This window comes from Mytilus galloprovincialis, chromosome 11, assembly GCF_965363235.1.
Source record: "Mytilus galloprovincialis chromosome 11, xbMytGall1.hap1.1, whole genome shotgun sequence".
Lineage (NCBI taxonomy): Eukaryota > Metazoa > Mollusca > Bivalvia > Mytilida > Mytilidae > Mytilus > Mytilus galloprovincialis.
Window position 1 is genome coordinate 63,491,791 of NC_134848.1, and position 284,045 is coordinate 63,775,835.

The 284,045-nt window shown below is 33.4% G+C and overlaps 1 protein-coding gene, 3 long non-coding RNA genes and 147 other non-coding genes across 151 annotated transcripts; 52 read left to right on the forward strand and 99 right to left on the reverse strand.

The window, feature by feature from the left end:
- The first annotated feature begins 11,367 nt into the window (after nt 1-11,367).
- LOC143051302 (uncharacterized) lies at nt 11,368-13,173 on the forward strand. The gene is made up of 2 exons (XR_012970693.1): nt 11,368-12,218; nt 12,703-13,173. It is a non-coding gene; the product is annotated as an uncharacterized LOC143051302 (long non-coding RNA).
- A 4,586-nt stretch (nt 13,174-17,759) lies between these two features.
- On the forward strand, nt 17,760-20,032 carry LOC143052599 (uncharacterized). The gene is made up of 2 exons (XR_012971166.1): nt 17,760-18,165; nt 19,535-20,032. It is a non-coding gene; the product is annotated as an uncharacterized LOC143052599 (long non-coding RNA).
- Nucleotides 20,033-52,746: 32,714 nt separating this feature from the next.
- Nucleotides 52,747-62,592, reverse strand: LOC143051303 (uncharacterized). Its single transcript, XM_076224252.1, has 8 exons — nt 62,485-62,592; nt 62,171-62,244; nt 60,578-60,637; nt 58,500-58,569; nt 57,761-57,838; nt 55,778-55,882; nt 54,922-55,063; nt 52,747-52,955 (listed from the first exon to the last, which is right to left on the reverse strand). The coding sequence occupies exons 1-8, from the start codon at nt 62,534-62,536 to the stop codon at nt 52,769-52,771; spliced, it is 768 nt and encodes a 255-aa protein (XP_076080367.1). The 5' UTR covers nt 62,537-62,592; the 3' UTR covers nt 52,747-52,768.
- Nucleotides 62,593-66,972: 4,380 nt separating this feature from the next.
- Nucleotides 66,973-67,044, forward strand: Trnad-guc (transfer RNA aspartic acid (anticodon GUC)). The gene has a single exon. It is a non-coding gene; the product is annotated as a tRNA-Asp (tRNA).
- A 520-nt stretch (nt 67,045-67,564) lies between these two features.
- Nucleotides 67,565-67,637, reverse strand: Trnaa-agc (transfer RNA alanine (anticodon AGC)). The gene has a single exon. It is a non-coding gene; the product is annotated as a tRNA-Ala (tRNA).
- Nucleotides 67,638-67,934: 297 nt separating this feature from the next.
- On the reverse strand, nt 67,935-68,026 carry Trnay-gua (transfer RNA tyrosine (anticodon GUA)). Its single transcript is given in 2 exon segments — nt 67,935-67,970; nt 67,990-68,026. It is a non-coding gene; the product is annotated as a tRNA-Tyr (tRNA).
- A 306-nt stretch (nt 68,027-68,332) lies between these two features.
- Nucleotides 68,333-68,404, forward strand: Trnad-guc (transfer RNA aspartic acid (anticodon GUC)). Its single transcript has one exon. It is a non-coding gene; the product is annotated as a tRNA-Asp (tRNA).
- A 520-nt stretch (nt 68,405-68,924) lies between these two features.
- Trnaa-agc (transfer RNA alanine (anticodon AGC)) lies at nt 68,925-68,997 on the reverse strand. The gene has a single exon. It is a non-coding gene; the product is annotated as a tRNA-Ala (tRNA).
- A 297-nt stretch (nt 68,998-69,294) lies between these two features.
- On the reverse strand, nt 69,295-69,386 carry Trnay-gua (transfer RNA tyrosine (anticodon GUA)). Its single transcript is given in 2 exon segments — nt 69,295-69,330; nt 69,350-69,386. It is a non-coding gene; the product is annotated as a tRNA-Tyr (tRNA).
- Nucleotides 69,387-69,692: 306 nt separating this feature from the next.
- Trnad-guc (transfer RNA aspartic acid (anticodon GUC)) lies at nt 69,693-69,764 on the forward strand. Its single transcript has one exon. It is a non-coding gene; the product is annotated as a tRNA-Asp (tRNA).
- A 520-nt stretch (nt 69,765-70,284) lies between these two features.
- Nucleotides 70,285-70,357, reverse strand: Trnaa-agc (transfer RNA alanine (anticodon AGC)). Its single transcript has one exon. It is a non-coding gene; the product is annotated as a tRNA-Ala (tRNA).
- A 297-nt stretch (nt 70,358-70,654) lies between these two features.
- On the reverse strand, nt 70,655-70,746 carry Trnay-gua (transfer RNA tyrosine (anticodon GUA)). Its single transcript is given in 2 exon segments — nt 70,655-70,690; nt 70,710-70,746. It is a non-coding gene; the product is annotated as a tRNA-Tyr (tRNA).
- Nucleotides 70,747-71,052: 306 nt separating this feature from the next.
- Nucleotides 71,053-71,124, forward strand: Trnad-guc (transfer RNA aspartic acid (anticodon GUC)). Its single transcript has one exon. It is a non-coding gene; the product is annotated as a tRNA-Asp (tRNA).
- Nucleotides 71,125-71,644: 520 nt separating this feature from the next.
- Nucleotides 71,645-71,717, reverse strand: Trnaa-agc (transfer RNA alanine (anticodon AGC)). Its single transcript has one exon. It is a non-coding gene; the product is annotated as a tRNA-Ala (tRNA).
- Nucleotides 71,718-72,014: 297 nt separating this feature from the next.
- Nucleotides 72,015-72,106, reverse strand: Trnay-gua (transfer RNA tyrosine (anticodon GUA)). The gene is given in 2 exon segments: nt 72,015-72,050; nt 72,070-72,106. It is a non-coding gene; the product is annotated as a tRNA-Tyr (tRNA).
- A 306-nt stretch (nt 72,107-72,412) lies between these two features.
- Nucleotides 72,413-72,484, forward strand: Trnad-guc (transfer RNA aspartic acid (anticodon GUC)). Its single transcript has one exon. It is a non-coding gene; the product is annotated as a tRNA-Asp (tRNA).
- A 520-nt stretch (nt 72,485-73,004) lies between these two features.
- Nucleotides 73,005-73,077, reverse strand: Trnaa-agc (transfer RNA alanine (anticodon AGC)). The gene has a single exon. It is a non-coding gene; the product is annotated as a tRNA-Ala (tRNA).
- Nucleotides 73,078-73,374: 297 nt separating this feature from the next.
- Nucleotides 73,375-73,466, reverse strand: Trnay-gua (transfer RNA tyrosine (anticodon GUA)). The gene is given in 2 exon segments: nt 73,375-73,410; nt 73,430-73,466. It is a non-coding gene; the product is annotated as a tRNA-Tyr (tRNA).
- Nucleotides 73,467-73,772: 306 nt separating this feature from the next.
- Trnad-guc (transfer RNA aspartic acid (anticodon GUC)) lies at nt 73,773-73,844 on the forward strand. Its single transcript has one exon. It is a non-coding gene; the product is annotated as a tRNA-Asp (tRNA).
- A 520-nt stretch (nt 73,845-74,364) lies between these two features.
- Trnaa-agc (transfer RNA alanine (anticodon AGC)) lies at nt 74,365-74,437 on the reverse strand. The gene has a single exon. It is a non-coding gene; the product is annotated as a tRNA-Ala (tRNA).
- Nucleotides 74,438-74,734: 297 nt separating this feature from the next.
- Trnay-gua (transfer RNA tyrosine (anticodon GUA)) lies at nt 74,735-74,826 on the reverse strand. The gene is given in 2 exon segments: nt 74,735-74,770; nt 74,790-74,826. It is a non-coding gene; the product is annotated as a tRNA-Tyr (tRNA).
- A 306-nt stretch (nt 74,827-75,132) lies between these two features.
- On the forward strand, nt 75,133-75,204 carry Trnad-guc (transfer RNA aspartic acid (anticodon GUC)). The gene has a single exon. It is a non-coding gene; the product is annotated as a tRNA-Asp (tRNA).
- Nucleotides 75,205-75,724: 520 nt separating this feature from the next.
- On the reverse strand, nt 75,725-75,797 carry Trnaa-agc (transfer RNA alanine (anticodon AGC)). The gene has a single exon. It is a non-coding gene; the product is annotated as a tRNA-Ala (tRNA).
- A 297-nt stretch (nt 75,798-76,094) lies between these two features.
- Nucleotides 76,095-76,186, reverse strand: Trnay-gua (transfer RNA tyrosine (anticodon GUA)). The gene is given in 2 exon segments: nt 76,095-76,130; nt 76,150-76,186. It is a non-coding gene; the product is annotated as a tRNA-Tyr (tRNA).
- Nucleotides 76,187-76,492: 306 nt separating this feature from the next.
- Nucleotides 76,493-76,564, forward strand: Trnad-guc (transfer RNA aspartic acid (anticodon GUC)). The gene has a single exon. It is a non-coding gene; the product is annotated as a tRNA-Asp (tRNA).
- A 520-nt stretch (nt 76,565-77,084) lies between these two features.
- Trnaa-agc (transfer RNA alanine (anticodon AGC)) lies at nt 77,085-77,157 on the reverse strand. The gene has a single exon. It is a non-coding gene; the product is annotated as a tRNA-Ala (tRNA).
- A 297-nt stretch (nt 77,158-77,454) lies between these two features.
- On the reverse strand, nt 77,455-77,546 carry Trnay-gua (transfer RNA tyrosine (anticodon GUA)). The gene is given in 2 exon segments: nt 77,455-77,490; nt 77,510-77,546. It is a non-coding gene; the product is annotated as a tRNA-Tyr (tRNA).
- A 306-nt stretch (nt 77,547-77,852) lies between these two features.
- On the forward strand, nt 77,853-77,924 carry Trnad-guc (transfer RNA aspartic acid (anticodon GUC)). Its single transcript has one exon. It is a non-coding gene; the product is annotated as a tRNA-Asp (tRNA).
- A 520-nt stretch (nt 77,925-78,444) lies between these two features.
- Trnaa-agc (transfer RNA alanine (anticodon AGC)) lies at nt 78,445-78,517 on the reverse strand. The gene has a single exon. It is a non-coding gene; the product is annotated as a tRNA-Ala (tRNA).
- A 297-nt stretch (nt 78,518-78,814) lies between these two features.
- On the reverse strand, nt 78,815-78,906 carry Trnay-gua (transfer RNA tyrosine (anticodon GUA)). The gene is given in 2 exon segments: nt 78,815-78,850; nt 78,870-78,906. It is a non-coding gene; the product is annotated as a tRNA-Tyr (tRNA).
- Nucleotides 78,907-79,212: 306 nt separating this feature from the next.
- Trnad-guc (transfer RNA aspartic acid (anticodon GUC)) lies at nt 79,213-79,284 on the forward strand. The gene has a single exon. It is a non-coding gene; the product is annotated as a tRNA-Asp (tRNA).
- A 520-nt stretch (nt 79,285-79,804) lies between these two features.
- Trnaa-agc (transfer RNA alanine (anticodon AGC)) lies at nt 79,805-79,877 on the reverse strand. The gene has a single exon. It is a non-coding gene; the product is annotated as a tRNA-Ala (tRNA).
- A 297-nt stretch (nt 79,878-80,174) lies between these two features.
- On the reverse strand, nt 80,175-80,266 carry Trnay-gua (transfer RNA tyrosine (anticodon GUA)). Its single transcript is given in 2 exon segments — nt 80,175-80,210; nt 80,230-80,266. It is a non-coding gene; the product is annotated as a tRNA-Tyr (tRNA).
- A 306-nt stretch (nt 80,267-80,572) lies between these two features.
- Trnad-guc (transfer RNA aspartic acid (anticodon GUC)) lies at nt 80,573-80,644 on the forward strand. Its single transcript has one exon. It is a non-coding gene; the product is annotated as a tRNA-Asp (tRNA).
- Nucleotides 80,645-81,164: 520 nt separating this feature from the next.
- On the reverse strand, nt 81,165-81,237 carry Trnaa-agc (transfer RNA alanine (anticodon AGC)). The gene has a single exon. It is a non-coding gene; the product is annotated as a tRNA-Ala (tRNA).
- A 297-nt stretch (nt 81,238-81,534) lies between these two features.
- Trnay-gua (transfer RNA tyrosine (anticodon GUA)) lies at nt 81,535-81,626 on the reverse strand. Its single transcript is given in 2 exon segments — nt 81,535-81,570; nt 81,590-81,626. It is a non-coding gene; the product is annotated as a tRNA-Tyr (tRNA).
- A 306-nt stretch (nt 81,627-81,932) lies between these two features.
- Trnad-guc (transfer RNA aspartic acid (anticodon GUC)) lies at nt 81,933-82,004 on the forward strand. Its single transcript has one exon. It is a non-coding gene; the product is annotated as a tRNA-Asp (tRNA).
- A 520-nt stretch (nt 82,005-82,524) lies between these two features.
- Nucleotides 82,525-82,597, reverse strand: Trnaa-agc (transfer RNA alanine (anticodon AGC)). Its single transcript has one exon. It is a non-coding gene; the product is annotated as a tRNA-Ala (tRNA).
- Nucleotides 82,598-82,894: 297 nt separating this feature from the next.
- On the reverse strand, nt 82,895-82,986 carry Trnay-gua (transfer RNA tyrosine (anticodon GUA)). Its single transcript is given in 2 exon segments — nt 82,895-82,930; nt 82,950-82,986. It is a non-coding gene; the product is annotated as a tRNA-Tyr (tRNA).
- A 306-nt stretch (nt 82,987-83,292) lies between these two features.
- Nucleotides 83,293-83,364, forward strand: Trnad-guc (transfer RNA aspartic acid (anticodon GUC)). The gene has a single exon. It is a non-coding gene; the product is annotated as a tRNA-Asp (tRNA).
- A 520-nt stretch (nt 83,365-83,884) lies between these two features.
- On the reverse strand, nt 83,885-83,957 carry Trnaa-agc (transfer RNA alanine (anticodon AGC)). The gene has a single exon. It is a non-coding gene; the product is annotated as a tRNA-Ala (tRNA).
- Nucleotides 83,958-84,254: 297 nt separating this feature from the next.
- Trnay-gua (transfer RNA tyrosine (anticodon GUA)) lies at nt 84,255-84,346 on the reverse strand. Its single transcript is given in 2 exon segments — nt 84,255-84,290; nt 84,310-84,346. It is a non-coding gene; the product is annotated as a tRNA-Tyr (tRNA).
- Nucleotides 84,347-84,652: 306 nt separating this feature from the next.
- On the forward strand, nt 84,653-84,724 carry Trnad-guc (transfer RNA aspartic acid (anticodon GUC)). Its single transcript has one exon. It is a non-coding gene; the product is annotated as a tRNA-Asp (tRNA).
- Nucleotides 84,725-85,244: 520 nt separating this feature from the next.
- On the reverse strand, nt 85,245-85,317 carry Trnaa-agc (transfer RNA alanine (anticodon AGC)). Its single transcript has one exon. It is a non-coding gene; the product is annotated as a tRNA-Ala (tRNA).
- A 297-nt stretch (nt 85,318-85,614) lies between these two features.
- Trnay-gua (transfer RNA tyrosine (anticodon GUA)) lies at nt 85,615-85,706 on the reverse strand. Its single transcript is given in 2 exon segments — nt 85,615-85,650; nt 85,670-85,706. It is a non-coding gene; the product is annotated as a tRNA-Tyr (tRNA).
- A 306-nt stretch (nt 85,707-86,012) lies between these two features.
- Nucleotides 86,013-86,084, forward strand: Trnad-guc (transfer RNA aspartic acid (anticodon GUC)). Its single transcript has one exon. It is a non-coding gene; the product is annotated as a tRNA-Asp (tRNA).
- A 520-nt stretch (nt 86,085-86,604) lies between these two features.
- Nucleotides 86,605-86,677, reverse strand: Trnaa-agc (transfer RNA alanine (anticodon AGC)). Its single transcript has one exon. It is a non-coding gene; the product is annotated as a tRNA-Ala (tRNA).
- Nucleotides 86,678-86,974: 297 nt separating this feature from the next.
- Nucleotides 86,975-87,066, reverse strand: Trnay-gua (transfer RNA tyrosine (anticodon GUA)). Its single transcript is given in 2 exon segments — nt 86,975-87,010; nt 87,030-87,066. It is a non-coding gene; the product is annotated as a tRNA-Tyr (tRNA).
- Nucleotides 87,067-87,372: 306 nt separating this feature from the next.
- On the forward strand, nt 87,373-87,444 carry Trnad-guc (transfer RNA aspartic acid (anticodon GUC)). Its single transcript has one exon. It is a non-coding gene; the product is annotated as a tRNA-Asp (tRNA).
- A 520-nt stretch (nt 87,445-87,964) lies between these two features.
- Trnaa-agc (transfer RNA alanine (anticodon AGC)) lies at nt 87,965-88,037 on the reverse strand. The gene has a single exon. It is a non-coding gene; the product is annotated as a tRNA-Ala (tRNA).
- A 297-nt stretch (nt 88,038-88,334) lies between these two features.
- Nucleotides 88,335-88,426, reverse strand: Trnay-gua (transfer RNA tyrosine (anticodon GUA)). The gene is given in 2 exon segments: nt 88,335-88,370; nt 88,390-88,426. It is a non-coding gene; the product is annotated as a tRNA-Tyr (tRNA).
- A 306-nt stretch (nt 88,427-88,732) lies between these two features.
- Trnad-guc (transfer RNA aspartic acid (anticodon GUC)) lies at nt 88,733-88,804 on the forward strand. Its single transcript has one exon. It is a non-coding gene; the product is annotated as a tRNA-Asp (tRNA).
- Nucleotides 88,805-89,324: 520 nt separating this feature from the next.
- On the reverse strand, nt 89,325-89,397 carry Trnaa-agc (transfer RNA alanine (anticodon AGC)). The gene has a single exon. It is a non-coding gene; the product is annotated as a tRNA-Ala (tRNA).
- Nucleotides 89,398-89,694: 297 nt separating this feature from the next.
- Trnay-gua (transfer RNA tyrosine (anticodon GUA)) lies at nt 89,695-89,786 on the reverse strand. Its single transcript is given in 2 exon segments — nt 89,695-89,730; nt 89,750-89,786. It is a non-coding gene; the product is annotated as a tRNA-Tyr (tRNA).
- Nucleotides 89,787-90,092: 306 nt separating this feature from the next.
- On the forward strand, nt 90,093-90,164 carry Trnad-guc (transfer RNA aspartic acid (anticodon GUC)). Its single transcript has one exon. It is a non-coding gene; the product is annotated as a tRNA-Asp (tRNA).
- Nucleotides 90,165-90,684: 520 nt separating this feature from the next.
- Trnaa-agc (transfer RNA alanine (anticodon AGC)) lies at nt 90,685-90,757 on the reverse strand. The gene has a single exon. It is a non-coding gene; the product is annotated as a tRNA-Ala (tRNA).
- Nucleotides 90,758-91,054: 297 nt separating this feature from the next.
- Nucleotides 91,055-91,146, reverse strand: Trnay-gua (transfer RNA tyrosine (anticodon GUA)). Its single transcript is given in 2 exon segments — nt 91,055-91,090; nt 91,110-91,146. It is a non-coding gene; the product is annotated as a tRNA-Tyr (tRNA).
- A 306-nt stretch (nt 91,147-91,452) lies between these two features.
- On the forward strand, nt 91,453-91,524 carry Trnad-guc (transfer RNA aspartic acid (anticodon GUC)). Its single transcript has one exon. It is a non-coding gene; the product is annotated as a tRNA-Asp (tRNA).
- A 520-nt stretch (nt 91,525-92,044) lies between these two features.
- On the reverse strand, nt 92,045-92,117 carry Trnaa-agc (transfer RNA alanine (anticodon AGC)). Its single transcript has one exon. It is a non-coding gene; the product is annotated as a tRNA-Ala (tRNA).
- Nucleotides 92,118-92,414: 297 nt separating this feature from the next.
- Trnay-gua (transfer RNA tyrosine (anticodon GUA)) lies at nt 92,415-92,506 on the reverse strand. Its single transcript is given in 2 exon segments — nt 92,415-92,450; nt 92,470-92,506. It is a non-coding gene; the product is annotated as a tRNA-Tyr (tRNA).
- A 306-nt stretch (nt 92,507-92,812) lies between these two features.
- On the forward strand, nt 92,813-92,884 carry Trnad-guc (transfer RNA aspartic acid (anticodon GUC)). The gene has a single exon. It is a non-coding gene; the product is annotated as a tRNA-Asp (tRNA).
- Nucleotides 92,885-93,404: 520 nt separating this feature from the next.
- Nucleotides 93,405-93,477, reverse strand: Trnaa-agc (transfer RNA alanine (anticodon AGC)). Its single transcript has one exon. It is a non-coding gene; the product is annotated as a tRNA-Ala (tRNA).
- A 297-nt stretch (nt 93,478-93,774) lies between these two features.
- On the reverse strand, nt 93,775-93,866 carry Trnay-gua (transfer RNA tyrosine (anticodon GUA)). Its single transcript is given in 2 exon segments — nt 93,775-93,810; nt 93,830-93,866. It is a non-coding gene; the product is annotated as a tRNA-Tyr (tRNA).
- A 306-nt stretch (nt 93,867-94,172) lies between these two features.
- Nucleotides 94,173-94,244, forward strand: Trnad-guc (transfer RNA aspartic acid (anticodon GUC)). The gene has a single exon. It is a non-coding gene; the product is annotated as a tRNA-Asp (tRNA).
- Nucleotides 94,245-94,764: 520 nt separating this feature from the next.
- Nucleotides 94,765-94,837, reverse strand: Trnaa-agc (transfer RNA alanine (anticodon AGC)). The gene has a single exon. It is a non-coding gene; the product is annotated as a tRNA-Ala (tRNA).
- Nucleotides 94,838-95,134: 297 nt separating this feature from the next.
- Trnay-gua (transfer RNA tyrosine (anticodon GUA)) lies at nt 95,135-95,226 on the reverse strand. Its single transcript is given in 2 exon segments — nt 95,135-95,170; nt 95,190-95,226. It is a non-coding gene; the product is annotated as a tRNA-Tyr (tRNA).
- Nucleotides 95,227-95,532: 306 nt separating this feature from the next.
- Nucleotides 95,533-95,604, forward strand: Trnad-guc (transfer RNA aspartic acid (anticodon GUC)). Its single transcript has one exon. It is a non-coding gene; the product is annotated as a tRNA-Asp (tRNA).
- Nucleotides 95,605-96,124: 520 nt separating this feature from the next.
- Trnaa-agc (transfer RNA alanine (anticodon AGC)) lies at nt 96,125-96,197 on the reverse strand. The gene has a single exon. It is a non-coding gene; the product is annotated as a tRNA-Ala (tRNA).
- A 297-nt stretch (nt 96,198-96,494) lies between these two features.
- Trnay-gua (transfer RNA tyrosine (anticodon GUA)) lies at nt 96,495-96,586 on the reverse strand. The gene is given in 2 exon segments: nt 96,495-96,530; nt 96,550-96,586. It is a non-coding gene; the product is annotated as a tRNA-Tyr (tRNA).
- Nucleotides 96,587-96,892: 306 nt separating this feature from the next.
- On the forward strand, nt 96,893-96,964 carry Trnad-guc (transfer RNA aspartic acid (anticodon GUC)). Its single transcript has one exon. It is a non-coding gene; the product is annotated as a tRNA-Asp (tRNA).
- A 520-nt stretch (nt 96,965-97,484) lies between these two features.
- Trnaa-agc (transfer RNA alanine (anticodon AGC)) lies at nt 97,485-97,557 on the reverse strand. The gene has a single exon. It is a non-coding gene; the product is annotated as a tRNA-Ala (tRNA).
- Nucleotides 97,558-97,854: 297 nt separating this feature from the next.
- On the reverse strand, nt 97,855-97,946 carry Trnay-gua (transfer RNA tyrosine (anticodon GUA)). The gene is given in 2 exon segments: nt 97,855-97,890; nt 97,910-97,946. It is a non-coding gene; the product is annotated as a tRNA-Tyr (tRNA).
- Nucleotides 97,947-98,252: 306 nt separating this feature from the next.
- On the forward strand, nt 98,253-98,324 carry Trnad-guc (transfer RNA aspartic acid (anticodon GUC)). Its single transcript has one exon. It is a non-coding gene; the product is annotated as a tRNA-Asp (tRNA).
- A 520-nt stretch (nt 98,325-98,844) lies between these two features.
- On the reverse strand, nt 98,845-98,917 carry Trnaa-agc (transfer RNA alanine (anticodon AGC)). The gene has a single exon. It is a non-coding gene; the product is annotated as a tRNA-Ala (tRNA).
- Nucleotides 98,918-99,214: 297 nt separating this feature from the next.
- Nucleotides 99,215-99,306, reverse strand: Trnay-gua (transfer RNA tyrosine (anticodon GUA)). Its single transcript is given in 2 exon segments — nt 99,215-99,250; nt 99,270-99,306. It is a non-coding gene; the product is annotated as a tRNA-Tyr (tRNA).
- A 306-nt stretch (nt 99,307-99,612) lies between these two features.
- Trnad-guc (transfer RNA aspartic acid (anticodon GUC)) lies at nt 99,613-99,684 on the forward strand. Its single transcript has one exon. It is a non-coding gene; the product is annotated as a tRNA-Asp (tRNA).
- Nucleotides 99,685-100,204: 520 nt separating this feature from the next.
- Nucleotides 100,205-100,277, reverse strand: Trnaa-agc (transfer RNA alanine (anticodon AGC)). Its single transcript has one exon. It is a non-coding gene; the product is annotated as a tRNA-Ala (tRNA).
- Nucleotides 100,278-100,574: 297 nt separating this feature from the next.
- Nucleotides 100,575-100,666, reverse strand: Trnay-gua (transfer RNA tyrosine (anticodon GUA)). The gene is given in 2 exon segments: nt 100,575-100,610; nt 100,630-100,666. It is a non-coding gene; the product is annotated as a tRNA-Tyr (tRNA).
- Nucleotides 100,667-100,972: 306 nt separating this feature from the next.
- Nucleotides 100,973-101,044, forward strand: Trnad-guc (transfer RNA aspartic acid (anticodon GUC)). The gene has a single exon. It is a non-coding gene; the product is annotated as a tRNA-Asp (tRNA).
- A 520-nt stretch (nt 101,045-101,564) lies between these two features.
- Nucleotides 101,565-101,637, reverse strand: Trnaa-agc (transfer RNA alanine (anticodon AGC)). The gene has a single exon. It is a non-coding gene; the product is annotated as a tRNA-Ala (tRNA).
- Nucleotides 101,638-101,934: 297 nt separating this feature from the next.
- Nucleotides 101,935-102,026, reverse strand: Trnay-gua (transfer RNA tyrosine (anticodon GUA)). Its single transcript is given in 2 exon segments — nt 101,935-101,970; nt 101,990-102,026. It is a non-coding gene; the product is annotated as a tRNA-Tyr (tRNA).
- A 306-nt stretch (nt 102,027-102,332) lies between these two features.
- Nucleotides 102,333-102,404, forward strand: Trnad-guc (transfer RNA aspartic acid (anticodon GUC)). The gene has a single exon. It is a non-coding gene; the product is annotated as a tRNA-Asp (tRNA).
- Nucleotides 102,405-102,924: 520 nt separating this feature from the next.
- Trnaa-agc (transfer RNA alanine (anticodon AGC)) lies at nt 102,925-102,997 on the reverse strand. The gene has a single exon. It is a non-coding gene; the product is annotated as a tRNA-Ala (tRNA).
- A 297-nt stretch (nt 102,998-103,294) lies between these two features.
- Nucleotides 103,295-103,386, reverse strand: Trnay-gua (transfer RNA tyrosine (anticodon GUA)). Its single transcript is given in 2 exon segments — nt 103,295-103,330; nt 103,350-103,386. It is a non-coding gene; the product is annotated as a tRNA-Tyr (tRNA).
- Nucleotides 103,387-103,692: 306 nt separating this feature from the next.
- On the forward strand, nt 103,693-103,764 carry Trnad-guc (transfer RNA aspartic acid (anticodon GUC)). Its single transcript has one exon. It is a non-coding gene; the product is annotated as a tRNA-Asp (tRNA).
- A 520-nt stretch (nt 103,765-104,284) lies between these two features.
- On the reverse strand, nt 104,285-104,357 carry Trnaa-agc (transfer RNA alanine (anticodon AGC)). The gene has a single exon. It is a non-coding gene; the product is annotated as a tRNA-Ala (tRNA).
- A 297-nt stretch (nt 104,358-104,654) lies between these two features.
- On the reverse strand, nt 104,655-104,746 carry Trnay-gua (transfer RNA tyrosine (anticodon GUA)). The gene is given in 2 exon segments: nt 104,655-104,690; nt 104,710-104,746. It is a non-coding gene; the product is annotated as a tRNA-Tyr (tRNA).
- A 306-nt stretch (nt 104,747-105,052) lies between these two features.
- Nucleotides 105,053-105,124, forward strand: Trnad-guc (transfer RNA aspartic acid (anticodon GUC)). The gene has a single exon. It is a non-coding gene; the product is annotated as a tRNA-Asp (tRNA).
- Nucleotides 105,125-105,644: 520 nt separating this feature from the next.
- Trnaa-agc (transfer RNA alanine (anticodon AGC)) lies at nt 105,645-105,717 on the reverse strand. Its single transcript has one exon. It is a non-coding gene; the product is annotated as a tRNA-Ala (tRNA).
- Nucleotides 105,718-106,014: 297 nt separating this feature from the next.
- Nucleotides 106,015-106,106, reverse strand: Trnay-gua (transfer RNA tyrosine (anticodon GUA)). Its single transcript is given in 2 exon segments — nt 106,015-106,050; nt 106,070-106,106. It is a non-coding gene; the product is annotated as a tRNA-Tyr (tRNA).
- A 306-nt stretch (nt 106,107-106,412) lies between these two features.
- Nucleotides 106,413-106,484, forward strand: Trnad-guc (transfer RNA aspartic acid (anticodon GUC)). Its single transcript has one exon. It is a non-coding gene; the product is annotated as a tRNA-Asp (tRNA).
- A 520-nt stretch (nt 106,485-107,004) lies between these two features.
- Nucleotides 107,005-107,077, reverse strand: Trnaa-agc (transfer RNA alanine (anticodon AGC)). Its single transcript has one exon. It is a non-coding gene; the product is annotated as a tRNA-Ala (tRNA).
- Nucleotides 107,078-107,374: 297 nt separating this feature from the next.
- On the reverse strand, nt 107,375-107,466 carry Trnay-gua (transfer RNA tyrosine (anticodon GUA)). The gene is given in 2 exon segments: nt 107,375-107,410; nt 107,430-107,466. It is a non-coding gene; the product is annotated as a tRNA-Tyr (tRNA).
- Nucleotides 107,467-107,772: 306 nt separating this feature from the next.
- On the forward strand, nt 107,773-107,844 carry Trnad-guc (transfer RNA aspartic acid (anticodon GUC)). The gene has a single exon. It is a non-coding gene; the product is annotated as a tRNA-Asp (tRNA).
- Nucleotides 107,845-108,364: 520 nt separating this feature from the next.
- On the reverse strand, nt 108,365-108,437 carry Trnaa-agc (transfer RNA alanine (anticodon AGC)). Its single transcript has one exon. It is a non-coding gene; the product is annotated as a tRNA-Ala (tRNA).
- A 297-nt stretch (nt 108,438-108,734) lies between these two features.
- On the reverse strand, nt 108,735-108,826 carry Trnay-gua (transfer RNA tyrosine (anticodon GUA)). Its single transcript is given in 2 exon segments — nt 108,735-108,770; nt 108,790-108,826. It is a non-coding gene; the product is annotated as a tRNA-Tyr (tRNA).
- Nucleotides 108,827-109,132: 306 nt separating this feature from the next.
- Trnad-guc (transfer RNA aspartic acid (anticodon GUC)) lies at nt 109,133-109,204 on the forward strand. Its single transcript has one exon. It is a non-coding gene; the product is annotated as a tRNA-Asp (tRNA).
- Nucleotides 109,205-109,724: 520 nt separating this feature from the next.
- On the reverse strand, nt 109,725-109,797 carry Trnaa-agc (transfer RNA alanine (anticodon AGC)). Its single transcript has one exon. It is a non-coding gene; the product is annotated as a tRNA-Ala (tRNA).
- Nucleotides 109,798-110,094: 297 nt separating this feature from the next.
- Nucleotides 110,095-110,186, reverse strand: Trnay-gua (transfer RNA tyrosine (anticodon GUA)). The gene is given in 2 exon segments: nt 110,095-110,130; nt 110,150-110,186. It is a non-coding gene; the product is annotated as a tRNA-Tyr (tRNA).
- A 306-nt stretch (nt 110,187-110,492) lies between these two features.
- Trnad-guc (transfer RNA aspartic acid (anticodon GUC)) lies at nt 110,493-110,564 on the forward strand. Its single transcript has one exon. It is a non-coding gene; the product is annotated as a tRNA-Asp (tRNA).
- Nucleotides 110,565-111,084: 520 nt separating this feature from the next.
- Nucleotides 111,085-111,157, reverse strand: Trnaa-agc (transfer RNA alanine (anticodon AGC)). The gene has a single exon. It is a non-coding gene; the product is annotated as a tRNA-Ala (tRNA).
- A 297-nt stretch (nt 111,158-111,454) lies between these two features.
- Nucleotides 111,455-111,546, reverse strand: Trnay-gua (transfer RNA tyrosine (anticodon GUA)). Its single transcript is given in 2 exon segments — nt 111,455-111,490; nt 111,510-111,546. It is a non-coding gene; the product is annotated as a tRNA-Tyr (tRNA).
- Nucleotides 111,547-111,852: 306 nt separating this feature from the next.
- On the forward strand, nt 111,853-111,924 carry Trnad-guc (transfer RNA aspartic acid (anticodon GUC)). Its single transcript has one exon. It is a non-coding gene; the product is annotated as a tRNA-Asp (tRNA).
- A 520-nt stretch (nt 111,925-112,444) lies between these two features.
- Trnaa-agc (transfer RNA alanine (anticodon AGC)) lies at nt 112,445-112,517 on the reverse strand. Its single transcript has one exon. It is a non-coding gene; the product is annotated as a tRNA-Ala (tRNA).
- A 297-nt stretch (nt 112,518-112,814) lies between these two features.
- Trnay-gua (transfer RNA tyrosine (anticodon GUA)) lies at nt 112,815-112,906 on the reverse strand. Its single transcript is given in 2 exon segments — nt 112,815-112,850; nt 112,870-112,906. It is a non-coding gene; the product is annotated as a tRNA-Tyr (tRNA).
- A 306-nt stretch (nt 112,907-113,212) lies between these two features.
- On the forward strand, nt 113,213-113,284 carry Trnad-guc (transfer RNA aspartic acid (anticodon GUC)). The gene has a single exon. It is a non-coding gene; the product is annotated as a tRNA-Asp (tRNA).
- A 520-nt stretch (nt 113,285-113,804) lies between these two features.
- On the reverse strand, nt 113,805-113,877 carry Trnaa-agc (transfer RNA alanine (anticodon AGC)). Its single transcript has one exon. It is a non-coding gene; the product is annotated as a tRNA-Ala (tRNA).
- A 297-nt stretch (nt 113,878-114,174) lies between these two features.
- Trnay-gua (transfer RNA tyrosine (anticodon GUA)) lies at nt 114,175-114,266 on the reverse strand. The gene is given in 2 exon segments: nt 114,175-114,210; nt 114,230-114,266. It is a non-coding gene; the product is annotated as a tRNA-Tyr (tRNA).
- A 306-nt stretch (nt 114,267-114,572) lies between these two features.
- On the forward strand, nt 114,573-114,644 carry Trnad-guc (transfer RNA aspartic acid (anticodon GUC)). Its single transcript has one exon. It is a non-coding gene; the product is annotated as a tRNA-Asp (tRNA).
- A 520-nt stretch (nt 114,645-115,164) lies between these two features.
- Trnaa-agc (transfer RNA alanine (anticodon AGC)) lies at nt 115,165-115,237 on the reverse strand. The gene has a single exon. It is a non-coding gene; the product is annotated as a tRNA-Ala (tRNA).
- Nucleotides 115,238-115,534: 297 nt separating this feature from the next.
- Trnay-gua (transfer RNA tyrosine (anticodon GUA)) lies at nt 115,535-115,626 on the reverse strand. Its single transcript is given in 2 exon segments — nt 115,535-115,570; nt 115,590-115,626. It is a non-coding gene; the product is annotated as a tRNA-Tyr (tRNA).
- A 306-nt stretch (nt 115,627-115,932) lies between these two features.
- Nucleotides 115,933-116,004, forward strand: Trnad-guc (transfer RNA aspartic acid (anticodon GUC)). The gene has a single exon. It is a non-coding gene; the product is annotated as a tRNA-Asp (tRNA).
- Nucleotides 116,005-116,894: 890 nt separating this feature from the next.
- Nucleotides 116,895-116,986, reverse strand: Trnay-gua (transfer RNA tyrosine (anticodon GUA)). Its single transcript is given in 2 exon segments — nt 116,895-116,930; nt 116,950-116,986. It is a non-coding gene; the product is annotated as a tRNA-Tyr (tRNA).
- A 306-nt stretch (nt 116,987-117,292) lies between these two features.
- On the forward strand, nt 117,293-117,364 carry Trnad-guc (transfer RNA aspartic acid (anticodon GUC)). The gene has a single exon. It is a non-coding gene; the product is annotated as a tRNA-Asp (tRNA).
- Nucleotides 117,365-117,884: 520 nt separating this feature from the next.
- Trnaa-agc (transfer RNA alanine (anticodon AGC)) lies at nt 117,885-117,957 on the reverse strand. The gene has a single exon. It is a non-coding gene; the product is annotated as a tRNA-Ala (tRNA).
- Nucleotides 117,958-118,254: 297 nt separating this feature from the next.
- Trnay-gua (transfer RNA tyrosine (anticodon GUA)) lies at nt 118,255-118,346 on the reverse strand. Its single transcript is given in 2 exon segments — nt 118,255-118,290; nt 118,310-118,346. It is a non-coding gene; the product is annotated as a tRNA-Tyr (tRNA).
- A 306-nt stretch (nt 118,347-118,652) lies between these two features.
- Nucleotides 118,653-118,724, forward strand: Trnad-guc (transfer RNA aspartic acid (anticodon GUC)). The gene has a single exon. It is a non-coding gene; the product is annotated as a tRNA-Asp (tRNA).
- Nucleotides 118,725-119,244: 520 nt separating this feature from the next.
- On the reverse strand, nt 119,245-119,317 carry Trnaa-agc (transfer RNA alanine (anticodon AGC)). The gene has a single exon. It is a non-coding gene; the product is annotated as a tRNA-Ala (tRNA).
- A 264-nt stretch (nt 119,318-119,581) lies between these two features.
- On the forward strand, nt 119,582-119,653 carry Trnad-guc (transfer RNA aspartic acid (anticodon GUC)). Its single transcript has one exon. It is a non-coding gene; the product is annotated as a tRNA-Asp (tRNA).
- A 520-nt stretch (nt 119,654-120,173) lies between these two features.
- Trnaa-agc (transfer RNA alanine (anticodon AGC)) lies at nt 120,174-120,246 on the reverse strand. The gene has a single exon. It is a non-coding gene; the product is annotated as a tRNA-Ala (tRNA).
- Nucleotides 120,247-120,506: 260 nt separating this feature from the next.
- On the forward strand, nt 120,507-120,578 carry Trnad-guc (transfer RNA aspartic acid (anticodon GUC)). Its single transcript has one exon. It is a non-coding gene; the product is annotated as a tRNA-Asp (tRNA).
- Nucleotides 120,579-121,098: 520 nt separating this feature from the next.
- Trnaa-agc (transfer RNA alanine (anticodon AGC)) lies at nt 121,099-121,171 on the reverse strand. Its single transcript has one exon. It is a non-coding gene; the product is annotated as a tRNA-Ala (tRNA).
- A 293-nt stretch (nt 121,172-121,464) lies between these two features.
- On the reverse strand, nt 121,465-121,556 carry Trnay-gua (transfer RNA tyrosine (anticodon GUA)). Its single transcript is given in 2 exon segments — nt 121,465-121,500; nt 121,520-121,556. It is a non-coding gene; the product is annotated as a tRNA-Tyr (tRNA).
- A 306-nt stretch (nt 121,557-121,862) lies between these two features.
- Nucleotides 121,863-121,934, forward strand: Trnad-guc (transfer RNA aspartic acid (anticodon GUC)). Its single transcript has one exon. It is a non-coding gene; the product is annotated as a tRNA-Asp (tRNA).
- A 520-nt stretch (nt 121,935-122,454) lies between these two features.
- On the reverse strand, nt 122,455-122,527 carry Trnaa-agc (transfer RNA alanine (anticodon AGC)). Its single transcript has one exon. It is a non-coding gene; the product is annotated as a tRNA-Ala (tRNA).
- Nucleotides 122,528-122,820: 293 nt separating this feature from the next.
- On the reverse strand, nt 122,821-122,912 carry Trnay-gua (transfer RNA tyrosine (anticodon GUA)). The gene is given in 2 exon segments: nt 122,821-122,856; nt 122,876-122,912. It is a non-coding gene; the product is annotated as a tRNA-Tyr (tRNA).
- A 306-nt stretch (nt 122,913-123,218) lies between these two features.
- Nucleotides 123,219-123,290, forward strand: Trnad-guc (transfer RNA aspartic acid (anticodon GUC)). The gene has a single exon. It is a non-coding gene; the product is annotated as a tRNA-Asp (tRNA).
- Nucleotides 123,291-123,810: 520 nt separating this feature from the next.
- Trnaa-agc (transfer RNA alanine (anticodon AGC)) lies at nt 123,811-123,883 on the reverse strand. Its single transcript has one exon. It is a non-coding gene; the product is annotated as a tRNA-Ala (tRNA).
- A 293-nt stretch (nt 123,884-124,176) lies between these two features.
- On the reverse strand, nt 124,177-124,268 carry Trnay-gua (transfer RNA tyrosine (anticodon GUA)). The gene is given in 2 exon segments: nt 124,177-124,212; nt 124,232-124,268. It is a non-coding gene; the product is annotated as a tRNA-Tyr (tRNA).
- Nucleotides 124,269-124,574: 306 nt separating this feature from the next.
- Nucleotides 124,575-124,646, forward strand: Trnad-guc (transfer RNA aspartic acid (anticodon GUC)). The gene has a single exon. It is a non-coding gene; the product is annotated as a tRNA-Asp (tRNA).
- A 2,332-nt stretch (nt 124,647-126,978) lies between these two features.
- Trnaa-agc (transfer RNA alanine (anticodon AGC)) lies at nt 126,979-127,051 on the reverse strand. The gene has a single exon. It is a non-coding gene; the product is annotated as a tRNA-Ala (tRNA).
- A 293-nt stretch (nt 127,052-127,344) lies between these two features.
- Trnay-gua (transfer RNA tyrosine (anticodon GUA)) lies at nt 127,345-127,436 on the reverse strand. Its single transcript is given in 2 exon segments — nt 127,345-127,380; nt 127,400-127,436. It is a non-coding gene; the product is annotated as a tRNA-Tyr (tRNA).
- Nucleotides 127,437-127,742: 306 nt separating this feature from the next.
- Trnad-guc (transfer RNA aspartic acid (anticodon GUC)) lies at nt 127,743-127,814 on the forward strand. The gene has a single exon. It is a non-coding gene; the product is annotated as a tRNA-Asp (tRNA).
- Nucleotides 127,815-128,334: 520 nt separating this feature from the next.
- Trnaa-agc (transfer RNA alanine (anticodon AGC)) lies at nt 128,335-128,407 on the reverse strand. The gene has a single exon. It is a non-coding gene; the product is annotated as a tRNA-Ala (tRNA).
- Nucleotides 128,408-128,700: 293 nt separating this feature from the next.
- Nucleotides 128,701-128,792, reverse strand: Trnay-gua (transfer RNA tyrosine (anticodon GUA)). The gene is given in 2 exon segments: nt 128,701-128,736; nt 128,756-128,792. It is a non-coding gene; the product is annotated as a tRNA-Tyr (tRNA).
- Nucleotides 128,793-129,098: 306 nt separating this feature from the next.
- Trnad-guc (transfer RNA aspartic acid (anticodon GUC)) lies at nt 129,099-129,170 on the forward strand. Its single transcript has one exon. It is a non-coding gene; the product is annotated as a tRNA-Asp (tRNA).
- Nucleotides 129,171-129,690: 520 nt separating this feature from the next.
- On the reverse strand, nt 129,691-129,763 carry Trnaa-agc (transfer RNA alanine (anticodon AGC)). The gene has a single exon. It is a non-coding gene; the product is annotated as a tRNA-Ala (tRNA).
- Nucleotides 129,764-130,060: 297 nt separating this feature from the next.
- Trnay-gua (transfer RNA tyrosine (anticodon GUA)) lies at nt 130,061-130,152 on the reverse strand. The gene is given in 2 exon segments: nt 130,061-130,096; nt 130,116-130,152. It is a non-coding gene; the product is annotated as a tRNA-Tyr (tRNA).
- A 306-nt stretch (nt 130,153-130,458) lies between these two features.
- Nucleotides 130,459-130,530, forward strand: Trnad-guc (transfer RNA aspartic acid (anticodon GUC)). The gene has a single exon. It is a non-coding gene; the product is annotated as a tRNA-Asp (tRNA).
- Nucleotides 130,531-131,050: 520 nt separating this feature from the next.
- On the reverse strand, nt 131,051-131,123 carry Trnaa-agc (transfer RNA alanine (anticodon AGC)). Its single transcript has one exon. It is a non-coding gene; the product is annotated as a tRNA-Ala (tRNA).
- A 293-nt stretch (nt 131,124-131,416) lies between these two features.
- Nucleotides 131,417-131,508, reverse strand: Trnay-gua (transfer RNA tyrosine (anticodon GUA)). The gene is given in 2 exon segments: nt 131,417-131,452; nt 131,472-131,508. It is a non-coding gene; the product is annotated as a tRNA-Tyr (tRNA).
- A 306-nt stretch (nt 131,509-131,814) lies between these two features.
- On the forward strand, nt 131,815-131,886 carry Trnad-guc (transfer RNA aspartic acid (anticodon GUC)). The gene has a single exon. It is a non-coding gene; the product is annotated as a tRNA-Asp (tRNA).
- Nucleotides 131,887-132,406: 520 nt separating this feature from the next.
- Trnaa-agc (transfer RNA alanine (anticodon AGC)) lies at nt 132,407-132,479 on the reverse strand. The gene has a single exon. It is a non-coding gene; the product is annotated as a tRNA-Ala (tRNA).
- Nucleotides 132,480-132,772: 293 nt separating this feature from the next.
- On the reverse strand, nt 132,773-132,864 carry Trnay-gua (transfer RNA tyrosine (anticodon GUA)). The gene is given in 2 exon segments: nt 132,773-132,808; nt 132,828-132,864. It is a non-coding gene; the product is annotated as a tRNA-Tyr (tRNA).
- An 898-nt stretch (nt 132,865-133,762) lies between these two features.
- Trnaa-agc (transfer RNA alanine (anticodon AGC)) lies at nt 133,763-133,835 on the reverse strand. The gene has a single exon. It is a non-coding gene; the product is annotated as a tRNA-Ala (tRNA).
- A 293-nt stretch (nt 133,836-134,128) lies between these two features.
- On the reverse strand, nt 134,129-134,220 carry Trnay-gua (transfer RNA tyrosine (anticodon GUA)). The gene is given in 2 exon segments: nt 134,129-134,164; nt 134,184-134,220. It is a non-coding gene; the product is annotated as a tRNA-Tyr (tRNA).
- A 306-nt stretch (nt 134,221-134,526) lies between these two features.
- Nucleotides 134,527-134,598, forward strand: Trnad-guc (transfer RNA aspartic acid (anticodon GUC)). Its single transcript has one exon. It is a non-coding gene; the product is annotated as a tRNA-Asp (tRNA).
- A 520-nt stretch (nt 134,599-135,118) lies between these two features.
- Nucleotides 135,119-135,191, reverse strand: Trnaa-agc (transfer RNA alanine (anticodon AGC)). The gene has a single exon. It is a non-coding gene; the product is annotated as a tRNA-Ala (tRNA).
- Nucleotides 135,192-135,451: 260 nt separating this feature from the next.
- Trnad-guc (transfer RNA aspartic acid (anticodon GUC)) lies at nt 135,452-135,523 on the forward strand. The gene has a single exon. It is a non-coding gene; the product is annotated as a tRNA-Asp (tRNA).
- Nucleotides 135,524-136,043: 520 nt separating this feature from the next.
- Trnaa-agc (transfer RNA alanine (anticodon AGC)) lies at nt 136,044-136,116 on the reverse strand. Its single transcript has one exon. It is a non-coding gene; the product is annotated as a tRNA-Ala (tRNA).
- Nucleotides 136,117-230,770: 94,654 nt separating this feature from the next.
- On the reverse strand, nt 230,771-235,364 carry LOC143052600 (uncharacterized). Its single transcript, XR_012971167.1, has 5 exons — nt 234,831-235,364; nt 233,526-233,589; nt 232,961-233,045; nt 232,086-232,220; nt 230,771-231,346 (listed from the first exon to the last, which is right to left on the reverse strand). It is a non-coding gene; the product is annotated as an uncharacterized LOC143052600 (long non-coding RNA).
- Nucleotides 235,365-284,045: the final 48,681 nt, after the last annotated feature.

Below are 284,045 nucleotides of genomic sequence, written 5' to 3' on the forward strand. Positions count from 1 at the left end.
AATGAAGAAATAAATGTTTTTTTTACTTTACATAAGTTCTTTAATAATTCAAAAGTATGTTCAGAGCCAACATATTCTAATAAACACATTTCAATAAAGGTTTTTTAATTTCAGAAGGTGTGTCCCTCACAAAATGTCCACTATGAAACGAAGTCATTAAAATTTGCCAATAAACAGTTTTATAAAATCAATGTAATTTTTGTTTGCAAGAGATATATACATTAGGGTCTTACAAAAGAAGTGATGCTTTTATAACGGCAATTAAATTGTTGGTAAGAAAAATTGAGCACATCAAATGGACTAGAGTGATACCTTATTTTTGATAATGTCCCCTACGAAACGGGTCAAATATCCTTCAGTATCTGGTTTTAAAATTATGAAAAAAATATCAGTGTACAGCTTGATAAATGCTTTGATGAATACAATCAGTCTTGTTAATATTGCAATATAGGGATTGTGGGGAAAAAATAAAACATGCGAATACGTCCCTTACGAAACGGTCCCCTACGAAACAAGTATGGGAGAAAAACGTTTCATAGTGGACACTACCACTACCATGGAGTCTTTTTTTAATCTTTTTTCAATTATATTCGTGCAAAAAAAATAACAAGGGTTAGTTTCATGTAATTTTTATTATGTTTTTATTAACATATAATAGGGTTGATGTCTACTACGAAACTTTTTGTCCACTACGAAACGGTTTTGTCCACTACGAAACGGTTTTGTCCACTACGAAACGCATCAAAATGTCCACTACGTAACGTGAGTTGAACCTTCATATGTGAAGTACTGTCTAATCTTTATCGATAAAAATGGTTTTCCAATTCAGAAAAAAAATGATATTTTCTAGTATTTAAAGTAAACAAACTGGAATGTCTATAGGAAACATTTAAAATTGCAAAAAATATGTGTGTTTAGAAGAAATTTCGTAGGGGACAAAAGTCCCCTACGAAACAGTACACAAATTATGAAAATAATATCATTTTAAAGAATATTTAAGATTGCACTTTTTGTTTACAAACAGGTCTATTATAGAAGTATTCAAAATAACTCTTGAAATTAAATTTTAGACAAGTTGATTTTCCATTTTTTTTAGGTCTGAAATTTACGCTTTTATTGAAAAACGCCCTTATATGTTAGAAGGTGAAAGACCTGGATGCTTCATACTTTGTATATAGATGCCTCATGTAACGAAGTTTCTGTCAGTCACATGTCCAATGTCCTTGACCTCATTTTCATGGTTCAGTGACCACTTGCAATGACTTGAAAAAAAAAGTTCAGAATTTTTGTAATGTTAAATTCTCTCTTATTATAAGTAATAGGATAACTATATTTGGTATGTGCGTACCTTGCAAGGTCCTCATGCCCGTCTGACAGTTTTCACTTGACCTCGACCTCATTTCATGGATCAGTGAACAAGGTTAAGTTTTGGTGGTCAAGTCCATATCTCAGATACTATAAGCAATAGGGCTAGTATATTTGGTGTATGGAAGGACTGTAAGGTGTACATGTCCAACTGGCAGGTGTCATCTGACCTTGACCTCATTTTAATGGTTCAGTTAACATTGTTATAGTTAATTTTTGTGTTTTGGTCTGTTTTTCTCATACTTTATGCACTAAGTCTACTATATTTGTTGTATGGAATGATTGTAAGGTGTACATGTCTAGCGGGCAGATGTCAACTGACCTTGACCTCATTTTCATGGTTCATTGGTCAAAGTTAAGTTTTTAAGTTTTGGTCTTTTTATCTAATATTATATGCCAAAGGTCAACTATATTTTGTGTATGGAAATATATTATGATCTATATGTCAGTCCCGCAGGTTTTATTTGAACATGACCTCAATTTCACGGTTCATTGCACAGTGTTAAGTTTTTGTGTTTTGGTCTATTTTTCTTAAACTATAAGTAATAGGTCAACTATATTTGTTGTATGGAAGCATTGTTAGCTGTACATGTCTGCCTGGCATGGTTCATCTGACCTTGACCTCATTTTCATGGTTCATTGGTCTTTGTTTAGCTATCTTGGTTAATGTTAAGTTGATGTGACAGTTGTAAAAAATTAATAAAGCTTTATACTTAGGACTATCAACATAATATCAATGATTAGTAAAGAAGGCGAGACATTTCAGTGTGTGCACTCTTGTTACAAATAAATCCCTGAAATCATGCTATTTTGGTCGGCAATATCTTTGTTGTGAATATTGATAAAAGGTGAAGTGGAGTATATGTATGAAACAGCCAAGAAACAGCATAAATAAGTAGACGACATGTAGAGGTCAACATAAGGTCATCAAATGTAAAAAGAACATGCTCTAGTTGTTACTGCATTAAATCATAAAGATTAACCATCAATGCAAAAATATCTTAAAGAACAAAGACAGACTGTAAATTAATAAAATATTGAATGCATTTATTATTGCTTTATTTGAGAAAGGGACAAAAATGTGAGAACATTTATTTTGATTTAAGGAAAATCTGCATACAGATATATGTATCAGATATCAGACTGCAAGTTCTTATAATTGTGATACTCACCCAGTTATTTGCATTAGTAAAAACTTCCAATAACTTTTGCATTTACAGTATATTTAGATATACTGTAAGTTCAGACATTTGGGTGTGCATTTATTTTAGCCATTGATTATGTTAATTCAATTTAAAATTTCTGGACATGCTCCATGCAAATAATGATATCAAAATTTGAAATGCAAGCTTATATTTTATGCATAAGTTTTATTTATTGAAGGAATAAATGATCACAAATATATTTGAATTAACAAACAACTGAAGAGGTCACTTTTTATGGATGGAAAAATATTTCAGTTTGAGGCTTCTAAATGCAATCATGATATTTTGAATGGTTACTTAAAAAAATATGGAATGTTTTGCTAATTCTGCATTTTATTGATGAATAGGTTTTTTTTTGGCATCATTTCATTCCAATTCAGAAAAAAATTGAGCAGAAATCCCAAGATTCAGGCTACTTGAGTTCTGGATTTTGAATCTTTGTGTACTATTTAATGGGGAAAATTGACATCAGTGAACCTAATCCATCAGTGGTGGATCCAGGGGAGGATATGGGGTTGGAATCCTCCCCCATTTTTTTATATGATCAATGCTTGTCAATGGGGACATATAGTTGTTATCCCCTTTTAAAAATGACTGGAATCGCCCCTGACCATGCTTTTAATATGCAGTGTCAGACATTGAACTGATCATGAAAAGCATGATATGATGACTAGTGCTTAGGTTTGTTTGCTGAAAAGTAGTTGAGACTTTATTTTTATTCTAAACAATACATGTTGATGTAACAAAAGTTCAATATCATGCATAAATTGTTATGAAGCTATTACATTATTGTTTTGTTGGAAACAGTGAGTTGTATATAAAAAAAGACTTGTTAAATTATGTAGATGTAAAACTCTTGTTTCTGTTTTATGTTAATGACAGAATTAAATTATTTAAATCACTTTTTTTGTAGCTTCTGTTCATGAAATTGTGTTGTCTGCCTTAATGTCAATTCTCTTCAGTGTTCCAAAATATAATTATGAAAAAGTCTTTATCTATTACATCAAAGATGCAGAATAAAAATTTCTATTGATTGGTACACCAATTCCAAGATATGATAGTTAATTGAATCTTCCATGTGACATAATGTAGGCATCATTACTATCAACACATGTGAAGGGAACAGGTGAAATAGTTTGATGTTAAACTATCACAGGAAATAAAAACTTAATTATATGGTCACTCTCGCTTTTACTCATACACAAATTGAGATCATGTACTTACGAAACATAGATGATTTCTAGCCTACCCTACATACTATTAATGATGATCCCGAAAATGCTTCAGAGTTTTATAGTTCAACCCACCATTTTTTTCTTTTAAAAAAATGTTCTGTACCTAGTCAAGAATATGGTCATTGTTAAATTATAGTTCGTTTCTGTGTGTTACATTTTAACGTTGTTTTTCCTTTGTGTCGTTTGTTTCCTCTTATATTTGAGTGTGAATTCACATTATTTTAAGACGTGTCACGGTACTTTTCTATCCCGAATTCATGTATTTAGTTTTGATGTTATATTTGTTATTCTTATCGGATTTTGTCTAATGCTTAGTTCGTTTCAGTGTGTGTTACATTTTAATGTTGTGTCGTCATTCTCCTCAGTTATATTTAATGCGTTTCCCTCGGTTTTGGTTTGTGACCCGGATTTGTTTTTTTCTTTCAATTTATGAGTTTTGAACATCGGTATACTACTGTTGCCTTTATTTATAGTGCATGGATATAGGCACGCCTTTATCTTTTAAATGACAAAATTAGGGCATGAAAAATTGGAGGTCTTTTTGGTGAAGGTAGATTCTAGAAATAGTCGATTGATTTATTTTCAATGCAATTTTCAGCACCATGCATGGTCTATATCGTATCAGTTAGTATTTATTTGGTGTAGGACGCAACAGTGAAGGTAGAGTGAACCACTTACTTTAGGCATGAAAACAAGCAATCTTAGTCAATTAAGATCGGAGTCCGAAACCATCTACCTCTTGTGGAGTTCAAACTCATTATTTCTGTGTTGACAGACTTAAGATAGCTGTATATGAACTACTTGCACCACTCAGCAAACAAGGATCACTAGATTTTTGAAAGATGTCTACCAACTATGATGCATACCTGCCAACTTTTCAAAATGTCCATAGGGATTTTACGTGCAAGATGGATCTTATAGTCCTACAAAACCTTCAAGGGGGCCTTCAAATATATTTTAATGTTGTTTTTTGTCTTCTTTGTACTTTTACAAGCCTATAGCCATTGTAAAATTAATTGTTTTGTTAAAATGGTGGACAAAATTGCCCTTTCAAAATTTCCATTTGCGAGCCTCCATTGGGGAAAGCATCCGCAATTAGTGAGAGTTGGCAAGTATGATGACGTCAAATATATCTTGGTATATTAAACATAACGCTATTACATAACTTTCTACTATAGACAATAGGATGAATATGTCAATAACTGCAGTTCATTTTATGATCTTCACAAATAAATGAAATTATTGTATAGTAACTGAAATATGATAACCAATCACAACCACTAGACTACAGGTGTCTGACCTCAGACATTCTCATTAAAAAAAGAGACAGGAATAACCTAAGGAACACACCATTATTAGAAATTACAAGTAGTAGTAAAAATCATTAGGCAGGTACTAGGCACAAACACAGTACCAATCAAATAGTGGCAGTTTATGAAAAGTATTTCAAGGCTCTATTTCAATCTATAAATATTTTTTTTACCCAGACTGCGGTGTGTTTGACTTCAGTCTAAAATTTAAATTTTTTTTACGAAAGGTCAGTTTTTTCTGGCTTCTACAAATCAAAACTGTCCACCAAGATATAACATCGTCCTAAGAGTTTTTAATACCAACATTCGATCAATACTCAAATATCAATCATTACACCTGTAATAATAAAAAATAAAAATAAAATAAAAATAATAAATTTTGTGTAGACACAGTTGCCATGCAAAGTACATTCCTACCAGACTGTGTGTAAATAAAACAAAAAAGGAATATCTATAGAATATCAAAATTTTAGGTTATTAATTATTTCAATTAAAGAAAAAGAGCATGAATGTTCATTAGGGTTGCCTCTTACCCATTATTTCTTACAATTAAGGCTTTTACAAGAAGTAATTGGCACAACTGAATCTGATCACGGGACGCAGTGGCTGATTTTCTAAATAGTCAAACTAAATATTTATTCTTGTATGGGACAATAAAACAAATCAAATGAAAGTTTGGGGGAACCCCACCGTCACCCCACCTCCTGTTTGAGAAATTAAAAATGGTCAAGATCCCCACCCCTAAACAATATATTCATATGGGAAAATATAACGAATCAAATGAAATATAGGGGGAGTCCCTGGGGGTCATTTACATTTACTATGGGCAGGTCAGTTAGACCTCACCTTTGATACCTGTAGTAGTAAACATTTGTAACATTTTTGTCTCATAACTTTTGTACTGTAGAACCCAAACTCATTGTTCCTTCCAAGGAAGCAAGTCCATTCATAATTTGCCTTAATAATCAATTCATTAAATAAACACAAATGAACAATATACGAATGTTTTATGTGTGTTCTTTCAAATCTTAAAAAAAAAATTGAAGCAACACTGCCATAGTTTTCATAATTACGTTTGCCTTGGTGTTTGGTTAACTGCCTACAGCGCTTACAGTGCTTTGATTTTTAAGATGAAACAGACTGTACGTTGACCTATAATGTTTTACTTTTACAAATTGTGACTCGGATGGATAGTTGTCTCATTGGCACGCATACCGCATCTTATATATCTATAAAGAATAGGCAAAAATATAATTAAGAATGATAAAATAGAAATAGATAATGATGTACGTGGTGCTCAAATTTAGAAAATTGAAAAAAATGACTTTATAAATTTGATTAACCTGTATTATCCCATTTGCATATTTAACAAAATACAATATGTTTCGACTAAATTGAAAAAATATTCTTAGCAACATGTCCCTTTGTTGATTGGTTCCAAGAAAAATTTACAAAAATGTTAAATGAGTTGTTTTTACTTATTTTATCTAAACCACTGAATAGTGTTACGGTTATCAGTTATAAATATAAAATGATATATAAAAATTTGATTATTTCAAAAGCAAATAAAACCAGTTTATGTCATTGCATTGGATTGTATTCATTAGTGGTAGATTCCATTGTTTCCTTTCTTATTGAAATCTGAAATGGATGGTATTCTTTTGGAAACAAATACTCAGGGTAACAAGGCTGTTGGAAATAACCACTATCTGACATTATCGTTTTTTGTGCATTATTCCTTTGATCTTTTTTTGTGATAATTTTTCATATCATGCTACTCGCTTGAGATGGAAAATTATCGCTAGAAACTAAGGAGGTTCTTGGCGTTGCTAATGTAATTGACATGAAATTGAAAACGTCGTCATTGGTAAAATAGCGACACACAGATTATCATTGGTCATCTCAACTCGATTGCTTTTCTCGCTTTCGCCGTACCGGCTCAAGCGAGAAAATCAATCTCGTTGAGATGATCAACGATAATATAAAATTATCTGAATTCTATGAAGCGAAAAAAAATTATCCTCTCACTGACCTCCAACATCAGTTGGAACAGATGCAACTGGCTTCAGATAAAACATTCTGTATTACTGAAAATCCAGGCCAAGCAGAAATTTCCCGCTTTTGAGAACATCCCTTCATGCGTAGTAATCAGTACTTCGGTGTTGACATGAATATCATTTATCTGGTCATTTTTATAAATTTCCTGTTTACAAAACTTACAATTTTTCGAAAAACGAAGGATTTTCTTCTCCAAGGCATTAATTATCTTAGCCGCATTTGGTACGACTTTTTGTAATTTTGGATCCTCAATGCTCTTCAACTTTGCACTTGTTTGGCTTTATAACTATTTTGATCTGAACGTCACTGATGAGTCTTATGTAGAAAAAACGCGCGTCTGGGGTATTAAATTGTAATCTTGGTAACTTTGATAAATATTAATGGATAAAGGGTAAAATAGACACAAAAGAAATTGAACTACTGCAGGAATAGTACCACGAAGAAGAAAACAAAATAATACAAAACTGGTAGAAAATTTGGATAACTTACAAATGGACGAGCCATAAAATCAGGTTTAACGTACCTTTTATTTTACAATGTCCTGTACCAAGTCAAAATGTGGAAGTTGTTGTCAGATAGTCTGTTTCTATGTATGATGGCGTTTGTTTTGGTAGCGGTGTTGCTGTTTCTGTTGTTCCGTTGTTTTCCACTTATAGTTGATGCTTTCCCTCGGTTTGGGTTTGTGACTCGGATTTGTTTTCGCTTAATCGATTTATGACTATTGAACAGCGGTATACTATTGGTGCCTTTGATTACAAGAAAAGTACAAACAGTTATAGCTGGGAATCGAAACTCGCAAACGTTGAAATGCTAGCTCAACTCAAAGTTGTTCAAAAATTTAAGGATATAAGTGCATTGCAACTGGAACTATACAAGCTAGATAATCTTTTCAGTATTTCCTTTGTCAACGACAATAATTGATCTTACAGTCACAGTTTGAGTCAAACGAAGTGACAATTAAAACAAATTCATGCTGCCGAGTATGAAAATACATATTAATAGTGGTTAAATCTACATATTACATTATAATGTACTTATAAATGCGGATGTACGCCAAATATATGTTTAGATAAACAGAAACTTCCCCACTCTTTCTAGCAATGTGATATACCAGATTTGTGATTTCCATCATTGACTGACATTTGTACTTTTGAGTCTTGTTATAAAGAAACAACAGCACTGTCAACCGTTCAACATATTACTGCAGTTTACAAAAAGGACACTGGATGTGATTTCCAAATTTACAGCTATCTACCAGATATCAAATGACGTACAAGTAGGAAAACATGAGTCTTCCGCGCGATCATCAATATGTATCAAAAGCTATATAGGTCCGACATGACAAATGAACAGTAAATCAAACGAGGCCTGATTTATGTACAAAACGAGAAGGTGTAATATTAGCCTTATTAGCCTTTGTTAAATGGTGCAGAATTTATCTGTATTTAAAAATAAATAAATACTTGGCATGATTTAAGTTTTACAAATACAATACAACACAAACAGACAGTATAAAGGTAAATAGAAAAAAACTACGAAAACATTAAAAAAGACAAACAAAATTTTTCAAAATACTATACTTCACAAAAACAACGATTTAGTAAAAAGAATACTGAACAAGATAACTCTTGCATAGCTTGGTCATTAGTGCCATTCCTTGAACATGTGGCTATCAAATGATGCATTTACTGAAATAAGTGCAAATGATCGGCATGATAGGATAATATCTTTAGTGGATTCAAGATTTAGTTATTGCATACACGAGCAAATAAGTTTAACTGCCATATATAAAAGTGTTTCAACTATGCATAACAAATTAACAGGTGGGTTAATCTAAAAATACTGTTTGATAATCTTAATGATAAACTTCATTTTTGATATTACTGATATGGTATATAATTTTTTTAAGTATGGAAAATTGTATGTATAATACTAACAAAAACTAACAGCTGTCTAAATATCACTACAAACCATTAAAGTCTGAAATGGCCTATATTTGTTCTCGACTGTACTGATTTTTACTCGACCAGTCTGAATTGGTCTGACTTTTACTTGACATTACTCGACCCCAGTCTGAACCGTACTTGACTGTACTGAATCGTACTTGACCCTTATATTTGCCGTTGAAAATAGTCTGAACTATTACTCGACCAGTCTGAAACAGTCTGAACCCATTCTCGACATGTACTCGACCTATTTTTCCAGTCTAAACCATACTTAACCAAAGGTCTGAACAATACTCGACCAGTCTGAACCATACTAGACCAAAAAAACTCTACTTTTTTAACTGTTAAAATAAATTACTTTTTAACTGACATATATAACAACAGCCAACAAAATTTATAAAAAATTTAACCTTATAAAAGAAATATATCTCGAATTATATTTAGGATAAAAAAAAATATTATATATAAGTTTTATCAAAAAGGGATAAAATTAAATAAATAAATAAAATTGTTTTTCTGATTAGTGGTGAAATATAAAGTATAACCTCTGCTTGGGGGCAAACTCATAAATAAGATCACACCTGGTCAGAGGTATTATATTCTAAATAACATTGATTCAAAATTGCAACATCCTGTTTAAATTAAATAACAAGGCCTTTCGAATATGCATGTATGTACTAGATAAGTAATACACGAATTTAAGAAAATAGGGCTTTCTTTTTACCTGTAAAACACACATGTACTGAGGTAATTAGAATATATTAAAGTGCTTTATGTATGCCATGTTAATTTGACAAAAAAATACTTAAATTAATTGAAATTTTTTTTACTGTTACTTTGGAAAACATTTCCTTTTTTAAAAAGGTTATCAAGGATTGCTATGGAAATTATATTATCATGATTATATTAAATTATTGGTTTAATAAAACAAAACAATTAAGCTCTCATTTTTTTTAAATTTATTAAGTTGTTTTATATACTATTTTATATATATCTTAATATAAAAAACATTCACTGCATTATTACCTGAACTCAACTGACACCATAAATCTATACTAGGCTTAAGTTAATGGTGAAAATAATCCATAAAATACTTATGAAATATTCATAACATTTTGAATAATATTGAAAATATGAGTCACAATTAATTTTTTTAGATTATTTGATCAGCTTGTTTTATTTATATTTTAAAAGTTGATATATATTATTATGTAAGTGTTGATTAATATTGAGTTGAAGTTATATTATGATTGATTATTGTGAAATTTTAATTTCAATACTGTATTGAATACATTTTTAATTTCAAGTTGTTCAAATTTCATTTTTATTAAAAAAAATCCTAAATTGATAAAATTCAGTTGATAGATACAAAGAATAGGTCTAGGTTGATTAAGACTTGGTCGAGTATGGTTCAGACTGGGTCGAGTACGGTTCAGACTCGTATAAAATGGTTAAGTACTGGTCAAGTACACATTCAGACTGTTAAGTATGGTTCAGACTACAGTCGAGTATTATCAAGTAAATCTCAGACGAATTAAGACTGGTCGAGTAAAAATCAGTACGGTCGAGTACAGATATAGGCCATTTCAGACTTTTAATGGTTTGTAGTGTATGTTATTTATGTTAACGAGGCCGGGATAAGGTACCGGTACTTAATGTTTTTCAACTAACAAATGTACAGATTTCAATAAAATATGATAAAATAAAAAAAAAAAAAGAAAATACTGATGCCTAAAATACATTAACAAACATTACTTACATAAAAACACTGCACATAAAGGTAAATGATTTTTTTGCAGACATATTTATAAATTTAGAATGTATTTGTCAAGATACAAAACATAACTTTAGTAAATATGCTATATATTCAAACGGCATGGAGAATGTTTAACACATAACTTGTACTTGAAAATACAGTAGGTATGGCTAACGAGTAATAAAAGTGTAATTCAGGTGTCACTCCGGGTATTTAATTTGACAGCTGAATCACTAAATGTCTTCGTCTTCTGGTCAGGGAGTGTGCAAGAATTAAACAAAATAAAATGTAAATTATAACAAAATGTTGTCAGACAAGATAAAATTCCTTTGTAGGTTAAATAATTAAATGATTTTGGTATTTTCGTCCCGGGTAAGATCTTTTTATTTACCTTATAGATATTATTTGTTAGCAACAAGTAACAAATAATGATTTGTGTTTGTTAAAGACAAATACATTTTATTCTAAAAAGAAAACACTGCGCAAAATTGAACTAATTTTATCGTGGTAAATAAAATAGAGATTTTGATTCAGGTATTTTTTGCTTGCTATGTAAGGTCAGGAAGGATAATTATTTATTTTTATTGAACACTATGTTCAGAGTGTTGCTATATGTAAGTATTTGTCTGAGCCTCGGTAATGGGTTCCTATTGGAAACTAATACACAAAAAGCCGACAATCTTACTGGATCGAATAAACAATATGTGACGCTAAATGAATTTTATGAAGAAAAAAAGGAACAAAAGTACGATCTAAATGTTCTCAGCCACAAAATGGAACGAATGAAATCCGACTCGGAAAAGACATTGACACTACTGACGTCACAGATACAGCAAAAGTTATTGTCAATGGAAAATTCTTTTAAAGTAAATGGACAAAAGAATGAGACAGATGAACTGCAGCAATTACACCAGATAAACAGAGAACTTCAAAGCAGATTTACAAAACTACAACAAAATATAAAGTAATTGAGAACGAACTTATCCAGTCACGAAATACCACATTGAAATTGAGTGCCGAATTTCAAACCATACAACAACTGAAAACTGTTCAGCAACTTCAAGATTTAAATGGACTTAAGATAGAGGTGCAAAGTATTAGTACAAACACGCATTCAATGGCCGTTAACCAGCAGGCCAGGGACCAGGACTTTCTAGCCTTATATAACCAGACAATTAAAAACAAGAATCAACAAGATTTTTTTATAAACCAAACATTGGCGTCCCTTCAAACTATAAAGCGTAACCAAAATATATCAACGTCGGATTTAAATGGCAAAATAGATCAAATCGTAAGGACTATCAACAGAACAAATGCCCTTGTTAATAACGCCAACGACAGAGGTAGGAAAAAGTTTACGAAATCCTGTACTTGAATCAATTAGATAATTAGATAGTTACTGAGAATTTTACAGACCTGTGTGTGAAGTGGTGAATCGAAAACTATAGCAAAATGTGTTTTTATTGTCCGTAGTTTGTTTACGACGACAACCAACAGAACAGACATAATATCTAATCCAAAATCAAATAAAATATCATAAAAACAGTATTTGTTAAAGTACTAGTATACAAGAAAATCCATATTGTCTTTTTTATTATTTGTCAAGAGAAACGCATAAAAAAGAGCACCCACTTTATTCAGAGTACTTAAAGGCATTGAATGTTAAAAAAAAACCAAGTCACATGATACTATTTTTTTTTAGTTACAAAATTGTCATGAACAGAGCATAACATGAAAATCATCAAAACCTTCTGGAAACGATTTGCCATATGTGTAAATTTGATGTTGATACTTTTGTTTTCATATAGAATAATGTCTCTTTTTCAGTTGCCTTGACGTCTTGTGTTAGATCAGATCACACTTTATCGGCTGGAGAAGCTATACTGTTTAACGGTGTGAAAACTCAAGTAGGAATTGACAACTTGTCTACGTTTACATCAACTGGAAAGTTTACCTGCACCAAACCTGGACTTTATTTGGTTTCCATTTGGGTGCTTACTCCAGGTCAAAACAAGCATGGACATATCAATATATTAAGGAATGACAACATCTTAGTACAAACATACATAGATAACGCTGCTCACTATGACACTGGTACTGCTACAGCAGTTGTAGAACTACAATTAAGTGACAAAGTGTGGGTACGATATGATAACGGTAGAGTAGACTATTTTGGAACTTGCATGACAATTGTAAAACTCATGTAGTACAATTTTTGTTAAATATAAACAGATGTAGAGAATACTATAGATATACTTTATGTTTTTATGGGTTTTTTTAATAAACAGATTATTCTTTTTCTTTAGTTTCTTTAAAAAAAATAACATTTACTTCTTTAATCAGGCATTTTGTCATTTTGCAGCTGACTCTGTGGAACATTTAGTCTTTTCCTTATACAAGTTTAAATCAAATATAAACCATGCAATAGAATTTAGCAGATTTTTAGAAAACGACTGGAAACAAACTTTAATCTGTTTTTATTCTGTCAAACATTTTATTTCAAACTCTGTCCTTATTAGTTTTGTATCAACATGTCCAACGAAGTCGTGGAGGCGAGAACAATGCTTACTGATACTGCAGCGTCCACAATATGTTAATGTTTGGGATTTTGATTCAAGGAAACCACTTATAAAGGTTTTTGATATTTGGAATGAGAATGTTTAAGCAAATGTTGTATTTCTGAGAATTATTTCATCGCATCCAATTAGTCATGGTTTACTAAATTTTAGATATTTAAAATTGAGAATGGAAATGGGGAATATGTCAAAGAGACAACAACTCGACCATAGAAAAAACAACAGAAGAAGGTCACCAACAGGTCTTCAATGTAGCGAGAAATTCCCGCACCCGGAGGCGTCCTTCCGCTGGCCCCTAAACAAATATATACTAGTTCAGTGATAATGAACGCCATACTAATTTCCAAATTGTACACAAGAAACTAAAATTAAAATACTACAAGACTAACAAAGGCCAGAGGATCCTGACTTGGAACAGGCACAAAAAATGCGGCGGGGTTAAACATGTTTATGAGATATCAAACCTCCCCCTATACCTGTAGCCAATGTAGAAAAGTAATGCATACTTTTCATGCTTAAACTTATGATCAGTGTAATGGGATCCAAAAATGAAAAGTCAATGAAAAATTGGATGCATTGTTAAAGACTCCTTCATTTCAAATTCCATAGAGATAATTTTTAACACCATCTCATCAGTCATGATTTATAGACTTTGAAATTTTTGAATGATTTACATCGTAATGTTTGTAATTAAAGATTATTCATGTTTTAGTGGGACCACTTATCGCTAATCGGAGAGATATCGTATGCATTTGTATAAGCATCGACATGTCTTATATCTACAAGGAGTATTCATTGACTTTGAGTATTGGCATATTTAAACGTGCTGTCATCTCAATTGAATATAACATGCATTCGTGAAAAATCTGTTTATTTAAATGTTTTTGGTTGCACTGGATACCGTACTTTGACCTTTAATGGTTTTCTTTTAAAAAATGTGATTTAGATGGCGAGTTGTCTCATTTGCACTTATATCACATCTCCTTATATCTATGACTCATTTTGTCGTTTAACTAAAAGTTAATTTCGTAAGGTTGTATGATCCTATATTTTATTTCGTCTCTTTTGTGTGCTAAATACAATTTTTTTTCTACGATAAAAAGTTATGAAAGGTACCAAAACTATAATTTAATACGTCAGACACGCGTTTCGTCTACCTAAGACTCACCAGTGACGCTCAGATCAGAATAGTTATAACGCCAAAACAAGTACAAAGTTGAAGAGCATTGAGGACCCATAATTTCAAAAAGTTGTGCCAAATACGTCTTAGGTCATTTATTCATGGGATAAGAACATCCTTAGTTTTTCGAAAAAATTAAAAGTTTTGTAAACAGGGAATTTATAAAAATGACCATATAATTAATATTCATGTCAACACCGAAGTGCTGACTTCTGAGCTTGTGATACACACGGGGACGAAACGTCCACCAGCAGTGGCATCGGTAACATTTTCGTAAGTGATAGATTATAGCGACAGTATTTTACCGATGTTCAAATCTGGTAAACTGATTAGAGAATAATAAGATAAATCAAAACCCGAAGGAATCGCATAGAAACTAAAAACTAGCGAGAAAGACCGTCTTTTCGGCAGGATATAACAAAGTCACTCTATAATACTGCTTACTTTGATGTCTGACTATTCATGTGTACATTTACTTTTCATATAAAAGAATAAGCTTTAGATAAACAAAACCGTCTTACGTGAATGTACAGACAATTCTGGCATGACACATGCGGGATTTTACCTTTTACAATTGTGCTCTCCAATAAAAATTAGAATCTTATACATAATGGCCATATATAAAATACTATCACTGTACGCTAGAATTTCAAAATCATCGCTCTTCATATTAACTGTAACATTCTTATACATTCACAGGATCTACAACTTATAGCGCCCTACAATTTGCTGTCAACATGCGTGTGTACATTTTTGTTAACGTGCATGTGTACATGTTTGTCAATATGTATGTGTACATGTTAGACCGTGTGATGCTTTTGAAATGTCATCAATTTCTATAGTTGACAGTTTCAAGTTTTTTTCAATATCTGATATATTTTTTCGTCGATTAGATGTTCAAAGTTTCTTTAGCGACATTTTCAAAAATAAAAGAATAACAAAATCCATCTGTAAAACACCTGTAAGATAACAGTTATCTTAATGTTTATTTTTATTTTTATGCTATTTCATTGATTAATTGTCAGTTTATTTATTTTTTATTTTAACCATTAAACACTAAAAATTAAAATAAACACTTTTTTGTAGTATCCAGGTGACAAACAAAATAGCTGACAATTATAATTAAATAGCAGATGCATGAACACAAATAAGGTCAACGGTCAAAAAGTAAATTAAGAATGGAATGCACATTATATTCTTGTATACTAGTTTAAGTTTTTTGGTGATAGGATATAAAATAGGAGTATTGTAATACCTGTGTGACAACAGTTGTCGTTAGTTTCCCAATCAGCTGACTAGGTTTCGACATAGAATTATGATAACGCAACAGACTTTACAAATCTATCTATATTTTGAGCAGTTTTGCACTTCTTTTATAAAACAGTATTTTGTCCTGAACCGTCGTATTTCAGATGTAGTAGATTGTTAGATTTCCTTATTAAAGTCATATGAAATGAGTTTCTTTAAATTTTAATGTAAACGAAATTATTGAATCAATAAATGCATATATACCAAAGTAATTCTTGCAAGCACGTGTTCTTTTTAATTCATTACACATTTTTAACGTGTCATTTATTTATTATTAACGAAAAATAATAATTAAGTCAATGGTTGATGATTGAAAGCTAATTGACTTCTGAGTTTGTTTCCGAAGTTTACCTTATCGTGACAATGATAAATAACGAAAACAAAGAACGTGGAAAACGTGACAGATAAGTAAATTAAAAGAAATATGAAATTTGTTTCTATATTTTCAATAAGTCTCCATTTGTAAATTAAAATATTCCTATACAGTTGTATCTTGATTTGTTGTATCAATTTTTTTGCTTAAGAATCTTTTATTTTTATTTTCCTTCAAGGACACATGAAAATTATGTTTTCATTCTGTCGTTACGGTTTTTCCCTTGTACTTTATTAAAGTTATCACGAGATGTTTCATAGTTAATTTTACTGCGTACGGGAATCTATCGGCGAATTAGTATCTGGGAAGTCAATAATTCCCTATCAAAACGTTTATCGAGATTTGATAATATAAAGAATTTTCTTTAAAAAAAATTAGCGTTGACTTCTTTTAGAGTAAAATCTAGCCGTTCCATTTATTAAAACATGTTCCACATTTTTTTTTATAAATTCGAAACAAACAGTTATATATGGTGTGTATGAAAAGTCATCTAAGGTACCTGTGTTACAATTTGGTACACCAGACGCACGTTTTGTTAACATAAGCATAACAAGTGCCACTCGAGTGAAAACAGCTGGAAAGCCAATCAAATAAAGTGTTAGTTTATATAAATGATAACATACCTTTGTATTTAAAATACACATCTGATTATATGGTATTTTTCTCCCGAGAAGGATTTTTTTTTTATCGATTTTTTGGACAATTTGTCTAAGCAACAAGTAACACATAATGAATTTTGTTTGCCAAAGACAAAAACATTTTTATTTCACCAAGACGATAGTTGAATTGCAATGTATGTTTTATCTGGATAAATAGAATATAGAATTTGTTACAGAAATGTGTTTCAGGTGAGTTGTATTATTTAATGTGTATGCTGTTGTACGATTGTTTTTCATTCTAAAGAAGAATATTACACAATTATTGTATTATAGGATTTATACCATAGTAATCTGCCGTTGTTATCAAATTAGATTAGAAATAAGACAGTTGTTTACCATAAAAGACCATGCTCAGGGTTCTGCTATCTGTCTATCTGTGTCTTGGTGTAAGTGATGAATTCCTTTTGGAAACCAATACACAAAGTGCCGTCAATCTAACTAGGAATAAACAATATTTGACGATTTCTGAATTTTACGAAGCGAAAAATGAACAGCTGTATGAACATAATGTTCTTCGGCACCAGATAGAAAAAATGAAAGCAGACTCAGATAAAACACTAGCTCTACTAACGTCACAAATACAACAAAAACTTCTTTCGATAGAAAATACACAACAAATTAGTGGAAGAACGAATGACACAAATGAACTTAAACAATTAAAACAGATAATTAGCGAACTGAAAGTCAACAATACAAATGAACTGAAACAATTGAAACAGATACTAAGTAAACTGGAGGATAAAAACACACAACTTCAACAAAATTTGACAAAAACGCTAATGAAATGTACAGTCATGACAAACGAACTTCAGGAGTTGCGAAATACGACAGCGAAGCTAGGAAAAGAAGTTAAAACTTTACAGCAACTGAAAAATGTTCAACAACTTCAGGATTTAAATGGACTGACTCAAGAATTACGAAGTATTAGTTCACGAACGCATGCATTAGACGTTAACCAGCAGGCAAGGAACCAGGACTTCCTAGCTTTATATAACCAGACTATTATAAACCAGAATAAACTTAATTCTCTAGGACAACAACATGAAGCTGGCAAAAATGAAACCATGACATTCTTACATAATATGAAGACCGATCAAAATATATCTAGAGCTGTCCTATATGAGAAAATAGATATAATTGACGAAAATATGAATAAAACATATACAGAATTGATTGAAAAAGCTAACGAAAAAGGTAAGCACCTTCATATGTGAAACAAAATAAAAATTATTCCTTATTCTTTATTTTCATTTTCTTTTCACAATATGGTCCTTATTACTAAACACCGACGTTTTGTCTTCAATTGTTAAGACATAAATCATCTTTAGAAATTTCCACAAGAACTTGAGATCTTATTCTAAAATATGACAGGTTATTGTCAACTAAAGAATATTCAATATGCAATGGTCGTCGTGAACATTCAAATAGAATCATAAAGCAACTTGTGTTTATATACTCTGTTAAATATTAATTTATTTTGCATACAAACGTCCGTGATTTAACTATAGAACGATAAAATAAAGAATTTGAAAGTTTTTATTTAAGCAGATCAAGTTATTAACTGGTAAAAAAATTATTTTTCACATTTTTTAGACATTTGCAATTGCAAGAACTATAACTGTAATTGCGTTTAACGGTCATTTACACATTTTTTAAAGAGAGAAAGAATATACCAAAATGAAATTCAAACTCGTAAGTCGAAACCAAACTGAAAGTGCCATGGCAAAAAAAAAAAAAAAAACACAGAAAAAAGCAAACAACATACAAAAACACAGCATAAAAAACTCAAGACTTAGCAAATGTGATTGTGACTCCGCTTACTAATGTCAACTAACGGTGGATAGTAATTTGTGATATGAGATAAATCTGAAAAAGCTATATATACTCCATTGCCTTTTGAAAAATAAACACATTTCAAACTAATAATTATGAGCGTATGAATAATATGTTCTCACCTCACCATCACCTATCCTCTTCATGCCGGCCGGCATTTAAGGCCCTGGTGCATTTTTTTTCATTTTACACGTTCTTTAGCTGCTGTTCTTGCTGTTGCCCAGCTGTTCCATCCAAGTGATGTTCTTTCAGTCTCTACAGTCCGTCTCCAGGTGGTTTTGGGACGTCCAACTTTCATCTTTCCCTCAGGTTTCCATTGAGTCAAAACAATGGGTGAAGATATGGTAGCATCTTCTTTATTAAGATATTATGGCGTATTCTTCACGATCAACAATTATAACTCATCAAATGTATTTTAATCATATGGATATGATATATTAGAACATTAACTTGATTGAGCATACATATTTGGCAAAATTGAAACATACATATGTTCATTGTTTAAGGCTGTACGGTGACATTTGGTTATAAGCTACTATATCATTTGGTGTCTGGTTGAAAGATGTATCGTTTACAATCATTTGTAATTTGTTACCCGGAATTCTTTCCTCTCAATCGATTTATGACTTTAGTACAGCGGTAAACTACTGTTGCCTTAATATACCACATCGTTGTTTATATAGAAATAAAACCAAATTATTTATAAAGTTATATGTTACTTTCTTTACAGTTGGGTTTACCTCATGTGCCATCTCTAATCGGGAATACCTCCAGGGCAGCGTTATACAATTTGAGAATGTTTTGTACTACGTTGGAATTAGCAATATGACAACGTTTACATTAACCGGTAAATTCAGATGCACAACAGAAGGATTATTTCAGATTTCCGTGTCAATTCTATCAAGGACAAACGATCAAAGGTTTGGTATTTACATGAATGGACATCTGGTTTCAAAGGGATATATATCTGGTACCGACGATTATGAATCTGGTACGGGAATAGCTGTTGTGGCCTTAGACGTGAAAGATGAAGTATGGGTTCAGCCAGTCGATACAAAATTACAAGTCCATAGCTTTGCATCGTGCATCACTGTTGTGAAAATAAAGTAAATTGGACTGTTAAGAGAGATCAGATGTATACGTCGAAATGAAATATAAAAAAGGGAAGAACATTATTCAACAATAAAACAATTCAGGTGTGCTTAGATAATAAAATAAAATATCAACACCATGTGTTTATTACTGAAACATCGACAGAAGAGGTTCGACTTTTCAAAAGTGATTAAAATGCAGCAACAAAATACTTTTAATTTCATTACCCTTATAATTTAAGTGTATTGCTTGTCGAAAAGCCTCCGTTTTCACTGGTCGAAGCCACACCTCAGGCCTGTTTTCTCGATCATTACATCAAAAAGTTGTTCATACAATGCGTAGCGCAATATGTTTTGCTAATGAACAATGAACTGTTAACACGTATTGAGAACATCGACTCATGTATTTTAAATAGGCTCGTGTTGCCTAATATTTTATTGTATGCGCATTGTTTTGTGGAACGCTGTTGGTCTTTTCGTCGTTTATCTTTTCTAAGTTGCGTTACCTTTTTTTATTCGACGAATGGTTTGTAGCCAGGTTATACAATTTGACTTCTGTTTAAACTGACTGTTACTGCAAATGTGATTGTTTACTACAGTAGTTAAGATGTCTTTATAAAAGTTTGTTAATAGTGTGCACTTAAGATTATTAGTTTTTATTTTAATTCGTTCAAAATAGTTCTCAAAGGTACCTTGCTTATAATTTTATACGCCAGACTTATCAGTGACGCTAAGATCGAAATAGTTAGATAGTCAAAGGAATACAAAGTTGACGAGTACTTAGGACCAAAAATTCTCAGATATTATACCATATGGCAAGGGTAATCTATGCCTTTGATACGAAAAACTTTCTTATTTCGAAAAATTTATACTTTTGCAGTAAATGTATAGAAATGACAATCTTATTGAAATTCATGTCGTGTTGACGATTGTGCTGGTGATACCATCGTGGACGAAACGTCCACCAGCAGTGGCATAACTTATTTTTCAAATTTACCATTTTGGTTTGAAATATATGTAAATATTGGAAATCATGACAGGTGTAAAGTATCCTTTTTCGGCTAACTTAATGTCAAATAATTACTGTATGATAAACAAACAACATGTTTGTGATAATGATTTGCAAAAATTGACTTATCACGTAGTCTTATCACCTCATTTGCGATATCATTGTTTTCTCAAATACACACAAATTTCAATGCAATTAAACATTTGATTACCCTTCCACACTATGATATCACAAATGAAATAAAGACTAAAATCAAACCAAATTAAATAAGTTTTTCTATTGTTTCGTTGTTTACCTCTTAAAAGAGAAAAGAAAGATACCATGAGGGATAGTCAAACTCATAAATCGAAAATAAACTGACAACGCCATGGCTTAAAACGAAAAAGACAAACAGACAAACAATAGTACACATGACAAAACATAGAAAACTTTCTTGTATGAGCTTCCTATCTAAGGAACACCCCTACTGGGTAATCAGGAGTATTTACAGGAGAACTTTTAAAAACAATATCAGACAATAGATAGTACAAATTCCGTAATTACGTAATATGAGGAAACTGTAAAAAAAAAACAAATTGTCAAAATCAATGTATTTATATATTATTACTGTATAACTAATCATATTTGATATATAATAATTTTACTGTATAATCTCCCTGGTTAAACAGTAACTAATTTACAGGGATACCCGACTGAATGCTGTGAGTCGAATAAGTTGTAAACAGCAGAGAATTGTGCAATAAAGGATCTATTTTATTAAAAAAAAAACATAGAAAACTAAAGAATAAGCTATACGAACACCACTAAAAACTATGGGTGATCTCAGGTGCTCCGGAAGCAGATCCTGCTCCACATGTGGCATCCGTCATGTTGCTTATGTGATAAAAAAAAAAAATCCGGTAAATAGTCTAATTCGGTAGGTCACATTCATGAAAGGGAAGGGGATGGAAGTCACGACGTAAGGAGCATATCCGATATCATTTGTGAAACGGTTATTCCATAACGGTCAACCAACTCGTGATGACGTCCGTAAAATTTACGAAGGGATGATTTCAACTTCACCATTTGGAACTCTTTGTTTAATAGCTTCCTTGTGAGCAGCAACCCTCTATCGAGAAAATCATGATAGGAAAGGCAAGCAAGGAAAAATCGTATCAATTGGGACATATATACCACGTATGCTGGTGCTGCTGGAATGTTGCTACTTAGAAATGGAAAGTACACAATTGGAAAAATGAAATCATCTCTTTAAAGTTGATGTGTTTCCCTCGGTTTTAGTTTGTAATCCAGATTTGTTTTGCTCTCAATCGATTTATGACTTTTGAACAGCGGTATACTACTGTTGCCTTTATTTATGTACAACAGGTTTAACATTTAATTAATAGTCAATATCAAAAATGTGTGTGACCGATTTCAGTATCAAACTCTTGTTTTATTCAGACTTTGATACACATTTGAACTTGTTTATTTGAGTTTATTTGGGAACTACTTATTTTAAAAAGAATTAACAAGTGTTTACTTGCAGTTTTCATATATTTCGATTTTTGACATCTTGTTAAGGAACCTTTTTCTCCTTGAATATTGGAAAATGTGCAAGCTCTGGTTGAAAGAATCTTAAAATTAATGCTTATTCTTTTAAATGAGTAATTTCAATCAGCCTTTTCATTTTTAATGATTTTTATTAAAATTAAAATAAGTTCATTTGGCAGTAAAATTATAACAACGATGTATCCCATTTCACGACATTGTTTCGTCTTTTGACCAAATTGTCAACACGATTGTGCGCATGGCTTCAGTGAATGGGATTTTATATAAGGATGTTTGGGAATCAATAAAATATAAGTATTTAATTTCCATTGACGGAACCATACCACTTCAGTAATCTTGAAGCTTGAACACATTGTTAATCTGTCAGTGCTACCAATTTTTTGTAACTGCATTATACTACTATTATCAATTCAGGAAATTACACACCATTTTAAATTTACTAAAGAAACAGTTAGTTATATATAAAGATAAAAACCAATACAGCTTTATTTATATGAATCGGGTTTTTCTCATGTTTGAACATACGTTAAAGGTAGCTATGCAACGGTCAGGACTCGACAAATGTTGACTGTCCAAATCATTGCATGTTGTGTGAGTTTGATTTGGAAATGGAAGAAAATAACAAATAAGAGCTAGTTTTCTTTCAAAAGGATAAACGGCTAAGATTTTTTATAAAACCTTACATGTTTGTTAAATGGTGTCAAGGACTGAACGTTACTCGTAGTTGTTACTTAAATAACTACCTTTACTGTCATCATCTGAAAATTAATTGTGCTTGTGACAGATTACAATGGGAATAATATATCCAGAAAGCTCAGCGACATGTCAAATAATGAAAAACCTGCAAATGTTGTTGGATTTGATCAACAAAGTATCTTGGATTCTCTTATAATACCTTTTATTTTAAAATACATATATCCCTTATGGTATCGTTTGTCCAGGAAAGCTGACAAAAGACATATATTAAGGTCAAATATAAAGGTCGTTCTGCTACAGTTATTTATACGGTATTGACATTTCATGAAATATATTACCTTTAACAAATTATGTGCTAATACGACACCCAACTTATCCGAAAGTAAAGCATTGATAAATACATACACTTTTATCATCTATTTAATCGGTAAATCATTTTGGAAATTGTATTTTTCTCTAGATAAAAATAATATTATTATTGGGATGACCTTTAAGAGAAATGGCAACAGCCCTCATATTTACAACTCATTTTTTCAAAAAGGACATAATTTTGATGTATCCAGTAAGCTATACGCCTGCCATGAGGTATTACCGTAATTTAGATGTCTAAAATAGTATATAACCAAACACTAGAATGTAATTTAATATGCAATTTCACGGATAAATTAAACATCTAGGAGTTTCTTATATACTCGTATGTTAAAAATGAAGAAAAAAATGAAACATATCGGACAGTAGGTTGAACAGTCAAGATAAAAAGTGTTGCTACTAGACGGCCATAACGTTAAGCAAACGAAAAACAACCATAAAATTCTTCGAAAGGATCGAGCATACGAATGTAAGAAGCATCCGGTACTGACATCACTAGAATATAAAATGATAGTACCATTTTTATGATTTTTGATCGCCCAACACGCTTTCCTCGTGTTAATTGACAAAGGTTCTTAGAATACAGACCATGATGATGGTTGAACTATATAAAATACTATAATCTAGCAGCACAGCAGTCCCTTTATTCTTACAACCTCCTTCCCCTACGCTAAAACTCCAGCTACCACCATCACTTTACCCCGCTTTTACATTAAGCTTCTTCTCACCAGGAATCCTTTTCCTTTCTCCATCTCGTCATGTATCCCCCCTCTTCATACCGTTTCCTTCTCTTCATGTCTTCTGCCCTTATCACACTTTTCATTTTCTCATACGTTTTCCTGCTTCTCCTCCAAACCTATCCACTTCCATCTCATTCTTACCATGGTTATTTCGATTGTCTTATACCTTAACTACTTATCACACTTTTGCTCTTTCTCTACTCTTTATAATACCTCTCGTATTCCCATTCATACAGTTTCCCCCTCTTCCCATCATTTCACTTTGGTTGCTCATTCATTTCACTTATTGATGATGTTTCAGGAGGTTGATGTTGGGGTGTTAATACAGGAGAAGACAGATGTGGCCGTAGTTGAGGGAAGCGACCGTTGATGTAACTCGTGTATAATGATTAGCATGTGCTGCTTAGGGAAGGCTTTTTAGTATGGTTTAACGAACTTGATCTTATATAGAAATACAAGTTTGGTTTATTTGATTATTTTCATTTTCTTTTAGTCAGTACAATTATGGGTAAATTGTTCCGTTTTACTTAGTAAGGCGTCATAGTTATGGGGACAGCAAACTATTAAACAACATGTATCGATATTTAAGACAATTTAAATGAAAAAAATTTACAATATATTTGTGTTTTATTTCTTTATTAAATATTTCGATGAAATCCGAAGAAACTTATCATTGAACACAATATCATTGAATTTTGACTGATAAGTGTGATGTTTCGAGTAGCATTTTTTATCCTTCGTTAACTTTGCCTTGGTTGATTGTATTTGTCTATACTTGTAAAGACTATATTCAAAAACTGTTTTTTTCTTTTTAATTTGCATCGGATTATTTAACAGATTCTACGTGTTTTGTTTTTGTACTGCAAGAGATGCAATATATTCAAAGCACTTACTGCAATCTTTATGCTACATTAACATTTCATTACATCAACAATCAGTCTGACAAGCATCATTACTTATCAGAAGCCTGTCGTTTCGAACATACTAAGATGATATTAAGTTGCTGTATTTTTTTTAACTTATTATGATATATATGCTTAGTGGTAAATACAGGTAAACTGTTCTTGTAATACAACCAACCATCCGTAATGATATCTATATCAGTTATGGTTGCAAAGGATTTATGAAACCTCTTAACTCTATGAAGTCACGTCATCGATATCAACCATTGGTGTAAACGAACCTTGTATTAGTTTGTATACCATTATCAAACGTAACAAAACATCTACCTGATAAATTTTTTTTAATGCATATAAAAAAAAAACAAAATACTCGGGGTTTGAATCTATGACACTAAATCAGTACGTGCACAACATGAAAAAACCCACAAAAAGCAAAGGAACAGTACTTTTATTGCAGTTCATCATTTCAAAGTCACAATGAGGCCTTCAACACGTAGCAAATATAATCATCTCAACTCACTGCAAATTCAAGACTGCCACTTGTCCTGGCTTGAGGAGATTCTTTGCAAAAATAAAATGACTGTATAACAGCACATAATCTGGCCCGGTCAACGAATGAACATACAGGAAAGTAATATATGAGGATATAATATGTGTAATCTGCATCGGCATATCTTACAAACGCTACATGTGTTCACTTTTCTTCAAGATATACATACAAAGTTATCATTTCTACAAAAGATCTCTTTATATATAAATTAAAAGTAATAATAAATAGGTTTTTTTGTACTTCTAAAATACCAGTTTTTGAAAATCGGTTTACAAAATGTTGTTAAAACATATCAGTTGATATTTTTTGTTTTAACGATATAAAACTTTAGGAGGTCTACAAGTTTATTTTTTGTTGCCTTTATTATTATTATCAGATAATGACCAACTGATTTCCAATAAAAACAAATCAGTGACCTTTTTTGACGTTGATACAATAAAACGTTTATAGTAGTAGCATATAATTTTACAACCCATTTTCGAGAAATTGCAATTTGATGAGAAAAAATGTTTTCCACCCGTTTCTGACCTTTTACCACATATATTCCTTGATATTTTCCACATTTTTTTTTACTGATGCTATCTCTTTAAGTATACTATTTACATACATATTTGTCTAGCATTATCAAGCGCGGTCCCCGAACCCGATGTTGGCCACAGAAAACGTAGATAACAACAATCCTGAGATAATGTAGCCTTGATATTATATTTCATGGTCATGCATAATCGGCTAACTAACGGCCATTTACTAAAATAACCGTATAATTTGATAATTTGGACAGAAAATTTATATAGTGGTGAGTTGTGTCATTTGCAATCATACCACAACTTCTTTATGTTATATGTAAGTCTTTAAAAATCTAAATTATTGGTATTGTAAAAATGAAAAATATCGTAACAGTCGAGAATATTTGAGAAGAAAACCACTAGAAATTAATGTTGATTTTTATAAACAGTTGCAATGCAACGGGATATAATTCATGTTTCTAATACATGTGTAATATAATGTCTCCTATAAATTCTAATAAATAACTAATAAATCATTTTTGAACATTATATAATTCGTTCTTGTGTTTTTGTGAATTTAAAGCATAATTAATTATTCATCTCTATTATCAAAAGAAAAACGACACGACTATCATTTCCCCGTTTGCATAAATAAAACAAAATCGGTAAGCAATTCATTTTTTTATATTGTAACGAAGCTGTAGTATACAGGTATGTCTAGTTTCATACAATCAACACTACAATATTGTGCAGTTCAACAAGTATAATTACTTTGAAACTGTAATATAAGAAGACAAAGGGGTTGACGAGTGAACATCTGTTATTGTCAGATATTCAAGTATTGTATTTTACATATTCGATCAAAATATAGACATGTTTCTTTATATTCGAGAATTTGTCAACTTCTTACAAGCGTGCATATCTAATAATTCAACCAATGAAACGAACGGAAAACAACTGTCATACAATTGACTTGGTATGGTAATTTTTCAAAGAAAATAGTTGATTAAAGCTGAATTTATAGCTATCTGGCTCAAAGCGTTTATCTAACAGAAGACTTCATACTTAGAAACAAAATTTCAAATTCCTAATCAAAGACTTGTTGGCTAGACATTAAGTATTTTTACTTTTTATCAAATCAAGGTTAAAGCATGTTGCATATTCTCCATAATAACTGCTAGTTAATGCATACTATATCCCAATTGATACGATATTTCCGTGCTTGCATTTCCTATCATGATTTTCTTGATAGAGGGTTGCTGCTCACAAGGAAGCTATTAAACCAAGAGTTCCAAATGGTGAAGTTGAAATCATCCCTTCGTAAATTTTACGGACGCCATCACGACTTGGTTGACCGTTATGGAATAACCGTTTTACAAATGATATCGGATATGTTCCTTATGTCGTAACTACAATCCCCTTCCCTTTCATGAATGTGACCTACCGAATTAGACTATTTACCGGATTTGTTATCACATAAGCAACACGACAGGCGCCACATGTGGAGCAGGATCTGCTTACCCTTCCGGAGCACCTGAGATCACCCCTAGTTTTTGGTGGGGTTCGTGTTGTTTAATCTTTAGTTTTCTATGTTGTGTCATGTGTACTATTGTTTGTTTGTCTTTTTCATTTTTAGCCATGGCGTTGTCATTTTATTTTCGATTTATGAGTTTCACTGTACCTCTGGTATCTTTCGTCCCTCTTCTATAGAATATTCAAGGAAGATTTACGTGTTTTACGTATTTTATCTCTACTTGAACTTATCTGTCATGTTTGACCTAATAATTTTTTCTTCTGCCAAGCTGTAATCGAATATAATAACAAAAAATTTTAATAGCAATATGATGCCATGTGTTTTTGAAACATAAGGTGTTTGATAGATTTATCTATTAGATAAATTATTTCAAAATTCGACTTAAGGAATAAGTAGCAATTTGTATGCTACATTAACGATATTTAGGACAGGATAATTAATTACCCGATGTGAGTGATGTGAACACGACGTGATAACGATAAACTATGTAAATACATTATACATAAATAGTTAAATATCAACATTAAAAGAATATATTTTAATAATACTTGATGTAAATGTTTTGGTTCAGTTAAAAAATTAAAATATATTAGTTCGTCTGGTTAAATATAACTAGGAATGTCAAAACCAGTTTTAATGTGATTTTTTTATCAAAAGATCCTTGTACGTTCATATTTAGTATTCATTATAATGTGCAATACAACAAAATAAGACCAACAGAGAATGAATGAAAACAATTGTAAATATATATATAGAATTTGACGAAATCGAAGTTCTGTCGAACAATGAATTTATAGGATTGGCACTTTCTCAATTAGGGAAAATCAATGTAGAGCATGTCCGTAGTATACATGATTATCATATTCTTTTCTTACATTTAAAAATGCCTATAAATGATTTACAGCTGCCTTTTAATATTAACAAGAAAAAATTAAATATCACGAGAGAAATATATCAGAGGAAATTCTGATTAATTCATTATAGTACATCTAGCCTTTATCTTTAACACGAAGGTACCCAAACTGCACCCATATCGACTGATTTGTCCCCTACGTTTATTTATCATCTAGCCACAAGCTTCCATTCTATGTTTATTTTGCAGATGTATCATTATTTACCATATGGGCCCCAAATTTAATTTTAAATCCATATTGAATCATCGAAAAATTGGTTTGAACAGACCTTCAATGATTCTGTAATGAGGAGTACCTTAATTGCATTCATGGTTAATTTCACATCCTTAAAAGTTGAATAACCGGTCTTTTGTTTTATTTCTTCAAATATTTAAAACAATTTGACATTAGTTCATGCTTACTATTCATTTTTGAAAAAAAAAAATTAATGCATTAAACATATTTTCTTTGCCATTTTTTTTAGAAATGACTTTTTGTGGACGTCGAATGTTGACGTTTCCATTTTACCATTTCAGTGAACACTTCATCTGTGTATTTAGTTACTTATTTTGGAAGATGTGCATAGTAACAAACCATAAAAATACAAATGGTTAAGTCTCTAGGGAAACTTGTAAGATTACGTCTGCTATGTTTGCTAAATAGGTGCAATTTGGGTACTCGGTGCAATTCAGGTAAGCACGTTTGTCAAAACTACCTATTATACATCTGCAGTTGATTAGAGTAGCCATTTCAGTTATGATGATACAATCAAAAGAAACATTTCTATAAATGAATTACATCTGCCCCGCGGTAAACTTACCTATTAAATTCATTATATAAAGTCGGTTATTTCTTGTCATTTTGTTTTGTTTGAACATCCATTTCATGTGTAAAAAATGTGTGGACTGAAAAGAAAATTCAATCCAGATCATAAAATTCATTGATTCAAAACATAAATAAACAAATTGACAGTTTCTCAATTAAGGATTACATGATTTACATTGAATTTTGTGCTCACAAGTAGGAAATGCATTCATCTCGCAGTTTCATCGTACTGTTGTTTCATATTATGTAAACACTAACAATTTTGTCGAGATTCGCAAATCATAAGAGATCCGTACATCATCAATACTAATCCATAGATTAAATGCCTACAAAAGTCATGTTTTCTCTAAAAATTGCACGTATCATGCAACCAACTACTGGTTAAAACTGACCAATAAGTTTTTTGACGGATAGACAATTTTGTATGCCCTAAACATTTTACAGAACCATGCGTACTGAATATTATAACATTAAGGAGCAGATTGATATAAAAACTCATATTTATCTTTCAATATTTGATGGAAATCCTGAGGTAAGCCTGAATTATTTCAGTTTGCAAAGGAGTCCACCCAAAACTGCTATAGGAGCCCCTTAAACTTGTAGTGAGGCGAGAGTTTTCTTTGCACAGTGTTAAATGCCTAACCATTAGTTTGAGATGAATCACAGCAAATAAGGCGCTGTTTCTTGGAGTTATTTTTTGTGTTTTTTGTGTGTGAATGTACTGATTTTGTGCCGTGAATGAATACCACATTTGTTGTCTTTTAAAGTGAGATCAGTACTATTTGATTAAAAACTAAATGACCAACAACAGTATACACTCGATAAGAAGTATTGTTCTGAATTTTTTCATTCAACGAGAATCGAACAGGTCCAGTTTTCGAACATTTATGTGAAACAGGTATTCTATAATGGTCCACTAATTCCTGATGGCGTCTGTAAAATTTCTGAAATGATGACTTCTCCTTCCCCTTTTATAACGCTTTCTTTGATATCTCTCTCATAAACAGTAACCATATATCAATGATATCACGTGAGGAAATGCAAGCTCTTGTATCTCTTATCAATTGGTAATTGAATATTCCATATATAACACTTATACGAGGGGTCGAGGTGTTAATGGACCGTTGCAAGGCTTAATTTTGCAGTTTGAAAAAAAAACCTAACAAATATTTCTCAACGTAATGCCATTGAAATAAAAACACAACCCATTTATGTGCACGTCAAGTACCGGTCTGAATTACATTTGATTATGTGTCTTTTTCATCCGTCCTTTGCAGCGCCAGTATCAAGCTGTTGTTGATGTGCAGATTTTCCTTAACATTTAATAGATGTATATCATATCCTCAGTATCATTGAAAGACGGATTTGTACAATTTAAGAAAGTACAAAAATCACAAGGATGACTGTGTCCAAATCTATTTGGGTCAATGGTTGAGGAAATGAAAAGTTTTTTTTTAAATTTTTTAAATTTTAACAAACGGACGCTATGGTGTGGCTTATACGGTTATCACATCAATGATGTAATCCCGCAATGTAAGTCGCCATAGAACGCTATTTAATAGAGGAATACAAACTTCGTAGTCATACTGCAAATAAAACAGATAAACAGGCTAATGGCATTAGTTAATACAGGAGGTGAAGAGGTATGATAAATTCCACCACAGTAGAAAATTCTCCCTGTTTTCATCAATAAAATGTTTTAAGTATCTTTCGCTGTGGTTGCTTTGTTTGCAGCTGTAAGATATACATATAAAATTAACTGACAGTTATAAATGAAGCAGAAACAGCACCTGCCGACTAATTATAAGTTTTGTTCAAAAACGAAAAACACGATATCCTGACATCACTAACAGGATAAAGATTGTTTGGAATAATAGTATAAAGAACCTTCCGATTCCACTGTATCTTTCATTTGGATTTTTTGTAACACAAAGGAGTTACAAGCATGTTTGTCCTTCAATTTATTTGTCTAACCATATCCTTAGTGACGATCTCAGCCAGTTCTCTTGGTTCAGTGTCTGAATCGTTGTTAACCTGTTCAAAATTTCATTTTGAAGAAAAGGTTCTCGAAAAGGTTGTTCGCTTGGAACATAAATTAGAAGTTTATACGGAAAAGATGAAGCTATGGGAAGAGTCTATTTCTTCTAGTTTGGATAAAGTGACCGAAGCAAAGAAACTAACAGATACATTTGTTGAATCAATACGAAACGCACATATACAGGACCAAATGCGGTTTAACGATTCTTTTCTTGAAGCGAAGAAACAGACAGATACATTTGTTGAATCAATGCGAAATGCTCATCTACAGGACCAAATGCGGTTTAACGATTCTTTTCTTGAAGCGAAGAAACAGACAGAAACATTTGTTGAATCCATGCGAAATGCACATATACAGGACCAAATGCGGTTTAAAGATTCTTTTCTTGAAGCGAAGAAACAGACAGAAACATTTGTTGAATCCATGCGAAATGCACATATACAGGACCAAATGCGGTTCAACGATTCTTTTCTTGAAGCGAAGAAACAGACAGAAACATTTGTTGAATCAATACGAAATGCACATATACAGGACCAAATGCAGTTTAACGATTCTTTTCTTGAAGCCGTTTACCATTTCAGGACACAGTCTGAAAATGAAACTTGGATATACGGAAGGCAGATGAATTTATTGTTTGATTCCCTTTCTTCGAAAATGAGAGACTTGGGTGTAGCTGAAAATAAAAGGGAAAGTATCATGAAATCATCTCTTCTCCGACAACAGAGCCGGTTCAATGAATCGTTTGATAAGATTTATGAACACTTCCAAGTTCGCTTCAATAATTCATTGCAAGAAATTGAAATAAAACAGAAGAAAGGTAGGACTCTTTGTTAAAATCAACCTTATGATTGTAAATTTAACAATGTTTCAATTGCTTTTGATTTCATTAAAAAAAAAAAATTAAGATATTTGGCACGAACACTCGTCACCATTTACTCATACAAACTTGTATGCATTTTACGTTTTTCAAATATTCTCTGGTTTGGTCATCTACGATAAATACAGCAGGAAATAAAACGTAAAACAACACTATTTTAATTAAGTTATTAATTTCTTGATTGAGTATTATTTAGCGATGAGGTTTTTGTAAACATATATGTGTCTCTTTTTTACCAAAAACAATTTTGCCTTTTTAGAATGATAAGAGGATAAGTGAGTCAAACAGTTATTAGCTGTACGTAACATAGTTTTAAAAGCAAGATATACCCTTTTTTTTTATTAAATATATGCCTTTTGATAGATGTTTGGGCCATTATATATTATCGTTTTAAACGATAATACAGGTATTGTGTTGTGTTGCATTTAGTACCATTCGAACCTACACCTTTTCTTTTTCTATATTGAAAGTATAAGAATGTTTATAAGTTCTCGTGTCTTTACATAAAGAGTAAACAAAATTAACTTATTAACATTATTATGAATAAATCAAACTAAATTTTAATTTCTTTTTATGTTTCTGCTCTCCTTGAAATCTGCAAACGGATGAATTTACTATGTTTGAATGAGGTTATTCAACGGAAAAAGCACATCTTCTTTGTTACTGTAAACCAAATTATTTTCGCGGATACTTTATTTCGCGTTATACCAATTCTAGTCCATTTCGCGGCTTTTAAAATCCGCGATTTTTTTCATTTAATTGATGTAGTTTAATATAGTTTACTTATTCGCGACGATTTATATTTGCGTTATTATTCTACTCACGAAAGTCGCGAAAATAAATAGCTCGCGAAAATAAGTTAGTTTACAGTAATTGTTGTGACATTATTTCTACAAATGCAAATTGTACTTTAATGTATTGCTTTCCTGTAACCGATACTAAATTAACATAGAAATAATTATTTTCAATGGATATGAAACTAATCTGCGATAGCTTTTTAGTGCGCAAAGGCATCTAAAAAATTGCAGACGACACCTTTTAATGAAAAAAATCTCATACTTGTTAAAGCAAAGATAGATTTTGGAGATAGAAATTGAAAGTTTGATTCGGGGGTAGGGATATCTATATCAAAACAGGAATCTTTAAAAAGGAATCTAAAAAACAAAACTGTAGTTGAATCCTCATCACATATTCAAGTGCCTTTCTAAAGTCAGCAACATTGTTATATATCGTATATTAATATATTTTAGTTTTTGATAAAATTTGAAGTTGACGCCAGACCTCTTATTGTTTCTGTTTGATTCAAACATAGACTAGGGACGATTTAAATTTTAAAAATCGTAACTGCATGAGAGGTATTTTGAATAAATATTGTCCTGCGCATGTTTTAATATTGCATGAACTTGCGTATAAGAATAAGATAGACTATTTATTATATCAATTAAGGGACCTTGATGGGAAGCATGACATGTGTACACAAAAAAACCATACATTGTTATTTGTTACACCTTTATTTTATTCATAAACCTTAAAAAGAAATATCTAAATTTCATATAGATAAAGACATGATAGAGCTACATACATTTCTTCATTTTATATAAATCATGTACATCTAATTTCAGACAGGACCACCATGACATCATTATAATATTCGTCGTCATTAAGTGTATTGATTAACGTTTCGTCTATTAACTAAACATTTAATAATATTATTACCTGAAACATTTAAGAACAGAAAAAATTTAAATGGTAAATAACCAAACAAATTCTGCTTCATTTGAGGGATTCAAAAATACTATATATATCTTTGCTTGATATTTTTTACTGATATTAATACAATTCAAACGTTAGTTAAAACATTTTTGTACCACTTCTGATAATAATTTGAAGTTCTATTAAACTGATAAAATGTCATAGATAGTAGCACACTTTTCGTTATGTTTTGTTGGAAATATTAATCTGCAGTATGATAAAATAAATATTATTGAAGATCGTGTATTTTATTCTAGATATTTTATATCTTTTTTTGTAACTAGATTTCTTTCACATTATATTCATATTTAAAAAAGAAAACACTATATCTATACTATTTAACCCTCTTTTTTTATACATTAAACTAAAAAAATACTGTTATTTAAATTTTATGTGATTTATTTAAAAATTGCATTGATTCCTTAATGAATTAGATATATTCAGCTTATTTTGTCACTGAACGTTCTTGCTATTGCCAAAAGGTAAAATGAACATAAACTGAACTCCGAGGAAATTTCAAAATGGCAAAATTAAAAGCTCAAACACATCAACCGAACTATTTCAGGTAAAAATGGGTTACTAGTTTAATATTTGATACAAGAAAATGAATGAATAAAATATATTTGATGATTCTTTATAAGATGTGTTAAAGTAATGTTATAATGTTATACTGAAAAAACCCAACACCTTTCAATTGTCAGCTTTGCAATTATGTTCAATGTTGATTTTGTTTTTTTCAGTTGGATTCACCTCATGTGCCAGTTCCGGTCAAACCTGCTCTTCAGGTAGCTTTATCAAATTTCCCGATGTGTTATCGAAAATTGGAATAAGTAATATGTCAACGTTTAAATCATCCGGAAAATTTACATGCGAGGTAGAAGGATTGTATCAGATTTCCGTGACAATTCTATCACATACCGGTGATAAAAGGTTCGGTATTTATATGAATAATCATCTTGTCTCAAAAGCATATATATCCAGTACTTCCAATTCTGAATCTGGTACCGCAGTAGCTGTTGTAGTCTTAAAGAGGAATGATAAAGTATCGGTTCAGTCATTGGAGGATAATTTGTATGTCAATAACTACGCTTCGTGCATTACTATTGTAAAACTATAGTAAACTTTGCAGTTAAGAGAAGCTATAAACAATTGTATGGCTATGAATATTCAAATGACAATATGGAAACGCATCTGTAAAGACAAATAATGAAATAACGCACCATTACATGACTCTGGTTCGGTGGTATGAAATATGTTATGTAATACTTGAAATCGATGTACAGGGCTACCTCCACTAATTATTTTAATGCAAGGTTTTAGTCTTGCACGAAATAGATGATTTAATAAATTAGACATGACAGTAATACAAACAAGAAAACCAATGAGTTGTTTTGAATAAACTCAATAAACGATAAACAATATGAAGAACAGTTATGAATAAACTCAATAAACGAAAAACAATATGAAGAACCAATTGATTGCACCTGAGTTTGGTCAGGCACTTTCAAAATTTATCTGGATTAAACATGTTGGCGATTGGCCCTACCTTTCCCTTATATCGTGCAGGGCTGTAACAACACACTATAAGAACTATCTCTAATATCAGTTAGAAAAGGGCTAACCTGATTTAATCGACATAAAGCATAAAAACAACTAACAAAAAGGCAAGAGACATTCACATCCGATCCAAGAGTACTCGTAGCTGTTTAGCTAGTTCAATGACAATCATTTCAAGTTTTCCAGACTAACTTATTTATCTGAACAAAATAAATGAATTCAGTATGAGAACACCATAAACAATCAGAGAAAAACATGACATAGTCCAATGCCAAAATATAAGCATCATCATAATTCAAGACCACAGATGGTCTTAACTATAGTCATACACTTGTTTATAATTTTTTTCATTATTATGGATTATTTAGATTTACAGGCTCTATAACACAAATCTCCGTAAAAGATAGATACAACCAACCTTTCCGATCAAATATTTGTATATATATCAGTATGCGGTGTGATTTCCAATTATGAGAAGAAAAAAAAACATACCATTAAGTCATCAATAGAAAGCCTCGATATAACAAAACAATTTTCGAATAACAAATAAGACGAAGCTGAAGGACGCCTCCGGGTGCGGGAATTTCTCGCTACATTGAAGACCTGTTGGTGACCCTCTGCTGTTGTTTTTTATTTGGTCGGGTTGTTGTCTCTTTGACACATTCCCCATTTCCATTCTCAATTTTATAAACCAACAACAACCACTAAACTACAGGCTCCTGACTCGGTACAGGAAAATATGGAATGTGGCGTCGTTTATTTCGAATAAAGCACCTCTGTCAGTAATCTTATGGTAGAAGATCCGTCTCGAGTGAAAGTGGTCGAAGGTTAACCCTATGTTGGATAAACCCAAAGTGTTTTAAATTTGTACTTGCTGGTTCTCCACTTAGCTTCCAGCGTTAAGTGATAAGAGCTTAGCACAAAATAATCAGCCAAAAGACGGTGATAATACTTCTTCTGGGGTGATACTTTTGTAAAACATAAAAAAGCTGTTCAATGTGATGATCTAGAACAACAAATTACACATTTAGCTATATAAAAATAAGGAGATGAAGTATGATTGCAAATGAGACAACTATCTGCAAAAGTTCAAATTTAAGCAATCATTGACAACCGCACGTCCTTCAACAACGAGAAAACCAATACCGTATAGTCGGCTATAAAAGGCCCTTAAATGAAAAATATGAGTAATTTCAACTCGGAAAACTAGCGGCCTAAGTTGTAACGAAACAATTAACGATAAATATGTATGACAGACATGAACCGACGATAAACACTGAATAAAGGCTACTGACTTGTGACATGCACATATAGAATGTGACGGGATTTAACATGTTTGTTAATACTCTAATATCAGGGAATTTCCTCAAGACAGACACTGGTAATATACACAATATTAGCGTATCAAGTTCTCGGGAAAGCAAGATATATGACTACCGAGTTATAGATATCCTATGGGACAAAGCACCCACAGCAGTGTCATCGATCCAGTGGTTGTAAAAATTCGTCATATATACCAGATACATGATTGTGTACGCCAGATGTGCGTCTTGTTTTCATAAATCTTATAGGTCTCACGAATTGAAACTTTTGGAGGTTAGATGGACTCAAAAGTTGATAGCACATTTGGCATTTTGATTTGTAAGACATTGTTCACGGATTAAATGATACGATATATTGAGATAAATAATAGAAAAAGATATTGTTTGATTTATCTTAAATTTGAGAATGGAAATGGGGAATGCGTCAAAGAGACAACAACCAAACCAAAGAGCAAAACACAACCAAAGGTCACCAATAGGTCTTAAATACAGCAAGAAAATCCCACACTATGAGGCAGACTTCAACTGGTTTTCAACAAAATGTGTACTAGTTCAGTATAAATAGACGTCACACTAATCTCCAAAACATACAAAGAGAATTAAAAAAAAACATCCCATCATTTCATAGCATTTCATTTAGGAAATTCACAGTAGCTTAGTAACCTTTTTTTTTTCATTTACCCCTTTGAACAAACCATGCTGTTTATAGGGTACAATTCAGATAAGAATAAAAGCCTCAGCATTTGAGAGACTTCTGATTGAAAAGGAAGGGGAAATACAAAGACATTGCACTGTTCAGCTTCGTACATTATACTTGTGGAAACGTTATATTCAATTAATCCGTCAGTCAAAACAAGTATATATTTAAACATGTGTTATAATCTATTATGTCAGCAAACATTATCAGATACAAAGTATACAGTTGAGATAGTATCATCCTAAAATATGAATTTTATATCATGTTCGAATAAATATAAAGGAGTGTTACTACAACATTAAATTCATCATATAAAAGAAAATGTTATGAGTCAAATTCTTTCATATTTTCCTTAAGTCAATTAGTATTATCAGACTTCTCTCTTAAATGGCGATTACTATGTACTCTAATCTGTCCGCCCTTTGTTCGTTAGTCCAGACAAAGTGTATCAGGGTAAAGTTTACGGATAAGATTGAATGTCATAGGACGTACAATACCTTTTATGTTTTGATAGACTATATTAACTCATCAGGTCCTGCACTCCATTAATACTTACTGTAAATGAGAAAAAAAAATGATTTCAACCTTCACCCTCAGAATAAAAATAACAAACACGAAACACAAATAGTGTGAAAGGTAATTAAATATATTTCTCTAATTCTTCGTCAATTTATCTCTATCTACACCCATTATATAAAATAAATTTAATTAACGCATTTTTGTTGATTTCTCTTCGCCAGGATCGCATAAACCAAAACGCTTGAAACGGTATGACCAAAATTCATATGTAAAAACCAATCGAGTTATTCAGGATTTTCCTTCATCAGGAACAATAATACACAACACATTGAAAGACCAGGATGTACAAAGGTATGGATAGTTTTTAGCAAAAAGCACACAACAAAAACATTCAAATTGACCTGAAGGCAAGTTATTTGGCATATCAAAAAAAGTAGTAAACAAGACACAACATAGAAACTAAGCCACACGAAACCCATAAACAAACTTGGGGTGATCTCATCAGGGTATGACACAGGTTTTCACCATAGATTATTTGATTAGGATGTCAATGACCGCAGTTCATTTTTCTATCTTACCAAATGTGCATAAATATTGTACAATAGGCTACAAATGATAAACACTAAAATACAGGTTACTGGCTCTTGTCAGGTTCATTAAAAAGGAGACAGGGTTAAACATATTCTTGGTTAAAACCTTAAACACACGTACTACTATTGGAAAGAATATGACAAAAATCACCAGGCAGATACTAGGCATAAACATAGTACCAACTAAAGAGTACTGGTTGTTTTTGAAAAGTATTTCAAAAACAGATTTTATCCATAAATACACTTTTTTTTACTAGACCCGTAATTTGGACTCAGGTCTAAATTCAATAGAATTTTCCAATGTTCAGTTCTTTCTTTCTGGCTACCATAGCTTCCTTTCACAATACAAACTGTACACTCTGACAAAACCATTGTACTAAGGACTTTCAATACCAACAATCAATCAATCAATCAATCAATACTTAAATATACATCAGTACAACTCCCATAGATTTTTTGTAGGCACACAATTACCAAAAAAACACACATTCTTTACGTATTATCTGTGTCTTCAGATTAAGAACGTATGATGTTGTGCAACATCAAAAAATAAGTATAAACAGGATTCTTACAATTGGTTTGTTTAGTTAACTATTGGAAATAAAATAAACGTGAACACCATATACAAAACGGGAACAAATTAAATATCTATATCTTTTTCAGTATATGAGATATTGATAGCATGTTGTACTGTTATACCACTGTCCCAGGTTAGGGGAGGATTTAGATCCCGCCAACTAGTTTAACCCCTCCACATTATGTATGTATGTGCCTGCCCCAAGTCAGGAGCCGCAATTCAGTGGTTGTCGTTTGTTTATATGTTAAATATTTTTTTAAATTTTTAAATAATGCCGTTATTTTCTCGTTTGAATTGTTTTACATTGTCATTTCGGGGCGTTTTATAGCTGACTATAGGGTATAGGCTTTGGTCTTTGTTGAAGGCCATACGGTGACCTATAGTTGTTAATTTCTGTGTCATGTTGGTATCCTGAAGAGAGTTGTCCCATGACCCAAATAAATCAACACGCACACAGAAACGAACTATAAGATAACAACTGTAATTTTTCTGAATTGATACAGGACATTTTAAGAAAAAATGGTGGGTAGAACCTGGTTATCTGGCTAGGAGAGGTTTGATTCGATATTATTTTTATAAATTGACTGATGTATGTAACATGGAATTTCTACTAAGAATAACATGACATAGTGAAAAACATATTGTTCGAACCATCTTAGCATTTCCTAGCATTTTATTCAGGAAATCCATAGTAGCTCAGGTACTTTGGTTTTTTATTCATTTAAAAAGTAAACAAATCATTCTATTAATGGGGTGCAATAAAAAATAAAAGTCAAACCTTCACCTTTTTTTGAGAGATTTCTACCTGAAAACGGAAGTGGAATAAAAAAAAATCACTGTTCAGCTTTATCATAATACTTTGTAGATATGTAAGTTAAAATTAATATGTCAGTCAAAACACGTTTATATTTAAACATATGTTATAATCTGTAATAAGTCAGTGAACATGATTGGATACAAATTATCATAGATGAGATAGTACTATTTTAATATGAATTATTCATCATGTTTGAAATAATATAAAGGCGTGCAACTACAACATTAATATAATCATATCAAATGTGTTGGGTTAAATTCTTTCATATGTCCCTAATGTCAGTTAGTATTACCAGACTGTTCATTTTAATGGCGATAACTATGTTTTCTGGTCTGTTTGGCGTTTGTTAGTTAGTTCTGACAGAGCCTATCAGGTTAATTTGTAAGGATAAGATTTTATATCATAGGACGTAAAAACGTAAAAAATGTTCGATTTACCATAGCATTTCATAGCATTGATTTCACTTAGGAAACATAAAATATATTTAAACTTAACTCCGTCAATTTACAGTAGCTCAGGCACTTTTTTTATTTTATTATTCATTTAAAGTAAACAAATCTTTCTGTTAAGAGGGTGCAATTGCAATGAAATTAAACCTTCAGTTATTGACAGATTGAAAGGGGTAGAGGATAAAAGAGTATTTACTGTTCAGCTTTATACAGTATACTTTGTACACAATTTATGTTAAAATTAAGCTGTCAGTCATAACAAGTATATATTCAAACATATGTTATGATCTATAATGTCAGCAAACATTATCAGATACAAATTTTGATAGTTGAGATAGTACTATCCTTAATAATTATTAATCATGTTCGAAATAATATCAAGGCGTACTACTACAACATTAATATCATCATATAAAAAGACAATGTTATGGTTCAAATTCTTTCATATCTCCCTAATGTCAATTAGTATTATCATGTTTCTCGATTTGATGGCGATTACTATATACTCTGGTCTGTCCTTCATTTGTTCGTTTGTTCTAACGGAGCGTATCAGGAAAAGATTGTTTTTTTATAGGACGTACAGTAACTTCAATGTATTGATAAACTATATCAACTAACTAGGACTTACACTCAACTAATACGTATTATTAAAAAGAACAAAAGTATTGATTCCACTCAAAATGAATATATAACACACACACACGAAAAACTTGTAGTGTAAAAGGTACTTAACATATATATAGCAAAATAAAATGTCATTAACCTGATGAAAATGAGGATAAGTTTATTTTCTTAAATATTAATTTGCTGTTTAGAGAACGGAGAACGGTTATGATTTTTATTAACATATTGCATCTCGTAAATTTATTTTCATCTGGATGACGTAAACTAAAACACATGAAACTGTATGATCAAAAGCAAAACAAAAAGAAACAGTTAAGTTATTCAGGAGTTTCCTTCGCCAGAAACAATTATACACAAAACTTTGAAAGTTAAGAATGTAGAAATGTATTAATACGTATTGGGCGTCATGACTAAAAGAACCAAACATAAAATGCTAAATTAATCTGAAGTCAACGTAGTCTAATTAAGTCTTAACAATAAACGGTGGTGCATGAGGCTTCTTATATTGTATTAATTTAATTTACTGCCTTGAAAGTGACAATTTTATGAAAACTCAGAGTCGAAAGGATAGGGAACCATCAACAAGGTCACAACATACGGGTACGTGTAGTTGTTTAGAATTTATAGTATTTTGCTAGCATAATTATGGGTCCAATTCATTCGACTCGTGTTGACAATACAGTGAGAAAGCAACAATTTGATGACATAAATCTATATTTAACACAATAAAAATTCTTTACAAAACCCAGACATTATACATGTTTGTATTTATATATAATATTTAATCCTCTTTTTGAGGGGTTAAGAGTTTGATATTCATTTCAATATTTTTAAGATTTTATGAAGTTTTGCCAAGTTGCTTCTTGTTATGTCTCTGATTCTATAGATATCGTGTTTAAATAAATATGAAAATAACCTTTAGATCAAGAATTACGAAGTTTCCTGTTGTGTAAAAAGATAACAATAACCTTGATTTACTTACTTTGTTTGTATTTATTCTGACTAAACTTAAAACGATAGATAATTATAATTTATCAAGCACGGGATCGGTGTGTTCGGATTTTTATCGTATAATAGTGTACTTTAAAATTACATCAAGCACTATACAGTGTTTTTATTATTACAGAAAATGTTAAGTGTAGTGCTTTCTCTTATCACATATCTCTGTTTAAGTGAAGGGTTCCTGTTAGAACCCAGTACCAATAATGCCTCGAATAGCACGTTGGGGAATAAGCAGTATGTAACGTTCACTGAATTTTACGAAACGAAAAATGAACAACAAAACGATGTTACTTTTCTTCGTCATCAAATGGACCGCATGAAAACCGATTCGGATAAGACATTAAATCTACTGACGTCTCAAATACAACAAAAGTTAGCATCTCTCGAAATGAATGAGACAATTGAACTGCAACAATTACAGCGGATAATTCGTGAACTTCAAGACAACAACACAAAGCTACAACACAATTTTGACAATTTAAAAGTAAAATATACCGCAATTGAGAGTGAACTGCTCTCATCACAAAAGACAACAGCTAATTTGGTTGCAGATATCCAGTCCTTAGAGCAGCTTAAATCTGTTCAGGATTTAAAGGGACTGAAAGAAGAAGTACAAAGTATAAGATCACAAACGCATTTATTGGCTTTCAACCAACAGGCGAGAAACCAGGACTTCCTAGCGTTATACAACGAGACTATTAATAACCAAAAGAATGTTAATCATCTAGGTCAACAACAAGCAGATTTCAAAAATCAAACACTGGATTCCTTTAGGATGATACTCAGATACTATTTTTCGTTTAAGTCGGATGCTAATAGGAGAATAGATCAAAATGAATTAAGTATACATAGAACAGATGCTCGTGTTGATAAAGCAACTGAAAAAGGTACGAATAATAATTCTACACCCGAGTTGAAACCTCTTTATTGTTTTATTTTATAAATTCAGAAAAAAATGCGTGCATTTATTACAGCTATTTTTAAAGTATAAACAAAAATGCGAAAAGTTAAATCTGAAAACAGATATAAGAATTCTAGTTGTTATTATTGCGATACTCACGCAGTTCGGTCAATATCCTTAATTGATTTACAAAAAGCTTAATGGTAATGTTTCAGTGTACAAATGTATGATGGCTCGTTTCAAAGCTAAGACATTTTCAAATATGTGATCAAATTTTCGGTTTACGAGGTGAGAATCATTTTCTGATGAATTAGCATACCCCGAAAATCCTTTCCTAATGCGGCTCCTCGTGGTAAAAGGAATCCTTTTTTTTAACTCAATTAGTTTTTTGAAAATTGAATACGTTAAACACATTTAATAGCTCCATAGTTTGAACACATTTAGTTATGTCCTGTTTCTTTTCAAATCAAAAGAAATGGTTTAGTTCAGGCATTTGTAAAATAGAAACATGACCAATATCATTTCACAAAGATTATTTTTACACACATAATTTGAGTTCCTCATTTTGAGACGCATAAGAGATATTGACCCAGTTACATTATTCGCATTAAAAAAAATCTCGCAATAATTTCTGAATTTACAGTATTTCAAAAAATCTATAAATTTCGAAGTAGTTTATGTAGTATAATCAACTACTAATCTCTTTTCAACAGATTATATGCATCGGTTTATCTTCTTATTCTAATATATGTATTCTTATGACACGTATTAACGTTTTATGGTCTGAATAAAACTAAAATCATTTTTTTCAACAATTGAAGTATTTTTCAGCAAGCATGTTTTCAATTAATTTTTTGTAGGACTTTTGAATGGCATAGGTGGAACATTTATCAATTAACAGAACAAATTATAGATATATAAATATCTTAGGAAATATAATCATGAGAAAAGATAAATAAAAGCAATAAATTTTAATAAACATCTATGACAATCTCCACCCAATGACCATGCTAAGTACACAAATAATGATAAACTCGAGTTGATATCAATTGACAACTCAAAGATGATATGCCAAGGCAATAGTTGTATAGTGCACTACGATTGTAACACAATATTGACGGTAGTACCCCTATAAATCACATTTTATATATAATGACTGTTTGTTTTGTTCACATATTGTTGTCAACATAATGGTAATTTAAGGATGTTTGCTTGTCATGTTTTGCAATTTTTGTCAGATTTTTTAAATCCTCTGGTTTTATCCATTTGAATGCCTTAAAAAATTTACACATTGACCCCAATTTTCTTTTTATAAATCTTTTACATGTATGAATATAAGCCATTTGTAAAAGTTTTACAAAATCTTATATATTTTTAATAGTTTTTGAGAACTTTAACTGTTCAATGATAAAGCTATGAAAAATCAAGAGAGACAATTTTCCCGCCAAAATTTCAATGGCTAGTATCTCGAAAACAAGCACATTGACTCCTATATTTTTTTTGGCATTTTTGATTCCTCAATTAAGTTCCAAACAATACATACTAGTGTTATGTAAAGCTATTTATTTTGAAACTGAGCAGCGAACTTTTTTAAACGAATTTTGTACAAGTGAGAGGTTAAACTAGCTTTAAACCCAGGTTAAAGCTACCATTTTCTACATGAAGAAAAGCCTGAATATGTTTTCAAATCGTTTGATGTGTTTTAGCTTTTGATTTCGCCATTTGGTAAGAGACATTCCGTTTTGAATATTTCTTGGAGTTCGCTGTTTTTGTTATTTTAAGTTTTTCACAGTGCAATATATTTGAATTTTCAGTTGCAATGACATCCTGTGTTAGTGCTGATAAAGTTTTGTCAGTTGGAGAGACTATTAAGTTTAATGATGTGCACAACCAAGTAGGAATTGACAACCTTTCTTTGTTTAAAACCACTGGAAAATTCAACTGCACCAAAGATGGACTTTATGTGGTTTCCGTGTGGTTACTTGCTCAAACTGCATCCTATGGTGACCGTGTCTATATATATAAGAATACCGAAATTTTAACATACACTTTTATAAAGAATTCTCAACATTATGATACCGGTCCTGCTACGGCAGCTGTGGAGTTGAAGGTGAATGACAAAGTGTACGTCCGATTTGATAAGGGCAAAGTAGACAGTTATGGCTCTTGCATGACAATTATGAAAATCATGTAGTATTATATATTGTTACAAAGAAGTAGGTCCAATCAGAGCCCTTTTTGGTCCAAAACATAGCAGGCTCATTAAAAGGGTCATGTCATGGCCTTCGTTGTTAAAATGACTTTTCCAGTGACATTCTCCTCTAAAGTGTTTGAACACATTCAACAAACATATTTGTATCTTAAATGTGATAACGATCAATATTTCTAAGTTTTTGATTCATTTATGATTTTACCATTGAAATACAATTTATCAAATGAAAGAAGCCGCATTGCCTTTGATGTTTATTATTTGGTGTATTTTTTGTTTTGGGATAATTCTGGAATAGAAATATAGTCACCTGGACGCTGATCTGCGCTAAAAGAAAGCATCTGTAGAACACATTACTTCGCAGATATATATGATGTGTCCTATATTTTGTCTTTGCTACTACTAATAATCGAAGGTCAATGGGTTATATCTGTTATTTATAGCTATGTGTATTAAAACAGACTCTCAATTGTACTTGATTTTGGTGATCGAGGTGAAATACTATGATTAACATGTGTATAAGAAAACAAAATTTTAGCACTGATAATAGAAGAACTAATAAATAAATAATATAACATAATAGATATCAAACCTTGTAATATAAAAAAAAACTACAAATAATGTTTGTATTTGGTGAAAGGTTCTCAAACTAAAAATATTGGACCTATGACTTGATTAACGAATAACATTATGTAATAATATTGCAAACACAGCTATGATTTTTTGTTTGTCAATAAGTCTTGAATATTTATATCACAGTATTAAAATTAATAAAAATAATGCATCTTTTTACAGTTGTGTGAAGTATTGACGCATTTATTCATGACAGATTATTCGGACATGTTGTTGCATTGCATTACTATGTTTACTGTCATTATAATCATTAATATAGACACTGCAATAAAAATAAAAGTATAATAGCAAAGAAATGTATGGTGCCTAAAGTAGACTCTTTTACAAAACAAAAAGTATAAGAACAGTATTTTTCTTAATGTTATTTCCACCGCGTAACTTCAAAGTTGCATGTATGATACCATGTACATTTACTAATAAGAAGATGTGATATGCTTGTCGATAAGAAAATCTATCCACCAAACTTTAAATACAGTGGATATTATTAGTTACATGGTGTGTTAGTGTGATAGTGAAGCTCGAATCCCCATATGGAATTTACTGATCCCATATATATCGTATTAGGTCACTAGCACACCGTGTAACGAATTTATCTTACCGACTATTTTCACATGTGGTATTTTGACTAGCGGCCTATCAAAGTGATCAAGTCTTCAATACTTAGTATTGAGATCCTACTTACATTTGTCTTTACAGAAAACAAATGCCAACAGTAACACATTTTTAGCTTTAAATTTGTTTTATGAATTTTATTCCATCGTTCATTACCTGTATCAATTTCTTCGTCTGTTGAATCCTTTCTGATGTTTCTTGAACACCGTGTTGTTTTTATAAAGGGTTGTGGCATCTTTTTTGTTTTGAAAGAGAAGTAACTTCTTACTAACTCCATATGATTGCTAACCCTATATGGTAACTAACCATGTATTTTTAGAGCACCATATACGTAATATATATAGTCACCACGTTCAGTTCGTTATCCAATCATATCCCCATGAATCTATTGAAGGTAAGATAAAAGCGATTATCCTGATATAGAGTAATTTCTAGCAATTTGATTTGCTGATATTGTCCTAATAAATTTCAGTACAATTTTTTATCACGTCAATTGGAATTATCTCCCTTATTTATTACGTCAATTGAAATTATCTCCCTTATACCACTGACCTAATAAAAAACAAATGAGTCGCTTTAATCATAATATTTTTAATTTTTCACAGTTTAAGATTAAATATCTAAAATATATTTATTGATATTGTCCTAAAATTCAATTTGAATATAATAATATGCCATATAACAAAATCAGGATAAATTCGTTACACAGTGTTCGCCTCACCCGATATGAATTGTATTGACCCGATAAATTCTCGTATTAGGACAATTGCACACTGTGTAACTAATAGTATAGACAACTGTATGGCTTGAACGATGAGAAAACAACTCATATATTCAACAAAAATAAAAACCACCTAGCATGAAAAGAATGAAACAATTCAATTGAGAAAACATACGCCAAGAAAACAATTTACTAAAAACACGTAAAAATGACAACAACTGAATTACAGGCTATTGAATTCAAACAGATACAAACCAAATTTGGCGAGGATAAACATGTGCACATGCACTCAACCATTGCACTTACCTGAGAGAGTGGTTTAAGAGAACAAAGTACCAAAAACAATTGCAAGACCAGCATATTAAATTTACCTGTAAATTGTACACTTTGTTAGTCTTAGGATTCACATGATATAGATATGCATAGTACACAGTTTAGATGCATTTTGGCATACAATATACTACACTCATTTGCTTATATTCACGACTTGTGCCGAAGAAATCTGAATTTGACAGAAGTTTCGTAGGACATGAAGATAGAAAGTTAGTCGATTTACAATTCACTTCTTGTTTCACAGATAGAATCCGCCAAACTTATTGATAGAAGTTATTGCCACAACCAATAACATTTAAACGATATTATTTACTCAAACTGGTATAAAACTAACATGTAAGATCCTTCACATTGATTTGTTGTATAGTTAAAGACCAAATGAAAAGGGGAACATAGAGCCTGAGAAGAGCTTGTTCAGACCAAATTGAAAAATGCATTTATCATCATTAATCACCAACATAGAAAGTTCTAGACCACCGTTGATGATGTCTGTTTATAGAATGTTTAGCACAAACCCTCTTTGCTGTCATAAATTATTTACACTTTATTGATGGTGACCGTGTAATGGTAGAATTAGAAGCGGCATTTGCTCCGATTTTGAAAGTACAAATACAATGGAGTACTTTTTTAAAACACTTATCATAACGGAATACTGATAGATAGTAAATGTTCTTTTAGTAGTCAGTTTGATTCAATTTTGTACAAATAAACTTACAATGTTACTGATACATTCTTGTCTTACAAAACATGAATTCGACCTTTTTTATTTGCACACATGCAAATCAATGATGTTACACGAGCTAGAGATTGATTGAGCATGCGTTTAGCATGTTCCGTTTGATTGGAAAGAATATCAGTTGTAAAAGTTAATCTTTTAATCCTGCTATATCACCATTTTGTTCGAAAAAGAGATACAATGATGATTTGTATTATCAGTTTTTATATGATTTGTAAAAGGGGAAGCTATTCGCCAGCACCGAAACAACAGCAACACGCAGAATTTAAAAGATACAATTTGTAAATTCAAAGGCCATCTTAAGCAAAAGGGATATAAGGAGCATGAGATACTTCTTAACTTTGAATCGGCTCTCAATATTGAACGACCAGAGTTACTCCGTTTTAAAAAAGAATTTGAAAAGCAGATACCACTAGTTTTTGTAACTAAATATCACTTTGCGTTAGGAAATATAAATAAAGCTTTACGAAAACGTTATAAAAAACTATTTCGCAATGCGAAATGTAGGGATTCAATTCCAAAACCACCAATGGTGGCGTATGGTAGACATTTGAACTTAAAAGAAATACTGACTAGATCGGTAGTCAAAGCTTAGTGCAACATGAATGATTGGGTCAGGACCCCTGATGAAGCACCCACCCTTCATATGAGCCACGGAATATTATAGAGTTTGTCCTATCCTGTACTGCAGAAACACGATGTGTTGGGTCCTGGAGAATAGGCAAACGTGGCGGATAGGTACTTCCAGACCTTCAACAAGTAATCAAGAAGAGAATAGCAACATTGCACATGCTTACCGCCAAATTTTGCTCAGTCTAAACATATTTATTTATAGTGGATTGGGAAACAAGATTTTGCAACTTATATTAATCCCTTTCCACTTTGCGGGTGCGAGTGCTGCCTTGTAGCGGCATTAGCCTGCTCTTTTTCGAAATCTACAAGGGTGTCTTTAACGTGCAAGAGATATGGCTCTCTTTTAACACGGGTCAGCCATTTATCGTCCCCTTCCGACGGACTATCATCTTTTCCTCAAGACCATACTCGCAAATGGTGTCAAGGGAGAGCCGAAAATTGAGTTCCTGAAATTTTCATCCCGAACGGGAATCGAACCAGGGACCTTTGTGTTAGTAGTCCGATGCACTAACCACTACACCACGGCTCTCTTATTTTGCTTGTCTATCTATATCCATTTTTATTTCTTTTGTATCGGAATGACACGTACAAAGCAAACCTATAGCTTTCATGCAGACAGTCAACTCATAAGATGGCGTCTTAAAATATACACGAATTGTCGATACTCTATAACAATTGCATGTCTTGTTTATTGTTTCATATGTAACGCTTGTAATTCTTACATTATAGCAATCCGTTTTACAAAGTATTCGAACTTTAGCTAAATTATAATTCTGGTACCTTTGATAACTAATTAGAATATCTCATATGATAAATATATTTATCATATACTTAGACTAAATAACATATAAATTTTACCGTATGATACTAGCACTAAATTGACGTAAATTCCATATTTTTCGAATTGGTGCTTAGCGGGCTGATATGAAAAATTTATCACATGCTTCGATTGTTATCACATGCCTTTCCGTAACGTTATCACATGGCATTCCGGTAATACTCGGCCAATTCCGGAAAATACACCTTAATGTTACGTTTTCAGTGAAAAACATTACAAAGTAGTGAACAAAATAATTTCTTGAATACTGGAAAGTATATTGTTTAAAATAATAATAAAAAAAAAAAAACAAAAAAAAAAAAAAACCAAACAAATTATTTAATAAATGCATTTTTATTAAGTTTTTCTGAAACATAATTTAGAAAGTTTCTTTAAAAAGTTGACTTTTCCAAACAATGATCATTATGTATATTGTTGACTTATTTTTTTGTCGATTCGTCCATATTAATATATATTTTTTTCTTTCTCTCTCTTTGTTGAGGCATATAATAGAAATATTTCAGATTGAATGTATCAAATTTTGGGTCCGACGGCCGTGAACTTATGTTTTTACTCTTTAAACTTCGGGAACCACGTAAAAGGATCAATATATGAATCTGTTATTTTTCTCTACTGTTGAAGCATATGATAAAAAGATCATAACATGTCATTTTTCATATCGCATGTATTATCAGCCCTCGGTCAATATCAGCCCTCGGTCAATATCAGCCCTCGAGCCATGCGGCTCTTGGGCTGATATTGAACCTAGGGCTGATAATACATGCGATATGAAAAATGCCATGTAATAATCTGATAATAGATATGGGGCTAGAATGAAATTTAAAAAAAAAAGAAATAGGCAGGGTGGCGTTTTATGTACAAAAATGCAGAATGAGACACTTAGCAAAATAAATAGGCAGGACGACAATTTAAGTTAAAAAAAAGTCAGGATAAACTACAAAAAAAAAAGGCAGGACCGAACAAAAAAAAAATATGAAAAGGCAGGACAGAGATTAAAACTAAAAGAAAAGGCAGAACAACATTTTTCATCCTAGCCCCTCCCCCCTATAAGAAATAAGATGGTAGCTCCCTTACAGTCTTCTATTACCTTTTTAAAAAGATAAGTATTGTTTGAAGTCAAACTTTGTCTAGGTTGTCCTGTCACAAGTTTATTTAATTAAAAACATAAGTTTGTTAAAGACATTTCTAGTTTGCATTGCTATTTTGCTTTGTTGTATTTGTATGGTAAATACAGGGTTGACTTTGCTGATATGCCACCAACGTTAAAATTGTCTGTAGTACAACATTGTTTTATGCGCATGGTATGTACAGGGTTGACTCGACTAGTATGCCACAACAATTACAATTATCTGTTGTGCATAAGTATATTGAAATTTTAATGTAAAGATAAAATTGATGTCGAATCTTGTACATTTGTCACATATTGTAGTTGATATTTTGACATAGATATCCTGTAACAAGTTTAATTGAATAAAAAAGTAAGTTTGTTGAAGACATTATATTTTCCGTTGTTTTATTTGACAGGTATGTTAAGAGTTGATATAGTTGGCATCACATGAAATAAATTCATAGTGTAATTAAGCAGATATGTACAGGATTGATTTTACTTACCACCGACGTTACAATTATCGTTTTATTTAGCAGATGTGTATAGGGTTGGCTAAGCTGGATTGTCACCAACATTACAATTATCGTTTCATTTAGCGGGTATGTACATGGTTGATTAAGCTGATATGACATCGACGTTACAATTATCGTTTTATTTAGCAGGAATTTACAAGGTTGACTTAACTGGTATGCCACCAACGTTAAAATCATCTGTAGTACAACATTGTTTTATTTATATGGTATGGTATTTATAGGGCCGACTTAGCTGGTATGCCACCAAAATTAAAATTATCTGTTGTGCATAAGTATATTGAAATTTTAATGTAAAGATAAAATTGATGTCGAATCTTGTATATTTTTCACATATTGTAGTTGAAATTTTTACATGGTTATCCTGTCACAAGTTTAATTGAATAAAAACACAAGTTTGTTGAAGACATTATGTCTTTCATTGTTTTGTTTGGCATGTATGTACAGAGTTGATGTAGCTATGCCACCGACGTTACAATTATCGTTTTATTTAGCAGGTGTATAGGGTTGACTTAGCTGGTTTGCCACCAACATTACAATTGTCGTTTTATTTAGCGGGTATGTACAGGGTTGATTAAGCTGATATGCCATCGACGTTACAATTATCTTTTTATTTAGCAGGAATTTACAAGGTTGACTTAGCTGGTATGCCACCAACGTTACAATTATCTGTAGTACAACATTGTTTTATTTATATGGTATGTATAGGATTGACTTAGCTGGTATGCCACCAACTTTACAATTATTTGTAGTACAACATTGTTTTATTTATATGGTATGCATAGGGTTGACTTAGCTGGTATGCCATCAACGTTACAATTATTTGTAGTACAACATTGTTTTATTTATATGGTATGTATAGGGTTAACTTAGCTTGTATGCCACCAACGTTACAATTATTTGTAATACACCATTGTTTTATTTGTATGGTATGTACAGGGTTGACTTAGCTAGTATGCCACCAACGTTACAAGTATCTGTTGTACAACATTGTTTTATTTATATGGTATGTATAGGGTTGAATAAGCTGGTACGCAACCAACGTTACAATTATCGGTTGTACAACATAGTTTTATGTGTATGGTATGTATAGGGCTGACGTAGCTTGTATGCCACCAACGTTAAAATTATCTGTAGTACAACATTGTTTTATTTATATGGTATGTACAGGGTAGACTTAGCTGGTATGCCACCAACGTTACAATTATCTGTAGTACAACATTGTTTTATTTGTATGGTATGTACAGGGTTGACTTAGCTGGTATGCCACCGACGTTACAATTATCTGTTGTACAACAATAAGTACATTGAAATTGTAATGTATAGATAAAATCTATGTCGAAATTTATACATTTGTCATTGTCAGATGATCCTCTCCACCAGTCTCTCCGACATTCTGCTTCTGTTCCACATCTGTGGATTCAAACATATAAAAAGTAAAACTACAAAAATATTGAACTCCGAGGAAAATTCAAAAAAGGAAACCAGGTTAATCCACCTCTTTCTACATTTCAAAAAGGCTGTACTAAGTCAGGATTATGACAGTCCATTCGTTTTTAATGTGTTTTGTAATTTGATTTTGCCATGTGAAAATGGATTTCCGATTTGATTTTCCTCTGAGTTCAGTATTTTTGCGATTGTATGTTTTCCCCAATTAAATGACAAAATCGAAAGTTAAAACACATCAAACGAATGGATAACAACTGTCATATTCCCGACTTGGTACAGACATTTTCTTATGTAGAAAAAGTTGGATTGAACCTAGTTTTATAGCTAGCTAAACCTCTCACTTGTATAATAAAATATCAATACAGTGGATTCATTTTTATTTGTGGGATACCAATTTACGTGCATTACGTGTGTAAAGGTAAACCATTAATATAAATTTTAACGAACAATACATTTTCTTTATTCTTATCATGTTTAAAGATTTTGTATATGTCTGTTCCAATCAGGGTCCTGTTACTCAGTGGTTGTCATATATTCCTGTATGTACATAATGCAGGCTGTTCGTTTTCTCTTTTCCATTTGTCAAATCGGGGCCTTTAAGAGCTTATTATGCGGTATGTGTTTTGCTCATTGTTGAAGAGCATGCGATGACCTATCCAATCGTTGTTAACTTCTATGATATTTGTTCTTTGGTGGAGAGTCGTCTCAGTGCTAATCATACTACATCATACATTTTTATGTTGTATGCAGACATAGGAAAAACCAAGAAATCAACGTCAATTCACTTTTTCCACAATTCACGAAAATTGATATCCACGAAAAGAAAAGAAGGAATCCATATAATAATAACAACCATAAAGATAGAGCCACAGAAAAACAATATCAACAGCAATAATAATTTAATGATCATAACAAAAGCAACGTTAGAATGATAAATACGAGTACTTATATTAAATTTCCTTTCAATATTCAGTGAAAATAAAAACTATAATAATACCGCATCTGTTTCTAGTCAAATACCACAAAGAAACATGCCATGTACTAATTACTCAAAGCGTTAAATTGATAGGAGAACTGTGCTTAGAAAGTAAATAGTTGATCGTATGATATCACAATTATGACCAAAAACATCGCCTTTATATAAAAAAAAATGAAATAGACCAACTATTTAGTTTCTGAGCTCAGCATCTTCTATCAAATTAATTATTTTAGTAGTTAGTATATGGGATGTTTCTATGTGGTATGTTTACTTCTGTTTTAAATCTTAGTTAATATGACTTAATGTATGGGATTTAAAAAAAAACACGCCAATAGTTTGACAGTTATATTAACTATCTTAACACTTGACGTCATATAGCATGAATGACTATTCATATGAGTTGTCGTTACTTTTTGGTCGGATTGTTGTCAATTTTGACAAATTTTCTATTCCCATTCTCAATTTTATGATCTAAAGAGAAATTCACACTCGGAGCAACTTAAAATAAACGGACATGTCAATTTGAGTTGAAAAACTTCGACTATCACTAGAACGTTGATACCAAACAAGTCAGTTTTTGTATTGTAGTTAAATGATTGCTCGAATCGGGTAGCTTATTTGACACTAAATTCACATTCGGAACAGCTTTTTGTAAAAATAAATCGGTTAATTTCGTGCTGCCAACCTCTCAACATATCAAATGCATCTCATTATGTTCTGTTCAAAGTGTATTTCAACTGAGAACACACCTAGTTTTTGGTGGGATTCATGTTGCCCATTCGTTAGTTTTCTATGTTATGTCATGTGTTCTATTGTATGTCTGTTTGTCTTTTTTCAATTTTAGCCATGACGTTGTCAGTTTATTTTCGATTTGTGAGTTTGACTGTCCCTCTGGTATCTTTCGTCCCTCTTTAGACAGCTGAATATTATCTTATTTCAATGTCTACATACCTTCTAATAACAGTCCTTGAACCATCTTGTTGATTTGCAACTTCAGTTAGGCATAGAGGTTTATTAGGGTCTAAGCAGAGTTCTGGGTTATATAGCTTTTCACATATAACAGGAGGACCAGTACAAACCATACATGATATTCCTATAATGTTAAAGTAAAACAGTTACAGATACGTAATCAGACGGAGCGCATGCGCCCTTTAAAAAACAGAAGACAATTAATTTCTAGGTAAAATTACATCCATTCTTCTTCAAAATATGGTCCTTTGCCTCCTAATTCAAAATAGCGCCCCATCCCTTTTAAACATCAAATTTTGGATCCACACAGTTAAAATTGTAATTTGTTTTGATTTTTTGTGAATACATTTTAATGAGTAGCTATAGCTAACGATTTTCACTTTTGAAGCAGGAACGTTATCCTTCCAAAGCACCAATACTGATTCCTGAATTTTGATTTGGTTATTTTTGCTCAATCGTTAATTTTCTGTTCTCTGTGTGTGGGCATATTTTCTTTCAATGCGCTGTCTGTTTTTGGACAAAAGACAAAAATGCCAATCTAACCGTATTCACAGTAACTGAAAGCTAATTAAAGCTAATAAAGATTAGCAAATAAATCATGGTCTTTCAGTTAAAATTATTTATTAGAAACACACGACTTGTGCAATACAAAAATAAAAGTGCTAGTCCACGATACTCAGTTACTAAAATTAATCAAAAATATGCATCCTGAAATCTTTCATCTCAGTCGAATACACTTAGAAATCTATATAAAGTGCCTGTTTTCGCATTGCTTTTATATTCAGAAGCCGAGTGTAAACACTATAATTAAACCAAATTAGTACATCATTATCCTTACGTTTATTGATTGTGGGTTTTGTTGTTGACGTCATCACATTAGTTGTCGTTGATATCCGTGGGATGGTATTCGTATTATTCATCATAGTTGTTTTACCACTTGTTGCTATAGAGACAATTAAAAAGAATAGTACACTGCTAAAGTTAATTAATTGTGTAGCTTGTTTCCTTAAAATATTCTTGATTTTTCAAAAATGTATTCTTGATTTTATTATGCTTAACACTTTACAATTATTTTTTTTATTTTCTATGTATGCATATGGCTGTAAAAATATTTTAATTGTTTTTTAAGAAGAAAGTTTCCACACTTCTTTATTATTTATACGGTAAAGATTTGCGTTCAGAATACTATAATATATAGCTTTATGTAAATAAACTCATCATAGATACCAGAACTAAATTTTGTATATACGCCAGACGCGCGTTTCGTCTACAAAAGACTCATCACTGACGCTCGAATCCAAAAAAGTTAAAAAGGCCAAATAAAGTACGAAGTTGGAGAGCATTGAGGACCAAAATTCCTAAACGTTTTGCCAAATACAGCTAAGGTAATCTGTTTTTTAAATTTGTTATATGTTTGACACTTTTATATCAAAATTCACGTAGGTTTCGTCAATCTGTTTTCTGTTTTCTATTTTTGACCTTGTTGGTAGACCAAATGATGACTAGAGTAAAATACAGTCTGATACGAATGAAAAAACAAATTAAAAGTTGTACGCCTTTGATATCCTGCTTTCAGAACAAACGTTTCTTGAATAATTATCATCTACTAACAAAACAAAATATTTGAAGATAAATCCATATTTGGTTGCGAAAGTATTTGATGATTTTTTAATCAACGTTTCAGGGGAGAAAAATCAAATGGTCTTCAAAGAACAAAAACTATAATCGTATCAGTCCACTTTTGCCTTTGAGACATGTAACTTTAGTTTTATTTCAATAACATATTTATTGTCCTCAAATAATGATTCGCTAGTTGGTGATGACCCTGATAAATTCATCATAGTTTGTACTAAATGAATCTGTTCTATATATGACTGACCATGAAATTGCAAAAGACTAAGAATTAAAATCACAAAAATACTGCACTGTGAGGAAAATTCAAAATGGAAAGTCAGTAATGAAACGTAACAATTTGTTAATCCGTTTATCTAACTTTTTACATTTCTTTGGTTAAATTAATTCCATTGTTAAGTTTATGTTTGTCGTAATGGAAACCACCTTGACGATAAAAAGTTAATCCGTTGGACACTAATCCTTTTCTATGGATAATGTGTTTTGTATATACTTTTGTATGTTATTTTGAAGTCAATTTAGGTCTTAGGTCTGGCCTTGTGGTCATAAACCTTTCAAGTCAGTTTTTTGTCCTCATACTCCAAAATCAATCAATCAAAATGCTGGATTTCATGTTTCGAGCATAAATTTTGTGCTCCGAGCACTGAGCAAAGTTTTATGACTTCAACCCCTTGTACTGTCCGGACCTTGCTATTAAAGTTTAAAGTACCGGCATTCTGTCTTTGAATTACTATAACACGGACATCTCCCGGTAATATATTGTGTCCATTACGACTAAGATATACTTAACAAATGTATCCTACTATAATTTAATTTTGTATGTAACGGGTCTTCTGATTGGCTGACGTTATTTTGTTATGAGCCTATAGACATAATTTAGTCATGTGATCGTGACGTCATCAACGTTTTTCATGGTTTTCTACGGTTTAAAATGGAATTTAGAATTAAATTATAAGAAATGACTGTAATATTTTTTCTGTCTATTCGAAATAACATAAAAAATGTGGTGCACACTGTTAAATAACCTGCTACGCGCGTTATTCAGTGTGCACCAATTGTTTTATGTTATTTTTTCATAGACAGAAAAAATATTACAGTCATTCCTTAAATAATGTCATGATTTTTAAAGTTATACGCATACATCCGATGGAAACATTTAAGCTCTTGCAAATTATATATGTTTACCTACGTTTTAATGTTGATGTATATTGCTCAGAAGCTGATGTTGTCATTCTGGTTGATTCGATTTGCGTATCAAACAACTTTTCTGTAAAAATTAAAATTAAATTTGTATCTATATACTTTGTTAATCATGTATGTGTTTTTTTCTAATTTTGATTCATTTAAACATCATGATGTTTCGGAATTTGGTGTGACGTCAATTATCACTGAGCTAGTACATATTTTTGTTGATGGGCCACCAGAAGCCCGACTCCAAGTGCGGTTTTTTCTAAGTGTGTTTAAGACCCATTGGTGACCTTGTGCTGTTTTCTGCTCTTCGGTCGGGTTCGTGTCTCTCAATGTTATTATCTTGAAATTTACTACCGTCACTGGAAGCTTAGCTGTTTAAATCCGAAGCATGCTGTTTTGTTTTACACAGAATTTTTTAATTACTTAAAACGCGGATCACAAAGAGGACCTAACTTCAATTGTTTTGAAAAAAGAAATATTCAAAACATGAAAGTTGTATAACTACAGACTTTAACTGTACAAGTACAAATAAGGAAAAACAGAATAAAACACATGATCGCTCGTAGTCCTCGATAACTGGATATCACAAACGTTGTAGTAAAATATAAACACTAAAAAAGATCATATCTGATGTCAAGCGAACGTTATTTTTGAAGGACGTCAAAATAGTCAGGACATGTATAGCAGATTCCAAAATAGCGATTTGGTATATAAGATGTGTAAAAATAATGTCTTACTGTTACAGTAATTAGTACTGCAGCAACCAGCCGTCAGTTCTCTCTTTCCAACTATAAACTGGTCACAAATCTTGAACATATCAAAGATCAGAAAACATTTCACATTATGCCTTTTTCTTTAATTATGCATGTTTAAATGTAATCAATGAGTTGTAGGTATACATATTTGGATTTTGTGAAAAATGTGTCTGTAGTAAAAATAAATTGGGGACTATAATGTAAAGATCACAAGAGCACCAATGATAGGCCACGATCAGGCGACGCTGGTGGTACATCTGTTGTATTTATGGTGTTCGTACGCGTGTTGCTTTTCTTCTGTTTTCTGTAAAATATTTGGTTTATCGTAGTTTTTATTCATCCTACTTTTACTATGGCGTTGTCGGTATTTAGTTTTTTCTTTGATCTTTTTTTTTACTGATGAGTTTGCATTACTTATGATATCTTCTCTAATTCGCCGTTTCAGAATCTAATGCATTCTAGGTAATGTTTTCAAAAGTGTACACCAAAGCGTCGTGATTGGTTAAAAATGTCAGAAACAATGAAAATTCAACCAATGACGTGACGTTATTTTCATTTTGGGGTAAGAACAAAGAACAATGTAATTACCCATGATTCCTTAGATTCTGAAACGGCCAATTTGTCCAGTCACCTTTTACAAGTTTGAATAACTAGAACTAATTTCATCAAAAGTATGTCACTATCTACTATTATGTCACAGACTCTATGTAGCGATAATCTCAACTAGAACAAAACTAAATAAATGGGGGTATGGATAGCGGATTGTGTTTTGTTTTTGTATTCTTAGTTTATTTATTTCAATTTCTGATGTTCTTCACATTATTCTCTGTTCTTTATATTTTAGTACACCATTGTGCGCTATTCTTTATATAATAGTCAACAAAAGAAACAATACACGACTTTTTTTAAAATTCAAAATGAAGTTTTTATTATATACGACCAATATTGAAGATTGTTATACCGAATGACCACGGAACTATAAATCCATTTACAAAAAAACCTTTTTTTTGCTTCCATGACGTAATTGGGGGAAATAATTTGTTTTGACAAAATTTACAAAAAACGACAATTTTAAAAACAGTAGTTCCAACTAATGATGCCAACCTCTCATTTAAAGATAGAGACAATGTTTGCCATCAATTTGTTTTAAAAATCAAACAGTTTCTTTGTGTATCTGTAAAGCGAAATTCGGCCCCAGAACAATTCGGTAAAATGAATACCATATCCTTTCATTACCATATGCAGTATATGTAAAGTGAAATTCAAATACACGGTATCAAACTTAAAATCTACAGTATGTTGTTTTATGCAATGTCGTACAAAGTGAGAGGTTTAGCGCTATAAAACCAGATTTAATCCACCATTTTCTACATTTGAAAATGCCTGTACCAAGTCAGGAATATGATAGTTGTTGTCCATTCGTTTTTGATGTATTTTGTCATTTGATTTGGCCATGATTAGGGACTTTCCGATTTGATTTTCCTCTGAGTTCAGTGTTTTTGTAATTTTACTTTTTTTCTCATATCTAAAGCATTGATTGGAGACGTAAACATTTGGTTTTTTTTGAGATTTCAAAAAAAACACTTTTTTTCAAAACAAAACAATATTTCAACCAATAATTTACATACCCTTATTAGCAAATTGCATATTTGTAAACAAATTTTTGTAACTACTTTGAAAATAGTGTGTCGATTTTAATCCAATTTTCCGCAAAATTTATTTGAATCCTGTGATCTTTTGTGCGGAATTTAGTTTCTTACCAATATGTTTTGATTTTCATAATCATATGCACATACATGGAAAATGAAGAGTTTTTAAAATAGTGCATCTCATTTTGTTTTATATTAAACACTTTTAGATCAATTTGATTCAAAAGTCGTGTATCGTTTCTTTTGTTGACTACTAGTAGTATAATTATATAGTACCCTATTATACCCTATTTATTCTGAAAGTTTTGAGTCTATTTTTAGTAAATTTGGACCATTATTCTTTATTCTGTAACCCCATCCAAAAGTTATAACATCTATCCACACAATAACTGATTTGAAAAAATTACTTACGGTTTTTGGTATGCAATCAAGTGTATACCTACTGATGTTACTTCTGTGTCCATGACAAATCTTGAAAAAAATAGATATTATCAAATCTATTTGATACTTCTGTATTTCACATTTAATTACCTATATTTCTATTTTTATGTCAACCAAATCAGTCTGAAATCGAAATGATTTGTGTGGCAACTGTGAAGATCTCATGATTGTTTTCCCAATATAATAGCTACTCTTTCACCAAAATAGAAATGCATATTGTAGATAAAGTCTAATGATAATACATTCTCAAGTGGCGCAAATAAGTTATAGAATGGCAAAATTAAGAAATAATTCCTTCATGTCCTGCTCTATGCTCATTTTAACATGGGTAAGCATTATATTTGTCGATATTTTACACTGAGCGTTAGCGAGGTGTAAAATGTGGTCAAATATAATGCCAACCCATGTTAAAATGAGCATAGAGCAGGACATGATGGAATTATTTCGATTCTAATAGGAGAAATACAGTATTGATATAGGTCGAAGCGTACGAAATTACAGTAAAAATGTTTGGATGTTCCCGTTTCCTCCTCGAGGAGTCTGTGCATTGCATTTCATATTTGATAAGTTTAAAAACTACGAGCAGGGTAAATATATGTTGTTTCATAAAAAAATATAATAAAAGTTTATGTTAGCTGCTTAAATATATATATTTTAAAGGATACCGATGGAAATAACGTTAATATAAACAGTAAGTTCGTGCGCATGTGTCAAACATATTTTGTGCTCATTAGAACACGGCTTTGTTTACAAAGCATTATAAGGACGTCATATTAGAATCATTCGTATAGTTATACTCAAGAAATAATTTATATAAAAAAGAAGATGTGGTATGATTGCCGATGAGACAACTATCCACAAAATACCAAAATGACACAGACATTAACAACTATAGGTCACCGTACGGCCTTCAACAATGAGCAAAGCCCATACCGCATAGTCAGCTATAAAAGGCCCCGACAAGACAATGTAAAACAATTCAAACGAGAAAACTAACGGCCTTATTTATTTTTAAAAAATGAACGAAAAACAAATATGTAACACATAAACAAACGACAACCACTGAATTAGAGGCTCCTGACTTGGGACAGACAGACACATACATACATAATGTGGCGGGGTTAAACATGTTAGCGGGATCTCAACCCTCCCCCTAACCTGGGACATGCATGTGTCGTAAATGTCCACATGGTCTGAGCCGTTATATTCGAATTTTATAACTAACATTATCAACCTTGTGAAAATTATAACACATGTATGACTTGTATATATTTTCGAAATCAGGAAATGCCTGAACCAAGTCAGGAATATAACATTTACTTTCGTTTCGTTTGATGTGTTTAAGTTTTGCCATTTGATTATAATAAACTACTTCCCGTTTCGATTTTCCTTGGAGTTCGTTGTTTGTTTGTTTGTTTGTTTGTTTGTTTGTTTGTTTGTTTGTTTGTTTGTTTGTTATTTTACATTATATTTAGAGACCAAGATGAACATGTATATATTGTTTAGACATGTGCATGGTTATACTTATACAGTTACTGATTTCAGTATCCTGGATGAACTCACCTCGTTAGAGCGACATTCAACAATAGAATTACAAGTGGATAAATCGGAGTCTTGGCATTTGTAACATACTACACCTACAAGTATATAGAAGATACAAACATTACCAATTGGTATGTCTAATAATTATGAAGGTCCAACATCTGATTTGAGATTGTACGTCCTTCCATGAATTCTTTGCTTGGCAATTGATGGAGAGTAATGGCCGTTATTTATAGAATAAAAATGTATAAAAATTAATGTTTGAATGAGATAAGGTTAATGTATAAGCAAGCACATTTTTTTGTCATATTTTAATTTAAAACATTATAGCTTACCTTTTACAGATGAAAACAGAGAAGCAAAAACAAACAAATCGAATATAAACATTCTATTTAGATGTGTGTGATTTGAAATTTAAATTGTTGATAAGCAACTTCGTTCAATTTCTTATCTTATACTTATCATAAGGGAAATTAATCTTATTGTCGTTTGGTAAGTTTATTCGTATACGTTATCAATGTCAGTTTTATATCTATATAAATGTAGAAATATGTGTCAACCAGATGGCAACAAAACATCACAATAATATACAACGACATACCTAGATCGAAATATAGTCTGCAATAGCAGTCTGGTCTTCTCTCTATTTTGCATAATAACCACTTGTTTCCATAGTCAATAGAGGGCTGTTATCTGTATCTTCTATAAAAACCAGTTGTCGCACATCATAGACAAAAGATGCCACATATTTTTACACATCTTCGTAGAGTAAAGGGAGACTACTGATTCGCTGAGTAGGAATTGATACAATATATGTTTTCAATGACTAAATCAAGGGTATATGTATTATATCTATACCTTCCTGTAGCTAGACATATTTTTTTCAACTCTGCTTCTCGACTTTCAAAACTTACCCTTAAAAATATGTAATTCTTGTGTTTGGTAACCGTTTTTCCAATAAAGTTATTAAAGATACCAGGATTGAAATTCTATATTTACGCCAGACGCTCGTATCGTCTAAAAAATACTCATCAGTGACTCTCGAACCACACCCACATTCAAACTTACATTTATCAAACAGCTATCATACCAAATTCTACTGATATGTTTGATTTACAACACTTGTTGCAGATTATTGATATCGATGAAATAATGTCTGTATCTCCTAATTGCACTTATGCCAGTTTCTGATTCGTTTTGTTCAATCTTTAAATGTCTATGTTATGTTTGTATACTATTATTTGTCTTTGTCTGGTTCTTGCTATGGAGTATTTAGTTTACTACTGATCACTACTGGCCATGTGGTATTACTTAGTACCTGTGACCTGAAAATATCCTGTGCTTAAATCCATCAACCAGAAACATTACTTCAACATACTGTTAAAACGATGAAATCGGTCAAACCTTATACAAAGTAATGACTACTGATCTAATTAGTTATCAATAGTTATCAAAGGTTCCAGGATTACATTTTAATACGCCAGACGCACGATTCGACTCATTGGTGACGCTCAGATCAAAATAGTTATAAAGCCAAACAAGTACAAAATTGAAGAGCATTTAGGACCCAAAATTCCAAAAAAATGTGCCAAATACGGCTAAGGTAATCTTCTCCTGGGATAAGAAAATCCTTAGTTTTTTTCGAGAAAATCAAAGTTTTGTAACAGGAAATTTAGAAAATGACCATATAATTGATATTTATGTCAACACCGAAGTTCTGACTACTTGGCTGGTGATACCCTCGGGGACGAAACGTCCACTAGCAGTGGCATCGGCTAAGTGTGAATAGTTATCAAAAGGTACCAGGATTGTAGAGTAATACGCCAGACGTGCGTTTCGTCTACACAAGACTCATCAGTTACGCTCAGATCAAAATAAGTCTAAACGCGAAAAAGAACACGTAGATACCTTTTTCGGCTTATGTTCAGGCTGTGGTGTCCTTGATACAAATTATAATGTGAAGATTGAATGTGTCTATGATTACAAATACTTTACTTTATCGATTTTTGAAGGCCCAAATGTTTCTAAGAACCTGCCCTACCTCGGGGACAAATGTGTTGTTGTTACTGCATATAAAATCCCAAACAGCATCGTTATTGTGTGAACTTTTCATAACATAAACTGATCTATAAAGGAATTAGGTATTGATAATTCACTTGGAAACTAAACATAAACCTCAACGACCCTTACCAAGTTGGATTTTTTTAATAGTAATAGGTCAGTTTATGCGACTCTCATACAAGTCAGAGGTTAATCAAGCTATAACACCAGGTTTAATCCACCATTTTCTACATAAGAAAAAGCCTGTACCAAGTCAGGAATATGACAGTTGTTATCCATTCGTTTGATGTGTCTGAGCTTTTGAGTTTGCCATTTTTGATTAGGGACTTTTCGTTTTGAATTTTCCTCGGAGTTCAGTACTTTTGTGATTTTACTTTTTCTATGTGTCATTTGAAGAACATGTACTTCCTCTACTGTATAAAATACCAAAATTACATACAGTCGGTGAAAACAACGTTAAACGTATTGGTATTCAAAGTATTTAAAGTAACCTCTTTCTTAATTATACTGTTGTAGCTACGGGGCGCCGAATGGGACTCTTGTGGTTTTGTACAAAATTCAATTCTGTCATAACAAAATCATTTTTGTCTTACAAAACTATGTGATACAGACTTGTTTTATGAGAACTTCAATTTTGTGATGACAAAATTCAGTTTTGTAGACAAAATTCATTTATGTAGACAAAATTCATTTTTGTCATGACAAAAGTAACTTTTGTCCACTGAAAGATAATTTTGTATGACAAAATTTTAAATTTGTAGTATGCTACACATTTTGTTAAACTGAACTCATTTTTGTTGAACAAAACTCACTGTTGTCCGTACAAAATTGAATTTCGAGTACAAAATCACAAGAGTCCCATTCGGCGCTCTGTAGTAGCAAGCCAGGCTTGTGAAACTTTATCATTTAAAGCGCAAATCAGATGAGGATACTAAAAAGCTAACATGCAATCTCTGTCTCTTTTCTTATGTAACAGTATATAAACATTTGACTGTTTTATCCTTTAAACAGGCATTCACTATTCAGAAAAATAAAAGACAAATTGTTCGGAATAAAATTGGTCCTGCTTTCTTTCATAAAAAGAGAATGGACACACTAATCTTGTTAAGGGAGGGATAAATCAGATTTTGCAAAACCATCCCTCTGATTCAAACAAAATATTCTTTGAAACTAAAACTATCAGCTGGACTTCATTATTGATCAAAATTTATTTGTCAGTTACGTTTCGAGAACGTATTTTTCAGTAATTATTGGCATTTTTAAAATTATACGTCGCCGATTTCTTCATTTATTAAAATATTCAAATGTTGCTTAACTTGAATATGCACCTCTTGAGAAGAACGAAAATAAGCTCATTATCTTCCAACTTCATATTGGCGCTATATCAATGATGTCCGTTCGTTAAATAAGTCAAAGTTTAGTGAACGCATCTATTCCATCGAAATTGCTTGACAACTATAAACTGACATGAGCACCTGCAACCCACTGCCCTCCCTCTGTTTTCTTTCTTGGGATCGATGCTGCTCAATCTTTAGTTTGATATGTTGAGTTGTGTGTACTGTTGATAGTCGGGTTTTGATTTTATAGATTTTTTGCCATTAAAAGTGGGGTTTTTCTTAACTTATGACTTACCTTGAAAATCCCTTTCGTGTCTTTCGCCTCTTTTTGAAATGTACAGTTCTTTTTAAATTCTGCGTTTGGGAAGAAAGGAGTAGGTTCAGTAAGACCACTTTTTGGCCCCAAAATATAGCAGTTTTACAAAATTGTTGAAATGTAAACCTTTAGTTATTTATTGGACAGTAGAATGCTTCTGCTACATAAATATGGGCTGTTTTTGACAATACAATGCACATATATCCGGTACTAGCACCATTAAGTCATGCTAAATTACTGAAATCCTTATAATTCGAGCATTTTAGTTAAATTTTAGACGGTTTTCGTGTAAAACGAAAGTGGCCGCATTCGTGTTCATCCTTAATATTGAAATGTAAGTTGTATTTTATGATAATACATAACATATATAAAGGTTGAGGATGAACACGGATGCGGCCACTTTCATTTTTACCAAAAACCATCTGAAAAGTGACATTTTTCGGCATATTAGGTAGATTTTTCATATTTGAGCTTGAATCGGATCGTTTTTAATGACTAAATCTGTTAAAATATTTCACATAAACTAACTAATTCAAAAAAATAGACACTTAAGTGTTTAAAAAGTGGTCAAAATCTTTCGTCAGATGAACCTGAATTTTGAGGCCAAAATCGGTCCTTACCGGACCTACTCCTTTGAAACTTCTGTGTCCACACATCCTTTTGAATCAATTCGGTATAAAAGAAAGATGATGTAGCGTGGCCCGTAAACCAGAAATAAATCTATAGTTAAGGAATGATCGCGTTTGACTACAGTACAAACGGCATACTCTATAGATAATTGACACAGCCGTGTCCGTAATTAAATCACCGAGTGGCAGTCTTGACTCTAAAATTATAATTTTATATGCATTAATTATTGCGCAATCATACCGGGAATAAATTTACCCCAAGATGGTGATACGGTAAAAAAGTTATAATCCATCTGATTGGATTATATTTATCGTTTCAAAATTAACCAGAAATGCGTAGAGGGAATAACAATTTGAAAAAAATTGGCCTAATCTTTTATAAAAAAAACCTCCTCAATACTATGAATTTGCGGATGCGTTCAATATATTAACAAGATAGCAGTGAGCGTTAAGTACCTAAAAATGATGGTCGTTACTAAGTCCTCGGTAGTATAGTGGTTAGTATCCCCGCCTGTCACGCGGGAGACCGGGGTTCGATTCCCCGCCGGGGAGGACATTATTTTTTACTTGGCTTTGGATTTTCATTCTTTAATTGTCAATTTGACCGCTATAGTAACACCGGATAATAACTGTGTAAGGGTTTGAAACCAATCCAACTGTCGTATTGTTTATGCCGTAGCATCTCCAGTTCATGTCATCAGAAGACGACCAGTTAAGTTTTGAACACGTTCCCAACCTTTAAATGTGTCTACTTTTTAGCATTCATGAGCATATTTTTGAGAAAAAAAACGCAAAGATAAACTAAACCTGACTATCACTGCATCATTAATCCTTTATGACAGATTATTTACTCATTATTATACTACATCCCGAATGTGGTGAACGAGTCGAACTAATCACATTAAAATAAACATGAGAGTGTCAATGAATGAAGGATTCTTGTAACATGTGTAAGGGCAGGACATACACTCGAATCGACACAATTTCCTTATTTCGTTCATATCAGACTCTATTCATTTTCAATGCTGAAAGACTACCGAAAAATTGAGTATTGGCGACATTCAAAAATTTATGGAGGACCCGGGCATCGATCCCGGTACCTCTCGCATGCTAAGCGAGCGCTCTACCATGTGAGCTAGTCCCCCTCTTGGGTAATATGTCATTAAATAACGCCTTTATAAATGCGTACAGATGTCATTCAGTCACTTTATCGGTTCTAACTACAGTTCAAAGTAGTCTCGAGAGCTACATTTGTACATAATGAAGATTTATTTATATTTAGCACAATTACGTGATATGCCTACAACTGCTTTGGCGGTCGGTCGTTAAAACAAAATGAATAAGGTTGAAACGTGGTACATGCATAACAACCCGCTAATGTGCATTCGCTAAAATTCCTCGAACAATGGTAATATTTGAGAGTGAAATGGGACCAAAAAATATCCCGTGAGGCGGAGTCGAACCACCGACCTAGAGATGTCAGATTTTCTTATTCCACTACAGTCTCCCGCTCTACCAACTGAGCTATCACGGGGTCTGTATACAAATGGTTAAATTGATGATTTATACGTATTTGGATGTATTGTACATTTAGTAATAAAAACAAAAAAGCGCCATCAATTGAATCTGAAACGTATATTAGGGGAAGGAGGGGCGATAATTCATTAAGATATTTCAATTGGCAAGAGTAGCAGAGAAAACAAGTAAGTAGAATGACGGATCGGTTGCGCTTAACATATATCGCCTACAGCAATCAATACTATGAATTTGCGGATGCGTTCAATATATTAACAAGATAGCAGTGAGCGTTAAGTACCTAAAAATGATGGTCGTTACTAAGTCCTCGGTAGTATAGTGGTTAGTATCCCCGCCTGTCACGCGGGAGACCGGGGTTCGATTCCCCGCCGGGGAGGACATTATTTTTTACTTGGCTTTGGATTTTCATTCTTTAATTGTCAATTTGACCGCTATAGTAACACCGGATAATAACTGTGTAAGGGTTTGAAACCAATCCAACTGTCGTATTGTTTATGCCGTAGCATCTCCAGTTCATGTCATCAGAAGACGACCAGTTAAGTTTTGAACACGTTCCCAACCTTTAAATGTGTCTACTTTTTAGCATTCATGAGCATATTTTTGAGAAAAAAAACGCAAAGATAAACTAAACCTGACTATCACTGCATCATTAATCCTTTATGACAGATTATTTACTCATTATTATACTACATCCCGAATGTGGTGAACGAGTCGAACTAATCACATTAAAATAAACATGAGAGTGTCAATGAATGAAGGATTCTTGTAACATGTGTAAGGGCAGGACATACACTCGAATCGACACAATTTCCTTATTTCGTTCATATCAGACTCTATTCATTTTCAATGCTGAAAGACTACCGAAAAATTGAGTATTGGCGACATTCAAAAATTTATGGAGGACCCGGGCATCGATCCCGGTACCTCTCGCATGCTAAGCGAGCGCTCTACCATGTGAGCTAGTCCCCCTCTTGGGTAATATGTCATTAAATAACGCCTTTATAAATGCGTACAGATGTCATTCAGTCACTTTATCGGTTCTAACTACAGTTCAAAGTAGTCTCGAGAGCTACATTTGTACATAATGAAGATTTATTTATATTTAGCACAATTACGTGATATGCCTACAACTGCTTTGGCGGTCGGTCGTTAAAACAAAATGAATAAGGTTGAAACGTGGTACATGCATAACAACCCGCTAATGTGCATTCGCTAAAATTCCTCGAACAATGGTAATATTTGAGAGTGAAATGGGACCAAAAAATATCCCGTGAGGCGGAGTCGAACCACCGACCTAGAGATGTCAGATTTTCTTATTCCACTACAGTCTCCCGCTCTACCAACTGAGCTATCACGGGGTCTGTATACAAATGGTTAAATTGATGATTTATACGTATTTGGATGTATTGTACATTTAGTAATAAAAACAAAAAAGCGCCATCAATTGAATCTGAAACGTATATTAGGGGAAGGAGGGGCGATAATTCATTAAGATATTTCAATTGGCAAGAGTAGCAGAGAAAACAAGTAAGTAGAATGACGGATCGGTTGCGCTTAACATATATCGCCTACAGCAATCAATACTATGAATTTGCGGATGCGTTCAATATATTAACAAGATAGCAGTGAGCGTTAAGTACCTAAAAATGATGGTCGTTACTAAGTCCTCGGTAGTATAGTGGTTAGTATCCCCGCCTGTCACGCGGGAGACCGGGGTTCGATTCCCCGCCGGGGAGGACATTATTTTTTACTTGGCTTTGGATTTTCATTCTTTAATTGTCAATTTGACCGCTATAGTAACACCGGATAATAACTGTGTAAGGGTTTGAAACCAATCCAACTGTCGTATTGTTTATGCCGTAGCATCTCCAGTTCATGTCATCAGAAGACGACCAGTTAAGTTTTGAACACGTTCCCAACCTTTAAATGTGTCTACTTTTTAGCATTCATGAGCATATTTTTGAGAAAAAAAACGCAAAGATAAACTAAACCTGACTATCACTGCATCATTAATCCTTTATGACAGATTATTTACTCATTATTATACTACATCCCGAATGTGGTGAACGAGTCGAACTAATCACATTAAAATAAACATGAGAGTGTCAATGAATGAAGGATTCTTGTAACATGTGTAAGGGCAGGACATACACTCGAATCGACACAATTTCCTTATTTCGTTCATATCAGACTCTATTCATTTTCAATGCTGAAAGACTACCGAAAAATTGAGTATTGGCGACATTCAAAAATTTATGGAGGACCCGGGCATCGATCCCGGTACCTCTCGCATGCTAAGCGAGCGCTCTACCATGTGAGCTAGTCCCCCTCTTGGGTAATATGTCATTAAATAACGCCTTTATAAATGCGTACAGATGTCATTCAGTCACTTTATCGGTTCTAACTACAGTTCAAAGTAGTCTCGAGAGCTACATTTGTACATAATGAAGATTTATTTATATTTAGCACAATTACGTGATATGCCTACAACTGCTTTGGCGGTCGGTCGTTAAAACAAAATGAATAAGGTTGAAACGTGGTACATGCATAACAACCCGCTAATGTGCATTCGCTAAAATTCCTCGAACAATGGTAATATTTGAGAGTGAAATGGGACCAAAAAATATCCCGTGAGGCGGAGTCGAACCACCGACCTAGAGATGTCAGATTTTCTTATTCCACTACAGTCTCCCGCTCTACCAACTGAGCTATCACGGGGTCTGTATACAAATGGTTAAATTGATGATTTATACGTATTTGGATGTATTGTACATTTAGTAATAAAAACAAAAAAGCGCCATCAATTGAATCTGAAACGTATATTAGGGGAAGGAGGGGCGATAATTCATTAAGATATTTCAATTGGCAAGAGTAGCAGAGAAAACAAGTAAGTAGAATGACGGATCGGTTGCGCTTAACATATATCGCCTACAGCAATCAATACTATGAATTTGCGGATGCGTTCAATATATTAACAAGATAGCAGTGAGCGTTAAGTACCTAAAAATGATGGTCGTTACTAAGTCCTCGGTAGTATAGTGGTTAGTATCCCCGCCTGTCACGCGGGAGACCGGGGTTCGATTCCCCGCCGGGGAGGACATTATTTTTTACTTGGCTTTGGATTTTCATTCTTTAATTGTCAATTTGACCGCTATAGTAACACCGGATAATAACTGTGTAAGGGTTTGAAACCAATCCAACTGTCGTATTGTTTATGCCGTAGCATCTCCAGTTCATGTCATCAGAAGACGACCAGTTAAGTTTTGAACACGTTCCCAACCTTTAAATGTGTCTACTTTTTAGCATTCATGAGCATATTTTTGAGAAAAAAAACGCAAAGATAAACTAAACCTGACTATCACTGCATCATTAATCCTTTATGACAGATTATTTACTCATTATTATACTACATCCCGAATGTGGTGAACGAGTCGAACTAATCACATTAAAATAAACATGAGAGTGTCAATGAATGAAGGATTCTTGTAACATGTGTAAGGGCAGGACATACACTCGAATCGACACAATTTCCTTATTTCGTTCATATCAGACTCTATTCATTTTCAATGCTGAAAGACTACCGAAAAATTGAGTATTGGCGACATTCAAAAATTTATGGAGGACCCGGGCATCGATCCCGGTACCTCTCGCATGCTAAGCGAGCGCTCTACCATGTGAGCTAGTCCCCCTCTTGGGTAATATGTCATTAAATAACGCCTTTATAAATGCGTACAGATGTCATTCAGTCACTTTATCGGTTCTAACTACAGTTCAAAGTAGTCTCGAGAGCTACATTTGTACATAATGAAGATTTATTTATATTTAGCACAATTACGTGATATGCCTACAACTGCTTTGGCGGTCGGTCGTTAAAACAAAATGAATAAGGTTGAAACGTGGTACATGCATAACAACCCGCTAATGTGCATTCGCTAAAATTCCTCGAACAATGGTAATATTTGAGAGTGAAATGGGACCAAAAAATATCCCGTGAGGCGGAGTCGAACCACCGACCTAGAGATGTCAGATTTTCTTATTCCACTACAGTCTCCCGCTCTACCAACTGAGCTATCACGGGGTCTGTATACAAATGGTTAAATTGATGATTTATACGTATTTGGATGTATTGTACATTTAGTAATAAAAACAAAAAAGCGCCATCAATTGAATCTGAAACGTATATTAGGGGAAGGAGGGGCGATAATTCATTAAGATATTTCAATTGGCAAGAGTAGCAGAGAAAACAAGTAAGTAGAATGACGGATCGGTTGCGCTTAACATATATCGCCTACAGCAATCAATACTATGAATTTGCGGATGCGTTCAATATATTAACAAGATAGCAGTGAGCGTTAAGTACCTAAAAATGATGGTCGTTACTAAGTCCTCGGTAGTATAGTGGTTAGTATCCCCGCCTGTCACGCGGGAGACCGGGGTTCGATTCCCCGCCGGGGAGGACATTATTTTTTACTTGGCTTTGGATTTTCATTCTTTAATTGTCAATTTGACCGCTATAGTAACACCGGATAATAACTGTGTAAGGGTTTGAAACCAATCCAACTGTCGTATTGTTTATGCCGTAGCATCTCCAGTTCATGTCATCAGAAGACGACCAGTTAAGTTTTGAACACGTTCCCAACCTTTAAATGTGTCTACTTTTTAGCATTCATGAGCATATTTTTGAGAAAAAAAACGCAAAGATAAACTAAACCTGACTATCACTGCATCATTAATCCTTTATGACAGATTATTTACTCATTATTATACTACATCCCGAATGTGGTGAACGAGTCGAACTAATCACATTAAAATAAACATGAGAGTGTCAATGAATGAAGGATTCTTGTAACATGTGTAAGGGCAGGACATACACTCGAATCGACACAATTTCCTTATTTCGTTCATATCAGACTCTATTCATTTTCAATGCTGAAAGACTACCGAAAAATTGAGTATTGGCGACATTCAAAAATTTATGGAGGACCCGGGCATCGATCCCGGTACCTCTCGCATGCTAAGCGAGCGCTCTACCATGTGAGCTAGTCCCCCTCTTGGGTAATATGTCATTAAATAACGCCTTTATAAATGCGTACAGATGTCATTCAGTCACTTTATCGGTTCTAACTACAGTTCAAAGTAGTCTCGAGAGCTACATTTGTACATAATGAAGATTTATTTATATTTAGCACAATTACGTGATATGCCTACAACTGCTTTGGCGGTCGGTCGTTAAAACAAAATGAATAAGGTTGAAACGTGGTACATGCATAACAACCCGCTAATGTGCATTCGCTAAAATTCCTCGAACAATGGTAATATTTGAGAGTGAAATGGGACCAAAAAATATCCCGTGAGGCGGAGTCGAACCACCGACCTAGAGATGTCAGATTTTCTTATTCCACTACAGTCTCCCGCTCTACCAACTGAGCTATCACGGGGTCTGTATACAAATGGTTAAATTGATGATTTATACGTATTTGGATGTATTGTACATTTAGTAATAAAAACAAAAAAGCGCCATCAATTGAATCTGAAACGTATATTAGGGGAAGGAGGGGCGATAATTCATTAAGATATTTCAATTGGCAAGAGTAGCAGAGAAAACAAGTAAGTAGAATGACGGATCGGTTGCGCTTAACATATATCGCCTACAGCAATCAATACTATGAATTTGCGGATGCGTTCAATATATTAACAAGATAGCAGTGAGCGTTAAGTACCTAAAAATGATGGTCGTTACTAAGTCCTCGGTAGTATAGTGGTTAGTATCCCCGCCTGTCACGCGGGAGACCGGGGTTCGATTCCCCGCCGGGGAGGACATTATTTTTTACTTGGCTTTGGATTTTCATTCTTTAATTGTCAATTTGACCGCTATAGTAACACCGGATAATAACTGTGTAAGGGTTTGAAACCAATCCAACTGTCGTATTGTTTATGCCGTAGCATCTCCAGTTCATGTCATCAGAAGACGACCAGTTAAGTTTTGAACACGTTCCCAACCTTTAAATGTGTCTACTTTTTAGCATTCATGAGCATATTTTTGAGAAAAAAAACGCAAAGATAAACTAAACCTGACTATCACTGCATCATTAATCCTTTATGACAGATTATTTACTCATTATTATACTACATCCCGAATGTGGTGAACGAGTCGAACTAATCACATTAAAATAAACATGAGAGTGTCAATGAATGAAGGATTCTTGTAACATGTGTAAGGGCAGGACATACACTCGAATCGACACAATTTCCTTATTTCGTTCATATCAGACTCTATTCATTTTCAATGCTGAAAGACTACCGAAAAATTGAGTATTGGCGACATTCAAAAATTTATGGAGGACCCGGGCATCGATCCCGGTACCTCTCGCATGCTAAGCGAGCGCTCTACCATGTGAGCTAGTCCCCCTCTTGGGTAATATGTCATTAAATAACGCCTTTATAAATGCGTACAGATGTCATTCAGTCACTTTATCGGTTCTAACTACAGTTCAAAGTAGTCTCGAGAGCTACATTTGTACATAATGAAGATTTATTTATATTTAGCACAATTACGTGATATGCCTACAACTGCTTTGGCGGTCGGTCGTTAAAACAAAATGAATAAGGTTGAAACGTGGTACATGCATAACAACCCGCTAATGTGCATTCGCTAAAATTCCTCGAACAATGGTAATATTTGAGAGTGAAATGGGACCAAAAAATATCCCGTGAGGCGGAGTCGAACCACCGACCTAGAGATGTCAGATTTTCTTATTCCACTACAGTCTCCCGCTCTACCAACTGAGCTATCACGGGGTCTGTATACAAATGGTTAAATTGATGATTTATACGTATTTGGATGTATTGTACATTTAGTAATAAAAACAAAAAAGCGCCATCAATTGAATCTGAAACGTATATTAGGGGAAGGAGGGGCGATAATTCATTAAGATATTTCAATTGGCAAGAGTAGCAGAGAAAACAAGTAAGTAGAATGACGGATCGGTTGCGCTTAACATATATCGCCTACAGCAATCAATACTATGAATTTGCGGATGCGTTCAATATATTAACAAGATAGCAGTGAGCGTTAAGTACCTAAAAATGATGGTCGTTACTAAGTCCTCGGTAGTATAGTGGTTAGTATCCCCGCCTGTCACGCGGGAGACCGGGGTTCGATTCCCCGCCGGGGAGGACATTATTTTTTACTTGGCTTTGGATTTTCATTCTTTAATTGTCAATTTGACCGCTATAGTAACACCGGATAATAACTGTGTAAGGGTTTGAAACCAATCCAACTGTCGTATTGTTTATGCCGTAGCATCTCCAGTTCATGTCATCAGAAGACGACCAGTTAAGTTTTGAACACGTTCCCAACCTTTAAATGTGTCTACTTTTTAGCATTCATGAGCATATTTTTGAGAAAAAAAACGCAAAGATAAACTAAACCTGACTATCACTGCATCATTAATCCTTTATGACAGATTATTTACTCATTATTATACTACATCCCGAATGTGGTGAACGAGTCGAACTAATCACATTAAAATAAACATGAGAGTGTCAATGAATGAAGGATTCTTGTAACATGTGTAAGGGCAGGACATACACTCGAATCGACACAATTTCCTTATTTCGTTCATATCAGACTCTATTCATTTTCAATGCTGAAAGACTACCGAAAAATTGAGTATTGGCGACATTCAAAAATTTATGGAGGACCCGGGCATCGATCCCGGTACCTCTCGCATGCTAAGCGAGCGCTCTACCATGTGAGCTAGTCCCCCTCTTGGGTAATATGTCATTAAATAACGCCTTTATAAATGCGTACAGATGTCATTCAGTCACTTTATCGGTTCTAACTACAGTTCAAAGTAGTCTCGAGAGCTACATTTGTACATAATGAAGATTTATTTATATTTAGCACAATTACGTGATATGCCTACAACTGCTTTGGCGGTCGGTCGTTAAAACAAAATGAATAAGGTTGAAACGTGGTACATGCATAACAACCCGCTAATGTGCATTCGCTAAAATTCCTCGAACAATGGTAATATTTGAGAGTGAAATGGGACCAAAAAATATCCCGTGAGGCGGAGTCGAACCACCGACCTAGAGATGTCAGATTTTCTTATTCCACTACAGTCTCCCGCTCTACCAACTGAGCTATCACGGGGTCTGTATACAAATGGTTAAATTGATGATTTATACGTATTTGGATGTATTGTACATTTAGTAATAAAAACAAAAAAGCGCCATCAATTGAATCTGAAACGTATATTAGGGGAAGGAGGGGCGATAATTCATTAAGATATTTCAATTGGCAAGAGTAGCAGAGAAAACAAGTAAGTAGAATGACGGATCGGTTGCGCTTAACATATATCGCCTACAGCAATCAATACTATGAATTTGCGGATGCGTTCAATATATTAACAAGATAGCAGTGAGCGTTAAGTACCTAAAAATGATGGTCGTTACTAAGTCCTCGGTAGTATAGTGGTTAGTATCCCCGCCTGTCACGCGGGAGACCGGGGTTCGATTCCCCGCCGGGGAGGACATTATTTTTTACTTGGCTTTGGATTTTCATTCTTTAATTGTCAATTTGACCGCTATAGTAACACCGGATAATAACTGTGTAAGGGTTTGAAACCAATCCAACTGTCGTATTGTTTATGCCGTAGCATCTCCAGTTCATGTCATCAGAAGACGACCAGTTAAGTTTTGAACACGTTCCCAACCTTTAAATGTGTCTACTTTTTAGCATTCATGAGCATATTTTTGAGAAAAAAAACGCAAAGATAAACTAAACCTGACTATCACTGCATCATTAATCCTTTATGACAGATTATTTACTCATTATTATACTACATCCCGAATGTGGTGAACGAGTCGAACTAATCACATTAAAATAAACATGAGAGTGTCAATGAATGAAGGATTCTTGTAACATGTGTAAGGGCAGGACATACACTCGAATCGACACAATTTCCTTATTTCGTTCATATCAGACTCTATTCATTTTCAATGCTGAAAGACTACCGAAAAATTGAGTATTGGCGACATTCAAAAATTTATGGAGGACCCGGGCATCGATCCCGGTACCTCTCGCATGCTAAGCGAGCGCTCTACCATGTGAGCTAGTCCCCCTCTTGGGTAATATGTCATTAAATAACGCCTTTATAAATGCGTACAGATGTCATTCAGTCACTTTATCGGTTCTAACTACAGTTCAAAGTAGTCTCGAGAGCTACATTTGTACATAATGAAGATTTATTTATATTTAGCACAATTACGTGATATGCCTACAACTGCTTTGGCGGTCGGTCGTTAAAACAAAATGAATAAGGTTGAAACGTGGTACATGCATAACAACCCGCTAATGTGCATTCGCTAAAATTCCTCGAACAATGGTAATATTTGAGAGTGAAATGGGACCAAAAAATATCCCGTGAGGCGGAGTCGAACCACCGACCTAGAGATGTCAGATTTTCTTATTCCACTACAGTCTCCCGCTCTACCAACTGAGCTATCACGGGGTCTGTATACAAATGGTTAAATTGATGATTTATACGTATTTGGATGTATTGTACATTTAGTAATAAAAACAAAAAAGCGCCATCAATTGAATCTGAAACGTATATTAGGGGAAGGAGGGGCGATAATTCATTAAGATATTTCAATTGGCAAGAGTAGCAGAGAAAACAAGTAAGTAGAATGACGGATCGGTTGCGCTTAACATATATCGCCTACAGCAATCAATACTATGAATTTGCGGATGCGTTCAATATATTAACAAGATAGCAGTGAGCGTTAAGTACCTAAAAATGATGGTCGTTACTAAGTCCTCGGTAGTATAGTGGTTAGTATCCCCGCCTGTCACGCGGGAGACCGGGGTTCGATTCCCCGCCGGGGAGGACATTATTTTTTACTTGGCTTTGGATTTTCATTCTTTAATTGTCAATTTGACCGCTATAGTAACACCGGATAATAACTGTGTAAGGGTTTGAAACCAATCCAACTGTCGTATTGTTTATGCCGTAGCATCTCCAGTTCATGTCATCAGAAGACGACCAGTTAAGTTTTGAACACGTTCCCAACCTTTAAATGTGTCTACTTTTTAGCATTCATGAGCATATTTTTGAGAAAAAAAACGCAAAGATAAACTAAACCTGACTATCACTGCATCATTAATCCTTTATGACAGATTATTTACTCATTATTATACTACATCCCGAATGTGGTGAACGAGTCGAACTAATCACATTAAAATAAACATGAGAGTGTCAATGAATGAAGGATTCTTGTAACATGTGTAAGGGCAGGACATACACTCGAATCGACACAATTTCCTTATTTCGTTCATATCAGACTCTATTCATTTTCAATGCTGAAAGACTACCGAAAAATTGAGTATTGGCGACATTCAAAAATTTATGGAGGACCCGGGCATCGATCCCGGTACCTCTCGCATGCTAAGCGAGCGCTCTACCATGTGAGCTAGTCCCCCTCTTGGGTAATATGTCATTAAATAACGCCTTTATAAATGCGTACAGATGTCATTCAGTCACTTTATCGGTTCTAACTACAGTTCAAAGTAGTCTCGAGAGCTACATTTGTACATAATGAAGATTTATTTATATTTAGCACAATTACGTGATATGCCTACAACTGCTTTGGCGGTCGGTCGTTAAAACAAAATGAATAAGGTTGAAACGTGGTACATGCATAACAACCCGCTAATGTGCATTCGCTAAAATTCCTCGAACAATGGTAATATTTGAGAGTGAAATGGGACCAAAAAATATCCCGTGAGGCGGAGTCGAACCACCGACCTAGAGATGTCAGATTTTCTTATTCCACTACAGTCTCCCGCTCTACCAACTGAGCTATCACGGGGTCTGTATACAAATGGTTAAATTGATGATTTATACGTATTTGGATGTATTGTACATTTAGTAATAAAAACAAAAAAGCGCCATCAATTGAATCTGAAACGTATATTAGGGGAAGGAGGGGCGATAATTCATTAAGATATTTCAATTGGCAAGAGTAGCAGAGAAAACAAGTAAGTAGAATGACGGATCGGTTGCGCTTAACATATATCGCCTACAGCAATCAATACTATGAATTTGCGGATGCGTTCAATATATTAACAAGATAGCAGTGAGCGTTAAGTACCTAAAAATGATGGTCGTTACTAAGTCCTCGGTAGTATAGTGGTTAGTATCCCCGCCTGTCACGCGGGAGACCGGGGTTCGATTCCCCGCCGGGGAGGACATTATTTTTTACTTGGCTTTGGATTTTCATTCTTTAATTGTCAATTTGACCGCTATAGTAACACCGGATAATAACTGTGTAAGGGTTTGAAACCAATCCAACTGTCGTATTGTTTATGCCGTAGCATCTCCAGTTCATGTCATCAGAAGACGACCAGTTAAGTTTTGAACACGTTCCCAACCTTTAAATGTGTCTACTTTTTAGCATTCATGAGCATATTTTTGAGAAAAAAAACGCAAAGATAAACTAAACCTGACTATCACTGCATCATTAATCCTTTATGACAGATTATTTACTCATTATTATACTACATCCCGAATGTGGTGAACGAGTCGAACTAATCACATTAAAATAAACATGAGAGTGTCAATGAATGAAGGATTCTTGTAACATGTGTAAGGGCAGGACATACACTCGAATCGACACAATTTCCTTATTTCGTTCATATCAGACTCTATTCATTTTCAATGCTGAAAGACTACCGAAAAATTGAGTATTGGCGACATTCAAAAATTTATGGAGGACCCGGGCATCGATCCCGGTACCTCTCGCATGCTAAGCGAGCGCTCTACCATGTGAGCTAGTCCCCCTCTTGGGTAATATGTCATTAAATAACGCCTTTATAAATGCGTACAGATGTCATTCAGTCACTTTATCGGTTCTAACTACAGTTCAAAGTAGTCTCGAGAGCTACATTTGTACATAATGAAGATTTATTTATATTTAGCACAATTACGTGATATGCCTACAACTGCTTTGGCGGTCGGTCGTTAAAACAAAATGAATAAGGTTGAAACGTGGTACATGCATAACAACCCGCTAATGTGCATTCGCTAAAATTCCTCGAACAATGGTAATATTTGAGAGTGAAATGGGACCAAAAAATATCCCGTGAGGCGGAGTCGAACCACCGACCTAGAGATGTCAGATTTTCTTATTCCACTACAGTCTCCCGCTCTACCAACTGAGCTATCACGGGGTCTGTATACAAATGGTTAAATTGATGATTTATACGTATTTGGATGTATTGTACATTTAGTAATAAAAACAAAAAAGCGCCATCAATTGAATCTGAAACGTATATTAGGGGAAGGAGGGGCGATAATTCATTAAGATATTTCAATTGGCAAGAGTAGCAGAGAAAACAAGTAAGTAGAATGACGGATCGGTTGCGCTTAACATATATCGCCTACAGCAATCAATACTATGAATTTGCGGATGCGTTCAATATATTAACAAGATAGCAGTGAGCGTTAAGTACCTAAAAATGATGGTCGTTACTAAGTCCTCGGTAGTATAGTGGTTAGTATCCCCGCCTGTCACGCGGGAGACCGGGGTTCGATTCCCCGCCGGGGAGGACATTATTTTTTACTTGGCTTTGGATTTTCATTCTTTAATTGTCAATTTGACCGCTATAGTAACACCGGATAATAACTGTGTAAGGGTTTGAAACCAATCCAACTGTCGTATTGTTTATGCCGTAGCATCTCCAGTTCATGTCATCAGAAGACGACCAGTTAAGTTTTGAACACGTTCCCAACCTTTAAATGTGTCTACTTTTTAGCATTCATGAGCATATTTTTGAGAAAAAAAACGCAAAGATAAACTAAACCTGACTATCACTGCATCATTAATCCTTTATGACAGATTATTTACTCATTATTATACTACATCCCGAATGTGGTGAACGAGTCGAACTAATCACATTAAAATAAACATGAGAGTGTCAATGAATGAAGGATTCTTGTAACATGTGTAAGGGCAGGACATACACTCGAATCGACACAATTTCCTTATTTCGTTCATATCAGACTCTATTCATTTTCAATGCTGAAAGACTACCGAAAAATTGAGTATTGGCGACATTCAAAAATTTATGGAGGACCCGGGCATCGATCCCGGTACCTCTCGCATGCTAAGCGAGCGCTCTACCATGTGAGCTAGTCCCCCTCTTGGGTAATATGTCATTAAATAACGCCTTTATAAATGCGTACAGATGTCATTCAGTCACTTTATCGGTTCTAACTACAGTTCAAAGTAGTCTCGAGAGCTACATTTGTACATAATGAAGATTTATTTATATTTAGCACAATTACGTGATATGCCTACAACTGCTTTGGCGGTCGGTCGTTAAAACAAAATGAATAAGGTTGAAACGTGGTACATGCATAACAACCCGCTAATGTGCATTCGCTAAAATTCCTCGAACAATGGTAATATTTGAGAGTGAAATGGGACCAAAAAATATCCCGTGAGGCGGAGTCGAACCACCGACCTAGAGATGTCAGATTTTCTTATTCCACTACAGTCTCCCGCTCTACCAACTGAGCTATCACGGGGTCTGTATACAAATGGTTAAATTGATGATTTATACGTATTTGGATGTATTGTACATTTAGTAATAAAAACAAAAAAGCGCCATCAATTGAATCTGAAACGTATATTAGGGGAAGGAGGGGCGATAATTCATTAAGATATTTCAATTGGCAAGAGTAGCAGAGAAAACAAGTAAGTAGAATGACGGATCGGTTGCGCTTAACATATATCGCCTACAGCAATCAATACTATGAATTTGCGGATGCGTTCAATATATTAACAAGATAGCAGTGAGCGTTAAGTACCTAAAAATGATGGTCGTTACTAAGTCCTCGGTAGTATAGTGGTTAGTATCCCCGCCTGTCACGCGGGAGACCGGGGTTCGATTCCCCGCCGGGGAGGACATTATTTTTTACTTGGCTTTGGATTTTCATTCTTTAATTGTCAATTTGACCGCTATAGTAACACCGGATAATAACTGTGTAAGGGTTTGAAACCAATCCAACTGTCGTATTGTTTATGCCGTAGCATCTCCAGTTCATGTCATCAGAAGACGACCAGTTAAGTTTTGAACACGTTCCCAACCTTTAAATGTGTCTACTTTTTAGCATTCATGAGCATATTTTTGAGAAAAAAAACGCAAAGATAAACTAAACCTGACTATCACTGCATCATTAATCCTTTATGACAGATTATTTACTCATTATTATACTACATCCCGAATGTGGTGAACGAGTCGAACTAATCACATTAAAATAAACATGAGAGTGTCAATGAATGAAGGATTCTTGTAACATGTGTAAGGGCAGGACATACACTCGAATCGACACAATTTCCTTATTTCGTTCATATCAGACTCTATTCATTTTCAATGCTGAAAGACTACCGAAAAATTGAGTATTGGCGACATTCAAAAATTTATGGAGGACCCGGGCATCGATCCCGGTACCTCTCGCATGCTAAGCGAGCGCTCTACCATGTGAGCTAGTCCCCCTCTTGGGTAATATGTCATTAAATAACGCCTTTATAAATGCGTACAGATGTCATTCAGTCACTTTATCGGTTCTAACTACAGTTCAAAGTAGTCTCGAGAGCTACATTTGTACATAATGAAGATTTATTTATATTTAGCACAATTACGTGATATGCCTACAACTGCTTTGGCGGTCGGTCGTTAAAACAAAATGAATAAGGTTGAAACGTGGTACATGCATAACAACCCGCTAATGTGCATTCGCTAAAATTCCTCGAACAATGGTAATATTTGAGAGTGAAATGGGACCAAAAAATATCCCGTGAGGCGGAGTCGAACCACCGACCTAGAGATGTCAGATTTTCTTATTCCACTACAGTCTCCCGCTCTACCAACTGAGCTATCACGGGGTCTGTATACAAATGGTTAAATTGATGATTTATACGTATTTGGATGTATTGTACATTTAGTAATAAAAACAAAAAAGCGCCATCAATTGAATCTGAAACGTATATTAGGGGAAGGAGGGGCGATAATTCATTAAGATATTTCAATTGGCAAGAGTAGCAGAGAAAACAAGTAAGTAGAATGACGGATCGGTTGCGCTTAACATATATCGCCTACAGCAATCAATACTATGAATTTGCGGATGCGTTCAATATATTAACAAGATAGCAGTGAGCGTTAAGTACCTAAAAATGATGGTCGTTACTAAGTCCTCGGTAGTATAGTGGTTAGTATCCCCGCCTGTCACGCGGGAGACCGGGGTTCGATTCCCCGCCGGGGAGGACATTATTTTTTACTTGGCTTTGGATTTTCATTCTTTAATTGTCAATTTGACCGCTATAGTAACACCGGATAATAACTGTGTAAGGGTTTGAAACCAATCCAACTGTCGTATTGTTTATGCCGTAGCATCTCCAGTTCATGTCATCAGAAGACGACCAGTTAAGTTTTGAACACGTTCCCAACCTTTAAATGTGTCTACTTTTTAGCATTCATGAGCATATTTTTGAGAAAAAAAACGCAAAGATAAACTAAACCTGACTATCACTGCATCATTAATCCTTTATGACAGATTATTTACTCATTATTATACTACATCCCGAATGTGGTGAACGAGTCGAACTAATCACATTAAAATAAACATGAGAGTGTCAATGAATGAAGGATTCTTGTAACATGTGTAAGGGCAGGACATACACTCGAATCGACACAATTTCCTTATTTCGTTCATATCAGACTCTATTCATTTTCAATGCTGAAAGACTACCGAAAAATTGAGTATTGGCGACATTCAAAAATTTATGGAGGACCCGGGCATCGATCCCGGTACCTCTCGCATGCTAAGCGAGCGCTCTACCATGTGAGCTAGTCCCCCTCTTGGGTAATATGTCATTAAATAACGCCTTTATAAATGCGTACAGATGTCATTCAGTCACTTTATCGGTTCTAACTACAGTTCAAAGTAGTCTCGAGAGCTACATTTGTACATAATGAAGATTTATTTATATTTAGCACAATTACGTGATATGCCTACAACTGCTTTGGCGGTCGGTCGTTAAAACAAAATGAATAAGGTTGAAACGTGGTACATGCATAACAACCCGCTAATGTGCATTCGCTAAAATTCCTCGAACAATGGTAATATTTGAGAGTGAAATGGGACCAAAAAATATCCCGTGAGGCGGAGTCGAACCACCGACCTAGAGATGTCAGATTTTCTTATTCCACTACAGTCTCCCGCTCTACCAACTGAGCTATCACGGGGTCTGTATACAAATGGTTAAATTGATGATTTATACGTATTTGGATGTATTGTACATTTAGTAATAAAAACAAAAAAGCGCCATCAATTGAATCTGAAACGTATATTAGGGGAAGGAGGGGCGATAATTCATTAAGATATTTCAATTGGCAAGAGTAGCAGAGAAAACAAGTAAGTAGAATGACGGATCGGTTGCGCTTAACATATATCGCCTACAGCAATCAATACTATGAATTTGCGGATGCGTTCAATATATTAACAAGATAGCAGTGAGCGTTAAGTACCTAAAAATGATGGTCGTTACTAAGTCCTCGGTAGTATAGTGGTTAGTATCCCCGCCTGTCACGCGGGAGACCGGGGTTCGATTCCCCGCCGGGGAGGACATTATTTTTTACTTGGCTTTGGATTTTCATTCTTTAATTGTCAATTTGACCGCTATAGTAACACCGGATAATAACTGTGTAAGGGTTTGAAACCAATCCAACTGTCGTATTGTTTATGCCGTAGCATCTCCAGTTCATGTCATCAGAAGACGACCAGTTAAGTTTTGAACACGTTCCCAACCTTTAAATGTGTCTACTTTTTAGCATTCATGAGCATATTTTTGAGAAAAAAAACGCAAAGATAAACTAAACCTGACTATCACTGCATCATTAATCCTTTATGACAGATTATTTACTCATTATTATACTACATCCCGAATGTGGTGAACGAGTCGAACTAATCACATTAAAATAAACATGAGAGTGTCAATGAATGAAGGATTCTTGTAACATGTGTAAGGGCAGGACATACACTCGAATCGACACAATTTCCTTATTTCGTTCATATCAGACTCTATTCATTTTCAATGCTGAAAGACTACCGAAAAATTGAGTATTGGCGACATTCAAAAATTTATGGAGGACCCGGGCATCGATCCCGGTACCTCTCGCATGCTAAGCGAGCGCTCTACCATGTGAGCTAGTCCCCCTCTTGGGTAATATGTCATTAAATAACGCCTTTATAAATGCGTACAGATGTCATTCAGTCACTTTATCGGTTCTAACTACAGTTCAAAGTAGTCTCGAGAGCTACATTTGTACATAATGAAGATTTATTTATATTTAGCACAATTACGTGATATGCCTACAACTGCTTTGGCGGTCGGTCGTTAAAACAAAATGAATAAGGTTGAAACGTGGTACATGCATAACAACCCGCTAATGTGCATTCGCTAAAATTCCTCGAACAATGGTAATATTTGAGAGTGAAATGGGACCAAAAAATATCCCGTGAGGCGGAGTCGAACCACCGACCTAGAGATGTCAGATTTTCTTATTCCACTACAGTCTCCCGCTCTACCAACTGAGCTATCACGGGGTCTGTATACAAATGGTTAAATTGATGATTTATACGTATTTGGATGTATTGTACATTTAGTAATAAAAACAAAAAAGCGCCATCAATTGAATCTGAAACGTATATTAGGGGAAGGAGGGGCGATAATTCATTAAGATATTTCAATTGGCAAGAGTAGCAGAGAAAACAAGTAAGTAGAATGACGGATCGGTTGCGCTTAACATATATCGCCTACAGCAATCAATACTATGAATTTGCGGATGCGTTCAATATATTAACAAGATAGCAGTGAGCGTTAAGTACCTAAAAATGATGGTCGTTACTAAGTCCTCGGTAGTATAGTGGTTAGTATCCCCGCCTGTCACGCGGGAGACCGGGGTTCGATTCCCCGCCGGGGAGGACATTATTTTTTACTTGGCTTTGGATTTTCATTCTTTAATTGTCAATTTGACCGCTATAGTAACACCGGATAATAACTGTGTAAGGGTTTGAAACCAATCCAACTGTCGTATTGTTTATGCCGTAGCATCTCCAGTTCATGTCATCAGAAGACGACCAGTTAAGTTTTGAACACGTTCCCAACCTTTAAATGTGTCTACTTTTTAGCATTCATGAGCATATTTTTGAGAAAAAAAACGCAAAGATAAACTAAACCTGACTATCACTGCATCATTAATCCTTTATGACAGATTATTTACTCATTATTATACTACATCCCGAATGTGGTGAACGAGTCGAACTAATCACATTAAAATAAACATGAGAGTGTCAATGAATGAAGGATTCTTGTAACATGTGTAAGGGCAGGACATACACTCGAATCGACACAATTTCCTTATTTCGTTCATATCAGACTCTATTCATTTTCAATGCTGAAAGACTACCGAAAAATTGAGTATTGGCGACATTCAAAAATTTATGGAGGACCCGGGCATCGATCCCGGTACCTCTCGCATGCTAAGCGAGCGCTCTACCATGTGAGCTAGTCCCCCTCTTGGGTAATATGTCATTAAATAACGCCTTTATAAATGCGTACAGATGTCATTCAGTCACTTTATCGGTTCTAACTACAGTTCAAAGTAGTCTCGAGAGCTACATTTGTACATAATGAAGATTTATTTATATTTAGCACAATTACGTGATATGCCTACAACTGCTTTGGCGGTCGGTCGTTAAAACAAAATGAATAAGGTTGAAACGTGGTACATGCATAACAACCCGCTAATGTGCATTCGCTAAAATTCCTCGAACAATGGTAATATTTGAGAGTGAAATGGGACCAAAAAATATCCCGTGAGGCGGAGTCGAACCACCGACCTAGAGATGTCAGATTTTCTTATTCCACTACAGTCTCCCGCTCTACCAACTGAGCTATCACGGGGTCTGTATACAAATGGTTAAATTGATGATTTATACGTATTTGGATGTATTGTACATTTAGTAATAAAAACAAAAAAGCGCCATCAATTGAATCTGAAACGTATATTAGGGGAAGGAGGGGCGATAATTCATTAAGATATTTCAATTGGCAAGAGTAGCAGAGAAAACAAGTAAGTAGAATGACGGATCGGTTGCGCTTAACATATATCGCCTACAGCAATCAATACTATGAATTTGCGGATGCGTTCAATATATTAACAAGATAGCAGTGAGCGTTAAGTACCTAAAAATGATGGTCGTTACTAAGTCCTCGGTAGTATAGTGGTTAGTATCCCCGCCTGTCACGCGGGAGACCGGGGTTCGATTCCCCGCCGGGGAGGACATTATTTTTTACTTGGCTTTGGATTTTCATTCTTTAATTGTCAATTTGACCGCTATAGTAACACCGGATAATAACTGTGTAAGGGTTTGAAACCAATCCAACTGTCGTATTGTTTATGCCGTAGCATCTCCAGTTCATGTCATCAGAAGACGACCAGTTAAGTTTTGAACACGTTCCCAACCTTTAAATGTGTCTACTTTTTAGCATTCATGAGCATATTTTTGAGAAAAAAAACGCAAAGATAAACTAAACCTGACTATCACTGCATCATTAATCCTTTATGACAGATTATTTACTCATTATTATACTACATCCCGAATGTGGTGAACGAGTCGAACTAATCACATTAAAATAAACATGAGAGTGTCAATGAATGAAGGATTCTTGTAACATGTGTAAGGGCAGGACATACACTCGAATCGACACAATTTCCTTATTTCGTTCATATCAGACTCTATTCATTTTCAATGCTGAAAGACTACCGAAAAATTGAGTATTGGCGACATTCAAAAATTTATGGAGGACCCGGGCATCGATCCCGGTACCTCTCGCATGCTAAGCGAGCGCTCTACCATGTGAGCTAGTCCCCCTCTTGGGTAATATGTCATTAAATAACGCCTTTATAAATGCGTACAGATGTCATTCAGTCACTTTATCGGTTCTAACTACAGTTCAAAGTAGTCTCGAGAGCTACATTTGTACATAATGAAGATTTATTTATATTTAGCACAATTACGTGATATGCCTACAACTGCTTTGGCGGTCGGTCGTTAAAACAAAATGAATAAGGTTGAAACGTGGTACATGCATAACAACCCGCTAATGTGCATTCGCTAAAATTCCTCGAACAATGGTAATATTTGAGAGTGAAATGGGACCAAAAAATATCCCGTGAGGCGGAGTCGAACCACCGACCTAGAGATGTCAGATTTTCTTATTCCACTACAGTCTCCCGCTCTACCAACTGAGCTATCACGGGGTCTGTATACAAATGGTTAAATTGATGATTTATACGTATTTGGATGTATTGTACATTTAGTAATAAAAACAAAAAAGCGCCATCAATTGAATCTGAAACGTATATTAGGGGAAGGAGGGGCGATAATTCATTAAGATATTTCAATTGGCAAGAGTAGCAGAGAAAACAAGTAAGTAGAATGACGGATCGGTTGCGCTTAACATATATCGCCTACAGCAATCAATACTATGAATTTGCGGATGCGTTCAATATATTAACAAGATAGCAGTGAGCGTTAAGTACCTAAAAATGATGGTCGTTACTAAGTCCTCGGTAGTATAGTGGTTAGTATCCCCGCCTGTCACGCGGGAGACCGGGGTTCGATTCCCCGCCGGGGAGGACATTATTTTTTACTTGGCTTTGGATTTTCATTCTTTAATTGTCAATTTGACCGCTATAGTAACACCGGATAATAACTGTGTAAGGGTTTGAAACCAATCCAACTGTCGTATTGTTTATGCCGTAGCATCTCCAGTTCATGTCATCAGAAGACGACCAGTTAAGTTTTGAACACGTTCCCAACCTTTAAATGTGTCTACTTTTTAGCATTCATGAGCATATTTTTGAGAAAAAAAACGCAAAGATAAACTAAACCTGACTATCACTGCATCATTAATCCTTTATGACAGATTATTTACTCATTATTATACTACATCCCGAATGTGGTGAACGAGTCGAACTAATCACATTAAAATAAACATGAGAGTGTCAATGAATGAAGGATTCTTGTAACATGTGTAAGGGCAGGACATACACTCGAATCGACACAATTTCCTTATTTCGTTCATATCAGACTCTATTCATTTTCAATGCTGAAAGACTACCGAAAAATTGAGTATTGGCGACATTCAAAAATTTATGGAGGACCCGGGCATCGATCCCGGTACCTCTCGCATGCTAAGCGAGCGCTCTACCATGTGAGCTAGTCCCCCTCTTGGGTAATATGTCATTAAATAACGCCTTTATAAATGCGTACAGATGTCATTCAGTCACTTTATCGGTTCTAACTACAGTTCAAAGTAGTCTCGAGAGCTACATTTGTACATAATGAAGATTTATTTATATTTAGCACAATTACGTGATATGCCTACAACTGCTTTGGCGGTCGGTCGTTAAAACAAAATGAATAAGGTTGAAACGTGGTACATGCATAACAACCCGCTAATGTGCATTCGCTAAAATTCCTCGAACAATGGTAATATTTGAGAGTGAAATGGGACCAAAAAATATCCCGTGAGGCGGAGTCGAACCACCGACCTAGAGATGTCAGATTTTCTTATTCCACTACAGTCTCCCGCTCTACCAACTGAGCTATCACGGGGTCTGTATACAAATGGTTAAATTGATGATTTATACGTATTTGGATGTATTGTACATTTAGTAATAAAAACAAAAAAGCGCCATCAATTGAATCTGAAACGTATATTAGGGGAAGGAGGGGCGATAATTCATTAAGATATTTCAATTGGCAAGAGTAGCAGAGAAAACAAGTAAGTAGAATGACGGATCGGTTGCGCTTAACATATATCGCCTACAGCAATCAATACTATGAATTTGCGGATGCGTTCAATATATTAACAAGATAGCAGTGAGCGTTAAGTACCTAAAAATGATGGTCGTTACTAAGTCCTCGGTAGTATAGTGGTTAGTATCCCCGCCTGTCACGCGGGAGACCGGGGTTCGATTCCCCGCCGGGGAGGACATTATTTTTTACTTGGCTTTGGATTTTCATTCTTTAATTGTCAATTTGACCGCTATAGTAACACCGGATAATAACTGTGTAAGGGTTTGAAACCAATCCAACTGTCGTATTGTTTATGCCGTAGCATCTCCAGTTCATGTCATCAGAAGACGACCAGTTAAGTTTTGAACACGTTCCCAACCTTTAAATGTGTCTACTTTTTAGCATTCATGAGCATATTTTTGAGAAAAAAAACGCAAAGATAAACTAAACCTGACTATCACTGCATCATTAATCCTTTATGACAGATTATTTACTCATTATTATACTACATCCCGAATGTGGTGAACGAGTCGAACTAATCACATTAAAATAAACATGAGAGTGTCAATGAATGAAGGATTCTTGTAACATGTGTAAGGGCAGGACATACACTCGAATCGACACAATTTCCTTATTTCGTTCATATCAGACTCTATTCATTTTCAATGCTGAAAGACTACCGAAAAATTGAGTATTGGCGACATTCAAAAATTTATGGAGGACCCGGGCATCGATCCCGGTACCTCTCGCATGCTAAGCGAGCGCTCTACCATGTGAGCTAGTCCCCCTCTTGGGTAATATGTCATTAAATAACGCCTTTATAAATGCGTACAGATGTCATTCAGTCACTTTATCGGTTCTAACTACAGTTCAAAGTAGTCTCGAGAGCTACATTTGTACATAATGAAGATTTATTTATATTTAGCACAATTACGTGATATGCCTACAACTGCTTTGGCGGTCGGTCGTTAAAACAAAATGAATAAGGTTGAAACGTGGTACATGCATAACAACCCGCTAATGTGCATTCGCTAAAATTCCTCGAACAATGGTAATATTTGAGAGTGAAATGGGACCAAAAAATATCCCGTGAGGCGGAGTCGAACCACCGACCTAGAGATGTCAGATTTTCTTATTCCACTACAGTCTCCCGCTCTACCAACTGAGCTATCACGGGGTCTGTATACAAATGGTTAAATTGATGATTTATACGTATTTGGATGTATTGTACATTTAGTAATAAAAACAAAAAAGCGCCATCAATTGAATCTGAAACGTATATTAGGGGAAGGAGGGGCGATAATTCATTAAGATATTTCAATTGGCAAGAGTAGCAGAGAAAACAAGTAAGTAGAATGACGGATCGGTTGCGCTTAACATATATCGCCTACAGCAATCAATACTATGAATTTGCGGATGCGTTCAATATATTAACAAGATAGCAGTGAGCGTTAAGTACCTAAAAATGATGGTCGTTACTAAGTCCTCGGTAGTATAGTGGTTAGTATCCCCGCCTGTCACGCGGGAGACCGGGGTTCGATTCCCCGCCGGGGAGGACATTATTTTTTACTTGGCTTTGGATTTTCATTCTTTAATTGTCAATTTGACCGCTATAGTAACACCGGATAATAACTGTGTAAGGGTTTGAAACCAATCCAACTGTCGTATTGTTTATGCCGTAGCATCTCCAGTTCATGTCATCAGAAGACGACCAGTTAAGTTTTGAACACGTTCCCAACCTTTAAATGTGTCTACTTTTTAGCATTCATGAGCATATTTTTGAGAAAAAAAACGCAAAGATAAACTAAACCTGACTATCACTGCATCATTAATCCTTTATGACAGATTATTTACTCATTATTATACTACATCCCGAATGTGGTGAACGAGTCGAACTAATCACATTAAAATAAACATGAGAGTGTCAATGAATGAAGGATTCTTGTAACATGTGTAAGGGCAGGACATACACTCGAATCGACACAATTTCCTTATTTCGTTCATATCAGACTCTATTCATTTTCAATGCTGAAAGACTACCGAAAAATTGAGTATTGGCGACATTCAAAAATTTATGGAGGACCCGGGCATCGATCCCGGTACCTCTCGCATGCTAAGCGAGCGCTCTACCATGTGAGCTAGTCCCCCTCTTGGGTAATATGTCATTAAATAACGCCTTTATAAATGCGTACAGATGTCATTCAGTCACTTTATCGGTTCTAACTACAGTTCAAAGTAGTCTCGAGAGCTACATTTGTACATAATGAAGATTTATTTATATTTAGCACAATTACGTGATATGCCTACAACTGCTTTGGCGGTCGGTCGTTAAAACAAAATGAATAAGGTTGAAACGTGGTACATGCATAACAACCCGCTAATGTGCATTCGCTAAAATTCCTCGAACAATGGTAATATTTGAGAGTGAAATGGGACCAAAAAATATCCCGTGAGGCGGAGTCGAACCACCGACCTAGAGATGTCAGATTTTCTTATTCCACTACAGTCTCCCGCTCTACCAACTGAGCTATCACGGGGTCTGTATACAAATGGTTAAATTGATGATTTATACGTATTTGGATGTATTGTACATTTAGTAATAAAAACAAAAAAGCGCCATCAATTGAATCTGAAACGTATATTAGGGGAAGGAGGGGCGATAATTCATTAAGATATTTCAATTGGCAAGAGTAGCAGAGAAAACAAGTAAGTAGAATGACGGATCGGTTGCGCTTAACATATATCGCCTACAGCAATCAATACTATGAATTTGCGGATGCGTTCAATATATTAACAAGATAGCAGTGAGCGTTAAGTACCTAAAAATGATGGTCGTTACTAAGTCCTCGGTAGTATAGTGGTTAGTATCCCCGCCTGTCACGCGGGAGACCGGGGTTCGATTCCCCGCCGGGGAGGACATTATTTTTTACTTGGCTTTGGATTTTCATTCTTTAATTGTCAATTTGACCGCTATAGTAACACCGGATAATAACTGTGTAAGGGTTTGAAACCAATCCAACTGTCGTATTGTTTATGCCGTAGCATCTCCAGTTCATGTCATCAGAAGACGACCAGTTAAGTTTTGAACACGTTCCCAACCTTTAAATGTGTCTACTTTTTAGCATTCATGAGCATATTTTTGAGAAAAAAAACGCAAAGATAAACTAAACCTGACTATCACTGCATCATTAATCCTTTATGACAGATTATTTACTCATTATTATACTACATCCCGAATGTGGTGAACGAGTCGAACTAATCACATTAAAATAAACATGAGAGTGTCAATGAATGAAGGATTCTTGTAACATGTGTAAGGGCAGGACATACACTCGAATCGACACAATTTCCTTATTTCGTTCATATCAGACTCTATTCATTTTCAATGCTGAAAGACTACCGAAAAATTGAGTATTGGCGACATTCAAAAATTTATGGAGGACCCGGGCATCGATCCCGGTACCTCTCGCATGCTAAGCGAGCGCTCTACCATGTGAGCTAGTCCCCCTCTTGGGTAATATGTCATTAAATAACGCCTTTATAAATGCGTACAGATGTCATTCAGTCACTTTATCGGTTCTAACTACAGTTCAAAGTAGTCTCGAGAGCTACATTTGTACATAATGAAGATTTATTTATATTTAGCACAATTACGTGATATGCCTACAACTGCTTTGGCGGTCGGTCGTTAAAACAAAATGAATAAGGTTGAAACGTGGTACATGCATAACAACCCGCTAATGTGCATTCGCTAAAATTCCTCGAACAATGGTAATATTTGAGAGTGAAATGGGACCAAAAAATATCCCGTGAGGCGGAGTCGAACCACCGACCTAGAGATGTCAGATTTTCTTATTCCACTACAGTCTCCCGCTCTACCAACTGAGCTATCACGGGGTCTGTATACAAATGGTTAAATTGATGATTTATACGTATTTGGATGTATTGTACATTTAGTAATAAAAACAAAAAAGCGCCATCAATTGAATCTGAAACGTATATTAGGGGAAGGAGGGGCGATAATTCATTAAGATATTTCAATTGGCAAGAGTAGCAGAGAAAACAAGTAAGTAGAATGACGGATCGGTTGCGCTTAACATATATCGCCTACAGCAATCAATACTATGAATTTGCGGATGCGTTCAATATATTAACAAGATAGCAGTGAGCGTTAAGTACCTAAAAATGATGGTCGTTACTAAGTCCTCGGTAGTATAGTGGTTAGTATCCCCGCCTGTCACGCGGGAGACCGGGGTTCGATTCCCCGCCGGGGAGGACATTATTTTTTACTTGGCTTTGGATTTTCATTCTTTAATTGTCAATTTGACCGCTATAGTAACACCGGATAATAACTGTGTAAGGGTTTGAAACCAATCCAACTGTCGTATTGTTTATGCCGTAGCATCTCCAGTTCATGTCATCAGAAGACGACCAGTTAAGTTTTGAACACGTTCCCAACCTTTAAATGTGTCTACTTTTTAGCATTCATGAGCATATTTTTGAGAAAAAAAACGCAAAGATAAACTAAACCTGACTATCACTGCATCATTAATCCTTTATGACAGATTATTTACTCATTATTATACTACATCCCGAATGTGGTGAACGAGTCGAACTAATCACATTAAAATAAACATGAGAGTGTCAATGAATGAAGGATTCTTGTAACATGTGTAAGGGCAGGACATACACTCGAATCGACACAATTTCCTTATTTCGTTCATATCAGACTCTATTCATTTTCAATGCTGAAAGACTACCGAAAAATTGAGTATTGGCGACATTCAAAAATTTATGGAGGACCCGGGCATCGATCCCGGTACCTCTCGCATGCTAAGCGAGCGCTCTACCATGTGAGCTAGTCCCCCTCTTGGGTAATATGTCATTAAATAACGCCTTTATAAATGCGTACAGATGTCATTCAGTCACTTTATCGGTTCTAACTACAGTTCAAAGTAGTCTCGAGAGCTACATTTGTACATAATGAAGATTTATTTATATTTAGCACAATTACGTGATATGCCTACAACTGCTTTGGCGGTCGGTCGTTAAAACAAAATGAATAAGGTTGAAACGTGGTACATGCATAACAACCCGCTAATGTGCATTCGCTAAAATTCCTCGAACAATGGTAATATTTGAGAGTGAAATGGGACCAAAAAATATCCCGTGAGGCGGAGTCGAACCACCGACCTAGAGATGTCAGATTTTCTTATTCCACTACAGTCTCCCGCTCTACCAACTGAGCTATCACGGGGTCTGTATACAAATGGTTAAATTGATGATTTATACGTATTTGGATGTATTGTACATTTAGTAATAAAAACAAAAAAGCGCCATCAATTGAATCTGAAACGTATATTAGGGGAAGGAGGGGCGATAATTCATTAAGATATTTCAATTGGCAAGAGTAGCAGAGAAAACAAGTAAGTAGAATGACGGATCGGTTGCGCTTAACATATATCGCCTACAGCAATCAATACTATGAATTTGCGGATGCGTTCAATATATTAACAAGATAGCAGTGAGCGTTAAGTACCTAAAAATGATGGTCGTTACTAAGTCCTCGGTAGTATAGTGGTTAGTATCCCCGCCTGTCACGCGGGAGACCGGGGTTCGATTCCCCGCCGGGGAGGACATTATTTTTTACTTGGCTTTGGATTTTCATTCTTTAATTGTCAATTTGACCGCTATAGTAACACCGGATAATAACTGTGTAAGGGTTTGAAACCAATCCAACTGTCGTATTGTTTATGCCGTAGCATCTCCAGTTCATGTCATCAGAAGACGACCAGTTAAGTTTTGAACACGTTCCCAACCTTTAAATGTGTCTACTTTTTAGCATTCATGAGCATATTTTTGAGAAAAAAAACGCAAAGATAAACTAAACCTGACTATCACTGCATCATTAATCCTTTATGACAGATTATTTACTCATTATTATACTACATCCCGAATGTGGTGAACGAGTCGAACTAATCACATTAAAATAAACATGAGAGTGTCAATGAATGAAGGATTCTTGTAACATGTGTAAGGGCAGGACATACACTCGAATCGACACAATTTCCTTATTTCGTTCATATCAGACTCTATTCATTTTCAATGCTGAAAGACTACCGAAAAATTGAGTATTGGCGACATTCAAAAATTTATGGAGGACCCGGGCATCGATCCCGGTACCTCTCGCATGCTAAGCGAGCGCTCTACCATGTGAGCTAGTCCCCCTCTTGGGTAATATGTCATTAAATAACGCCTTTATAAATGCGTACAGATGTCATTCAGTCACTTTATCGGTTCTAACTACAGTTCAAAGTAGTCTCGAGAGCTACATTTGTACATAATGAAGATTTATTTATATTTAGCACAATTACGTGATATGCCTACAACTGCTTTGGCGGTCGGTCGTTAAAACAAAATGAATAAGGTTGAAACGTGGTACATGCATAACAACCCGCTAATGTGCATTCGCTAAAATTCCTCGAACAATGGTAATATTTGAGAGTGAAATGGGACCAAAAAATATCCCGTGAGGCGGAGTCGAACCACCGACCTAGAGATGTCAGATTTTCTTATTCCACTACAGTCTCCCGCTCTACCAACTGAGCTATCACGGGGTCTGTATACAAATGGTTAAATTGATGATTTATACGTATTTGGATGTATTGTACATTTAGTAATAAAAACAAAAAAGCGCCATCAATTGAATCTGAAACGTATATTAGGGGAAGGAGGGGCGATAATTCATTAAGATATTTCAATTGGCAAGAGTAGCAGAGAAAACAAGTAAGTAGAATGACGGATCGGTTGCGCTTAACATATATCGCCTACAGCAATCAATACTATGAATTTGCGGATGCGTTCAATATATTAACAAGATAGCAGTGAGCGTTAAGTACCTAAAAATGATGGTCGTTACTAAGTCCTCGGTAGTATAGTGGTTAGTATCCCCGCCTGTCACGCGGGAGACCGGGGTTCGATTCCCCGCCGGGGAGGACATTATTTTTTACTTGGCTTTGGATTTTCATTCTTTAATTGTCAATTTGACCGCTATAGTAACACCGGATAATAACTGTGTAAGGGTTTGAAACCAATCCAACTGTCGTATTGTTTATGCCGTAGCATCTCCAGTTCATGTCATCAGAAGACGACCAGTTAAGTTTTGAACACGTTCCCAACCTTTAAATGTGTCTACTTTTTAGCATTCATGAGCATATTTTTGAGAAAAAAAACGCAAAGATAAACTAAACCTGACTATCACTGCATCATTAATCCTTTATGACAGATTATTTACTCATTATTATACTACATCCCGAATGTGGTGAACGAGTCGAACTAATCACATTAAAATAAACATGAGAGTGTCAATGAATGAAGGATTCTTGTAACATGTGTAAGGGCAGGACATACACTCGAATCGACACAATTTCCTTATTTCGTTCATATCAGACTCTATTCATTTTCAATGCTGAAAGACTACCGAAAAATTGAGTATTGGCGACATTCAAAAATTTATGGAGGACCCGGGCATCGATCCCGGTACCTCTCGCATGCTAAGCGAGCGCTCTACCATGTGAGCTAGTCCCCCTCTTGGGTAATATGTCATTAAATAACGCCTTTATAAATGCGTACAGATGTCATTCAGTCACTTTATCGGTTCTAACTACAGTTCAAAGTAGTCTCGAGAGCTACATTTGTACATAATGAAGATTTATTTATATTTAGCACAATTACGTGATATGCCTACAACTGCTTTGGCGGTCGGTCGTTAAAACAAAATGAATAAGGTTGAAACGTGGTACATGCATAACAACCCGCTAATGTGCATTCGCTAAAATTCCTCGAACAATGGTAATATTTGAGAGTGAAATGGGACCAAAAAATATCCCGTGAGGCGGAGTCGAACCACCGACCTAGAGATGTCAGATTTTCTTATTCCACTACAGTCTCCCGCTCTACCAACTGAGCTATCACGGGGTCTGTATACAAATGGTTAAATTGATGATTTATACGTATTTGGATGTATTGTACATTTAGTAATAAAAACAAAAAAGCGCCATCAATTGAATCTGAAACGTATATTAGGGGAAGGAGGGGCGATAATTCATTAAGATATTTCAATTGGCAAGAGTAGCAGAGAAAACAAGTAAGTAGAATGACGGATCGGTTGCGCTTAACATATATCGCCTACAGCAATCAATACTATGAATTTGCGGATGCGTTCAATATATTAACAAGATAGCAGTGAGCGTTAAGTACCTAAAAATGATGGTCGTTACTAAGTCCTCGGTAGTATAGTGGTTAGTATCCCCGCCTGTCACGCGGGAGACCGGGGTTCGATTCCCCGCCGGGGAGGACATTATTTTTTACTTGGCTTTGGATTTTCATTCTTTAATTGTCAATTTGACCGCTATAGTAACACCGGATAATAACTGTGTAAGGGTTTGAAACCAATCCAACTGTCGTATTGTTTATGCCGTAGCATCTCCAGTTCATGTCATCAGAAGACGACCAGTTAAGTTTTGAACACGTTCCCAACCTTTAAATGTGTCTACTTTTTAGCATTCATGAGCATATTTTTGAGAAAAAAAACGCAAAGATAAACTAAACCTGACTATCACTGCATCATTAATCCTTTATGACAGATTATTTACTCATTATTATACTACATCCCGAATGTGGTGAACGAGTCGAACTAATCACATTAAAATAAACATGAGAGTGTCAATGAATGAAGGATTCTTGTAACATGTGTAAGGGCAGGACATACACTCGAATCGACACAATTTCCTTATTTCGTTCATATCAGACTCTATTCATTTTCAATGCTGAAAGACTACCGAAAAATTGAGTATTGGCGACATTCAAAAATTTATGGAGGACCCGGGCATCGATCCCGGTACCTCTCGCATGCTAAGCGAGCGCTCTACCATGTGAGCTAGTCCCCCTCTTGGGTAATATGTCATTAAATAACGCCTTTATAAATGCGTACAGATGTCATTCAGTCACTTTATCGGTTCTAACTACAGTTCAAAGTAGTCTCGAGAGCTACATTTGTACATAATGAAGATTTATTTATATTTAGCACAATTACGTGATATGCCTACAACTGCTTTGGCGGTCGGTCGTTAAAACAAAATGAATAAGGTTGAAACGTGGTACATGCATAACAACCCGCTAATGTGCATTCGCTAAAATTCCTCGAACAATGGTAATATTTGAGAGTGAAATGGGACCAAAAAATATCCCGTGAGGCGGAGTCGAACCACCGACCTAGAGATGTCAGATTTTCTTATTCCACTACAGTCTCCCGCTCTACCAACTGAGCTATCACGGGGTCTGTATACAAATGGTTAAATTGATGATTTATACGTATTTGGATGTATTGTACATTTAGTAATAAAAACAAAAAAGCGCCATCAATTGAATCTGAAACGTATATTAGGGGAAGGAGGGGCGATAATTCATTAAGATATTTCAATTGGCAAGAGTAGCAGAGAAAACAAGTAAGTAGAATGACGGATCGGTTGCGCTTAACATATATCGCCTACAGCAATCAATACTATGAATTTGCGGATGCGTTCAATATATTAACAAGATAGCAGTGAGCGTTAAGTACCTAAAAATGATGGTCGTTACTAAGTCCTCGGTAGTATAGTGGTTAGTATCCCCGCCTGTCACGCGGGAGACCGGGGTTCGATTCCCCGCCGGGGAGGACATTATTTTTTACTTGGCTTTGGATTTTCATTCTTTAATTGTCAATTTGACCGCTATAGTAACACCGGATAATAACTGTGTAAGGGTTTGAAACCAATCCAACTGTCGTATTGTTTATGCCGTAGCATCTCCAGTTCATGTCATCAGAAGACGACCAGTTAAGTTTTGAACACGTTCCCAACCTTTAAATGTGTCTACTTTTTAGCATTCATGAGCATATTTTTGAGAAAAAAAACGCAAAGATAAACTAAACCTGACTATCACTGCATCATTAATCCTTTATGACAGATTATTTACTCATTATTATACTACATCCCGAATGTGGTGAACGAGTCGAACTAATCACATTAAAATAAACATGAGAGTGTCAATGAATGAAGGATTCTTGTAACATGTGTAAGGGCAGGACATACACTCGAATCGACACAATTTCCTTATTTCGTTCATATCAGACTCTATTCATTTTCAATGCTGAAAGACTACCGAAAAATTGAGTATTGGCGACATTCAAAAATTTATGGAGGACCCGGGCATCGATCCCGGTACCTCTCGCATGCTAAGCGAGCGCTCTACCATGTGAGCTAGTCCCCCTCTTGGGTAATATGTCATTAAATAACGCCTTTATAAATGCGTACAGATGTCATTCAGTCACTTTATCGGTTCTAACTACAGTTCAAAGTAGTCTCGAGAGCTACATTTGTACATAATGAAGATTTATTTATATTTAGCACAATTACGTGATATGCCTACAACTGCTTTGGCGGTCGGTCGTTAAAACAAAATGAATAAGGTTGAAACGTGGTACATGCATAACAACCCGCTAATGTGCATTCGCTAAAATTCCTCGAACAATGGTAATATTTGAGAGTGAAATGGGACCAAAAAATATCCCGTGAGGCGGAGTCGAACCACCGACCTAGAGATGTCAGATTTTCTTATTCCACTACAGTCTCCCGCTCTACCAACTGAGCTATCACGGGGTCTGTATACAAATGGTTAAATTGATGATTTATACGTATTTGGATGTATTGTACATTTAGTAATAAAAACAAAAAAGCGCCATCAATTGAATCTGAAACGTATATTAGGGGAAGGAGGGGCGATAATTCATTAAGATATTTCAATTGGCAAGAGTAGCAGAGAAAACAAGTAAGTAGAATGACGGATCGGTTGCGCTTAACATATATCGCCTACAGCAATCAATACTATGAATTTGCGGATGCGTTCAATATATTAACAAGATAGCAGTGAGCGTTAAGTACCTAAAAATGATGGTCGTTACTAAGTCCTCGGTAGTATAGTGGTTAGTATCCCCGCCTGTCACGCGGGAGACCGGGGTTCGATTCCCCGCCGGGGAGGACATTATTTTTTACTTGGCTTTGGATTTTCATTCTTTAATTGTCAATTTGACCGCTATAGTAACACCGGATAATAACTGTGTAAGGGTTTGAAACCAATCCAACTGTCGTATTGTTTATGCCGTAGCATCTCCAGTTCATGTCATCAGAAGACGACCAGTTAAGTTTTGAACACGTTCCCAACCTTTAAATGTGTCTACTTTTTAGCATTCATGAGCATATTTTTGAGAAAAAAAACGCAAAGATAAACTAAACCTGACTATCACTGCATCATTAATCCTTTATGACAGATTATTTACTCATTATTATACTACATCCCGAATGTGGTGAACGAGTCGAACTAATCACATTAAAATAAACATGAGAGTGTCAATGAATGAAGGATTCTTGTAACATGTGTAAGGGCAGGACATACACTCGAATCGACACAATTTCCTTATTTCGTTCATATCAGACTCTATTCATTTTCAATGCTGAAAGACTACCGAAAAATTGAGTATTGGCGACATTCAAAAATTTATGGAGGACCCGGGCATCGATCCCGGTACCTCTCGCATGCTAAGCGAGCGCTCTACCATGTGAGCTAGTCCCCCTCTTGGGTAATATGTCATTAAATAACGCCTTTATAAATGCGTACAGATGTCATTCAGTCACTTTATCGGTTCTAACTACAGTTCAAAGTAGTCTCGAGAGCTACATTTGTACATAATGAAGATTTATTTATATTTAGCACAATTACGTGATATGCCTACAACTGCTTTGGCGGTCGGTCGTTAAAACAAAATGAATAAGGTTGAAACGTGGTACATGCATAACAACCCGCTAATGTGCATTCGCTAAAATTCCTCGAACAATGGTAATATTTGAGAGTGAAATGGGACCAAAAAATATCCCGTGAGGCGGAGTCGAACCACCGACCTAGAGATGTCAGATTTTCTTATTCCACTACAGTCTCCCGCTCTACCAACTGAGCTATCACGGGGTCTGTATACAAATGGTTAAATTGATGATTTATACGTATTTGGATGTATTGTACATTTAGTAATAAAAACAAAAAAGCGCCATCAATTGAATCTGAAACGTATATTAGGGGAAGGAGGGGCGATAATTCATTAAGATATTTCAATTGGCAAGAGTAGCAGAGAAAACAAGTAAGTAGAATGACGGATCGGTTGCGCTTAACATATATCGCCTACAGCAATCAATACTATGAATTTGCGGATGCGTTCAATATATTAACAAGATAGCAGTGAGCGTTAAGTACCTAAAAATGATGGTCGTTACTAAGTCCTCGGTAGTATAGTGGTTAGTATCCCCGCCTGTCACGCGGGAGACCGGGGTTCGATTCCCCGCCGGGGAGGACATTATTTTTTACTTGGCTTTGGATTTTCATTCTTTAATTGTCAATTTGACCGCTATAGTAACACCGGATAATAACTGTGTAAGGGTTTGAAACCAATCCAACTGTCGTATTGTTTATGCCGTAGCATCTCCAGTTCATGTCATCAGAAGACGACCAGTTAAGTTTTGAACACGTTCCCAACCTTTAAATGTGTCTACTTTTTAGCATTCATGAGCATATTTTTGAGAAAAAAAACGCAAAGATAAACTAAACCTGACTATCACTGCATCATTAATCCTTTATGACAGATTATTTACTCATTATTATACTACATCCCGAATGTGGTGAACGAGTCGAACTAATCACATTAAAATAAACATGAGAGTGTCAATGAATGAAGGATTCTTGTAACATGTGTAAGGGCAGGACATACACTCGAATCGACACAATTTCCTTATTTCGTTCATATCAGACTCTATTCATTTTCAATGCTGAAAGACTACCGAAAAATTGAGTATTGGCGACATTCAAAAATTTATGGAGGACCCGGGCATCGATCCCGGTACCTCTCGCATGCTAAGCGAGCGCTCTACCATGTGAGCTAGTCCCCCTCTTGGGTAATATGTCATTAAATAACGCCTTTATAAATGCGTACAGATGTCATTCAGTCACTTTATCGGTTCTAACTACAGTTCAAAGTAGTCTCGAGAGCTACATTTGTACATAATGAAGATTTATTTATATTTAGCACAATTACGTGATATGCCTACAACTGCTTTGGCGGTCGGTCGTTAAAACAAAATGAATAAGGTTGAAACGTGGTACATGCATAACAACCCGCTAATGTGCATTCGCTAAAATTCCTCGAACAATGGTAATATTTGAGAGTGAAATGGGACCAAAAAATATCCCGTGAGGCGGAGTCGAACCACCGACCTAGAGATGTCAGATTTTCTTATTCCACTACAGTCTCCCGCTCTACCAACTGAGCTATCACGGGGTCTGTATACAAATGGTTAAATTGATGATTTATACGTATTTGGATGTATTGTACATTTAGTAATAAAAACAAAAAAGCGCCATCAATTGAATCTGAAACGTATATTAGGGGAAGGAGGGGCGATAATTCATTAAGATATTTCAATTGGCAAGAGTAGCAGAGAAAACAAGTAAGTAGAATGACGGATCGGTTGCGCTTAACATATATCGCCTACAGCAATCAATACTATGAATTTGCGGATGCGTTCAATATATTAACAAGATAGCAGTGAGCGTTAAGTACCTAAAAATGATGGTCGTTACTAAGTCCTCGGTAGTATAGTGGTTAGTATCCCCGCCTGTCACGCGGGAGACCGGGGTTCGATTCCCCGCCGGGGAGGACATTATTTTTTACTTGGCTTTGGATTTTCATTCTTTAATTGTCAATTTGACCGCTATAGTAACACCGGATAATAACTGTGTAAGGGTTTGAAACCAATCCAACTGTCGTATTGTTTATGCCGTAGCATCTCCAGTTCATGTCATCAGAAGACGACCAGTTAAGTTTTGAACACGTTCCCAACCTTTAAATGTGTCTACTTTTTAGCATTCATGAGCATATTTTTGAGAAAAAAAACGCAAAGATAAACTAAACCTGACTATCACTGCATCATTAATCCTTTATGACAGATTATTTACTCATTATTATACTACATCCCGAATGTGGTGAACGAGTCGAACTAATCACATTAAAATAAACATGAGAGTGTCAATGAATGAAGGATTCTTGTAACATGTGTAAGGGCAGGACATACACTCGAATCGACACAATTTCCTTATTTCGTTCATATCAGACTCTATTCATTTTCAATGCTGAAAGACTACCGAAAAATTGAGTATTGGCGACATTCAAAAATTTATGGAGGACCCGGGCATCGATCCCGGTACCTCTCGCATGCTAAGCGAGCGCTCTACCATGTGAGCTAGTCCCCCTCTTGGGTAATATGTCATTAAATAACGCCTTTATAAATGCGTACAGATGTCATTCAGTCACTTTATCGGTTCTAACTACAGTTCAAAGTAGTCTCGAGAGCTACATTTGTACATAATGAAGATTTATTTATATTTAGCACAATTACGTGATATGCCTACAACTGCTTTGGCGGTCGGTCGTTAAAACAAAATGAATAAGGTTGAAACGTGGTACATGCATAACAACCCGCTAATGTGCATTCGCTAAAATTCCTCGAACAATGGTAATATTTGAGAGTGAAATGGGACCAAAAAATATCCCGTGAGGCGGAGTCGAACCACCGACCTAGAGATGTCAGATTTTCTTATTCCACTACAGTCTCCCGCTCTACCAACTGAGCTATCACGGGGTCTGTATACAAATGGTTAAATTGATGATTTATACGTATTTGGATGTATTGTACATTTAGTAATAAAAACAAAAAAGCGCCATCAATTGAATCTGAAACGTATATTAGGGGAAGGAGGGGCGATAATTCATTAAGATATTTCAATTGGCAAGAGTAGCAGAGAAAACAAGTAAGTAGAATGACGGATCGGTTGCGCTTAACATATATCGCCTACAGCAATCAATACTATGAATTTGCGGATGCGTTCAATATATTAACAAGATAGCAGTGAGCGTTAAGTACCTAAAAATGATGGTCGTTACTAAGTCCTCGGTAGTATAGTGGTTAGTATCCCCGCCTGTCACGCGGGAGACCGGGGTTCGATTCCCCGCCGGGGAGGACATTATTTTTTACTTGGCTTTGGATTTTCATTCTTTAATTGTCAATTTGACCGCTATAGTAACACCGGATAATAACTGTGTAAGGGTTTGAAACCAATCCAACTGTCGTATTGTTTATGCCGTAGCATCTCCAGTTCATGTCATCAGAAGACGACCAGTTAAGTTTTGAACACGTTCCCAACCTTTAAATGTGTCTACTTTTTAGCATTCATGAGCATATTTTTGAGAAAAAAAACGCAAAGATAAACTAAACCTGACTATCACTGCATCATTAATCCTTTATGACAGATTATTTACTCATTATTATACTACATCCCGAATGTGGTGAACGAGTCGAACTAATCACATTAAAATAAACATGAGAGTGTCAATGAATGAAGGATTCTTGTAACATGTGTAAGGGCAGGACATACACTCGAATCGACACAATTTCCTTATTTCGTTCATATCAGACTCTATTCATTTTCAATGCTGAAAGACTACCGAAAAATTGAGTATTGGCGACATTCAAAAATTTATGGAGGACCCGGGCATCGATCCCGGTACCTCTCGCATGCTAAGCGAGCGCTCTACCATGTGAGCTAGTCCCCCTCTTGGGTAATATGTCATTAAATAACGCCTTTATAAATGCGTACAGATGTCATTCAGTCACTTTATCGGTTCTAACTACAGTTCAAAGTAGTCTCGAGAGCTACATTTGTACATAATGAAGATTTATTTATATTTAGCACAATTACGTGATATGCCTACAACTGCTTTGGCGGTCGGTCGTTAAAACAAAATGAATAAGGTTGAAACGTGGTACATGCATAACAACCCGCTAATGTGCATTCGCTAAAATTCCTCGAACAATGGTAATATTTGAGAGTGAAATGGGACCAAAAAATATCCCGTGAGGCGGAGTCGAACCACCGACCTAGAGATGTCAGATTTTCTTATTCCACTACAGTCTCCCGCTCTACCAACTGAGCTATCACGGGGTCTGTATACAAATGGTTAAATTGATGATTTATACGTATTTGGATGTATTGTACATTTAGTAATAAAAACAAAAAAGCGCCATCAATTGAATCTGAAACGTATATTAGGGGAAGGAGGGGCGATAATTCATTAAGATATTTCAATTGGCAAGAGTAGCAGAGAAAACAAGTAAGTAGAATGACGGATCGGTTGCGCTTAACATATATCGCCTACAGCAATCAATACTATGAATTTGCGGATGCGTTCAATATATTAACAAGATAGCAGTGAGCGTTAAGTACCTAAAAATGATGGTCGTTACTAAGTCCTCGGTAGTATAGTGGTTAGTATCCCCGCCTGTCACGCGGGAGACCGGGGTTCGATTCCCCGCCGGGGAGGACATTATTTTTTACTTGGCTTTGGATTTTCATTCTTTAATTGTCAATTTGACCGCTATAGTAACACCGGATAATAACTGTGTAAGGGTTTGAAACCAATCCAACTGTCGTATTGTTTATGCCGTAGCATCTCCAGTTCATGTCATCAGAAGACGACCAGTTAAGTTTTGAACACGTTCCCAACCTTTAAATGTGTCTACTTTTTAGCATTCATGAGCATATTTTTGAGAAAAAAAACGCAAAGATAAACTAAACCTGACTATCACTGCATCATTAATCCTTTATGACAGATTATTTACTCATTATTATACTACATCCCGAATGTGGTGAACGAGTCGAACTAATCACATTAAAATAAACATGAGAGTGTCAATGAATGAAGGATTCTTGTAACATGTGTAAGGGCAGGACATACACTCGAATCGACACAATTTCCTTATTTCGTTCATATCAGACTCTATTCATTTTCAATGCTGAAAGACTACCGAAAAATTGAGTATTGGCGACATTCAAAAATTTATGGAGGACCCGGGCATCGATCCCGGTACCTCTCGCATGCTAAGCGAGCGCTCTACCATGTGAGCTAGTCCCCCTCTTGGGTAATATGTCATTAAATAACGCCTTTATAAATGCGTACAGATGTCATTCAGTCACTTTATCGGTTCTAACTACAGTTCAAAGTAGTCTCGAGAGCTACATTTGTACATAATGAAGATTTATTTATATTTAGCACAATTACGTGATATGCCTACAACTGCTTTGGCGGTCGGTCGTTAAAACAAAATGAATAAGGTTGAAACGTGGTACATGCATAACAACCCGCTAATGTGCATTCGCTAAAATTCCTCGAACAATGGTAATATTTGAGAGTGAAATGGGACCAAAAAATATCCCGTGAGGCGGAGTCGAACCACCGACCTAGAGATGTCAGATTTTCTTATTCCACTACAGTCTCCCGCTCTACCAACTGAGCTATCACGGGGTCTGTATACAAATGGTTAAATTGATGATTTATACGTATTTGGATGTATTGTACATTTAGTAATAAAAACAAAAAAGCGCCATCAATTGAATCTGAAACGTATATTAGGGGAAGGAGGGGCGATAATTCATTAAGATATTTCAATTGGCAAGAGTAGCAGAGAAAACAAGTAAGTAGAATGACGGATCGGTTGCGCTTAACATATATCGCCTACAGCAATCAATACTATGAATTTGCGGATGCGTTCAATATATTAACAAGATAGCAGTGAGCGTTAAGTACCTAAAAATGATGGTCGTTACTAAGTCCTCGGTAGTATAGTGGTTAGTATCCCCGCCTGTCACGCGGGAGACCGGGGTTCGATTCCCCGCCGGGGAGGACATTATTTTTTACTTGGCTTTGGATTTTCATTCTTTAATTGTCAATTTGACCGCTATAGTAACACCGGATAATAACTGTGTAAGGGTTTGAAACCAATCCAACTGTCGTATTGTTTATGCCGTAGCATCTCCAGTTCATGTCATCAGAAGACGACCAGTTAAGTTTTGAACACGTTCCCAACCTTTAAATGTGTCTACTTTTTAGCATTCATGAGCATATTTTTGAGAAAAAAAACGCAAAGATAAACTAAACCTGACTATCACTGCATCATTAATCCTTTATGACAGATTATTTACTCATTATTATACTACATCCCGAATGTGGTGAACGAGTCGAACTAATCACATTAAAATAAACATGAGAGTGTCAATGAATGAAGGATTCTTGTAACATGTGTAAGGGCAGGACATACACTCGAATCGACACAATTTCCTTATTTCGTTCATATCAGACTCTATTCATTTTCAATGCTGAAAGACTACCGAAAAATTGAGTATTGGCGACATTCAAAAATTTATGGAGGACCCGGGCATCGATCCCGGTACCTCTCGCATGCTAAGCGAGCGCTCTACCATGTGAGCTAGTCCCCCTCTTGGGTAATATGTCATTAAATAACGCCTTTATAAATGCGTACAGATGTCATTCAGTCACTTTATCGGTTCTAACTACAGTTCAAAGTAGTCTCGAGAGCTACATTTGTACATAATGAAGATTTATTTATATTTAGCACAATTACGTGATATGCCTACAACTGCTTTGGCGGTCGGTCGTTAAAACAAAATGAATAAGGTTGAAACGTGGTACATGCATAACAACCCGCTAATGTGCATTCGCTAAAATTCCTCGAACAATGGTAATATTTGAGAGTGAAATGGGACCAAAAAATATCCCGTGAGGCGGAGTCGAACCACCGACCTAGAGATGTCAGATTTTCTTATTCCACTACAGTCTCCCGCTCTACCAACTGAGCTATCACGGGGTCTGTATACAAATGGTTAAATTGATGATTTATACGTATTTGGATGTATTGTACATTTAGTAATAAAAACAAAAAAGCGCCATCAATTGAATCTGAAACGTATATTAGGGGAAGGAGGGGCGATAATTCATTAAGATATTTCAATTGGCAAGAGTAGCAGAGAAAACAAGTAAGTAGAATGACGGATCGGTTGCGCTTAACATATATCGCCTACAGCAATCAATACTATGAATTTGCGGATGCGTTCAATATATTAACAAGATAGCAGTGAGCGTTAAGTACCTAAAAATGATGGTCGTTACTAAGTCCTCGGTAGTATAGTGGTTAGTATCCCCGCCTGTCACGCGGGAGACCGGGGTTCGATTCCCCGCCGGGGAGGACATTATTTTTTACTTGGCTTTGGATTTTCATTCTTTAATTGTCAATTTGACCGCTATAGTAACACCGGATAATAACTGTGTAAGGGTTTGAAACCAATCCAACTGTCGTATTGTTTATGCCGTAGCATCTCCAGTTCATGTCATCAGAAGACGACCAGTTAAGTTTTGAACACGTTCCCAACCTTTAAATGTGTCTACTTTTTAGCATTCATGAGCATATTTTTGAGAAAAAAAACGCAAAGATAAACTAAACCTGACTATCACTGCATCATTAATCCTTTATGACAGATTATTTACTCATTATTATACTACATCCCGAATGTGGTGAACGAGTCGAACTAATCACATTAAAATAAACATGAGAGTGTCAATGAATGAAGGATTCTTGTAACATGTGTAAGGGCAGGACATACACTCGAATCGACACAATTTCCTTATTTCGTTCATATCAGACTCTATTCATTTTCAATGCTGAAAGACTACCGAAAAATTGAGTATTGGCGACATTCAAAAATTTATGGAGGACCCGGGCATCGATCCCGGTACCTCTCGCATGCTAAGCGAGCGCTCTACCATGTGAGCTAGTCCCCCTCTTGGGTAATATGTCATTAAATAACGCCTTTATAAATGCGTACAGATGTCATTCAGTCACTTTATCGGTTCTAACTACAGTTCAAAGTAGTCTCGAGAGCTACATTTGTACATAATGAAGATTTATTTATATTTAGCACAATTACGTGATATGCCTACAACTGCTTTGGCGGTCGGTCGTTAAAACAAAATGAATAAGGTTGAAACGTGGTACATGCATAACAACCCGCTAATGTGCATTCGCTAAAATTCCTCGAACAATGGTAATATTTGAGAGTGAAATGGGACCAAAAAATATCCCGTGAGGCGGAGTCGAACCACCGACCTAGAGATGTCAGATTTTCTTATTCCACTACAGTCTCCCGCTCTACCAACTGAGCTATCACGGGGTCTGTATACAAATGGTTAAATTGATGATTTATACGTATTTGGATGTATTGTACATTTAGTAATAAAAACAAAAAAGCGCCATCAATTGAATCTGAAACGTATATTAGGGGAAGGAGGGGCGATAATTCATTAAGATATTTCAATTGGCAAGAGTAGCAGAGAAAACAAGTAAGTAGAATGACGGATCGGTTGCGCTTAACATATATCGCCTACAGCAATCAATACTATGAATTTGCGGATGCGTTCAATATATTAACAAGATAGCAGTGAGCGTTAAGTACCTAAAAATGATGGTCGTTACTAAGTCCTCGGTAGTATAGTGGTTAGTATCCCCGCCTGTCACGCGGGAGACCGGGGTTCGATTCCCCGCCGGGGAGGACATTATTTTTTACTTGGCTTTGGATTTTCATTCTTTAATTGTCAATTTGACCGCTATAGTAACACCGGATAATAACTGTGTAAGGGTTTGAAACCAATCCAACTGTCGTATTGTTTATGCCGTAGCATCTCCAGTTCATGTCATCAGAAGACGACCAGTTAAGTTTTGAACACGTTCCCAACCTTTAAATGTGTCTACTTTTTAGCATTCATGAGCATATTTTTGAGAAAAAAAACGCAAAGATAAACTAAACCTGACTATCACTGCATCATTAATCCTTTATGACAGATTATTTACTCATTATTATACTACATCCCGAATGTGGTGAACGAGTCGAACTAATCACATTAAAATAAACATGAGAGTGTCAATGAATGAAGGATTCTTGTAACATGTGTAAGGGCAGGACATACACTCGAATCGACACAATTTCCTTATTTCGTTCATATCAGACTCTATTCATTTTCAATGCTGAAAGACTACCGAAAAATTGAGTATTGGCGACATTCAAAAATTTATGGAGGACCCGGGCATCGATCCCGGTACCTCTCGCATGCTAAGCGAGCGCTCTACCATGTGAGCTAGTCCCCCTCTTGGGTAATATGTCATTAAATAACGCCTTTATAAATGCGTACAGATGTCATTCAGTCACTTTATCGGTTCTAACTACAGTTCAAAGTAGTCTCGAGAGCTACATTTGTACATAATGAAGATTTATTTATATTTAGCACAATTACGTGATATGCCTACAACTGCTTTGGCGGTCGGTCGTTAAAACAAAATGAATAAGGTTGAAACGTGGTACATGCATAACAACCCGCTAATGTGCATTCGCTAAAATTCCTCGAACAATGGTAATATTTGAGAGTGAAATGGGACCAAAAAATATCCCGTGAGGCGGAGTCGAACCACCGACCTAGAGATGTCAGATTTTCTTATTCCACTACAGTCTCCCGCTCTACCAACTGAGCTATCACGGGGTCTGTATACAAATGGTTAAATTGATGATTTATACGTATTTGGATGTATTGTACATTTAGTAATAAAAACAAAAAAGCGCCATCAATTGAATCTGAAACGTATATTAGGGGAAGGAGGGGCGATAATTCATTAAGATATTTCAATTGGCAAGAGTAGCAGAGAAAACAAGTAAGTAGAATGACGGATCGGTTGCGCTTAACATATATCGCCTACAGCAATCAATACTATGAATTTGCGGATGCGTTCAATATATTAACAAGATAGCAGTGAGCGTTAAGTACCTAAAAATGATGGTCGTTACTAAGTCCTCGGTAGTATAGTGGTTAGTATCCCCGCCTGTCACGCGGGAGACCGGGGTTCGATTCCCCGCCGGGGAGGACATTATTTTTTACTTGGCTTTGGATTTTCATTCTTTAATTGTCAATTTGACCGCTATAGTAACACCGGATAATAACTGTGTAAGGGTTTGAAACCAATCCAACTGTCGTATTGTTTATGCCGTAGCATCTCCAGTTCATGTCATCAGAAGACGACCAGTTAAGTTTTGAACACGTTCCCAACCTTTAAATGTGTCTACTTTTTAGCATTCATGAGCATATTTTTGAGAAAAAAAACGCAAAGATAAACTAAACCTGACTATCACTGCATCATTAATCCTTTATGACAGATTATTTACTCATTATTATACTACATCCCGAATGTGGTGAACGAGTCGAACTAATCACATTAAAATAAACATGAGAGTGTCAATGAATGAAGGATTCTTGTAACATGTGTAAGGGCAGGACATACACTCGAATCGACACAATTTCCTTATTTCGTTCATATCAGACTCTATTCATTTTCAATGCTGAAAGACTACCGAAAAATTGAGTATTGGCGACATTCAAAAATTTATGGAGGACCCGGGCATCGATCCCGGTACCTCTCGCATGCTAAGCGAGCGCTCTACCATGTGAGCTAGTCCCCCTCTTGGGTAATATGTCATTAAATAACGCCTTTATAAATGCGTACAGATGTCATTCAGTCACTTTATCGGTTCTAACTACAGTTCAAAGTAGTCTCGAGAGCTACATTTGTACATAATGAAGATTTATTTATATTTAGCACAATTACGTGATATGCCTACAACTGCTTTGGCGGTCGGTCGTTAAAACAAAATGAATAAGGTTGAAACGTGGTACATGCATAACAACCCGCTAATGTGCATTCGCTAAAATTCCTCGAACAATGGTAATATTTGAGAGTGAAATGGGACCAAAAAATATCCCGTGAGGCGGAGTCGAACCACCGACCTAGAGATGTCAGATTTTCTTATTCCACTACAGTCTCCCGCTCTACCAACTGAGCTATCACGGGGTCTGTATACAAATGGTTAAATTGATGATTTATACGTATTTGGATGTATTGTACATTTAGTAATAAAAACAAAAAAGCGCCATCAATTGAATCTGAAACGTATATTAGGGGAAGGAGGGGCGATAATTCATTAAGATATTTCAATTGGCAAGAGTAGCAGAGAAAACAAGTAAGTAGAATGACGGATCGGTTGCGCTTAACATATATCGCCTACAGCAATCAATACTATGAATTTGCGGATGCGTTCAATATATTAACAAGATAGCAGTGAGCGTTAAGTACCTAAAAATGATGGTCGTTACTAAGTCCTCGGTAGTATAGTGGTTAGTATCCCCGCCTGTCACGCGGGAGACCGGGGTTCGATTCCCCGCCGGGGAGGACATTATTTTTTACTTGGCTTTGGATTTTCATTCTTTAATTGTCAATTTGACCGCTATAGTAACACCGGATAATAACTGTGTAAGGGTTTGAAACCAATCCAACTGTCGTATTGTTTATGCCGTAGCATCTCCAGTTCATGTCATCAGAAGACGACCAGTTAAGTTTTGAACACGTTCCCAACCTTTAAATGTGTCTACTTTTTAGCATTCATGAGCATATTTTTGAGAAAAAAAACGCAAAGATAAACTAAACCTGACTATCACTGCATCATTAATCCTTTATGACAGATTATTTACTCATTATTATACTACATCCCGAATGTGGTGAACGAGTCGAACTAATCACATTAAAATAAACATGAGAGTGTCAATGAATGAAGGATTCTTGTAACATGTGTAAGGGCAGGACATACACTCGAATCGACACAATTTCCTTATTTCGTTCATATCAGACTCTATTCATTTTCAATGCTGAAAGACTACCGAAAAATTGAGTATTGGCGACATTCAAAAATTTATGGAGGACCCGGGCATCGATCCCGGTACCTCTCGCATGCTAAGCGAGCGCTCTACCATGTGAGCTAGTCCCCCTCTTGGGTAATATGTCATTAAATAACGCCTTTATAAATGCGTACAGATGTCATTCAGTCACTTTATCGGTTCTAACTACAGTTCAAAGTAGTCTCGAGAGCTACATTTGTACATAATGAAGATTTATTTATATTTAGCACAATTACGTGATATGCCTACAACTGCTTTGGCGGTCGGTCGTTAAAACAAAATGAATAAGGTTGAAACGTGGTACATGCATAACAACCCGCTAATGTGCATTCGCTAAAATTCCTCGAACAATGGTAATATTTGAGAGTGAAATGGGACCAAAAAATATCCCGTGAGGCGGAGTCGAACCACCGACCTAGAGATGTCAGATTTTCTTATTCCACTACAGTCTCCCGCTCTACCAACTGAGCTATCACGGGGTCTGTATACAAATGGTTAAATTGATGATTTATACGTATTTGGATGTATTGTACATTTAGTAATAAAAACAAAAAAGCGCCATCAATTGAATCTGAAACGTATATTAGGGGAAGGAGGGGCGATAATTCATTAAGATATTTCAATTAGCAAGAGTAGCAGAGAAAACAAGTAAGTAGAATGACGGATCGGTTGCGCTTAACATATATCGCCTACAGCAATCAATACTATGAATTTGCGGATGCGTTCAATATATTAACAAGATAGCAGTGAGCGTTAAGTACCTAAAAATGATGGTCGTTACTAAGTCCTCGGTAGTATAGTGGTTAGTATCCCCGCCTGTCACGCGGGAGACCGGGGTTCGATTCCCCGCCGGGGAGGACATTATTTTTTACTTGGCTTTGGATTTTCATTCTTTAATTGTCAATTTGACCGCTATAGTAACACCGGATAATAACTGTGTAAGGGTTTGAAACCAATCCAACTGTCATATTGTTTATGCCGTAGCATCTCCAGTTCATGTCATCAGAAGACGACCAGTTAAGTTTTGAACACGTTCCCAACCTTTAAATGTGTCTACTTTTTAGCATTCATGAGCATATTTTTGAGAAAAAAAACGCAAAGATAAACTAAACCTGACTATCACTGCATCATTAATCCTTTATGACAGATTATTTACTCATTATTATACTACATCCCGAATGTGGTGAACGAGTCGAACTAATCACATTAAAATAAACATGAGAGTGTCAATGAATGAAGGATTCTTGTAACATGTGTAAGGGCAGGACATACACTCGAATCGACACAATTTCCTTATTTCGTTCATATCAGACTCTATTCATTTTCAATGCTGAAAGACTACCGAAAAATTGAGTATTGGCGACATTCAAAAATTTATGGAGGACCCGGGCATCGATCCCGGTACCTCTCGCATGCTAAGCGAGCGCTCTACCATGTGAGCTAGTCCCCCTCTTGGGTAATATGTCATTAAATAACGCCTTTATAAATGCGTACAGATGTCATTCAGTCACTTTATCGGTTCTAACTACAGTTCAAAGTAGTCTCGAGAGCTACATTTGTACATAATGAAGATTTATTTATATTTAGCACAATTACGTGATATGCCTACAACTGCTTTGGCGGTCGGTCGTTAAAACAAAATGAATAAGGTTGAAACGTGGTACATGCATAACAACCCGCTAATGTGCATTCGCTAAAATTCCTCGAACAATGGTAATATTTGAGAGTGAAATGGGACCAAAAAATATCCCGTGAGGCGGAGTCGAACCACCGACCTAGAGATGTCAGATTTTCTTATTCCACTACAGTCTCCCGCTCTACCAACTGAGCTATCACGGGGTCTGTATACAAATGGTTAAATTGATGATTTATACGTATTTGGATGTATTGTACATTTAGTAATAAAAACAAAAAAGCGCCATCAATTGAATCTGAAACGTATATTAGGGGAAGGAGGGGCGATAATTCATTAAGATATTTCAATTAGCAAGAGTAGCAGAGAAAACAAGTAAGTAGAATGACGGATCGGTTGCGCTTAACATATATCGCCTACAGCAATCAATACTATGAATTTGCGGATGCGTTCAATATATTAACAAGATAGCAGTGAGCGTTAAGTACCTAAAAATGATGGTCGTTACTAAGTCCTCGGTAGTATAGTGGTTAGTATCCCCGCCTGTCACGCGGGAGACCGGGGTTCGATTCCCCGCCGGGGAGGACATTATTTTTTACTTGGCTTTGGATTTTCATTCTTTAATTGTCAATTTGACCGCTATAGTAACACCGGATAATAACTGTGTAAGGGTTTGAAACCAATCCAACTGTCATATTGTTTATGCCGTAGCATCTCCAGTTCATGTCATCAGAAGACGACCAGTTAAGTTTTGAACACGTTCCCAACCTTTAAATGTGTCTACTTTTTAGCATTCATGAGCATATTTTTGAGAAAAAAAACGCAAAGATAAACTAAACCTGACTATCACTGCATCATTAATCCTTTATGACAGATTATTTACTCATTATTATACTACATCCCGAATGTGGTGAACGAGTCGAACTAATCACATTAAAATAAACATGAGAGTGTCAATGAATGAAGGATTCTTGTAACATGTGTAAGGGCAGGACATACACTCGAATCGACACAATTTCCTTATTTCGTTCATATCAGACTCTATTCATTTTCAATGCTGAAAGACTACCGAAAAATTGAGTATTGGCGACATTCAAAAATTTATGGAGGACCCGGGCATCGATCCCGGTACCTCTCGCATGCTAAGCGAGCGCTCTACCATGTGAGCTAGTCCCCATCTTGGGTAATATGTCATTAAATAACGCCTTTATAAATGCGTACAGATGTCATTCAGTCACTTTATCGGTTCTAACTACAGTTCAAAGTAGTCTCGAGAGCTACATTTGTACATAATGAAGATTTATTTATATTTAGCACAATTACGTGATATGCCTACAACTGCTTTGGCGGTCGGTCGTTAAAACAAAATGAATAAGGTTGAAACGTGGTACATGCATAACAACCCGCTAATGTGCATTCGCTAAAATTCCTCGAACAATGGTAATATTTGAGAGTGAAATGGGACCAAAAAATATCCCGTGAGGCGGAGTCGAACCACCGACCTAGAGATGTCAGATTTTCTTATTCCACTACAGTCTCCCGCTCTACCAACTGAGCTATCACGGGGTCTGTATACAAATGGTTAAATTGATGATTTATACGTATTTGGATGTATTGTACATTTAGTAATAAAAACAAAAAAGCGCCATCAATTGAATCTGAAACGTATATTAGGGGAAGGAGGGGCGATAATTCATTAAGATATTTCAATTAGCAAGAGTAGCAGAGAAAACAAGTAAGTAGAATGACGGATCGGTTGCGCTTAACATATATCGCCTACAGCAATCAATACTATGAATTTGCGGATGCGTTCAATATATTAACAAGATAGCAGTGAGCGTTAAGTACCTAAAAATGATGGTCGTTACTAAGTCCTCGGTAGTATAGTGGTTAGTATCCCCGCCTGTCACGCGGGAGACCGGGGTTCGATTCCCCGCCGGGGAGGACATTATTTTTTACTTGGCTTTGGATTTTCATTCTTTAATTGTCAATTTGACCGCTATAGTAACACCGGATAATAACTGTGTAAGGGTTTGAAACCAATCCAACTGTCATATTGTTTATGCCGTAGCATCTCCAGTTCATGTCATCAGAAGACGACCAGTTAAGTTTTGAACACGTTCCCAACCTTTAAATGTGTCTACTTTTTAGCATTCATGAGCATATTTTTGAGAAAAAAAACGCAAAGATAAACTAATCCTGACTATCACTGCATCATTAATCCTTTATGACAGATTATTTACTCATTATTATACTACATCCCGAATGTGGTGAACGAGTCGAACTAATCACATTAAAATAAACATGAGAGTGTCAATGAATGAAGGATTCTTGTAACATGTGTAAGGGCAGGACATACACTCGAATCGACACAATTTCCTTATTTCGTTCATATCAGACTCTATTCATTTTCAATGCTGAAAGACTACCGAAAAATTGAGTATTGGCGACATTCAAAAATTTATGGAGGACCCGGGCATCGATCCCGGTACCTCTCGCATGCTAAGCGAGCGCTCTACCATGTGAGCTAGTCCCCCTCTTGGGTAATATGTCATTAAATAACGCCTTTATAAATGCGTACAGATGTCATTCAGTCACTTTATCGGTTCTAACTACAGTTCAAAGTAGTCTCGAGAGCTACATTTGTACATAATGAAGATTTATTTATATTTAGCACAATTACGTGATATGCCTACAACTGCTTTGGCGGTCGGTCGTTAAAACAAAATGAATAAGGTTGAAACGTGGTACATGCATAACAACCCGCTAATGTGCATTCGCTAAAATTCCTCGAACAATGGTAATATTTGAGAGTGAAATGGGACCAAAAAATATCCCGTGAGGCGGAGTCGAACCACCGACCTAGAGATGTCAGATTTTCTTATTCCACTACAGTCTCCCGCTCTACCAACTGAGCTATCACGGGGTCTGTATACAAATGGTTAAATTGATGATTTATACGTATTTGGATGTATTGTACATTTAGTAATAAAAACAAAAAAGCGCCATCAATTGAATCTGAAACGTATATTAGGGGAAGGAGGGGCGATAATTCATTAAGATATTTCAATTAGCAAGAGTAGCAGAGAAAACAAGTAAGTAGAATGACGGATCGGTTGCGCTTAACATATATCGCCTACAGCAATCAATACTATGAATTTGCGGATGCGTTCAATATATTAACAAGATAGCAGTGAGCGTTAAGTACCTAAAAATGATGGTCGTTACTAAGTCCTCGGTAGTATAGTGGTTAGTATCCCCGCCTGTCACGCGGGAGACCGGGGTTCGATTCCCCGCCGGGGAGGACATTATTTTTTACTTGGCTTTGGATTTTCATTCTTTAATTGTCAATTTGACCGCTATAGTAACACCGGATAATAACTGTGTAAGGGTTTGAAACCAATCCAACTGTCATATTGTTTATGCCGTAGCATCTCCAGTTCATGTCATCAGAAGACGACCAGTTAAGTTTTGAACACGTTCCCAACCTTTAAATGTGTCTACTTTTTAGCATTCATGAGCATATTTTTGAGAAAAAAAACGCAAAGATAAACTAAACCTGACTATCACTGCATCATTAATCCTTTATGACAGATTATTTACTCATTATTATACTACATCCCGAATGTGGTGAACGAGTCGAACTAATCACATTAAAATAAACATGAGAGTGTCAATGAATGAAGGATTCTTGTAACATGTGTAAGGGCAGGACATACACTCGAATCGACACAATTTCCTTATTTCGTTCATATCAGACTCTATTCATTTTCAATGCTGAAAGACTACCGAAAAATTGAGTATTGGCGACATTCAAAAATTTATGGAGGACCCGGGCATCGATCCCGGTACCTCTCGCATGCTAAGCGAGCGCTCTACCATGTGAGCTAGTCCCCCTCTTGGGTAATATGTCATTAAATAACGCCTTTATAAATGCGTACAGATGTCATTCAGTCACTTTATCGGTTCTAACTACAGTTCAAAGTAGTCTCGAGAGCTACATTTGTACATAATGAAGATTTATTTATATTTAGCACAATTACGTGATATGCCTACAACTGCTTTGGCGGTCGGTCGTTAAAACAAAATGAATAAGGTTGAAACGTGGTACATGCATAACAACCCGCTAATGTGCATTCGCTAAAATTCCTCGAACAATGATCCTCGGTAGTATAGTGGTTAGTATCCCCGCCTGTCACGCGGGAGACCGGGGTTCGATTCCCCGCCGGGGAGGACATTATTTTTTACTTGGCTTTGGATTTTCATTCTTTAATTGTCAATTTGACCGCTATAGTAACACCGGATAATAACTGTGTAAGGGTTTGAAACCAATCCAACTGTCATATTGTTTATGCCGTAGCATCTCCAGTTCATGTCATCAGAAGACGACCAGTTAAGTTTTGAACACGTTCCCAACCTTTAAATGTGTCTACTTTTTAGCATTCATGAGCATATTTTTGAGAAAAAAAACGCAAAGATAAACTAAACCTGACTATCACTGCATCATTAATCCTTTATGACAGATTATTTACTCATTATTATACTACATCCCGAATGTGGTGAACGAGTCGAACTAATCACATTAAAATAAACATGAGAGTGTCAATGAATGAAGGATTCTTGTAACATGTGTAAGGGCAGGACATACACTCGAATCGACACAATTTCCTTATTTCGTTCATATCAGACTCTATTCATTTTCAATGCTGAAAGACTACCGAAAAATTGAGTATTGGCGACATTCAAAAATTTATGGAGGACCCGGGCATCGATCCCGGTACCTCTCGCATGCTAAGCGAGCGCTCTACCATGTGAGCTAGTCCCCCTCTTGGGTAATATGTCATTAAATAACGCCTTTATGCGTACAGATGTCATTCAGTCACTTTATCGGTTCTAACTACAGTTCAAAGTAGTCTCGAGAGCTACATTTGTACATAATGAAGATTTATTTATATTTAGCACAATTACGTGATATGCCTACAACTGCTTTGGCGGTCGGTCGTTAAAACAAAATGAATAAGGTTGAAACGTGGTACATGCATAACAACCCGCTAATGTGCATTCGCTAAAATTCCTCGAACAATGATCCTCGGTAGTATAGTGGTTAGTATCCCCGCCTGTCACGCGGGAGACCGGGGTTCGATTCCCCGCCGGGGAGGACATTATTTTTTACTTGGCTTTGGATTTTCATTCTTTAATTGTCAATTTGACCGCTATAGTAACACCGGATAATAACTGTGTAAGGGTTTGAAACCAATCCAACTGTCATATTGTTTATGCCGTAGCATCTCCAGTTCATGTCATCAGAAGACGACCAGTTAAGTTTTGAACACGTTCCCAACCTTTAAATGTGTCTACTTTTTAGCATTCATGAGCATATTTTTGAGAAAAAAAACGCAAAGATAAACTAAACCTGACTATCACTGCATCATTAATCCTTTATGACAGATTATTTACTCATTATTATACTACATCCCGAATGTGGTGAACGAGTCGAACTAATCACATTAAAATAAACATGAGAGTGTCAATGAATGAAGGATTCTTGTAACATGTGTAAGGGCAGGACATACACTCGAATCGACACAATTTCCTTATTTCGTTCATATCAGACTCTATTCATTTTCAATGCTGAAAGACTACCGAAAAATTGAGTATTGGCGACATTCAAAAATTTATGGAGGACCCGGGCATCGATCCCGGTACCTCTCGCATGCTAAGCGAGCGCTCTACCATGTGAGCTAGTCCCCCTCTTGGGTAATATGTCATTAAATAACGCCTTTATGCGTACAGATGTCATTCAGTCACTTTATCGGTTCTAACTACAGTTCAAAGTAGTCTCGAGAGCTACATTTGTACATAATGAAGATTTATTTATATTTAGCACAATTACGTGATATGCCTACAACTGCTTTGGCGGTCGGTCGTTAAAACAAAATGAATAAGGTTGAAACGTGGTACATGCATAACAACCCGCTAATGTGCATTCGCTAAAATTCCTCGAACAATGGTAATATTTGAGAGTGAAATGGGACCAAAAAATATCCCGTGAGGCGGAGTCGAACCACCGACCTAGAGATGTCAGATTTTCTTATTCCACTACAGTCTCCCGCTCTACCAACTGAGCTATCACGGGGTCTGTATACAAATGGTTAAATTGATGATTTATACGTATTTGGATGAATTGTACATTTAGTAATAAAAACAAAAAAGCGCCATCAATTGAATCTGAAACGTATATTAGGGGAAGGAGGGGCGATAATTCATTAAGATATTTCAATTAGCAAGAGTAGCAGAGAAAACAAGTAAGTAGAATGTCAGATCGGTTGCGCTTAACATATATCGCCTACAGCAATCAATACTATGAATTTGCCGATGCGTTCAATATATTAACAAGATAGCAGTGAGCGTTAAGTACCTAAAAATGATGGTCGTTACTAAGTCCTCGGTAGTATAGTGGTTAGTATCCCCGCCTGTCACGCGGGAGACCGGGGTTCGATTCCCCGCCGGGGAGGACATTATTTTTTACTTGGCTTTGGATTTTCATTCTTTAATTGTCAATTTGACCGCTATAGTAACACCGGATAATAACTGTGTAAGGGTTTGAAACCAATCCAACTGTCATATTGTTTATGCCGTAGCATCTCCAGTTCATGTCATCAGAAGACGACCAGTTAAGTTTTGAACACGTTCCCAACCTTTAAATGTGTCTACTTTTTAGCATTCATGAGCATATTTTTGAGAAAAAAAACGCAAAGATAAACTAAACCTGACTATCACTGCATCATTAATCCTTTATGACAGATTATTTACTCATTATTATACTACATCCCGAATGTGGTGAACGAGTCGAACTAATCACATTAAAATAAACATGAGAGTGTCAATGAATGAAGGATTCTTGTAACATGTGTAAGGGCAGGACATACACTCGAATCGACACAATTTCCTTATTTCGTTCATATCAGACTCTATTCATTTTCAATGCTGAAAGACTACCGAAAAATTGAGTATTGGCGACATTCAAAAATTTATGGAGGACCCGGGCATCGATCCCGGTACCTCTCGCATGCTAAGCGAGCGCTCTACCATGTGAGCTAGTCCCCCTCTTGGGTAATATGTCATTAAATAACGCCTTTGTGCGTACAGATGTCATTCAGTCACTTTATCGGTTCTAACTACAGTTCAAAGTAGTCTCGAGAGCTACATTTGTACATAATGAAGATTTATTTATATTTAGCACAATTACGTGATATGCCTACAACTGCTTTGGCGGTCGGTCGTTAAAACAAAATGAATAAGGTTGAAACGTGGTACATGCATAACAACCCGCTAATGTGCATTCGCTAAAATTCCTCGAACAATGGTAATATTTGAGAGTGAAATTGGACCAAAAAATATCCCGTGAGGCGGAGTCGAACCACCGACCTAGAGATGTCAGATTTTCTTATTCCACTACAGTCTCCCGCTCTACCAACTGAGCTATCACGGGGTCTGTATACAAATGGTTAAATTGATGATTTATACGTATTTGGATGTATTGTACATTTAGTAATAAAAACAAAAAAGCGCCATCAATTGAATCTGAAACGTATATTAGGGGAAGGAGGGGCGATAATTCATTAAGATATTTCAATTAGCAAGAGTAGCAGAGAAAACAAGTAAGTAGAATGACGGATCGGTTGCGCTTAACATATATCGCCTACAGCAATCAATACTATGAATTTGCGGATGCGTTCAATATATTAACAAGATAGCAGTGAGCGTTAAGTACCTAAAAATGATGGTCGTTACTAAGTCCTCGGTAGTATAGTGGTTAGTATCCCCGCCTGTCACGCGGGAGACCGGGGTTCGATTCCCCGCCGGGGAGGACATTATTTTTTACTTGGCTTTGGATTTTCATTCTTTAATTGTCAATTTGACCGCTATAGTAACACCGGATAATAACTGTGTAAGGGTTTGAAACCAATCCAACTGTCATATTGTTTATGCCGTAGCATCTCCAGTTCATGTCATCAGAAGACGACCAGTTAAGTTTTGAACACGTTCCCAACCTTTAAATGTGTCTACTTTTTAGCATTCATGAGCATATTTTTGAGAAAAAAAACGCAAAGATAAACTAAACCTGACTATCACTGCATCATTAATCCTTTATGACAGATTATTTACTCATTATTATACTACATCCCGAATGTGGTGAACGAGTCGAACTAATCACATTAAAATAAACATGAGAGTGTCAATGAATGAAGGATTCTTGTAACATGTGTAAGGGCAGGACATACACTCGAATCGACACAATTTCCTTATTTCGTTCATATCAGACTCTATTCATTTTCAATGCTGAAAGACTACCGAAAAATTGAGTATTGGCGACATTCAAAAATTTATGGAGGACCCGGGCATCGATCCCGGTACCTCTCGCATGCTAAGCGAGCGCTCTACCATGTGAGCTAGTCCCCCTCTTGGGTAATATGTCATTAAATAACGCCTTTATGCGTACAGATGTCATTCAGTCACTTTATCGGTTCTAACTACAGTTCAAAGTAGTCTCGAGAGCTACATTTGTACATAATGAAGATTTATTTATATTTAGCACAATTACGTGATATGCCTACAACTGCTTTGGCGGTCGGTCGTTAAAACAAAATGAATAAGGTTGATTCGTGGTACATGCATAACAACCCGCTAATGTGCATTCGCTAAAATTCCTCGAACAATGGTAATATTTGAGAGTGAAATGGGACCAAAAAATATCCCGTGAGGCGGAGTCGAACCACCGACCTAGAGATGTCAGATTTTCTTATTCCACTACAGTCTCCCGCTCTACCAACTGAGCTATCACGGGGTCTGTATACAAATGGTTAAATTGATGATTTATACGTATTTGGATGTATTGTACATTTAGTAATAAAAACAAAAAAGCGCCATCAATTGAATCTGAAACGTATATTAGGGGAAGGAGGGGCGATAATTCATTAAGATATTTCAATTAGCAAGAGTAGCAGAGAAAACAAGTAAGTAGAATGACGGATCGGTTGCGCTTAACATATATCGCCTACAGCAATCAATACTATGAATTTGCGGATGCGTTCAATATATTAACAAGATAGCAGTGAGCGTTAAGTACCTAAAAATGATGGTCGTTACTAAGTCCTCGGTAGTATAGTGGTTAGTATCCCCGCCTGTCACGCGGGAGACCGGGGTTCGATTCCCCGCCGGGGAGGACATTATTTTTTACTTGGCTTTGGATTTTCATTCTTTAATTGTCAATTTGACCGCTATAGTAACACCGGATAATAACTGTGTAAGGGTTTGAAACCAATCCAACTGTCATATTGTTTATGCCGTAGCATCTCCAGTTCATGTCATCAGAAGACGACCAGTTAAGTTTTGAACACGTTCCCAACCTTTAAATGTGTCTACTTTTTAGCATTCATGAGCATATTTTTGAGAAAAAAAAAACGCAAAGATAAACTAAACCTGACTATCACTGCATCATTAATCCTTTATGACAGATTATTTACTCATTATTATACTACATCCCGAATGTGGTGAACGAGTCGAACTAATCACATTAAAATAAACATGAGAGTGTCAATGAATGAAGGATTCTTGTAACATGTGTAAGGGCAGGACATACACTCGAATCGACACAATTTCCTTATTTCGTTCATATCAGACTCTATTCATTTTCAATGCTGAAAGACTACCGAAAAATTGAGTATTGGCGACATTCAAAAATTTATGGAGGACCCGGGCATCGATCCCGGTACCTCTCGCATGCTAAGCGAGCGCTCTTTTTTTTTTTATCTTTATTATATTCACAATTCATATATACATATCACAGTTTGAATTACACAAAAATAAAAACATTGCCATTAGTTATAGTCTTTTCTCTTGAATGAATCATATTTGAAACATTAATTATATATTGCGTGAAATATTTGTCACGAACATGATTGTCTGATTATCAACTTTTGTATACTCATATTTATATATATATATATATCAATTTATATATCATAGTCAAACTCTTTCTAATCTAACATTCAGCTCATACATTCAAAATAATAAAAAGCTTACACAGAATACAATGAAAAAATTAAAGAGTTAATTGTTTCTACAGTCTTATTGTCGAATATATTACGAACAATGATACAATCGAAAAAAAAAATCGCAAAGGGCTGGTATCCATTCCACAACGCAAATAAAATCAAAAGTATTAAATATGAAGTCAATTATCAGCAACAATAAGACAAGCAAACAACATCACAATATAATTATCATTATTCAGCAAAAGTATTTTCCCCATTTTCTCACAGAAACATACACAATTCTCACTACAAAAAGAAATTATAAAATACTCAAAAATTAAACTGTTACAGTTTTTTATTTTTCACAAGTTTTTCCATCTCTAATATTCCTTGACGCACTGTATCAGTCATCAGTTTTGTTGTTCTTACATCTTTAAAATCGTCGGTTACCACTTTGTTAAATGTACGATAATCTCGTTCACCGCGAAGGAGAACTTCAAACTCTTTATGGTCCATATGAAATAATACAAGACGTCCTCTTTGCGTTTTTCCAATTAATATGTCCATACCACTTCGGTTTTGTTTTAAAACAATTTTATGAATACATTTACTATCTTGTATGTTTTTATTATGTTCTTTCACTTTATCACATGTTGATGAAGTAGATACAATATCACTGTTATTCGCTTTACTCATTATACATTTTGATAATAAGTTATCTTCATCTACGGCACACTTATTCTTTTCAATTATATCAACAGATACTATTTGTTTACTTTTATTTCCATTGTTTATAATTTTACTCGGTAAACAGGTTGGTGACATAGGCAATTCATTACCTGTATCGATTGACAGTTCTATATTAAGACTTTCTATATTATCAATGTTACCTGTAGAAGCGGAGGCCTCACACGGGTTATCGTCAAAATCCATCACATCGGAGGTATTCGTCGATACCTTTTCACTCGGTAAATGATTATTTTCAGATGAACTACATGTATCTGAACAAATCACATCTGTATGATTCTCAATGTCAGAAATATTTACATTATCATTGTTATATTCTTTCATCCGTTTTTGGTCACGATTAACGGTAGACTTTGATTTCCTTTTAGTTTTATTGTTATCTTGATTCGTAAAAACTATTGATATACGAGCTCTGTCATTTTCACCATGAACAGTAAAAGAAATATTACGAAATTGTTCGCATGCATTTTCTATATTACTCATCAATAAAGATGGAAGTCTCTCCATTGTATATATAATTCAAAACAATAATGAAATTCACCCTCGGGTAGCCTCTTTCAATCCAACAATATTTACAATATTTAAAACAGTTAATAAAGACGGTTTTTCCAATATCAATGAAAAAAACTTACTACTAAAACAAGTAAGAATGTTAATATTCCATATTTCAGCTTGGTAATCCGAGCAATAACTTATTATAGAGCAATATTTTCACTGTACACAAAAACAACGTCTTGTCATGAAAAGGTCCACTCGACTTTTCCCCTAAATTTATGGAGGACCCGGGCATCGATCCCGGTACCTCTCGCATGCTAAGCGAGCGCTCTACCATGTGAGCTAGTCCCCCTCTTGGGTAATATGTCATTAAATAACGCCTTTATGCGTACAGATGTCATTCAGTCACTTTATCGGTTCTAACTACAGTTCAAAGTAGTCTCGAGAGCTACATTTGTACATAATGAAGATTTATTTATATTTAGCACAATTACGTGATATGCCTACAACTGCTTTGGCGGTCGGTCGTTAAAACAAAATGAATAAGGTTGAAACGTGGTACATGCATAACAACCCGCTAATGTGCATTCGCTAAAATTCCTCGAACAATGGTAATATTTGAGAGTGAAATGGGACCAAAAAATATCCCGTGAGGCGGAGTCGAACCACCGACCTAGAGATGTCAGATTTTCTTATTCCACTACAGTCTCCCGCTCTACCAACTGAGCTATCACGGGGTCTGTATACAAATGGTTAAATTGATGATTTATACGTATTTGGATGTATTGTACATTTAGTAATAAAAACAAAAAAGCGCCATCAATTGAATCTGAAACGTATATTAGGGGAAGGAGGGGCGATAATTCATTAAGATATTTCAATTAGCAAGAGTAGCAGAGAAAACAAGTAAGTAGAATGACGGATCGGTTGCGCTTAACATATATCGCCTACAGCAATCAATACTATGAATTTGCGGATGCGTTCAATATATTAACAAGATAGCAGTGAGCGTTAAGTACCTAAAAATGATGGGCGTTTCTAAGTCCTCGGTAGTATAGTGGTTAGTATCCCCGCCTGTCACGCGGGAGACCGGGGTTCGATTCCCCGCCGGGGAGGACATTATTTTTTACTTGGCTTTGGATTTTCATTCTTTAATTGTCAATTTGACCGCTATAGTAACACCGGATAATAACTGTGTAAGGGTTTGAAACCAATCCAACTGTCATATTGTTTATGCCGTAGCATCTCCAGTTCATGTCATCAGAAGACGACCAGTTAAGTTTTGAACACGTTCCCAACCTTTAAATGTGTCTACTTTTTAGCATTCATGAGCATATTTTTGAGAAAAAAAACGCAAAGATAAACTAAACCTGACTATCACTGCATCATTAATCCTTTATGACAGATTATTTACTCATTATTATACTACATCCCGAATGTGGTGAACGAGTCGAACTAATCACATTAGAATAAACATGAGAGTGTCAATGAATGAAGGATTCTTGTAACATGTGTAAGGGCAGGACATACACTCGAATCGACACAATTTCCTTATTTCGTTCATATCAGACTCTATTCATTTTCAATGCTGAAAGACTACCGAAAAATTGAGTATTGGCGACATTCAAAAATTTATGGAGGACCCGGGCATCGATCCCGGTACCTCTCGCATGCTAAGCGAGCGCTCTACCATGTGAGCTAGTCCCCCTCTTGGGTAATATGTCATTAAATAACGCCTTTATGCGTACAGATGTCATTCAGTCACTTTATCGGTTCTAACTACAGTTCAAAGTAGTCTCGAGAGCTACATTTGTACATAATGAAGATTTATTTATATTTAGCACAATTACGTGATATGCCTACAACTGCTTTGGCGGTCGGTCGTTAAAACAAAATGAATAAGGTTGAAACGTGGTACATGCATAACAACCCGCTAATGTGCATTCGCTAAAATTCCTCGAACAATGGTAATATTTGAGAGTGAAATGGGACCAAAAAATATCCCGTGAGGCGGAGTCGAACCACCGACCTAGAGATGTCAGATTTTCTTATTCCACTACAGTCTCCCGCTCTACCAACTGAGCTATCACGGGGTCTGTATACAAATGGTTAAATTGATGATTTATACGTATTTGGATGTATTGTACATTTAGTAATAAAAACAAAAAAGCGCCATCAATTGAATCTGAAACGTATATTAGGGGAAGGAGGGGCGATAATTCATTAAGATATTTCAATTAGCAAGAGTAGCAGAGAAAACAAGTAAGTAGAATGACGGATCGGTTGCGCTTAACATATATCGCCTACAGCAATCAATACTATGAATTTGCGGATGCGTTCAATATATTAACAAGATAGCAGTGAGCGTTAAGTACCTAAAAATGATGGTCGTTACTAAGTCCTCGGTAGTATAGTGGTTAGTATCCCCGCCTGTCACGCGGGAGACCGGGGTTCGATTCCCCGCCGGGGAGGACATTATTTTTTACTTGGCTTTGGATTTTCATTCTTTAATTGTCAATTTGACCGCTATAGTAACACCGGATAATAACTGTGTAAGGGTTTGAAACCAATCCAACTGTCATATTGTTTATGCCGTAGCATCTCCAGTTCATGTCATCAGAAGACGACCAGTTAAGTTTTGAACACGTTCCCAACCTTTAAATGTGTCTACTTTTTAGCATTCATGAGCATATTTTTGAGAAAAAAAACGCAAAGATAAACTAAACCTGACTATCACTGCATCATTAATCCTTTATGACAGATTATTTACTCATTATTATACTACATCCCGAATGTGGTGAACGAGTCGAACTAATCACATTAAAATAAACATGAGAGTGTCAATGAATGAAGGATTCTTGTAACATGTGTAAGGGCAGGACATACACTCGAATCGACACAATTTCCTTATTTCGTTCATATCAGACTCTATTCATTTTCAATGCTGAAAGACTACCGAAAAATTGAGTATTGGCGACATTCAAAAATTTATGGAGGACCCGGGCATCGATCCCGGTACCTCTCGCATGCTAAGCGAGCGCTCTACCATGTGAGCTAGTCCCCCTCTTGGGTAATATGTCATTAAATAACGCCTTTATAAATGCGTACAGATGTCATTCAGTCACTTTATCGGTTCTAACTACAGTTCAAAGTAGTCTCGAGAGCTACATTTGTACATAATGAAGATTTATTTATATTTAGCACAATTACGTGATATGCCTACAACTGCTTTGGCGGTCGGTCGTTAAAACAAAATGAATAAGGTTGAAACGTGGTACATGCATAACAACCCGCTAATGTGCATTCGCTAAAATTCCTCGAACAATGGTAATATTTGAGAGTGAAATGGGACCAAAAAATATCCCGTGAGGCGGAGTCGAACCACCGACCTAGAGATGTCAGATTTTCTTATTCCACTACAGTCTCCCGCTCTACCAACTGAGCTATCACGGGGTCTGTATACAAATGGTTAAATTGATGATTTATACGTATTTGGATGTATTGTACATTTAGTAATAAAAACAAAAAAGCGCCATCAATTGAATCTGAAACGTATATTAGGGGAAGGAGGGGCGATAATTCATTAAGATATTTCAATTAGCAAGAGTAGCAGAGAAAACAAGTAAGTAGAATGACGGATCGGTTGCGCTTAACATATATCGCCTACAGCAATCAATACTATGAATTTGCGGATGCGTTCAATATATTAACAAGATAGCAGTGAGCGTTAAGTACCTAAAAATGATGGTCGTTACTAAGTCCTCGGTAGTATAGTGGTTAGTATCCCCGCCTGTCACGCGGGAGACCGGGGTTCGATTCCCCGCCGGGGAGGACATTATTTTTTACTTGGCTTTGGATTTTCATTCTTTAATTGTCAATTTGACCGCTATAGTAACACCGGATAATAACTGTGTAAGGGTTTGAAACCAATCCAACTGTCATATTGTTTATGCCGTAGCATCTCCAGTTCATGTCATCAGAAGACGACCAGTTAAGTTTTGAACACGTTCCCAACCTTTAAATGTGTCTACTTTTTAGCATTCATGAGCATATTTTTGAGAAAAAAAACGCAAAGATAAACTAAACCTGACTATCACTGCATCATTAATCCTTTATGACAGATTATTTACTCATTATTATACTACATCCCGAATGTGGTGAACGAGTCGAACTAATCACATTAAAATAAACATGAGAGTGTCAATGAATGAAGGATTCTTGTAACATGTGTAAGGGCAGGACATACACTCGAATCGACACAATTTCCTTATTTCGTTCATATCAGACTCTATTCATTTTCAATGCTGAAAGACTACCGAAAAATTGAGTATTGGCGACATTCAAAAATTTATGGAGGACCCGGGCATCGATCCCGGTACCTCTCGCATGCTAAGCGAGCGCTCTACCATGTGAGCTAGTCCCCCTCTTGGGTAATATGTCATTAAATAACGCCTTTATGCGTACAGATGTCATTCAGTCACTTTATCGGTTCTAACTACAGTTCAAAGTAGTCTCGAGAGCTACATTTGTACATAATGAAGATTTATTTATATTTAGCACAATTACGTGATATGCCTACAACTGCTTTGGCGGTCGGTCGTTAAAACAAAATGAATAAGGTTGAAACGTGGTACATGCATAACAACCCGCTAATGTGCATTCGCTAAAATTCCTCGAACAATGGTAATATTTGAGAGTGAAATGGGACCAAAAAATATCCCGTGAGGCGGAGTCGAACCACCGACCTAGAGATGTCAGATTTTCTTATTCCACTACAGTCTCCCGCTCTACCAACTGAGCTATCACGGGGTCTGTATACAAATGGTTAAATTGATGATTTATACGTATTTGGATGTATTGTACATTTAGTAATAAAAACAAAAAAGCGCCATCAATTGAATCTGAAACGTATATTAGGGGAAGGAGGGGCGATAATTCATTAAGATATTTCAATTAGCAAGAGTAGCAGAGAAAACAAGTAAGTAGAATGACGGATCGGTTGCGCTTAACATATATCGCCTACAACAATCAATACTATGAATTTGCGGATGCGTTCAATATATTAACAAGATAGCAGTGAGCGTTAAGTACCTAAAAATGATGGTCGTTACTAAGTCCTCGGTAGTATAGTGGTTAGTATCCCCGCCTGTCACGCGGGAGACCGGGGTTCGATTCCCCGCCGGGGAGGACATTATTTTTTACTTGGCTTTGGATTTTCATTCTTTAATTGTCAATTTGACCGCTATAGTAACACCGGATAATAACTGTGTAAGGGTTTGAAACCAATCCAACTGTCATATTGTTTATGCCGTAGCATCTCCAGTTCATGTCATCAGAAGACGACCAGTTAAGTTTTGAACACGTTCCCAACCTTTAAATGTGTCTACTTTTTAGCATTCATGAGCATATTTTTGAGAAAAAAAACGCAAAGATAAACTAATCCTGACTATCACTGCATCATTAATCCTTTATGACAGATTATTTACTCATTATTATACTACATCCCGAATGTGGTGAACGAGTCGAACTAATCACATTAAAATAAACATGAGAGTGTCAATGAATGAAGGATTCTTGTAACATGTGTAAGGGCAGGACATACACTCGAATCGACACAATTTCCTTATTTCGTTCATATCAGACTCTATTCATTTTCAATGCTGAAAGACTACCGAAAAATTGAGTATTGGCGACATTCAAAAATTTATGGAGGACCCGGGCATCGATCCCGGTACCTCTCGCATGCTAAGCGAGCGCTCTACCATGTGAGCTAGTCCCCCTCTTGGGTAATATGTCATTAAATAACGCCTTTATGCGTACAGATGTCATTCAGTCACTTTATCGGTTCTAACTACAGTTCAAAGTAGTCTCGAGAGCTACATTTGTACATAATGAAGATTTATTTATATTTAGCACAATTACGTGATATGCCTACAACTGCTTTGGCGGTCGGTCGTTAAAACAAAATGAATAAGGTTGAAACGTGGTACATGCATAACAACCCGCTAATGTGCATTCGCTAAAATTCCTCGAACAATGGTAATATTTGAGAGTGAAATGGGACCAAAAAATATCCCGTGAGGCGGAGTCGAACCACCGACCTAGAGATGTCAGATTTTCTTATTCCACTACAGTCTCCCGCTCTACCAACTGAGCTATCACGGGGTCTGTATACAAATGGTTAAATTGATGATTTATACTTATTTGGATGTATTGTACATTTAGTAATAAAAACAAAAAAGCGCCATCAATTGAATCTGAAACGTATATTAGGGGAAGGAGGTGCGATAATTCATTAAGATATTTCAATTAGCAAGAGTAGCAGAGAAAACAAGTAAGTAGAATGACGGATCGGTTGCGCTTAACATATATCGCCTACAGCAATCAATACTATGAATTTGCGGATGCGTTCAATATATTAACAAGATAGCAGTGAGCGTTAAGTACCTAAAAATGATGGTCGTTACTAAGTCCTCGGTAGTATAGTGGTTAGTATCCCCGCCTGTCACGCGGGAGACCGGGGTTCGATTTCCCGCCGGGGAGGACATTATTTTTTACTTGGCTTTGGATTTTCATTCTTTAATTGTCAATTTGACCGCTATAGTAACACCGGATAATAACTGTGTAAGGGTTTGAAACCAATCCAACTGTCATATTGTTTATGCCGTAGCATCTCCAGTTCATGTCATCAGAAGACGACCAGTTAAGTTTTGAACACGTTCCCAACCTTTAAATGTGTCTACTTTTTAGCATTCATGAGCATATTTTTGAGAAAAAAAACGCAAAGATAAACTAATCCTGACTATCACTGCATCATTAATCCTTTATGACAGATTATTTACTCATTATTATACTACATCCCGAATGTGGTGAACGAGTCGAACTAATCACATTAAAATAAACATGAGAGTGTCAATGAATGAAGGATTCTTGTAACATGTGTAAGGGCAGGACATACACTCGAATCGACACAATTTCCTTATTTCGTTCATATCAGACTCTATTCATTTTCAATGCTGAAAGACTACCGAAAAATTGAGTATTGGCGACATTCAAAAATTTATGGAGGACCCGGGCATCGATCCCGGTACCTCTCGCATGCTAAGCGAGCGCTCTACCATGTGAGCTAGTCCCCCTCTTGGGTAATATGTCATTAAATAACGCCTTTATGCGTACAGATGTCATTCAGTCACTTTATCGGTTCTAACTACAGTTCAAAGTAGTCTCGAGAGCTACATTTGTACATAATGAAGATTTATTTATATTTAGCACAATTACGTGATATGCCTACAACTGCTTTGGCGGTCGGTCGTTAAAACAAAATGAATAAGGTTGAAACGTGGTACATGCATAACAACCCGCTAATGTGCATTCGCTAAAATTCCTCGAACAATGGTAATATTTGAGAGTGAAATGGGACCAAAAAATATCCCGTGAGGCGGAGTCGAACCACCGACCTAGAGATGTCAGATTTTCTTATTCCACTACAGTCTCCCGCTCTACCAACTGAGCTATCACGGGGTCTGTATACAAATGGTTAAATTGATGATTTATACGTATTTGGATGTATTGTACATTTAGTAATAAAAACAAAAAAGCGCCATCAATTGAATCTGAAACGTATATTAGGGGAAGGAGGGGCGATAATTCATTAAGATATTTCAATTAGCAAGAGTAGCAGAGAAAACAAGTAAGTAGAATGACGGATCGGTTGCGCTTAACATATATCGCCTACAGCAATCAATACTATGAATTTGCGGATGCGTTCAATATATTAACAAGATAGCAGTGAGCGTTAAGTACCTAAAAATGATGGTCGTTACTAAGTCCTCGGTAGTATAGTGGTTAGTATCCCCGCCTGTCACGCGGGAGACCGGGGTTCGATTCCCCGCCGGGGAGGACATTATTTTTTACTTGGCTTTGGATTTTCATTCTTTAATTGTCAATTTGACCGCTATAGTAACACCGGATAATAACTGTGTAAGGGTTTGAAACCAATCCAACTGTCATATTGTTTATGCCGTAGCATCTCCAGTTCATGTCATCAGAAGACGACCAGTTAAGTTTTGAACACGTTCCCAACCTTTAAATGTGTCTACTTTTTAGCATTCATGAGCATATTTTTGAGAAAAAAAACGCAAAGATAAACTAATCCTGACTATCACTGCATCATTAATCCTTTATGACAGATTATTTACTCATTATTATACTACATCCCGAATGTGGTGAACGAGTCGAACTAATCACATTAAAATAAACATGAGAGTGTCAATGAATGAAGGATTCTTGTAACATGTGTAAGGGCAGGACATACACTCGAATCGACACAATTTCCTTATTTCGTTCATATCAGACTCTATTCATTTTCAATGCTGAAAGACTACCGAAAAATTGAGTATTGGCGACATTCAAAAATTTATGGAGGACCCGGGCATCGATCCCGGTACCTCTCGCATGCTAAGCGAGCGCTCTACCATGTGAGCTAGTCCCCCTCTTGGGTAATATGTCATTAAATAACGCCTTTATGCGTACAGATGTCATTCAGTCACTTTATCGGTTCTAACTACAGTTCAAAGTAGTCTCGAGAGCTACATTTGTACATAATGAAGATTTATTTATATTTAGCACAATTACGTGATATGCCTACAACTGCTTTGGCGGTCGGTCGTTAAAACAAAATGAATAAGGTTGAAACGTGGTACATGCATAACAACCCGCTAATGTGCATTCGCTAAAATTCCTCGAACAATGATCCTCGGTAGTATAGTGGTTAGTATCCCCGCCTGTCACGCGGGAGACCGGGGTTCGATTCCCCGCCGGGGAGGACATTATTTTTTACTTGGCTTTGGATTTTCATTCTTTAATTGTCAATTTGACCGCTATAGTAACACCGGATAATAACTGTGTAAGGGTTTGAAACCAATCCAACTGTCATATTGTTTATGCCGTAGCATCTCCAGTTCATGTCATCAGAAGACGACCAGTTAAGTTTTGAACACGTTCCCAACCTTTAAATGTGTCTACTTTTTAGCATTCATGAGCATATTTTTGAGAAAAAAAACGCAAAGATAAACTAAACCTGACTATCACTGCATCATTAATCCTTTATGACAGATTATTTACTCATTATTATACTACATCCCGAATGTGGTGAACGAGTCGAACTAATCACATTAAAATAAACATGAGAGTGTCAATGAATGAAGGATTCTTGTAACATGTGTAAGGGCAGGACATACACTCGAATCGACACAATTTCCTTATTTCGTTCATATCAGACTCTATTCATTTTCAATGCTGAAAGACTACCGAAAAATTGAGTATTGGCGACATTCAAAAATTTATGGAGGACCCGGGCATCGATCCCGGTACCTCTCGCATGCTAAGCGAGCGCTCTACCATGTGAGCTAGTCCCCCTCTTGGGTAATATGTCATTAAATAACGCCTTTATAAATGCGTACAGATGTCATTCAGTCACTTTATCGGTTCTAACTACAGTTCAAAGTAGTCTCGAGAGCTACATTTGTACATAATGAAGATTTATTTATATTTAGCACAATTACGTGATATGCCTACAACTGCTTTGGCGGTCGGTCGTTAAAACAAAATGAATAAGGTTGAAACGTGGTACATGCATAACAACCCGCTAATGTGCATTCGCTAAAATTCCTCGAACAATGGTAATATTTGAGAGTGAAATGGGACCAAAAAATATCCCGTGAGTCGAACCACCGACCTAGAGATGTCAGATTTTCTTATTCCACTACAGTCTCCCGCTCTACCAACTGAGCTATCACGGGGTCTGTATACAAATGGTTAAATTGATGATTTATACGTATTTGGATGTATTGTACATTTAGTAATAAAAACAAAAAAGCGCCATCAATTGAATCTGAAACGTATATTAGGGGAAGGAGGGGCGATAATTCATTAAGATATTTCAATTAGCAAGAGTAGCAGAGAAAACAAGTAAGTAGAATGACGGATCGGTTGCGCTTAACATATATCGCCTACAGCAATCAATACTATGAATTTGCGGATGCGTTCAATATATTAACAAGATAGCAGTGAGCGTTAAGTACCTAAAAATGATGGTCGTTACTAAGTCCTCGGTAGTATAGTGGTTAGTATCCCCGCCTGTCACGCGGGAGACCGGGGTTCGATTTCCCGCCGGGGAGGACATTATTTTTTACTTGGCTTTGGATTTTCATTCTTTAATTGTCAATTTGACCGCTATAGTAACATCGGATAATAACTGTGTAAGGGTTTGAAACCAATCCAACTGTCATATTGTTTATGCCGTAGCATCTCCAGTTCATGTCATCAGAAGACGACCAGTTAAGTTTTGAACACGTTCCCAACCTTTAAATGTGTCTACTTTTTAGCATTCATGAGCATATTTTTGAGAAAAAAAACGCAAAGATAAACTAATCCTGACTATCACTGCATCATTAATCCTTTATGACAGATTATTTACTCATTATTATACTACATCCCGAATGTGGTGAACGAGTCGAACTAATCACATTAAAATAAAAATGAGAGTGTCAATGAATGAATGATTCTTGTAACATGTGTAAGGGCAGGACATACACTCGAATCGACACAATTTCCTTATTTCGTTCATATCAGACTCTATTCATTTTCAATGCTGAAAGACTACCGAAAAATTGAGTATTGGCGACATTCAAAAATTAATGGAGGACCCGGGCATCGATCCCGGTACCTCTCGCATGCTAAGCGAGCGCTCTTTTTTTTTTTTTTTTTATCTTAATTATAATCAAACTTCGTATTTACATATCACAGTTCAGAATTACACATCAATGAAGAACATTATTATCAATTACTGTCCTTTCTCTGAAAAGAAACATTCAATATTCTACATTTACAATTCAAATGCGTGAAATATTTTTCACGAACACAATTATCTGGTTATATACTCATATATAGATATCATATTATATCCTTATAGAAAAATATTCATATACTTATATTCTAACTCACTCTTATCTACCATTCAGCACATACATTCAAATTGACAAAAAGCTTACACAGAATACAAAGAAAATTTAGAGTGAAAAATGATTATGACGTCTTATTTTCCGACAGAGGACAAAAAATAATACAATAGAAAATATAATTGTTCGCACTGGGCTGGATTCCATTCCACAACGCAATCAAAATTCGAAGTATTAAATATCGAGTCAATCATCAGCTATTTTAAGACATGCAAACAGAGCACAAAAATTTTCAAAATATTTGGAAAAACTTTTTCACAACATACTCACAAACAACATACAAACTATCTCTCTTACAAATCAACATATAGTAAAATAATAAAACATTTAAAGTTTTTTATTTGTCGCAAATTCTATCATCTCATCTAGTCCTTTTTTCACATCATCAGTCATCAATTTCGGTATAGTTCTTACATCACGAAAATCTTCAGTCAACACTTTATTAAATTTATAGAAACCTCGGTCACTGCAATCGAGTATTTCAAATTCTTTCTCATCTATATGATACAATATCAGACGATTCCTCAATGTTTTTCCGATCAACAATTCGTTACGACCTCCTGATTGTTTCAAAACAAATTTTGGAATTAACTTAATATCAGTTGCAATATTTGACGGAAATGTTTGTTTACTTTTGTCATTATTTTCTACCAATTTATCGCGTTGAGATGTAGCAGATAGAATATCCCTGTAATTTACTTTACTAAGCGGCGGAAATTCTGAAAGTTCATCATCTTTTGTATTACATTTATTCCTTTCAATTTTGTCAATGGATAATCTACCTTTGTTTTTATTTACATTTTTTCTATTGACACAATTAACTGATACAGACATCTACATTTGTACATAATGAAGATTTGTTTATATTTAGCACAATTACGTGATATCCATACTAGTAGCTTTTAAGATATTAACCAATCAATGTACGTGGTTTATGAGTGGAACTATGCATACTAGCAGCTTTCAAGATATTAACCAATCAATGTACGTGGTTTATGAGTGGGACTTTCCATACTAGCAGCTTTCAAGATATTAATCAATCAATGATATAAAGATTTGATTTTTAGTGTGTAACGCCACTTTTAAGCACCGCATTTAGGCTATTTCGTGGCGGCCACTTTTTAATTGGTGGAGGAAGCCGGAGTGCCAACGACCTTCGATAAGATTGGATTCGAGTGCAACCTCAGTGATGTCTGGATAGTGATTACAGTAGTAACTACTTAGACCACACGGCCGCCGATATAAAGAGGTTGGGGTATGTTCCTTAGGGGCAAACATAGAGTGAGGTCTAATTTAAGGAATCGTGACTGAAGCATTGTGATGAGCTACACTTTCAAAGCAGCTGTCTTAACTTACACCTATATAGTCAGTCAGTTTGGAATCTGAATCAAATTTTGAGATATTTAAGGATTTAATTAATCATGTCTATCAAGGGAAAACCAATAGTTGCATTGAAAATGTCTTGCCTTATAAGATAGAATACGTGGTTTTTGGGTGGACATATATATGTACCTTGAAGGTCAAATACCAAGACCAGAGTCCAGTGTTGAACTTTAATGATACACTAAACGGCAAGCTAAGGGGATACAGACATGCTCAACATATCAAAAGCCTTTCAAGAATAAAACAGTTATGTTCGGGATTTCCTATGAGACAATCATTCGTAAAGACCAAAACACAGATTTGTGACCAAATCAGCTCAGTGTTCTGCCTTCAGTTAAGTTTCTTGTATATTCCTGCATTAACTGTGTAGCACTTCCCATAGGGTATACGCAACTATATACACCTTAAAGATGTACTTAGGTGGTCTAAGGTAAAAATTAAATAAATTAAGAATTCAATATTAGTACCTTAAGCTGATAGAGTATTAGTTCAGGATCAAAATAAGCGAAAAATATTGATAGTAATTATCAAAGGTACCAGGATTATAATTTAGTACGCCAGACGCGCGTTTCGACATAAGACTAATCAGTGACGCTCATACCAAAATATAACATTTATAAAGTCAAACAAGTATAAAGTTGAAGAGCATTGAGGATCCAAATTTCCAAAAAGTTGTGCCAAATACGGCTTAGACCTGTAATCTATGCCTGGGATAAGAAAATCCTTAGTTTTTTGAAAAATTCAAAGTTTTGTAAACAGGAAATTTATGAAAAATGACTACATTATTGATATTCATGTCAACATCAAAGTGTTGACTACTGGGCTGGTGATACCCTCGGGGATGAAACGTCCACCAGCAGTTGCATCGACCCAGTGGTGTAAATAATTATCAAAGGTACCAGGATTATAATTTAGTACGCCAGACGCGCGTTTCGTCTACATAAGACTCATCAGTGATGGTCATATCAAAATATTTATAAAGCCAAACAAGATAGGTCATGGAACTCCTTTTCGAGATATTTGATTTGTAAAATATGGCGGGAAAAGGCTGACTCGAACTTTTTCCTCATATTTGCATTGGTATTATTTGAGTCTCAAATCAAAAGAATGAAAATCAAGAATCTGCTATTTTTTTTTTCAAATGACCTTTTATGACTTATATTAATAGTCTTATGTTAAAAGATAGATAAGTGTTATGGGGCAACATATTTTACCATGTTTCGTATACAAAAACATCAAGGAGTCCGAACATTTGATACTTATTCTAACATTCACCTAAGCACATACTTTAAACATAAGGAAACATTTAATCATATACAGATGACTGAATTTGGTTATAATAATTACTAAATAATTAATATCATAATTATTTCATAGGATTGTCATCATAAAATTTTAAAAAATAGTAATTTATTATGTGCTGAGGTGTAAAAAAATGTAAAGTAAGAACTGGATATATTTACAAATACGAATATTAAACTTAAGTGGTCTCAAATTAAACTTTCTTATTATTGTTCGTTAAAAGTGCTTATGTTTAAAGATAAGTGTTATGGGGCAAAATATTTTACCTTGCATTCGGAATCTGTACCCGAGGACTCTACCAGTCCGGTAGCCTAACAGCATGAAAACTAGTAGAATGAAACATATTATACTGGATGACACGCCGCCCAGGATAAAAAGGTGTCAATCGGATGTTGTCAAGGACACAACAACAACGATTTTATCAGGTGTCCCCAGGATCATCTTAAATAATGTAATGAAAAATGACATATGTGCAGACTTCTGAATCCTCATTGTACTATAAAAATTGAGACATGTTTGTTTATATTCGGCCCTGTACTGATCAACTTTCAGATATTTTAGATTACAATGGCAACCACCAATATTGCTCTATTTCCAAATGTAACCGTAAAAAATGAAAAACTTGTGATATACTTATATAATATCTGATACTCACTTTTAAAGTAATTTAACCACCAAATGTTACATTACACAAAGTCATGGGGATTTGAATTGCACTGCTTCCAGTATTATGTACGGTATTGAATGTACTCTTTGTGGATTGATCTACGTCGGGGAAACTCGACAAAGACTCAATTTTACAATGAATGATCATCGATCTAATGTATATGATCCTAATAACAACAAATTTCGCTATGAACATTTCAATCAGCCTGACCGTTCTATTGTTTCAGTGACAGTCCGGATTATAGAAAAAATATATCATTCAAAAAATGACCCCATATTGAGTACACCATATCGTTTACAAAGAGAAAACTTTTGGATAAGAGAGTTGGGAACAGCCATTCTCTATGGATAAGCCATAATCACAGAAAATATACACTACTCACTATGCACACCGTGACAATTGATAGTCTGTTAACGTTTGTTGAAAAACCTTAAGGGAATTCATCATATCAGCACTAAATTATACTCCAATCCATTGTCAAAACTTTTTTGACTATTTCAAGAGGCCCAAAATACTTCCGTTACTGATTCTCGTTCTGTTTTGTATAGATTAGTTACAATAATCATTGACATTGCTAACAATAAACTATTGAAACCAGTATTGACTACATACAAAAATGAGGAAAAACGTATTTTTTCTAAGGTAGAATTTGCCAATAAAGGTTTAGGTGCTGTAAATATAAGCAATATTTTCCATCAGAAAGCTATACTTGATTACTTCAAAATTAAACTACACCTTTTATTTCTTATACTTACACCAAGTCTATTGCATACAAGATTTTCAACACCAAGAGGGTTTTAGAGGCCTTTAACCTCAAAGATGTGAAATCCAAGCCTGGTCATGTTATTACTGGTTTACTAAGGACGAAGTTTTACAAAATCTAAAAACCGTCCTACTTTCTTTTGGTATCAACATCAAAGGAAACGGAGAAAATTTACCATCATGATACCAAAACTCTATATAAAGAACGACACATAGCTGAATCATCAAAATACGACTAAACATCTTTTCTGATGTACAGTAGTTGTCGTTTGTTTATGTAATATATACGTGTTTCTCGTTTCTCGTTTTGTGTATATAGATTAGACCGTTGGTTTTCCCGTTTGAATGGTTTTACACTAGTGTAATTGTTATTTGTATGGAGAGTTGTCTCATTGGCACTCACACCACATCTTCCTATATCTATTTCTAAAATACTGACTACTATTCTTTTTTACAGCTAAAAATGGGTTTCAAAAATATTGTGATGAGATATATTCTACCAGTGGTGTTAACCAGATATGGATTCGCAAAATTTCGAAAGATATACTGCTTAATCTTCGATCACAATTTTCACGATTTTGCAGTAAACGTTTGATTTCTCTACGCTTTACACTACTATTCCCCATGCTGAGCTGAAAGATCGACTTCACCATCTCATTAAACCGAGCTTTTTCTATAAAAATGGGAATCGTAGATACAAATTTCTTGTTTTGGGTTATAATATTTCATAATTTTTGAAAAACCACACTGAATCTATCAGAAAATATACTGAAAATGATTTTATCAAAATGCTGGACTTTTTGATCGACAATATATATTTGTTGAGTTTGGAGGATTCATATTTCAACAGACAGTCGGTATTCCAATGGGTACTAATTTTGCACCCCTACCAGCTGATTTGTTTTTGTACTCGTATGAAGCTGAATTCATTCAAAAACTTCTTAAAAAGAAACAGAAAAAGCACCTTGCAAAATACTTTAATTTTACTTTCCGATATATTGATGATGTCCTATCATTGAATAACCTATATTTCAACCAATACTTGCATCTCATATATCCCAGTGAACTTGAAATTAAGGACAATACTGATACTAGAAGGACTGCTTCATACCTTGATCTTTTCTTCAATATTGACACAGATGGAAGATTTCACACGAAAAAATTTGTTTACAGTTTTTGGAGAGAATAAAATTTGATTTTGACCCTAAGAAAAAAATGTTTGATTGACTCTCAGCTGCCACTATATGTAATACTTAAATTGAAAGAATAAAATGTTTTCGACTTGTCCCTACAAAAATAGATTATTTTTTGCCGAAGAAGAAAAAAAAAAACGTTTGTCCGGGGGAAATCAATAGCACGTCCCCCGCCGGACCGAAAATCAAATGGTTTCTGTCTAATCTTCAACTGTGTATTTGTTTTGACTTCCAAGCTGTATTCATCTGAGCGTCGCTGGTTAGTCTTGTGTGGACGTGGCGTGCGTCTGGTGTATTAATGTTTAACCTGGTACCTTTGGTTGGCTATTATTCGTTTGTTTCTCTGTCCTATATTTTCTCCCATTTATTTGTATTGTGGTCCTGTCATGTAATGTTGTCATTTTAATGCTATAATTAACGTTGCCATTGAAGCGGGAGGTTTGGCATATCACAAAACCAGGTGCAACCCACCATTTCTTTTCTTAAAATGCCCTGTACCAAGTCAGGAAAATGGCCGTTGTTATATTATAGTTCGTTTCTGTGTGTGTTACATTTTAATGGTGTGTTTTTGTTGTGTCGTAGTTCTCTTATATTTGATACGTTTCCCTCAGTTTTAGTTTGTAACCCGGATTTGTTTTTTCTCTATCGATTTATGAATTTTGAACAGCGGTATACTTACTACTGTTGCCTTTATTAAGTACTATATCTGTTTTGTTCAGGTTGAAATTATATCAATGTTATAAAGAATATAGGTAATAATATCAGTGGATATTGTTATGCCTAAGGGTAGGAGTTAAGGATGATAGGTTTATATGTATCATGTTTCATTCTTTTCTTGTGTTGCTCAGAGAGTTCATTTCTACTTTCACTTTCATTTTCGTGTTCCGTTACTCTGAGCTGCACTGTTATATTATGAACGGAAGGACTATGCCTATGAACACTTTATATTTCAGGTATCGCGGCCGTATTGTATTGTATTGTATGTATTATATTATTGTTTATGGGAAATATTGATAGGACAGGGTTCGTTCTCACTGTTTGACCAGGGGGGTACTTTGACATGATCCCAGCTTTAGTTTGACCTGTATATCGCTTGTCCCTTTTGCTCACCTGTTTTATTCAATCACGTTAAGGGTCTATATTGTAACCAGGGTACGTTCCCACTAAGGGTTATTCTTGATAAGCCCATATCTCCCCTTTTTCCTCGACAGTTGTGTATTTCTATTTGTTTTTGCGCCATGTTCTATATTATTGCCGTGGGAACTTCCGGTTTTAAGGACCAATCGGAATGGACAGAGATAACCTAGTTTCCAGAACCCGGTATTATGTATATTCAGAATTACAACCAATCGCTACGTTAATTTTACGGACACACTTATCGTTATAGTAACGGACACACTTTCTGTGTCCGCGAACTTCCGGACTATATAAACGGTTGTAGCAGACGATTCAGCACAGCACAGCACACATTACCTTGACCATTTTGATAGATATACCATTATTACCAGAGCCTACCACTTGTGAACCATTACCAGGTTAATGTTAACCCCGATTTTTATGATATTTACGACCTGACAAGTGACCTATATTATTCTACTATAATACTGTAAATAGTAAAACCACTTTCCCATGTATACGCACGACGATTAACATCCAAGGGGGGCTCTGAACCGTTTTTGCTTTGGGATATTTATTTATAACATATATATATTGATTTATGACTGATTAAATAGTCATTGCTAAACTTATAACTGTTTTTGTTATATTTTGTCTTGAAATGAATAAGAAACCAGTGTTTTAGATTACTCAGTCCAGCTACCAAGGTTTGCAAGTTACCATTGCATGTTTCACGATTACCAGTGAAAGTTTATAAAAGGCCTGCTACCAAGGTTCTAGTGTTAAGCAAGTAAACACACACACACATTTAAATATGCGCGACGTAATGCTATACCAGAGGCGTTACATTTGGTGGCAGCGGTGGGATACGTATAAAACCACACCTTTATGAAATTTTTTGACTTACTTGACAAGTTGTACAACAGAGTTTAATTTAAACAATTAACATGAGTAGTTGCGTTAGTCCTTCAGAAAATTTTGTTCCTGACAGTCGTGCATCTACCCCAGTTAGTGAAAAATCTTGTGCATCAAGGCCAGATGATGTAGTAAATACCATGAATAAGAAGGTTGAGGTCTATACAAATATAGTGAACCAGTTCAGTAGAAATTTGAATACCCTAAGGGACCGTTTTAATAGATTTGAAACACAGTTAAAGATAAATAATGAAAAAGTAGAAAAGCTTGAAAATCTTTCTGAATCACTTTTAAGTAGTATATCGAAAATAGAAGACCAGGTGGCAAATTTGTGTATGAGTGTTTTAGATAAAATACCAAAAGTTACCAATGATTGTTCATGTGAGAATACAAGTTCTAATGTTACCAATAAAGTATGCGGGAGTAGTGAATCAAACCAGTTGTCTAACCGAGAACCAGTATACATCGAGACTATTGGGTATACCAAACCATCAATCTATGATGGGACCACTAACTGGCTTGAGTACAAGTTACATTTTGAGGCTGTTGCAAAATTAAATAATTGGTCTGAAGATATAAAAGTTTTAGAGCTTATTACATGTATGAATGGTGCTGCTTTGTCAACTTTAGCTGATATTGAGATAGATAATATCCCAACATATTGTTATTTAGTTAAACTGTTAACCAAAAGGTTTGCTCCTGAAAACCTGTCAGATGTATATATGTCACAAATTGATGCTTGTGTTAGAAAACCAGGTCAACCATTGCAGGAACTGGCGGATAATATAAAAAGGCTAGTCAGAATGGCTTACCCATCCGCGAGTCTCGATACCAGAGACTATTTAACTTATAGGGCATTTAGAAAAGCACTAAATGATCATGATTTAGAATTGGCTATTGTACAAAGCAATGTAGAAACAATTGACGGAGCGTTGTACTGTGCTCTGAAATGTGAAACTTTTAGGGCTAGAGAGAAAAAGTTTAGACAGCAACCAAAATCTGAAACGTCTGTTTGTATAAATGCCAAGGCAAACCAGACCTGTTATTTCTGTAATGAGAAAGGACACACCATTAGAGACTGTCCTAAGAGAACTTAATCGTTAATGTTTGTTACATTCAGATACCATGAATGTTAGCATGTGAACATGTTTTTTATATATATATATTTGTTATGAAAATGAGATTTTTACCAGTAATAGTCATTTTCGATACCTGAAAGTGAGTTTTGTACCAGTAATACTAGTAGTAATTTTTGATACCGGAAAATGAGTTCGTTAAATATTTCAGTATTTTTATAAAGAGTTGCACCTCGTTAAATATTTATTGTTCTATCAGTCGAAACTGCTGAGGTTGTGTTATGTATGCATTCATGTTACCAATGAATAACCTTTTTATAGACCATTGTATGATAAACAGAGTTGTATGGTTGGACCTTTTATTGACTACAGTATTATTTACTAGTATACAGAAATATTCTGATTGACTCATCGACATGTCTGAGTGACGGATGAGATGTCAATGGAATGTATTTATTTGGTATTGTCCTGGTGACTCACCGACGTGTCTAAGTGACGGGTGGAATGTCTGTGGAATACCATGCAGTATTTTGTTATATATTTAGTTTACCAGTGTTCCCGGTGACTCATCGACGTGTCTGTGTGACAGATGGAAGGTCTGTGGAATATTTGTATTTGGTATTGTCCCGGTGACTCACCGACGTGTCTAAGTGACGGGTGGAATGTCTGTGGAATACCATGCAGTTTTTGTTTTACCTATTTTAGTTTACTAGTGTTCCCGGTGACTCATCGACGTGTCTGTGTGACGGATGGAAGGTCTGTGGAATATTTTTATTTGGTATTGTCCCGGTGACTCACCGACGTGTCTAAGTGACGGGTGGAATGTCTGTGGAATATCAAGCAGTATTTATGTTACCAATTTTAGTTTGCCAGTGTTTTAGGTGACTCATTGACGTGTCTGTGTGACGGATGGGATTCATGTGGAATATTTTCATATGGTATTGTTGTGATTCACTGACGTGTTTTTGTGACGGGTGACATGCACAATATAAAGTACCACTGATTTATTTAGCTACTTATTTATTTGAACCAACTGTACCAGGAAGTTTATACCAAGTAGAGCAAGCACTTTACATTGAAACAAGATATATACTAGTATACAGAGTATCTCAATTCCAGAGATACAACGTTATACCATGTTTAACACCATATTATTGACACCAGAATTATAGTACAAATGTTTGATCTCAGTACCAGAGATCGACACTATAGAACTAATGATGATTATTGTGAAAAATTTACCATGTCGACAGAGCCAGCTTTACCATGTCGACAGATCCAGCAACCACACAGAGAAGATCCGGTTTTATTTTTTTAGTAGATTGATAAGTAGGTATTTATTAGGTAGGTGTCCTTATTTTTAGTTCGAGGACGAACCCTTTTTAACCCTGGGTGGGGGGTAGTGTTATGCCTAAGGGTAGGAGTTAAGGATGATAGGTTTATATGTATCATGTTTCATTCTTTTCTTGTGTTGCTCAGAGAGTTCATTTCTACTTTCACTTTCATTTTCGTGTTCCGTTACTCTGAGCTGCACTGTTATATTATGAACGGAAGGACTATGCCTATGAACACTTTATATTTCAGGTATCGCGGCCGTATTGTATTGTATTGTATGTATTATATTATTGTTTATGGGAAATATTGATAGGACAGGGTTCGTTCTCACTGTTTGACCAGGGGGGTACTTTGACATGATCCCAGCTTTAGTTTGACCTGTATATCGCTTGTCCCTTTTGCTCACCTGTTTTATTCAATCACGTTAAGGGTCTATATTGTAACCAGGGTACGTTCCCACTAAGGGTTATTCTTGATAAGCCCATATCTCCCCTTTTTCCTCGACAGTTGTGTATTTCTATTTGTTTTTGCGCCATGTTCTATATTATTGCCGTGGGAACTTCCGGTTTTAAGGACCAATCGGAATGGACAGAGATAACCTAGTTTCCAGAACCCGGTATTATGTATATTCAGAATTACAACCAATCGCTACGTTAATTTTACGGACACACTTATCGTTATAGTAACGGACACACTTTCTGTGTCCGCGAACTTCCGGACTATATAAACGGTTGTAGCAGACGATTCAGCACAGCACAGCACACATTACCTTGACCATTTTGATAGATATACCATTATTACCAGAGCCTACCACTTGTGAACCATTACCAGGTTAATGTTAACCCCGATTTTTATGATATTTACGACCTGACAAGTGACCTATATTATTCTACTATAATACTGTAAATAGTAAAACCACTTTCCCATGTATACGCACGACGATTAACATCCAAGGGGGGCTCTGAACCGTTTTTGCTTTGGGATATTTATTTATAACATATATATATTGATTTATGACTGATTAAATAGTCATTGCTAAACTTATAACTGTTTTTGTTATATTTTGTCTTGAAATGAATAAGAAACCAGTGTTTTAGATTACTCAGTCCAGCTACCAAGGTTTGCAAGTTACCATTGCATGTTTCACGATTACCAGTGAAAGTTTATAAAAGGCCTGCTACCAAGGTTCTAGTGTTAAGCAAGTAAACACACACACACATTTAAATATGCGCGACGTAATGCTATACCAGAGGCGTTACAATATCAACAAAATGTTGCAAAACGATGCAATTATTGAAATAAAAACCTTCAACAGAAAAGATTGCTTTTTTACAATATCTAAATACATATTCGAATCTGTTTGTGTTGTTTCTTCTACTTAGGCCTGCAGTTCTTATGTATACTTGAAAACCTACTGACATTTGAGGCGTCCCTGTTTTAGGTAGCCAATGCTGATACATTTATGTGCTCATTAATAAGCTTATCTTTCATTTTTTTTACATCTATATACATGGAAGAAGATGTGGTATAAGTAATTGCAAATCCAACAACTCTCCACAAGGGATATAATAACACAGAAAGTAACAACTATAGGTCACCGAAATGACAAATATAAAAACTATTCAAACGAGAAAACTAACGGCCTTATTTATGTACAACAAATGAACGAAAAACAAATATGTAACACATATCGGTTTTAAGTGGAGTTCGTGTTGTTTCTTATTTCTTATTTATAATTGTTGATGTAAAAGTCCTTTGGTTTTGTGAGTCTTTGTTTACTCCTTGGTTTTGATTGTTATTATCAACAAAAGACAATCACCGAACTACAGGCTCCTGACTTTGGACAGACACACACAAACATACTGTGGCGGGTTTAAACATGTTACAGGAATCCACGTTATTACCTGGGACAGTGTTGTAACATGACAACATACGAACGAACTATAAAAATCAGTTAAAAAAGACTTTTAAACTCCTCAGATGAATATACATAAAAATACTAAACAGACTAGCTATTATGCTTATTATATATATATGCTTATGATCTATGTTTCCCTTATTCGATGCAGGCATGATTGAATGCAAATTAGTAATAGGTAGGCATGGTAATGCATTCCAAGCAATTTCATATAATGTGTAATGCAGCAGGTGCATTACATGTAATTGTAATTTATTGCACAATCTTAACAAAACATTGTGCAATTTCAGGCATTAATTATACATTATATGGCTTTACTTTTACTATATATCTTTAACAGATTTTTGTAGATAAAGCAGTATTAACGATTTCTGATTTACCAGAAACATAATTATTTTGATATAGATTTTCTTTTTTCTACTATTTTCCATCCTTGAAATAAATCATTAGAGTGAATTTGAAAATAAAGACCCTGGAAAAACTTGAAAATATAGGTATAAATACAAGAATGAGAAAATTACAAGTCTAAATGAATAACACGAATCTGTATATCAAATTTCTTTCTTTATTATTTCATTATATTTCATACATTTTCTTCCATAAAAAGATTTATATTTGAAAAGCATTACTGTATTCCTTTGTTGCAAAAAGATCAATGGATACCTTGTCATGATATAATGATTACTGTCATATAACACAAATTAGTTTGTTTTACAATTAGCCTTTCACTATTTTGACAATCATTTAATAATTAATCTAAATCATTATTGTATAATTAGGAGAGAAATTCTTGGTTAAAATTTTATTGAAATTAAACAACAACAAAAAACACAAATTATATAAACTCATAAAAGAAATGTTAACAGTAAGTCAAAATAAGTATTGAACTTTATCTCATTGATTCTTTTGATAAAACACGGTATACCTTTAAACAGAATGCACACGAAGGATAAAACCTTTGACCCTTATGATGTTTAAATGTTATAGTCATATTGAATAGACTTTTTACCTTTCTACTAAATATCAATACATGGAACGGTTACTGCACCTGCTTTAACCGTTTGTAACTTCATGTTGTTTTTCAAAATGTTTGGTTTTTTTCACTTGATTATGAGATGCAATGTATTATTTTGCATCAGTAATTGTAATTTAATGCATTATTTTGATAAAGGCATGTAATTGTAATTGTAATGTAATGCATGGTTTTGTCAGAGTAATAGTAATATGCATTACATTGTAATGTAATTCACCCAATGCCTGATCTGATGGCAAGACGATTAAAATTTAACAAACGAATTATAATGTTCTACAGCTCCGATTTGATATTCTTTGGATATTCTTTGGATTGCATTATGTTGTTACCGTTGTATCATCATGTATCTTAATTGATGTCACAAAAATAGTCATCACTGATTATAAACAAATAGACACATGTATTGTCTGACAATTAATAAAAAATACTGTCTAGCTGTAAAGATTTCAGTCCGAATCAACTGACGTTTGAACAAGTCCGCCACCATATATTGTATTACTGTGAATTCATTATTATTCGTTAGATACCAATTTTCGAGGGTTTCGTGGGCCCATCGATCCACATATTCATATGTTCAATGAATTACAATATTTTCTATATGGTGTACATGCAATGACTGACAAACCACGAAATCCACTAGCCACGAAAATATAAGTTTTCCTTAATCCACGAGAATTGATACCCACGAAAATAAATGAATATAAAGTAACACGAATTTCTTCACAACAAAGTATCTAATTAAAACTCATTAGAAATATTTACAAGAATCAATCACATCCTGTACATGTTCTATATATGTTATATCGAAAACATTAATTTGAGAGCTTTGATATGTCAAGTAGATACTTGAGTCCACCTGCATTTACTTGTTCCAGTGCCATCATCAATCTATGGATGGTCTTGACTTTTGAACTTTCCTTCCACTTCGTAAGAATTTTTTCCACCAAACCAGGTAAATCCTTCGGAAAACGGAACAAACTCTCCTCAACTTCCTCGAAGCTCAATCCTAATTCTATTCCCAACTGCAACGGACAATTTCCTATGTGAGTTGACAATTCTTGCAAATGCTTGTCTGTAGGAATGCCTTGGAGATTGAGGTCTGCAATTTCTAGAAAAATGAAAATTTAAGTAAAAAATAAAATTTAAACAAAAAAAATAATAACCAGTCTGTCGTGTTAAATATTTTGTTCAAGGAATAAAGTTATCTGAACATATCTGGAGATAATTGAAATTTGTATTGTATTTGAAATCATATAGTATAATAGTACTGATTGCAGATGTAAAACAAAAAGGTATGTATGTTTAAGATAATAGATAATTCCAATGTGAAAAGACGGAAAGAACCAACAATAAAGTAAATAAAGCAACTTTCAACAATAAAATGTTGCATTATTATATCAATACAGGAACTTATCAGTCATGAAACTATTTATTAGCTTATCAATTTTAACTTGAGATCTCCCTAATATCTTCTTACCCAAATATTTCGTCTTTTCTCTGAACACCTAATATGGAAATAAAAAGATATGACAATGTATTTAAAAACAAGCTAGTATGAGCATAACTAAATAAATCAACAAGTATCTGAATACTGCACGCAAACAAACATATATCAATTCATTACCATTTCCAAAAGACATATGTTTTAAATAAAGAAGTAAGTACTTATATCAATTACAATAATAATCAACAATACCATTCTTTATCATATATTTAGTACCAAATACAGGAATTTTGTATATCTATTAAAGTTTTTTTTACAACCTACTCTGTATCGCATACCCCGTATCGATTTTTATATATATAAACAAGAAGACCCAATAAGACATTAAGAAACATCTTAAGTTTTATTGTTTATCTTGTCATAATTGTAGTGAATAAAATAGAGAAAGGAAATGGGGAATGTGTCAAAGGACAACAACCCGACCATAGAGCAGACAACAGCCGAAGGCCACCAATGAGTCTTCAATGTAGCGAGAATTCCCGCACCCGTAGGTGTCCTTCAGCTGGCCCCTAAAAATATGTATACTAGTACAGTGATAATGGACGTCATACTAAACTCCGAATTATACTCAAGAAACTAAAATTAAAAACCATACAAGACGAACAAAGGCCAGAGGATCCTGACTTGGGACAGGCGCAAAATTGCGGCGGGGTTAAACAAGTTTATGAGATCTCAACCCTCCCCCTATACCTCTAGCCAATGTAGAAAAGTAAACGCATAACAATACGCACATTAAAACTCAGTTCAAGAGAAGTCCGAGTCCGATGTCAAAAGATGTAACAAAAGAAAATAAATAAAATGACAATAATACATAAATAACAACAGACTACTAGCAGTTAACTGACATGCCAGCTCCAGAGCTCAATTAAACTGATTGAAAGATTATGTCTTCATCATATGAATATCAGGCACAATCCCTCCCGTTAGTGGTTTAGTATCATACTATTATAAGATATATGAGGAGAAAATTACCCGTGTCATGCCAATAACTGTTTTTTTTTTAATTAAGTTGTTTAGTTCCGATGCAAAGACCCTATAAGTGAATCAATATTAAAGCCGAAATATGCATTTTTTAATGACCTGACAACAGTATCGTAACTATATCCCTCCTTAATAAGTCTGTTTAAAAGGTTTTGTAAGCTTTGAGGTGAATACTGACATTTTTGTGCTTTGTAAAGAATACTACCATAAAAGGTTGGATGTGAAATACCTGAACGTATAAGATGTCTGCATGTTGAGTTATATTTACGAATTATTTCCTTATTCCGGTGATAAAATTTAGTAAATGTTTTGACCAGTTTGTGATATCGAAAACCCTGGTGTAATAATTTTTCAGTAATACATAAATTTCTCTCGCTAAATTCTAATACGTTGTTACATACACGAGCGAATCGTACAAGTTGAGATATATAAACACCATAAGATGGTGACAAGGGAACGTCACCATCTAAAAATGGATAATTAACGATAGGAAATGAAAAATCATCTCTTTTATCATAAATTTTTGTATTAAGCTTCCCATTAATGATATAGATATCAAGATCGAGGAAAGGGCAGTGGTCATTGTTAGTATTAGCTTTATTTAAAGTAAGTTCAACAGGATAAATTTTTTTAGTATACATATTGAAGTCGTCATTATTATTAGCCAATATATCATCCAAATATCTAAAAGTATTGTTAAATATTTGTATCAAATGTTGTTTTGATGGGTCTTTGTTAATTAAATTGTAACTCATAACAATACAAAAACAGGTCCGCAATAAGTGGTGCACAGTTAGTCCCCATTGGAATTCCAATAACTTGACGATATACGGAATCTCCAAAGCGAACAAAAATGTTATCAAGTAAAAATTCAAGCGCATATATAGTATCAAAGCATGTCCAATTGACATAGTTCTTTTGTTTATTTCTACTAAAAAATGACCTAAAATAATTTGAACATATATACTCGAATTCTGACTTTTTAAATGCCCAGTTAATAAGGGATGTGAATTTTTTCTTAATTAGAATATGAGGCAAAGTGGTATAAAGGGTAGAAAAATCTAAACTTTGAACAGATTCAAAATCACCAATATATGCATGCAATTTATAAAGTACTTCCAACGAGTTTTTGACACTCCAAAAGTAATTAATTCCACTATTTTCAAAGGCTTCATTTGAACAATTTATTATCAGGTTTTTTATTGTACCAAGTGTACTAGTAAGTAACACAGACAATTTAGTAGTGGAACAATGGCTTAAAGATAAAATGAATCTATATTTGTAAGGTTTTTGTGTAGCTTCGGAAGCCAGTACATAGTTGGGACTTTCATTGTATTTGGTTCTGCTTGTAAAGAAGTAGCTAAAAGTTTGTGTTTGTTACATATGTCGTTTTCTGAAAATGAAGTCAGTTGGAATGTTGGTGAATTCGTGATTTCCTTTTGCAGAACCTCTATATAAAATTTACTTCTAACAATAATGATATTATTAGCAGCTTTATCAGCCGGGACAAAAACAAATTCCTTGGCTAGTTCTTTTAGTTTATGTTTGATACGCGAAATAGGGTTTTTATGGTTGTTGTTAAGAGTATAATGTTCTTTAAAATGTTGTATTCGAATATCAACTATCTTCATTACTGAATTAAAAAAAGAGTCCAAAGATTTTTGTCAGCTTTTTCCCGTTTAACCCATTTCAAACAGTAGGTATGAAGTGAGTCGTGGATGATATTACGACACTCATTCCAATTAATAATTGACGGGGGACGATATTTAGGTCCTTAACTGAAGAATGATTTTAACTCTCGGTCGCGAACGATGTTAAGGTCTCCTGTTATGACATGGGAAATGGGGCCATAGGTGTATTCGGAATTTCTGCAATTACACGACATAGGTGCATTTTCAATGATATTTATATCTTTACACAATTGGCTATAATTAAACACATATTTCCGGGTAGATTTCTTTTAAATATAACAAATAAGAGGGAGTTCAGTATTATCAAAATATCCAGGAATTTGGTCTTTAACAGAATGGTCGTTAAAAATATCGGCAATATTTACAAAATCAAAACCTTTATTGACATACTTTATTTTAATAAAATGTTTTTTATGATCTTCAGGGCGGTCAATTTTTGGAAACAATTTAGAATAACAATAGGCCATTACAATTTGAACAATTTCATACTTAGGACTGTAATATGAAATTGTGTTGCAATCCTCTAAAATTTTATTTAATTTATTTATAGGTAAAGAATAAAGCCTGGTTAACAGATAATGTCTGCCGTTGTTTTTTGAAATAGAAATTAGGTCCGAAATATTTGTATGGTTGGTTCGAAATTTTCTTTGATTGCGATTTTTTCTGCGTCCATGAGAACGATTTTTACGAACAGTTTTAGAAACTATATCCAAAATGTTAACAGAATCGGTTCTTGATGTATTGCCAATTCCCATGATATTATCATTAAGACCGAGAGGGTAGACTGTCTGTAATTAATCCAATTTAGTTCAATTATTTTCCGTGATCGTACAAACTTTGAATGAGATTCACCAGGCTGCTTATTTACTACTTCTAAACGTTGAAGTTTGTTTTTATTACCTGATGGATTAAACAATAATGCAAATTTTTAACGATTTTTCTTTGGTTAGGATAGATAGCAACCTTTTCAAGAAATATTTTCCTTGATGTTCATTTCTTTTTATTGCCAAATAAACAATGAAACTTTAAACATTTCTACATCTTATGTGATTTATTTTATAAATATTAATTTTATTTGAAATAATAAGACAGTATCGTTAGTGGACACATTTTTAAAATAGTCTTTAGCGTACATTGAGAATGTAAAAAGATTATAGGGGACATTACGATGTGGCTTTTAAGCAAAAAAAGAAATTTTATACCAAAATAAATCATCATGAAAAATATAGTGAAATCATAATGTTCTGTTCTAGGTTATAATTTCGGACTATTTAAAAAACACTGGATAACCCATGAATCTGATTCTATTTAAATGTATGATAAACAGAATAATACATTGCAAAATCCGAATTGCATGCTGTATCACCACTCCACCAATATCAGTTCTCGGCACCTTCCGCCCATGGGACAGATATTGGTTTCTCGTGGGGAAACAGCATGGGATGAGGATTTTGCAAAGTATAATTCTATATGCATCACATAATGGTTATTGAATGCAAACTCAATGTGGTTATCCCGACCAAGGAATATAATGAAATCATACTTGTTTATCTTTTGCTATCGGAAAATCAATTTCAGATAGATGATCCAATGAAGACATGTCATAAATATTGATTTTGTGCATTTAAAATATACTTATTTCTTATGTGAATAATTGTGATGCATTATTTTATCTTTAACACTATTATAAATGTTTAAATGAATGATAGTATTCAAATAAATAATACCAGATTTGTTATGATAATAAAACTATCCACAAAACACCATATATCTAACCATGAGTCTTTTCGTATGACCTTCTATGATATAAGAAGAACAAACATCGTATTTAAGCTTTGTAAAACCCCATGATGACAAAATCTTTAAAAAAAATCACAAGTTTAACAATCAATTTCTTGGAGAAATTCATGCCACGCAACTCGTATTGAACATAAATTCAATTGGAAATGGTGTCTCATCTGATATGTAACATATCTAATAGCCATAATCAAGCTACTATTTTTTTTAATGAGAAAACACTGGAAAAACGACACAAAGTGCACACCTTAAAGTAGTTGCAGCCGCACTAGTCTATTTTCAAGGCCTACATGTAACTCAAGCTAACACATTTCATTACAATTAATATAATAACCGAATAAACATAATGAATTTGCAGGAGGGCAAAATAATGATAATGGTGTTTTCTTTTGCTGTTTTGTAAGATATCTAAAACAATATTCCAAGACTGATCAATTATGATGCCTCCGTCGGTAACAATTATACTTTTATTTTTGCTGAATATCCGTATATCAATTACATGAATTATCAAAGATGAAATGACAAATTTTTTTTTTTTTTTTTTTTTTTAGATGTAAGCATATTTCTAACAAGAATGACTTCTATGTATATTAGGTTACTAACTCCTAGAGAATAGGGAAATACGTACCTGACATATAAGATGAGTATTCAATTTCCCAACTTTAAGGGCATCAGCAAGGTCTTTCAAAGTCGGCTCCTCTCGATTTGATATCTTCTTCTTCTTCCATTGTTTCAGTGCCATCGACATTATGCCATCTGAACTGTGACCAGCATACGTGTGTTCCGTACTTTCCCAATCCTTTCTTTCCATTCCCAAGTTTATGAAAAACTCGTCAAACGACATAATTCCAATAAGACTTCCCAATCTAACAAGGTGCTTATCACTTGGTTCTGTTTTCAGTTCATTGTCGTTGAGACCTTAAAATAGTATTTAGTTTGCTATCAGCCATACGAAATGTTAGTTTTATTAGTGCACACAAAAATTACCTTAAATAGATGGTTATAATAGACAAGTAGATTTTTTTATTAATCTTTCATTAAAAAATCCAATCAAATTATACAAAGTAATATAAGAGCTCTATATTGGATCTTTGAAACTGGAACATCCCACAGACTGCACAAAATTCAATTTCCGAAGTAGATGTATAATTTTTTTCTTACAACTATAAAGCTTCAACAATGACTAAAACCCATACTGTAAAGAAAGCGCTTCAAGGTTTCAACATGACAAAATGTGAAACAATTAAAACGAGAAAATTGATATTTATGATATTGATATATTTAATTTATAAAGTTATTCCAGAAGTAAGAAAATAATGAGATTTAAACAATATAATTTTAAATATCAATAGAAATGTACAAGAAAAACTACAATAGCTGAAAATTATTGAAAAGTTACAAACAAACTATAAGGTAGGAAAAACACACAGAAAAACGATCAAATTACAAACACCATTTTGTAAACAACTACAAGACCCCCCCCCCCCCCCAAAAAAAAAACAAAAACAAGTAAGGATGGAACTTGGATATAAGTGCGCCAAAAATGAAATAAATTTCCTTTCTCTTGTTGCTCGTGGCAATTAAAACCACAACAATAAGTCGCATTAAAGTTACATGTAATCATAATGATATTTGCGGTCCTGTTAAAGCCCTGTTAATCATAAGGAACCTTTTCAGATATGTTTAAAGATGTTTTCACTTTACTTTTTATTCACTTTCGAACAACCAGCTCGTTCAAAGTTAGAGGACTGTCAAATGATGCAATATAAGTGTAAAAAACGCCTGAAATATATATAAAAAGTAGATATAATCTAAAGGTTTCCACGATAATTTCAAAATTGACAGGAAGGATTATGAATAACTTTGAACTTAATTGAAATGAATCAATAATGACTCTGAACATGTTAAGCTTGAGTAAAAGGAGTATACAATTTTCAAGCTCCGAACTAATAATGACTGTAAAAACCGACGTACACGTTCATTTGTTAGTCATATTTAATCTGAATTAATACGTAACGCTCGTCCATGTTAACAATATAAGGACTTTATTAAAATCGATGTGCTCCTTACACAAACAATGCTCTAACAAAATTAAGAGGAAGAACGACTGAAATCGATATTACATAAGATTGACTGCCAATAAAATAATGTGTTTGACAGGTACGATTTATGTGTGTCTCAACTCACTAGCGACGTGTTTTTGCGATCTATATTTTTTTTTAAATGAAACAGTTGAAAATGACTTCGTTATTTTTCTTCATGATAAAATTGTTCTATTTAGATTTGCGTTAATGTAGTTTGCGGATGTTCAAATCTTAACTATGCTTAAACATATGACACCATATTATATTTTTTAATTATTATGAGTAGGAGTGTTTTTCAGCAGTTCATTATTGATTATTTTTTTATTATTATTATTATCTCAAATGTAAGTACAATACAAAGCTACACCAATTAAAAGATCAACTGTTGTATTTAGTCTGTAAAATCAGAGCATTGCTTCCTTGAATGGAAACACAATCCGGATTAAAGTGTTATGACGTTTACACAAACAGCAAATGTACAGTTGAAATGTGTTACAGATTCATCGATGCCTTACGCAATCGCTAAATTTTACCCTTTTCAGCTTTAGTTTATTTAAATTATCAAGAAAGTCTGGAATGCCAAATCGAAATAGATTATTAAAAGTTGATTATATTGTTTTCCAGTTGTAACTTTCTAAGATTGTCACAGGTAACATTTTTCCGTATTACCATAATTTTTATATGCAAATTTCAATGAAAGGTTAAATTTATTTACAGCATTTTATAAAGCATTATTGCCAATGCAACTCCTGAATATACATACAAACTTGTTACTGCTGTAATGCGATAATTACGATACACGCATAAATATAAATATTTTGAATTATTTGTATGCATGATTTGTAAATATCCAACTGGTATAAATTGTTCATGGGTGAACACTTTATAAGTTTTGTCAACCTGTGTCTCATCCCTTTTGTATATTTAAGCAAATTGAATTTGTTAATACTAAAACTGTTTGCATAATGGTTTCTACTTTTACCTTTACATTCAGGTCCACAATTCATTTGGCTCTGTAATTGTATGGAATAAAGAATTAAAAAAATAAGTGAGACATGTATATTTCATTTCAATTTTTAACATATATTGTATTCATCATAATGAGTGCCAAAACTGTATATATACAACCTGAAAAGAGGGCCAAATGCATTCATTTACATTGTTGGTTTTATATTCACATCGTTAAAATTCATCCAAAAACATTTTTTCTCAAATTTTCTTATCTGACTTACTTATTGAAAATAGCACAATGATAATAAACTCATCATAGATACCAGGTCTAAACTTTAATATTTGCGCCAGACGTGTAAATGCAAATTAGTTTAAAGCCTTTGAATTTATTTTCAGATTTAAGAAACGCATAGTTTTAACGAAGCAATACTTATTACATTTCTTACAATACATGATATTATGGAAATAATTGCTAAATCTTTCATTTAAATTTCATAAAAACGTACATGTTACATATTTAGTATATGTCGATGGCACATCTGGCAATGAACAGTCGATGTAGTTTTGTTGTGCTGCGTGTTCAACGAGTAAATTAACTTTTATGGAACATCTGTGTCATAGATGTACACGGATATGCCTTAATAACTATCCCGCCATTTTTTTCTAGAATGGGACATTACCGAACGAGACGTATCACAGAATTTGAGTAACACGACGAAAGCCAAATGTGGATTAGCCGAATCTGCTTACCCTTCCACCACGGTGTTGGAGGGGTTTGTGTTGCAAAGTCTTAAGTTTCTGTGTGGTATTTTGTGAAATTGTTTGTCTTTTTGTTGTTATTAGTTGTTTGCCTTGACGTTGCCAGTTTCTCTTCTACTTGTGAGTTTTGAATATCCCATTGGTAACGATCGCTGTTTGTACTAATGGGCCGAAAATCAAACATTCATGCAATCTGTAACAATAAGTCCATTTCAGCTGCTCAATTATCATTCAGCGTCATTGAAAAGAACAATAGTTAATGTTATCACCAAATAATATTATACAACATTGTAAAAAGATACAAGCATAAATTCAGGAGATAGAGAGACTTAAATAAACATCAATGAACACATCCTGCTACTGTGAAATCGTATCCGGATATTACACCTTCGTATATCATTGAGGTTGAATCTACCAATTGAAAATAACTTTAATAGCCCTAACACTTGTAAGAGGTCAGCTACATTATTAGTTCAAAACTATACAACGATAAGTTGACGAATGTGCTATATAAAACGTTATGTATGATATCGATAACAAATTCTGCATCAATATATTAATTCAATTTTTAAACAGCCATTGGACTGAACAGTTTTGAATTTACCTCAAGGATAATATTGCAAATTCAGTGAAAGACGTGAATATGACTTGCCGATTTTTTTATTATCGTGCATAAATGTATGCATAATTTCTGCATGATCCACGAATGAAAATTATGCGTATAGAGCTACGTGCGATAGATTTAGACATCAAATTCTTCCGTTAAACAATAAACATGATTATCATGTAGTGAACCATTTTTTTCCACTATCCTTATGGTTTTTAGATATTCTAAAAATAACCATGCAAATGCTTTTTGCTATCCTCCGTTTACTATCTACCTTCGAAAATATAGTTTAACATGTGACCAACCCTGCACGAATCAAATTAGTTAAAATATATGAATTCATAATATTAAAATATACTTTTCACTTTTTTATTCTTATAAAATAGATATCAAAGGTACCAGGCTTATAATTTCATAATATTGTTTGTGTTGTATTTAGACCCCACACGTATAACAATTGCCGTTTTATCCAACACAATGATAGATTTGAACGTTGTTTTCAATTTAGACTTGTATGTATGTTAATGATCAAGAATATTTCATTGGTTTTTTTTTTTTTTGCAGGAAAGCTGATGAAATGGAACCAAATCTATGACTGTACAATGAAAATGTCAGTGTGTCTAAAAGTTACTGATTTCTCTAAAAACATCAACTTGGAAACTGTAAATTCAAGTTGAAAAATGAGCCTACTATTGTCATGACAAAAAAAATGTATTTAACAAAAGTCACAAGTAAAGTTGAGAAAACATATTTTTTGTCATATGATACTGTTGTTGCTAAAGAAAATATTTCAGAGGGTTGGACTTTAAAGACCAGAAAAATGCCAACTTCATTTAGCAAGGAGCAAAAGATGTATTTAGATGAAAAATTTAACATAGAAGAAACAACTGGAAAGAAAGAGGATCCTATAACTGTAGCACAAGAAATGAGAACTACTAAAGTGAAGGGAAAAAGAAGATTCAAATTGAGTGATTTTCTAACATCACAGCAAATAGCAAGTTACTTTTCAAGAGTTTCGAGGAAGAAAGTTGAGGATAACATGCCTGTCACCACAGAAGAACATTTGTCTAGTGTTAGAGAAGAGATTTTGACAAAACTTAATGATTAGTTATTCAAGTTTGAATCTGTTGTACCATCATGGATCACTGTTGATATATAAAATAACTATTGTCTCAAAATGTACAATTTATTTGAACAAGGCTTGAAATATGTAGATTGCATGTCTTTTGCTAGTATTGGTCACTATTTCTATCCTGTATTGAACAAATTGTTGAAATCAGACTAGGCAAAAATAAAAAAATATGTGTATTTCACCTCCCCTCATCCGGGTCAGAAATAAGCCCCTGGTCAAAAAATTATTTTCCACAAAAAAAAAGAAATTATTTTTATTCAAAAAATAATTCATTTCCATTTTGGAAAACCAAAAGGATTGATAAACTAAATAAATATACTCAAATTGAGCACAAACAACTGATAAGTGGCCTCGACTGGACAAGTCAAACCATTGATGTGACCATGCTATGACATCCAGTTAAAAAAAAATTAAAAACAGATAACCTGCCTTCCTGGTCTGTTTACAAAGGGTAGACCTGGGGAGGGAAAACAGACATTCTTTTAAATGTGTCCCTAGTACAAATAAATTTATATATTTTGAAACAATTTATTGTAATTTTATTTTATACTCTTATATAAGATCTACAACATACAATATTTTGTGTAAAAAACATCAATTTTGATTTTGAGGTGGACAAAGTAAAAATTTAGCTACCCTGTATTCTTTATAGATAAAGCACTTATAAAATTTAAGGTGTTTTTGTATAATGGATTACAGTTAATGAAAACATTCTAAAAGTTTTAAGTTTAGAAGATTTCTATAGTTAAGGAGTTACTTTTATCTCAATTCAATATTTTTCAAATTTCGAATTCAAACATGGGGAAACATACATATTTGATGTATTGAATGCATGTATTTCTTGGTTTGGTTATTCTGACCTTGGCCTCACTTTCTTCGATCATGTATACACACTCGTATTACATGTATATAACTGAAATAAACACTGCATGTATGGAAAAGTAGTATTGAGGAATAAACTTCAATGGGTCATGTATTTGAAAGTTGAATAAGTCCATAGTTAATAATAATAACAAATTTGGAGGGGAACTGAGAGTAAATTTTAATAGCAATACATCAGGGTAACAGGTCAGGGTCATAAACTTATACAAGTATTATTCCATTAGATCAGAAACATCAGTACCATGAAGTTATATTTAATTGCTGTTAAATGTGTAAAAAGCTTGTTATTAGATAGTAAATTCATGTTTTTTGTGAAAAAAAAGGGGGTGGTATACCTTTATTTTACAACATATTCCTCAATATTGTGATAATGTTCCAAAAGTTTTTATTCATAGATGTATTGACCAAAGTAAGCTCTAAGTTACCTTAAAGTCATTTATGGTCTACATTTCTGCAAAAAAAAGTTTTGAGGGTCCAAACTTGACCAATATTTGCTAAATTTAACATAATCTTTAAGACCAAACTTTGCGCCATGCATACTCAAATAAGATAGCACATATTGCAAAGTATCTTGATGTTTTTTTATTAAGGATATAATGTTTGTCTTAAGGTAAGGTTTGCGTACACAGGGAGATAACTCGATTTCAAATCATTGAAAAAAGGAGGGATCTGCCATTTTGAATTGCTTTGATTAACCAATGTTCGATAACTACAATATTATCGAAAATAAAACAACACCTACCTCAAAATCGCCGTTTTGATGTAATTTTATCAAAATTTGAATCGTACAAGTAACGTTATGACCTTCAGTTTGTTAGTTTTCATTTATATGACGTCACGTTATTAAAGCCGTAGCGTCTTTTTGCAAAAACCATTCATAAAGTTTCGCGGAATTTTATTTTATTTCATTTCATAAATGTACATTTTCATGCCCCCGCCGTAGCAAGGGGTATTGAGTTTTATCCTTGTCTGTTTGTACGTCCATCCGAATGTACGTCCGTTTTTACAAAATTGGTTTCCGTTCTCTAACTTTAGTTTGCCTCAACCAACTGATATATAAAACTTATGCATAATGCTTTTTACCACAAAAACACAGAATAAATTTGAATTTTGATGTCGTCACTTTTACAGTTTTAGATTTATGAGGGGTCGGACAGGGTACACATTTCTCCTTTCTCCCGTCCCTTTTCTCCTGTCACCCGCCGTAAAACCTTTAAAAAAAACTAATGTGTGGGAAGCTCATTTCAACAAAAATCGATCTAATATCTTGTGTTTTGATGGCTTGTCCCCGTCCTGTCCTTTCACAATATAGAAGTGTTGTTTATTCTGCTTCAAGAACCCCGATAATTTTTTCACTGACTGTTAAGCTGTCTCTTTCATTGAATTTGTAAGTCTGATGCACGCCGTTTCCGATTTTTTATAAAGTATAAATACAAATTATAGAAACGCAGGATTGAGTGAAAAACGGCACATTTTTTGTGACACTTTTAGTCAATTTCGTTTAAAATGGTTGGAATTTACATAATGCGTCACTGATGTGTTTTACTTAATATAGAGGATGCATATATATATTCTCAGATATTTTTATTGCATAATTTTTACGAATGACAGAATGTTGACTTGGTCTTTCAAATGTACAGTTTGCAAGGTTTATCCGCAAATACGCACACAACCCACACGTTTACATCATTCGAAATATATGTTATTTTATCAATCACTTTTACAACTGACGGAATGTTTCTAATCGTAATTTTTTTTATGGATGCATTAAAAATGTGTCTTTCAGACACAACTATTGTATTGTGTCGTCCTGAACATACCTGAAGTATTTGCCACCGGACATTTTACAACCCCTAATCAAACAAACTTCTATGCATATCAGTCAACTTTGAATTAATTTATCTAAAAACAAGGATGGTAACATGTGTCTCTACACATGCACGGACTCACTATAAAATCCGGGAAATTGTTAGTTTTTAGTCTTTCTCCGTATATATATAAGAGATCATAATGAAGTAGTGACGACGCTCGGAGTATTTTTATGAGGTTGTTTTCTGAATTTTTCGTTTCTGTTCTCTACCTTTAGTTTGCTTCAACCAAATGTTATAAAATTTATACGTAATGCTTTATAATGGTTTATATTTATGCAAGAGGGGGCATCAGCAATGTCCCATGGACACATTTCTTCAAACTCAAGAGTCTTGTACATGTATTAGTACACAAACAAGTATGACCAAATTTAAACACCTCCCCTTCCGACTGATAGTTGTGGCCATAAAAGTTAAGGGACGACATCAAAAGTTCAATGTAGGATAAAAAAAAAAAAACTTAATTCCCATAGTTTGTTTACTGACCCCTCCCCCCTCTTCACTTAATTTGGGAAAAATTTGATTGACCAACATGGATATATGTAAAATCGATGTCAAATTAATAAAAACTTGCAGCAACTTTTATCCCCCCACCCCCCAAACTATTTGAATTCAGTTTTTTTTTATCCTACATTGATCTTTTGATGTCATCCCTAAGTTAATCACTGTTTTCTCTCATTGACTATGGTCAGTCCCAAAGTGTTACAAGACAAAATGATTCTTTGTAAAAAGATGCTATTAAAGATGACTCTCTTCTTTGGAGATCAACAAAAAAAATATTTTTGTGTTTTACAGAAATGACAAGATGAACACATAACGCCCATTTCCGTAAAAACGAGTTCGGGGACATACCAATTTTATTAGCTCATTATAATGCAAATAGTTAAATCCTAAAGTTCACAGTTTTTTACAAAAACGGTGGACCCGGAAAAAGGATATTTTTGGCTTTTTGTTGCCATGGCAACGGTTTTTTTTTAACCCAAAAATTTAAAAAATCTTGTTTTTAGGAACTTTTTATGATTTTTTTAATTAAAATTTATTATTAATGAATGGACCACAATTATTTATACATGTTTTGTTCAGTTTTATTATTTTATAGTCTCTCGCATACATTATTATTTCAGAAGAAATCAAATACAATTTTCCCTAAAAATCGTCAAAAATCGGAATTTTGAGCTTTTCACATGAAAAAAATGGACGGGCGATGTTTGATTTTTTTTCATTAAATGATTGGGTACTCCTCCCTGAACAAAATGATGTATCATATTGGTGTAATATCACTAAGAAAAAAATCCAGGTTTCATGCAAACCTTACCTTAAATGAAGTTTTGTATTTAATCTTGATTGCATTAAAACCTGAGTTTTTCTATATTTAAAATGTCAGATTCGAGTTTATTTTTTGTCATGGTTGCTAGGGAAAACCTTGTCCATAGCAACAATAAAGAATTTACGATAGAATCAACATTTCTTGTTCATTTCTAGTTATAACACAACTAGCTTGTACAAAAAAAAACTTTTTCCAGTCATATTATTTTTTTCAAGTAGCCAGCTGTCGGTTGATCCTTATAAAGAATTGATGTAAATATCCTAAATTGTCCGACAAGGACTGCCTCCGTGGTATTATATGTGCCTATCCCAAGTCGCGAGTCAGTAATTCAATGGTTGTCGTTCGTTGCTGTATGTCATTTGTGTTTTTCGTTTATTTTTTTTTTTGTACATAAATAAGTTTTCTTGTTTTAATTATTTTATATTTGTCATTTTGTGGCCTTTTATAGCTAACCTTGTCAGATTTGGTTTTGCTCATTTTTTATGATCTATAGTTGTTTAAATTCTACATCCTTTAGTTTTTGGTATCATTGGCAATCAAACCACATCTTTTTTATTTGTATATGTATTTTTGTTATTTGAAAATATATAAAAATGAAGGGGTACTCGATGTATTGCTGCTCACCCTCTACCACCAAAAATGTTGAAGTGCTCCTCGAGGTTTGGATCATCCATGAGAGGTCTCAACATACAAATTTAGGCTAGGATTTGAAAATCACTCCATTCAATTATTGATTTATTCGAAAATCTCTTCTCAATCACATATTTCATAGGAAAATCACAACCCAATATGAATATTTCCAAGCTATCATGACATCTTATTTATATGTTAACCAAATGGGATATTTCACAGTATTAGATAAATAGATCAGAACAAGGTTTAGACAGACATCTGAACAGAAGATGAACATTTACGACGCATTGACATATAAATGTCTACCCATTGGTTTATTACCTCCGTGAAATATCAACTCATTGATATATTTCACATTCCAAAAAAGTGGCACATACAAGCGATATGTCTGTCTAAACATCCCTCGTGTGTTCATCACAGTTAAACAAAAGCATTCACAGTGGATTCAAAACTACTTTTTTGTAGACATACCGCTTGTATGTGCCACTTTTTTGGAACGTAAATACGAGCCTCATTGAACGGGACACACATTACATCAGTGAACGAAATATTTATATATGTATCTGCCTCAGTTCTAACAATTTGACACTTTTCAAGTACTTTCTATATGCTCATGTGCATTTTCTTGTTAGCATAGGTTTGAACTTGGACAGATAATTAGAATGATTAACAATTAAGTATTGCCATTGTCAGTTATTGTTTAAACATAAGGGTTAGAAGCAAGAAAATCCTAAACAAAATATGCAAACATCTTGTTTTATGAATTTGACCATACTGTCATAATTGTATAAAGCACATGAAACGAAAATATCTATCTGTCCATTCGTCCAATATATTTGACACACGTATACACAAGTACATGCATAAAAGGAGTTGTAAGGTATTATAATAAACCATTGAGACAATTACCCAATTACAATAATAAAACACTTATAGATTATCCAAGCCCTTAATCATTATTGGTCTTTAAAAGTAAAGTTTAAAAAGTCTCCCAGTAACACCAAATCTCTAGTCCAAATAACAAAAAACATTAAAAGATATTATATACCTATTTGGAGTTATTTTCTTTCAGAACGATAGGTCATTCTTTCGAAGAATCAACCCGGACGATACCATGTTTCAATGAAATATGCTTAAATGCATAAAATAATGACCTGTGTGAGGTCATTATTTTCTTTGATAAAAATGCAAACTATAGTTTACTTCAACATTTAATTCGTTTGATAGTTTGTTGTGGCCAATTGGTGAATTTATTTTTTAAAGTTCCATCTTTGATAGGTTTAACAAAAAATCGTCCTTGGAGCGCGTTTTAACTGTAAAAGCAAATACTGTGAAGTTTTGCTAATTTATCGCTGCAATAAAGGAACATTATCATATATGTGAGATGAAATCTTATTGATTAACACTGAATAGGAAATGCATTGATATTCGTTTTCGTGTTACATGTACATGTATCAAGAGTTCGTACTCTCTTCGTACCAGTTCTTAACTTTTTACATCTATATTTTACTTTTTACTCTATCAAATGATCAACAGATAGTATTTCTTATATTCTATTGAATAACAGCCACGTACCTCGCATTGGGGTCGGGGAGTATAGAATTATATCCCGATTCTCTGTTAAAAAAATGTATTGCCTTTTAAAAGAAAAAAGAATAGTTCATTCGTTAAAAATTGTTGACAAATAATCTCTTTTCCGCGATAAAATGTCATTACAAATCAGAGGTGGATTTAGGGGTTAGCCCGACCCCCCCCCCCTTTTTTGTGAGAAAACTTTGGTTGATTATATAGGGAATCACTGAGGCATGACTGGAGCGGGCATCCTCAAAGGCAGTCAGTACTCCCCTTTCGGAAATTTCTGGATACGCCACTGCAAATAGAAAAAAACCCATAGCACCCCCTTCCATAAACTAAGTTGGTACAATAAATTACTTACAAAGTGACTTGTATTTTTCATTCACCGTTATCGGGTGGTAACAATTCATTTGTGTCTTACTTCATGCAATTACAGTTTATACACATTTTTGAATTTTGAATCCTCAATGCTCTTCAACTTTGTACTTGTTTGGCTTTATAAATATTTTGATATGAGCGTCACTGATGAGTCTTATGTAGACGAAACGCGCGTCTGGCGTACTAAATTATAATCCTGGTACCTTTGATAACTATTTACACCACTGGGTCGATGCCACTGCTGGTGGACGTTTCGTCTCCGAGGGTATCACCAGCCAAGTAGTCAACACTTCGGTGTTGACATGAATATCAATAATGTGGTCATTTTTAAAAATTTCCTGTTTACAAAAGTTTGAATTTTTCGAAAAACTAAGAATTTTCTTATCCCAGGCATAGATTACCTTAGCCGTATTTGGCACCACATTTTGGAATTTCGGATTCTCAATGCTCTTCAACTTTGTACTTGTTTTCACATGAATTTCACGTGAAATTTACAACAAAAAAAATGATATTTTTCATGATTTTAATTAAATTTGAAAATTTATATGTTATTTGAATTACTCTATTTCAAAAATTCATGCGAATTTCACATGAAAAATTTTACGTGATTTTCATGTGAAATTCACATGAGTATCACATGAGAATCACGTGAAACTCACAAAAATTGTTTTCACGTGAATTTCACGTATAAGCTCGTTTGAGGTGAAATTGATGTGAATTTCACGTGAGATTCACATGAATTTAAATTCACGTGAAATTGATGTGAGTGAAATTTGCCTGTGTAGTTGTCATTTGCGGGAAAGGCATCAGACTTTCAACTTCAAAGGAGTTAGGTCGGTAAGGGTTATATTTAGACCCGATTATTAAGCTTACTGTTTCAAGATAATAAACGTTTTAAAGTGCTAAAAAACAACATTTGAGAAATTTGAATAGAAATTTTTGTCAAAGTTTTATTTCAAAGCGTTGAATTTTACATCCCAAATAAGTCAAAAGCGGAATTTTTGCGAAATTTGACACAATCGTTCAGATTTCAACCAAATTAAGGCCTAGGAAACAGAGAGAGCTGGCGTCGAGAAACTAAAAATTCAAGTTACATTGAAGATATGAAAACATTTTGCTAAAAGATCTTCGTTGTAGACGTATAAGCTATATGTTCCTTGTCCAAAAAAATCAATGGGAATAACCCATTGTCAGTCAATTTTTGTGGAAAATCAAAGTGAGTGGTATTTATGACGTCATGAATAGAACGCAAGTACGTCAATTTTCAACAAAAAGACATATTTTATAGATAATCATTGTATTAGCAATGATTCATTCTGATATTGGTCAATAAATCCTAATTTGGAATTGCAGCTGGAATAGGGGCCGTTTAAGGGTGTTTTCGAAACTACTCTTTTAAATTTTTGTGATAAAACTTTTTTTTTTTAAAAGACCTGTTTTCAATTGAAGCAATGAAGAAAAAGTGCGTTAAGAAACTCACTACCATTTATAAAAGTAAAAGAATATAAAACTGTCCAATCATCATGTTTATTGTCTAGAAGCTTTCCATATTATCTTATACATTACTTATTCATCAAATTGCAATATTTTAATCATTTATTTTATACGTTTAACTGAAATTTGATGTTCTATCATCATACAATTATTTTTGCTTGACATGAAACCATAAATAACTTGTCGCTTCTGTTCTCTGGCATATTACATTTAAATATGGTAAATAATATAAACTCGACCATTTACAAATTAAGTTCAACAAGGAGTTAAAACTGAAATGAATGTCGATCTTTAAATCTTGTCCTAACCACTGCTGAAATAGTAAAGTATATATACCAAGTCAGTCACTTGCTACTTAATACTTCTTTTAAAGGATTTTCTCCAGAAGTGAGAAGTACCGTTTAGTATTATAACTACGAAAGTCGAAAAGGATCATTCATAATTCATAATTAAAAAATCAAAATTCAGAACTCGCAAATCAAGAAAGATAATGCTGTTTTATTACAGTTGAACAACTTATTCGGTATTCAAGAGCTTGCAGCTCCTACTCAGACTTCGTAAAACGTCAACAGTGTCTGAGCAGAAAGTTATGAACCAGGGATATGTCAAAGAACGTCTCGTCCTTTTTCTAAAAAAGTTCATCGGAAGATACCAAGAACTTGTTGATAAATATTCCGTATCAACTTCACAAATAATACACGATGGTCTTGAAGTAAAGATTTTGCGTACTGACGTTGTTTATCATCTTAATAACGTGTTATAGTATTCTTTTATTTGTCTTTATTAATATTACTTTTACTGTTAAGTCTGGTTTTTTTTTTAGATATCCATTTGACGTGACTCTGAGCTTATGTATCCCATCATACTTTGAACGACAAAATTATTTTATTTATTAATATTACTTTTACTGTTAAGTCTGTTTTTTGTGATATACATTTGACGTGTCTCTGTATTTATGTATTCCGTCATACTTTTAACCACACAATTATTTTATTCACTATTATTACTTTTACTGTTAAATCTGTTTTTTGTTATATACATTTGACATGAATCTGTACTTATGTATCCTGTCATACTTTGAATGACAAAATTATTTTATTTATTAATGTTACTTTTACTGTTAAGCCTGTTTTTTGTGATATCTATTTTACGTGACTCTGTACTTATGTAACCCGTCATACTTTAAACGACAAAATTATTTTATGTCTATCTGTGCGAATTTCAAACGCGCAATTTTACACGAGTACTTAAAACCTTCCATCCTTTATGGGTGGATTTTACATGATAAATAAAATCGTATAACATAAGCAAAATGATGATGTTAAATCGATGTATGCCTTTTTGTGCTTCTTCGTTACATTTGTTGTTTTTATAGTGATTAAGATGATAACACAATGTTGACTTCTGTACCCCTATTTTTTACATTTTTACCTATTGTGTCTGTTTGTTTTGTTCACGCATCGTTGACAATATAATGGAATTTGATGCGACTGTCATACAAGTGAGAGGTTTAGCTAGCTATAAAACCAGGTTCAATCCACCACTTTCTACATAAGAAAATGCCTGTACCAAGTCAGGAATATGACAATTGTTATCCATTCGTTTGATGTGTTTGAACTTTTGATTTTGCCATTTGATTGGGAACTTTCCATTTTGAATTTTCCTCGGAGTTCAGTATTTTTGTGATTTTACTTTTGAAATCCAAACATTTATCTTATATATACCGTAGATTAATATATAATTGTGAACTGACAAACAATAAATATTTTGAAAGGATACGTGCCGACATTATGTTAGATAAGTGAAAAACTTCTCGTTAACACTAAAAGGAGAAAGGCGAAAAGGGGGGTCGTGGGGGTCTGAGTCAGAACAATTTTATTTAGTTTTTCATCGCTTTCAATCAAATTATTTTAAAATATATATCTAACACTATAAGGTATGGGGGAGTCTGGATTCAGAATAATTATTTTTTGCTATCTGCTTGAACAAAATATTTGTTTTCTTCATCAAATTGGGGATCAGAATATTTGAACCCTCTCCCCCCCCCCCCCCCCTTTGCAGTTAAATGGCCTTTCCTTAAAACTCCGGGAGAAGGGATATCGAAAGTCGTTTCAATCCTTTTTCCAATGTTAAACGTTTTTTTCTCCTTTTCATAAGTTGAGAATCATTCATAATATAAAAATAAGAAGATGTGGTATGACTGATAGACAACTCTCCACAAGATACTAAAATGACACAGAAAATATATATATCATAAAAGTTTTGTGTATGATAAAGATACAAAAAAAAAGGCTTTGTGTAAAATTAGGTTAAAATACCCCTATGCGAACATATTCCTGGAGTACCAGCTTCAGTTTATATTTCTACTGGCTGTATACTTATCTGGAACATGTCAATTATCCGCACATGTATCATGTGTACATTTTGGTTCAGTGGTACTGATGGCAATTGAAGCAGTACTTTATATATATATATATATATATATATATATATATATATATATATATATATATATATATATATATATATATCAGTCTAAAGATTTGCACAACGGTACTGATATAAGATGTTATAATACGAAAATGTTGTTATTAAATCGTGCTGACAAATATTTCGGCTCAACAAATGGCCTTCTTCAAGTGTCACAAGTTTTAACAATACATATATATATATATATCGGGGCTTTTTATGCCTTGTTATGCGGTATGGAGTTTTTTCTCATTGTTGAAGTCATGATAAGCAGTGTATGTAACTTTCATAATATTTGGTTGAGGCAAATATAGTGAATTGCGGAAACGACAAATTAAGCAATTTTCAATTTATAAAGGGCATAACTCAAGAACAGTAACAGTGATGCTAGCCAAATTTTAACTTGATTTGAGTTTGGTGGTAATAAACATTGTGTATAAGTTTCATAACATTTCGTTGAGACAAAATAGATTTAAATTGCGGAAACTACAAATTTGCCTTTTTTATTATTAATACGTACGTATGTACAGACGGACATGGGTTAAAATTAACGCCACCTTTTTTTGTTTTTTTCTTCAATTTTCAATCAAATTTAGGTATTTTTTTTTAATTCCTTCAGCTCTTTTACTTATTTCCCCACTTTTTAACGTGTTTTTGCTATCACCGTTTGACTTAACAATAAGAGTTGACCAATGCCCCTATATTCCAATTTTAGATAAATTCCAAAAATGAAATTTAAAAGCAGATAAGAGCCTGTGATGGAAGATCTTGTAGAATTCGGAAATTATGAGAAAGCACCTCAAAAAAGGGAATTACATGGTCTTAAAATGTAATAATTTTTACAATTTCAAAACATTATTTTTTCATTAAAACGTTCTCAAATACATTTGTCTTACTGGTATATCAGAAGCTGTTCTGGTCATTTTTATCATTTGACATAGTTTTCTTTTTATCAGCTTTGTAAGTGAAACAGATTATAACGACTTTCAACTTTAACCTTTAACATGTTAACTATAAAATTGGCCTCATCGGTAATGGTTGCAGTAATCTGGGTGACTGAGAGAACGATTTTCAACTTTCGTGTGTTCCACATTACCTTTATATCTTATATATGTAAACTATTTTGAATAAAATACAAATCAAGTAGTTTGAAACGCACTTGGTTACTGTAATATAGGTTGATTCATGTTTTTTTTAAATTTAATTGTGTGGTAACACTGTTCTTGGCCCCTTAAGTGTTTGTGGATAAGATTTTTCCGAAGGGAGGAATAAAAACTTTATTACAATCTATTATTGCTGCTTTTTGTGCATTTTGTCTCGTACATCATATATTTAGGATAACAATTCTATATCCCATCGATGCAACTCACTTGCCATCTTATTGGTGACTAATTATTTATGAACTACTGATCTGCATTCTCAAATAAATTTAGGTCAAGAATCGAGTGTCCTGGCTTGACGAGTTCAACTGTAGAACGTGTATATGTTTGTATCTATTTTTAGAAAAGTTTGTACTTGTGAACTATTTAAAATTAATTTTGAGCTTTGTTTGGACTTTTCTATAATATCCATCGATTCTGAGCGATCCCAAGATTCCATTCATATTCAAATATTTTGTTGGATAAAGCACATATGATAAAAATGACATTGCGTAATCCAATTGTACAACATACATGAAATATACAACATGACAAATAATGTATGTATATCTTTTCTGAATGTATACATTGAATTTAGTATACAAGTTAAAGACAAAAGTGTCATCGTTAGTTCAATCATAGACCGCGACTCTTAAACAACATAAATGAAAATCGTAAAAAACTTGACTCGTTTTTTGTTGATATAAACACGTAAAACTATCAAAATTTGATAAAGAATTCACAAAATCTGTCTGTTGTATATACATACATATTTTATTTACTACATTCTTCCTTTGGAAAACCAGGTTATAATAAGAGATCGGGTGTTGTTTGCTTAACCTCCAGTGGCAAATATTTCAAATCTATTTATGACGAGAGAAAAATAACAATTAATATATAAGGTACGTCCTGTAATAGGCGGTCGACCAGGATGGAATGTCACTTGAAATAAGGATATATTTGTTTTGTTGCAAGGTGTTTAGCGTGCAGAGATCGTGGCATTCTCTCTACACGAATCATCGGATTAAACGTTCCCAATATGACCGGGCGTGACTGCAAATTTATGCGTCCCGCACAGCGAAGCGGACTTGATTGGACAAGCATTTTACTGCGAATCGGAAGAAGACCAAGGAATGACCATATTTTTATACATCAAAAAGAAAAATAATAAGAGACGTTTCTATATTAATATGAGACAGACTTTAAACAAGAGTTTCTCAATTAAAATGAAAATAACTGGGATTTATCTAAACTTGACTTCTGATTCGCTACATAGATGAGTAACTCAGCAATCGTCGACTTGGATTATTTAAATCTATATCAATGAGTCTGAAATAAAGATATCACAGGTACAGTAAAGTCAGAACATTTAGAAATTGACAACAAGGGTCGGTTGGCATCTAAAACTTTATAGAAAAGCGATGATTGCAATGTTTCCATTGTGAACGTTACATTTTATTGAAGCGACATTCCAGCTGTGCCTGCACATTGAATATATATATACGATACGATACTATAGTATATAGGGCTTGGGTTTCCTTAAAGAGGGTTGCTACTTGCAAGGACGCTGCGTTACCAAGGTTTTCAAATGGTAAAGTTGGATCTATTCCTATGAAGGTTTTACGGACCATTTGCCTTGTTTTAATGAGTTCGTGTTCTTAACAAACTTTATAACATAGCTTTCAGTAGTATATTAAAGTGCAACCTTTGTTGGCTTTCGTAAGAACGGTGAAATATGATAGATTAATGTAGGATTTTTGAGTTTTGAATTTGAATTTTGAATTATGAATTTTGAATTTTGAAATTTGAATTTTGAATGATCCTTCTCGGCTTCGTATATAACTACTTCATAATTCTGCACAGAATTATCGCAAAATTAACTGATGCAAAATAAATTAAATGCCTTTGGATTTATCATTTTTCTTAACGATGGGTTAAACATATCAAATTGCCTTACCTTGTCAAATACCCAGTTTCTTAAGTATCTTGTTTGATGAGTGTTATCCTTTCCACATATCCACTCGTCCTGCATTATGACTGCTTTAAGAGATATAAAGCAAACATCTTTTCCACATGGAATGCCTACTTCTATGTTGTATAGCTCCGATACATTCGTTGATTTGATTTTCCTGCCAAAACTTTTATAATGAAACAAGAGGCAATACTCAAGATTCTTTGTCAGACATTCTTGCACGCTTGCTGCAACATCTGGTGATATGGAAAGTAGAGATTTCTGATTTTTCAAGTAAACCATAAATCTGTTGTCTTCTAACCATATTCGGAGTTCATTCTCGTCGTTCACATTCAACGCTGCAGTCTTGTGATAAAGACATGTTTTGTTATCTTCTTCTTTCAATGGCCAGGCGTTGAGTGATGCTCCAATTATTTTGTAAGCCAGTGCAGTAGGAATTGAATCTCGGGCTAATGAATACCTCAAACATATCGTTTTTTCTCCTTGGTTTTCGAGCAAATCAAAATTTGATGGTCTTGTTGCCTTGATCATGCATGGTACAAGGTAAATGTTGGTTTGTTTGGACAACTTTGGGATAATTAGAATGTCTAAATGTACAAGGAGCTGTACAACGAATTCCTTGATGGTATCATCTGGCATATATTGATGGAAGTGATCCTGCTGCCACAGCTTTAGAAGGTCTGCTTTGTAAATTTTTCCTGTATTGGTAAGTTTTTGCAGAATAAATTTAAGGTTTTTTTCTGCTGGAAAGAACTTCTCATCTGTCACGAATGACCTCAATATGTTTACTAATGCAGGAGGGTGAATGATGATGAACTGGTCTAACTCAGGCAAATTGTAATACATCAGCTTACCAAGGGAATGCTGGACTAAAAGGAAGTCATTCAACTGACCTTCTTCTAAGGCAAGATCGTTATTTAGTTGGTTGACATTTCGTAGATCCTCTTTTGTTATGATGTTTATATTCTTCATTCTCATGTTTGAGATTTGTAGCTCTAACGGAACCCATTGCATTGGTCGCCGCTGACCCCAGGATGACTGTTTCATTGCAAACAGAACAACTTGATCTGTTATGCGTTTGATTTCGGCGTCGTTTTTGTCAATTCCGTTTATGAAATATACCGTTTCAAGATGTATGTGTTTTCTTTTCTCGTACTTGGAGAACATATTTTGTATATCCCTGATATAACCGTCCCTGCTCTTTTCAATGTCTCCCTAAAATAGAAAAGAATGAATATATTGTAAAATGAGAGTTGTTAAACGCTACACATGCAACCATCGACTTTGCAGATTCGGTATGCATACACGGTTGTAAATATTTGGGAATAAATCAATATAAAACTAATTTATTTTACCCCTACTAAATTTTTTATGAAAAGGAAGAATAAAATGGAATGAGAATTTCACAGCTTTAGATGATTCCACACAGTTTTCAATTATATTGTAATTTGTATGATATTGAAAAATATAATGAATCAATTGAAACATTTTTGTTTTTAGTGGTTTTTTTCATAATAATCATGAGCTTCAAACTTGTATTTAAAATGTGTTTGACATGTTAAAAGCTGGTTTTTTATCCATGAAAATTAAATCGGTAATATTAATCGCAACATTAATCCTTAAACATCGCAGTGATCTCCTAGGGTGCCCTTGAAGTCAACAAACAATTTTGTTTTAGAACCATACTGTACTGTTGTGAATCACGGTTTGTAGGCAAAATTAGTAAATACTCATCTAAATTCTATTTAAACGATAGATTTTACAACAATTAGAGTTATCATGAAAATATTTTTTCGCTAAATAATCAATAACTCTGACGGTGTATTATATTTTCCAAATTGTTTGCAATGCTTGTGTCTGTAGTGATGTTTTCATTTAAATAAACGTAATCTATGCATTACTGGTGAATTATTCACTCATATATTTCGTTACCACAAACTATTAAAAACCTTTACTAGGTTCTTTCATAGATACAAATATTCAGTTTTAAAGTATGGCTACACTTATAGCAAACTTATGACAAACGGTATAGCTAATCCTAATTTTTACTGTGATGTTATTTACCGAAGCCTTACTTTTAGATACGATCCTTGAAAATTTATCGATCCTGTCTTACCAATAAATTAAAACCTAACTAAATATTATTGTTATACACATATGTATATTTACGGTCCTACAATCTGTCGATACCTATATTTTGGCATTGCAAAATGTCATGTTATTTTTTATAAATGACGTCTTTTTACTAAATCTATTGGAAGTTGGATGTGTATTGATTGATATCTTGGTCTTAGATTAAGGATTATTTTAGCTCTTCGGTAACTCCGATCTATACTTTGTGTCTTTTGTGGTGTTTTTTAGTGGTTTTTTGTTCTTTGGATAAATCTGCTGGGGTAAGCGTTTTTCAACTGATATTTAGGTTGTGCTTTTACACAATTGTCAAAGGTAAGGGAAGTGCAAGCGCACTCGCAAACATGTTTAGCCCAGTAACATTCTGTATTTGTTTTTCTAAAGTCAGGAGCCTGTTTGTTCAATGGTCGTTGTTTGTTTAGCATTGTTTATTTTAGTTTATTGTAATTTACATAAATCAGGCCGTTATTTTTTTAGTTCGATTGGTTTACAATTACAATTTCGGGACCTTTTCTATCTTGCTATGCTTATATATTTTATATATTTTTGTTGTCCGGATTCTTTCCGATTAACGTATACCCAACCTATTCATTTAATAATTAACATGTCATGTTAGGGCAATCATACATATGAGTGTTCCATTGCCTTAATGCTTACCGTGTCTTCCTGAGCATTTTTCTTTTTGTAATATTTTGTCTACCTTCAAAATTTAAGGATCGTAGCATACAAATGGGAAAAATACGATAAAATAAACATTCCTATACGGAGTCAATTGACGATATTAGGTCAAGTGATCCATTTGAATTTTTGTACTGCTGATCATTAAATTTTAACATTTATTATATTAATAAGTGTGATGTAATAGATGTAACCCCAATCTAACACATGAGCAAACATCGGTCTTTAATTAAGATGAGAGGTACGTAAATGAACGCCTCTAGCGGAAAACGGGAAAATAGGCGATTGTTGCTATGGGAGTTATCTCCCGTACACCATAAAAAATATTTTCAAGATATCGGAATATATTCAGCTTCGTCGGAATAATGGTCAATTTGGTCGAAGAGTATTGAATGCATCTCATAAAAAATATAGCTAAAATTGAAAAATGTAAAATGAAATATCTTGTAACAGTTAAACAGTGCTTTCCTCCATGAAAATGAAAGAAACTTGGCATGTCGTGATGGCCGAAGAGCGACTGAGTTGGGTTTACTAATACTAGCTGACCAACTTAAAGCTTGCATATAATTTTTGTTTCTACAAAACTGTTTAAAGTACAAAGAATGAGTCTCAGAATTATTTTGTTTATACCTTGGGGTAACTGTCCATACATGAACTTACTATACGCCGGTAATCGGCAAAGATCAGAGACTTAAACTAGAGGCTCTCAAGAGCCTGTGTCGCTCACCTTGGTCTATGTGCATATTAAACAATGGACACAGATAAACTTATGACAAATTGTGTTTTGGTGATGGTGATGTGTTTGTAGATCTTACTTTACTGAACATTCTTGTTGCTACAATTATCTATATCTATTATCTATAAGGAACTTTGCCCAGTAATTACAGTGGAAAATATTTTCTAAAAATTTACAAAAATTTACAAAAATTTATGAAAATTGTTAAAAATTGACTATAAAGGGCGATAAATCCTTAACGGGTCATTTGAAAATTTTGGTTATGTTGACTTAATTGTAGACCTTTCTTTGCTGAACATTATTGCTGTTTACAGTTCAACTCTATCTATAATAATATTCAAGATAATAACCAAAAACTGCAAAATTTTATTTAAAATTACTATTTTGGGGGCAGAAACCCAACAAGGGGTTGTCTGATTTGTCTGAAAATTTCATGGCAGATAGATCTTTATTTGACAAACAAATTTATTCCTTGTCAGATTTGCTCTAAATGCTTTGGTTTCAGAGATATAAGCCAAAATCTACATGTCACCCCTATGTATTATTTTTAGCCATGGCGACCATCTTGGTTGGTTGGCCAAGTCACGCCACACATTTTTAAACTAGATACCCCAATGATGATTGTGGCCAAGCTTGGTTAAATTTGGCCTAGTAGTTTCAGAGGAGAAGATTTTTTTAAAAGAATATTAAAATTTTTGAAAAATGGTTAAAAATTGAATATAAAAGGCAATAACTCCTTAAGGGGTCAACTGACAATTTTGTCATGTTGACTTTTTTGTAGATCTTACTTTGCTGAACATTATTGCTGTTTACAGTTTATCTCTATCCATAATAATATTCAAGATAATAACCAAAAACTGCAAAATTTTCCTTAAAATTACTAATTTGGTGGCAACAACCCAACAACAGATTGTCTGATTTGTCTGAAAATTTCAGGCCAGATAGATCTTGACCTAATAAACAATTTTACCCATGTCAGATTTGCTCTAAATGCTTTGGTTTCAGAGTTATTTATAAGCCGAAATCTACATTTTACCCCTATGTTCTATTTTTAGCCATGGAGGCCATCTTGGTAGGTTAGCCAGGTCACGCCACACATTTTTTAAACTAGATACCCCAATGATTATTGTGGCCAAGTTTGGTTAAATTTGGCCCAGTAGTTTCAGAGGAGAAGATTTTTGTAAAAGTTAACGACGACGAACGACGAAGCGTGACGCCGGACGCAAAGTGATGAGAAAAGCTCACTTGGCCCTTCGGGCCAGGTGAGCTAAAAATCGGGAATGTTGATATGTGACGTAAAAACGAAATGTAGTTTATTCATCAGAATATTGTGACCAAGGAAAAAGCAGCTTCAGTTATTATTTTGGACTTTAATATAAAATTCTCAATTTTGATATTTTAGACATTAATTCTCTGTGTTTTATTATTCAAAATAATTTATAATTTCGTTTCTATTTACATTTCGTATTCAGAACTTAAAATCTAAATTGAACCATCTAGAGAGTGTTAAATCTGAGAGTGATCAGTGTAAGCAAGAGAATGAAAACATTCGTAAACAGAAAGAAGAAAGTGCTCCGCTTATAGACGTACAGGAATATGTACAGCAAATTCAGAAATTGCAACACAGTTTAGAGGAAGAAAAGAAGTGCGTTAAACTGGTACATGAACTGTTTGCATTACGTTGCAGTGAATTTTCAGACCAGAAACAAAGTTTGAAAAATAAAAAACAAGCATTGGAAAACGAAAAGGCAGACCTATGTTCAAAGGTAAATTTTCAAGCAGATTCGATTTCTCAATTGACTTTTCAACTTCAGGACCTTAACCACGAACTCCATCTTGTATCCTGCCAAAACCAACAGCGACCCAATCATAACAGACACTATAACAACAGAAGAGGCGGTCGATTTAGATAGTTCTAAGTCCGAGAACGGACTTAATTGGGACCAAGGAAAAAGCAGCTTCAGTTATTATTTTGGATTTTAATATAAAATTCTCAATTTTGATATTTTAGACATTAATTCTCTGTGTTTTAATTATTCAAAATAATTTATAATTTCGTTTCTATTTACATTTCGTATCCAGGACTTAAAATCAACATGCTTTGATATTCATTTAATTCTCAGTTTTGACATTGAGTGACATGTTATACTCTGTTAGCTAATTAGTGACATTTTACCGTATTCATAATGTATGTTCTTAATTGTCATAATCAGATTATCATTTAATATTTACATGATTTATTCTTATTCTTCAAGTTCTTTATGTCTATACTTGTCAATTCAATTGTATATAAATACTTGTTTATAATTTTTATAAGCAAGATTTGGACTCAGGACTTTACACTGAACACAGTCCATCTCAGTGTAATAAAAGTATTAGTATTCCATGCTGAATTATTGGTTTATTCATCGCTAGTTCCAGAGTCTCCCTAGTTAGTTTTCACCAGAGTTTCAGTTCCAGAGTTCTTATTGCTATTCAGAGAAATCGTTCGTTGTGTGATCAGGTGCATCACACAGTTTCAGTAACAAGAGGCCATTCAGTCAGGTTCTTGTTACACACCCGACAAGTCACCCTCGTTTCCCCGGTGACAATATCATAAACACGTACATGCATTACACGCGTAAACTTCCACAATAACAATTTAAAGCTTACACTATATACTGTCATTTTATTTATTGAAATTCCAAAGCAAACTTTGTCACGGACTTACATTCACTCAGTCATTTGCATTCAAAGAAATACATTTTCCTAAAACAACTGTCAACGTGAGCATGGTGAGTGAAAACGGCTAGGACGTTTTCAATTCTCGACACAAAAAAAGAGGTTTATACTAATATTTTTTAATTTGATATTCCTGTTATAACTGTTATATAACCATTTTCTCATATAAATATAAACATAAATCTTTCTTTACAGTGCTTTCTTTCACGTCCGAGATATGGTCTATAAATAGAATTTGAAAATGAAAGTACTAGTGCTATTAAAAACAAATAATTTATTATATAATATTTAGTAAAAATAAATATTGAAAAGCAAAAGAGTTTAATTGCTTTCTGTGTGACATGAAATTTGTAAAATATATAGTCGGAAATTACTTCAGACGGGTAAGCAAGAGAAAGTGACAATAAACTTGAACGAGAATCGTAATGACTAATGGTGATGAACAAACGGGAACTCCGAAGTAAAACTGTCTTTCAAAATGAACGAAAATTTAAAAGAAATGAATATGGACCATAATTTGCTATTGGGCTCCGTTTCCTATAACTATAGAAAAGTGATAAAATTTGAATTACTGTAAGAAAAGTTGTAACTACATCTAAAGATGCCATTATTTTTATTAACATACAAGTGTATGCTACTCTTCCCTAGAAAAAAAATTGAAATATACGAATTTCAAAGATTCTACAACCGTATTTTTGTGTCGTTTCTCGCGTTACTTTTTGCTTCCGAAGAGCATAACGCTGACTGATTTATAGATAATCGTCACCGGCAAATTCGTAACTTTTGCTTTCAAATAACAAAGAACATCGACCAATAAGAATAGTGAGAAGAAAATGCCGAGAACTATAAGTATTTATGTAGCAGATGTAAGAACAGTGGCGTGATTTTTGTGTCCGATTTCGTAACGCAAATTTTAGATGATGTAATCTGCTTTGTTGTAATAGAATTCTTAAAAACAATATGCAAATATGAACTCTCGCGAGATGTTCAAACAGGTAAATCAGAGATGATTTACATTCTTGTTTTGATCTTCGTAATAATTAAGTAAGAAAATGACGTTATCGTTATGCGTTACATTTCACACGAAACAGAAGTCCAGTTATTTATTAAAATTGTTTTTGTCCTTAAGTTCTAATCATTTCCGGTCATACATGAAACATGTGACTAACATGTGATCACGCCCTTACAGCCGGACATACGATATACCAGTTCTAAACATTGTTTTTGTTTCCAACGGGATGTTAGCAAACATAATCTGTAGACTTGTTTCGACTTGTTTAAAAAAGGAAAATACAATTTTCAAAGAGATTGCGCCGGGGGTCTATTATTATTCCTATGTGCATAATGTTACATACGATCTTGTGTGAAAAAAAATTCCCAATGAGTTGACAAAATCGATTTCAAATTTGACCGACGTTTAAACACACTACGTTTCCCAATAACGATGTAAAGGGTCCTTGGAAAATTCAATCGAAATTACGTCTCTTATCATGGTGCCGATGTTCGTTGGATTGTTTTTGCTTCAGCAGTAAATATTACTGGATGTTTTAGGTGAATAAAGATAATTAAATGAAAAATGCATGTTAATATACCGTTACACTAGGAATGTACAAAGTTGGTAACTTTGTCACAATTTTTAATTATTTTTTTTTATTCATGTTCTGCAAACACTTTTCAGAAACGCAATAAACTTGTCAAAGGAAAAGTAAACTTTTACCAGGCATGACTTGAAAGGAAGTACTTTATTGATTTTAGCCCACTAAAGTAGGTTAAAATGTGGAAACCATGTAGATGGTGTACAGGTCACAAATATCACATGGTGCCTATTTTAAAGATTTTAATTCCAAGTTAAAAGTTTTTTTCTTTACTGGATTTAAAGAATTTTACATTGCCAATGATTTGGAATAAATTTTATATAACTGGAATTTCAAAACCAAATATAAATATATTTTTTTGGCCAAAACATCAAGATACAACGATTATGGTATCCTGTATCAATGAAGAAAATATGGAAAATTCGAAATAAATTGTACTAATTGTTTTCAAAACAAGCACATATTTAGGAGTTTTATAATACTGTTACATTTAAGATGGATTTTAAGAAAAAGTATACTGTTCAGATTATTTTAAGCAGATTTTGCAATAAAATAAAACTAAAAAAATGCTTTCGGTTTCTTATGGTTTCCTGTCACGTTTAAAAAAAACTTTAATATAACATTGAAAATAGATTTTAAATATTAACATGAAGCAAGTAACACTAATAATGGTGTTTATTTATGCCTTTTGAATTATATTGTGCAAAATAAAGAAAATAAAGATTGGTTTCCTGTTTGGTTTCCTGTCACGTAAACGGTGAATCAAAATGTATTAATTTTTTCTCGAAAAACTCAATTGTTCCATTCATACTATTCTAACACCAACACAACCCACAAAATAAAAGTTAAAATTTTAGAACTTATAAAAAAGGATACAAAAAGAAACCAAAGGCCGAATACCAAATTATGGTCCATATGCGTTGCTTTTCAGTCAATTTGAATTAAAAATGGAACACTGTGAATTACAAGCTTCCAGCATGAAAAAGCGGCAGGGAAAATATAGATCCGCTGATTGAAAATTACGGCTTTACCGCCACTTCAAAAATCAAATAATTAGCAAAGTATATATTATACTGAAGATATAAAAAGTTCTGCTTGCATCAATCAATTCATTTTTAATTGCGAAAAATTTCGGAATTACAGTTATTTCGATTTCAGTTGATACTGTTTATCATGTTTATATGCATATGCAAATGCTGCTATGAAAATTTAGAATTAGAGTTTTTATTTTTGCTTTACGTATTTCTTCTCAATTTTTGCAAAACTTGCAAAAAATTCTAAAGTACGAACAGGAATATTGTTGGCATAATTTTCGAGGTCCATAATGCTGTTGGCGATTTCCAATCTTTGCATCATTTATACATACGTTAAAATCCCTTGAAGACGGTTCTTCAAAATCACACGCAGCTTTTCTATTCAGTATATTGTTAGCTTGATCATTACAGCTCACAAAATCTAGACTGGATACATTTATCTGAACGTCAAATAAAGTGTGTTTAAAGTCTATGTTGAACAATTTATAACAACACATAGCTGAGTGGGGGATAGAGCAGACTGGTATCCCGAGAAAACATTGTCAACCGCGGCGAAGCCGAATAACAAAAAAAAAAAACAAAAGATAAATAAGTTGGAATTTATATACATTTGTTTTAGATATTCACATCTATGCACTGTCCGTTCTATAATAACGGAACAAAACCAACGATGGAGAAAAAAGTAGGGATAATATGCAACAAACTTTGAAATATTCTTTTTGTTGGTCTTTTGCCTATAATCTACATTTATACCACATCTCATTTCGTGTCATATTAAACATACTACTTAAGTTTGCAAATGACCAGTACTATTTGGATCGAAGTATGTGTTCATGTTTATGTTATGTTCTCGTGTCATTGAACCATAATTTTATATATTTTATATGCATGACCTCCTGCAACTATCGGAGGATTAAAAGTTAAATGTTGTGATTTTTTTATGCACACGCCGTAGCGGAGGGGGCGTTACTTTTTACACTTGTCCGTCTGTCCGTCCATCGTATCGTCCAAAATTGGTTTCCGTTCTTTAACTTTAGTTTGTCTCAAACAAATGTTAGAAGACTTATACACAATGCTGATTACCAAAACAAATCACAGCTCTAGTTTAAATTTTGGTGCCGTCACTTTTAAAGTTTTTTTAGTAATATCACTTTATAACATCATATGCAAGTGGGCGCATCATCTGTGTCCAATGGACACATTTCCCCATTTATTTACCATTGTTTGTCTTTTTGGCCGTTTTTCGTTTTTTCACATGACATTGTCAGTATGTTTTCGGCTTATAAGTTTCAATTTCCCGTTGCGCGGTATATTTCGCCTCCAATATTGTGAAGCAGCAAAATTGTGGTAGAATATGTGAACATTGAATGTATCTCGTCATTCGGAGAATCTTTTTTAATGATAGATCTTTTATCGTTTCTGTTCAATACGTTTATATACATATGTCCTTAAACATTGTGTTTTAATCATTCCAGAAATACGTTATAAATACTTAGGACCTCGTATAATCACTGAAAAAAACAATAATAGGTAATCAATCCTTTTTCCAGGCAGGATAATATGCTCTATAGCGCATTTGAATAACCAAACAAATTATAATGAGGCAGTCGTTGTCTTTACAATTCTGCTGAAATAGCCTTGACGTTGCGTAATCCTTTCGGCGACGTCGTGATTTTTCTCTCTTTTCCCGTCAACAACACCCTTTCAACGGCTGATATATGAAAGAGGAGTTCGGTAACTCCATGAAAATTATATATCAAAAGAAAAGAAAATAATACCTTAAAAACATTTGATTTTAACAGAAAAATCGTAAGATTGGTTTAAACTGCAGAATAAATAAAGCTTGAAATTTCTTATTTTAGGTTCAAATTTGACGTTATGTCTATGTACTTTATGTTGTTTCATTACCATTTCCGAATGCCTGGAACTCGGAAATTAGATCGGTGACCAACTTAAATTTTTCGATTTTTCATTATCTTTTAATAAGTTCTACGTGCAAACAACTTTTTAAAAATCGCAGGACAAGCCATTTACGTACATGTTACCTTAAGGGCAACCAATCGTAAAATAAATCGATTAAGGAATTGAAATTATCTTGGCCTACTTTATTATGCGGATGCTTTAGAGTTGCTGCATGTGTTTTATAGTAAAGGTAAACATAATTGAACTGATAAAAAATCTTTAATGACCAAAGATTGCTGTAAGGAGTTTATAGACGAATTCAGCCATGCTTGATTTATTTGAATATTTTTTAGGTGATTATGTTTCATGTTTACAGTTGACATTTATAACAGCTTTTAAAACCGTAAATTGGTCATCACTTTTTTTATTTTTTTTGCAGTAAAGAATTGGACAACCTCTATGATGTATTGTGACTCAAACGAAAGATTGGTGATTCTTCATGGGTCATGACCCAATTCTTCATGGTTTTCTAAGGTTTTACTAGAGAGCTAGTCAGTATTTCTTGCTATGTCTACTATAAGCAACCATTGATGGTTTTGCTTATTGTTCCCTACATTTTGCTTTGCGAAGTAGTTTTCTATAACTTTTACGCAAAGCTTTATGTATCTATCCTAATGAAAAGTGATATTTTGTTACAAACACAAGTGGTGTTTGTTTATCAGATTTTTGTTTAAAGCGAATCGTTCGATATTACGACCAGATTCACAGTTACGATGTACATATCATGCTCTTTTGATCATTTTGCTTAAGATGATCTTTGAATTTGCAATTGTTTTTAGAATATTGTATTTTTTAACATCTGTGCGTCACTATTATTTTGATTGTGGCATAAAACGCCCCCTTTCATAAATCCGGAGAAGATTGTCGGGTTATGCATAGACGTCCTTTCTAAATACTGATATGTATTAGTAGGTTTGATGTTGCTCTTTATATCAAGAATACCGGAGTTTCTGAACATCTTCCCTTTATGTATGAAACTATATAGAACAAATGTTTTTTGTTTGAAATTTCATAAGTAATTTTTAATAGTAGGTGATGATTCTTTGCTATTTAAAGGAACTCCTTAACTCAAAAGATTGAGGGGATGGACATTCCGCAACTGGCGCAGAATCTGGTTCAGTGGTGAGTCCCGTCTTATTCTTCGTGTCTACCGGCGCATGAATGAACGTTCTGCTTCCTCGTATGTCCAAAAGTGGACAGTTTCGTGGGCGGAAGTGTAATGATGTGGATGGCTATCTCTAATGACCGTAAAACGGGATTGATACATGTTCCGGGTCTTTGCTCAAAGCTACAGAGACGAAATTCGTGATGAAGATCATTACACGGTGAGCTAGCAAATTTACTTTATTTCGGACGCAAAAATAGATTGTAATTTTCTTTTTGCATAGTTATTAAAGTTCCCGAGCATATGTTTGTAGCAAGGTCTATAATTTGTTTTAACCATTATATTAGACAGTTAATAAACTTGTGTCTTGGAGTATCCAAATGTAGCAACATGGCGTTTCGTTTGTTTTCTGATTGATATACTCCTATGACTGAAAATTACAGTTAAGGCATGTATAGGGGAGTGTTGAGATCTCACAAAACATGTTTAACCCCGCGGCATTTTTGCGCCTGTCTCAAGTCAGGAGCTTCTGGCCTTTGTTTGTCTTGTATGCTTTTTAATTGTAGTTCATTTATATGTTTTGGAATTGAGTGTGACGTCCATTTTCATTAAACTAGTACACATTTTTGTTTAGGGGCAAGGTGAAGCCCGCCTCCGGGTGTGGGGTTTCTCGCTGCGTTGAAGACCAATTGATGGCCTTCGGCTGTTTTCTGCTCTTTGGTCGGGTTGTTGTCTCTTTGACACATTCGCCATTTCCAACCTTAATTTTATTGATAAAAGAATAAACACAATTTACTTTGTATTTTTAAATGTGATTCAAAGGAGAAATGTAAAATATGAAATTTGTAATGATTTTCTGTTATTTGTAAAAAAAAAAAAAAAAAGAAACATTGATATAAGATAAGATTGGATAAGAATTCTATATATATATATTTAATGAAGAGTTTAAACCAAATGGGCAACTTTCGGAATCAACATTTAAAATAAATAAGAAGAATTTAGATGTTGATGTTAGCTTTTAAAACTTCTGAAACATGGTTTTCTAATTTTTTTTCAAAAAGTCAGAGTGAAAACTATGCTACATGGTTGAGAAAAAAAATATATAGAAATTTGATTTCAGTGAATATTGAATAATGATTACCTTGCACTGGTCCCTATGTGTTGCAGCAAATAGAATCATTGGCATAATGTCTTCCGTATCTTCAATGTAAGTCAAAACGGAATCAACCCAGTGCTTTAGTACGGCTAAAACAAAATATTGGAATATTTACCGATATTGATTAATTTCAAATCACAATTTTGTAACACTTAAAACTATATAATAGTGATATCATATGCAATCAGTAAGCCATTGTTCGGATAAATCATTAAGTCTTAAAACAGAATGAGTGAAGGGAAATGTGGATATAAATCAGCAAACCAGCGATACATACTATATCAGAAATGCATACATTCTACGTTCTTGAATATTACTCAAGTATTTCTATCGAAGCATCAAACTTTATGCACCCAGAGGTCAAAACAAATATTTAAAAGTATTATCATAAAGAAAGAAGAGTTAAGCTAACTTCTTTACCAGCACTCCTCCACACGTCATTTAAGATAAAACAAAGATAAAAATAAAACCAAGAAAAATATATTCGGGATACAAAGGTTTCAAACTTTGTGAGATATGTAAACACCATAAAGCACACACTTACAAAACTTAGAGAACACTTTATAATGTTGCATGAAACCAATGTCAGTTCCCTAAAGCGAGGTAAACATACATTTGTACTTAATGTGCTACTATTGCGATGTCATCCCTTATTACAATATATACTAGTATTTATTCCGCTGTATATTTCTGTCACAGAAGTTATAGTCTCTATTTACAAGTCATGTATTAGATGCAACCTAATCTCGTGACATTTTTTTCACATTTAATACTAGGTCGACACCGACTGCTGATTGAGTGCTTGTCATTGAGGTTTTCGTCATCACAGTTGTCAGTGCTTCGATATTGACATGATTAAGAACATGTGTTTTCCAAAGTTCTCCGTTGATAAACTAAGAAAAAAAGCTAGGAAACTAAGGTTAATACTCCGTATGGAGTTCATGTTGCTCAATATTTAGTTTTTTTGCGTACTGTTATGTAGACTGCTGTTTGTATTTTTTCCATTTTCTTATTTTTTGTCTCTTCTTTTTTATAACAAAATTAGGCTAAGAACTGATGAAATAGCTTAAGTCATGTGCCTAATTTTCCCGGTATTTCTATATTTTCTATGCTTTATTGTAACAAATAGACTGGCACAACATATATGAACAAAGGTATACAGAATGACACAATTCACAGCAATGAAATTTTAAATCAAAACAACAATGAATATATTATTAGGTTTAACATAAATAGTTATCTAATACACAAAGAGAGAATCTCATTCCGTTCTTGAATATATTTGTGGAGATGAAATAAAATTAAAACATAAACAAAAAACAAAAACAAAAACAAACACAATGTATGATTAAATCTATATTAAGGAACAAGAAGGTCTAGTATTTGTTATCATCATCTTCTGAGAGGTTTTTCTCTATAGAATTTCTTAAAGCATTTAAATTTAGTAAATTTCTTGTAGTTTTGTTCGATAAATAATGTATTGTAAAAGCAAATATTTTTTTCTTGAACAAGATTCAATTTAATATTTTCGAATTTAAAATAATTTTGTTATTCAAAGAAAGCTCAATATTTGACATCTAAAAAAAACAATTGATTAGAGCATGCCTGAGACCGGAACATATGACAACTATAAAACAAATTCGTTGGTATATGATGAAGAATTAACATATCTAACTTTTGTTTATTTTCATCTTATACATTGTATAATAGATTATTTATTCCCAAAATTCTATGGATACTTCTATTTTGGAACTAGCAAAGCTTTGTGAATTTAGTGTATGTTGTACATAAAAGGAAATTTTTTTTCCCTCCAGTTAATGCCAGTCATATTAGGATGGCTTTTCCGGTATTTTAGCTCATAATTAAATGAAAGGCAATTTTTTCACCAAATCAATTATTCTTTTAGGTGAAAATAATTACACCAGGGCATGTACAAAGCCGTACCTAAAGTTTGCATGTGTAATTTTATGGCACATTTTTCAGGTGCCAACATTTACATCTACGTATTTATACATCCCTTGATTTCAAATGTTTGGATGTAAGCATTCCTGATGAAGGTAGATCCTGAAAAACGCTTCGACACACAAAATTTATAAACTGATATTATCATTTTGCACACGCACATGATTATTTTTTCTTATCATTTTGATACGTTAGTTATGTAGTTTAAATCAAAGGATTTGCAAGAAAAAAATATTTACTGGCAACAAAATTGAATCGATCTTTATTTGAGATCGATCTTATTTAGACCAGTGCGTTTACACTTAAAGATGACTGTAATATGTTTTCTGTCTATGAAGAAATAACATAAAAAATTTGGTGCACACTGAATAACGCGCGTAGCGGGTAATTTAACAGTATGCACCACATTTTTTATGTTATTTCGAATAGACAACAAATATTACAGTCATTTCTTATAATTTAATTCTAAATTCCATTTTAAACCGTAGAAAACCATGAAACAACGTTGATGACGTCACTGTCACATGACTAAATTAAGTCTATGGGATGATAACAAAATAACGTCAGCCAATCAGAAGACGCGTTACATTCTAAATTAAATTATATGGAAATGTTTTAAAAAAATTAAGAATAGAAAATATTTCAGTCTATATTGACAAATCCAAAACAGCCCTGTTTTGGAATAACGAGAGTAGCGGGTAATTTAACAGTATGCACCACATTTTTTATGTTATTTCGAATAGACAGAAAAAATATTACAGTCATTTCTTATAATTTGATTCTAAATTCAATTTTAAACCGTAGAAAACCATGAAACAACGTTGATGGCGTCACTGTTTCATGACTAAATTATGTCTATGGGATGATAACAAAATAACGTCAGCCAATCAGAAGACGCGTTACATTCTAAATTAAATTATATGGAAATGTTTAAAAAAAAAATTAAGAATAGAAAATATTTCAGTCTATATTGACAAATCCAAAACAGCCCTGTTTTGGAATAGCGCGCGTAGCGGGTAATTTAACAGTATGCACCACATTTTTTATGTTATTTCAAAAATATTAGTCATTTCTTATAATTTAATTCTAAATTCCATTTTAAACCGTAGAAAACCATGAAACAACGTTGATGACGTCACTGTCACATGACTAAATTATGTATTAACCTTAGTTTCCTAGCTTTTTTTCTTAGTTTATCAAGGGAAAACACATGTTCTTAATCATGTCAATATCGAAGCACTGACAACTGTGATGACGAAAACCTCAATGACAAGCACTCAATCAGCAGTCGGTGTCGACCTAGTATATTTATTTATTCAATTGAATACAATTGATCGTTTTGGTGATTAGTTAATAATTACTCAAAAACCACCAAAACGAGAAATTGTATTCGTCCTGATTCTGGGATCCTAGACTGATTTTTTTTTCTATTTTTGAAACATCTCTGTATAGAATATCTATAAAGGAGTAGGTCCGGTAAGGACCGATTTTGGCCTCAAATTTCAGGTTTATCTGACGAAAGATTTTGACCACTTTCTAAACACTTAAGTGTCTATTTAATTTGATTCAATTAATTTATGTGAAAGATTTTAACTAATTTAGTCATTAAAAACGCTCCGATTCAAGCTCAAATATGGAAAATCTACCAAATATGCTGAAAAATGTCACTTTTAAGATGTTTTTTGTCAAAAATGAAAGTGGCCGCATCCGTGTTCATCCTCAACCTTTAAATATGTTGTGTATTATCATCAAATACAACTTACATTTAAATATTTTGGATGAACACGAATGCGGCCACTTTCGTTTTACACGGAAACCGTCTAAAATTTAACCAAAATGCTAGAATTGTGAAGATTTCAGTAATTTAGCATGACTTAATGGTGCTAGTACTCAATAAATGTACATCGTTTTGTCAAAAACAGCCCATATTTATGTAGCAGAAGTATTCTACTGTCCAATAAATAACTAAAAGTATACATTTTAACAATTTTGTAAAATTGCTATATTTTGGGGCCAAAAAGGGGTCTTACTGAACCTACTCCTTTAATAGATTTTCATTGCACTCACAGGCAGCAGTAACTCCATCCGAATATTCGCGTAGTTGATTATGTAAACCAAATCTACCGTCAAACATCAATAAAAATGATCCTCTGTGTTGTATGAAAAGTTGATGGGTCATATCATATGATTTCTGTCCACCAAAATCAATAAGGTCAGAAGGTGCTATTTCTATTTTATATCGGCGATTTCTCACTTCCTCCAAAATATCTGATTGCAGTTGCAGCTTCTGGAATTCAAATGTTTGTATTTCGTTTGGTACTGAAGATATGCTTGTGTATGTCTTTTGTGTGCTAAAATGTATCCGGCCAGGTTCAGTCTTGGAAACATACGCCTTATCCATGAACTGTTCAGTCAAATGGTTGGTGGTGTCGTTATCGTCTTGTGTGTTTCCTGCTGATGATTCAGTTTCTGCTATATCTGTTTGAGATGTTTGAATTACCCTTGTTACATGTAGAATTGGTGTTTGCTCTCTTGGCCCCCTTTCATACGTTTTACGAACATCTGGTTCACCTCGAAGAATTTTCGCGAACACTTCATGACCCCGTTCACCTGTAATAGTTGGTAAAGTAGGTATATTTGAATAATTCCAAAGGGTGAACTACACATTAAATGATGTTCTATAATAAGCGTTATCGATCTATTATCAATTCTCATGGAATATCAAATTGATAGGAATAGTTAAGGCCTTTTTTAATTGGTCATTCTTATTACGACTCTACAAAGTAACATCCCATTTGAAGTTGTCCATCCAAAAAGGCTTATTTCCTCCGACATAATCGGTTAACTAGATTACGGATAATTCATGACCGAGTCATTTCAAGGAGAGTGAATACTTTATATATAATCGTCTGTCTGTAAACTTGAAGATACGTCCTACGCAGAATTTTACGTAAATTGGGAAATAAAGATGTTTGCTTGTAATTCCTTCTCTTCTAAAGAAATGTTTCATTTGTTGGTATTTCTTTTAATATTTCAATCAATATTTACATCAACAGATGTATCTCGGAATAATTTATTATTCGTTAGTTTTAAAAACAATATATTGCCTTTTAATTTTAAATCCAACGGTGTATTAAAATAGATTTCTACTTTATGGAAATCATCGAAACATGATCGACTGTTACAATTAGTCAGTAGCACAACTTTAAATAAATGTTTTCATATGTAAAACCTAAGCCAAAAAAACACATATCGCATTTGTCATGTCGGGGTCTTTTATAACTGACAATATTAATACGGTATGGATTTTCTCGTTGTCCGTACGCCGTACGATGACCTATTATTGCTTATAACTCCGTAATGTGACTTCTGGGGGATTGTTATTCATTGACAATCATACCACATCTACTGATTTTTATATTGTATCAACTTTTAAACAGCAAAAACAACACGCTACACTTGGAGCTAAAAGCCTTGGCAATTTAATTTTTTCTCAATTCAAGAAACTATTTGCACCCGGAACTATGTTGTCTCTTTGCCATTATTGAGGAATATGTCAAAAGCGACGTGTAGATCCTCTCATACACTTTTCACCATAAGCCTTATACAACCTATTTGATGAATACATTGTAAATGATACTTTTCGCGCTTTTTAATTATTTAACCCCTTCTTTGTCTTTGCTTCGTCCTGAATGTACACTTATTTTCCCACTGGATGTTAACACGCAATACATCCATTTTTTTCTTCTTAATGATGAATTTCTCTATTTCTAAAAAAAACAGGACTCTCACCTGTTAACTTTATCCAACCGATAACAATGCAAGTATTGCACTTGAAAAGGACATGAAAAAATAAAGTGAATCACACTTTACATGTTTTACAAGACATACCCTTTTTAAGCGGGACCATTGCGTTTTGTTTAATATCAATACCATTCCTCCCAAAAAAAATAACCAGTCCGTCTGTTGAATTCCACTTAAGAGGAATTTCTTCGTCGATAAGCACGCTTGCAAGAGTACTTTTCCCTGCTCTACATGGGCCACCTGAAAATAAACAAAAAAATTAGGAACAATAATAAAAATCAAATGGCTATTAACAAAGAGTATCGTATTCTAAATTGAATTTTGTCAGTAAGTGCTCTTTACTATTTGAGATTCATATTTATCAAAAGATTCACATACAAAACGTTTCATTGACATTTAAAATGATGCTGACATTTTCCTGTAGATATCAATACAATTGATCGGCCCTTAAGTCAAAACAGAGAAAAGAAGAATCGGACGAGTAAAATACTGAATACCTCGCTTCTGGTTGTCTAAGCTTGAAACCCCCAACCAACGGTAACTCACTAGAGGCATTGTTATATATCATATTGACAGTAATTCAAACAGCACATTGCAATCCCTCAACATACATAGAAACGAACTATTTGATACTAATTGCCATATTTCTGACTTGGTACAGGACATTTCAAGAAAAAATGGTGGGTTGAACCTGGTTTTATGGCTAGCAAAACCTCCCGCTTATATGGCAATGTTAAAAATAAGGCTCAAATGACGTGACAAAAATACAGTACATATAAACGCAACAACACTCAGGACAGAGAAATACATAAATAAACAATAAAATAGTACATTACAACATGTAAACCACAGAATAACAACAGATACCTCCTATGAATTTACGACAGTACACCAGGACACCACAATAGAATTATAAACTGTGTCACACGAAAGTATCAACGCCAAAAAAAAGTGACGTATTTTTGTAACGTTTATTCTATTACAAGTAAATTTCTAAAAATAGAATACAAAATTGGGATTGAGTTTGACATGGTGTTATTTTATATATTTTCAACAATGGCAAGAATATTAAAATGGAATTGTGTTTGTAAAGGTATAATTATTTGTATTTTCTAACCATGAAGGTGTTTCTTCTTTATCAAAACTATGTTTAAACAAAAAAAAATCCTGTGTATATAGTTGCTTTAAACAAAACATCATATAAATGAAATAGCTGATTAATTATCTTAACTTTTACATACCTATAGAAAATAAAAATAGAATTCAAACCACAAACGATAAGACATAACACAATATCCAAAACAACTAACAAAAGAAACATCTTAACTAAATACATGAATGTTGGATGTATATATACCGAGACACGTCGTATAGCAACGCGAATTCACACACGGCAAAACAGTCATATTCGGGAATAGGTCAGGTTCGGTACTTAGCAGACCAAACACCAGACGACGTAGATGGTTAACCACAAACTGAGACGTGGTAAAAATGTCGTTAGTTAGTTAAGACACAGACACATCGTATAATTCAACCAATTCGTGATGGTGTCCATTAAATTTAAGGAGTTTCATTTTAATCTTTCCTCCTCACAACTCTGTTGGATCAGTTATTTCTTTATTTCTTTTTTATATCTTATTCGAAATAGTACCAGTTAGTATTTTTTGTTTAACAAATTTAACATAGTATTCTTGAAGAAAGTTTGTGTTAAAAGTAATCATTGCATGATTGCAGGAAAAAATCTTAAATCGTCATCGTTTTTCCTGAATATCAAAGCTTTGCTAAAATAAATACGCGTGATGAAAGCAAAGGACACTACAGCTTATCGTTTCACCATCGCGATAATAAACAATAGTATCAAGCAATTAGTATTTATTAAAATATGCAATCTAAAAGCGTTGATGGAAAGGCTTTCTTCACATTTTGGCATATCTGGGAAACAAATATTCTAGAAATGCGTATGGAATGGACAAAAGGTCATACATTTTTTGTCATGTTATTCATATAGGTTGCACTTCTGTAAATATATACAATGCAATTTCCCATAGAAACTCCTTTTCCGGATAAAACTGTACCTTTTTTACTATCAAGTTTCGTAAAAAAATTATATCCTAGAATTGAAAGCTCATATGCACTACTATTTGTTTCAAAGGTCAAAATATAGGGCTGTGCGGCATATTTTTTTAACATGTATATGCCCCCAACTTCTAAGAGTTTAAACTTATACTAAAATTCAGTACTACCTCTCCCTTTGGGTCTTCCTCAGAATTCAATTAGGCCGCTATTCATGTTTATTTATACTGGTAACATTCCCAAGTTATGTCTCTATGAGATGAAACATAGAGATCATGTTCGGAACCAGAACGTAATCAAAACAAAATATCTTTGAATATTATATTTCTCCCCAAAAGAGGCATGACTTGTGAAACAGCTGTATTTACAAAGTACAACCTATACTTAAACGATCATTTGATAATTGCGATATGTTTTATAGTCCAGCAGCTAAGTCCAATATTTTGTCATAATTGATGGTAAAAGCTTGAAATTTTGCACAATGCTAGTTCATATACTAATGAACTTTTTGGATACGGAGCAATGAAAAAAATCTAATATGGCCGCCGAATTAAATATGGCTGACGTAAGGTACATCAAATACAACACCATACACTTGATGATGTGTACGAATATTCAAAAGTTCTGTCAATATTCAGTAAAGGTATCACTAAGTCCAGGGTATAAGCTATCTTAATATTATCAGGTTTTCACCTTTGTTTCTTCTCATTTGTTCTCACAGTTGAAATAAACACACACCTAACCAATTTAAAAATGCAATATAATAAAATTGAGCATGGAAATGGGGAATGTGCCAAAGAGACAACAACCCGACCATAGAAAAAAACAACAGCAGAAGGTCACCAACAGGTCTTCAATGTAGCGAGAAATTCCCGCACCCGGAGGCGTCCTTCAACTGGCCCCTAAACAAATATATACTAGTTCAGTGATAATGAACGCCATACTAATTTCCAAATTGTACACAAGAAACTAAAATTAAAATAATACAAGACTTACAATTGCCAGATGCTCCTGACTTGGGACAGGCGCAAAAATGCGGCGGGGTTAAACATGTTTGTGAGATCTCAACCCTCCCCCTATACCTCTAGCCAATGTAGAAAAGTAAACGCATAACAATACGCACATTAAAATTCAGTTCAAGAGAAATCCGAGTTTGATGTCAGAAGATATAACCAAAGAAAATAAACAAAATGACAATAATACATAAATAACAACAGACTACTAGCAGTTAACTGACATGCCAGCTCCAGACTTCAATTAAACTGACTGAAAGACTATGATTTCATCATATGAACATCAGGCACAATCCTTCCCGTTAGGGGTTTAGTATCATACTATCATTACATATATGAGAAGAACATAACCCGTGTCATGCCAACAACTGGTTTTTGAATAAATGTGTTTAGTTCCGATGCAAAGACCTTATCAGTGAATCAATATTAACGCCAAAATATGCAATCTTTAATGACCTGACAACAGTATCGTAACTATATCCCTTCTTAATAAGTCTATTCAAAGGTTTTGATAGTTTTTGAGGTGAATACTGACACCTTTGTGCTTTATAAAGAATATTTCCATAAAAATTGGATGTGAAATACCTGAACGTATAAGAAGTCTGCATGTTGAGCTATATTTACGAATGATGTCCTTATACCGATGATAAAATTTAGTAAATGTTTTGACTAGTTTGTGATATCGAAAACCCTGGTGTAATAATTTTTCAGTAATACATAAATTTCTCTCGTTAAAATCTAAAACATTGTTACATACACGAGCGAATCGTACAAGTTGAGATATATAAACACCGAAAGATGGTGACAAGGGAACGTCACCATAAAAACATGTATTCCATGTTCTATAATAAATATAAACACCTATTAAATTTGATGTCTTCTAATAGTAAGTGTTATACTGAATAGGTTATTTACTATAGTGTGATGCACTTGACCCGTTTGAAGCAACTTTAATAGTCGAAGAATACGCAGAAGATGGGAATTTTTTGAAATTTACCGATTTTTCCAACTTTTAACCTTATTTAGCATTTTTTTTTAACCCGAATATGTTGTTCATCAATGAAGAACACTATTTAATGTTTTCTGATGAACAATAGAATTGGGTAATTTTAATAGGATAAAACCTTGAAATATAGAAATTTGAAATAATGACCCCTACTACAACATATTTCCACTGAAAAGTATGACTTTCCAACACTGAACCCCCTTTAATCATTCATCTAAACAATTATCTTGTATAAATCAGTAGTATTCACACACACCAGATCAATATGCAACTATGTGGCTTGCATGACGCCATTTCTGTGGTTTTGGTTTTGAAAATAAAAGAGGAAAATTTCTGATTTACAGAATTTACAGACCTTCTTAAGTTTTGTCATTTTTATCCTTTTGAAATAAAAAAAAATCTATCATTTTCCTTTACAAAGTATTATGGCAATTAAAAATATATCTTCCCCTTACAACATTTACCTAAACAAACATATTTGACAAATGAAGGGTTAAAATGAATACAGGACATCTCGGCACACTTCAAACTCGTATCATGTTAAACTCTGCATAGTACAAACTCGGCTCACTACCTATACATACTCTGCACATTCATGAATATATTTATGGAAATGGTTCATAAAAAGCTATTTTGTATAATAATTACGATGAGAAAAAATAACAATAATTTTTTAACCATAGGTGAGACATGGAAATTCATATGACAAAAAGTCACAAGTCAGTTCTGAAATAAACAAGAAAACACTTAATATAAAAAGAAATGTGTTTTACTTTTATAAATAAAGCAAATTTTTAATTAAACTTTACTTGATAAACATCAATAATGATAAAAAAAGTTGTTTATGCCTAAAATCTGATAAATGTTCATTTAGCAAGGCTAATAAACATAGACTGTTAATATAGATACATGTAAATGTAAAAGTAAATGTAATAAAAAGAAAATATTACAAGATCTCACTCTTATATATATTCAAACAAATGTAAAAAAATTATTTGTGACTTTATGTTCTGTTGGTGTTTTTTTTGTTCTTTGACTTTCTGTCCTACATCTGTTTTCTTTCTGGTAATTGATATATGCTATGCGTATATAAGGTGATGCAGTCCTAGCCAAAAAATGACGACAAATCATTGTGTAAAGGATTGGGAAAAGGTGGCCGTTTCTACAGGTCACTCGGGTGATATAGTTGTTAGTGTGATATTTGTGACCAAGAAAAAAATAACCAGAAAAAACAATTCTTACTTAAATAAGTCTAATGACTGATAAAATTTAAATGTAATCGGCAGCATTTCTAGAAGAAACAACAGGATTAACAACTTGTACATAAAGAAATTAGGGTGTACATGGAAAGATTAAATGTTCAAGATTTTAGGAGTTATCCATATTCGAATGGTTTCGTTCAAATATATCATGTTCAGTGATTTAGTTTTTTATCACCATCGCAATAGTAATTTCATCAAATATGATAGTTTTCAATAAGAACCTATCGTTTCAATGGAGAGTTGTCTCATTGGCAATCAAACCATATCTTATTATATATAATTACATTAGATGTATTTTTCATTACAATACGTTATTCTGATTGGCTAACTGCGTATCACGTGTTATTCCTTAAGCAATTGCATTACACAATAAAACTTATCATTCATGATAACACGAGGTCCGACAATAAAGTGCACTGGTGAATTCAATAAAAAAAATGATAATATTCGTGTTTTCATTATCATAGCTAAAGAATGTAATTATAAGTATTGAATGCTTCTTTTTGTAACTTCATCGGGTTGTAAAAGCGTTGACCGTGCGCACATTTTTAAAATGAAGCGCTTCCGCGCTTCATACAAAATGTTCTTTGATCAACGCTTTTACACCCCAATAAAGTTACAAAAAGAAGCATTCAATTCTGTTATAGATAATGCATATTTTAAAGTTTTTCTTGTCGTAAAACACCCCGAGGTGTGTCAGGATTGATCAAATGAAAGACCGACCGTAGCGAGGTTTTTCTTTGAGCAATCCTGACACCCCGAGGTGTGTTCTAAGAAAAACCTTAAAATATGCATTATCTGACTTATATACCGTCAAAAAAATATTATTTTTTATAAAGATTTGCAAAATTTAGCATCTTATTTTACCGACCACACTAAAAGTGGGATATTCTTTTCTAATGAGTTTAGGTTTCAATACGCCCTACGGCTCATTTAGATGTGAAATAAAACTCACTAATTAGTCTAGATATAAAAAATACTACTGTAACTGCATGAGGAAAGAAACAAATTAATTGTTACCATCCGATAACGGTGTATGACAAATACAAGACACATTGTAAGTAGTTTATTGCACCAACTTAGTTTTGTGAGATACCGTTACGTGAATGTTATTCCATTGAATATAAAAGTATCTTTTGATAGAGTAAAACATATACATGAATTTTAAAAAAGTTTAAAACTGACACGAAGACGAATATAAATACATGTAGGTCACAGTATGATTTCCTATTTAACTGTATCGTCCTGATCATGCATGATATATTTGCCACTGGACGTAAAACAGGAAACCAACAATTAATCAACATATTCAGTGTGACTCAATAAGATTTTTAAAATCTTACACGCGAATAAGTTAAACCTGGCTTTATTTTATGAAAGTTAACATTAAAATGTATCTAACATAAATGATAATGTTTCTGTAATGTAGCGATAAATTAACAAAATTTCACGTTTTATTTGTTTCCGAAATTAAAATGCGGGAAAAGACGATTTCTGTTACACCTGTCATCGATTGAACTTTAAAAATTCCCCAATCGGCAACAAAAAACGATCAAACGAATATAATTTTGAAGTAAATTATAGATTGCATTTTTATCAAGGAAAATAAAGACCTCAAGCAGGTCATTTTTTATGCCTTGGAGCATATTTCATTGAAACATGGTATCGTCTGGGTTGATTCTGAAAAAGAATAACCTATGGTTCTGAATGAAAATAACTCCATATAGGTATATAATAATTATTAATCAGAATCTTTTTCTTTGTTTTTCTTTTTGGTTAGGTTACTTGCTGCCTTACTTGTAGTATACTACATGCATCTCTATTATAATTATTTTTATTGTGTCATCAGTGTATTTTAATTGGAGTAACATTGAGTAAAATTTCTCTGTAGTCCTTTTTTCAATGATTGAAACAATAATCCATATGTTCTTAGTATTTTTCAGCTATTTAAAATTCCTGCCATTTTCACAGTAACAGTATTATTCATGCAGGTTTTATGTCTCCTCTCCAGTTTTAATAGTGCAAGTGACGTTTTTAATGAACAGCACAGTAAGCTCCATAATATCAAATGAAGAGAGAAGTGATTGTAATCGATTTTTTTTTTCAGACAATTTAAAGTATTATGGACATATATTATCTATATCTTTTTCAAATTGATTACGTAAAGATTTATTAGTTTTACATTTTAGGAAAAAGAGGGTTTCATCTTCAACCTCATTTTTATCACACTGTTTACATCTTCTTTTTTCTCTTTGAACTCTTTTATACCTACATCTCTCTTTTTTCAAGAAATTGTCACTTGCTCGATCAATTTTACATAATGATGTTCAATTTTCAAATTATTTTTAAAAGACGTTTTTGTCTATTTCATAAATTGTCTGCATGGGCTATATTTTCTATATGATTATGAGAAAACCATAAAATATACCGTTTGAGCGTGAGTTTATGAGTTGTTCATATCTTACTAAGTATTAATTACAAATTAAATGAAAATAAGTCTTTATTGGCACAATAATAAATTTGATACATTTTTATTATGAATTTACCGAGTTTGTAATATGTCGAGTTTGTAATGTGCCGAGTTTGCACTATGCCGAGTTGACATGTCCCGAGTTTGTAATGTGCCGAGATGTCTTGCTTCGGTTAAAATGACAACTCTAGTCAATGTTTTGGTTTCAAATTACATTAAACAAACACATTATTACTTTAGACTGTTTAAAACTATTTTGGTAGGCACAAATTTTACAAATCAGATAATTTGGATTTTCCAGATTTTTTATTTTTTTCATTATTTTTATTTTTACCCTTCTGAAATCAAAAATTTTATGTATGCTCCAAGGCTGTTTGTTTTCTTCACTTCAGTAAAGAGAAAACATTAGTTATAGTATAACTAATCGCCGTATTTGAATATCAAAAAATAAGACAACGTGTGACCGAACGACGCATGGATTAAACGAGTGCGCAGCACGAGTTTAATCCATAGCGGCGTTCGGTCACAAGTTGTCTTATTTTTTATATTCAAATAAGGCGATTAGTTATACTTTTTATTACATTTTCAAATGGCTTTTTTTTATGAAATTAATTTAGAGAATGTAATGGACTATATGTTTTTCCTACGCATTTACAATTTGTTTTGATCCAACGTTATCGACGTCTTGACAACGCTTATTGTTGTATGACGTCAGAGAGTGAAATAACCACGTTTATTTCACATGTGAAATTATCGGTTTTTATTTAACTGGGAAATTAATGTAATTTATTGCAACCAATGTAATAATTAATGATATCACTAAGTCCAGGGTATAAGCTATCTAAATATTGTCAGATTTTCAGCTGTTTTGTTCTCATTTGTATTTAGATGCAACTTTTGTAATCAATGACTACGAAGAAGATAGGAAATTTTCAGATTAGCCGATTTTCCAATTTTGAACCTTAGTGGAATTAACTATTTTAGGAGAGTAAAAAATCGTTTGATGTTTTAGATAAACGACGTGCATTTGATGGTCCTATTGATTATGTTGACAGTTTTGACTATCAACTCTTTACTCTACACTTTCACACAATCTTTTCAAACAAACGTTTTCCTATTTATTTAATGGTCGTTTGATCAATCTGATTGCAAATATATTTGCTGCAACTCGTTCGAAGCCTTCTTCTCTAATGAGAAAGGTAAATATGCATGATATACTTACTGGAGATTTGATGCAATGATTAAAGCTGTTAATGTTCTCATTGATAACATTTATGGACGTTTCGGCGATAAAGTTTATCAACAGGTTGTAGGTATTCCCATGGGTATCAATTTCGCCATTTTAATAGCAGACTTGTTCTTGTACTCTTATGAATCACTGATTTATGACCAAACTCAGTTAAGACCCGACTAAATTGCATTTAATTGATGAATTCAACATCACTTACGGTTATCTTGTTGATATTTTTTCGTTAAATAATCATGAAACTTCTAAATATACTGCCGAAATTTACCCAAAGGAACTTATTTGAAAAAATCAGATCTAAACGGTAATAATTGTCCTTTCCTAGATTTAGATATTTCAGTTTTTCACGGGAAACTCTACACAAAAATGTACGACAAAAGAGACACAATTTTTCGTTCTGTATTGTTAATTTTCTTTTTTTTACGGTGATGTTCTTTTGCCACCATTTTACGGTGTTTATTTATGACAACTCGTTCGTGTCTGTTGTGTTGTTTTGGATTTCAATGAACGTTATCTTTGTATAACTGGTAAATTTTTAAGTCAGGGATTTCGTTACCAGAAATACTTACAACCTTTACTAAATTCTTCCATATATATGTATAAACTAAATCTTTATATATTTGGAAGTATTTAGTAAAGGTTTTAAGTATTTGTGGTAACGAAATCCCTGACTTAAAAATTTAAGAGGATCAACATATGATTATTTTAGACCAAAGCATTGTTTCCTGGTGTGTATATAGCCTTAACATAATTCTATAACTTTTATTCTTTTTTGCTTAAATATTACATGAGTAGGGGGAATATTTTCCATTTAAATAAGATCTAATATAATCACATCATACACCGTTGGGGTTCATAAAATATCTGTTTCATTTGAACATCTGGGGAAGGCAATAATATTGGATATAACATACTACTTTTGATTTAAAAAAGGATAAATATGACAGAATTTTAGAAAATCTTACTTTTTGAATCAAAAAGTCTAGAAATCCAAAATTGCCCTTTCCCCTCAAACTAGGACTGCACAAATGATATATATATAGTCAAATGGTGTCCACATATATCTGTTGTACATAGTTACTATCAATTTTTGCCATATAATACTTCTGCTGCATTGTTTAAGACGTTAATTTTGTGAATATCTTCATCTAATAGCGATAATGTTGGATTTTTTATTAGACACACTTGACACAGTGCAGGTGTTGTTGCAACGATGTCACAGAAGCAAGGGTTCAAATACCGCTGCGTAAAGAACAAACATTTGCGAGGGCAAATTTGAAGATGTAACACGGTTAAATTTGAGACTATATATACAGTCTAAAAACAAGACTAGCCATGAAAATTTAAAATGTACTCGATATATATATAAAACGTCTTGATATTACTCAACGATCTTTCTTACGAGGGCGCTGGATCGTTACGAGTAACGATACATGTAAACAATAAATAAATTATATAAACGCCTAAAAGTTAAAATCCCAAAAATACTAAACCCCGAGGAAAATTCAAATCGGAAAGTCCTTAATCAAATGACAAAATCAAAAGCTCAAACACATCAAACGCATGTATAACAACTGTCATATTCCTGACTTGGTACAGTCATTTTCTATGTAGAAAATGGTGGATTGAACCTGGTTTTATAGCTAGCTAAACCTCTCACTTGTAAGACAGTCGCATCTAATTCCATTATATTAACAACGATGCGTGACCAAAACAAACAGACATAATAGGTAAAAAGGTAAAAAAAATAGGGGTACAGCAGTCAACATTGTGTTATAATCTCAATCACTAAAAAACAAACAAATATGTAACGCAGAAGCACAAAATGGTATATAACCAAGAAGATTAGCAAAAATTTAGATAAGAATACACACATTTAACATAGTACAATAACACAATGATGGGATGTATAAGTACAGAGCCACGTCATATATGTATCAATGAAACATAAAAAGGCATATAGACAAAGCACATAGCAAATATGAAATACAAGCATACAAACATGTTTTACAACCGCACCAAAGTACACAAAACAACACAAATATTAAAAAAGGAATCATTATATGTAATTATCTATAAATACTTCGGATAACAGATATCCTTCATCAGAATGATTATGATGTAAACTGAATCATATCAATTTATTCTGATTTAACTAATCAATCTTGAAATTTATACAATTAAAACCGAACACAACAACACTTGTACAATTCTTCAAATGTTGTGTATCTTCTACAGTGTAAATGTGGTAAACAGTATGTTGGCGAGTCAGAACAGCCATTTCATAAACGTATGAACGGCCATCGTAGCGACTATGAGTGCAAGCCAAACCTTCCTCTCAGTCGACATTTGAGATCCCTTGGCCACACTAAGGTAAATCTCAATCGACTGATCATTTCAATCATAGACCACAACACTGCTTGATCTAGGGAGGATAGACTCGCTCGGGAAAAAATTTGGATAAGAAAATCAATAACTTTGTCACCAAATGGAATCAATGAAAAGGTGTACTTCTTATTCTCGGAGTGCTTTTCATTTGGGTTATACATCATATTACTACACAGTCTCTGTTGCTATTCCTTTACCTTTGTCAACTCTAAAATTCTAGAACTATACCAGTTTAAATCGCAGGGTGCTATTCATTTGAGATGTATAAATACGCAGCAACGTTCAATTACTTGAAATTTGACTATTAGACCAGCTCAAATCGGTCAGTGCTGTTCATTATGAATGTATTTCTACACAGTCTTTGTTTTAATACCTTTACTTTCTTCATCTGTGAAATTTTAGAAATGTACCAGTTTATATCGCACATTACTATTTTTATTAGTAACATATCTATGAAGTCTTTGTAAATACCTAACCTATGTCATTTTTTAAATTTAAAAATTGTACAAGCGTAGTTGTGTTCGGTTTTAATTGAATAAATTTCAAGATTGTTATAGTTAAATCAGAATAGATTGATATGATTCGTTTAACATCATAATCATACTGATGAAGGATATCTGTTATCCGAAATATTTATAGACTATTACATTTAATGTTTCCTTTTTTTAATATTGGTGTTGTTTTGTACACTTTTTAGGCGTTAATATATATATACATTGTTGTGCTGATATTTAGAGTAGTTATGAATATAAAATGTGTGTTCAGCCGTGAATCACCTTAACTGGTGATCCAATGGATGGATCTGTCGTAGAGTTGTTACTTGTTTAGACGTACGTACAAAATAATTATTTCTGTGATTGTATCATACGATCCTTTACGATAGATATTTATCTAATTTGCAATCAATTCCATCTTAATACCTAATATATCATGTACTGTGTTACAACTCTAGCTTCTTATGACAAGGAAAGGTAACACTAGGCCACCGAAAGCTGAATTATTAGTTCAGTCTAGGTGGTCGAGTGGTCTAGAGCGATGAACACAGTGCAGGGGGTGCTGTCTCGATATCCCAATAGCACGAATTCGAATCCCGGCGAGAGAAGAAAAAAAATTTGCTTCCGCAATTTTGCATATTTAACATTGTTATGCTGATATTTAGAGTAGTTATGCAAACGCTGCAAATGCTTCCTACGGATGCATCACTCATCAACAACTAATCACAGTAAGGCAACCGGAAATAAACTATAGGATATTTTGCAATGTGAACTGCAAAAGTATGAATGTTATTTACATTCTAGAATGTTTGATTTGTAGCCTCCAATATGTTGGTGAGTCAAAGCAGCCTTTCCACAAACGTCTCAATGGCCATATGAGTGATATCTCAAAGAAGCCACTTCTCCCAGTTAGTCAGCATTTAAGACAGTCGGGTCATAAACTTGATGACTTTAACCGCATGAAAATCCTAGTGATTAAACAGAGCATTCTATGGATTGATGCCCAACGACAGGTTCGGGAAAGCTTTTTGATAAAGGAACTAAATGTACATCTTCCAAACGGCATCAATAAGAAATGCTAGCAGTTTTATTTTAACTCATTTTGGGATGTATATATACACAATCACGTCTATTGAGGATCGAGTTATGTTTTATATAGTGATGTTCAAGATTTAGGGTAAATCAATAGACACAAACTTACCTGTATTATTTAGCTATTTTTAACATACAATTAGTATTGTTAAATTTATTGACACTGACGAAGGCTATTCGTTAAGCCGAAATATATAAGATGGTAATATACGAAGATGATGTAATAAAATCGTGTTGACAAATATTTCTGCTTAACAAATAGCCTTCGTCAGTGTCAATAATTTTTTATATACATATACATATTTGTAATATAATTTGATGTGGCGGCATTGTAATAAACATTATCATCCTTTACGTCAGAAAAAATAGCCGATCTATAAAAGGTGCACCATTTACTTGCCACTATACATCATGAACTATGTTACAAACCTAGATAAAGCCGACGTGGAAAGGCATTGCATCGACCAGAGTGGTCTAGGGCGCTGGACACTTTGCAAGCGGTGTTGCCTCGATGTCATAAAAGCAAGGGTTCGAATCCCGCTTAGGGAAGAACAAAAATTAGCCAACAAAAAAAAATGAAGATCCAACATTGCTGGGCTATATTTGAGACGAATTATATATTAATATATATATATATATAACACCCGGCCACCGAAAGCTTCATTTTTATGAAGCCCAGGTGGTCGTGTGGTCTAGCGCGCTGGTTACAGGGCAGGCGATTTGGTGTCACGATATCTCAGTAGCATGGGTTCGAATCCCGGCGAGGGAAGAAAAAAAATTTGCGAAAGCAAATTGACAGATCTAACATTATTGGGTTGATGTGTAGACGACTTGTATATACAGAATGTACACAGCCATGTATCACCATCACTGCTGGGGATCCGATGGGTAAATCTGTTGTAGAGTTGTCACTGGTTCAGACGAACTTATAAATATAATTATTTCTGTGACTGTATCTAATATTAATTTGTAGGATCCTTCACTATTGATAATTAAGCTGATCTTAAAAAATGTATCCATGCCTTATATATCATGTATTGTAGTACGACGCTAGATTATCACTGACGTAGAAAGGTACCAACTGGCCACCGAAAGCTTCTTTTTTATGAAGCTCAGGTGGTCGTGTGGTCTAGCGCGCCGGTTACAGTGCAGGCGATTTGGTGTCACGATATCTCAGTAGCATGGGTTCGAATCCCGACGAGGGAAGAAAGCAAATTTACAGATCTAACATTGTTGGGTTGATGTTTAGACGAGTTGTGTATATATATATATATATAAATATATAATGTCTAAAAATAGCAACAATCAACATTCCATCTATTTAGGCGTGGATCAGTTTGTGAAAATAAACTGATACAGGTACTGAATTAAAACTATATAAATGTCTGAGAATATAACTTAAACACGCTAATTAATACATTAAAAAGTTCTATTAGATTTTAAATAGAAAAAAGCAATATTTCGCTAAACAAATTAGCTTCATCAGGCGTGTGCATCTCTCAAGGTGAATTCGGATGCATGACAAAAACATATTTAAACCAAAATTGGGATACACAAGGAAAATAAAAGAGAGAGAGATTTTGGATGCACCAGTTACGAACTCTTGAATCCGATGGACTCAATTAGAGAAACGGTAAAAGATTTTAAAACAAATCAAAACCGTAATCTTGAAATCATACAAATTAATTTATAGAAATTCATACAATTTATCGAACATCAATAAATATGTTTAACTTTTACTCAAATTTTGGTGTAGTTCAAGCTAAAAATTTTTTTTTTTCATGCATCCGATTTCACCTTGAGAGATGTTTTATCAAACTGCTATTTATTTGGGATGTTTAAATACCCATCCCCAGTTATAAATACTCTACCGTTGTCAAATTTGAAATATTAATCAAGCTTAGATCGGTCCATGCTGTTTATTGGGAATGTATTTCCACTCAATCGTTGTTGAAACATCGTAGCTGTCGTCACCTTTTAAATTTGAGAATTTTACCAGTTCATATCGCACATTGCTATTTTTATTTAAAGCATATCTTTGCAGACTCTGCTGTCAATAGCTATGTAACCATGTTTACAAAAAAATAGAATTGTACAAGCGTCTCTATGATGTTCGGGTATAACTGTTATATTGTATAAATTTCAAGATTGTTATAGTTTTATAGTCAGAGTAGATTCATTTTACATCATATTCATACTGATGAAGGATATCTGTTATCCGCAATATTTAACATTTGTTCATGTTATTGTTATTTTTTGGTGAAGTTGTACCCTTTTAGACTTGTTATATATACATACATACATGAGGAGATGTAGTTTAATTGGACAAGAGGACAAATAAATAAACAATTACTAGAAAAGGTCATCATACGACCTTCAACAGTGTGCAAAACATACCAGCTTGTAAGCTATACAAGGCCACGATATGCCGCAATGTGAATTAAATGTACATAGAAAATATACTGACTGACTAATACTTCAACAATAAACAAAAACCAAATATAGAAGACTTTTATTGATTAATTTTGACACTATTTTAAAATCATTTTCAGGTTCCTTGTTTGTTTGATTGAATTTAGGGTTAAGTAACTATTGTTGGTATTGTTTAGTGTGAAATTGGCCTAATAAAATTGCAACATTAGCGCTTAATAAAAAGCTTGCAAAGTTGAAAATTGATGATAAAATATAATCGTAAACTTTAAGCGGAAAACACTTCTATTATAGTTTGAATTCAAGAATGTAATCTTGTTTTTAATTTTATCATTATTATATATTGCAATGATATCTACCTTTAAATAAGTACATGAATAATGTACATACATATGATTTGTCAATTTTTTTTGTCTTTAATAGATTTCCTACCTAAACTCAGACGGTTGTCGTACGACAAATATTCTCCATGTGAAAGCATACGTTGGAAGTCATCAGCGTCAACCAACCATGGGAGTTGAATTTCTTTTTCTAAAAAATATCCAAATGACAAGATGCAAATGATCAGTTTTGAAGAATCACAAGTCTATTCAACTTTTTAATACAATAATCAAACTACCAAAAATACGCAATTAACTACAAACTCATTAATATTTGTAAGCCTCTAATGTATGTCCATCCTCAAATCTGTGTGTTTTCCTTATCTGTGTTCAATCATAAATTGCGTCATAGACATCACAGATCTATGTTTTCTGTTCTCAAATATGTGCCCTGTTAAAAAGTCGTACAGTGTCCTATGTGTAGACGTAAACAGAAGAGTTCCACATGGATAAGGGAACCTGGATTTGAATGGCGTAAAGCGGGTGTAAGAGACACCAATCATCAGTGGAATTACGCAAGCTAGACGTGCGTATCTTCTAATTGTGACTCATCATTGGCGCTATCACTAGTAAACGAATTTGATCTGTAACGGTCATTTTGATCCGGACAGTTCTTAAAAAACTGAAAATTATATTATTAAGACAATGTATCCACAGCGGTAAATTCAGCAATGTTCAGACAATTCGCTTGCTGTCAATTAAGATCTAGTTCAGCTTATGAGTAGATCTTTTTCAGTAGTTCTTATTTACCTGTACACATATACATTTTACTGAATTGTCTTAAAAGTTAATGAACAGTACTTAATTGACTGCAAGCGAATTGCCTGAAAAATACTGAATTGTCCGCAGTGGATAAGTCTAAAAATTGACTGTAAAATGTATTGGTCAAGCTGATGATGTTAATATCAAAATAACAGTTGCAGATCAAAATTGGTTTATTAGTGTATTTTCAAAACAGTTGTACAATCAAATCCATTATGGAGACGAAAAATCACAAGAGTGTTTAAAAGCTATATCTGAATAAAACATGCCCTTGGGAATTAACAAAAACACTCTAGGTAGTTACGAAATGAACTCATCATTATAATTTGTTATTATAAAGAAAAGAAGATGTGGTACGATGGCAAAAGAGACAACTCTCCACCACAAGAGACCAAATGACACAGAAATTAACAACTATTTGTCACCGTACGGCCTTCAACAATGAGCACAGCTCATACCGCATAGCCAGCTATAAAAGGCCCCGAAATGACAAAGCTGTTCATTTCATTTGTATATTTAGCATGTCTATAATGTTAATCTAAAATGTATACACTTAAGGATGTACACCTCTGATGAGCCAAAAATTTCTAGAATTAAACTTTTTTCTTAACCTGATTTTTGGGTTTATAAGACTGTAACAAAACAATTGGTGAAGAAAAAAATCATATAGTGGTGCACTTCTTTTTTTGCTATGGCCCTTTGAAAATGACCAATTTTGATGATTTTCTCATTTTTCATCGATTTTTACCTATTTTTGAGCTATTATCGTGAAAAAAATCACAGTTCCACAATTAAACTTATTTTCATACTTTCTATAAAGATGAGGTGGACCAATCTGAATAAATTTTACTTAAAAAAACTATATGTAGGTGTACATATAAGAAAGTTTTATCATATTTTGACGCTTTTTTGTGTAAAATTTACCATGCTGTCAATTTTGTATTTTTGTGATTTTTCTCAGTTTTAAGAACAAAATGCATATTATTTCAACTTTTTTGTTATAAATGATTGAAAAAAATACATATCTAAGAAATTTGAAAAGACCAAAATGATATGGGATGTACATGATTCTTGTAAAATCATTTTTTGTATCTCTCACCCATTTACTCAAAATTTTGGCTAAAAATACTGACTTGATTGGTCGTAAAATTTGAAAACTGGATTACTCAATAACCATTCATTGTAAATACACAATTTTTTCACAGAGTTATGTTTGATTATAATATTTTTAAAATCCATTCATATTTTCCACTTATATCACATGTTTTGGAAATAATTCAAGAACGAGATTTCAACGAGACTGAACGAGACTGAAAAATCAGAAGAATACATCCTTAAAGGAATTAAGTTTTTGAAAATAAGGAACAAAGAAAAACGATGATTGATTTACACTTGATATATTTTCTCGAATATGCTTGGCTCATATTTAGCCTAATAAAAATGAATATTAGTTTTTGTACATGTACCAAAGTTTATATTCCTGTTCAGTACATACCAATAAAGCCGTAGTGTAAATTCGGAAATTAATACGTGCATCGAATTAATGTGATAACAACAGTTTTGTAAATGAAATTCAATACTGAAATTACTTAAGCTTGTTTTTATTACTGCGAACCTGATAATGTCCATATTTTGCATTAATAAAAACATTGCAATAACTTCTAAATTTGCTGTATATTGTTATTTTCGTTATCATACCAGAACATTGGATACTCTGAATTCACAAAACTTACCTTTTGTCTTCCCTGACTGCTCCGTATTTGTGTCAATTGCCTCTCGACTAGATGCATCTTCTATTTTGCTGGTGACATTTGATTGTTCATTGGTGCTACCTAATTTTTTAGTTTCTTTCTGAACATACCAAATAAAATAATTCAAAAAGGTTTCATTAATAAATAAATCATGCAATCTGGATGAAACTAATACTCGATGTTTATCATAAATTAATATACAATTTCTAATTATAGGAAAAATACCTCATATCAAATTAATTGATTCGGGCATTGATACTAGAGACTCTAAACAGCCAGTGTGTACATTTCAAATTTTGAAGACTAGAATATACTTCATGACTAAGATCTCATTTTGTTAATCTTGTATAGGTGTTCAGTGTTGTTTTTCATTATTGTTCCGTTGATTGATAGAGTTTTGGCCAAAAATGCAAAATACATAAAACTTAAAGGGCAATTACTCTTATATGAAATCCATCGACTATTTCAAATGTAACAATTTGTAGATTTTGAAATTGAAAGTTTCTCTATTTTTTCTTTTTTTTTTTATGAATAATTTATTAGGCTAAATTTACAGTTACCTAATTGTTTTACGAACACGGTACCCTGATATATAAATATATTTTAGAACAGAAGGTTTTAAAGGTACCACTTACTTTATGATTGTAAATTATTTTCATACTTTAATGTTTAATACATACATATATAAATGCAAATCATCTAAAGTGGCAATTTAGTTTTTTTTATCCGGTTTTGAAATTTAATTTTCCAGTTTAATACAGTTTTCCTGGTACATACCTTATTCATTTCGTTTATAAAAATTGCGCGTGTGTCTATTGTGATCATATAATCCTTACCTGGCATGTGTGAAGGATATAATGTTGATGTTGGATTAAAATCAAAAGGTAAGGTATTTTATGTTATTTGCGATCGAAATATAATTTTCTTTTTTTTCATCATGTTTCGAAATTTTGTGTTATGATTCAAAGTTGTAAAATAAATGTAATTTAAGGGTTTTTAACGGATGGAGAGGAGTTAATTTTAAATTTCATATGTTGTATTTCTTTTAATAGACACACCAGGTATCATTCTATAACAGAACTATGTATACACTATGTTCTGTGATACCCCTAAATAAATTTAGTAATATTTATTTTCATTTTATAGAAACCTTTGTCATTCACAAATAAGATTACTTTTACTTTCTTTAATGTGTCTGTTTACATCAAAGTATAATTCAAATTCATTTAAAAAGATATTTTATATGTTTACAAATTTTGTTCTTTGTTCTGATTTTAAAATGATTTGTAAATTTAATTCACATGAAACGAGTTCTTGACAGTCAGGATTCTACTTCGTCAAAATTATTTCCCCATTATGCCACCTAATGTTTTGAATCGTAACAAGAGTGCACACGCTGAAATATCTCGCCTTCTTTACTAATCATTGATATTTATATGTTGATAGACCTAAATATAAAGCTTTATTACAACTGTCACATAAACTCAACATCAACCAAAGAAAACGAAACATTGATCAATGAACCATGAAATGAGGTCAAGGTCAGATGAACCATGCCAGGCAGACATGTACAGCTAACAATTCTTCAATACAACAAATATAGTTGACTTATTGCTTATAAATTAAGAAAAACAGACCAAAACACAAACACTTAACACTTAGCAATGGACCGTGAAAATGAGGTCAAGGTCAAATAAAACCTGCGTAACAGACATATAAATCATAAAATATTACCATACACTAAATATAGTTGACGAATGCATAAAGTATTAGAAAAATAGACCAAAACTCAAAAACTTAACTTTGACCACTAAACCATGAAAATAAGGTCAAGGTCAGATGACACCTGTCAGCTAGACATGTACACCTTACAATCATTCTATACACTAAATATAGTAGACCTATTGCATATAGTATAAGAAAAACAGACCAAAACACAAAAACTTAACTATAACCACTGAACCATGAAAATGAGGTCAAGGTCAGATGACACCTGCCAGTTGGACATGTACACCTTACAGTCCTTCCATACACCCAATATACTAAACCTATAGCTTATAGTATCTGAGATATGGACTTGACCACCAAAACTTAACCTTGTTCACTGATCCATGAAATGAGGTCGAGGTCAAGTGAAAACTGTCTGACGGGCATGAGGACCTTGCAAGGTACGCACATACCAAATATAGTTATCCAATTACTTATAATAAGAGAGAATTTAACATTACAAAAAATCTGAACTTTTTTTTCAAGTAGTCACTGAACCATGAAAATGAGGTCAAGGACATTGGACATGTGACTGACAGAAAGTTCGTAACATGAGGCATCTATATACAAAGTATGAAGCATCCAGGTCTTCTACCTTCTAAAATATAAAGCTTTTAAGAAGTTAGCTAACGCCGCCGCCGCCGCCGACGGATCACTATCCCTATGTCGAGCTTTCTACAACAAAAGTTGCAGGCTCGACAAAAATAGAAGCCATTGTAATGATGACACGCTGTCCATTTAGCTCTTGAAAACCGACAAATGTATCCACATAGTATCATTACGATCCTTATATGTCTGTTGATTCTGAAAGATAAATATATCTATTTTTCAAAAAATTCTTTTCAATCTGAAGTATTCCGCTTTGATTAGTTACAATGATTCCTTCGTCATCTTTTAATGTTATAATTGTTATAATATTGATTTTGTCTATATTTTTCCACAAAACTAAAGAGTGTGACGGGTTTTTTTTAAGCCTAATCTTGTTTTATCTTAATTGTGCGCATTTAGCTTTATATCTAAAGTGCTTTTCTAACTGATGTTTTAATTTGATTTTTTTTTTTGCCAATACTTTATTGTACTTTTCACATTCTGTTTTATTGATACCGATTTACAAGCTAAATACTTAAACAGGTTTATCGGTGAAATGTATATCATCTACTTTATCTTTATATGTGTTTAGTTTTTATTTTCATCGTCGCGATATAGCCTTTTTGTGCTGATGCGGCGTAAAGCAATCACCATTAAATAATTTTTATTTTCATTTTTCTGATATTTTTGTAAAATATTGAAATGTTTTTTCTAATCGTTTTTTTTTTTTTCATTTTTTTTTTGTATGCTCGACTTTTGCAATAGTTTTAGTGAACAGTTTAATTTCAAGTTAAGCGCATCCCAAGGAAGATGCAAGTCCATATTTTTTTCTTGCATTAGAGTTTTGTATATTTTGCAATCATTATAATAAGTTCGACATCTTTACAATATTCGTTTTCTTCTAGAACAAAATTATCTAATTCCCAGTAATTAAGCCTTTACTTTTGGCTTTCCCCTTGATGATCTGTACTGTTTAGAAATGTGGGTCTAATGCCACTTGGTTTTGTCTTTATTCATTCAGAATTAATCACATCGACTTGGTTGACTGACATTTTGTCTTTTCCAAGTGAACTGAATTTAATTTTGGTTTGAATATCACCAAATATCAATTAGGTTGTGCTTGTTCATTGATGATCTTAAACTATTCACTGGTTCTAATATTTTTAATATATTAATATATCGGTAGCGATTTTTCTATATATGTTTGTCAGTGCATCATTTATATCACCTCCTATTATTACAGTTCTAAATGCATAATTACTTATGAAATCAGACAGTTTGTTTTATAGAATTTGTTTCTTTCCGTTTCTATGTTTGTTTGATGAATATTTCCAAGCAAAAAATGATACAATCTACTTTAGAATCTATTTTTAACATTGATATTCTTCGGTCTGTGTCTTTGTTTTCATTAATTTCGTTGCATTCTAGTCTTTTATCAATTGTAATAGCTAAACCTTAACTTTGAGTTGTTCCATGACTAAAGTTAAAATGGCTCCTTGTTTCTGTATAAAGCTTTTGTATTAAAGATGTTCGCTCCTCTTGTTTTTGAGTTTTTGCCAGATATTCGGATACCATATTTGAAAATCATATAAAATCCTTGTTATTTTCTCATAGTTTTTGGAAGAAAAAAAGTGCCAGTGTTAATTAATGTATGAAAAATCTAGAGAGAATCATTTTCCGCCATATTTTCAATGGCTTATATCTCGAAAACAAGCACACAGACCTTTCAGTTTTTTCTTCTTTTTTAGTTCCTTTATTTATATACTATCAATCAATAACAGCCTTTTAAAAAGCTTGTTATTTTGAAAAAGAGTAGCGAACATCCTTAAATTTTCGTCAAAATGATTTCCTTGTGTAAATGTAATGAGAATCTTTTTTTATCCACTTATAAAATCTGGCTCTTTTCTCTTTATCTCTGAGTCCTTAAATGTTAAGTGTACATATATGGATGTCAGTTATCATATTGAATATTGTTTTGATTGTTCTTACTTGTGTTATTTACTTTATCTAAAGTACGCTTGATTGCTTTGTTGACAGATTCGGAAGATGTTTTACTTGACAATCTGATGTTTAAGTAATTTAATTCTGTAAAATTACTTATAATGCATTTTGTTAAAATATCAATGATGTTTAAGATTTTGATTTTAATCTTCGATGGTTAAATATTCTTTCCATCCCAACAACATTTTCATTTTCAAAAAATGTAGATAAAAGTAAACGTTGTTCTTTTTTAACACATAACACAATTGTTATTCAAATACTTATATCGTTCTTGAGCTTTATGACTACATCTTTTTAAAAAAAGCTTTTTTCTGACAGTTAACTAATTTAGTTTAAGTCTCTTTGCTAAGAGAATAGTAGTTAAACGTGTTTACTGGTACTTTAAATATACAATTCGTGATGTTTTTTATGTTATAAGAGTTTTAAATTGGGATATGTATACAATATACTAATACGGATACAAATGTGTAACACATGCGCATACAATGTAATATCACACAAACAGTAGCACATGATTAGTACAGATAATACCTTTATGATGTTATACAGTCCTAAGGTTTCTCTGTAACAGTTGTATTCTCTTTATCTATTATAGTGTTCATGATATTGCGCAAAAAAAAAACACAAAACAATGGCAAAAATCTATATTTAAGATCAATAAAACAAGTTAGAAGTCGACTAACTACTTTGGACACGCTGAGTTATTATTTAAAGTTTTTCTCTATCTATAAAAGATTGAAAAAAAAAAGACAAAAATGTAAATATAATTAGTTTAAATTGTTTGTAAGGGCAATAACGCCTAAAAACGAGTGGTCTAACTGTTTTTGGTGTTATACATTTATAAATTATTTCAATTGTTGGGATCTTGCTGTATCTAAATAAAACTGCATGCAAATACTATTTTATCAAAATTTATTTTTTTATTTTGTGAAGCCTATTCCGCCGCAATGTTCGCAACAATATACATAGTATTTTTTTGAATTTACAGTTAAACAGTATATATGAATAAACACAATTATCCTCTAACATGGGTAAATCAAACACTAAATAATCAATCAATCAATCAGTCAATCAATCAATCAATCAATCAATCAATCCTTAAAAGGATGTAAAGTAAGGTGTAGTATGACAATTTGCAAACACCCTTGTTTGAATAACAGAGGATATTCTACCCAAGAAACGGATTACCTACGCTTTTTTGGGGGGCAAAATGTTTCGGAATATCGGGCTATCAATACTCCCAGACTTCGTTCTTTGTTTTGACCTTTTAACTTCATTTTGATTCGGCCTCATGAGTAAATGGGGAATATAAATATGGTAACTACAGTTCTTCTTCCGACCGGCAGTAAAAACATTGCAAAAGTGGAGCGTTCATTTAGCTGTGTGTGATGTAAAAGTCCACAGACACGGCTGGTCAGAAAGGGAAATTAAAACCAATGGCTCATGTAGAGAGATTGGCTTTCTGCACGTTATGAACCCTTACAAAAACTGTTTCAGGGGTCTGTTGCGAGGCCAACGTCTGTCCCTATCCAATTTACTCTCATTTTCCAGTGGCAGTCTTAATTTTTCCTACCTTCATCCCAGACGGCCTCTATTGCAGGAGGACCTTCCCATTGTATTTATTGTTAATTTGTTTTCTTCCTGAACATGCATGAAATATTTCCCACTGGAATTTATGCGACCAACAATCAATCAATCATTTTGATTCAACGTCATTGATGCGTATTTCTTTCAGGACGCAACGTTTATTTGGTGTTCAAACTTATAAGCCTGATATCTGTCACGATTTTTTACATGCAGACCTGTCAACATGTCTTGTCCAAGAAAGACTAACGTATCTGCTGTCTGCATTTTAGCCTTATCTTCTATAAACATCTGCTCGGGATCAGACCTTTTTGCTACTGTGACCATTTCTAAGAACATGCCTGCTCTGGACCAGATCCATATAGAAATGAGGAGATATGGTAGGATTGTCAATAAGACAACTATCTACCGAGGTTTAATTGAAGTGGTTGTAAACAATCAAAGGCCACCATACAGCTTTCAATGTGAAAAAAAACATACCGTATAGTCGACCACGGATAAAGTTGACCAGCTGGACTGCCCAAAACACATCTAATTATTTTTTATAGCAATAAAAATGTCTTCTAAAAGTTCACATAAGAACAAGTATGTCTTCATCATTCAATAAATTATGTTATGTAAAGAAATATAAAAAGAGAAACTGCAAATAAATGTTTTGTAAAATTTTGGAGATAACATCCTGTTTCTCGTGTGTTTAACCAGACTGCAAGGAGCGTTGTCGTCAGAAAGAATGGTTTGCCAAATAACAAGGAAAAGATGAAAAAAGAAAAGTTTAATTTGTTGTTAAGCTTGTCATTTATCTGACGAGCTCGGAATAAAAGTTAAGATTTTAAAACCAAACTGAATGCCATATTATTCTGTAAAGAATGGTTTAGCCTCTTGTGTCACCCTCTTGGTGATTGAGTAAAATATTAAAAATTTTGTTGTTTAGATCATAGTTATACGAAAATAATTAGTGAAGGAATCACTCTACAAATTGCATTAATGAGGATTAAACAAATAGGACCTTGGACTGCACCGAGTTTTTTCAGATAAAAATACATGTCAACTGCTAATAACAATATGACAAAACTACCTTGACAATGAACTTTTAAAAATAATATCGTAATTTATAATATAGGATGGATATTGTTAGTATAACTGGAACAACATTAACACACTGTCATCTCTTTTGCAAAAAAAAAAAGAAACTTCAATTTTTATCTGAGGAACGTAGAGTTAGAATTAGCATATACCAACTTAAACTCAGAAACGTGAAGTAGAAAGTGACCCTGAAATGTCATTTTTGGTGTCAAATTTTCTATTTACTACTTTTTTGTTATTGTCCTTGTTAGATTAAACTGTATGTTTCTTTGAATTGTTAAGTAAGTTGTATTGTATGTTTGTGATATATATTGAGATAGTTTTGCGTGCTGGATCCCAATTATGGTCACGTTAGCCTATTTTGTCTGTTTGGGTTGCTCACCAAATTGTGTCAATATAACCAAACTATAATCAACTGTCAAACACCTGGGAGGTTTTGCTAGCTATAAAATCATATTTTACCAACCATTTTCTTCGGAAAATGCCTGGACCAAGTCAGGAATATGGCAGTTTGCGTTGATTGATAGTGTTTGATTTTGTCAGTTTTTATGGACTGCCTCTTTTTGAGTTTGCCTTGGAGTTCGGTATTTTTGTTATACATTTTTGAATTCATAATTGTAAAACATAAATAATAAATCTAAATTTGGAACTGAAAATTTTAACCACATAATGTCAATACCGGTCGTTGGTACACATCTGATTATTGTAAATCTTCAATAAACCCCAACTTTTCTTGGAAAGGAACAATAATTTATATTAGAAAAATCTGTGTGGATACTATAGTCATGCATTAAACTGTCACGTCAAGAAGAACATAAAAATTTTGATACCAATCAGCATCATATATGAAGGTATAGGATACAAACCTTTAAATATTCAAAACACGAGAGTCCAGTTCGAGTCGAATGTTTACTACATGCCACTTTAGTTATGTCATATGGTGTCAAGCCCTGTAGCAATAATATTCATTGATAAGTTACGTCTTATATATAGCGAAACATGTATTGTCACCTTTATTTATTTACAGAAGGATATGCAACATTAAATAATTGTTACAAATCTTTATAATATCATGAATAATAAACAATCATTTGTATACATTTCACAAATGCACATGACAAGTCATGTAATATTATTATGCTATTATCACATCGTCTGTTTAATCATTGTCGATACCAAGTTGTAGTTCAGACTCTAACATTTTAAACACATGATCACAATGTTATACAATGTATTTGTGTACATGAACATGATAAAGAGAGAGAGTATAAATAAGGAAATTGATCAATATGCATGCATATATTTCATTCAAGCATATTCAACAAATTGAAATTATCCCTTCAATTTTCAGTTTTTATCAAAAGCATATTTCACGTGTCTTTTGTATAACAACAAATAGGCGAGTGACATCAACCATAAAAGTTCAATGTTAATTCAATCAGCTAAGATACCGCTAAATCATATACCATTTGAAAGCATATCATTAGTACCATCGTTTTGCCCGGTCGTCAGATATTCGTACGGTGCAATTTTCCGTTAAATCAAAATCATAGGTGAAGCGAACAATATCTTTTTTGGGGGGGCAAAATTTTTGCATATTATCATGATTATATCATCTGAAAAATGAAAATGTATGGAACAAGAAAAAATATTAGACCAGAGAAAACAGTCACTTATCAAACACCCATTAACATATTTATGACGTATTTTGAATAAACAGCGCATTTTCCAGAATTTCCTTTGAAAAAATTTAAAAAGACGAAAAAAACGAAATATGCGTCTGTGTAACAACTATTAATCTACTTAAATCAAATAAATTTCTATATTTAGTGCTCAGAAGTTGTTGACATCATCAATTGACTTTAGTCAAGGTTATTGCAAATTTAACGGTCAATCATAACAACTCATACAGTTGCCCAGAATTATACCATCTGCCAAAAAAAAAACAGCCATTTCAGCTGTTCTAAAAAGTAAAAGTTTATACAGTTTATCTCTACCTATTATAATATTCAAGATAATTACCAAAAACAGCAAAATTTCCTCAAAATTACCAATTCATGGTTCGTTTAAATTTTCATGATAGATAGATCTTCACCCGATGAACATTTTAACACATGTCAGATTTGCTCTAAATGCTTTAGTTTCAGAGATATAAGCTAAATCTGCATTTTACCCCCATGTTCTATTTTTAGCTATGGCGGCCATCTTGGTTGATTGCCATGGTCATCGGATAAATTTTAAAAACTAGATACCCTAAGGATGATTTAGGCCATGTTTGATTGAATTTGGCCCAGTAGTTTCAGAGGAGAAGACTTTTGTGAAGATAACGAAAATTAATGAAAAATTGACATTAAAGACCGATAACTCTTTATAGGGTCAATTGACAATTTTGGTCACTTAACTTATTTGTAGATCTTTGCTGAACAATTTTGCTGTTTACAGTGTATCTCTATCTATTATGATATTCAAGATAATAACCAAAAACTTCAAAATGTCACTAAAATTACCAATTTATGGGCAGCAACCGTTTGATGCATCTGAAAATTTCATGACACATAGATTTTCATCCGATGAACATTTTAACACTGTCAAATTTGCTCTAAATGCTTTAGTTTTAGAGATATAAGCCAAAAATTGCATTTTACCCCAGGTTCTATTTTTATCAATGGCGGCCATCTTGGTTGATTGGAAGATTTTTGTAAAAGTAAACGGTAGACGGACGACGGACGCCAAGTGATGAGAAAAAAATCTCTTGACCCTATGGACCAGAGGTGAGCTAAAAATTAATGTTGTCAATATAATTTTAAAGAAACACCGTTCTTTAAAATGTCAAAAAGGTTAGAGTAAACAATAAGCGAGGGATCCATACTTTACATGGAAATACAGGGGTAAAATCTTTGATAATTCAATATGTATTGAACGGCCTTTGTAATAGTGTGGTAGCGTGCTAGCATCGATTGCTGGAGGTCTTGGGTTTGATCCCCGGTCCAGTCAAACCAGATAATTAAATAAGTAATTGCAGCTTTTTTGGTAAGCATGTGGCAATAAGGAGATAGAGAAAAATGGGATGGCTCTGAATTAGTATAATGTGTCCAGGAAGGATGACATGTCTTCTTTCGGACTGTTACATTGTGAACTAGCATGTTACAATTCCGACTCAGTGTGTCCGTCTTGAATAAAGCAGGGTTCATATTCATATCACATTAACAAGTTCTTGTTCTATCTATGCATTAAATTTGCCGCCGGACATGAAATTGTCACCCATCATAATCATCACTATGTATTCAAACTGCCAGCATGAAACAATCTCTTTCGACTTTTCTGATTACTAGATTTTTTTTTATTTCCTTATTAATTGTACATGTACAAGAAATAAAGGACTTTTATTTATATTGTTAGCAAAAACCACAGTTATCTATAGATAAATTGATAATAAATTAAATGAAAAGATAAATTTAAAGAATTATCTTACTAGTATACAAATGAAACGTGTCTGCTTTATTGCTTCAAATGCCTGGTGCATTGTTCATCGCATACATGTATCGACAAAAGCAATGTAAATATCTGTAGTGTAAAACATTGTGTAGGTGTTAAACCACAATTTCGACCTATTAGCATCACCAATATTTTGTAAAAGAAGGATACTTTGACAAAACATTGTACTTTTGATGTTGTTGTTTAATAAAAACACAATACCATATGCACAAATTACACTTTTGCTTAAACGTGTGAAGATGCATATTTGGAACATTTCAGGACGTCATTTACCATGACATAAATTTGCATTTAGAGTCTATGGTAGATGTGCTCAGGTATTCATAATGTTAGATGACATACGTAAGGTCATATGCCAAACATACATCGAACATTAACATATTGAATGTTTTTGCATTCTTAGGAATCCGAAAGATATAAATGATTACAATGAATTAAACTTTTACAATGAAATTAAAGTTTTAACACGTTGGAGGTTTAGCTTGATATAACACAAGATTTAACAAACCATTTTCTACGAATAATGCCGATACCAAGTCAGGAATATGTCAATTGTTTTCGTTTTATTCAGATGGTTGATAACATTCGATTTTTATCAGTTTTTTTGGACTTCCCCTTTTTGAATTTACAAAAGAGTTCGGTATTTTTGTTTTTCCTTTCAAGACAAAATTCTAGAATTTATGATGTTTTGAATTTGTTATATTTTACTTTACCAAAATCTTTTCGCGAATATATCTTTATTAGCCTCAAGACCTCTCTACTTGTCAGCGAGGAGGGAAAATAGAAGTTGATTATATTCGCGTTATTTTTCTTATCATCAATTTTGAAGTTGCGAAAAACAAATTGCCTGCCACATGCACGTTGAAAGTTTGAAATATCGTTTTTTCAAATTTCACATAATAAAGGAATACCCATTAAACCATATCCACAAAATAAGTAAAGTGATCTTTTTCAGATACTAAATTAATGCATTGCGTCCTATATTTTGTTCTTGTGGTTTCATTTCTGCAATAAATGTCTCATTTAAGTTGACAAGATAATTATTTCAAAGGTATCCATGATTAAAGGGACAATCGTAAAAAAAATTAGAATGACAGTTTAAAGGCTGTTATGAGAATTTTGAAATGCTTCCTATTTTACCCTGTTTGAATTTGTTAATCTTTAATAGAATTCTTTCAAGTACAACATCATAGGTGCAGTTGGAAATTCTTAACTTTCACTCAAATGAAGAAATGTATGGATGGACATTTAGATGGAGAGAATAAAGCGAAACAGGCATAGAGACCTTTTCGACTTTTCCACAAAACACGTTATTAAGTCCCGTGGTTTATTTCATTGATCACCGAGCTTTAAACACACAGATTATTCATTCCTTGTTTGAAAACATAGGAAAAAGATATCAAGATGACAATTATAATGCAGAAAGTCACCACCATTACCACTATTACCATTACAAAAAAGCTGAACAGTCCACTTAACACTAAACCGAAATGAAAAAGCGAACACTACTTTAAACTGGGGATGGTCTAAAATGCTAAGAAGAGTATTAAATCCTTTTTTCACATTATGAAGTTTCAGAAATATCTAATATTTGATCAGATAAATACCTAACGATGTACTTGCATAAAAAATGAATTTGTGATTAAGAAGCGCATAGTACAAACAGTATTCATTCGGATATACAAAAGACTTGTGAAATATGCATGTGATCAAAACTGAAAGTTAAAAGGAACGTAATTTTGTTGAATAACTGAATTGAATTATAGGCATGCATATTGGTTCATTACGTTATTCATACTCTACCATACGGCAGCCGATAAGGGTCATTCAAAAAAAATTATGTCGTAAAAATGCATGTCGTAATTTGACATAACATGTCGTTATTACGACATCGCTTTGTCGTAATTTCGACATAACATTTCGTAATAACGACATCACTATGTCGTTCTATGAAATTATTATAGCTAGCCTTTAACAAAGAAACAATATCATTTGCAGTCACCTGTAAAAAATATATTTTACACAGGACATAAACATTCTTTTCGTTTTTTACGGGTTTTATACCAAAAAAAGACAAATTTGCGCTAGGTAAAGGTGCTGATTGAAAAATATGTAATAAACTTTGGGCCATCCAACCCAAATATATATTATTTTTCGTTTTATTATGTATTGTAGCATTTTTAATCATACAAGTCTCATTAGATGAACAATGTTGGGGAAACAAGGAGAACATGTTTTGTTTTCTCACTTCAACTCGATCCTTCCCTTCTTATTTAATTTTAAATACAACACTGTTTAAAACAATTAAATTCTGACAGATACATATAAAATAACAAGGGAAGAAGATCAACTCAATTTCCCATACTTACGCCATAAAAGTATTTTTGGGCCACAGTCGTAAAACACAAAGTCTAGATAAATATGATAAGGATTTACATGGATTATCATTTTGGGCCACAGTCATAAAACACAAAGTTTATATAAACATGATTATGATTTACATGAATCAGTATTAATTTATATTGAAAAATCTAACCTTGTTATTTTTTTCTAAAATATTGGCACCTAGACAATGTAAACCTCTCACCATTTCCACTATACAATTGTGGGCTGCTCGATGTAAAGGCGTGTCACCCTAAAAATGATAAAATTGAATACAATCACGCCCATATGTCACTTTAGAAATTTTATAACATTGGATTAAACTTTCTACATAAACACCAAATCAGCGTTAACTACTTTCATTTTTTTTAAAGTTCTGAGTTGTTGCAGTCAATAGAATCTTTAATTTCCCCGTATTTTTTTGTTACATGTATGTGCTGACATGTTAAGGGTATTGCTTAGAAAAAAACGAAAATGAATGAAGGTAATACCATTGAAGACTCAGAGATTTTTTGATATCATAATATGCTGATGACACCACCCCTATTTCAATGTTCCACAGAATCTATAGATGCATTTCTTTGTATGTTAGAATTAAACGCTTCATATTATGTTCACAAGATGAATTCAGATAACATAAAATTAGAATAGATTCAGGAAAATAAATATCGCCATGATACAATGCGTGTAAAGTCGGGATTGGAAAGGGTTTAGCAATGTTTACTCTGTAATATTGATACATGTAGTATTGCAAACAAACAATTTTTAAAAAGATAGACGACCCATCAAATGTAAACCACGAACCGTGAATAACAACTTTAAGACTGAATATAATCAATCATCTTTTGAAAGAGGAGGCCTACATACCAATGCACTCGAAACGTTTCAGTTTTTACCATATGTCTGTATAATCGATGAGCTCAAATTGTCAGAGGATCTTGACAATTTCTTTAGAGGTCTCCGTGACTCGAAAAAATGAAATGATATGAATGAAAAAAATATATCAGACTGTTAATCCAGGCAAAACACCACCTTATATTTCTTTTTTTTTTAAACACCGGAACTTTCCTAAGTCGAATCTTGAGATCTCCCGATCACCAAAAGGCAGATCTGATTTGACTGCATTCCTTTTATTGACCATACCGCGACTTTTTCAAGGGAACAGTGAATCTCTTGGGACTGATTAAGGGTAAGAATATGAAATAACATTGGCATTAGAGTAAGTCAATGACAACATGTAATTCACAGTATGTAATTCCAATCATAGAAGCACATTTGGGATGTATAAGTTTGTTGATAAACAATTAATAGATACATGTACCCAGGGTATTTCATTCATGATGTATTAATTCAATCTTTTTGTTTGTTTTCTCTTTTATTGTACTCATGTTCCTTGTTAGTACTATATTGATTTTTATTTAGGTTATTCAGAATTTTATGTTGATATCTAGTTTGTATAATTAAAAAAAAAATTAATTCTTGACTAGATGATGTTCAGTTTGCATAGTTTTCAGAATTTCAGAAAAGAATACGTAACCATCTTGCATCTAGTTGTTTTTAGTGATGAATCTTATTCTCGATTGCTCTTTGGTTTTTTTACTCAATATTAGTTTTAATACTACTAAATAAATGTATGTTGTTGTACACTTTTTAAACGTTTAATAATTGGTATCATATCGTTTTGAAATGTCGGTATCATACAAAACGGAAAAGAAAAAATATTCTTTAGATCATGAAATGAAATATTACAATCTGAAAATTGTTTGATTCTCTTTTTTAACATGAAAACAAATATTTTTCCTTGAAATTTTTTGACAAAACAAAATTCTATGCAAGTTTAAATATAATTTGACATTTGTAATGTGCAAGTTCACAAACACACGAACAATTCAATTTGATAAAACATATTTGTAATTTCAAACAAAGTAAAAAAAATCTGTTGAAAATTAAAAATTCACAATTCTTGCGTATTTAAAACTACAAAAAATGACTTTAAGGTAGATCGGATATCTTTTTCTGAGAACCCTTCTGTGCATATAGCATAAATAATGTTTGTGTTTAAAAAATATTTAACAATGTATCATTCAATATACAACTTAAACATCCAAATCTCGAAATTTTAAGGTTGAACTAGCAAAAAGGTCAATGTTGTTTAGTGTATTTAAGAATTTCAGAAAAATTCCTTTTAAAATCAAGGGAAGATAATTATATTGAAATTGATACGACAATTTGTGTTAGTTTTTTTCGGGGTTGTTTTATTATTATTTTTCAAGAAAATACGGCTTGTGCCTCCGTATTTAATTTGATATTTCGGAAGTATTTATGAAAAACAATTCTACCATTGAATTTTAACCAATTATTTTGTTTAATGTTTAAATGCTTACAATGAATGTGAAACAATCCAACGCACTGTGAATCATCGCCACCGGAAATTGGATACCAACAAAGCGGTGAGAAAGGAGAAAAAAAATAAACAAGGTAAGAAATTCTTTAATTTAGTTCATTTCTACCATGTTGATGAGGTTATCGCTTATAAAACGATTCTCTGATATATAGTGCTTTAATTTTTTATGCCAATAAATAGCAAACAAAGACAAGATGTTGTGCTTTACTTCGAAACTGTGCACTTATTACCAGAAAATTTCGAGGTAGATCGCCCTTTGACTACTGTTGTCTTATTTGTGGTAAGGGTGAATTTTCAAAAGTTCAATAAAACACCGACCATTTATCTTTTTTCGTGGATTGCGTTTCGAAATGATTTTTTAATTACTGTATGCTATTGAGATATAGCTTGGTTTATTGTTTTGTTTCAGTCGGGGGAAAAAAGGTTTGTCACGAGAGAAAAACAATGCCCCCTTAAAAAAAAGAACGGTCATTTCCTAAAACATAATTCAAATAAAAATCTGCAAAAGGATCGCCGTCTTGGAATATTTAGTTCTTTTGTAGGACGTTAAACATCCAAATTACTATTATTGCAGACTATAAATGTATGGAGAGATTGCTTAAGGGTAAATTTCAAGTTATAGTTAGATTTATGTTTTACAAAATTCGTTAACAGGTTTATTGATAAAAACAATAGTTGAAAAGTGACCGTGGATAAAAATGTACTTCTAAAAATCTTACAGTAGTAAGAACGAATCTTGTGCGAACTATTGCCAAATTAAAATACAACCGTCGTATCAACTTATACAAGATCGTATTCGTTTCTTTGACACCAATAATGAACTCGTCATAAACCTAATCGTGAGAAATCATTAAAGCTGTCAATCGATCTCGATATTAAGGTATTCGGCCCATAATTAGCCAATATACAACAAGCAAAATAATTTACATTTTTATCAAGGATTGTAAGTAGGGGGGTCTAAGAGTTCTTACTATGAAATAAAAATCCGCAAAATATTTGAGGTTAACAGCAGAGCTGAGTTACAGTGCCCCCCTTTTTTGTCCTCAAATGCCAAATAAGGGGTTCAAATAGTATGTAATTTTAAGAAATCTATATAGTATAATTTACTAATCTATCTTTTAAAAGGAACCTTACATGTAACCTTGTAAAATTAAACATAAAAAATAAATTGTTTTTTTGCTATTCTATTTTTAGAACTGTGTTATTGTTACTAATAATAGAAAAAGGAGAAAAGTATAAAATTTGTCAATTTTATATCTTCACTAGTTCAAAAGTGAATGTTTTAGCAGAGCATTAAAAAATGACATTTAAATTAACTTTACATATTGTTCCATCCTAAAAAAAAATTTTAGAAACTTTTACCGTACCAATTTCGAGAAATTTTGATTTAGAATGTCAAGGTCACAGTTCGTAAATGGAGACTTGGTATCCCTGTTCTGATGTTTTTTGGTATAATTTATGTAAATCTTTAGCAAAATTTACCATACTTCATATAATCTTATAATAAGAATAAACTATGATATTTATGACATGTAAAGTTCAAAAGGTCAAAGGAAAAGGTCATTTTTGGAGCTAAAATCAACAAAAATCTCCTTTTTTGCTAAATTTTCAAAAGTGTATCTACCTATTGGTCTAATAATCTTCACAACCTTTGTAAATAAAGACCATTTGATGATATTCAAAAGATCATGGTTTGGTTTCAACCTTTAGGGGTCAACAGGTCAAAAGGTCAAGTAATCTTAGGAGCTTAAATTAGACAATGACCTCCTTTTTTGTTCAATTTTCTACAGTAAACTTACCTTTATGTACTATAATCTTTCATTACATTTGTTAATTATGATAACTTTATGATATGCATTAGATAAAGGATTAGCTTCAACCTTGAGGTCAAAAGTTCAAAGGTCAAGGTAATGTTAGGACCTGAAATATCAAAATTCTCTCCTTTTTGTTCATATTTCAAAAGTATATAATAAAAAGATGTGGTATGATTGCCAATGAGACAACTCTCTACAAGAGACCAAAATGACACAGAAATTAACAGTTATAGGTAACTGTACGGCCTTCAACAATGAGCAAAGCCTATACCGCATAGCCAGCTATAAAAGGCCCTAAATGACAATGTAAAACAATTCAAACGAGAAAACTCACGGCCTTATTTTTAAAAAAAATGATCAAAAAACAAATATTTTACACACAAACAAACCACAACCACTGAATATCAGGCTCCTGACTTGGGACAGACACATACATACATAATGTGGCTGGGTTAAACATGTTGGACAATATTTATAGTTTTGCTACATGTTTTCGATTTTGTCCAATGTGCAACACCAGACATCACATGACAGCATTAGGGCTCAGACTGAGGATGCATTTTCTTATATTTCACACCAGCATTAACTAGAGCTCATTAAAAAATACCCCATCATTCCTGTTCAACATTGAACTCAGTTAGGTTAATTATCTCCCATGAAATATTTCAGAAAGTGTTTATCCTACTTCATGCACATAATAAATAATAGAAATAATCTTCTTCAATGATATTAATAAACTCTATCACATTTCAATATTTATTTGTACATTATCATGAAAGTATAACATGGTCATGATGGTTCAAAGGATACAAATAAATATTATCATATCTATATACACAATGGACAATCAATATTAAATCTTTTGAATATTAACATTGATCAATAAACCATGACAATGAGATCAGGATCAATCATACAGTATACCAAATTAAGCAGACCTATTGCTTTTTGAATCTGATACATGGACTTGACCATGGGTACATTTTTTCACCGATCCATGAAATGTGGTCAATGTCAAGGGAAAACAGTTTTACAGACATGAGGAACTTTCAATTCATGCTCATTGCAAGTATAGATATCATATTATTCATAAGAGAGAGAATTAACATTAAAAACATAAATAAAAATTGCTGAGTTCAAAATATCTGTAATGCAGCAACAACTTTTCTCTTTAGTCTAAGGTTGGTCAAATCCCACACAGTTCCTGTTATGTCTTCAGCCCCTGATGGCATTGGAGCTTTTAGAACCACATTTTATCAATACTGGCTGCCAGTTTCATATTCTATCTCTTTGATATGAGAGATAACATCTTGCCTAACTGGAAGTAAAAAAGAAAATTCATCACAAATTAATTAAAACTTTTAAATTTAGCATTCTGAAGAAGAAAAATATCACTATAGTATATGGTTGAAAGCAATCTGACTACCAAATGTGTATATGTGTTACAACACTGAGGGATGTTCCAGAAATAAATGTAGGGGGAGAGGGGGTCAGAAGACACTTTTTATTTCACCCCCACCATGCATAATCTTTCATTTGTCATTTCAGTGCCTTTTATAGCTGAATATGCGGTATGGGCTTTGCTCATTGTTGAAGGCCTTACAATGACCTGTAGCTGCTAATTTCTGTGTCACTTGGTTTCTTGTGGAGAGTTGTATCTTTGGCAATCATATGACATCTTCTTTTGTTTATAAATAGGGGTATTAAAAAAAAGATTGTAAAGTTCTAGATTTCTTTTTTTTAATAGAAGTCATTGACTTTCAAAATATACACTACAGCTCAGGTGGATTTTGCTTTGTCCGACCGTTCACAGTGGGAGTGGGCAAACTTTCTAGCTTGTCAACTCTGCCCACCCATAGGAGTGGGCATGCAATTTCTTTTGTTTAATTAAAAGACTTTCAAGTACAATCAATGGAAAAAAGCAGATAAGCATTAGATATCAATATTTTAACAAAAAAGAGATTATAGCTGGAGTGGGCTGGTGGAAAAAGCAAAATCCACCCAGGCTGTTGTGTAGCACTGTTCAAACATAATTGATTAAATGTTAGCTAACATACTCAATCAGTTCAAAGTCCATTACAATGAAGGATGTAGATGTATTCATAGGTCCCTCAACATTTGAAAATGTCTGCTTTGGTGTGGCATTTGGTATCTGGTGGATATATCTGCATCTTGATCTCACATGCTAATTTCTACAAGAATCAAATTATAGTTTAACAAATATGTAAACAGCAGAATAATCTGAGTTCACTTAGTAATAGGCATTTTTAGTTTGATAATGGGTAATTTTTTAATAAAATTACATCTAAATGTAGTTTATCCCTGCTACATTCTGTATGTGCCTGTCCCAAGTCAGGAACCAGTAATTCAGTAGTTGTATTTTAATGCTGTATAACCAATAATTCAGTAGTTGTATTTTAATGCTGTATAACCAATAATTCAGTAGTTGTATTTAGTCTTCTCCTTTGAATTATTTAAATTTATAGCTGATTATGTAGTATGGGTTTGTCTTATTGTGTAAGCTTGTATGGTGACTTAAAGTGGTTCTTTTATATGTCATGTGAAGTACGTGTATTGGGGAAAGTTTTCATATTGGCAATCATACCACATCTTATTTTAAAAATGGCTTTGTACCTATGCAAGCATTATGAATATTTCATCCAACTTTATAGATTTAATTTTCAAACTCTATCCATTATAAGATAAATCATGGACAAATAGAGAAACAAATAGACTAAAATTTTGATAGTACTAAGTAGTTATCAGCTTTTAAACAGGTTAGATAACTCTCTAATACATGTAAACATGGAACATGTACATATGTGTTCATGTTTCATATCTATCTTTTTAAAGACAAGGCATATAATATACATGATACATGTATAACATGTTAACACGAACATGTATCTTAGAAAACTGCTCTATTTATTACCTATGCCCGGCATCTGTGTTTGTCTGTGTATTAGGTAAATGTAGCATAAGTTCTCCACAGTCATTAACAAGGTTAATTAGCATCTCTGAAATTTAAAAAGTTCCTTGTCATCATTGATACATTGATCATGTACATATAGATATACAAATGTAAATAAAAATTGGTTATACAATGTTAATTGTATCTACATATAAGTTAAGTTCAGACATGTTTCAAATAATTTTAGGTACAAATGTACAACCATTTATTCCATTCATTTATCAATGACACTACAACAATTGACAACAAAATTGCTATCAATCTGAACACAAAAAAAAACCTGTGTATTAGTTAATGAAAATACACACGATTAGTCTTTATACATGTATCATGTTTTGATTATTTACTGACCCCTAATGTACATTTAAATTAACAGTGACAGATGGCAGAAATACATATAGAACTGTACAAATTACATTCAAGGTACATGTATCTTCATGATCATATAAATGAAAGAAGAGTTATACATGTATTCTACATTTCTTGGGATGATAATCAAAAATATCTCAGATAATCTGCAACTTACCTAATCAATTGTGTTTTGTAGGTTTGGAGGGATTAATGTCACATCGTTAACAAGAATGGTTTCTCTAAAAAATGAAATATAAATTTCTGTTAGAAAAATGTTCTTCATTTAGATAGCACATAGATAAGGAATGTATATATGTAGCAGTACAATGTACATGTACATGTACATCATTTGTACATGTATGTATGTACAAATGATGTTTGTTAGTTTGTAATACAAATTTTCTTACCAAATATAATAAAGTGAAAACTGGACATATATTAAAAAACACATACATTTTATAATAAAATAATATTTGTTATAAAAATGTTATTTGCCAATGTACATGTACATGATGTAATAAAAAGAATAAATAATCAAAGAATTCAAATATTGAAAAGCTTTACAACTTGTGACCTTACAACGCTGAACAGGGACAATGCACCTTGGTGAACTTGTGTCTTATTGGCTCAGTCGTTGAATATTTGTCTGTATTTAAATTTTTCGACTAGTTACATGTATTGTATAAAAAAAATTAAGTATAGTATGTATACATATATCACATTAAAATGGGAAGTACATGTACATTGTTTTGTACATGTAAAGTATCAACTTCTTCTTACATTCATAGAAATGAAACAGAAAAAACTCCCAGATATATACATGTATGGACGGTCAATTGTTTGTTTGCTCTTCATTTATGTTTCTTTGTATCCTACATGTACATCATGTACATGAGCATTTGACTTTTAATCAAATACTGATTAAATTATTAGATGATTTTTAGATGGATATTATCAAATATATTAATATAGTCATGCTACTAAGTATATACATGTATCAATTAATTAGTGTTGTGGCAGTGTCTGTGTCAATGTCACGTGACAAGTCTAACAGCCATTGATGGTTCATGTTACATGATGATCATACATGTACATTGTATGTGTACCATGGCAATTCAACTTTTGATCATGTTGAAGGGTAGCCTTGGCTTGAATCCCTCAATTATCTGATAGCATGCATGTTTTCCTATTTAATTCTACTGCACTTTTGTTCAATGCTTTTTTGCAATTGTTATCAATATGTTTGTATTTGTTTTTTGCCTTGACTTGGGTGTTTGTTCCTAAATTATTACAAACATATAAACTGACCGACCTGGATTATTTTTTAAATAATCATTTTTTTCATACATGTATCTAGTTTAGAACACTATGGCATCTAACGGCTGTTTTGTCAGACTAGCTGGTGTCGTGGGGCATAATTAACATGACAATGTTGTCCAACTCAAGTTTTAAAATGTTTGGATTTGTAAATGCAAATTACCTGGCACCTGCTCAAAGTTTTACACTGAAGCTTGGCATCAGCTTGGCCTTTGGTTTACTAGTTTCTTCATGTTAGAAACCATAAGAAAGTCGGTTCAATTCCATCCAGATATACACTTAACATATGAATACAGAACTTTAAAACATAAAAATGAACGATCCATTCAAATCGTCTCCCAGGGCAGATCGCCAGATAAAAAGGACAAGTGCGTGATGTGTTTACATTCCTTCTATCAACGAATCTTCCTATGCCGGTACAACATATTTGACAACCAATTGCATCCAAACTGCACACATTATTTCCGCATCACGATAAGACGAAGAGACTTAAATCGGCGTACTTTTTTTGGTAAAACGCCTTCGTCTGTCTTGGCAGCCGACCGAGTCGTCCATATTTGTTTACCATAACTTCTGTTTCCGGATTGTCAAAATTGGACAATTTATAGAAAAAATGAGCGTTTACTCTATAGTTAATGAAAATATACTTCAATTAAACCTTTCTGATATTTTAATCGTCATTTTAAAAATAATAACTATACTTTCGCTTACTAGGCGGAAAATACCGAGGTCTTGAAAAATTTACACCTCGGTAAACTCGGGAAAATTTTCCGTAAATCTTTATTATGGGTCGGATACCTTAAAACAAATTTACATTATCTCAATCAATTAATACGCTTGTTTAATGACGTAATGGCGATATCTTACTAATATTTGCAAAAATTGTGTTTTGTCATTGTATATATATCCTCATTTCATCATACTATGTATAGATTGCTCCCTATAATGCGTTTTTGTCAAATTTAACCTCTTGTTGATGAACTTTTTCTCTTGTTGAATTATCATGCATGATAAGACAACACTGATAATAAATATAGTTTTTTTTCCATACATAACCTCGGTATTCCGAATTAAAGGGACCTTCACTCAACTGCTTATGTATAGAATACAAAGTCTCATTGCTTGCCCGAGTTGTGTGTTTTCAACGTTATTTCCGCATTTTATTTCAGTTCACTTTACTATTCGATTGTTACTTTTTGATAACTTATTTGTCGAATCACACTTTTGCTGGATTATTATCAACACTTGTCACAATACCATTGTTATTAAATTAATACACTCCCTTTACATGACTTAAACATTCCCGCTAGAGGAATAAATTTCCAAATTGAAAATGTAGTTTCTCTCAATATTTTTTTAATAACTACAGAAAACAACCCTATTAGTTTATATGAAAGACCGGTATCCACTGTATCGATCGATGAATATGTTTTGTTAACAAAAGAGGCGAAAACACCAATATTCAACTCCTAAGTCTAAAAAAAAAATTGACAATGCCATGAAAACATTTTGAAAATGTCACAAGACAAATATTATTATACAGAACACAATATAGAAAACTAAAGACTGAACAAGACAAACCCCACCAAAAAAAACGGCTTTTAAATTTTGTGTCATGGATGAATACCCCATATCCGGTGTTTTTCTATAATAATATTCAGATTTATGTAGAACGTCATACCGAAGAAGATCACACAGGAATATTTGGAAAAATCGGAACTGTGGTTTTCAATATCAATTAATTTTCCTCATAAACCTAATTGTGAGGTACTCAAATATAAATTGTAAACACAAAATCTCATTGCAGTGATATTGGACATGTTGCTAGTTTTAACAAGTGTTTGAGCTTAGCCATTTTTGTTGATTTAAGGTGCAGAAGACCATATAGAGATAAGACGTAAAAAACTGTAATTATTAAATGTTTACAAAGTACTGAATTTGCTAAGAACTTTTTGATTGAAAATAAGATTTTCTTACTTGAGAAGCCGCATCACAAAGGGCTTTCCGTGGTTTGCAAATGTGCAGATAAACTAAATATTACTACGTACACCGAGGTATTCAAAAAAATGTATGCACCTTTGGCTTTCAAATTATTGGGTATGAGTGTTCCTGACGAAGGTTATATCCTCTGAAATATTAAAGGTTGTCGTCAGATAAAGACTTACTTTTGCATTTGTACTGTTTATACTGAGACCAAGCTCAAGTAAAGTTTTAACAGCCTTCATGCTCTTTGCAAAATGGAGTGGGTTGTTTCCCTATAAAATAAGAAATATATATAAAAAAAATATGTGTTTTAAATCAACTATTGTTGTTACACCAAAATATGCTATAATGTTATAACATAGATGACAAAGTCTTTAATACTAATGCTAGCTTGCAGACACCAATAAATGAAAGTTAGTCTTTAAACTTATTTTGATCTTAATATCATCTGAAGTGTCTCAACAATATATTATGAAGTCATGTTCAGTCTTTCAGTCAAATTGCAGACTTATGCACTTATGATTGCTAATGAAAAAAACTAACTATTAAAGGCAACAGGACAAAGATGTTAAAATACAAATTTAAAAGAAACTAACTCCAAGGTAAATTCAAAAAAGGGGTACTCCATAATAACTGACATAACCAAACGCTCGAGAATAGTAACCAACAGAACGACTTCAACTGTCGAAAACAACTGTCATATTATTGACTTGCTACAATCATTTTCCAAAGAAACATGGCTTGGTACCTAGCTAAATTTACCACTTGTATGACAATTGTATATAGTAACGTTATATAGAAAAGAATGTGTGAGCATTCCAAACAGCCAGTTTATTAACATGACAATAATTGCGACCCGGGAGTCAATATTTTGTAAACATATATCCAATTAAACATTCAATTAAATCTTACAAAGATTGTAACAAACAAAACAGTTTGTGTAGTAGATAGTAGATAGTAGGTTAGTACAGTATAGTTGGAATTAATAACATATACAAACGCTCCCGATAAAAGAAAAAATCAGTAAAATACAAATACACGAGTTCTCTACACTATACAAACATGCTTCTGAAGCGCCCATCTGGACCAACCTGCATCAGGAACGCCAAAAGCCAAAATTTGGAAAGCCGGATGCGTAAATACCTGGCAACGTCTAAAAGATACATAATTGTACAAATAGAAAAAAACTGCAACAGTAAATAAAATCAATGAAATGCACAACGTCAGCTTCTAGTATATGTAAGGGAAGACCATCTTGTATGAATTGTGAAAGTGAAACTTAATAATTATCTTCCGGCGATGTTCATTTTGAAAAATGTTTAGATAACCATTCGTTACATGGCCAGAGGGGTTGTACACAAATGGAGAGTGAGAACAGTCACATGTCAAAAAGTTTTTAAGTATTTTTCTAAATAAATGCCTTGCAATCCTCGTTTATACTAAAATATTTTAGGTAGACTGTAGGAGACAATAAGAACATACTGAATTTGAAAATAAATGTGATGAAGATGAAACAACTGCAAGCCTTATATAATTTTCAACAAAACGTAATACCAATACCCGTATGATGATAAAAGGATGATAAGATGTGAATACATTCAAAAGTGGAAACTAGTTACCTGATTTCTTTTAAAATGAATTAAACAAAGGAAATAATGAAACACAGCAAGCAAATACTTCAAGCTCTTGGCCTTGGAAAATGACATGAAATAATTTGGGGCTCAACTTGTTGTCAGCCATCAACCCGCATCTTTAATCGGTAAAGTTATGTAACAGTACAACATTAGAACAAACTGTAGTACACAGTTGAAAAAGGCATCAGATCGATACAACTTACAAAAGGATAATAAATGTCAGAATGAGGCTGGTTTCCCCATTTGTTTGTGCAATTTACGGACAATTGTGCAATAGTGCAACGTTAGAATTAACTGTAGACATAAGTTAAAAATGGACGAAGTCATCTGATCAGTACTTAGAACAAAGAAAAATAAGAAAAAGATAAAAGGGATGATTGACCGAGTACGTGATATGTACGCATACCGTAAGAATCACATATTGTACGAAATACTGTAAACCAACATATGTTCGCGAGCGATTTATTTTCGCTAATTACTCGAGAAATCTTGAAGATAAATCGCGAATTAGTCTTGCTTTTCTCAGACTGTTTTTGAGGTCTTTACATCAAATCAGTTGCATGTGTACTGATTGATAATGATATTTATGATCTTCCAAACGTTCTAGTTTGATAGTCATTTTAGAAATTTGCAGTTGTTGTTGTAACTAAACTTAGTGAAACAAAATGTCAAATGTGTACTTTCTTGGTTGGTTACGTCACCTGATAACAATTCAATGCTAAGTATTAATGTGCAAGGCAACGAATAAACTATCGTCATAAGGCATGTTACTTTTGTCGTTACTAAAAGTCTGATAAATGTGTTACATGATTTATCTTCTTTTCTGCAATACTATTCAACTCAACAAAAATTTAAGATTCACACATTTCAGCCTTGAATACAAATATATAAGATTCTGGAATACCCTTCTTGTGGGTTGATTGAACTACCCGTTTTTTATTCATATTGCAAGAAAATGTATCAAAATGTTCTAGCCGTATTTAGCACAGCTTATCGAAATGTTTGGTTTTATAAAGCTGTACAGCTTTGTTTTTTGAATGGTCTTCCAAATGTTTAAATTCAAGCCCAATTGATTCGATGAAACGTGTTTTCTAAATGCATTTGTATAAATTCAATAATATTAAAATAAATAATTTTTAAATGGTTCATTCTAGCCTAGTAGTACTTTTAAATTCTAAATACCACAAATTCTATGACCTCATCACTAGAATGATACAAGCGTATACGCAAAGAAATAAACTGCAAAGGTACAGATTAGTATCCCTACAAACTGTAACTGTTTATTCTCTGGATTTTATGGATTTTCCCGTCAGTTTAGCAGTGCAAACAAAGGTTCTACTGCTGTGAGAAAGATTATGCCCTATTATTTCAATTTCACAATTTTTTTAAGTCAAAAAAAAAAAAATTTAAAAAGAGCTCTACTTTACTCCACAGTTTTGATGCATGTTAAGCATTATATCGATGCCAGAATAACTTTGTTAATATTTTACATTTTTTACATAATTTAAAATTGAATGCATTTATCACTGATGACGACGGATATTTTCAATAGTCCTATCCACAGTCCGTTCTCTTTCCTCGATTGCGACAACAACGAATGAAAATTATCACCGAATCTATATTTGCATTAGCAATACGAAGGGTGCAAAAACGGGATCAGGATCTGCTCACCTTTCCGGATCACTTGATATCAGTCTGAAGCTGTTTGTTTATGTGTGTGTTTTGTAGACAGTTGTATGTCGATATGAGTTTGGATATCATTTTGGATATTCCGCCTTTTTTACAGCTATGTAAGAAACTATTTTGCAACACATATGTGCTGCTTGCTTGTTTGTTCTATTTTACCGGGACATGAATAGCGTTCATAGTGAAAACGACAAAAGAAATGAAAAAGTACTTATTACAAAGAAAAATGATGTTGCAAACAGCAGACTTATAATTTCTATTCCGAAAACAACCTCTTATCAAACACTAGGCTATCATTTGGTACGTCAGATGCTTTTATAAAGTTGTTTTCATTACTTTTATTCATCATATTGTATCTTTGCAAATCAATGTTAAGAATGTACAAAGCATTCTTTGGAAGGTGAATAAAGTAAAATGATTCCAAAGTGTTACAAATGTATATATTATCCAAATACACCTCCTGCACACGATATCTGTTTTGTCATACCGATTATCAAGTTAAACATTCGAAGTTTAGATAAATGATTACGTCGTTCGAAGACTCTAGCGAAATCTTTGGCATTTAATAAACCACATAAATTATTGTGCATCTCGGTGAAGCGTAAACACTGCATATATGTATGGCTAATACCAAGGCAGAGAAGGTAGAAAAGATATAATCCGTGTGCATATACTCCAGCGGTGCTGAAATATGAACAATACCCAACGTTACGATAAAAATACACAACAAATACACCATCTATCAACAAATCAAATTTCAGGATTCTTATGTTAGGAGTTATTAAGTTAGGAACAGTTAACGAAAATATAAAGATATAGAAGATGCGAAGATATTTTCTATCGGACGATCTACATTCCTAATAAAATATGGAACGCAGGTGAAAGTATCAGGTTACAAATGTCGATCAAGTATGCACAGTTGCCAATAGTGTGTTTGAATACAGTGAGATGTGAGGCATTCGTCAATTACACTAACAACCAAAGACAAATTTAAATAACAAATAGTGTTATCGATTGTTATAAAGAATATATAAACAACATACGGGAACAATATTCTGTTTTCAAAACTATGATGGTTTTTACACTCTATGACAAACGTAATGATTTTAAGTATCAAATTGTCAACTTCCCATTTTCCATTTAATAGTTGTTAACAATACAACTTAGTGCTGCAATAATGACACTAAGGTGTGTATTGTTAATAGCTTATGAAACCATGGAGTATCACTATCAAACGTCTTATTATACATTTATACATTCTGTGTTAGTTCCAATTTATAGAGTAAGTTTACAACCGTGTATATGTTTTTGGTAGCAAATCATAGATAGAAGAAAAGAAAAACTGATATTTGACCGCCTTTTGTTAAGAATTTAATATTTGGTTTTAAAACCGAAAGAAGAATTGATCAAACAAGCATGGGAATTGACTATCAGTACCGAAGTACTGACTACTGAGCTGATGGTATCCTGATAGTCTAACAACAGCGATATCGACCCAGTGCTGTTAAAAATGAAAACAGCACTTTACCTATTATGTCCGTTTGAATATAATGGAATTTTATGCGACTGTCATACAAGTGAGAGGTTAAGCTAGCTTTAAAACCAGGTTTAATCCACAATTTTCTACATAAGGAAATGCCTGTACCAAGTCAGGAATATGACAGTTATTTTCCATTCGTTTGATGTATTTGAGCTTTTGATTTTGCCATTGATAAGGGACTTTCCGTTTTGAATATCCTTGGAGTTCGGTATTTTTGTTATTTTACTTTTTATAAACTTCATTCATCCTAAGTATCATATCATTCTTAATTATTTCCTGGGTTTGTCAAATTTTCGAATTGGAACCTGTTGGTAAACAAAATACAGAGAAATTTGGTATTTCGAGTTCTTCAGTGTACAACACAATTACTTATTGCAGTAGCTCTGTACCTTATATATAGGCAGTACCATCACAATGTTGTAACACTATTCATACATTCTTTTTAATAAATACGTACGGGAGAAATGTTGTATCATTTTATGTTTTAAATACTCATCCAGTGTATCAAATAAATAAGTAAAACTTCTATAACAAAAATTAAAAACAAATATGTTATATGTTATTAAAAACTAAAACCAAATGTCGTGAAATGAATGTTCCTTTTGTGTTATATTTAGTTGATGATGGATAAGATAGTTTATAACAAACACGTAACAGAAAATGGCTTTCTTCATGGGATTATTCTGAAAATTATCTTATTACTAATTTATATTAATTTTTTCCGTTTTGCATATGCATGAAACGTTCGAAGATTCAATCAAACAAAATGTTTTAACGATTTTGAGTTTTACTATTTTTCATTTAACCACTGCTAAGAATAATCGTTGTAGATTTTAACGTGACAGTTTTCATTTTTGATGAATTGTCAGCTTTTTTTTGTGATACCAGCGCTAGAGCCAAATGCTCGAATGCTTATATTGACCGAGGGCTGATGATGTATCATATATGAAAATGTCAGATCATAATTTTTTTAATCATTTACTTCAATTTAGAAACAAAAACATCGTATAAAACGATTTGCTTACAAAATATATACCCCACAGTTGAATACATTTAATTGTATTTGAGATATATTAAACCGAAAAATTATTTCAACGAACTTATATTTTTTGGAGATTTATTTTTTATTTTTGCAAAAACGCATTAAACTATTTTAGATATATTTAGATTGGTGTTATGATTTTAACTTCACGACACTTTCAAAGAGCATTTCATCATGTTAAACGCTTTGAAATGAATTAATATATTGCATATCTATAATATCATATTATTTAATAGCTGAAATATTTAAATTCATGTCACGCGTTTATATTATTAAAAGAAAACACGTATTGTCTTCGTCCATGTACATTTACGCCAAACATTTGTCTTTTTATTCAAAAAAATTTCTCCTCAGTTTTTAAAGTAACTTGTTTTATAAAGAGAAAAATAATTTTGAATTTGTCTTTTTAAAAATATCAATTTCTTTAGAAGATTTGAAGTTTAAAATGCACATAAAATTATTTCTCAATCGAAAAATGAAAAAAAATAAATTGCTCACCTTAATGATTTTCCAATTTGACTTTTAGAAATGAAAAATGAAATGCTCCAATGTGGAGCAATGTGGAGCATTCAAATTGAAAAATTAAAATTGCTCCGATATGGAGCATTTTTCATTTTGACATTCAGATTGAAAAATTGAAAATGCTTCGATATGGAACATTTTCCATTTTGACATTAAATTGCAAAATGCTCCAATATGGAGCATTTTCATTTTGACCTTTATGATTGAAAACTTAGAAAAAAAGTCCCGTGTGGAGCATTTTTCATTTTGACATTATAATTCGACAATTCAATAATGCTTCATTTTTCATTTTCATTTGGTTAAAAAATTGAAAAATGCTCCCAATTGCATAATTTTTTTTCCATAGGTAGAACAAACTCTAATTTGTTTCAACATAGTTTTTTTTCAAATTCTCAACAATTTTCTTTAAATTCTCCGTTGTTTGATTTTATCATATTCATTTCGTTTAGTAAAAAAACTCATCATAAATACCAGGACTAGATTTTGTATGTACGCCAGACGCGCGTTTCGTCTACAAAAGACTCATCAGTGACGCTCGAATCCAAAAAAGTTAAAAAGGCCAAATAAAGTATGAAGTTGAAGAGCATTAAGGACCAAAATTCCTAAAAGTTATGCCAAATACAGCTAAGCTAAAATATGCCTGAGGAAGAAAAGCCTTAGTTTTTCAAAAAATTCTAAATTTCGTAAGCAGTTAATTTATAAATATAACTATATTAATGATAATTCATGTCAGCACAAAAAGTGCTGACTACTGGGCTGGTGATACCCTCGGGGAAATAAATCTCCACCAGCAGTAGCATCGACCCAGTGGTTGTAAATATACTCATCATAGATACCAGGACTAAATTTTGTATATACGCCAGACGCGCGTTTCGTCTACAAAAGACTCACCCGTGACGCTCGAATCCAAAAAAGTTAAAAAGGTTAACTATTTTTGACGGACTTTTAAGGGATGTTTACGTGTGCACTGTGTGTGATATCATCTATACATGTTTTAAATTGTTAATAATATGTTATAAAGAATAAACAAAGAAATGTGTTAAACATTTTTCAATATCGTTGTTAAATTTTGGAATGGAAAATGTCACATCGATGCATTTTTCATTTTGCCAAACAAATTCAAAATTTGATAAATGCTCTAAAAAGAACTATTTTCATATTTGTGAAATTTTTTGTAAAAATGAAAAAATAAACTACGATGTAACATTTCCTTTTATCATCGAGGATTTTGCAAATAGACAAAAGTGCTGTGAGTCTTTTTATTTATGAGTTGAAATTGAAACCGGTATTATGAAGTTGATCAAAGCATTTCTAGTTTCAGTTTATAGATGAAAATAAAAATGTTATAATGGTGAGGAATTTAATGCTTCTTCTTTAATTGAAGAAAATAGAAAAAGCCGTATGAATGTGCATTGTTTGATTTTGTATTTTCTATAGAACAAAAAACAATGTTCTGTAAAATTTTCATTTATTCTTTTTTTCTTTTTTTTTTTTTTATTATTTATAACTTTCAATTTACAGCATTATATACATATAGATTCTACCACTGCATCGAGTGTAATACGATATTTATCCTCTCGAGACAGTAAAATTTTCAAATTTAAAAAGCGAGGCTTGCCCGAGCGTTTTAAATATTTAAAATTTAAATGTCGAGAGTGGATAAATATCGTATAACACGAGATTTGGTGGTGGAATCTGTTTCTCTAATGATTTTCTAACATTATGCAGGCAAACTTATTCCTTCTTTTCGAATGATCTGCAAAAGATGTGTTCTTTTTATGTGACGTCATCAGGCATGGTCGCCTTTTTTCATGCCGTCACAATAGCAAATTCAGAGGAAAGCAAGAAAATTCGACGTCATAATCGGATTTAAACCAATGAAGTACTGAGATCAAACGAACCACACGTTGATTAAATCTTTTTTATACAATGGGTGCAGAAAGGGATAAATTGACGAAGAATTAGAGAAACAAATATAATAGCAATATATGATATATAAATCTATTAATATTATCAATACATCTTTCTTAGGAAGCATTTTGTTTCTAACTATACGTATATAAGATAGAGAGTATTTCAATTCTGGATATTGAATTATAATTCCGTATAGGAAATCCTGCATTTTCATTTATTGCAGTAAAAATATAAACTTTAACTAGTAAGTAGTTTATCAAAAATTTTTCATTCCCTGTGAAAGAGAAGCAAAAGATACCAAAGGGACATTCAATCTCATTAGTCGAAAATAAACTGAGAACGCCATGGCTAAAAAAGAAAAAGACAAACAAACAAACAACATTACACAAAACACAACATAGCAAACTAAAGACTGAGCAACACGAACCCCACCAATAACTGGGGGTTATCTCATGTGCTCCGGAAGGGTGAACAGATCCTGCTCCACATGCGGCAACTGTTGTGTTGCTCATGTTAGTACAAACTCGGTTAAAAGTCTAAATCGGTAGGTTATATTCGGGACAAACGGGACTGGATTGCAGTTGGAACATATCCGATATCATCTGTGAAACGGATATTCCATAACGGTCAACCAACTCGTAATGGCGTCCGTAAAATTTACGACAAAAGAGATGATTTCAATTTCACCACTTGGAACTCTTGGTTTAATAGCTTCCATGTGAGCAGCAACCCTTTATCAAGGAAATCATGATAGGAAATACAAGCCCTACAATATCGTATCAACTGGGTGATAAATACGGTGTATGCAGGCGCTGCTGGAACGTTGCTACATAGAAATGGAAAGTTCACAATTGGGAAGCTGAAATCATCCCTTTTGTCGTAAAGTTTTATTTTCAACAGACTTTCATTGTCAATTTCTAGATGTTAATCAAGAAACTGATATTCACTTTTGTTTTCCATAATAATATTTTTTATCAATTGTATACAAATTTTTCATCTTAAATTTACAGGGTTTTTTCTAAAACATCTCGTGTATTGTTTTATGATAAGAAAAAGAGAATTTTCTGCATAGCCTTTTGATACTTTTGCAATGTTACCAAACAAACAAATGTATTTTGTAAAAAGTACACTAGTTCCATTGGTCAGAAACAAATTTTCAATCTGTTTTAATAATGTGTGTGTATTTTCACAATCCAAAAATAAATGTTCTAATGTTTCAATTTCTATATTAAAAAATGAACAATTTGGATTATCATAAATCTTAACTTTATGAAGAAATTTGATTTGTAGCTAAGATTCGATGATTGAATATATTCCCATTGTCGCTTGGTATTTTTTGTGACAGCAAATGGCAGTTTATAAATTCTTTTCCAATGATTTTTTTTATCAAAGCCACAATTTCAACCCATCTTAACGGAATATTACTATTTTATCTTAATTTACAATATCATTTACATATCTTATACCGTTTTCCCGAAACTTTATAAAAATAGGTTTATTTTCTACCTTTATGTTATTGTAAAGCCAAATTGGACTACCAAGAAAGCATTCCCAACAGTCATATTAATCTTTTTCTATGAGAAGTTGCCATGCTTTCAGAACATCTTTCTAAAATTTATTTTTGATATTTTTTTGTACATTTGACAAAAAAATATATTCTGCCATTTGTTATCTGTTTTAAATAATCTCCTTATCCATGTACATTTTAGTGCTAAAATTAATGCACTAAGATTTATCATTTTAAGTCCACTATCTTCAATATCATTTTGTAAAACATCTCTCTTTATTCTATTGATTGGTGAACTCCATATAAAATTGTACTTGAGTTCAATAACTTTTTTTTAAATATCATCACTTGGATTTGGTAAGGATATAAACAAATGGTTTACAATAGGCAATATCAATGTCTTCGTCACAGTAATTCTACCAATAACAGTAAGAGTTCGCTTTGAACACTGTTTCATTACACATTTTATAATATTTGTACAATTTTTTCATCATAATTCATTTTTACAATTTTATCAAAATTAACATCAAAGCTTAAACCTAATAACTTCAAATATGATTCTCTCCATGAAAGGTTTCTATTTTGGCATAACACCTCATTGCTATACTTTTTATTTCCAATTAAATTAACCAGTGTTTTAGAAAAATTAATTTGTAAACCAGATATATTTCAAAACCAATCTTATTCATTTAATGCTTCATTCAAAGATTCTTCTTTGCCATCTAAAACAAAATATGTGTCATTAGCAAACTGTGAAAGTTTGTGTTCAACTTTAATAACTGTAATGTCACTTCTTTTATCATTATTTTGTTTTTTTAGTGCTAATATCTCAGCACAGAGAATGAAAATATAAGGAGACAAGGGATCACCTTGTCTACAGCTTCGTTCTATAGAAAAAACATTCTTATATATGTCCTCTCTTATTACATGTGTTAACAGCTGATTTATTACTGTTATAAAAACTTTTAAACAATTAATTTTTGATTCTCCAAAATTGAACAGCTTCAGAACACTGGGGAGAAATTCACAAGAAATTGAATCAAATGTCTTTTTAAAATCTATGAGCAATAAAAGGCCTGGAATATCTTGTTCCTCAGTAAATTGCATAATATCATAAATTGAACGAAGATTTTATCCAATGTATCTCCCACTAATAAACCACGTTTAAACGAAATCTATCAGTTTATTTAAAACTGTTTTAAAGCGTTTTGCTATTACACCAGAGCTAATTTTATATACTAAGTACTGTTTTTAATAATGATATAGGTCGCTAACTTTTTAAGAAATGTCTAGACTTATTTCCTTTTGGTAAGCATGTAATGAGTCCTTGGTTTTGCGTAGCAAATAGTTCTTTAATCTGTAGTTCATGGAGTTTTCGACAAAAATTTCCAAATCTTTCCAAAAAAAAATTAAAAACTTTGTGGAAAAACCATCAGATCCATTTTTCATATTTTTTAATATTTCACCAGCTTCATGATTATTTTTCTCATCATCAGTTAATTTATAAACTTTTAAAATATATTTCAATCCTTCTTCGAGTTTACTTAATTTATCTCTCTTTGACTGATCTTTATTCTTATCTACATTTTCATAAAAAAATGTTCACTTCTTTCAAAATATTCTTTTGTTTGGTATTACCTTACTTGTAAAATTGTTGATTCTATCCCACAAATAGTTAGTAGGGTTTTCTCCCTCTTCTACCAAATTGTATTCTTGATCGAATTATTTTCCTTTTAGTTTATTATTTTCTTATATTTTCTAATTTATATTTTTTGTTTTCAGAAATCTGTATTGACCCTTTATCTTCTCTTTCTTTCAAAACGAGAATTTCATTTCTAAGATCTTTCTCTTGTTTTTCTTCTTTTTTTTTTTAACTTAAATAAGAAATAGTTTTGCCTCGTATTATATAATCGGGATCATACAATAATGAATTATTAAATTTCCACAATCTTCTACCTCGCTCATATGGATTAAAATCTAGATTTTATGTAACCACAGAAAGATCAGAGCGATAGCTAGGCTGAATATAACAATTATTCAAACAGCATAATAAATTTTCAGACAAAAGACAAAAATCTAACCTTGCTTGTTTTAAAGGGATTCTTTTTCTCCGTGTGAAACGTTTCAAATCTGGGTAAAGTTCTCGAAAAGAGTCAATGAGACACCTTTCCTCAATAATTCCTAGAACTCTTTCCCGTGCATTTGGGTTATTAACGTGTAAATAGTTGAAATAATCTATATTTGGGTTTAGATTAAATTAGAATCACCACATATCATATAGCTATCATTACCAATAAAGGCAACAGTAGTAAACCGCTGTTCGAAAGTCATAAATCAATTGAGAGAAAATCCGGGTAACAAACTAAAACGGCGGAATACACATCAACTATAAGAGGAAAAGAACGAAACAACAGAAACACTAAAGTGCAACAAAAAACCAAACGACAATATAACACACACAGAAACGAACTATAAGATAACAACTGCCATTTTCCTGACTTGGAACAGGACATTTTAAGAAAACATGTTGGGTTGAACCTGGTTTTGTGTCTAGCCAAACCTCGCGCTTTTATGGCAATGTTAAATATAACACTAAAAGGACAATATTAAACGACAGGCCTACAGAACAAATAAGTGCAAGAACATTCAGGACAAAGAAATACACAAATAAACAATCCAATAATACATTTCGACATGCAAATAGTTATCAAAGGTACCAGGCTTATAATTTAATACGCAAGACGCGCACTTCATCTACACAAGACCCATTAGTGACGCCCAGATCAAAATAGTCAGTAAGCCAAACAAGTATAAATCTAAAGAGCATTGATGACCCAAAATTCAAAACAGTAGTGCCAAGTACGGCTAAGGTTATCTATGCCTGGTATAAGAAAATCCTTAGTATTTAGAATAATTCATACTTTTGCAAACAGTAAATTTATAAAAAAAATGACCATATAATTGATATCCATGTCAACACCGAAGTGCTGACTAACCACAGAATAAAAAAGAACACGTAAAACAACCTCAGGCAGCACATAAAAACCGCACAACATAACCACGCATTGTCTATCACACGACTGGATTGACGCTACAAAATGACGTCACAGGTAAATTTCAAAATATTCTATAATTGACATAATTTGATCATAAAATATTGGTTTATATATATTTGGTCTATAAATAGTTATAAGTGTAAAATGTGAAGTATCAACAAGTAAGTCTAATACTAAATAATTGCCACCAACATCTATGTTTTTGTTTTAGGACCACTCTAAGATTTCGGCACAAATTGTATATTTCTAGTATTGAAGAGAATTCTAAAATTTGTTCATTAAACTTTCTATTCAATTTGTGAGGCAGTCTTAAAGAAATATCTTCAGTAAAATTTAGTTCATTATATCTACTGTCTGTGTCTCAAATCATTTGTGATATGTTTTCGCAGTCTCACTTTAACATATCAGAATAGTCGTCTTATCTATAAGTTTACCTCACATTTTGACTGTGTGTGAATTCGCATGGCGGATGATGCTTGCATAGCAAAAAACATATCAACTTTGGTTGGTAGTTGGCACGAAACTGTTTAAGAATCGGTGTCTAAGACTCACATAAAAAGTTGATATGTTTCTGATATTTGTCTAATATTTTTATATTTAACTGTTCAAACCTTGAAATTGAATTCTTTTTTTCCACGAAGGTGTTTGTCGTCTATATTCTTTAAATGTACTAACATTCAAGTTTCAATAGACAGATATACACAAAACAATTAAAGCATAAGAAAAGATGACTGTTTAATTTTGCCTGGAATGTTTTTTTTTTTAAATCACGAAAAATTAAATCAATTTGCAAATAAACCTTAAACAACGCCAAACAATTTAAACTAAGATGAAACTATTTTCATTTTGATAATTCAAGATACCTTATGACTCGCAATTAAGTGCGCATTAGTTATTGTTACGGTGTCTACTTTTGATAAATTTGATAATCAATCAATGTTCAAGCAAACTAATGTGAATTCAAAATACCAGACAACTATATTTCACTTACCTCGTTGTCGACTGCGTTAACATTTGCATATCTATCTATTAATACGCAGAGTACTGTTTCATCCCAACATTTTGCAGCTAGATGAAGAGGGGTCTGATTCTGAATTGAAACAAATGATAGAAAAATGTATAATTCAACTATATTTCAGGACTTTTTCGGGGTTAATGAGTTGACTTCCAAGGTTAATTCAGAAAAAAGGTAAGGTCAATAAAAAACTAACGCACTCAAACGTTAGAATTTTTCAACCAGCTACAACGGCACAAGAATATTATGTGAGCATGCACAGATGTAAATGTATCAATTGAAATATGTCAACGCAATACTATTAGGCAGAGAATATATCAATTCTTATAAATGGAAAGTTGATAATGGGACAGTTGCAATCGTTTTGTTTGTCATAGATTATTGTTTGCAGTCGTCGATCTGTATCAGACTTCTAGTTCTTTAATGTTAATGTCACTGGGGTATATGCTATACAAGCACTCACTGAAATGTGAGTCATTGAGGGACAGGATGGCATCGCACTATCTGATATTGAAATTTAACAACTAGACAAGATATTTTTTTATCTTTTAGAAATTTTTTTTTGCATTCTGCATCAAACGTATACACAAACAACTCAGCCAGTATGGGAGCTGACTTATTGGCCAATGGAATACTGAGAATTTGTATAAATATCTTTTCGATGTATTTGTTGTTGGAATAAGTATTTATATCGATAGATCGATAGATAGATCGATAGATCGATAGATAGATCGATAGATCGATAGATAGATAGAAAGATAGAAAGATAGATCGTTAGATCGATAGATCGACAGATCGATAGATCGACAGATCCATAGATCGATAGATAAATAGATCGATAGATAGATAGATAGATGGATAGATAGATAGATAGATAGATCAATATATCAATATATAGATCGATAGATAGATAGATCGATAGATATATCGATAGATAGATCGATAGATAGATAGATCGATAGATAGATCGATCGATCGATCGATAAATAGATTGATAGATAGATCGATCGATATATCGATCGATAGATAGATAGATAGATATTCATAGATCGATAGATCGATAGATAGAAAGATATATAGATCGATCGATAGATAGATCGATAGATCGATAGACAGATAGATCGATAGATCGATAGACAGATAGATCGATAGATCGATCGAAATATCGTTAAATCGATAGATCGATAGATTTCATAAATCGGTAGCGTAGAAACACATCAAGATAATCAACAAAAACCGCCTAGAAAACGCACAAAAGTGCTGCAAGTTGCGTAAAATACCAAATCAATCAATTATAATCGGGAATATGACGCAATCGGTTAAATTACAGATCAGAGGACTTTCTGGTATCAAAGACTGAAAAAACCATGTCGCTAGTGAATTGATTTAAAGACACATTCTATCGGTTAATCTATTAGAGAATTGTCGATTTCAGTCGTTCTCCCGGTCCTAAGGATCCTGTTTGTGCAGTTTTTGTATGAGGAAGACAACCCTGTTAATGAATTTCGTATAGCATGTACAGTGTTAATGAAGTCTCATCAACCAGACATGCAACGTCACGCAATTGTCAAAGTTGTGATGAAGTAAAGGAGAGAGATAGACAGAAAAAATAAACATAGACCGAGAGAGACCGACCGACAGACAGACAGACATAAAAAGACACACAGACAGACAGATACATACAGAGAAAGGGACTGACAGATAAACAGACAGACCCACATAGACAGACGGACAGATAGATAGATCAATAGATAGATCGATCGAGATCGATCGATAGATAGATAGATAGATCGATCGATAGGTCGATAGATCGATAAATCGATATATCGATAGATAGATCAATCGATAGATATATCGACATATAGATAGATCGATAGACCGATAGATAGATCGATAGATGGATAGATAGATCGATCGATAGATCGATAGATCGATAGATAGATAGATCGATAGATAGATAGATAAATAGATCGATAGATATATAGATCGATAGATATATAGATTGATAGATCGATAGACAGATAGATCGATAGACCGATAGATAGATCGATAGATGGATAGATAGATCGATCGATAGATCGATAGATCGATAGATAGATAGATCGATAGATCGATAAATAGATAGATAAATAGATCGATAGATAGAAAGATAGATCGATAGATAGATAGATCGATAGATATATAGATCGATAGATATATAGATTGATAGATCGATAGACAGATAGATCGATAGATCGATAGACAGATAGATCGATAGATCGATCGAAATATCATTAAATCGATAGATCGATAGATCGATAGATCGATAGATAGATAGAAAGAAAGAAAGATAGATCGTTAGATCGATAGATAGATCGATAGATAGATCGATAGATAGATAGAAAGATAGAAAGATAGATCGTTAGATCGATAGATAGATAGATCGATAGATAGATAAATAGATCGATAGATCGATAGATATATATATCGATAGATCGATGAATCGATAGATAGATTAATCGATAGATCGAAAGATAGAAAGATAGATAGATAGATAGATAGATAGATAGATAGATAGATGGATATAGATAGATAGATCGATAGAGATCGATAGATAAATATCGATATATTGATATATAGATTAATCGATATATATCGATCGAAATATCGTTAGATCGATAGATAGATCAATAAATCGATAGATCGATAAATAGATAGATAGATAGATAGATAGATAGATAGATAGATAGATAGATAGATAGATAGATAGATAGATAGATAGATAGATAGAAAGATCGATAGATCGTTAGATCGATAGATCGTTAGATCGATAGAAAGATAGATAGATCGTTAGATCGACAGATAGATAGATCGATCTATCGACAGATCGATAGATAGATAGATCGAAAGATAGATAGATAGATAGATAGATAGATAGATAGATAGATAGATAGATAGATAGATAGATAGATAGATAGATAGTTGATAGATAGATAGATAGATAGATAGATAGATAGATAGATAGATAGATAGATAGATAGATAGATAGATAGATAGATAGAAGATCGATCGATCGATTGATCGATAGATAGATAGATAGATAGATAGATAGATAGATAGATAGATAGATAGATAGATAGTTGATAGATAGATAGATAGATAGATAGATAGATAGATAGATAGATAGATAGATAGATAGATAGATAGATAGATAGAAGATCGATCGATCGATTGATCGATAGATAGATAGATAGATAGATAGATAGATAGATAGATAGATAGATAGATAGATAGATAGATAGATAGATAGAAAAAATCTAGGTGGATCATTGTAGCCTTCCAAACTGTCAAAAATAATGTTCAGACTCATAATGCAGCCGTGTTTTATCACTGTAGATTCACAAACATTCATGCCACTCTAAATGTGTATTGATATCTAGCTGTAGATTTCAATGCTGTCTCAACTAAATGTAAATTTTCTCGATTATATAAAAAAGCATCCGACTTTCGCTAAAGTCTCAATCATTCGTACTTGTGACCTCTGACAGAGTTTTACATTTCATATCTGATAGAAAAAATGACCGTCCTGTTTCAAAGTAAATAAATGGATAAAAATGTATTACAGCAAATTCTAATACGGACCGAAATTATAAAAACACAGACCCAAAACAATGGTATTCAATTATTTAAAAAAATGAGAGCCGAATTAATACTCAGTACAATACACCCATCCACTTGAAAGACAGGGGAAATTAAGAGATGGCTCTACTGAGCTTGGAAAATAACCTTTATGAGGGAAATAACAGTCTAGCGGGAAATAACATCATCTCCGGACGAAAGTTTGAGTGTGTTCACCATTTCATTAAAAACTTGTTTTTACAATATCAAAACATCAACTGTAAAAACAATGGCACCTTCAACTCAGCAAACAAAAATTTAAGATCACAGCATTTTTGTCAACAGTGATACCATCAGTGGTCGATGAATCACAAACATCCGTCATCTACAGCTGCTTTCCAAATGTTTCACCTGAGAATCGTTCATGAACATTAAACCCTTGTGAAGTTATCGGTTAAATTAAATACAATCAGCCGCATTGTACTCACCTAGAGACAAATACAAGAGAGGCGAAAGATATCAAAGGGACATTCAAAGTCATAAGTTGAAACAAAACTAACGACGACATGCAAAAAAACAAAAAGGACCAAAAGACAAACAACAGCTTACAAAACACAACATAGAAAACTAAAGACTGAGCAACACGAACCCAACCAAAAACAGAGTGTGATTTCTGCTGCTCCGAAAGGATAAGTAGATTCTGATCCACATGTGGCACCTGTCGTGTTGCTCGTGTAAGAACAATCCGGGGTAATAAGTTTAATTCGGTAGGTCACATTCGGGAAAAGAGGAAGGGATTTTTGTTATGGCAATTGAAACATATCTGTCGTCATCTGTGAAACATATCCGTTGTCATCTGTGAAACATATATTCCATAACGGTCAACCAACTCGTAATGGCGTCCTTAAAATGTTCGAAGGGCTGATTCAACTTTACCACTTGGAGCTCTTGGTTTAATAGCTTCCTTGTGAGCAGCAAACCTCTATCTAAGAAATCATGGTGAATATCGTATCCACTAGGAGATGCATACTCCATATGCATGGAAAGTTCACAATTGGGAAGATGAAATAGTATCTTTTGACGTAAAGTGTTGTTCTCAGGCAGACTTAACTGTGTCTGTTGTATCCTTTATTTCAAGTTCGATTGGATTGATGGATTCAACATAGTCACCAAACTTTGGATTATTTACTGAGAGGATATCATTTATATAGCGGAAAGTGACGCTTAAGCATAATGCTAGCTTCTTTTCATTATTCAGCCTCGTGTGAATAAAGGAAGAAGTCGACAGGAAGAGGAGCACGGTTTGTTTCCATGGGAATGCCGGTTGCTTGTTGAAGAACACGTTCTCCAAACGAACAAATATGTTGTCAATTAAGAAATCAAGCATCTTGATAATGACAGTTTCAGAGAATCTGAGTGATATTTTATAAAGAACGATTTATCCCTCCCTAAGACAAGATACTTGTAACTACGTTGGCCCTTTTTATGAAACAAAGCAAGACCAACTCTTTTAATTTGTATTTTAATTTGGAATGCGGAATACTTTTGAAAAGGGTAGAAAAGTGAAATATTTTAATTCTACTGCAAGATGAAAGAGTCTTTGATTGTATGTACTATAACAGATCTTTGGATTTTTTAAGTATCCATACCTGATTAACAACGCCTCAAGAATAGGTAGTTTTACAATAATTTTGAAGCCCGGCTTTGATTTCTGAAAAAATTGATGTTTATAATTTAGAAAGAGGTTTCGTGAAGTACTTGGACCTAGCAATATAACGTTGTTTGTAAGGACACTGATGTAATTTAGGTATCCGATAGGGTGCATGAAGATCCAGTTCTTCATCTTTGGTTGGAATTCCAAAGGAACATATAACAGACCTATGATTATCCAGGATTGAAAAGATTGAAAATCTGTAAATTAGTAGAAAAGAAGGAATTGCAATAGAACTCAGTTTGAAACAGTTATAAAGGAAGGTTGAGTTTTACTAATGCTGGTTGGTATTGCATCTGCTGCGCTTGACAACCTATCAAAGCCGTAGTACCTGCTATTGGAGTTGGTGTCCTTAGTGGGTTTGGAGTTATTGTCATCAATAAAATCATTGGGTCTTGACTCTCTCTCGTACGCGGTTGGTCTCTATCTCATCTCAGGTATATAAAATAAGAAACGAAAGATACTAGAGGACATTCAAGATAATTTAGCTACTACCTACTGAGATGGATTGTAATAAAAAATAGAAATCAATTATACGAAGGAAGTGGTTTAATTCTCAGTCCCAACAGCCCGTTCAAAAACATCTTCTAATGGGTATGTTCATGTAGGTGCATAAATTAATTCTGGAAAGATATTGTACCAACAAGCTAAAATCAAATCTGCCGTACCTGAGTTTGACTTGGAAATACAAAAAAAACGATAGAGTATTGCATGTATTCCTTTAAAATCGTTAGCTATCATTAATCAATAGGATTTAATTATAGAAAAAAAATAAAAACACTTAACGCTCAGCAAAAAATTACCGTACCAAAATTGAAAAAAAAATTAGCAATGAATTAAAGGAAAATGATATTAATGAATCTGAATCTTCCAAACAGGAAAATTCCTTTACATAAATACTTTTAAAATAAATTTTAAAAAGGGGGAGTCAAAATAACCTGACAAAATCAAACATATATCAACCAACGGAACGGAACGAATGGAAAACAACTGTCATATTCCTGTCGTTGTACTGAAAATTGTGGGTTACCTTGGTTTTATGGCTAAATAAACCTCCTACTTGTAAGACAGTTGTTTAAAGTTACGTTATATTGACATCATTGAATGAACAGCTCAAACAGACAAACGTTAATGTGACAATAATTGGGATCTAGTTGGCAAAACCATGCAAACATACATCAGACATACAACGCAACTGACTAAAAAAATCAAACAAATAAATCTGACAAAGACGCCGACAAAAAAGTTTTTGTAGTTGATAGTACATACAGTATATTAGATGACAGTCCCACTAAAACACTTGGAGCCTATCTAAAAACCGGTAAACGGCATACTTATCTAAATGAAATGAATCTTTAAAAATGTAAGCATGTAACAAATAAATTACTAATCTATTATCTTAATACAGAAACATAGTTTAAAGTATACTGACGTCCGATACGTTACTTATGTTGATCAAGATTACACACATTTTTTGCGCGAATTGTTCAAGTGTGCATTTTCAAATGTTTACACCATTAACATTTTATATTATGATACTGAAGATTAAACAGTTAACATTTTTGGAAGAACACGCAAGAACGATTTGACACGTCAGCTGAAAGATCTATATCTAACTCGGGTGGACTCACTATAAAGCGGTAACGGATGTTACCGAGGGGGAGACGGGAATATCTACAAAATTATAAAATGAGCCCCATAATATTTGTTTTTTGTTGGGGGGGGGGGGGGGGGCTATCACAATCTTTTATTTTTAGGGGTACTTCTTCTAATGATGAGCCAATGTTATGCAAATTTTGTTGAACTATCTCCCACGTCCCGAAAGTCCAATGTCGCACGAAAATTCAAGTTTGACATTTCGCATTTCCTGCAGTGTATTGATCCTTGATAGGCAAACATTTAGGCGAAACGACATCTTAGTCCCAGTACAGCCTTGATTTGAATATATAAACATGTCTTTTCTTATTATTCAAAAGTCAAAATAAGTGATCGCTCAGACGAGTCTTAAGTATGATTCGTCAAGCGTACGTACCTTTCATCTAATTGTATAAAAGATTCGCTAATAAAACAGAATGCTTTTGTAGTCTACACTTTTCCGATAAATTACAAAATTAAATTGAATATAAATACAAGGGTACACATAATGAAAACAACACTGTTGAAACTCCTTGCGACCGAATAGCACCTCTGGGCCAATCTGCATCAAGAACCCAAAAACCTGACAGACAGCTGGATCCACAAATTCCGAGTCACGTCAAGAGCCATACGACGAAAAGCAACATAATAGAACGTCAACAAATAAAGGGAACACTGAAAAGTAAAAACCTCTTACACCTTAAATATATTACTCAAGACCATCTTGTATTATTTTTGAATTAGACACTGGATACCGATCTAGAAAGACTGTGTACTTTCCGTTGATCGTTTGGGGAAAAAGGAAGAGACGTTATTTGACAAAATCTTGGGACATTAATTTTTGCTTCGACACCGTTTTACTGTCTGAGTTGCAGCTGCAAGATCGTGAATCGTATGAGTTGAGAAATGTATACTCCAAACGCCGTTGAATTAATTATATTGCTGCTTAGGTGAAGAAAATTTACAATTTCAAAATTGAATTTGTCTCGTTTGTCATAGATTGTGGTACTAAGATTATTAATGTAGTCGAATTTGAGGTACATGTCTAGAAATGAGGCGGAGTACTCTTTATATGCGGTTTCTTTAATAACTAGTTCATGAGGTTATATCAATGAGACCCAATCAGGAACTTTAAATTGTTAATGGAAAGAACATCTTCAATATACTTGTATGTGAAATTAAATGATAAAGCTTCTTTTATCTTTTGCTTTTTACAACATATTCATATAGTTTAGATATTCAATACAAACAAAGTACGTTGTTAGATTTGTTGTTCATTGAAATATTCAATGAGGTCAGGAAGGAATAATGTTTTTGCAAATTATCATCCTTATCAAAAGTTACGTTTTTGTGTGTAGGATTCCCCAAATGTTCATTTTATTCCAAATTCTTGGATGAGACACTGCAGCTTTATCCTCAGGAACAACAACATATTTATCTTTAAGAGAGGACCAACATTATACAGCTTCTTTGTCTCTAAATGCGGACTACGGTCAAAAACTTACTCAGTTTTTTCAACTTCTGGTTTTGACATTGTATCAAATACCTATTCCAATCACACATTCTGAAAGAGTGTCTTGTCCAACATTTTCTCGTTTTGCCTCTGCTCTGGCGTAATCCTCAACGGAATCAATTACTATTTTAAAGTTATGGTTCAAATTGATGAGTTGTGGATCTCTAAATTTAGGACCAGGAGATATCACCTTCCTGAGATTTTCATGTTGAATTATGTTTAGATCACCAGTAATTACAAGGCCAGATGGGTTATCAATATATGGATAGTGGGAACAGTCACATACAATGCATGTTTATAGTTTAATATTTTTACGTGGAATGGTTTTGATGTATTTGTGGGAGACAATAAGAATATTACTTACATTATTTTGAAAATTTAGCAGAATGGTACATGTGATGAAGATGAAACAACTGCAACCCTTTCTACAATTGTACAGCAAGAAAGTTGCTGAGGTTGATAGCCTCGGTCCTTCATTTTAAAACTGATTTGGAAGAAATTCCCATTTTTCATCCCGTAGTTGTTCTGATCTTACTGGTTTATATAGACGGAAAATAGCTACACCACATATTATACTTACTAGTCTGTATATTTGAGAATACATATGTAGACATCCATTGTCAAGTGTGTAATCTCTTAAACATTTTTAAAAGTTTACAGGCAGTAAAAAAGAATAGTTAAAATGTAATGTAACCCCAGTGGGTGATAGAGATGTGAAAGAAAGTCATCACAGCTCCCAGTGAGTGATCTAGGTTTGGAAGACTTTTTCACATTTGGACGATGGTAATGATTTTGACTGTGACTACACTTGAGTCTTAAAATGGTTTTGAAAACAATCATCACATTTACACAATGCAGGCTGGACTTGACAAATTGCCAATCCTTTAATGTTTTCATTGCAACCCTATGGCATTGTAGTACCTAATTCCCTTATCCAAATATTCTCACTATCTGTTCAGAAAGGCGACAAATTATTAATAAACGATATTAAACATTGTTAAACTTAACTGTTGATCGTGTAAAAAAAAATGGTGTTATCAATAAATTCATGTGCTCTACGCGTAGTTATTTTCAGTTACGTGGTTTATATTAAACTGGTTTGAATTTCGCAGGTAGTATATACAGAAAAGGATCACGTTTTTTTCACTTATCGAGGTTGGGCGGTGACCACGTTAATTACAATAGTGTAGAAATTATTTCCGACAGCAAAAAAAAAATGGAAATGAAGACATTGATGAAGATTTGGTTAAAGGTACGATTGGAGGGGATGTTTTAATTCAGATCTTTTGTCGCTCATAAAAACTTATATGAACAAAAAAATTGCCGGTCCGGAGAAGAATTTGAACGAGTCGACCCATAGTTTAGCCGACAATGTGAAGAATTCAGAAACCACCTTTAAATTCAAAGGCAATAAGGTGCAGTTTGATCTTAATGTGGATGTGCTGGACAATATTGATTCTGCTATTTCTTGAATTTAGAAGAAACGTCCGAATAAAGCCATTTCGTATTAAGAAGATTCTAAAGAGCTGTTGAAAAAAAACGGAATAAGCATATAAAGATCGCGGATAATTCCGAAGGCGGTTAGCAGACGGTTAGTGAATACTTATTTGATGAGCTCGCCAGTCATTCGGAAGATAAGAAACGTATCAGGGCCGCAGAAAACAGGGTTGCCAAGATAGTTAAGGCAGCTAAGACTGTCAAAAAGAAGCAGGGAAGAAAAAGACCCACAGAAGCGACTGGTTCGTCGTATCAATAGGCTCATAGTGGTGGTAATGGTTTCCGACTTCAGCCCTTTGCAAGTGTGGATTTAATGGGCATTGGGCGAGAGAATGTCGCAGACAAAGCAAGTATAGAGTATCCTGGGCACCTTCTTCTTAAAAAAAATCAAGAAGTTTTAAGGTACATGAAAATTTAATACTGACATTTTATTTGAGAAAGATGTTTCTGATATAACGGTAAAGGGCAGATCAAGTACTTCTTTAAATTATTGGCTAAGATTTTCACAACAGATTGTTTTGAATATTATCAAAGAGGCTAATAAATTCCTTTTTTACAAGAACCCCAATCTGTATTTTTTGAAAAATAATATGTATGCTTTAATAAAAATGTTTTTTTATACATGAAGCTATTTTAGATTTGCTTACAGGGGGTTTAGTTCATGAAGTTTCCAGCAGACCGCTCGTTTTAAACCTTCTAACAGTAGCAATCAGCGCAAAAGGTTATAATATACATGTTATTGTACAGGATTTAAAACAATTAAGCAAACAGGTGTAAACAAAAAAAGTTAAATTCGAAGATGTGATAGTTGCTCAACAATATGTTACAAATAATTCTGTTGGTTTTTTTTTTATTGGTTTTTTTTAATTTAAAATCAGGGTATAATCATATTGATATTTTTGCTCCACATCAGAAGCATTCAGGTTACTTTGTTTGATGGTGTTGAAAAGTACTATGAATTTACAATTTTACGTTTTTGGCTGAAATCAAGTGGTTATGTATTTACAAAGGTTTTACGACCATTAGTCGCGCACTGTCGGAGAAAAGGTATTAAGATTGACGTATATTTAGACAAAGGATAAGGGTTAGTTGATGATCGTGAAGTATGTAAATTACATGCAGACATCGTTAAGTCAGATTTAATTTTGTCTGGTTTGTGCCGATTAACGAGAAGAGTATTTGGTCCCCTTCTTATTCATTGAAATGGTTGGGGTTTATATGGGATTTACAAAACTTGCGTTTTGCAAATTCCTGAGTCAAAAATATGAGACTTGCGAGCACGCATATGTATAGTTTGAACTAATCCTCGTAAGGTTAAAGTCAGAATGCTTGCAAACATCTGCGGTAAGGTTATATCTCTTACTCCAGCAATCGGTAACGTTACTCAGATCATGACTAGAGCTGATTTTGCTGTGATTAACGAACGAGATGATTGGGATTAGTGCATAGACATAAACCTTTATGCTGATTTGATTTTTGAATTCATGTTTTGGAACAATAATGTGCAATTGTTAATGCCTGTTTTTTTATTACCAAAGGCAAAGGAGTTTTGTATTTATAGTGATGCAAGGGATATAGGCGCAGGAGGTTTTATACGAAGCTCAACACATGTAATGTATAAATCCTGGACAAATTCAGAAAAGGTAAAGATCTCCACATGGAGAGAGGTGAAAGCAATCGAGTTGTGTTTAGTATCATTTGCGCATTTAGTTTGCAACAGTACAGTTTTTTTTATATAGACAACCAGAACAAAGTGAGCGTTATTGAGAAAGGAAGCAAGATATTAGAGATTCAGAACACTTTCAATTTTTAATACATGTATGGTGAATTGTATTTCTGTAAATTTTAAGTGGATTCCAAGAGAACTGAACAAGCAAGAAGGTTTTTTAAGTCGAATTATTGATATCGACGATAGGGGGATTTCATACGAAAATTTGAATTTATAGATAATTCATGGGGTCCTCACTCCATTGACAAGTTTGCCAATAGGGAACATAAAAACTGCTAAGGGGTAATTCTTTTTTTTGGAATTCGAGTTCAGAAATTATTGATTCATTTACATGTAACTGTCATGCATAAAATAAATAGTTAGTACCACCAGTAACACTATCAGTTAAAGTCGTTAATCATTTAGTTAAATGTAAAGCTGTTGAAACTCAGAGTTACTCTGATGTTCCAAAGTGGCCCTCTTCGCCGTGCTGGTCGTAACATTTTGAGGAAGGTTTAATTTATAAACCATATGTTGAAGATGTTTACAGTTTTTTTAGGCGAATAGACTATTTGTTGCTGAGCATAATGTTAATTCCTTTTTGCTAGAGGAAATTTTAAAGGAACTGTTTTAGCAGTGAGTTTTTCGACATGATCACCGTGCCTGACAAAATCAGAAATTCAGTAGCGTTTTGCACATAAAATTTATGTTCGTTTGAACAAGTGAATTTAAAACATGATTATATTTTAGTTGTTTGCAATTAAACAGATTGTTTCCACTCATGTCCTAATGCAAAACGCTAAAAAATTAAATGAATAAAATAAAATAACAAAAAGTCATAAAACCAGTTGTGAGTGACAGTAGTATTACTGATTACAAACAGGCCGTACGGTTGCCTATAATTGCTTACATCCACTTCATTTGACCTTTAGTGGATAGTTGTCTCATTGACAATCATACCACATCTCCTCATTTTTATAAAATTTAAAATCCATTTTGTTAGACTATCTTCTTTTGTCTCCGAACATATACAAATAAGAAGTCATAGTAGTGTGTTTTATAATCGAGAAAATAGAAATCGTCGTTATTTATTACTACAACATTCACTGTCGCATGCAAAATAAAAATCAAAGGATCAAGATGTCGAAAAAAATAGTATATTATCAATTTTAGTTTGGTAGTTTGTGTATCATTCATACATAAACACAATGAGGATTACTTGATATTAATACGTGTCTTTAATTATCAATTTTAAACTAGTTGTACTTTCGAACCATTATACTTTTAATTCAAATATCAATCCGATTGTAAAATTGGCTGTATAAAAATGTTATTACAGATTTTACTTAATACGTGGAAAAACGATGTACGACAAGACAACACGCTAAACAATACAGCGAACGCCAACGGAACGATGTACATTAAACGAAACAATGTAAAATAAACAAGCGTTTACGGCATGGGTGATTGTGGGTTTATGGTATATACAATCGTTCGTACAATGTGCGTTAAGTGTCCGTACTACGTTTCATTTTATCAACTTTCTACATTGACAAGAAGACTATGAATATTTGTGTTGGTATAAACTGTCATATAATGTATTCACTATTTAATAATCGGCCCATAAAGGAAAGGTTACATATAATGATTATTATTGAAGCTGATGGTTTGTTCTCTAAACGTAACAAATATGTTGTCAATCCAGAAATCAAGGATCATGATAATGTTAGTTTCAGAAAGACAAAAAATAAGCAGAGTGATGTTTTACAAAGTACGACTTATTCCTCCATAACAGAAGAAACGTGTACCTACGTTTTCCATTCGTTTTTATGGAACAAAGCTGGAATAATTCGTTCAATTTGTCTTTTAGTTTGGAATGGTGAATACTTGTGTAAAGCGTAGAAAACTTAATTGTTTTGATACTATTGCAAGATGAAAGAGACTAAGTTTGATTGTAAGTATTCTGACAGGTCTTTGAATCTTTTAAGTATCCACATCTGATTCAACTCATCTTTGGTTGCAATTCTTACGGAACATAGAACAGACCTATGATTACTCAAGTTTTCTTACTTGGTAGGGGTCGTAGGAGTACATGTTGAGTTTCCAAGTGGATTTGCATTACATAATTCTATCATTGCTGCCTTTGCATTTTAATACCTTTTCAAAACCCATTCTTGACTCAAAATACATGATAAATCTGCTCATACAGAGGATAATTTATGCCGACAAGAATACCTACAATCTGCTAAAAACTGTTTCAAATGATAAAATTGTTTCAAATAATAAAACTGTTTCAAATGAATATACTTTTATTTTGGCATTGCACAAGTCATGCATGTCTTCTTTGACTGTCGATGGAGTTAAAACACTAAATCCCTGCCTGGGATGGGTTTTAATTGAATCTTGTCTCTGATGCATGATTTGTTATTATTAATTGTTTTTGGCTTTTAACTAGCTTTCAGTAACTGCGAGTACTCTCAAATTGTACTTTCGTGTGAATTTGCCCTGTGGACACAATTTGTAATGCATTTCTGTAATTCTATGTTTACTTATTTTGTGTTATATCTCTTCTGACTATTTTTAATATGTATTTAGTATGACGATAAATTTTCACTTCTGTACTCGTACTATGAACAGCAAATTTATTTTGTAAAACATGTTTCTGTACTCCTAACAACAAAATTGTTATATTTAAATTTACCTGTGTACTTTACTTTATTTAACGTCATTTTGTCCTAGGTTAAAGTCTTTTTGACATTGATACATCTTTTGTATTCATATTGTGTTTATATTGTGTCATGGATCAAACTTATTCGTTCAATTTATATTTACTTGTTTTTGTGATTATGTCTTTTTGATTGAGTTAAGCCATTTCAGTTGATTTTTTATTGTGTTTCTTTTTATGTTGTAATGTTACACTACTATTTCAGGTAAGGGTGAAGGTTGACGCCTGTTGAAACGTTTCAACCCGTGGCATTTGTATGCACCTGTTCTAAGCCAGGATCCTCTTGTTCAGAGGTTGTCGTTTGTTGGTGTGGTTCATAAGTGTTTCTCGTTTTGTATATAGATTAAACCGTTGGTTTTACTGTTACACTAGTCATTGTGGGGCCCTTTATAGCTTGAAGACCTTACTTTGACCTATACTTGTTTACTTTTTACACATTGTGACTTGGATGGATAGTTGTCTCATTGGCACTCATACCACATCTTTTTATTTACATGTAGTGTTAATTCAGTATACCCGAAAATCGCTTACCTTGTTGTTGTTTGCATTCACATTTGCGTTTGCGGTAATTAATATTATCACGACAGATTGATGACCTTGATTAGCAGCTAAATGAAGAGGGGTCTCATTCTGAAATAAAAACGATATATTGCATTTAGTTAAACTTGATTTCTGGCGTCAAGTCATTTAAAATTTGTTTAAGGCTGTTTAAAATTGATCTTGTTCCTTATGTAGTCTTTTTTTTAATTCAAATAAAATTTATTTCCAATATCCTGTTACAATTATATTAGGATCCCAGGAGAGCATACTTAGGGTCCCTGTGTTACATTCTCAATCCTGTCCAGAGAAAACAGGCGAGATAAAGGTCCATTTTACTTATAAAATAACATATTGTAGTTAACACACCTAACATAATACATTAATTCGGGAACACCAGATCTATAAACAGTGATACCTGTCTACAACAAGGTAAGTTTTTTTATCAGTTTATTGTATATTGCTTTATTTTTTATAAACAATATGTAATTATTTGATAGACTTAATGACTTTTTTAATTGAAGTGTCGATACGTTAACCTAAAAATGTTAAAGTACACACTTGGCCTACTTATTAAATATCGGATCTAATAAGTGAACCAAATCATTATTGATATCTGGTTCTTTATCTTGTAAATGATTTAAACGTAAAACGATATTTTCTTTTAGTTCACAATAAAATTGTCTAATAATTCATTTATTATTGCAATTGATGTTTTCAAACTTTATTAGATTTCGTAAGTTTCCAAATTGTCCATTTGACTATGCATATTAGGATATTGCCAAATATGATTTGCTTTAAAGGCCTGTCATAAAAACCGAGGACCATAGTTCTCACTTATAAAAATTATTCATATGTTAAGTGTAAGTTTGTGAATATAGTTTTTAATTCTGGTATTAATAGGTAGATCTTTATATAGTTATGAAAAAGATGATTTTGTGTTTCAAGGTGATTTTTGCAAACATGGCAGTTACATTGAACCAAAGAATGTTCAAATCGGTGTAGTCTAGATTCGATGTAAACAATGTAACGAATGGACTTCCAATGGAATCCACAAACTTTATATTTTATACAGAGATTTCATAAAGTAAATCAAAACGATTTCCAGTCAATACTTATAGCAAACTCAGTTTCCCATTTTAATTGTGCCTTAGGTGTGGTATTTTGATTAATGACGTGTTGAATATCTTTCGGTTTTTATTATTTGGAGTTATTTTAATACCTGAAATTGTGTACAGATCTAAGATGTCTGATTTAATTAAAAAAATGACCTGCTGACTTGATTAAATGTTTATATCCCTTAGTATATCTATGCACATAAGTCGGTTATATATAGAATTACAGTTTTGAAAAGTATTCGTTTCAAGATTCCATATGTTACCAATAGTTGTTATTTTACCCCTGATGAACGATTTAAAATATAGAGATTTTCTTTTAAATTTAGTTTCAGGGTTACAAAAATGTCTAGTTTTCAATATTTCTTTCTTCGTATTAAGAGTATGTTTTTTCTTAGTTCTGATAAAGAGTTAAGGGCATTTATATGGAACGGTGGAATTGACGATAGCCTTAAATTAGATAGATCTGTGCATCTGCATAATAAATACTCTTCATCAATTATTACGTCTAATTTTTTAACCAGTTTTTACCCAATATATTCCAAGTTTCTTCATCTGAGTGAATGATCTTGTATAAACATTATATTTGTCTACCCTTTACAAAAGAAAAAATGTTAATCATACCAATCCCTCCCTTTTTAGTATCTAAGCAACAAACGTTCCTATCTATTTGGTTAACTTTATTATTCCCCAAAAACGCTCAAATGAGTTTGTTCATTTCGCTTAAATATTGGTTTTGAATCCCAAGACTTTCAATTTCTAACCCTATTAAGCACAAAATCATACTTTTTACAATGAGTCTTTTACTGTTGAAGGTCAGATTTCTAGTTTTCCAGACCTCCAGACAACTTTTTATTTCATTAATTTTATCACTCCAGGTCATGTTATCGTCTATTTCATATCCATGATGGACCCCTAGAGTTTTAAAATTATTTTCACCCATTTAATTTTAGTAAACCTAGGTTTTTTGCCTTTTAACCTTCCTATAAACAGAACTTTTGTTTTATCTTAGCTCATTTTAGCCCCAGAAGCAAATTCGTGTATTTTTGAAATTTCAAATGACTTTTCCACTGAATTTTGTTTTTGTTCAATAATTGAGTGTCATCTGCAAATATATTGATTTTTGTTTCATGAGTATATGTATTAGCAGGTAACTTAATGCATCTTATGTCTTAATTAGCCCTTATGGCCCAGGCCATTGGCTCAGCTTGAATAACATAAAGCAGAAGTGCTATTGGGCAGCCTTGCCGTGCTGATCGTGAAATCGGAACATATTTAGAAAAAAATCCATTTGTTTTAATGCATGTTTTTGAATCTTGTGAATTTTGAATATTAAGACTTTATACAGCTTGCAAAGTCTCAGACTTTTCTCTATTTTTTTCTAAATTTGATTTTTCTTTTTTCAACTTATGTGCTTTCAATATAATTATAGTAGCCAGTCACTTTTTCCTCGTCCCAACCCTCGCTTTTAAATAATATTTCGTAAAATTTTATCCTATTCCATAATTAACTTTGCCCGTTGGATTTTTCCGAATGAAAGAAATATCTTGAAGATTTTCCCACTTCTTCAAACCATTTACATTTATATCTTATAGTAGCAGCTTCGGCTTTCTTTCATAAATTTCTTTAATGTTTCTTTCAAGTTCAAAAGTCTTTGATAATTTGTTATTGACAGTGTCAGATTTGAGATGCTCAAGTTCGTTTTTCATTTGTTTTAGTTTTTATCATTTACATTTCATTATGCGGATTTGTCCATAAATAATGTATAGTGCTTAATTACGACCCACAACTTTTTTAAATCTTTGTAATGAACAATTTTTGATTTACGATCTTCCCACTTTGTGAGAAAATCGTTTTTAAATTCTTCGCTCTGAATAGTATTTTCATTCATAACCCAGACCCCTTGTCCCCTATCTATATCAATCAAACTTATTTTATCACTTACTATATCATGGCCACTAAAAGGAAAGTGAGTAATTTTTACATTTGTCATTTTATTAAGAAGATCTTTGGTGAGTAACAGGTAAGCAATTCTTAATTTTGTATAAGTCCTATTTAAGGTATACGTTCTAGCTTCATGGTTTAAAGTTCTCCAAACGCCGCATGAATTGTTTTTTTTTATGAATCATATAGTTCAGTTCGTCAAGACCTATGTCATTTCGAGAATGGACCGGATGTTGATCACGGTCTTTATCATGTGCACAATTAAAATCTACTAAGACTAGACATGAAAATGAAAAACATTTTCAGCGGAATTATCAAATGAAAGTTATTTGAAAACACGTTTTCTTTGTTCTCCATCATTTGGGGAATAAATGCATCGTAGTGATAATTTTATGTATTCATTAAAACTTCAAAATGAATCAATCTGGCTTGGTAATTTCTAAATATTGAACAGAAATATGTTATACAATAATAAGGTAACACCACGTGAGTCACCTGAACCACAGTTCCAAGTGTTATTGCCCCCACTAATATTTTGCTATTCCCTTTTCCATTTTTCAGTTGTTTTTGTACAAGAATGAGTTTCCTGTAAACATATAATATCGTAATTTCTATTACTTAACCATTACTATATATAATGTCTTTTCTTTTTTAAACCTTGTCCGTTAACATTTATACTTGCTAGTTTTAATGACATAATATCTGAGTTTTATATAAATTAAATAATTTTAGAGTAATCATTTTGTTTTTGCCTTCATGTTTTGACTCAAAAAAACTTTTTTCATATATCCTTATGTAGTCTTGATTTACGTCAATATTTCAGAATAGAATTTGTGTGTTTAAAGATTAAACTTTAATGCAGATTCATTCAAGAGCCACTATTACAAATAATTGTCCCGAAGAGGTACAAAATGTAAGACCGTGTTATTTACAAAAGTATAGCTGTATCAATGCTCATAAAACGTCCACCATACATATCATTGTCACAAACGAAATTCCTGCTGTTTCACTTGTATCACAAAAGCGTAAGAAATAAGTGGTGGATTTGTTTTACTGATTTAAAATATAAAACAGTGTATAAGAGTTACGTGTTTTGGTTTTCCTTAATAAAGCAAAACAAACCTTTTTCTTTTTAATAGAAACAAAACAATAAAGATTTCTTTTGATTACTGTTGAAAATTGTAAAACCAGGTTGAATTAACCGTTTTCTTCATAAGGAAATGTCTGTACCAAGTCAGGATAATGACAGTTGTTTTCCATTCGTTTAATGTGTTTGAGCTTTTGATTTTTGCCATTTGAGAAGGGACTTTCCGTTTTGAATTTTCCTTGGAGTTCGGTATTTTTTGTTATTTTACTTTTTTATGATTAACTTAATTGAAGTAAAATAGAATGCATACACACAATTAATAAACTATATCAACGAAATCAGACTTCTGCAATTTTGAGGCGATTAGTTCAGTTTTATAGCTGCTAACCATGAATATCTGTTTATGACTGTTTAACTCTCACTTTTGATAGTAAAATAAATAGCGGATTTCCCATTGTCCTTTTTCAGTTTCATATATTCTATTTATCAGTATTGTTAGTGTTCTAAACAGTTCACTTGTGTACTTCTTCCGTCATTCTAGTCAAAGGAAAAGTAGAGTTACTTCCATTTCAACAGTATCAATTAAATAAGGCTTATATTTTGTATTATATATGTAGATTATTACTATTCTATCATTTTTTTCATTTATATGATTAAGAATCCCGTTAGATAAGTTCCAAAAATCAAATATTATGACATTTCGAATACCCAAATTTGTGTCTGCTAGTTCATGGAATGGAAATGGGTTTTATGGAAATGTTAATGATAAGACAATGAGTAAGTTAGTAAGATTACCAAAAGTTCAGTAATGGCATATATTGCATTGCTTTCAGAAACTCATTCTTTTCAAATGATGTTCGATACTTTGAAGGGTATACATATTTGGTTAATTGTAGATCTACTGAGTGCTGTAGAAAAAGAGGGGGTTGAGCTGTATAAGTAATGAGAACTACCATAGGTGGTGTGCAATTAGTTGATAAATATAGATTCTTACATTGGTACCAGTGGATTATCGGATTTATCCAATCGAGATAGTTGAATTATCGAATTTTAAAGTCCAAGCATCGGACCAGTCCAGTATGTACCACAACACCAAGTTATTATTGGTAATTCATTGCATCTTTACTTTTAAAGGCTAAATTTTATTTGCTGCTTGAATGAACATGTTTTAGCCAGAAATTTGTGTCAGGGATTATATTTGGACGAACAAAAAACTGCTGAAGTCCGTTATTTTGCATGTTGTGGGCATCATGCGAGGTATATAGCACGTATTTCCTCTGTCTACACCATTATGGCAACTTTTATGTTTCTATCAGTCTTGGGTCATTGCTTTGACACCAAAACTATACCGTATTAGCAAACAAAGATGTCTATACTACACTTTTTCCGCAAGAATTTTATATTTATTCACTTTTTTCTCGCAAGTCACGTGACTTTAAAAGACAAATTTCCTTAAATAATAAATTTTCTGAAATATTCAATTCATTATCTTGCATATGGATTCAAAATGACCTTTGTGTGAGCTTTGGTGCGAATGCTGTATTTGATTGAATTTGGATAGTTTCTTTTCCACAAGTTAGGTCCAATTTGGCGGAACGTGAAAGGGTTAAAGTAAAATGAACTTTCAAAATTGTAATAATGTTTATGAAAACATTTGTAGTATTGATTACAATAACGAGTGGTTAAATGATAGTATTACTGCGGAGGAGATGTTAAAGGGTGTATACAGTTTAAAGTCGAAAACTCAGCTTTTAGTAACAGCACATTACTAATAGAAGTTGGCAGATATACAAAAACGCCTTTTTAACAGGGATTTTTTCACTTTGCAGGGATGAATATAGACAAGAAATCTATTTCCTTATAAAATGTAAACCTATAAGATTTGATAAAAATATACTCTTTTGAATCGGTTTATTTTTGTATTTTTTATTTGTAATGTTTCAGCAGGTATCATTCCTGTATTGGAATTTGCATCAATAAAATTATTTTATTTTATTTGATAATTCATACATGTATAGTTTTATGAAACATTTTATTATAGATTTGTTTGCGGATGTCTATCTTGAGGACTGTTTAAATCTAAGGTTGAATTTAATAAAATAATTGCGGTACATCTTCAACATATTAGGGATTTGCCGTTTTAATTATTATTGTTGTTTAGTTGTGACTCATCTTTTAGAAATTCAAAGCGTATAAAAGAAAGGTACTGATTATTTTAAAACGTATAAGCTCTATTTCAAAAACAGTTACGCCCGAATTCTATTGTCGCCCTTGAAAAATCGTCTTTAACTATATATCAAGGGAAACAGTCGCTATTTTTGTATAAACCATGAGTGTATTGCCTAAAAATTTGCCGTTTGTTCGTGTTTTAAAGGTAATTACCCAACACGCACTAAACGTTGATTCAACGTTGAAACAATGTTGTTTCTCAACGTTGAAAAAACGTCGATTTCATATATGATTTAAAACAAATTTCAATCAAAGTTAAAGTTTCAACATCAATTCAACGTTGAAGCTAGGTTGAAAAATAGTTGAAAGAAGAACTTTAGTAAAACAAATTATCAAGCTACATACACATTTTGACCTGCTTTCCAAATTTATGCTGGTGTTCATTGGTGATAGACAGGAAGCTCGTCTGTGGAAGGTTTTTAAATGCGTTTTATTTTTAAAACACATATAAACCAGTTTGATATGCTAAATGTGAAACCTCTAAATACATACATAAACGGTTACTGATACAACATTCTGTGCTTGTACAAAATCAATAATCTAAACCATAAATGTCACATCTCTTAACATCATTGTTGGCTTCAGCTAAGTCTACTGTCTTAGTAACCATATTTATATATAGTTAAACAAGTTGACACACAGCATTATTTCAGCTATTCCTGCTTGTCGTTTTTTTCTTGTTCTCAATTTGATTACACAGTGGGCATAACAATTGTGTTGCAGAAAGAAATTACATATAAGATATAACCATAATGTACAACTTTAATATAAAAAAAAATACTATCTTTTCAAGAATTTAAAGATTATATTGATTAATTCAAAGTATCATTTAACAGACAGAAACTGTTGAATGGTTCTAAAGTTACAAATCATCCTTGTTAACCGACTGACCAAATGTTAAGTCCTTATTGTTAGTAGTATATCCCCTAAAAAGTGAAGGCAATATAAGATTCAACGAATGTAGAGGATGATCGGAATACATATGAAAATAATAAGATGCAGTATGATTGCCAATGAGACAACTCTCCACAAAAACGAATGTCCTTCATTTGATATATTACCCTTACACATATGGTTGGTTTAATTTATTACACGAATACAAAATTTCTGAAAAACAACATTTTTTTCATTAGTCATTTGTTATTTTGTCTCTTTTGTCCTGTTTGCCTGTTTACTTTCTTCCATCACCTTCAGTTCTTTCTGATGCAGACTTCAAGTAGCAGTAGACTTTATCAGATATTCGTTTCTCTGTGACATCTTTATACTTTTGCAGTATATTAAAACTCTGGAAAGATACAATAATAATAGATATCAACTTTATTTCATGAAAAGATTTCTAAACTTGAGCCACCTTAAATTTGTTTCTAGATGTCCTCATGAACTATAAGTCGATGAATGATCTTTATGCTTTTTGATTCCTGTTTTATGTCATTCATTGTTCCTTGAATCATAACCATAAGCCTTGCAGTCTGATTGCACAGTTAAATAACAGGAAAAAAAACGATCGTTCTTTCCCTATAGGTGACAATACTAATATTTTTTTTATTTACTACTTTTATAATAAAAACACTTTAAATCAAATTTATGAAAATTTGAAAGCCTTTTTGAATAATCCTATAAAATCTATATTATAAATATACATACTGCAGTTATTCATAAATAAATTGAAAAAAAAAGTTTATATTATACCCTTATATCCATCACAGCGCTCGAAAGTTGACTTCATTTACCTGCCTTGGGTACACAAAAGGCCAACCTTATGACAGGAAAATGAAAAACTTTTTTTTCTCAACATATAAATATACAGCGTCAAAGAACTTTCATCTGTGTCAGAAGATCTGCTTTAAAACAAAAACCGATTTCAACCGGATAGCGGCACGCTGAACGCACAAAGCACCTGATAATTTCCGAGTAAAATGTATTGACTCATTAATAATTATTAGCCTATGAATCAATACAGCTCTTTTGAAATGATATCATTTATTATTAAGTCTGTGTCTGGAAGTATTAACACAAATGAACAAACAATTCTAAGGTTTTTCATTTGTCTTTCAGACTCCTGGAAATAGAAGCATCTCTATGTGGAGCGTATGCACTTTTTATTGTGTGGTTATTAGTGTTTTTCATCCAATCACACAAGAACTAGTGTAAGCATAAATTGTTAAAACTGTCAATGTTAAATTATCAATAACATACATGTATAACTCCTTGACGCATGATCTGGGAACATTAAACTACTGTATATAAGATTAAAAATTCATATACAATTTATTCATTTCAAAAGATTTTTTAAAAAATGTTGAGGAAAAAAAGAAAACTGATAACCCAGTTGAATTAATTTCATTTGTTCCACTAGAGAGTATGAAAACATGGCAATACTGGGGTTAGGGGAAAGAAAGGGGTTGTCATTGTTATTCAGGTCATTCCAAAAATTGTAGACATTCAATTTTCGAATATTGGGGAAGACTGTTCATTTATGATGTCCCATCATGTATTCGGATTGATATCCTGTATATTAAAAAAACAAGAGATGTAAGCAACACATCAATGAAATATTAGTAAAATAGGTTCATCGAAGCTCTCATTCCAGGAAAATTGTCCCTTCTGTAACTTTTCTGTAATAGAACATTTAAGTAAAAGATGATATGTATTTATTTATATATACCAATTTTAACTTGCAATGGTATTTCTATAATTAATATTTATATTTTAAAACTATTTCTTTAATCTGTTAGAAAAGAAACAATGTTGTTTAAAAATGTGAATTTTGCTTAAGTTGTGATTGAAATCATACTTAGTAAATACCTTAATTAACTTTCTTTGCTGAAGACAAACCTGTATTTTATTGAGTTTGAATCAAAACCAATCAAAACCTTTTAAACATGATCCAAGGACATTATAGCAAGGTTCAGTTAAATTATTCTGCCAAATTGATTTTTGTAGCATATACTGATAAAGGTTTCTTTCGAATAACAAAATTCAGTCTCTATGTTTTCAGCAATAAAGGGAAAACTTATCGAGGACAACTGTTTTGACAAAAAAATATTGATTTCCTTGAATAGTGTAGGCTGGTGCTTCCAAGTTGTACAGTAACCTTTCCAAATTGAAAACAATCCTTACACTTCTTCAAAATAACCTTCATTCGGGTGTTTTTTTAACACGAATTCATCAATCTTAATGCACTTTTGCTGTTAACAATTTACTTAATAAGTATTTCTGTATATTAATTATTGAATACTACAGTAATATCTAGGGAAAATATTCAATAAAAAAGATCTATAAAGTTAGATATATATTTATACATAAGAACAGTTTTACATAATAAAATGTTTACCGGAACACGGTACGTTTCTTTGCCTATAGCATGACTCTTCATCAGTTGATTTTTGCCAACGATAGCTAATTTTGAACTTTTTTTGTTTTGTTTACACGACTAACGTGTAAAAGAAGTCTTGGTTGGTGAGGTAAGAATGTTTTTGTTTTCACAAATTATTTATTATGTATACTACTTGATAACCTTATAATTATTACAACAGCTATAGCTAATTATTATGCCCATTTATTGTTGTAATTATACGTGAAATACACATATATACTTTGACAGTCTGCGACTCTTGTACTCTTTAAGGAATCTTTCACAGTAATATCAAAATGTAGGAAAGGAAGAATGGCAATGAAGTCGACACATGAAAGAATATATTTCCTTTTTTTCCGTTCTTTTTATTTATTTATTTTTTTTTGGGGGGGGAGGGGGTAGGATGTATTCTGCTTTCGGGCGTGGAGATACTTGGATATACTTATGTTAAAATATTTTTGGATTGCAAAGCTTACAATGTTACCTGTCTTATTATTTTTTGGTAGTTCTTTTAATATCAAACATGTTTTAAAATAAAAAATGTGGAATATACATTTTTCTTTGAATTTATGGAAAGTTTTTGTTAGAAATAATTTCAAATAGTTCATGGATTTACTTACCACATTATAAGAGTACAAGAAATAAAGAAGGCGTAGAGTGTATGTGCAAATAATATCTGAACTTGATATGTGTTGTTACAAACAATATTTAAAGACACTACTCTACTACAGTGTATTATACATATAGTAACAAAATGTATAATTCAAAACTAACATTCTTTTTGTAATATCATCATACAAACTTATAATTCATTCAAAATAAAACAGAAACTGTAATGATAACATGTACATCTTTCATTTCAATCTTGAGACAATATCACAGTTCAAACAGACAAGATCAGTAAGGGTAAAATGTGTGTTAATTTTTAATGTGGTTCAACAATTTTATCTCAGACTGTATAATTTCTGTTATAAAATCTTGTTTTTTTATTTGCATGAATTAAACATAAAGTTTTTCATATGAACATTGATTCATGGTAATTTAACGTGAACGTTTTCACATGAAAATAGTAATCTTTCAAAATAGTTTTTGCGTTCAATGGAGGATATGGTACATATATCACAAGGAATTATATTTTTACGACAAGTTAAGTTTGGTATTATTTCTTTCTTTCTTTTAGACACAAACATTTCATGTGAAATATACGTAAACAATTTATGACTGATAAAAATGTAATCTAAAACAATCTAACACACATGGAATACATGCAAATCACATATGTGTCGCATGTGTTTTCAGACACATGCATTGCACATGTTGTTTTTTTCGGCACGTACAATTGACATGCGTGTGTCATGGATGTCTCACATGTGTGGCAGAAAACATGGTTGTCACTCATCCTTTCTTCTTCATGTGGACTCTACTGATCAATCTCATCAGCAGCGGCGGTTCCTTCCTGTGCAAGTCGGACATACTATATGACAATAGCAGTACCCACAGACAACTTGAAGTCCCCTCTGTTGTACTTGTTTTTATATATATCACTAGGAAAATTACATGCTGGTGATGATGAAGAAGAAACAAGCGAGACAGAATGAAATATAAAACATTATTTTGTTGGAAAATTAACAATAAAGGTCTGAATCAAACGCATCGATTAACGACTGTTCCATTATTTTAATATTTTATCAGGAATATAAGGACGGTATCATTAATGAAAATGGAGCTAATTACTTTGCTACGCGGCTGAGATCACTTCAATATTTCAAATGGTTTATGCTTGGTATTTTATCTTTTTTATGTTTAGGTTTTGACTAGGTTTTGTTTTTATCATTTTGTTTTTGTTGTTGTAGTGTTTCCTCGATTTCAAATTGTTGTTTGTTTGTATCTATCTTTCTATTTAACGGCAGTAGTTACTTACATTGGAGTCGGTGGCATTCACATCAGCTTCTTTACTGATCAAAAAATCTACGACAGAAACATTTCCACATCTTGCTGCTAGATGAAGAGGAGTCATTCCCTTTAATGTAAGATACAAGAAGATGGTTTATTTTGTTTTGTTCAAACATTGTTCTCACCATAATAGAAATTTATGCGACTGTTATACAAGTGAGAGGTTAAGCTAGCTATAAAACCAGGTTTAATCCACCATTTTCTACATAAGAAAATGTCTGTACCCAGTTAGGAATATGACAGTTGTTATCCGTTCGTTTTATGTGTTTCAGCTTTTTATCTTCCCATTTGATTAGGGGCTTTCCGTTTTGAATACGGTTTGAGTACGGTATTTTTGTTAATTTTTCTTTTTTTTTTCTTTTTCTTTTTTTTTTTATTGTTTTTTTTTTTTTTTTTTTTTTTTTTATGGAAAGAGGTGGGTTGCGTGTTATTATTACCATTATTATAATCTTTATTATAATTATTACTATTTTTTTTCAAAGAATTATTTATAGGTAGCAATCAATGAAAATGTGCAGAAATAACATCATTTGTGATAAAAATAAAATAACATGCAACAAAAATTAAATTATAAGATAATTTACAATTGAAGGTATTTCCACTAAAATCAAATTCGCTTTTGATAGGATTGTTGGAAAAAAAATCAGAAACTCTGGTTTCAGAAGGGTCCGTGTATATTCGAGTCCATTTGAAAAATTAAAAAACGAAAACAAAAGAATAAGGTGTTTTCGTTGTTTGTTTTTGATATCTTTAAACCAAAAATTCAAAGTCGCTTCTAGTTCACAAAAGTCACTTCCGGTTTTTCTTTATAAATGTCATATTTCTGCAACCTGATTCAAAATATCCTATGGCTTTATCATGTATCGATTTGTAGTTAGAGTAAAGGTCAAGATCTAAAAAATCAAATTAATCATTGACCTGGACCTTAATTTCAAGGTCATAAATCATGGACTTAAAATCAAAAGACCATGGTCTCGACTTTATATGGTTTATAAATTATGTCACCATACAGTTACTTATAAATATAGGTGGAGAAAACTCACATTTAATATCAACACCCCCTTTCAACCAAAATTTGTACTTTAAGACATGTCGCAACTCACAATCGAGTAAAAATATCTAGTCAAAATGTTATACGGTTTCTGAGGAGAAGCGATAATAATCAAAAGTCAGAGTTTAGAACATGACCTTCATCTATGACCTTGACCACATTTTTTGTTTTGGTGGATGAAGGAATAAATCATAAGACCTTAGGTCTCTATCACTGGTTTGCAAGTAAAAAAATATATCACTTATATCAAATATATTTGGGAAATAACTCCCATATGGAATCTCCAGATAGTTTCGGACAAAATTACTTTCGACATCCTGCATATGGCAAGTTGGAAAAAAATAGTTTGTCATGATTTTATACGATTGCAAAGGAGGGGTGCTTATAATAAAAACAAAGTTTGGGGAGATAACTCTTACAAAGGAAAGTGTTTAGTGAAAAAGTGTTTCAAAAGCGTATAAAGTGTTCAATGTCGTATACCAAACATCGAAGTAACATCCTGAGAATCAAGAAAAACAATGCGATAACAAATATTTGGCGGAGGTCAAAGAAATAATAATCAGAACAATATCAAAAAAATCTAACTATCATATGATGAAGAAATAATCTTTCAATCAGTTTAATTGAGGTATGGAGCTGGCATGTCGGTAACTGCTAGTAGTCCTTTGTTAATTTATGTATCATTGTCATTTTGCTTATTTTATTTTTTTTTTGTTACCTATTCTGACATTGGACTCGGACTTCTTTTGAACTGATTTTTACTGTGCGTATTGTTGTGTGTTTGTTTATTCTATATTGGCTAGAGGTATAGGGGAGGGTTGAGATCTCACAAAACATGTTTAACCCGGCCTAATTTTGCGCCTGTCCCAAGTCAGGAGCCTCTGGCCTTTGTTAGTCTTGTATGTTTTTTAATTTTAGTTCATTTATATGTTTTTGGAGTTTAGTGTGACGTCAATTTTCATTGAACTAGTACACATTTTTGTTAAGGGGCCGCCAGATGAAGCCCGCCTCCATAACTTGTATGAAAACATGTAGGTTAACACTGAAACATTCAAAAACAAGTTTAAGAAAAAAACAAACAACCCTATTACCAAAACAAAAAAGAAATAAAAAACAAAGAAGCTAGAAGCTAGATATTAAGTCAAACGAACCCTATCATAAACCGAGGGTTGAATCGGTTGTTCCATGTGTTCAAACAGTGGCGCTCGTGGTAATTGGACAGTTTGATGATCAGTAGCATTCATGGATGTCACATCAAAAGAAAAGAGATGTGTCAACTTTGCCTTTAGAAACTTTTGATTAAAAATGCTCCTTCAATGCAACAACTTTCTATCTATAAATGTGTATCACATAAATGGAAAGTTCAAAACTGAAATCATCTGTTGGTTGCAAAATTTAGTTCTGTACCGAACAAGAATGTCACTGTCTATATGAAGTAGAGTCATGACAATCCGTGATATCCTTTATGCGAGGTTCATTAAGATACACGAGATCAATATAGTCAACGAACTTTGCAGTATTTAATGAGAGAATATCATTCGTAAAACAAAAACCTGCAGATAACGAAAATAACTGGTTTATTTTCGTTCTTCTTAAGAATTTGTTGTAGATAGTCAGCATCATACAAATAAATTAATAAGTCGAATAAGAAGTGAAGCACAGTTAATTATCGTTTCAAATAACACGTCCTTATATACTTACATTGCCATCTCTACTACTAAATTTGGCGCCATTCTGAATCAAAATATCAGCAACTCTTCTGTCTTCTGCCACATGGAGCGGCGTTCGACGGTTCTATGAAATATAACAGAAAATTAAAGGTTTTTTGGAAAGTTTGCTATAGCTTGCTATTGCTACTTTCCTTAGGCGTCGGCCTCAAACTTCCGGTGACAGACTATCGCAATTTATTCTGCTTCGAGATAATGTAGTACTAGTGTTTGAATTCTGATTCTTGGAAAATTCTTTTGACTGAAAAGAATACAGCTTGAATAAAAAAAGAAATGAATGTTCACCGACGATTCAGATGAATTTAACTTCATTTTGAAAATGAGTATCACAAACACTACTTCGCGGATCTGCCATGCGCTGAAGAGAAAATCACAAGAAATCTACGCGAGATTGCGTTTTCATTGATGAATATTTCATGAATGAACATTTTCCCGCCCTACTTGTACCATATGTACGTATGTAAACGTGGTAAAGGTCCGAGTGGGGATCCCGCCGGAGTGTATCGAAAGAATCGGGAATGACTGATTAAAATGCGAGAACAAGTTGACATTTTGACCAAGCGGTCGGATAATTGACAAGTGATAATGGTTTGTTTAAACAAAACACAGGTGACAGAATATAAAATACTCGATAATTATATGTTTAATGTCTCACGCCAAGGACAGTAAAGGTAAATACCGGCATTGATAAAAAAAAAATGCGTTTGTTTTTGTTTAAACATCGATCGGAAGGTTTTGATGCCAAAATTCATTTGAAAACGTTTAATTCCGTTATTTAAATACTAATTGTTTCACATTCCAATGTAGATATAAGGACCTTCACTCGTTCGGCATGCTCAAATGGATCAAACTGACAGAAGAAAAACATTGACCCAACGTCAGTTCTTCTTCAGTCTTCTTCCAATAATTTAGGTCATACCACCTCTCAAATTCGTATCATATAGCATCCGTATTAAAAGCAACCGAGTCAGCATCTACTTCTTAGAATATTATAGCTCAGGGTATCAAGACAAGTGCTGTAGAAATTATTAAGGTTCATAATGTGTACCCTTTGGCTAAAATGGCTGCAGGTTCAATCCACCATTTTCTACATTAGAAAATGCCTGTACCAAGTCAGGAATATGACAGTTGTTATCCATTCCTTTGATGTGTTTGGACTTTTGATTTTGCCTTTTGATTTTGGACTTTCCTTTTTGAATTTTCCTCGGAGTTCAGTATTTTTGTGTTTTTACTTTTCACCTCAACATTTAGATAGATTACAGACAAACCTGTTCAACTGGAAAAGTTTTAAGGCATAACATGCCCTATATAAATAGAATTCAATTGCTTTGTCATCCAAACACAGAGGCAATGATTACCGTAATATATCAAATGAATGGCTTAAAACAAAAATTCTCAAATGTTATTGACTTAAAAGACAATGCTTAATTTTACAACAGCATCTAAACTGTGTTACAGGTTAAAAGCACCTCTATGAATCTAGTGTATATAAACTTTTTATTCCTGTGGTCGTTTCTGTTCTCTTATTTTAGTTTGCCTGAACCAAATTGTATGAAACTTAAACGCAATGCTTATAACCACAATTCACAGGTCAAGTTTGAATTTTAGTTGCGTAACTTTTACCATTCTAGCGTTTTATGCTACTTTACAAATAAAATTTGCTGGAAATTTTAGATTCTGTTCTATAACTTTAGTCTATCTTAACCAAATGTTATGAAACTTATACACAATGATCATTACCACAAACACTGATCAAGTTTGAATTTTGGTTGCGATAGTTATACCGTTTTAGAGTTATGCCCCTCTACATATGTAAAAATTGCTGAATATTTTTGTTTCAGTTATCTAACTTTAGGTCGCTTAACCAAATGTTTTGAAACTTATACACAATACTTTTAACCATAAAACCAAGATCAAGTTTGAATTTTGATGGAGTAATTCTTACTGCTCTAGGGTTGTGCCACGTTACAAATGGAACCAGATGCTCCGCAGGGCACAGCTTTATACGACCGCAGAGGTTGAAACCCTGAACAGTTGGGGCAAGTATGGATACAACATTCAAGCTTGATACAGCTCTGAATTTGATTTCAAGATTTCAAGATTTTATTGTAAAGCAACGCTCAGACACATAAATGTGTAACATGAGGTACATATATACAATGGTAAACATGATTTATAATACAAAGGTAACATTAAAAAAACAAAATAAAAAACAATATAATTTAAAAAAAAAAAAAAACAACAATAAAAAAAATTAAAAAAATAAGACAAATTAATATACATATCACAATAGGATTGCGATCAAATTTTTTACATAGTATATAGGTTTCTGACACAAAACAAATGTCAAGATCTTACAAATCTATTGTGCAATACTGTGTAATTAGAATGTATACACAATGCTTATAAGCCCATAACTCAGATCAAGTACAAATTTTGGTAGCGTCACATTTACAGTTCTTGAGTTGTGATATTTTATAACGTTAATGCTAGTGGGGGCATCATTTGTGTCCCATGGACACGTTCCCTATTTTTGATAAAAGCCTTTAATATAAATTCACTTTCATTACAGTTGTATTGATTTTAAGTTACTGTAACTGTCTTATTTATAAAAAAAGATGCGGCATTTTTTGCAAAGAACCAATGCTATCCAAAAGAGTTCAAAGGTAGAAATGTATTTATAACTATAGGCCACCATACGGTCGTCAATAATGGGAAATATTTGTACCATAACCGTGACGAAATCTATAAAAAGCCTCGATATAAAACATTTGGAACAATTCAAACAAGAAAACGTACGTGTTAATTTACTAAAAACAAATATGAAGGACCTAAACCAATAGAAAAATACTAATTCACAGGCCCTTGAAGTTGACATGGCATGGGTACTTAAAGAAATTTACAGAGCTTTCAGCTGTATATTTCATTATTTTAGATCTACAGTTTTAGGTGGCAATAGAAAATATCAAAACTTTTGATGATAAACATGAAAAAAAGTGATTTTTGATAATAATGTTAATCGGTTTACTGGTAATACAGGTTTAATAAAAGTTAAAAATTCCGTATTTATTTTTTTCTTTGCATTCTGAACGTTGATTGTGTCTGTCACGTGACGTTACCGTATTGTGACGTCACTTTTAAATTTTCTAACGTTTGAACAGGAAGCTTGTTCAATCCCACCCACCTACCCCGACATTCTCCTTTTTTGGATTATTTTTTCTGCTGTTGTATTTTGATGTTTTTCAGGTATATGGTGAGTGAGATTAGGAAGACCGGAAACGGATCCAGCCAGAGACAATTGATTTTTGGACTTAATAGAGTATGGTAATTATCGTAGAGGATGAACTTTTCGACACTATATAATAACACAATATTGCAGTGGTTGTGTCCAGTTATATCTTGAACTGTTATTGCGATTAAACGTTTTTCCGAATGCTTTTAAATTGAGGATGAAACATTCTTATATAAATACATGATGCTGATTTGAAACAGACAGTGCTAGTTTTACACATCTTATAAAATGCTGATATCATGATGGTGGACGTTTACTAACTAAGAAAGGAGAAAACTTTAATTTCTAGAATTCAACTGTAATAGCATATAGATATATGCGTTTCCAAAGACTAATTTCTTTTTAATGCATTTTGATATTTTTCATTGTTTGCTAGTATTATCTTTAATAAAACAGTTGTCGCAGTACTGGTGCAGTGGCGGGATCTTGCAAGATGACAGGGGGGTCAGGACCCTATAATTCTACGTTAGACCATAGAATTATGCAGTGCTAGTTTTACACATCTTATAAAATGCTGATATCATGATGGTGCACGTTTACTAACTAAGAAAGGAGAAAACTTTAATTTCTAGAATTCAACTGTAATAGCATATAGATATATGCGTTTCCAAAGACTAATTTCTTTTTAATGCATTTTGATATTTTTCATTGTTTGCTAGTATTATCTTTAATAAAACAGTTGTCGCAGTACTGGTGCAGTGGCGGGATCTTGCAAGATGACAGGGGGGTCAGGACCCTATAATTCTACGTTAGACCATATGTTAAAATATTCTACTGTGGTACCACAGGGAAGTTGTGTTTTT

Coding starts and splice junctions, on each gene's coding strand:
- LOC143051303 (XM_076224252.1), bottom strand. CDS start 62,536: ATGTTTATATTCGATTTGTTTGTTTTTGCTTCTCTGTTTTCATCTGTA. Junction 55,883..57,760: donor ATATACATCAACATTAAAAC/GTAGGTAAACAT, acceptor TTGTCTCTATAG/CAACAAGTGGTAAAACAACT. Junction 52,956..54,921: donor TCAAGGACTGTTATTAGAAG/GTATGTAGACAT, acceptor TTGAATCCACAG/ATGTGGAACAGAAGCAGAAT.